At 39.9% G+C, this 288,358-nt stretch overlaps 2 pseudogenes; both read right to left on the bottom strand.

Moving 5' to 3' along the window:
• Window positions 1–259,653: 259,653 nt before the first annotated feature.
• On the bottom strand, window positions 259,654–260,180 carry LOC123819632 (annotated as a pseudogene).
• A 17,786-nt stretch (window positions 260,181–277,966) lies between these two features.
• Window positions 277,967–281,694, bottom strand: LOC123819631 (annotated as a pseudogene).
• Between the last annotated feature and the right edge of the window lie 6,664 nt (window positions 281,695–288,358).

Here is a 288,358-nt window from a genome sequence, read left to right as displayed (position 1 = left end):
GGCTTCTGTATCTGTTCAGATGTTCCTTTAAGATACATATTTATTGTTTTTCAGAACATTAACACAGCAGGACAAGGTTCCTGACATCCAGGACCCAGCTACCTCTCTCTTGGTCTTACAACTCCATTGCAAGGCTTATAGACTCTTTTTTGGGGGGTGGGGAGCAGGAGGTAGGAGGAGATGGTTATGAGTTTCTTTACCCTACTTTAAGTTTGAGATATAACTGACACATACCATTGTGTATGTTTACGGTGTACCTACATGTTAATTTGATATATTTATATATTATAAAATCTTGATTCATCCTCTCATGGGAAGGTTCATCTCTTTCTGTAACGGTTCCACACTTAAACTAATTGAAATGTACAAAAACAACAAAATGAGGAAATAAAAGGCTTTACAAAAGTTTTCCATTTCATCACAATACTCTAACAAGTTTAGAAGTTGCAAGAGATGCATATTCAGGTATTCAGCTTCCTCTCAACAAAACCCTGTGATATTAGACTAAACATTATTGATAGACTCACTGGGCATATGGACAATGGACAAAAGCCTTTTCTCAGTGTTTACTGTGACAGTTATTGTTGGAAATTTGGTATCATTTTAATGATAAGAACCCCTCTCAATGGGATTCTGAACTGAAAGCTATATACAAGAAACAAAGTAAAATGAAGAAGAAAATGCCTCATTTGTTAATAGCTGAAGGAGCATTCTCCAACCCTGCTGAAGAGAGTTCTCTGGCTAAAGACACTTTCGAAAGTACAGCCCAGTCTTAAGGCCTCAGTGAGGCTCTCTGCATCCTCCTCACAGAATGTGTGACTCTTAGTTCTACTAGAACTAATGCTTGTCTAACTTTCTAGCAAGTGAAACGGAGGGTCCTTATAACTTTGATTAAATTCGGTTTGAAACCCTAGCTCTAGAAATCATTTCTTTATATACATATATACCTCTCAGATACCTAACCTTCCCCCAGATGATCAGCAACCCCCAAGGCAGTAGAAGACAGTTGTCTGGAGCTGACTAATGGTCACACTGTCCCGACATGAGGCAGGCTAAAGGTAACATCTTGACTTATGTTATGTTTCAGTTCCTGAGCCCTAAGATGAAATGATAGTCTGGCTACTTTCTCATGAAACCATACAGAGGAACATCAGAACAGACTTCAGAGCTATACTAAAGACCTAAAGAAATGACCCATTACCCTTATGCCACCTCTGACCAATCAGGTCCCAGCATGACCTCAAACCCCCAAACCCATGGTGTCTTCTGATTTCATGCTGTGTAATCTGTAACCTACATGTCATCAAGCAGTTTGGGCTTTTGAGCACTAACTTCCTGTTCTTGTGGATGGCACCATTCATCAGTAAAATAGCCAATATTCCCAATGTCTAGTGTTTGACTCTCCTAGCCCTAGGTGGGCAAATTCCTTCTGTTCTGCAACACCAGCTGCAGGCATGGCAAGAGCAAACTTGCTCAAGACAGGTCCAAAGATAAAAGCTCCACTCAGAATGATTAAACAAAAAACAGAAAAGGGTATGAACTTCAATAGATTCAGCATAAGCCTCCACTACTAATCATTGGCCATTCAAATTCTTGGACATTTTAATAAGAGTAGTAACACTTCTTCCCTTGGATAGAAGCTAGAAAGGAATCCTGGGGGAGGGTCCAAAAACATATCTCTTAATAAAAAAAAGTAAATGAGAGATGTCAGTGTTTTTAAAAATTATTATTTAATATATGACATAAATTCAGAAATACCTCTCCATTAGAAAGGGGAGAAAAGTGTAGTTAATAAAGTATAAAATCTATACTTTTCTACCAGCTCAATGAATATATGTGCTTCTCTAACATTATTTTTTTCTTTTTCTTTCACATACTGTCTCAAGGTGTTTATCTGTTAAATGAAAAATTATATTTATTTCATAATGAGATTCAAAATGTTCAATCTAAAAATGAAAGTAAATTACTCAACCCAGTGCCTAGTACATAGATTGTGACCAAAACTTAGTGACTTTGGAATCAAGTAAATATGAACTAAATTTTAGTCTACCAATCATAAACCACATGACTCTAGAGAATATTTTAGTTTATCTGTCACTTATTCTTCTTATGTGTATCACGTTGATAAATAGTAGGTGATATATACTGAAGATTAAATGAAATATAATAAAGATGTTGAGGATAGAGTATCCCCTAGACACTCAATTAACACTAGTTGTTATTATTATTAACACTATTTGAAAACTACCTCAAAGTGTTCTTACTTATATTTATCTGTTACAAGAGTTGGGTTTAGAACAGGTCAAATGGTATACAAAAGTTTCACATACAGAAATTTAACTCCCTTAAAACCACTTAATTTTGTCTTTTGAAATACACTGATGTGATATTCTTAACTCTTTATTGGTTATGGCAGAGCAGAGTGGCAAAGGGTCTGAAGTCACAAAGCCTGGATTTGAACTCAGCTTCAGAATGTAACAATTTCTATGAACTTGAGCAGGATATATAATCTCCTCTTCTCACATTCCTCATCTATAATACATGGGTAAAAATATTAGCCACCATATAGGGAGGTTGTGCAGACTAAATGAGTTACATGTTTCTTTACTTAGAAAAGTGTTAGGGATATAGTTAGCTACTAACATTTCTTTCCTTGTTTGTTTCCCTTTGTAGTAATAATTAATGAGTATGATATACAAGATTATATCTGTATTATCAGTCAAGCAGTCAATTCAATTTTTAAATTGATCTGTGTTATTCTATATAAGCCACATTAAGTGCTATTATTATTTTGTTAGGCATTTCTAATTAGTGATGTAAATGTAATACACTTTATAAGTCTTAGGTGGATTAGGGCTTCTCTGATTTCTAACTGATTGAATTTATGGGTGGACTGGTTGGCCCAGAAGTCAGGGATGCATATTCAGATTAGAGAAAGTTGTTATCATCAGTCCTGCAAAGAAATAATGCTACATGCATTATATATGAGTTTTAATTTATTTTAATATCTAAATATGTCTACCTTAACACTTGCCCTAATATAACCTCTGAAAATATGACTGGAAATCAAGTATGGTACCTTGAGGGGTTCACATAAGCCGCACTTATGTGAAGAAAATCAACAAATAAACAAGGAAAGATCAAAACTCTGAAAGACTGTGTCACTTCAGCAGCATGAACACTACCTTCTAGAAAGGCTCTCTGAAGAAATCCTCAGCTTCGCTAGCTCCCCTGAGATCAGAGCTTCCTCTGGCAGCTACAGGCGTTAATGCCTATTGACAACTTTCTCAAGCCTCCTAAGAGTTACATTTCCCTGCTTACCTTTAGTTTCCCCAGCTCAACCCCATCTACCTTCAGGTGAAAGTCCTAGCCTGAGTTACTCTGAATTTCCTCCTAAAGGAGATGAATGTAATACCACCATCTCTGTCTCCTTCATTTATTCCCATGTATTTATTCAAAGCTACCCTGTTCACTTAAATCACACAGTCTGAATTCTTAAAGGAGCTAGTACTTATTCACTTAGAATCCATCTATGTAAACAATAGAAAAAAAGTTCTTATAGGCTTTAGAAAGTCTCTCTTTCTGTGATAGACTGGGAAGTCTTGGTGTGGAATGGTTTATCTTCTGCCCGTGGCCCAGTCACTGTTTTATTGTTTGTTTCAGCGTGTGTAGCGGAGTTCTCACACTGCACGCCCCGCCTGCCTCCGCCTGCATAAAACATGATGCTATACTCCGAACCGTGCTGGAATACATTACATAAATTTCCCTTTGATATTCAGCGTGTTTTCTCCTCTAATAGAATCTGAGCAGAATCGCATCTCCTTTCCCCCAGTGTTCCCGATGTGCTTTATAACTCTCTCTTGTGTGAATCCAATAACCATCCCCAAGCCGTTCGAAGTGATATGTTTCAGTGAAGGGAGGAAGCAGCTCAGTAAGGCAGAGCCAAACATGATCTAGCAAGTAGTTACATGATGGCATGCGAGCAAACAGACCAAAGGATCAGGAGGCTGTACAACCAACCTTTATTGCTCCTAATTCTTGCAGAAATAGAGCAGGTTGCATCATATGGAGTGAGCCCCCCAAACCTTTATTTCAAACCTGACAGTACATTTTCATAAATTTGGGGGTTCTTCCCTAAGGAAGATGCTTCAGTTTGATTTTCTTCACACTTTTTCTCAAGCGTCATGTCAATTCCAGACTCTATGAGAGACCAACACGCTCCTCCAGCCTCCTTTGCTACTAGGGGTGCTCATGCACACCTGAAAGAGGTTAACACCTGTTATTGGTTCTCCTTGGAAGGCTTGCTTTCCTGAGGTAAGAAAAGGGATAACTGGGAAGGCGGAATGTTTTTACCAACTGAATGTTTTTTGATACCTGGAGCTACAGTGCCCATCAGTGACTACGAGGGAAAGACCAGGATTATCAGAGACACCACTCTAGAAATTATTGCAATACTGAACCAAGGTCAACAACTGCCTGCTTTCTGGAAAACAACTTCATAAAAAGTCCAGTTTGTTTGAGCCAAGTGTATCAGTTGATTTGTTTTATTAATTATAATTAAAATGTATTTCTGTCACAACTACCATGCCTTTCTAATAGAACTAGCTTGAAAATAATCTTGCTCAATATCTGAGGACTTTCAGGGTTTTGTAGTCATTATTCTAAACAACATGGCTTTTCATAGTTTGGAGAGCCTCAACAAACCATAAAACCCAGGCCCTGTCCTGGTGGTTCAGTGGGTTGGAGCATCATCCCGTACAGGTTCTACTCGTGGTCAGGGGACACACCTAGGTTGTCGACCCCCAGTTGGAAGCATATACGGGAGGCAACTGATCGATGTTTCTCTCCCATGTTGATGTTTCTCTCTCTCTCTCTCTCTCTCATCAATAAACATATCCTCAGGAGAGGATTAAAAAAAACAATCAGAAAACCCAGTTTCCTGGAAAGGCACACAGTATAAGTAGCGTCAGACCAGACCAGTCTCTGCTCTCCTCACTCTCAGTGTGATCTTGGAAAAGCCAGTTCAGGGCTGGGCTCAGCTCTTGAAAGTAAAGTTTGGAGTCAGGTTATATTAAATTCTAGTCCTGGGATTTGACATTTCTATCTCGGCACACAGAGTGCACTACAAGATTATAACTCCCACATTTCCTCCATGTCCAGGTAGCATGTGGAACAGGCCTCTGGCCATGTGGAAACCTGTGTACTTAAGTCATTGATGCCATTCACTCATGACCTTCATTTTTCTGAATCTCAGTTTTATCACCAGCATGAGAGGGTGCTGAGTAAATCAGAGAATATATTCTGGTGGATCTTGGACGAAATTTAGTCCCCAGCTGTGTTTTGTTTGCCTGTAGAGGTTTTTTGTTTCTGTTTTTTCAAAGGTTTGTCTTAACTTAAATGAAAGTAGTCACATAAGACCCATATTTCTGGGTTCTTTGAAAAAATCAGTGTATTTAGTAACATTGGGTGCATGTTCTTTCATGTGGTAATTACCTGGAGTAGAGGAACTGCCCTCCCCATTAAAGTAACCCTGTGACCTCCACTCAATACTGCCCATTTCACCCACTTACGTCTTATACATGGGGATTGTAGTTATTTGAATGTTTAAGCCATGGAATAATAAATTGCCAAAATCCCTTCCTAACTCTAAAATTGTTTCTAAAGACACTCCCATTGTAAACTGAATATATTAAACATTTGAGGAATTGGTTTCCATATCCTGGAGAAGCTGGTCTTAAGCCCTTCCCAGCTCTAACAGTCTAGCATTCTATGTCAAGCTGAGACATTCCTGAGACTTTGCTGTATTACTTGACACATCACTAGGCAAGCCAGCCTTGAGCTGGTCTTAGAAGTCATTAAAAGGAGCAACTTCACTTGTCACCATTGATCTGGGATGAAAACATTGGTAAGTTAAAATCAGGGATTGCAGGTACACCCTTCCCTGCAGTTTTAAATAAACACAATCAGTCTACCTAGGGCTGAGCAACTGTTTCTTGAGGCATGTTTGTAAATGTGTTTATAAAGCAAGAACCTCCAATCCATCAGGCCTCAAAGAGCTAATCAATATAGTCCAATCTGATCTCAGAGGAGTTTTGCCGCTGGGAAGTTTAATTTATTTCAACTCATGGCCATGGAAAAATGAGCAGCCGTGGCATTTTGACAAAATAGAAAAAGTGGATGATGTTGTAGCCAACAACAGCCCCATTTCAATTTTCCATTTTATCTGAACAAATCGCCCCACTGCATAGAATGACCGTGAAAACTGATCAGGTATGGACTAGTATATAGGCCCAGATAGGAAGAAAGAGCATCGAGATGCCAGCTCCAAGAGACATTGTTACTCACAGGCCCCTGTCCCCATTCAAACATTTCTGGAGAGGGAGTAGGAAGCCTGGGAAAGAGTTTTGGTAGGTAACCTACTAGATAAATGTCCTTTTAACAGCACCTGTATCTAGAGATAATCACTTCCCATAGCTAGGGTGTTTGCCCCGGAAAAATAAATTCCCCTGATGTCTGTAAGGGATGGATATCAAGTGCCATTTCCCTTTTAGAGTTTGGCACAGTAATGACATAAACGAATCCCAGGAGAGTATTTCTTATTTTTATGCACCCGAAATAGAATCCAGGTCTATCATATATCGCAAGACAGCATAGCTTTTCAGCTGGCCCCGAGGGAAATACGCAGAGTGGCAGGAATGAAATGCATTATCCTGGGAACGCTGCTATATTCCAGCCCGCATCAGTGGCATGTTTGTGTAAGTAATACTTCAGTCCCCATTCTTCCTATGCAGGTTCACTAAACACCTTTTTCCATTGTCTTTAAAATACAAAGAATAACACCTGGATGACAAAAAGAGAGACTCAAGCAGCCTAATGGGAAGAAGGCACTTTTTAAACAGAATTTGTGTAAGAAAAATTTATCCAGAAATGGGAACCAGAGTGATAGAAGAGCTCCAAAAAAACATAATGTACATAAGCACGTAGAGAAGCCCATCTCATTCCCTGGAAGTGCAAATGCAGAGTACAGGGGAGTTGTCCCGGTGCCCTGCTGGCATTTTCTTTCATGGGGGGGTCATCCTGAAGAGATGGCTTCTCCATTAAACAAAAGCCAGGAAGCCAGATGTCTAACTAGCGATTATAACTAGGACCATGAAAGGTAGTGAGATTCCTTTTGAAGTCTTCCTGGATTCCCTAGGGCTTTCAAAAGCAATGACACAGGGAAGAAGAGACACCAGGCTTGAACCAATTATTAATTGTAGCCACAGCTATACCACTGGTTTCCAGTGTTACTAACCTTCTTTGCAACTATGCTTCCTCATCTCTTGAACTCCTTGAATCCACAGTTTTCTAAGGTCCTGTATCGTGTAATCCTCACCCGTGATCTCCCATTAAGACCTCACATCTGTGTATCTCCAGTTTCCACTAAAGTGCTAGCTTGCTGGATCTGAACATTATTTTTTAAGAATGACAATTACATAGGTTAATTCCAACCCCATACATTTAAACCCCTGCAATGTTCTTTCACAAGTAAGAGATACCTGTTTTCAAGGTCATGATGTTGAATTGGTCTAGAGTTGATTTGCACCATTTATATTCTCCAAAGGTATCTGATCTCATTCACAAGTTTTCAAAGGTTAGAGCAGCATGACCATTAAAACCCCCTGATGAGTGACCTGCTTTAAAGCACTCTTTGTCAAAAAGGAGACTTTACCTCTGGCACTATGTGTGGGCTCTTGAATAAGAATCTACTCAGCTAGCACAGAAATAGGTATGGTTGACTATTTATTCAGAGAAGATTGAAAGCTCTCAGATCTTTTTTTAGAGAGTTAGGTTACAGTAGAACTTACATTACAATGTAATACTCCTTTGATTTAAAAAAGACAGTTTACATAACCCTAAAATATATACAAAAAGGAATGTGGCATTCAGGCATAAGAAAATGGCCCTTGTCATTCATTTGAACTCTGTCAGATTATTAAACAATTATATGTTATTATAACTGCATTCTTAGATGGATGGGGACTCACTGGAGAAGGTTAAGAGTATGGGCGACTTGAAAGACACGAACAAAGTCACACTTTTTTTTTAAAGTTAAAAAAAAATTAGCTTCTACCTGTAAGAGAGATTTAAGAGTGAGTTCTCTCTAATTTCATGCATATAAAAATATACAAAGAGAAAAATACTATTGTCTGAATGGCATGGACGTGAACTTGAGCTATGTGGGGAATGAAGAAGTGGACTCCAAACCAATTTATAAAACATATATTACACAAGGCACTAAGTTAGTGCTATGGCTCACAGGGAACTAAAAAAAGACATTAAAATGCTGTCACTCAGCCTTTGGAGAGAGAGAGGGCAGCTCCTGAAGGTAGTAGTTAGATCTCCACGCTCCAATGTAAGGGTAGGCCTGAAAGACCTTTGTTTATGACCTTATAAAGTTTTTTTTTTTTAAGATACAAGCAAAACAAAAACATGACATTCCCTAGATACACTTCCTGGCATGGTACTGTATTCATCCTGGGTCCAAGTCTAGTAATTGTAGTGACCTTTATGGGAAGCAGAAGAACAGCTTAATCTTTGGAGCCTGGGATTAAAGGAGCCTTTTCCCCCTGTATCCTTAGTATCTATGCCAAATGCAGAGAGGGGCACATTAGATCAGGTTGCCGCATCAAAAGGGAGGGCCGCCATTGGGCACAGCTCCATAATGAATAACCTCAGATGTTCTTTTCCTCTTTTATGGACAGCCTGTATTTCTTTGGAGTATTGATCCCTTGGGCAGTTAAGCTGCGAGCGTGACAACAGAGTTGATTTCATCCCATGCAAACTGCAAGGCCTCTTCGACATCTTTCAGAGGGTCACCTGGTTCTACTGTTTAAGAGTGGATACTCTGCCTCCTCTTCCTGCAGCAGGCCCTGATCCTCACACACCCCGCCTACCTCTCCCCCAGGGACCATGGGTTGCTTCTTTCCCTTTGTAGAAGCCCAGAAGAGATGTGGGGGTATTCTCTTTTCAGGCAGGTTTATTCTTCCTTAAATAAAGAATCCCAGTTACCTTTTGTTGCAATTCAGGCCTTTGGTTAGTCAGGCCCCAGGGCATATTCCTCATCGTACATCTCTCCCTTTCATGACAAGAAACTGGCTGTGTACCTGGACTGGCAGGTTTTCTTTCCCTACAGGCATGAATGAGCGTGGTCTTCCTATGTCTGAGGAGCCCCTTATATGATCTGGGCATAACTAATTAGTGATTATTAGGCACCTGTAAAAGCCATTAATTGTGTAAATTTTTATTTACTTTTATATTACCTTTTCCATTATATGAAGGGTTGTTTAACAGGGCATGACTTCATATTTCTGGATCTCTGATTGTATTATCGCCATTACAAGATCTTACGCAGTATTTTTTTTTCTCAGGGATCAAAGTTGATACCTTGTGATAAGTCTTACAACAAAACCCAAAGAATATTCTGTAGAAAAATGGGGATGGGACATTAATTCAAATTGGAAGCATCAGTGAGGAGATAGTTTTATACATGTCAGATTGCTTTATGCATTGTCTATTAAGAAGTTTTTCTTATTATTTGCAGTAACCCCTGTGTGGTATGATGGTTAATTCTATGTGTCAATTTGACTGGATAAGGAGTGCCTTAATTAAACATTACTTCTGAGTAAGTCTGTGAAGGTGTTTCAGGATGAGATTAGCATTTGAATAGGTAGACTCAGTAAAGGAGATGACCCTCCTCGATGTGTGTGGGCAGCACTCACCGCATCCCGGACTTGGATAGAACAAAGTGTAGAAGGAGGAGGGAGTCTCTTTTTTCCTGCCTCACTGCTGAGCTTGAACCTCTCTCTTCTTCTTTCGTCCTTTCACGGGGTTTTACACCATTGGGTAACCTGGTTCTCAGACCGTAATTACACCCCTGACTTCCCTGGCTCTCCAGCTTGCAAATAGAAGCTTGTGGCTTTTCCCAGCCTCCATAATTGTATAAGCCGACTTCTCCGAATGCATTTCTAGCCACCCTCACATTCCTCTGCTTGTTCTGTTTCTCCGGGGAACCCTGACTCATAAACTCTGAAACATCATCTAAGCCTCTAAATGTGATGTTTATGACTATGCTACTGCCTTTACTTTACTTTAACACTAACTTTATTAATATGGTCAGAACTAATATTTTTATGAACTACAAATGTTCAGAATAATCAGGTAAGTACCATTCTAAGATTATCTAAAACTATACTTACAACAATTCATGGGTTGGGTACTATAAAAAATTAAAGCTGACAAAAATTGTCCTCAGTTATCCACAAGGTCCAGCACAAATAATGCCTCTTTTTTTATTACAAAATCTTTTATTAGAAAATCATATGCATGTAATTCTATAACATAACAATATCCCACTCAAGCACACCATATGACATTTTAAGTGAAATGTTCAAATTAAAACTATAAATTATTATACCCATAGTATTATCCTACCCGCCACATTCAGGCAGGCCTTACTTCTGCTGCATCCTGTGTTATTACATAGGTGATCACCCCACATTTATTGGTATATTACCAGAACATTTATTCTCTCCTGACATTAGTGACTCAATGGGCTCAGCTAGATTGTCGTCACCCTGGGTTTTGCATGCCATGTCAGGCACTGGCTGAGGCTATAACCGTCTCTAAGGCCTCTTCCCTCACCTATCAGGCTGCTGTGCTGGGAACAATCAATAAGCTAAGGGCCAGAAAGATGTTCTCCTAGGGCATCTTTCTCTCTTTTTAGATGGTCTCTCCAGCAGGGGAGCTCCCAGGATGCCGTACTTCCCACACAGGAGTCACCACAGCAGGGGCGCCTTTCCTGGTAGAGTTGTGGAAGATGCATCACATTCTATGGCCTAGGCTCAGGAGCCACACACTGTCAGTTCCATCACTCGCTGTCTGTTAGAGGCAAGTCATTAAGGTCAGCCCCGTATTCAGAGGGAAGCAAATTAGACTCAACCACTTCATGAGAGAAGAGTTAACAAGTGCTAAAACCTTGATTTGAATCAAGGGAATCCTGACTAGACATTTGTTCTTAAACCCACTGTGTTACAGAAACAACCCCCACCCTGGGGGTCTTTTTACTATGGTTCTTCTTTGCCCCTCGCCAGCAGGAATTAGGGCTCTCAGTGCCAGAGTTTGGCAAAAAGGAAAGGAAATATTTTGATTAAAAGTTATACAGGTTTAGAATAATGGCAGAATTCTGCCATTACATCTCACTCCCTTTAGAAACAAAGATACACCCACAAACACACAGTCCTGCCCTCACCCCTTTGCCCAGGTCAGGCCAGTCTCAGTACAGGCCAATCAGAAGTACCGCCTTCCAGAAGAAGAAAACAGAAGTCTGCAGCTCACTTCTCCAGGCTCCTCCCAGTAATTCATGCTCCTGTGGGCAGGACTCCCGCAGTTCCCAGCACCACCTGACAGTGTCGCTGTGATCTCCAGTTCTCAATGCAAAACCATGTGGCACCTCCTCATGGCCCACCAGCGAGAGTCCTTTCACCCGTTTTCTTCCTGCATGATCTCACATTGTCCTGCCTTGTCCCACACTGTCTCTGTCTTACATGGCAGCTTGCCTTTTTGTTTAAATCCCAGTCTGGAACCTCCTCCATGACCCCATTTCCAACTCCTCCCACAATTGGCTACACCTGCTAGGATCACTGTATTCTCTGCCTTTCTTGGCTGCCATAGTTAGTCCAGGCAGATGTGGCCCCATGGTGTGTGGTGAACCATCTCCAAGCTCCGGCACAGGCGCTGTGACAAGGGAAGCTGCCTCCCAGCTACACTAGGGGTGCCCATCTCCCTGGGTCCCAGCAGGCTATGAAGCTCATCTGCTATTACTGATATGCGAAATAACTCTCAATCCCTATGCTGCTGCTTTTCACAGCCCCCAAGCTAGGCTTGTGGGGGACCCTGGGGCCTCTCAACCTGCACCCCATTACAACTGGATATGCTTTTTTTTAACCAGTTTTTCTGAAAATTCCCTAAAGAACACCTGTCCACTTAACCTGCATGGTCCTACACTCAACTGAAGTTAGAGACCTAGTCATAACCATCTATGAAGCTATCTCCCCGACATAAATGCTCAGAAGTATGCTTTAACATTCTAGAATCTTCAGGAACTCCATTTTTGATAGTTTGTAAAAAGACTCAATACCAGAATATACACTGGCATTGCCTTTCTCTGAAAAACCACTTTGTTCTTTAACACGTTCCTGATTTTTTTCTCTTTCCCTTTCTACCTTTCCATTTCCCTCTCTCCCTCCCTCTCTCTCTGTCCTTTCTTTCTCTCCATTTCCTCCATCCTTTTTATCTCTTTTTTCCCCTCCTCATCACATATAATTTGTGGTGAATCAGTGTGTTTTTACCTACTTAACAAGGCTTATATTCAACTGAACTGAAATTAATTTTTATGTAAAATTCTCCCAACAGACATGGTTTCTTAAAAATCAAGATATATTGCATTAATACCATTTCTTCTGACAATGATCTTCTAATTCTATCAAAAAAGTAATCAGGTTTCCTTTGAATGATTTATTCTCTATAGAGCCAGCCTGCTTACGGCTCAGGGCTCTGTGATCACTGAGGCACTACAAGATTTCCTGATTCTTTATATTTGTTATGGTACTTTGCTGAACCATGAATTTCTATGAAAAGTTGAGGAGGTGGTGATTGGATTTCTTTTCTATTTGGAACTCCTAATTCTCCTAGTGGCTGGCTTTGCATACATTTTCCAAAGTCTCTCTAAAATCCATTCAACTAAAAATGGATGAAAATAAAACAGAACAACAAAACCACACATTAAATGCATCAATGCCTCTTCCTTACTTTTGCATAAGAATTAATAAGCCAATGAATTCTCACTTTCCAACCTTTCCTAACAGCCACAAATGCCCTTATTTACTGCTTTCTGCACACTGAAATATTGTCTTGGTTTCTGCTGATGCCTGTGCACCAGGTGTGGGAGATTTGCTTGGAACCAACTGTCCAGGCTTGGCATAAATTCTGAAGCTTAATTGCTTCATCAGTGAAATGGGAAGACCGATTTCTCAAAATCTGATTCACAGAGTTATTTGGAATGAATCAATGGAAATGTCTCCCACCATTTGTTAAGCCACACTTCTCTTGTTGGATGCGCATAGAAATGTCATACATTCTGTAGAAGAAATTTCAAAATTTAAAAGACATTAAATATCATGACATAAAATAGAATGTGTGTGTAACTACTCTTTCTCCAGAAGTTTTTGTGTACCAACTTCTCTTGGAAATCACAAAACTAAAGGTTTCAAAAACATCTTATAAATTGATGAGTGGCCTATCAATACAAATGTCAAATATATAGTTACAAAAAGTTTGTGGTTATAGAGCTTATTACTGCCATTTAAAAGCTAAGAAATTCAAGATTATATTATAATAAACAGCAGATCTAATAGCCAAACCCTACTTCCCTGACCGTAACTTTATCAATATTCCTAGTCCTCAGAATATTTAGCATTATTTGTCTACACATACCACATAGAATCTTGAGCCAGAACATAAATTTCAATTTATATTTTTGTTTCTACTGTAGAATATAATGTATCTCCTAAGTAGATTGTAAACTTTTGAAAGGAGAACACATCTCTGTTTTTTTCTCCTCTAGTTCTAACTTCCTATTGAATAGGGTTTTGCTCTTCAACAACCTGTCTTAGGGTTGTGTTGTTGTTGTTGTTATTTAAATATATGCTGGGCACGGTTTTCCCTCCCCTAAACTCTCATATCATGATTACTGCCTGAGTTACTCATCCTCCCAGATATGCAGACAGAAACCTCTGTCTCTTATGCTAAGTGAAATAAGCCAGGTGGTGAAAGACAGGCACCATATGATCTCACCTTTAACAGGAACCTAACCAACAAAACAAACAAGCAAGCAAAACACAACCAGAGACCTTGAAATTAAGAAAAATCTGACAGTAAGAAGAGGGGAGGTGGGAAGGGATAATGGGGGGAAAAGGGGGAAGGGTTTTAAGGAATAAGTATAAAGGACACGTGGACAAAACCAAGGGGGGGGGAGGGTGGAATCAAGGGAAGGATGTAGGGATAGCTGGGGTTGGGGGTAGTGGTGGGGAGGTAAATGCAGACAACTGTACTTGAAAAACAATAAAACAATTTTAAAAAAGAAACCTATATCTCTTTAAATGCTGATTTTTCATAGGATGTCCAGGGCAGGAAATTAAATTCCCTGTCTAAACCCCTCGCAGATCACACTGGTGAGAGAAGTGTTTCGGGCCAGGCTGATGTAACTTTAACACTGGTCTCTTGGTGCATCAAGAAGAAACAATGCTTTCAGTGCCTCTGGCAGATGGCAACTTCACATTCATTGACACTTAAAAATCAACAAAATCAACACCACAAAGTCCCTTAGAAACATAATACAATTGTTAGTTCTTATGGCCTCTATTTCTCTTTCAAATATTAAAGCGTTAGTTGTTCATTTCCATCTGCCACCTCACATAGTAAAGCTATGTGGTTCTTCCATTTCTTTTTTTTATTGTGGTTATTTCTTGTGCTCCCATTTCCTTGGCATGGGTTAAAGTGAGAACTACTTTTCTTCATCCTTTTGGGGTCATGCCAACAGATTTAAATAGAAAATGTCTCTTCAGACTCATAGATGGAGGTCAGATGACAGTGGGGTGGGGAGAGGTTAGAGAGAAGATGAACTGAGCAAAAAGGGAAAAAGACTCCTGGACACAGACAATGGGGTGGTGATTGCTGGGGGTGGGATAGGGATAAGGGGACTACATGGTAATGGAAAAAAACATAATAAAAATTACATATTATAAAAAAAAACAAAATGTCTCTCTACCAAGGGAGTGCAAGTAGGTTTCAAATGATTATTAAATTAACTTTGAAATAAGTACAATATAATATGATCATTATCATTCTTTTCCACTTACAAAGTGCTGTTTATTTTACAGCATTCTTTCAAATGAATTATTTTGCTTTGTTTTTTGTATGACTCCAGAGAGGTCAACAGAGACCCATAACATGGGCAAGAAAATCAAGTTGTAAATAAGATTAATGAATTAAACCACTCATGAAGTTAAAAGGGAAAGAGCCAGGGCACAAATTTTTAGCAGTATGGAAAGAAACTAATATTTTATGAGTACATATTTCATGCCATTTTACTTAGGCCTCATAATTCAGCCCCCAAATTCACATTTTCCACCTAATCTATTCGTGAACCTCTCAGCTTTCCTGCATTATGCCTCTGCTTCCCAATACCAATACCACCAACATGGAGATATGACAATGATTCCAGGCCATAGGTTATTAACAGCAAAAATGTTGCCAACATTTGAAAAAGTCAAAGCCCTGGCTGGCGTAGCTCAGTGGATTGAGTGCAGGCTGTGAACCAAAGTGTCACAGGTTCGATTCCCAGTCAGGGTACATGCCTGGGTTGCAGGCCATGACCCCCAGCAACCACACATTGATGTTTCTCTCTATCTCCCTCCCTTCCCTCTCTAAAAATAAATAAATAAAATCCTTTTAAAATAAAAAAAAAAGTTATAAGTTCCCCCAAATATAGATATAGGGATCATCTAGAAAAAAAAAAGAAACAAGGTTAATGGAAGCTTTGGAACTCTGTCCCTTTGGCCAGGCCAAACTACTTTCCCCAGAATTCTCTTTCTCCTGTGTCTCGGGGTAGGATGTACCACTAAGGACGTTATCACTTGAGATTTGGCGAGCAGCAATGAAGCAGCAGCCATTTGGGTTTTATGCTCTAACAGAGGCTTGAACAGGTACTTCTGTAGCTCAAACAGGTTATTGCTCATCTGTTGGTTTACCTTGTTGGTGAGAAGCAGTAGGCTGGCCTTCAACTGTTCTACCTTTTCCTGGATCCTCCCACTGCGTTCAGGGCCAGGTGTGTATTTAGCTCTGTGATAAAGGAACTGTTAACAGTTCCTGCAGACACCACTTGTCATGGTTGGCAGAATCGAAAACTGGCCTGGGGATTCCATCTCAGAAATTCTAGCTCACCCTTGCTTTCCTCCCTTAACATCTATTTTTATCTTCCTGGAGCAGCAGCCTTATAGATACTGTTTAACCAGTGCCACCTTTGGGCAAAGTCAAATCCCTGTACCAATCTATCCTTGTAGTTTAGCTGCCTTGATTGAACCCTACCTGACACATATTTTGTCTCTGAGAAAGATTCTAAAGGAATGATATCTTAATATGGGTTTTCTGGGCTGTTCTGGTTTACCTGGTTTGTTCTGATTAGATTTAAAAGGTCCCAATCACTCCCATTTCTAGTGTTAAGGAGACACTAGTAGTTCATGTCATGTAGAGGGAAAAGCATTATGCAAATTATCACCTGCAGATACCTGTAATCAAATATCTATAGAAAACAAGCCACAGAGTGACTAAGTAGTTGCTGCCATTGAATGTTTTATTCAAAATAAGGCACCTGATGGGGTTGATTGGTTGGTTCTAAATTTGCTGGAAACATAGGGGAAGAAAATGATGAACATACAACTTTAACTTACCAGCTAAGGTCTGCATAACAGACCTGAAATTGTCTCCATCTGTCCTAAAGGAAACCATCATCTTTTGTGACCACGAGCCCTGTATTTCTGAAAATCAAACCCAAAGTCTCATCCTGCAAGAGGCTGAATTGTGATACAAACTGTGTCCCCAAACTCCTGGAGATCTCTATTACTCAAGATTGGGCATTGATTGGGAGGGAATAAGAGCCTGCCATTGGCAATGGGACATGGGTGCCTTCCAGTAAAGCTGGGAATGTTGGACCCTTGAATTCCAGGAAGTCTCCTGCAGTGGGAGAGCAGCAACTCTCCCACTCCTGCCTGAAGACATTGGTTTCACCTCATCTGGAGAAACTGCAATGGCCTGTGAGGAACTGCTGAGCCTTATCAGGAACTATCCTCATCACATCTCTTTGCCTCCTAATCTATAAATACACTCCAGTCCCATCAAGCCTCAAACAGTAAAAACAATGCCTGACCTTACAACAGCTATGATGCATACCAAATTGCTGATTTTGCCGACAATGATCCCATTGGCCTAGAAGTTAGACAATCCCAGCTGGCCACTTCGAGATTCTCATGCTAGTGAATCAACAAGCGAAGACTGAGGGGACTGTAGAGGCTGGGGTGATGAATCCTGACAATCAAGGAGAGTCTAATATGCTATTATATAAAGGGTGTCAGGAGGAATGCACTTGGAATGCAGGAGAACCCTGAGTTACCTCTTAGTCGTCCCAGGTCTGTGAATGAAGTCAAACACAGTCTATACTAACTCAGTGCCATCAAGTGGCCCTGACACCTGAGGAGTAAAGGTCTGAATCAGCCAGCTAGCCAGGAAACCGCAACAAACTGAAGTACGCCCTGAAGTCAGAGAAAACCGGGAATGGGGAGTGAAAGACGGCAGTTATAAATAATGGATATGACCACATAACCATTTACAAAGATGAGGGCTACAGCAGCTATGAATATCATATCTTGATTTTGATATGAGTATCTCTGTGGGTGTAATGTAAATTTTTTTTGTCTAATAATTTAAGCTACGGGATGTCAAAGGGAGAGGGTGAGTCAGCTAGAAGAACAATGACTATCACCCAAAGCTGGCCTTTGTATCCTTTTTGGGGGAAAGGGTTGACAAAGGTTAACATAGCAAATAGTTGCCTTAAAGTAATACAATGTAATACAATGTAAAATAATATGACTTGGTAAATTTTCTAACTTGAAAAGATTGGGCTGTGGTAGCTTTGTGATGAGTCAACTTGGCCAGGCAAAACTGTTTCCCAGAATTTTCTTCTTTGTATATTTCCAGTTAGAGTGGCCCAGAAGAGACATTTCTTTACAAGATTTGGAGGGCAGAAGTGAGGCAGCAGCCATTTTACAGTTTACGATAGAAAGTTAAGCAGCCGCTTTTGTAGTTCACACACCTTATCACTTAGGTACTGGCTCATGTCGCTAGCAGGGGCAGCAGGTGGGTCTGAAACTGCTCCCCCTTCTCCTGGACACTGCTGCAGCTTCCCTGACTCCTGGGCCAGTAGCACTGGGCACCACAATGGGTGCAGCTCCTTCTGCAGAGCACCCACTTGATCGAGGTGGGAAGCAGTGAGAATTGACAACAGCTCCCAGCTCATTGGTTCCAGCTCATGCTTCTGGATCCAGCTTGAGTTCATTGTTCTAGCTCATGCTCCCAGCTTGACCTGACTCTCCCTGACGACCATATATTCTCCCTAGTCAACTGCCTCCCTTGCAGACTTAAAGTTTCAGCATTGGATGTGAAAAAGTGTTTAAGCTGACCCCTTAGTCACACAGAAGGTCATATCCCTGTAAACAAATTCCTTAACATGCATTCACTTCTCTGATTGAGCTCTGACTGAGGCAGGCCTTCTAATGAACTTATGGCCATATCCTTTGTTTTGATTTTCCTCACCTGGTGCTTCTTTGGTAGTAGAAATAATATCTCACTATTATTAAAATAGTAGTTAACATTAATATAATAATGTTATGTAATTAGTACTGAGTCTTAGTACCCAATTCTGTAACATGGGGATAATTTTCTCTATGGAAGGACCCAATATGAAAACAGAAATTATAAATATAAAATGTACTATATCTGGTAAGAGCTCAATAATGATAGCTATCTTTTTGCAAGTAAGAAATGAGAGTCTCTTTAATAGTTAATAGTTCTAAAAGTCTCTTACCATGCATTTGATTTTCTAACACTTGTGAAAGGAAAGTGGCACAGGTAAGCACCATCATCGGCATTATTATGGTTCTTGTTATTGTTGCCATTTTACAGGTGACTATAACAGTATCTTCAAGGGCTCACATGATAGTTGGCCAAGGGCCTTTGACTCCAAGGGGCAGAGACAGAACTTCTTAAACTCTCACAAAATGCTCTTCCTACACTTAATGCAAATCCCTTCTTTGTTTTGATGCTTGAAAATGCAGAAAGCTGAAACAAATGTGTTGATTCTCTTTCTCTTCCATCTGCCATGCATCCTAATGCTCTTGGCTTTGATGTGTCGTTTTGGTCACATTTGATATCACTGTGCAACATCTTTTCTCTGTCAAGTCTTGGCTTCAAACACTCCACTGCCAGTTCGACTTGTGAAAAGTTGGAGGGAACACATTTTAAGCATTCCACCGGCACTCTGCTGCAAAGAAAACCACTATTTCTAATGAGCATTTGAGAGTGCAGTGGATTGCAGAAACTGTTTTCTAAGATCTGTCACAAGTGATTTAGTTTTATTAGTTTTAATGGCCCTCAGCTACAAGCATGGGATATAAGTGAAAATTAAGATATTTTTCATGAGATGAAAATAGATTTCAATCAAAGAAAGTGTTTTTATTCCCCACCTCTTCCCATTTGCTCATTTATATTATTTATTTATTTATTTTTCTTCGGCAGATGGTTTTGGTTAAAAGGAAACCACTGTAAGAGGTGAGAACACAGGGATATTCTCCCATGAGAACAAAGCTCTCCTTTTAACGGAAACCTCTCTGTTAATTGTATATGAGCTGGTTGGTTTGGCAAGCTCAAGGGCAGAATAGCACAGAAAGGCGCTAATGTGTTAAATTGGAATTTTACCCTGGGTAGAAACAGGGGTGAATATTTTTATTCATAACTAAAGCTTTTGTCTTCCATGATAGCAGGCACAGAAACAACCAGGAAACTCACAGATTGCTTCTAATTCATAAAGCTTCTCACTCGCGGCTTCTGCTTTCGTACACTGTAGCTTTTCTCCAGGAGTTTCACTTTTCCTCTCCTCTCCTCTCGCGCATCACTCACTGAAAAGTGCTGTAGCCTGAACAGGCCTATATATTTTATTCTATATAAACAAGCTAAGTGCATTTCTTAAGTGGCTGAATGGTTTGGGCAGTGCATCCTCATCACTCATTTGTGAGTAAGGTGGGTTGGCGGATGGGGTGGGTGATGGATGTGAGATTTTCTGTCACAACAGCTGTGTTCTAGCATTTCTTCATCCTCTACGCCAAGGCAAGTATGGGGTTCGAATGAGAGCCAGCAAGATTCTGAATGAGGAGACCTGGAGTATGCACTGCCGCTGCCATCCATTCACTACCTTCGTAACCTCCAGCAACTCATGTCAATTTCCTGTGGCATTCTTCCCATATTTGCCGAGTACAGATCTCAGAAAGCATAGACCAGGGTTACACGTGTGAAGCAAACAAACAAGCGAAAACATCCTTGCCTTCAAGGAGATTACTATCAAGTATAGGAAGATAACTGTTAAGCAATAGATTTAACACTGCATTAAATCACATTGTATACTGGAAGGTAATAACTATTGTGTTGTAGAAGTTGCTAGGGCTGTAACAAAGTACCAAAGATAAGGTGGCTTAAATAATACAAATTTCTTTTCTTGTAATCCTGGAGTTTAGAAGTCTGAGATCAAAGTATTAGCAGGGCTGGGTTCTTCCCAGGCTTTGTTCCTCGGCCTATGGGTGGCTGCCTTCTCCCTGTGTCCTCACAGGGTCTTCCTTCTGGGCCTTTCTGTGTCCTCACCTCTCCTCCCAAGGACCCCAGTCATCATGAGCTGGGGGCCTACCCAAATGGTCTCATCTTAATTTATTTACCCCTCTGAACACCCTGTCTCTGAATACAGTCACATTCTGAGGCACCAGGGATTAGGGCTTCAATATACGAATTTGGGGAGGGGGGTGCAGTTCAGGCCCTAGCAATTGTTATGAAAAGAAAAAAAGTTTGTGAGGAGAAAAGAGAATGTGGGCAAGTGGTTCCACATTGATGGGGATTTTGAGGGCAGGCTTGACTGAAATAATGCCATATGCACCAGCTGAGAAGGAGCCAGAGTGTGGCCACTGTAGACAGTAGGTAGGAGTACAATTCACCAAAGGGAACACTTCATCCAAAGCCCATGAGGCAGAAAAATCCAGGATGCCTGAAGGTCAGTGGGGTGGCCAGGATGGCTATAAGAGAGAATGGAGATGTGGCCATTGACAGAGCAGGAACACAGTACCTTTGAGGGTAGGATGGTTGGTTGAAAGAAACTGAGCTTTCACTTTGAAAGGATTGAAGAACCAAAGGAAGTTCTAAGCAGAACTGCTCTGATCAAACTCACTCACTCATCTGCTATTTTGAGACTAGATTACAGGCCAGAATTATTCAACATCAGCACCATTGCCTGACATTGGCCAGGCAATTCTTTGTTGTAGGAGACCCTCCTATGCATTGTAGGCTGTTTAGCATCATCCCTGGCTTCTACACACTAGATGCCTGCAGACAACTGTCCCCTGGGGAAGAAAAACTCACTCTTGTTTGAGAACCACTGTTGTAGGTGAAACAGAAGAAAAACTCAAAGACCAACTTGGAAGTCATTGCAATAATCCTGGCTAGAAATAATTATCACTTGGGTCACAACTGTAGCATTTTGGGTATTTTGAAGGTGAAGCCAACCCAGTTTGAAAGTCACCCACAGAATGGAGGTGTGGTATGAGACAGGATTAAGACGGCCCTGAAGCATATGCCCTGAGCCATGACCAGAATGGATTTACCTCACACTCAAACAGGGAAGACTGTGGTAAGACAGGCTCGGATAGGAACAGAGACCCTTCATTCAAGGGAATGGGAGGGAAAGCTACGCATGCGGATAGCAACAATGAAAACTAGGTAGATGAAGCATGTGAGTTTGTGAAAACTTCTCATTTATTTTTCTTTGTGATGTAGGAAGGAAGGTCATCATCACCTGAGAGTAAGAATGAGACAGGGGGTGTTGAAGGTTTAGGATAAAAGACAAGAGGTGGAATAGAATTCTAGGAGAGTATTTTTTTAATACAGTATACTATTATAATTCTGAACACATGGATTACAATAACCTTAGTAAATGTTAAGGGTTACTTCTAATGACATAATTAACATTTGTGTGATTATTAAACCAATAAACCTAGAGCCAATATGATTTTTAATTTATTTTCTACTGTTCTGAACTAAATACACTGTGTGTGTGTGCAATAGCCAAAACAGACTCTGTTCCTCTGGAAATGTATTTACTTGTTTAGGGAGAACCAGTGGGTTAGATGAGGGCAAAACCATGCTTAAGGCTATTGTCTCAGATCTCATGAATACTCAGAATTGAGTACTCAGAACTATCTCCAAGGAACAAATCATCAAATCTGGAGAATCATTGGTTTCCAATAATCTGAGAGAGAACTGCATTTGAGTCAGATTCATGTCAGTGATCTCCCCACCCTCCTCACTGAGTTTCCATTACTATTGATTAGCAAAGATAACTTACTTCATTGCATGCTTCTGAAAATTCTGAGCTCCACTTAGATCACACTCTTCTTTGGTCACAAGATCATTCTTCACTAGCTTTCTTTCTGGTGCTCAGGAATACCAACCACTTTCCACACCAAGGTTGTACAGTATGCTCATTGCTGAAACTGCCACTTATCCAAAAACACTTGTCTAACAATACCTATGTTCCAGGAACTGCCTAGTCTACATTATAAATATTAACTTATTTAATCTTCACTGGCCAATAGAATTATTCACTAGTCATAGTTAAGTGAGGTGTTACTTTTTGGCAAGGAAATTTAAGGAAAAAAATTTCTTTTATTGTTTCTTTTCCTTCAACCTGTTGAAATTAGAGTGTTCTGAGGTCTTATGTGGTGATATAGCCAAAAGATAGAAGGAGGTTGTATCTCAAAATCAATACATGGAGGAAAGCTAACCAAGAATAACTGTACTGGGTCATTACACGAAAGTGATGAGTTTCTATTTCATTAAACCTCTAAAATTTTGGCATTTATTTGTTACAGCAACTAGGATTACCAATATAAAGTTCTTCACATGGGTGACTCTTGTAAAGGTGTCTGCTTAAATGTCACCCCCTTATAGAAAGAAGCCTTCACTGGACACTCAACACAAGTTAGATCTCCCATCTCGCAGTTACTCGGTATCTCTTTTATTACATCTCAGAAGTTTTTAATTACCTGGTGTCCACTACCACTGACACAACACAACTTCTGTGTTGGTTAAAACGTTGTCCAATGTGCTGACTGCAGTAGCCCCTTGTGTCTAGAATATTGTAGGGAACATAAGATGTGTTTAATAAATAGTTCTTAAAAGAAGAATTACTTACAATTCTCTACCTGTGTGTTCTAGATACATTTACAATGAAATCATGAGTTGAATATTCTGTGTATACTGTCTGTCAATAACCTTTGCATGTGTGTGCCTGAATTGCCCATTTCCATCCTTTTTCTCCTACTCAAGCTCCTTTACTCAATATCTTCCTTGTGGAGAAATAGCTGAAAATTAACTTGAATATTCACTAGCAGTATTCCATTGCTCATGGGAAATCTGAGGGCCAATGAAGTATAGACATTTGCTGTATAAGGTCTGCCATTCACTGAGCTTTCACATACATTATTTTATTGCATATGCATGGCCAGTTGTGTATATAGAATGTATATATAACTGTCCCAGTTTGCAATAAAAAAAACCCCTGAAGCTCAAAAAGCCTAAGTTCATATGACTTCCAACTGCCACTTTTTCCCTTGAGTCTCTAGGGTCCTTCCTTGTGCCTAAATTATGTGATGGTTGGCCATATGTTTGGGAAACATATCTATTCAGAGGATCCCAACCCCTCTGTGGTTTCCTTGCTTCTAAAGAATTTAATTTATCTCAGGCTCTGCCTTCTGACACTTTAAGCTCATAAGAATTTAGCTTTCTGTCTTGACTATTTAAAAATTTCCCTTTATTATTAGTGCTCCACAGATTAATTGTTATTTGGTGTAATTTTCTTTGCATTTCCCCTCTTTCATGTCTGTTGGTCTACTTGAATATGTGATTTTATATTTTTTCATTACATTTGGAAATTTTTGGCTATTTTTTTTTCCTTTGCTCCCATCTTATCCCTGTATTCCAGTTACACTGTTATTAAACTTCTTGGTGTTGTCCCAGAGGTTACTAAGTTTCTCTCAATTTGCTTCAGTCATTTTTCTCTTTATAGTGTGCATGGTTTTAATTGTAATATCATTATGTTTCTTTATCTTTTCTTCCACAATGTCTAACCTACTATCTAGATCATCAAGTAAACTTTTATATTTCAGGTATATGTATCAAATCTAGATGATTCTCCCCTGGTCTTTTAAAAATAGTTTTATCTTCATACAATGCAACACTAAAAAACAAACAAACAATCCAATTAAAAAATGGGCAGAGGGCCTGAATAGAAACTTTCCCAAAGAGGACATGCAGATAGCCAATAAACATATGAAAAGATGCTTAGGTCACTAATTATCAGAGAAATGTAAGTTAAAACCACAGTGAGATATCACCTCACACCTCTCAGATAGCTATCATCAGCAAATCAACAACAAGTGTTGGTGAGGATGGGGAAGAAAGGGAACCCTCATGCACTATTGGTGAGAATGCAGATTGCTGCAGCCAATGTGGAAAACAGTATGGAGTTTCTTCAAAAAAATTCAAAATGCAACTGCATTATGATCCAGTGATTCTGCTTCTGGGAATATTTCTGAAGAAATTCAAAACACTAATTTAAAAGAATATATACACTCATGTGTTCACTGAGGTGTTATTTACAATAGTCCAAGTGCCCATCAGCAGAGGAGTGGATAAAAACCTTCATACATTTACATAATGAAATATTAATCGGCCATAAAGAATGACATTTTATCATTTGTGGCAGCATGGACGTTAAGTGAAATAAGTTAGACAGAGAAAGACCAATACCATATTTCACTCATATTTCAGTGTATGTGAAATTTAAGGAAAGAATAAATGAACAAATAAAACAGAAACAGATTCATAGATACAGAGAACAGGCTGATGGTTGCCACAGGGGAAAGGGGTTGTGGAACTAGGTGAGCAGGGGAAGGAATTAAAAAGTATAAATTGGTAGTTATGAAACAGTCATGGAGATGTGCAGCATGGCATAGGGAATATACTGTATTTTGTCATGTATAATGTGCTCCCATGTATAATGAACACCATGCACACCCATGCTTTAGGTCCAAATTTTCAGGAAAAAAAATCTTTTGTCTTAATTTTTTAATTCAATTTTTAGTTATTTATATTTAGATACTTGTTTTTTATATTATAAAGGAATTTTAGCATTTATTTTTTAACATATGGTACAAGAAGTTTTATATAACAAATAGTTATAAAACACAAGAACAGATACAAGGTATTTCAGGTACTACCCATGTATATAATGAGCAGCCTCATTTTTGCCTCAAAAATCTTGTCAAAAAGGTGTGCATTATACATGGCACAATACAGTAGTCAAAAGTATTTTAATAACTATGTATGGTACCAGCTTGGTATTGAAAGTACTGGGGGAAATATAAAGTATATAATTGTCTAACCACTATGTTGTACACCTGAAACCAACACAAAACCAAATTGAATGCAAACTGTAGTTTAAAACTTTAAGCTAAAAAATTATTTTCCACTTTCCTTGGGTTTATTTGTTCCTTTAAATTCTTTACTATATTTTAATACCCGTTTGAAAGTCCTTGCAGCTAATCCCATCACCACCAACAGCTCTTACGTTTCTGCAGATGGATTTTTGTTGAATTTTGTTGTATTCTTCTAACAAATTTTGACTTTGCAAGTGCCATGTAATTTATTTTAAATGCCCTTGATCTCTTAAAACTTGGCTTTAATTTTTGTTAGGTATGTTTAACTAATGTAGCCTTTATTCCAAGGTAGTTTTAGTCTTTCTGTGTACCGAATGGAGTACTCTAGGTGTTCAAAATGTCCCTTCTTTTTGTTTAAAGAGAGCTTGACTGACTCCCCATTGTTTGTGAACTCCAGTTCTTCAACCGATGAACAGTTGTTCTAATACAAAGAAGTGTTCTTTGCCCCTAGATTCTAACCCTACACATGCAGTTTGGTGTTTAGCCAGATTTAAAGGATCTTTAATGCAAATGTTTGAGCACTCTCCACTTTAACATTTGCCCCACATATTCCAGCCACTTCAGCTTCCCCAGATTCAGATGTAGTCTTTTCAACTCAACAAAACTATCATATTACATCATACTGGGTATGCCTTTCCTATGCTGGGGTTGGGTAAGTGACTTTAGGTTGGGAAAAAAAAAAAAACACTAGCACAATCATTTAGCTTACTTTGAGCTTCTCTTCTTTCAAAGATCAGAATTCTGTACTTTTGGTTGCCTAATGTCTGAAAAGAGTCCTTAGATACACTTTGTCCTCTTTCTTATTTTTGCTGTAGGAGGCTTAGCCCAGGACCCGCTACACTGTAGTGGCTAGAAGGAGAATCACCAGTGTGTGTGTGTGTGTGTGTGTGTGTGTATTTAAAATGTATATATATATATATATATATATTTTATATATATATATATATTTTTAAAGATTTTATTTATTTATTTTTTAGAGAGGGAAGGGAAGGAGAAAGAGAGAGAAACATCAATGTGTGGTTGCTGGGGGTCATGGCCTGCAACCCAGGCATGTACCCTGATTGGGAATCAAACCTGCGAGACTCTGGTTCGCAGCCCATGCTCAATTCACTGAGCTACACCAGCCAGGGCTCACCAGTATATATTTTTAAGGTTATGTAGTTGCCTTGAATATCTTCTTCAGGTGAATGTAAGGCTTAAACAATAACAGAGTAGCCTGGATTCGCTTTCCACTTGGTATTCTATAAGAGCCCAGAATCCTTAGTAAAACAGAAAATACTCAAATATTGAGGTCCTCTGCCTCCCCACAGATACTTCAGGAAACCAACCTACAAAGCACAACTGGGAAGTGTTTGGATGATAAGCAGTTAGTTTGCATCAGTATTTAGAATTTTAGAAAACATCTATCTTAGTATTTCTTTTTGCAGCCAAGTAGTCTACTTACTTAATCAATGTCTTCATGTTTTCAGTTTATTATTTAAAAGCTTGTAAAAAGTTAAAGTATGCAAGTATTTTCCTTTCAAATGCAATCACTAGGGTGATACTTCAAGAATCCATTGCATTTGATAGAATGACAGAAAGTAAAATTAATGTCTTTCTCTATAGTTTTCTTGAAAGGAGAGATATAATTTCATTATTTTACTTGGACCATCAATACATTCATTTTTTTCTTTTCATTTTAGGTTTATTCAAATTAACATTATCAGTAATAAATAAGTTAGATTTTTAAAATTTTCCAGAGGGTGTTATGTCTATAAAAATTACAGATAAGTAAACTTATGTTTCTCTGAAATGGTTTTTATCTATCTTAGTGGTGTTTGAAACTAAGCCAATGTTTTTAAAACAAAACAAAGCAATCTTAAAAACCAAAGTGTTCCCATATGACTTCAGTGGGAGTCATTCAAACAATATCCGCTACCATTCTGAGAAATAGTCAAGATTAAGATCTGACTTTGTATTGAAATTGCTGTATTATTTCAGGTTAATTGTTTAACCTTCAAGGGTTTCATCTTTTGAAATGAAGGCCTCACAGATAAAGATTTAGTAACACAGTAAGGAAAATCACAAAGTGTAATATAATAGGCGGGGGTCACCACTTGTTTTAGTATGGTTTTCCCAGAAGCAGACCCTGAGATAACTCTCTCCCCACAAGTGCTTTCCTGAGGAAATACTCCCAGGAAAACCTAGGAAGGGAGTGTGAGTTTCAGACAGGGCAGGAAAGAATGTCATAAGACCAAGCGATTTCAAGCAAGAATCTGTTGAGGAAACTCTAGCTTTAATTTATTATCTGAATCTGTGTACTTGCAACCAAGGAGCTGGGCTGTGAAATCCCTGCACGAGGGATTGGCTAAGAGCCATCACAGGCAGATGGAAACTCCAGAGCACTTCTGAGTACCTGTGCTTCCCAGCCAAGTGCGGTGATAACCCACCAGCCCCCTCAAAAGTGAGTCACAGGTGCACTCTGTCAGAAGCAAACCGTACAGAAGCCAGGACAGAGCGCAGTACCTGTGCAAAGGATCCAAGGAAGTCTCCACAGATCAGACAATGTCCGCTCTGTCACATTTGATTCTTTGCTTATTTCAGATCATCAACTCCTTCATATTGTCATTTTTGTAGCACCCTTATTTAGCATTTAATGTTCTTCAATATTTATTATGTATTTTGATAATGAGAATAAAGATTTACTCCTACTTGTGGAAATTTGGAATAAAACCCAGAAAACTGTTTACATAAAAAGAAAAGTTTGTGGAGATTCCAAGTAACCAAGTGTATCTCCTAATAATAAACTCATGGCAATTTCTCTCTTTCCTAATACAGCAGCATGATATACACACAAACACACAAATATGTATTTACTGTCATGGTTTGTTTATATATTTATGTTATATAAAGGTATATTATATAATTTAAATTATAATACATATAAAGTAGGTATTCCCAGACATAAAATTAAGTTAAAAATGCACAATTACTAATTACATCTCATACATCAAATATATGATGTTTCACTCCTATTTTTTTTATGTTTTTTAAAATTGTTGTACAGTTACAGTTGTCCCACCATCCCCCCCCATTGTTCTCCCCTGCCCCGCCCCCTACCCCAGCTCTCACAGTCAACCCCACCCTTTGATCAACTGTTTTACCATACCCAAACAGATGGAATTGCTACATGTTTTCTTTCATTATTTAGAGTTATTGATCGTTTGTGAATTCTATGGATTCCATGTGGGAATGTCATTATTTTCATTAGTTGTCCTTTTAAAATCCAAATGTAAAGCACATAGGAGAAGAAATAGATGTAAGTTTTCCAGTCATTAGTTAAATCTCTAGTTTATCATCCTTTTTTAATACAGGAAGGATAAGCTGTTAATAAGTTTTTATCTCAATCCAAAATTCCATCACATTTAATGAAAAGAAGGGTCATTCTTCACTTTTACATCATTCATAAGACTTTCATAAGTAGTCTTTTATTTATTTTCCCATGTGTCCAGCAAAATGTGTAAAGTACCACAGAGTCTTTCTTTTCTTTACAAGTCCTACAATACTTTTCTTCACTTACCTGAAACACCATCCATGGAAGTAGAATGATTATTCAAAACCAAAGTCTGGCAGACTCCAATCCCACTGCAATCCCTAGCTAGTTCATCTGAAGGTGCAAAGTGTATCAAGGTAAGGAAATTACTGAATATACAAGAAGGACTCTATTCAATTCTGATGTCATTTCACAACTTTTTAAACTAAAAGAGCAAGTTATAATATAGGTATAAAGTCAGTAGTCTTGGCATCAGAATACTGAGTCCCCATCTCAGTGTCAGTCATTCACAAGTGATACAACTTCAGCCAATTGTCCTTAATCTAACTAGTCTGCAAGATGAGGGTAGATATTGTCACTGAAGATGGCTGGAAAGGTGAATGAACTACCAAAGAAGAAGCATGCCTATAATCTAAAATGCATGCTAAGCATGTAATATAACAAATGTATGTGATGGTGTGATTACATCTAATTTATAGATTCCATATTGACAGTCCCAGTATTAGGTGATCATGTTAAAAATTAAAAATAATGTTCTCGCTTTTCTCCAACATTAACTCATACCCAATATTGGGATCTATGAAGACTAATAAAAACAAGATTAAATCTTTTTTAAAATGATAAAATGGTCTCAGTTTGATTAGCAAATAATGGAAAAGCCTATGGTGTGTCTGTGTGTGTGCGAGAGGGAGAGAGCTGTCAATTAAGTCTTTGAATTTCATAAAATGTCACTTCTCCTTTTAAATCTGGCTATTAATTCCTCATTCCTAATAGGATGAGGATAATTAAAATATCCCAATAAATGTTGTTACTGTATTTTTAAAACAGATGGAAATTAAATCAAGCGAAAAGCTTAAAAGATAATTTGTTCTAGTAAGATTTAATGTCAAGGTTCACACACCAAAAGGTCAGGATAAAGTTTGTGCAGTCTTTTGGATTTCTTAGCAACCTGTGTGCTCAAATCGGTTAAATTTGTGTATCAGTCACTTAATGGTCTCTTAGTTTAAAAACAAAATTCATTCAAAACTTCATGATTTCAAGTTGCTACAGCCAGTTTGTAGAAACCAAAATAGTTACTTGCAAGCTGTGTAAATAATGTCTTATCAAACCAAGTAACAGCAGAAAAAAAACATTGGAGAAAAATGCACAAGATATTAAAAAGAGACCAAATATTATGACTCACCAGCTTTATGGATCTTGGACAAAGTAAATCCATTCCAGCACTGTTTCTCCATCTGAAAGATAAAATAAGTGGCCTTAGTTATATATAAGTCAATTTCTAAATTTAATTATCTTTAGAGAAACATGTCATGGCCTGTATACACATAATTAAAGCTTATTCTTTATGTGATTTAAAAAGCATGAAAAATATTTTCTTTTTTTTTTTGGTTCTTCCTCATCATCTATCTTCAGCATTATTATTCAGAGGTTAATCTTTTATGTACTACATTTAGTTTATATAAAATCAATGAGCATTTTACCAGGTAAAGCTAATTTTTAATCATTGTCATATCCAAAAGAGTAGAATTTCAGGTAATGACAGATGGGAGCATAGAAGAGAGAATACCTTTGAGGAGAGTAGGCTTTTGATGGGGAAATGCTGGCAGATTGTAAAAACTCATGTGGTGACTTTAGACCTTCACAGAATAACTAGGACTAACAACTATAAAGCTCTAAAAATATATATAATGTGACAGTCTTGAGATGTTGCTAACACACTGTACATGCCTGTGATCCACGAGAAAAGGGTCCCTGGGATAGCCCCAGCTGTGTGCAGCAGGAAATTTCCAGATTGTGGTACACGTGGAGGTAACACAGATAGATTGTTACGCACCTGCTAATCTTAGAAGGAATAGAATGGGGTGTAAGGCTGCTAAAGTGGCTGAAATTTGTGGGAAAGGGTAGCAGGGGAAAGAGATTAGTGCAGAGAAGATGCTTCAGAAATTTGTACAGGTGGCCATGTACTCAAAGCTATGACTACTAAGGGTCAGACTCCATGAAGTTCATCAGAGAATAGACACTGGGAATCGGTGAGATGACCAGATATTCAGAAGTCACACAGTGCTGGAAAATAGCCATTCTGGTCAGCCAGAATACACAGACCTCACTGAATAGTCTGGGTTTTCAATTAAGATATCAAAAGCCACAAGAGAATAATTTATCTCTGGACTAAGAGCTTTTTTAGACCCACCAAAACAATGACTATAATGAAACCTCAAAGGATAAAGCTCAGACATCAGTAAAAAAAATTGTCTGCCAGAAACAAACAATACTCCCGAAAAGACCACAAAATCTCAAATATCAAAAATGTAACATCTATGATGTCCTTCATATAATGAAATAAAATAAGCAGATATGTAAACAATCAGGAAATAATGATTTAAAATGAGGGAAAATGTAGTCAGTAAAAACAATAAAGAGGTAGTAAAAATTATCTTTAATTTAGAGACAAGGACTGTTCAAAATAGCTATTATACATTTCCTTAAGGATTTATTTGACAAAGGGGGCAGAAGCATAAAACGAAGTGAAAATAGCCTCTCCTACAAATGGTATTGGGAGATCTGGACAATTACATGCAAACAACAACAAAAAAAAAAAAAGAAAGAAAGAAGGTTGACCACCAACTTACACCACACAGAAAAATAAACTCAAGATGGATAAAAGACTTAAATATAAGTCATGACACTGTAAGTCCTAAAGGAGAATATAAGCAAGACAATCTCAGATATTCCACCCAGCAATATTTTTACCAATATGTCCCCTAGAGCAAGGGACATAAAGGAAAGAATAAACAAATGGGACTTCATGAAAATAAAAACCTTCTGCACAGGTAAAGAAAACATCAGCAAAATGAAAAGGGAACCAACCATATGGGAAAAGATATTTGCAAATGATACCTTTGTCAAGGGTCTGATCTCCAAAATATTTATAAAGAACTCACATGACTCCACTCCAGGAAGACAAACAACCCAATTAAAAATTGGGCAAAGGACCTGAATAGACACTTCTCCAAGAAGCACATACAGAGGGCCCAGAGACATATGAAAGGATGCTCAGCATCACTAGCCATCAGAGAGAGGCAAATGAAAACCACAATGAGGTACCACCACACATACTTCAGAATGGCCATCATGAACAAATCAACAAACAACAAGTGCTGGCAAAATTGTGGAGAAAAAGGAACCTTGTTGGTGGGAATGCAGACTGGTGCGACCACTGTGGAAAACAGTATGGAATTTCCTCAGAAAACTAAAACTAGAACTGCCTTTTTTTACCTGGCAATTCCACTGCTGGGCTTATACCCTAAGAATCCTGAAACACCAATTTAAAAGAACCTATGCACCCCAATGTTCATAGCAGCACATTTTATAATAGCCAAGTGTTGGAAGCAACCTAAGTACCCATCAGTAAATGAGTGGATCAAAAAACTGTGGTACATTTACACAATGGAATACTACACAGCAGAAAAACATGGAGCTTCTACCCTTCGTGACAGCATGGATGGAACTGGAGAGCATTATGCTAAGTGAAATAAGCCTGGTGGTGAGAGACAAATACCATATGATCTCACCTATAAGTGGAACCTAGTCAACAAAACAAACAAGCAAGCAAAATATACCCAGAGACATTGAAATAAAGAACAAACTGATAGTAACCAGAGTGGGGGTGTATAATGGGGGAAAAGGAAAAAGGTCATCAAAAAACATATACATGGAGAAAGCCAAAGGGGGTAGGATCAAGGGTGGGAGATGGTGATGGGTGGGGCAGGGGAAAGGAGTGGGGGCAGGAAAATGGAGATAACTGTACATGAACAACAATAAAAAGAAGAAAATATTTAAAACATCAAAAAAGAGTTTAAAGGAAAAGATGGATATGGTGAATAAAGAGATGAAGAATATCAGTAGAAAAATGAAAATGTTCTAGAGAAACAGATGGGAATTCTGGAACAGAAAAGTATAGGATCTGGTATGAGAAAGTCAACAAGTAGGTTTGATAGAATCTTTCAAATCAAAGAAGAAGAGAGATCAGTGAAACTGACAGGGTAAGAGAAACTATACAACCCTTTGCAACAGCATGGATGCAACTGGAAAGCATTATGCTAAGTGAAATAAGCCAGGCAGTGAAAGACAAATACTATATGATCTCACCTTTAACAGGAACCTAAACAACAAAACAAAGAAACAAGCAAAATATAACCAAAGACACTGAGATAAAGAACAGACTGACAGAGTTCAGAGGGGAGAAGAGAGGGAATTTCAGGGGAATTTCAGGGGAAAAGGGGAAGGGTTTACAGGAACGAATATAAAGGACACATGGATAAAAACTAGGGGCAGGTGGAAATGGGAGGGAAGAGGGGAGGGCTGGGTGGGTGGTTTGGGATGGGAGTAAAAGAGAGAAAATTGTACTGCAACAACAATTAACATAAAATTTTAAAAATTAAAAAATATACATATAAGTAAAAATAAAATAGGAGAAACTGGGTATAGAGTATATGGTAAAAAAAAGAGAAACTATACAAACATAACTTCAGAGAGAAGAATGTCTGAAAATAAGAGAAGACTCTAGAGATGTATGGGTAACTATCAGGTAGTCTCAGATAATTTTAATTATAGTACACAAGCAGAGACTTTCATAAATATATTCAGTAAAGGGATGAGATGTTGCTCAGTTGATGGAAAACATCAACACCTAGAACAAGAAAGTACAATGTAATCAGGTGAAGTAAACACACGTGGGCACAGACAGGCACAAAACCCATGCATCGAGCATGTCATAACCAATATGTTTAGAATTAATAGTAAAAAGAAAATATTAAGTAAATACAGAAGAAAAAGACATATTACATGAAGGAGGAAAAAGTAAAATTAATAACCAAATTCCAATTAGAAACAACACAAGGATAGATAATGCAACAATATCTTTAAAATGTTGAAGGGATAAAAATACCTTCAAAATTATATCTTAAAATTGATGTCTTCAAAAAGATTCTTCAAAATACCACTTTGCAAAATAAAAGGTGAAATGGAGAAATTTTCAAACACTGAGAGGGGTTTTTTTTTCTTAATTAGAACTGCTGTATAAAACAATGTACAAGAAAAACCTCCTTCAGGCTGAATAAAATGTATGCCAGATAAAAACATAGATATAAGTAAAGGAATGCAGAACTCTAAATATAATAAATACCTTGGTAAAGATAAAATGATTTTTTCTTTTTTTATCTCTAAAAGATAAGCATATAAAACAAATGTAATAAGGAATTATGATTTAACACATATAAAAGATAAATACATAAAAAGAATTGCACAATGGACAGTAAGGAAGAAAGGGAATGAATGGCGCTTTAAGGTTTTAATCTATTGTCGCTATAACATTATCTGAAAGTAGATTATGATAAAAAAATAATACACATTTTAAACCCTAGAGCAACTAATGAGAATAATTAAATAAGGACTAATGTTAAATTCTTTATTGGCTTATTTATACTAAATAAGTTCATAGATGAAGTATAAATATTAAAGAAAACAATACAAGAGAAGGCAGGAAAATGGGGGAAAAGAAAGAAAGAACCAATGAGACATCTAGAAAAAAATAACAAGATGATATAATTAAACCTAAAACTTTCATTAATTGCATTAAATATGAATGAGTTAAAACACTAATTAAAAAGCAGACAGTATCAGGCATTATAAAAAAATACTGAACTACATGCTTTCTACAAGAACACACTTAAATAATACACTGATAACTTAAAAGAAAAATGATAGAAAAAGCTATATTAACAAACACTAAATGTAAGGAACCTGAACTGAATATATCAACATCTGGCAAAAGAAATTGCAGCTCATGGAATATTATCAGAGGTGAATGGTATTCATAATATTAAAATAGTCGATTCTTCAAGATGACATAAGATACTCCTATCAAAGGCTCTCCTATAAATATCAAACAAAATATGAACAAAACTAATTAGAGAAATAAACCTACAATTATATTATCAGTTTTTGTCATTCCTTTTTCAGTAAGAGATGGAATAGATCAGTAAAATATAGAGTGTTTAAATAATACCATAAAACATATTATCAACAGAACTTCACACAGAATTGCAGGCACATATTTTGTCTACATACATATGGAACACTTATGTAAATAGACCATAAGCTGACTCATTGAAGAAGACTCAATATACTTAAAATGGATGAAATTATACAGAGTATGTTCTCTAACAATAACGGAATTAATTAGAAATCAGTAACAAGATACCTAAAAAATTCCCCTAAGAGTTGACAATTAAATACACAAGCACATACAACTCATGGTGAAAGAAAAAAGCACAAAGAAAATTTAAAAATATTTTTAACTCAGTGGAAAAGAAAATGCATGTATAAATTCATGGGGTATATATAAAGCAATGCTTTAAAAAGTTATAGCTTTAAACACACTAGAAAAGAAAAAAATTAAATTTCATATAAATATCCATCATAAGAAGCTAGATAAAAGAGCACATCAATTTAAAATAAATATAAGACAGAATATAAAAGATAAAAGTAGAAATAGTAAAACAGAAAACAGACAAAAATAGAAAAAGTAAATAAAATATAAATATATAAAGTTTTTTAATGTTAAACATGAAAGAACTAGTTAGACTGATCAAAACAGAAAACACAAATTTTCAAATATGCAATATGAAAGAAAAGTTTCACTACAGGTTCTGCAAAATGTAAAAATAAAATAGAGGGATATGATTAATGCCAAAAAAATGTGTCAACTTATATAAAATGGATGAACAATTTAAGAGAGCTAGAAATTACCAAAATTAACCCCCAAAATAGGACATTTGAAAATCCACCCTATTAATAAAAAATTGAATTTATAACCAATGAAGGACAGCAGGACCTCTCCATGTCTTGCATAACTCCAACATGGTGCTGAAGCCAAAGCTCACAAGGGCATTGTAAGAAAAGGGAACTATAAACAAATGTCCCTCCTAAACAGAAAGGGAAATAAAAGTGCTGAACAAAGTAGTAGCAAAATAAAACCATGGATATATAAAAAAGGATGATATACTATGACAAAATGTGGTTCATCTAGGAATTTAAGGTTTGGACTAACACTTAGAAGTCAATCAATATATCAATATAATTCATAACATTATTAGCACAGACAAAAAGTGCATGATCTTTTATGATGTAGAAAATGATTTGATAAAAGTCAATATAAAAACTTAGCAACCACAGGATAAACAGAAAATAACTTGATGAAGAGCACCAACCAAAACCCTGCAGCTAAGAAAATACTTCATGGGGAAAAAATAAAGATCTCTCTGTAAACCCAGAACAGTGTAAGAGTTTTCCCTAGCACTGCTTCAGTTCAGCTTTGTACTGGAGCTCCTAGCCAGAGGGAGGAAAAAGCAATAAAATGAATAGCAAGAATATGGAGACTTCTGTTTTGAGTCAATATAGTATAATAGAGACTAGACTTACCCTCCTACCTGAAACAACAACAACAAAAAAGGAACAAAAAAATATTAGAAACAATGTTTTTAAGACACCAGGCAATAAGGAGAGTGATTTCTATGAGATGAGAAACAAAGTGAGCCCTACCACTTTCTGGCTTATTGACTTGAGGGCATGACACAGTTAGCGGTAACACAAGTAGAAACCATTGCAACCCAAGCTTAGCAGATGGAGCTGAGAGAGTACAAAGAGAATAAGATGGCTATAAGCTAACCAGACACAGTAGCATGTAGGAGACAGCCACCCTGAGAGTTCTGGAAATCTTCGAGTATTCAGAAGAGTGCTGACCAGAGCAGTGTGTATGAGGAACCTACCTGAAGCCAAGAGAATAATCATCCAAAAGAGTTAGAGGGAATTAGTGTCCACACAGGAACAAGCATAGTACCTGTTTTGCAGCAAGTTAGATTGGAAAACCTGATGTTTACAGCAACATTTTGGGCTAAAAATTAGAGAAGATACTTTGAAGAAGAAACACAGATGGCAAGTAAGCACCAAAAAAAAAAAAAAAAGGAAGCTTTATATTGTAAGTTATTAGAGAATTGCAAGTTGAAACTACTACACACATTAGAATAGCTAAAGTGAAAAGACTGGCCATACCAAGTGGTAGCAAAGATGTGGAGAAACTGAAATTCTCATACATGCTCGACAGAAGTAAAATGGTTCAATTACTTTGAACCAACAAGATAGGTTGACAGTTTACTGTTAAAATGTTAAGTATATATTAAGTACCATATGACCCAGCCATTCTACTTCAATATGTTTACCCAGTAAGCACCAAACCTTTGGCTATCAAAATTCGTACATACATGCCCCTTTATTTGTAATGGGTGTGAGAAATAGCCCAAAGGTTCATCAACAGGTGAATGAATAAACAAAATGGCTCATTCATACAATAAAATACTATTCAGCAAAAAATAAACTGCTCTGTAAAATAAAGTTTTGATACACAAAACAACATGAATGAGTTACAAATAATTACAGCGAGTAAAGAAATCAGACAGAATATAATACTTTCTGTATAATTCCTTTTATATAAATTTCTAGAAAATGCAAACTAATCCATTGGGATAATATGTTTTATGTTAGTTTTCTATAAACAAGCAGTTTGGTTCCAGGAGGAGCAAAGACAAGAGAATACAAAAGGCAGGAGGAAATTTGGGGGGCAATGGGTATGTTTACTACCTTAATTGCGATGGTTTCATGGGTGTAAACATTTGTCAAAACTTGGGATAAGAAAGAAAAATCTTTGCAACTTTGGAATAGGCAAAGATTTCTTAGAACACAGTAAGAACTAACAGTAAATGGTAAAATATTAAACTGGACTTCACCTAAATACACTGTATGTAAATTTCTTTAAAATATGATCACTTGAGGAAAATATTGCAAGTACATGATTTTTTTTACCCAGATATATTACAGGCATTTTTATAACTCAGTAATAATAGTAAAATAATCTCACAATGTGGGACAATGATGTAAACATTCACTGTAAAAAAGAAAAGAACATAATGGCTAACAAGCACATAAAACATTTCAGCTGCATTAATTATTAGAGAAATTAATTTTAAATCACAAGGAAGTACCTACCAATATATCCTGGAATAACTAAATTAAAAGTCTGGCAAAACCAAGTGTTAATTCACATATATGGAAACTGGAAATATCAGGTAAAGCTGATAAGATTAAAAATGGTATTCTGTAGAATACTTAGTTATTTCTCATAAAGTTAAGCATACTCTCACCATATGACTCAGCAATTGCAGTTCTAGATATTTATACACAAAAAATACAAACATATGTCCACACAAAAAGTACAGAAATGTTCATAACCACCTTATTCAAAATGGCCACAAACTGGAAACAAATGGATGTCTATCACCCATGAAAGCACAACTAAATTAAGGTATTTATGGCATGTGTATGCAATAGTATACAAACAACTCAGCTATAAAACAAATTTCTCAAAACCACAACATTAGTGAGTCACAATTACATAAGACAAAAAGATACATTCTGTGCTATTTCACTTATATAAACTTATAGAAATATAAAAGTTAGCTGTAATAGAAATAATATCAGTTTACCTGGATTGAGTGGCTGAGCAGATTGACTGGAAAGCTACATGAGGAAATATGTTGGGGTGAGGGGACCACTGTGTTCAGTTGGCAGGATGGTTTTATGGGTGTATAATTTTATCAGACTCCTCAGGGTATACATTTAAATGGATAGTTTTATTGTGTATAAATTATATCTCCATAAATTTTATGCAAAGTTTAAAAAACATTTATATTGAAAATAGAAATGATAATATTTTAGTGTCAAGTGACATGTTGAAAATCTCATCTATCTTGAAATTTTCAAGAGCTTACTAAAGAAAGTTTCTCCACATTACCATATAAATGTTTATAAAAGTTCCTTCTCACCCACAGAACCCCAACTTCTTTTCACCTCTGCCACACTAAATCATTCCCAGCAGAGTCAAATAGCAGAGATATGGAGAGTAATACAACAAGCCCTATAATGTACTATGTAATTGAAATGGACCATAATCACTAATATTGAAGACAGTGAATCATTCTAACAGAGGTATGTTCAGCAAGCAATGAAAAATTATGTGCCAGAAAAGCTAATGCTGGTTTTAAAAATGAACAAATATGAAGGAAAATGGAACCTCACTTGTTATTCATGAAGGTCAATTTAATGTGATTATTATCCCCTAGCATCACCGTTTTGTATTTACTGTTGTATACCTGAGTGCTATTTTGTAACCTAATAAAAGAATAAAATAACCCATTGGTTACTATTATTTTTTTGCTTAGAGCTGAGTCTAAATATCCCCCTAACTAGCACCATGTTACACATCTACTAATTGCAATGAAAACAAGTTGCAACACATCAAAAGTCAAAGGGAGAATGAGGCACTCAACAATTAGATTTAATTTTAGCAATTTGAAGGGAAAGAAACATATGAGCATAAGCTATTCTTTGGTAAAATATTACTCATCGAAGCTAACTATCACTCACTTACTGCTATTTCTTCTATAATGCTAAAATGCTATTTCTTCTATAACTAGAAATGCTATTTCTTCTAAAATGCTATTTCTTCTATAACATTTACCTTTAATGCAAATCTGCTCTGTGATCTGGAGGAGGATGGTCTACAATTAGACCCTTACATGGTGAGGATGAATGCTGACATTGCAACTTGCTGATCATTTTCAAATAATATTTAAAATCCAAAATAGAGAAACCTGCATAAAAAGTAAATTAAAATGTGCCTAAATGATTCCATCAACAACACTAAGGGAAATAATGTTTGGATGGCAACAAACTATTAGGTAAATGAAAATTTTCCTTAAATTTAGCTTTATCAGGGGCCTCTATAGAGTCTATCAACAACCTTACTATCTTGTACTATAAAACTTATCTTATTTTTGTGCTTATTTTATTTTTAATTTTACTAAAATCCCAAAGAGACAAATTAGTAAGGTGGCAGAGCCTGGCTGAGTGCCTTCATTAGCTCAGCGCTAATAACTTCTTTCAGCACCGCGGATAGCGCCTAACATCGCAACTCAAGCTTATCCAAAAGCTAATTATTTTCCCTGTTATAAAACAAAGCTTCTATATCAAAGGCCCATAATGCGACACAGTACACCCTCTAGATGCACTGATTTACAAAATAAATCAACTTTGCCAGGGATTAACTTAAGCAGAAATTACAACAAATTGTAATTATACTTGCAATAGTGAACTATCTGAATGCATTGTCAATTATTCATGGCAAGATGGGACCCATGCCATTCTGAGAGATCAGGAAAGAGGCAGAATTCTCATCTTTCACGGTAATCAACATATATTTTTCTCCTATTTTTTCAAATTATAGATTGTATTACAGCTTAATTTATAAATATTTAAATGATGTCATTGGGACAAAGACCTAAGGACATTTGACAGAGTAAATAAAGCAATATTTACACACACCTGCATGCACTCCAATTTGTTTTAGGTAGTGAATGTTATTGTATATTTTCTCCCTTGAATTGATAGGTATTTTCAAACAACAGGCAAAACCTATTTTCCAGCTTAATTACAAAAATACAAGTACCTCATTCCCAGAGGTTACAAAGTCTACCCTTCAGATTATGCATCCGCAGAGATTCAGAAAAGAGTGTGCTGAACTGAAAATTATACTCACATGCTAACTAGCACCCCACGGAATTTCCCATGGGCCTGTATCTACACTATTTCAAAAATAAAGTAGATTTGAGAAGGAAAAAAGGTATTTTACTTCTTCCTTTCTCAAGGCAGAAGCTGCTCATTTGAAGCCATGGTTTTGTGCTTTTATTTCTATGGGTGGGCTCTTGAGAGGTCTCTTCAACTTCAGCTTACATTGAGAGGATGGGTAGAAGAGAACCCCAATGCCTATAAGCCTCCTCAGATAAATAAAATGCAATCTAGGAAGCTCTGAGTCATTGCAAGTAATTAAAAATATTCTCCACACATGATGAAATATGTTTTTGTGATTTAAAATACTTAATTTTCCCCTTTTCTATTTGATCTTGATTTTGTAATCACAGTTGCCTCTTCTTGCACCATCTCTCACACACCTATTACTTTCACACTTTGGTTTAAGAAGAAAAAAAATTCAAGTAGATGAACCATCACTTGTAATTTGTCCTATTTCCTCTTTGAACTTGGCCTATTGAAACTCTTTTCCATATTAGTATTAGCTCTTTGTTTTAACCTCCACATATTCTCTCCCTTTCATTTCCCTTGGTTTATTTCCTTGATTTTATCACAAAATCTTTTGTTATATGCCAGGCAGAAGCATGCCCCTTGAGTTTATTTGTTATTCCAGTCTCATACACCTTATTGAGTTATTTTCTTAGCTGCAATCAGTCTTTAAATACAATCCAGTAAAGATACAGCAATGATTTTTGACAACCTGACCTTTCTCTGCTTTCTTACACTTGTTTAATTAGGTACTTTATGCAGCTGTGACTTGATCTTTACAGTTTTCCTCTGGAAAAAAGAGAGATATGTTGTTTAAAGAAGGTCAGCTTTGGCAGGTTTTCTAGTTACTTCAGGAACTGACATTGGAGATTTGGAAGCCTGAGGAGCTAAAGAATGCTATATTGTTGTTTTAAACATAATAAAAAAATCTGACTTAGAGAGACCACTTGACTCAAAGTGATGAGATTCAGAACTTTTCACTTGTGGGTTGACAGCTTCAAGTGATTGTGGATCCTGACTCTGGAAGTGATCATTTTGATCCATATTCAATGATGTGACAAGCCAAAGCTCAGGTTCATATAGGAAATAAATTCCACATAAAGTAGCTCAAAAACAAAGATATATCAATTCCAGGTGAAAATAGAGCAGGCAAGTCCATAGTGATTAGCTATAGGGTCTCAGTTTATTTGCTTTATTGAAACTAGTGCAAGAAGGCAATCCAAGGGTATCTCATCAATGCTAGGAAGCAGTGTAGTGACAGATTGAAGGCCAGGTAGAAGTATAACTGGATCTGAAATAAAGATATTGAGTTTAAGCTAAAAAACTGTCACTGACTTTTTGTGTGTTTTTATGGGAATAATTTCACCTTGGTTTTTTAATTCCTTACTTATGAAATTATAACTAGCAATGTTTGGACAATAACCACATTTAAATGTTTTATGATATTCAACCCTTCTCTTCGTCTCAATGAGGTTCAGTAATTTGTTCAATGTTACATAACTGGCAAGTGACAAAACTGTGATTTAAAGTCAGTTCAACTGATCAAAAATCATATGTTTTTCCCTGGCTGGGTAGCTCAGTTAATTATAGAGCATCATCTCAATATGCCAAGGTTGTGGGTTTGGTCTCTGGTCAAGGCACATACACCAACATTGCAGGGTTGATCTCCTGTCAGGGCACATACAAGAATCAACTGATGAATACATAAATAAGTGGAAGAACAAATCACTGTTTCTCTTTGTATCTGCCCCCTAGCTGCCCTCTCTCTTACTTCCTCTCTCTCTCTCTCTCTAAAAGTCAATAATAAAAAAAAATCTTGTTTCTCTTTGCTATTGCACAATGATTTGGCTCAGTGTTGAATTTTGTTTATGGACAGTTTATGTTTCATAGAAAATTTTAAATATGGGTTTATTTTATTATATTATGCATGCAACATAGGGTCAGGAACTTTAGATCAAACTGATAGTAATATCCCTCTCTGGCTGTCTTGTAACCCATCTTTCTGTTTATATGACCAGTGTTTTTCTTCGTTGTATAAGACATATCTTGAAATCATTTTTTTAAGAACATCTCCACTGTACTTTGTGCTCCAGAAAGGTGTGTTTGCTCAGATTAGAATAACTTTCTATCACACCCCAGAAAATACTGATGATCCAGGAGAATCAATTCAATTTGATTTAATTCAATTCAGTAAGTACTTTTGCTGCATGCTTATGTTGCAATCAATCCCATGGTAGAATCTATGAATGATACAGAAAAAATGTGATGGTTTCAACCTTACTTAATATTTCATTGTAATAATATGATACTGACATTTGCCACATCTCAATGAAACTATAGATGGTTACTGATTATGTTCCAAGAGGAGTAATCCTGTTATGCAATTTCAAAGCAGAAATAATGCAGCAGTAGATGAATTGGTCATGGGGCAATATATAGAAAAGCTGGAGTTCAATATGTGACCTGAATATTGAATAAAATATGGCTAGATAGAGTAGTGAGGGAAAGTAATTTCGGTAGGTATTAAGGATTTTGAAGTGGGCTTTACATAGAGTTCATACAGTCTAGCGAGTAAACAGTCTTCCCTAGAGAGGAAGGTACATTTGGAAAAGCAGGGGGAGAGAAGATTCAGGGATTCTAGTAGCTTTATTCATAGCAGCTTTGTCAAAAGTTAGTTCAACTTGTCAAAGTATAAAATGATATGTACACATATTTATTACATCTCTCTTTTTGCAATTACAATAAGATTGCATCTAATTTTTTATAATTAGAAATATCCACATCTCTCGGTAATAAACCATGGTATGTTTTTGTAATGGACTACTAGAAGATTGTAAAAAAGAATAAATAAGATATCTTCATAGAGATTTGGAAATACTTCCAAGATATATTCTTTGTGGAGGGGAAAGAGGAAGATAAAGATCAGAATTTAAGTGTGCTACTTTCTCTATATCTTTAAGGGAAACATACACATGCTTGTGAACATACACATACCAATGATAAAACATAAATAAATCTAATCTAATAAAAATGGTTCATTATAGGACAAGGAAGGGAACAGGGTGGAGGGAGGAACACAAAAGACAACAATAGTTTTATAAATGTATCTCCTTTTATAGTTTTTAAATTTGGAACCATGTAAATATTTTACAAATTAAAAACAAAATTGAATTTAAACAGAAAAGAAATAGAAACATACTTTAACAAATGAACCAAACCACTTATCAGGTTGGTTGCCTTGCAACAGAGAAATAAACTTTAACTTCAGCGATTTTATAATACAGAAATCTGATTTATTTTATCCCTGATGATATATATTCTATGGACAAAATCTACAAAGTAATCTTTAAACCACATTTATAGGGAACTGTTCCACATGGCATGGGAATGTAGTCCAGCTCCCATTCGGAAAGGCCAGTGGGAAGCCAGGTCGGGCACACAGGAGCCAGGTCCACAGACAGGTTCTCCCAATGGAGAATCAGGCCTCCATTGTACCTAGGCTGCTATGAGACTTGCTCTTGCTAAAACTCCCTCACCCTGAATTGAGGCAGCAAGTGCTTACTGCAACTTCCTAAAATCTGAGCTAAACCTCCCAAGTATGGAGTGTAACCAGTCCAACCACTTTTCCCTTTACATTTGCAAATATCCTTCTACTTCAATGTGATTAGCAACATCCTCTCCTTTGTTATCTGTAAAATGTAACCACCTAATGCGAATCTGTGCATAGTAAATGAGGACCATCCTCAATGTAATGTACCCAGAAAAATAATAAAAGCCTGTCCAGGCAGGGGTCAGGGCCCTCTCTCTCACTTAAAGAGTGGCCGTGCCGTCCCTTTTCTCCACAGGATTTCTATAGTCCGTGTGTATTTGGTCATAGCTGCCACAACACACAGATCCGGCCAACCAGGGTCCACATCATACATTCACTAGTGTTACCAGCAGTAATACTGATACAGTTTTTTAAAGTTATAATATGTGCATATGCATACATGTATATACATGCAAATAAGTGATAATGGAAATTTTGTTGATTATGGATGAAAATTGTCAGCATAGGAAATATATAAGTATAAAATCAAATAAGTTATATAAAAAACTCAATTTAAAATTTCAGTTAGAAATATCATATAAATTTATGATACGTTTTCTTAAACAATTCCTAATTCTGTCTACTTAAAAGCCTAGGAGCAATGAACGCCAACACAGAGAAGAGAGAACCAAGGTAGATAAAACAGAATTAGTAGTCAGCCATTTTTGGGAGATGGGCTACTGTACAGGACAAATAAATCAATGCCATTTTTAAATAACAGCCCCAATTATTGAATAAAAAAATTTTAAAAGACATAACATGCAAGACGTACACTTTCTTTATATTCTGATTCAAACATACCAGTTAGAAAATTTGAGTATGTATTGAGTATTAGATAATACTTTATAGTATCAAGAAAATGTCCATCTCTGTTATATATAAAAATATAGCAAATTACTTAGAAAAGAAATGACTTGATGTCTGGAATTTGGTTTACAATATTCTAGGAAAAGAAGCTGAGACTTTAAATGTTATGAGACTGGCGAAATATTAGTGGTAATACTTAAAAATGAATTATGGGATTATTTGGATTTATTATTCTCTATCTGTCCTTTGGTGTATATTTGAAAATTCCAACAATAAAAATAGGAAAAAGAAAGGAACAAAAAGGTGATTAACTCCTACCTAGAGTATGGCCCATTTCAGAAGACAATATGGGAGATATTTCTATGAGGGGTAGAAGTGTCTTTTTCTCAGGTCTTTACATGTCATCATCAAGCCTTAAATGACTCAATACGTTTATTATAAAATGAATAAATCATTAAGTATATTAATAAGAACTTAAGTACTAGGGTTTACAGTATAGGTGCTAATGATAGATTTCTGGACAAGACAGAAATCTCTCTTTGCCTTCATAGAACTTATATCTGGCAGGAAAGAAAATGACAGAAGGAACAAGCAAACAAATGAAACAAAAAGGGATAATTACTGTGAAGAAAACCATGAAGGAGTTAATATAAACAGGTTGGAAAGAGAGCATAGGATTTTAAGATTGTGAAGAAAGAGCCTCTATATGGCTCACATTGAAGTTCTGACCTAAACAATGTCAAGAAAGGGAAAAACAAAAGTTTTCCAAACAAGGGATCAACAGATGCTACTGTAGGCAGAAAGCTGACGTCGTTCCCCTGAATTCCTGTCCTCTGGTGTACATATACCTTTTCCCAGAGATACAAGCAGCATTGATGTAGACAGTGCTCTGAAGGGATTTTTCAGATGTAACTGAAGTTCCAAATCAATGGACCTCCAGGCAGAGAGATTGCCCAGATGAGCTCAACTGAATCACTGAGCCCTTTCAAATAAAATGGCTGGTGGCAGAAGAGGAAGTCAGTGATTTTGAAGCATGAGAATGATTTGATGTTCTGTTGTTGGCTTTAAGATGGAAGTGACCATGTGGCCAGGGATGCAGGTAGCATCTAAAAGCTAAGCACAACATTTGATTGACGGCCAAGAAGTAAATAGAAACCTTGATTTTATAAACACAAGAAACTGATTTCTGTCAATAAGATTGAGCATGGGAGGGGGGTTGTTTTGTTTGTTTTCCATAGAGGATTTAGAATTGCACTCAGTCTGGGTGACACTTTGATTTGAGTCTTCTGATACCCTGAGCAGAGGGCCTACCCACATGTCATGCTTCTGAGCTATAGAAGTGAGTCCTTGGTATAGAAATGATACCATGGGAGGTATTTTAGTTGTGAAAACTTAAATGTTCTTATGTTGAGAAAAACTGACTCATGTAAATGTTAAAGGAGCTATTTGAAACAGCAGAATACTTCAGGTTTCATTTCAGCAGTACAAATAATCTAGAATTCATAAATCCAGAAAATGGGAGTTTTAATGCAAGTTAATGTGTATGTAGATTTAATAGGTCTCAGGTACACGTTAGAGGTAGGGGTAAGATGAATGAAAAGTTAAGAGCAAATGGTGTGGCATCTTGAGCTTTTGCCAGAAAGTTGGTGGTGCTGAAAATGATAAATTAGAAGGGGAAGGGTTGATGTGGGAGGAAAATAATTTGAGTCACATACAAAAATAACAAGGTATACAGCAGATAATGAATGGAAATGCTGGGTGGAAACTAAAGAGCAATTTTGAATAGGTGGCAGTCATTTAAATAAAACTGATGGATAAATTTGTGAAGAGGGGCAACATAAGAAATTAATATTTCTTCCTAACTTTGTAGTCCCTGACTTATGTTGGTAGCTTGAATGAAGCCATATTGGGAGTATTTAAGCCATGGACCTCAGCAAACACTACAAATCAAGTCTTCCTCCCGCAAGTACCCCAGAGAACCAGTTGTTAAACATCTACTGACACATTACTGAACACAAAACTCAGGAATTTTAAGCAGGGTCAACTCCAAAGTAATTAAAAAATATTTAAGGTAGTTGTCACAGAAGAAACTCTCATGAAAAAAAAAAAATGTGAGTGGCCTCTGTGTAAATTGCTCAGCACGTCCAGAAAGTAGGGGTGACTTTTGTGCTATGAATTTGTCATTATGCCAAGAGCATTTTTAATAAAATAGCAAGGAACCGAGCGAGGATTATATGCTGAGAAAACAGATCCTAAGGAGTGTGCTAAGATTTCAACCCAAATGACAGATCATTTGCTGGAATATGAAACAAAAGATAGGGTTTCTTTTGGTATGGTTCAGTGGATTGAGTTTCAGCCTGTGAACCAAAGGGTCACTAGTTTGATTCCCAGTCAGGGCACATGCCTGGGTTGTGGGCCAGGTCCCCAGTAAGGGGTATAAGAGAGGCAACCACACGATGATGTTTCTCTCCCTCTCTCCCTTCCTTCCCCTCTCTCTGGAAATAAATAAATAAAATCTTAAAAACAAAAGAATCAGAAGACTTGAGTCCCTTATGCTGGTACTATCACTTGATCTCCCTGGGCCTCAGTTTCTATTTGTAAAATCAGGGGTTTGGACTAAGTTTTCTGTAAGGCCTATTCCAGCTTGTTAGTTGAGAATTGATGTTCCAGGATACCCAAGAAATCAGTTAAAACAAAATAAATTAAACTCCAGCATCCTCACACCCACCTCAGCCTCCTTCAACCACACTTCTATAATTACATCCTTTATCCCATGAACTCTGTATCTGGAGCCATCTCTTCTAGGAATTAAACACATGCATCATCTCGCATTTGGTACAGGTACTATTTAAGAGAGAAATGAGACAGTCAACTGAAGCTGATTAATGTGCTGTCTCAGAGGCGGGAGAATGGGGGAGAGGATTGTATTCAGCAAAGCTACCCCACCCACTTCATCCCTTCAGCTCAAATTATTCAGTCAGTGCTGTCAAGACAAAAGAAGCGACTCATCGTAGGTGAAAAAAAAGGTTTTTTTCTTTTTCATGCTAAATTTCTCAGCCCCGTTAAACTTAGTTTTATCAAATAGTCATCCAGAAAAAGCTTAGCTCTTCTATCTCTTCTGCGGGCTTCATGAATAACTTGTGAAAATGGAATCTCCTTGGGAACTTACTGACTGGCTTTCTTTGAATGTCTGACATTCAGTGGTTTGCTCTGTCACCAACTCCGAATCCTGAGAGTTGCTCTGGAGTTCCGGCAAAGGGTGTCTGTTCCCATAGCTGTGCCTGCAGAGGGGACTGGATACCAAACAAGGCTTTAGCATTTACTGAGAGCAGCGATGGGCTGCAGGGAAATACGAGTCCTCACAGTAAAGGGAGCACATGCAACATCTGCTTCTAAGCTGGTGGGAAATGAGGGTTCAGGAGCACTGGGTAAGTTCCATCTCTAACTCCAGTGTCTACTAACATCGATGCTAGAGTAAGAAACACATGGAAATATAAATTGAGTATGCCAGAGAGGGCAGATGAGAACAGTAGGAGGAGGAGGGACAGAAAACATACTGGGGAATGTTTTGGCAATGCTGACGCTGTGCTGACCATGACATATCACCGCCCCTTGATATCTATGAAGCACTTGTTTGTGTTGATACAGAGCTCAAGAAAGGGATTTAGCCCCAAAGCATAGATTCATGACTAGTCAGATTTGTAGCTCCTATCACCCCAAAAGTAGATGAAATTGCCCAAAGATATATAGATTGAGCAAATGAGAGAAATTTTTTTAAAAAAACTTCCAGGATGACATCTTAGAGAGAGATCCCAAAAGAATTAACTGAGGAACTGATAGAGACATTTGATAAGTGCCGTGGTCAGGCCACAGGGCATATGTGACTATGCTGCTAAGAAGATAAGATGAGCCCTAACTGATGTGGCTCAGTGGGTTCAGCATCACCCTGTGAACCAAAAGGTGGCCAGTTTGATTCCTGGTCAAGACACTGGCCTGGGTTGTCGGCCAGGTCCCCAGTTGGGGGTGTGCAAGACGCAACGGATAGATGTTTCTTTTGCATGTCGATATTACTCTCCATTTCCTTCTCCTTCTCCTATCCCTAAAAATAAATAAATAAAATCTAGAAAATATAGTAAAAGGTTAAGAAAATTGATCCATAGATGTGAAATTAGAAAATACTGGTAAAATTGGCAAGATAATTTTTACTTGAGTCTGGGTTTGGAGGAAGGAAAGGTCAGGGGTTGAAAATCTGAAGGAGACGAAGTAAAGAAAAGCTGTTTGGGGAGGTAGTGAGAGCCTTCCAAGGAAATAATTGAAACTAGTTGCTGGAAGAGGGAGTACAAAGTGAAGGGGGCTTTTGTACAGGAGAATGTTGCATGTCTAGAGGCTATGAGCTTAATAGATTAAAAACAAAGAAAGGAAAATAGTTTGATGAACTGATACATTACAAGACATTCGAGACTGAAAGGAAGTTCAACTTTACAGAATGGGAACAAGTTACAATGGAATATAACTCCTCATGCCTTAAGTATGGAAAGGAAGGGAAAAATGCTAAGTTTACAGTGGTGACATCTGACAACACTACCTTGAGCCAAGTGATCAAAGCGGTAAGACAGATTGATAGTATGTCCCCTTGACATGGTGTGCTAAGAATGACACATTCCCTCTGTGGTCTTTCGCCAAAAACACACTGCCCCAGCCTGAGAAAAAGCATCAGATAAAACCCAATTGAGACACATTCTACAAAATACCTGGCTAGTACTCCACAAAAACTGTCGAGCTGATCACAAACAAGGGAAATCTGAGACACTGTCAGAGAACTGAGAGGAGCCTAAGGAGCTATGACTGCTAAGTGTAATGTGATATCCTGGACGAAATCCTGGAACAGGAAAAAGGACATCAGGGAAAAACAGAGGAAATCTGAATAAAGCATATTTAATTAATAAGAATAAGGCAATATTGGTTGGCTGATTGTGACATATGACATATTACTTCAACATATTAATAATAGAAGAAACTAAGTATGCAGTATACAGGAGCTCTCTGTACTATCTTCAAAATAATTCTGTAAATCTAAAATTAAATGTTTATTTTAAAAAACAAGTAAAAATTGATTTTTTAAAAAAACAGATATTAGAAAATCTAATCATGAGTTTATACCAATATTAGTTCAGCATCTCTAAATGTGTTTTCCATGGAACAGCAGTCATGTAAGATGCCCTAGGAAAACAACAAATCATTTCTTTGGTCAAATAATTTTGAGACAAGCGGCAGACTGCAAGAGCCTTTGGAGATTCACAAAGCACATTAGAATATTAAAAATTCTAAGAAATCTTACAGAAAACAATTTAATATTGTTCACCACAGCATTTCCCAAACTTATTGTAAATTCAAAATTTTTTTGTCCATATCTTCTAACATCTGTGGAGATAGCATTCCTTAGATTGTACTTTGGAAAGTGTTTGTTATACTTGTATGTACATTATAGTAATCAATAATAAGCTGCCTATGGAGGAACTATGTGATATTCTTTAGTTTTCAGCTGTGTAGAATAACATGTGATAGAAGAAAAATTTTGGGTGGCTAATCTGCCAAAGAAAAGGCTTTGCAGAAACAATATGTGCTATCAGAATTCTGAAGAAATGTTATGTTGAAGATAATGTGTATAGCTGAAGATAGTAGACCTAACCCAAACAGTGAAAAGTCATACACTTACAGAAAAAAAGTGGCATCAATATAAAGAATGCTATTCTAGAAATTAGACCTATTCAGGAATATATCTGGCAGGCACAGACCTCTCAGTTACAGGAGGTGTTCAAGTTTAAGATAAGGTATGAAGGGACAATGTCCAGCACTGAACTCGATTAGAGGAAAGGACCTTCAAGGTCTTGCCTAATTGGCTAAGATAGCATTCCTTAGATTGTACTTTGGGAAGTGTTTGTTATACTTGTATGTACATTATAGAAATCAGTAGTAAGCTGCCTATGGAGGAACTATGTGATATTCTTCAGTTTTCAGCTGTGTAGACTAACATGTGATAGAAGAAATTTTGGATGACTAATCTGCCGAAGAAAATTCTTTGCTGAAACAATATGGTTCTACTTCATAATATGGTTCTACTTCACAAAATGATTAGCGCCAGTTATACAACCAGCACTATGTTATGTTTGGTATAAAACACTGGTTGCTATGTTTTCTCCCCCTGATTATAATCTAATGGGAAATAAGGAGAAAACAAGTGCTATGAAATAATAAAAGTTGTCCCTACTAGGGATTGGGAAGATTTTCAGGAAAAGGATTATCTGTGTGCCAAGCACCAAGCACATTTATATACTGAGTCATTTAATTCTCAGTGTATAAGATAGACTCTATTATCACCAACCTATTTCTTCATAAGAAGACATTGTGTGAACCAGAGGTCAAGGGACTTGCCCTAGATGACTCAGTCATGCAGTTTAAACATGAACTCTTAACCTCTGTGCACTATTTTCCAAATTAAGTCTTAAAGAATGAGTTGTCAAGAAAGGTGTGTGTGTATCTAGTTAGCCTGTAGCAGAAAAAGGGAGGGGAAAGAAGAAAAAGATTTGTAGGGCAAAGGGAATACTATGTTCAGTCTCTGAAAAGTGTGAATAACCAGGAAGCATCTGATAAATTTGAACTAGTTTTGAGTTTTTACCCCCTGACTAGAATCTAAGATTCCTGACATTAGCCAAAAAAAGGTTTCTTTTCCCGTTTATTCCCTCTATTCTCACCCAAACATCCACCTCCCCTCCATGCACATACACGCACACAAATATGAACACAGACACCATGGGAGGTGTAATTTGGGCAACTAAAAGGTGGTGCTAACTCCCTTTAATCTCCACAGAGCTCAGATCAGGCCCCGCCCCCCACCCCCTTCCATGTACCTAGGGAAACAAATTTAGCAAATCAGAAACAAACTTTTTTAAAGGTAAATAGTCTATCAATTCCGTTTAGTTGTTTCATATTCGTGCAGCAGACAGAAACTTGAGAGAGGGCCAGCCTGACAGTGGTGGTGGCACACTTGTTAAAACCCACGGAGTCCACATGTTCTCTGGCTGCTGGCCGCACATCTTTGAAAATAACTGAGTTACTCCAGCTACTGGGAAGTTAGGCACCACTCAGACTTGTAAGACTCTTTATCAGACAGTGATTCAGAGTTTATAAGGCCACAAATCCCATCGGTAAAGGAATACTCTGGGCCCAGACAGGTTGTCAAGGTTTGGACAGGAAGCTTATGCCCAGGAGGTTGGCCATAGATGGAGGTAATAGAAGGTAGGATTGAGGGAAAGTGTCTTTTGACCCACAGAATTCAGGTGCTTCATACTTTGTAAAGCCCTTTTTGTATCCTATACTGTAGTCTATTTTTATAAAAGAGAGGCAGAGAGGGAGTTTTTAAATCTCAGTTAATTAAGGACACTGAGTCTCTATAAGGTGAAGTGACTCTCCTAGATCAAACCACTTTCAAGTCATAGATCCAGAGATGGTCAACACGTATGTTTTTTTTTTTTTGGTTTTTGTTTTTCACCATAACCCTGAGAGACCTGGTAGGAGTTAGAAAATGCTACCTTCAAGGTGGGAAAATCAATTATGGACATAGCAATGCTGTGTGGAAAAAACAGCTACAGACTAACATCATATATCAGTAAGCCTTCCATTTAACTCTTGAATCTGATTTAGACTCGGGGAGAGGGAACTCTGTCCCCGGTGCCTTTATCCTTCTCCTGAGATCAGCAGGTCTGCCTGGGCATGTGCTTACAGTGTGTGCTTAGGCACAAGAGCACAAGGAGGAATACACAAGACTGAGGCTCAGACTGCCACTATCATTTTCACCACACTTCATTGGCCAAAAGATGTTATGTAGCCCAAGCTATTGTCAGAAGACAAAGACGTACTTCTGACCTGCTACAGAAGGGCATTGCAGATTTACATGGAAAGGAACATGAATATGGACAGCAATGAAAAATTTCGACAATCCACCACAATAGATAGATGACTGAGGGCCATGAGGAGAGAAGGTTGGAAATGCATATCTCTTACCACGTACAGCAAGGTTGAAGCATACTTGAGGAAGCGTCAAGATAAGAGAGTTGGACAGAGACTTCATTATGTAGTATCTCCTATTTTAATGAGATTATAATAAAATAAGTTATTACTAAGTATAGTAACAAGTAATTAGAAAGTATGAAGTAGAAATGTGATATAATCAAACATATGTTCAAACATCCACGTTCAGGAAAAGAATGTGGTTAGGATGTACAGTCAGCAGGAAAGCAATCGTGGATTCAACAAGTGGCAGTAGAGATGGAAGAGAAAGACTTGCAACTCTTAAACATTGAAAGATATTTGAAGATGCATTTGAAAGATCACAGAAATCGACTGGAAGTGAAAGAAGTTGATATTGATGATGATGGCATGGTATCATGAATGAAACAACCTGAGCAACTGAGAGGGAAGTGGAGAGGACAGGAAGGAAGGCAAAGATTCATACCTTGTTCTACTTGCCATCTGTACCATTCCAAAAACACGGAGTTTCAAATTCTGTGTCAACCTCTGAGGCTAAGCACTGCCCATGGCCTCAGATTTCAGTGGACTTTACCTCTTCTCCCAGGCAGCATAGGTTTTTTTTTAAGGGTTTTATTATGGAAAAATGTCAAATACATACAAAACTAGAAAGGAACTCACAATTATGAATCCTCTGGCTTCCACAGTTAAATCCACGTTCAGTCCTCTTGTATAAATACCCACAACCATTCTCCACCCAGATTATTTAAAATAAATCCTTGGCACGATATCATATCTTTTATAAGTATTTTACTAGGTGTCTCTAACAAAATAAAAAATTTTGAAAGAACAAAGTATTTTAGACCTAAAAGAAATTAAGAAAACCTTTTAACAATATCAGATAATGTTCCAAGTTTCCTGTTTCATATTTTTATATGTTGTTTAAATTAGGATCCAAATAAAGTCTACACATTGTAATCAGTAGATGAATCCCTTAAGTCTCTTTTAGTCTATAAGACCCCGTCCATATTTTTATGCCATGTGTTTTAATAATAATAATAATAATAATAATAATAATAATAATAATAATAATAATAAATGTTCTATAAGATTTCCCATAATCTGAATATTTGCTTATTGTATTTGGTGATATTTTTCACCATTTTGCTATGATTTTGTATATACCACAAATTCATAGAGTAGTTGGGGGAGGTAGATATAAAGGGATTAAAAAGCAATGAAAAAAATACAATAAAGATTAAATTTAAAAAATAAAAATAAATTCATAGGCTGATCAGGTTCAAGCTTGATTTTTTTTTGTCAAGAATAGAAAGCAGTATTTTGATAGAGTGAGTAATGTGAAAACAACATTGTAGGTGGGAGAAAAATGTTTGTATTAAAGCAAGCCGTTTATCATTTTTTCTAGCTTATGACCCTGGAAACTTTATTAAGCCATCCTACATTTCAGCTATCACAGTGGAGGAAAAACCAGGAATACTAATATCCATTACTGATATGAGATTAATAATGCAATGTTTATTTTGTATTGTACATTGAAATCATCTGATTTTTTTTTGTTTGTTCTGAAGTTCAAATGCCTGAGCCTTACATTAAGACAAACTGAATCAGCATTTATGTCCATATTTTTTTAAATTCTTTTGTGCTTCCACATACATCACTTTAGTGGAGACCTGTATACTATACAATGAGCCCCTCAAAAGCAGGGACTGTGTCTTGTTCACCAGGTTCAAGCTCATAGCTAACATTCAGTAAATATTTTTGAGTGATAACATGAATGAATAGACAGATAGATATATAGGTGAGTGGATGATACATGGCTGCTAGTATAGACAAATGGGTAGATCAAATAATTAAAGGGCTAAATAATCCCACAATAATAAGAGTACTGTTAACTTCATGATAAAATGTTACACTTTTTATACAAGAAACCCATTAAAATAGTTGTGTGTAGGCTAACATGACAAGTATTCTTGATATAAATTCATTAAAAGAATATTGGATATAAGTTCAAAGTATTAAATAAAAAAGTTTTCAATAAAATGGGACTTGGAGGTTGGCATAAGTAATGCCAGAATGTGAGTAAGTATTGTGGAAATGAATGGAATCACTGAAAGTAACCAAGACTACTTTTCATTAGCAAAACTATTTGTATGAATAGTAATTAGAGAACTGAGCCAAATTCCATTTTTCGGACAATGAACATTCAGGACTATAGCAGAAATGAAGAATCTCACCACACACAAAAACATATTCCAAAGATGTTATAAAATTTGGGTTAAGAAAAAAATACTTTGAAAAAAATTCCATACCTTATCCTATGCACAAATAGTACCACATTCTCTAAAAACCAGCATGGGTAATTGGCTAGTTCTAATATAATCACCTCTGTTAAACATAAGAATTATTAATCTAAGAATTAACTCTAAAAGCCAACAGTTACTAAACTGAAGTGAGTGAGTATGTGTTTGGGGTTCCAATAACTATCAAATTGTTGAACAATTCTACTGTGTCTACCAGTATTTGTCTGAAGATCTCCCTGTCTGTGTTTCTGTATTGCAAATGTTAACCTTTGCTATTGCTCTTATTTGATTTGATTTTGACATTTAATTGGTGAAGATTGCAAACATCAATTATTCTACTACTCATACTACCTGTTCTGTTTACCTAACAGGGTTTTTGTGACAATCAAATATCAAGCAGTATGCTAAAGCATGTTATAGTTCATTAAAAATGTACAAATAGGAAAAATTAAAAATATAATGATTCCTCCTCCTCCTCCTCATCATCATCACGGCAGCATTGTAACTGAGGAATGGTAACAGGGGTTAATCAACTGTTTTTTGTTGGAAGGGCCAATGGCAGTTGGGCCAATGCCCCCATCAAATGATTCTCCCTCAAATATGGGAAGAAGCCAGGCTAATTACTTTAGAAAATCCCACAAGGCAAATACTTGAACGGTCACCACAGTGGACAGGTAATGCAATTACCCAAGCAGAAAATAAAGGTTAGAAGGAACAATAAACATGCTGCCTTCTCTGATTTGAATGTCTCAGTATTGCTTGCTTTCTCTCTCTTTCCCCACCAAATCTCTGGTGAATGCCAACAGAGAGAGTATGAGAAAAGTCATCATCAAGTATAAGGAATGGTTATTTAATTCTAATCACGTTGGTTTACTTGGCAAGCCGAGGCATTTGTTTCCCCAGCTGTATTTGGTGATTAAAGGTGATGTAGGTAGGTTAACAGACTCCTCAATGGAAACTTTCACAGCTTCTTTTTGCTTCAGTACCATCAGCTTAATTCTTCTCTCCCTGCAGATTTTTTTTTCTGTGAGTTTTTATATACAGCTCTCTTGTTACCTGGGCTACTACTCTTTTTTATGCCTCTAATTACTAGATGTGTGACCTTTGGCCACTCACTTAACTTCTCTGAACATCTGTTTTCTCCATTTTAATGTGGACACAATTTCTGTGCTACTTCATAAGGATCTTAGTGACTAAGCAGAAAAAATATATTTGAACATGATTTATAAGTTGAACAAGACAATCAAATAATGAGGCATAATTATCGTAATTTAGTGTCTGACAATTCTTTATTCAAGTTTTTAAAATCTTCTATCATGCGTGGTAAAGTCTTTGAATACAATGACTAAGTCTCTGTTGTCTGGGATGTCTTCCTGTTCACCAACTCTGAATGGTTGGTAGTGGCTGCCTGCAGTTCCTGTCGGGAATAATTTTAAGTTATCTCTGGACTCTGTGGGGAAGAACGCTGTGATCAATGAGCAGCATCTGCCATGGACGCAGGAGAGAAGTGGTGTCAAGCAGAGCATCTACTTGCTAGCTCCGTATAGTGCTCTAGAAAGTAGCCCATAATGGAGGTACATGAATGAAATTCAGCCCTGCACATGTTTTATATGACCTGAGCCAACATTCAAAAACTGGAAGATTTTATATATATATTTTTTAAATATCCTTTTGAAAAAGAGGAAATTTCAATACAACTGTACCTGTACTTTCCCCATGACAACAACGAGCAAGAACTCAGTACACTTCCATTTCTCCTTTTAGGTGAAACGTATGCTCTCCAGTTTGACCCAGCCCCTATCACTCCCTATTGCCTTTCTCCAGTCTGTTTACCTCACTGGCTTTATTTTCTGAATTTTTGTAGGCATTATTATTTCTGATTGCTGCCTTAGAGTTTTCCTGCAGAGATTGTAGTATGTCAGATTCATTTACAAAAATCCGACCATGACAAACACTCTTTGAACGCTGTATATTAAGATAGACCGAAATTCTCAGATGCTCTAAAGTGCTGTATAGCATGGCTTTCTCATCTCAAATCCACACTCCAGCCTGAAAATGTCAATGCCATTATGCATTGATCAAGCCTTTTAGCAAAAGCTCCATTCAATGAATCATGACCAAGATAATGTAGCCAACTCTCAAGTTGGAAAAAGAGTCTGTCTTTCTCTCCTTCTCCATGTAATCCCTCAGCACTGTCAGGATCCAGCCAAAAGCAAAGAAAGAGCAATATAAAATGAAGTGAGTAATCCAACATTTGTTGAGGGAACATAAATTAACAACTTGTTATGATGTCGCTTTTTTCAAGTAAAAATGTCTGCAGACAGGTTTAATGTGAAGAAGTGCATTTGTTTTCCTCTAATAGGACATGTTTATCGCCCCCACCATCCTCCTACATTCCTTCTCAGATCCCTTCTAATTGAACAAAGTGGACTTAAATTGAATTAAACTGTCAAAAATATTCCACTTAAATTGATGTATCTACTTCCTCAGTTAAAATGGATTCATTTAGGTGCAATATATAAGAATTGTTGATGGATTGTATTTTGACAACTAGAAATATTTTGCATGCTCCTCCCTGGCATGTAATTCAGGTATGGGCAGCAGAGGGGATGGTGAGAGCGGAGCAGGGCAGAGAAGGACTAAGAAACACAAGGGGTGGGGGCAAGCGCTGGAGGAGATGACTGTGTTTGCATTAAAACAACAAAATGATCATTTTCTTTAGATTTTTGCAGGAAGAATCATTTCTCAAATTAAATGTGCAAACCCCATCTTACATTTGACACAATTAAAATGCCCCCCACCAAGTATTTTACTGATGTCATTTACCAGTGTTATGACTTTATATATGTGGGCAGTATTTACATTTTAAAAAAAGAAAGGAAATTTACATTAAAAATATATGTGAATTTTAATGTCAAATGGTGATTTTTAAGATATAATGTCAAATGTCTTTGTGGGCTTAAATTGTCAGCTCCATGTTCACTCACTAGGTAACTACAAAACATTCAAATATAATAACTAGTTTTACCTTCAATTTAATTAGAGACATAAAACAGTTACTGTCATATTTGAGGCAGAAAATAATTCAGCACTTAAGGCTATGGCTATAGGCTATAAAGTATGAAGAGAATAGAGAAAGGAAATCAATGTGAATTTGTATAAATCAGGAAGATTCATCAATGAGGTTCACTTATAGAAGATGGAGAATAATGTTTTGTGCTTGTTGTGGGGGGAATTGGACTACTACTCACCAGTCTGCCCATGGCAGTTTTGACCAATGCCATAGATACTAAAATAAAATTAACCAAATTGGAAGCAAAACACCTATTTATAAATCACTGGGTGAATGTCCAGGGCTCTTTTTGTAGTGCTCTGGCAAATGTGGAAGTGAAAATTATCACTTAAATATGAAGTTAAACCAGGCCTCAAACGTCCCTCCTATTTCAGCTCTCTACATTAGAATCCATATATTCAGGCAAGCCCTGCAAATGGAAAGCAACTAAGGAAGTTCTGAAGAGTAGTCAGTTTATTATCCAGCCAGCTACATGAATGATCTGCCTAGCTGGCCTGTTCAAAGGCAACGCAGAAAAAATAGGACATGCTCAGTCCTGCACACCCCAGTGGATTTGCTCACCACATAAACAGATAAAAGGCTACAAAGGGTAAGAAGATCAAATTTATAAACACTGTTTTTTATCAGTGTCTTTGCCTACTTGTAAAATGTAGTTCTTAGATTAGTATCTTCTACTTCCCATACGGAGAAAGAAGAAAGTAAGTAGGTGGCCAGAGAGTTAAAGCGTAATAAAATTCCTACTCTGTGAGCTGAGGCCAAAACATAAGATGAGTAGTTAAAATATTCCCCACAATTGGGAAAATAAATGCTCCCATGCACCTATAATAGTTGTAAGGGAGTACAGAAACATTTGACTTGTGTCTGTGACTTTTAATTTACCCTTGTCATCACACAAAACTTCCAAGAGTCTCTTTATACTGAATGTCCCATCTGCTGGCCATCAGAAATGTTTCAACATCATTATAACACACCTTAAAATACAAATCTTTTGAGGTTTACATACAAAAAAAGGTAGCTCATTTAGAGGGGGATATAAAGGAACTAAAATGATCATAACTTAGGAGAAAAAGCTGAAAACAACCTAGTGATATGAATGCTGGTGAAAAGAGGGATATACATAATCACTGTCTTCAAACAGCTACAGCATTATCATGGGAAAAGACAATTATGCTAATTTTTTATGATCCAAATAATAAAAGTAAATGGAATCAAACTATGTTACAAGGTGGTGAGCTCCCAGTCACTGGAAATGTATAAGCACTGACATGTTGATAAAGTGCCAGTAATGTTGTATAGAGTTATTCTCTAAAGGGATAATAGTCTATAACTTGAAGCTACTATATAACCCTGAAATTGTACAATTCTATGAGCCTAAGGACATTCCACAAATTTTTAAACCATTCCTAAACTTTAGCTCCAGTAACATTGCCTTCAAAATTTTAACTTCTCCTAATATGTTCTCTTCAATCCAAGCATTTAGGGTGCATATTATTCTCTTTTTTTTGCAAGAGGGATATATATGAGCCTACTTTTGGAACTCAAATACCCATTGGACTTGGCTGAATCTGGTCTATGTTCAAAAGAGAAGAGGATATGATTTCCCAAGCAGGAGATTTATCCAATATCATGGCTGTAAACACCACCTTTCTGTTGAAGAAGCTCAAATTCACTGCTGATTTAGAGCTCATGTTTGAACTCTATAGATTCATAATACTGTCAATTAGAAATTTCCTCTTTGATGGGATAGATATCACAAATGGTGTTTCCAAGTAGAAAAAGTAAACAGGTGATGTGTGTATTTCACCAGCCCCCTTCCTCCACACACACACACACACACACACACACACACACAAAGCCTCTTCCTCCCCCAATATTTCCAGTCTCAATAAATGGCACCAACATCTACCTGTTAGCTCAGAACAGCACCTAGACGCCATTCTTTTTTCTCATCCTCACCTCCAAAGCTCTTCGGGTTCTTTTGGGTTTACTTCAAAAATATATTTCAAACCTGTCTTTTTTCTATTTCCATGGTCCCCATTCTAGTCAAGTCTACCATTATAAGTCCCCTAAACAACTGCTGTCATCTTTAACTGGCTTCCCTGCTTCCAGTTCTGGGTTTCTCTGACCCATGCTCCATGCCACAGTGAGAAGAGAGAAGGCAAGGAAAATTAAACGCTTGAGACCACTGTGTTTCCAAAACAAGCAAACAAAAAAAAGCACAAAAGAAAACCCACTTTCAATCATAAAAAATATTGTTATTGTCATTATTTCTGCATTTCAGTGACCTGGCTAGTGTTTGATATAGAAGGAATCATTTAAAAAAAAAACACTCAATTTTTACTCAGAAAGGAATTCTTATCTCCAGAATTTGGGTTGAGGAGGAACAGGTTCAAATATCTCTTTGAGCAATTAAGAATTGGTCTTTATTTCACCCCAGTCAGACCATTTTTTATTGTTTTCTTTCCATGTCCTTTCAAAAGCCTTAGGTTTGGAAGACCTAAGGGGAGAAAGATAATTCACTCATTATTCATTTATTTATTCACTCTGCACATGATTGTTAAACATATATTCTAGGTTATAGGCTAAAGGTCAGTGATATAGGCATTAATAAGTGAGGCAATTTCTGATCTCATGTGGATTACAGGCTAGTAGGAAATGAAAATGGTTCACTTTTACATATTCAACTTCAATATAAGAAAAAGTTTACATATTCAACGTTGGAACAGTAGAAAGCACCAGAAGAAAGAAAGATATGTTGAGGTCAGTAAGAGAATGCAGGGACTCAATAGGTGAGAGTGTTTGTTTTTTTTTAAATACAATATCCCTAGTAACTAGTGATGTTACCCCTATAAATACCTAGATTATCACCATTTAAGTAAGCAGTGTCTCTTCCTGTGTCAATTTCTCCCCTATCACCCCTACTTTTAGAAGTAGATTTTATTTAAATAAAATGAATGTCACTTTCAAGGAATAGAAATGTAGGAATGACCTTGAAAGGAAAGAGAAATTAGGAAAACATTTATTGAGTACCTAACATATGTTATTAGATTTTATGTGTTATTAGATTTTTTTTGTTGTTGGGGGGGTACATTCAATAGGAGGAAGAAATAACTACCTTGCACTTTTTTTCACAGGGAAAGAAAGCATCACAGAGACGGCAAGGAATTTGCTTAAGGCCTCAAAGATACACAGAGTGGCAGGACTGAGATTTAAATCCAAGTTCATCTTTTTACTCCCAAGCCCCATGCATCAATTAATTGTTTTCCACTACATTAGTATCTGTGATGAGTCAAGCCAAGTTCCTGGGTTCTATAAGGAAAAGGATCTTAGGAACTTGGAAATCAGCCAGGGACTCAAAGAGGTCCCTGGGCTTCCTGACCAAGGTCCTTTTCGGGTTATCTGCCAGTTCAGTTCCCTTGCAAACTTCTTTCAGAGTCCTCTGGGACTTTCCATAATTATGCTCTGCCTCCCTCCAGTTTCCTCCCTTTAGTTCTGTGCCCCTGGCCCCTCTCAAATGGGAATTAATCCAGCCTCAAACAAGCTGTCACTAAGTGAAGATTTTACTGTGATTATTGCTAGGGAGAAAGATGTTGCCTTTCCTTCCCCCCTCCTTCAAATGCCTTATTTGCAGACTAGAAATCATGGGGCATGTGTCCAATTGATACATTTCCCTTCAAATAGCAAATCTAATGCAGAAGTGGGATGCAAATTTAATTATTCCACATGTACAGAACAGAAACAGAATCTCATAGTTAAATTTGTTCTCCTATGTCGAAAAGATTAAAAACAAAAGATGTTGAAGTGGTTTGTGTGAGCGGAATACATTTCAGTTCATAAAAATGTGAGGCAATTGAAACAAGGGCACTAGAGGGCTTATTTCTACCGCATGGAATTATTTCTAAATGTTCCTTCTCAGAAATCTTTGGTCCCCCCAAAAGAGATTTCAATTTCTTTTTCTGGGCAATTTGTCCAAATAATGCCCTCCAAAACCCTTCCTCCAGCTAAATCCATCTATTTACTTTTTTAATTAATTTGGAATAAAATAGGGGTAGAGTGCTGTACCATAAATGAGTCTAGTGGTTAAGAGCCCGTAGAATCAAACCTTGGCTTTGTTGCTTAATAGTCATATAACCTTGGGCAAGGTACTTGACTTCTCTACGCTGCTGTCTCTTGCTCCATAAAACGGAGACAATAATGGTGCCCATCTCCTAGGATTTTTGTAAGGAGTAAATGAGTCAATGTAAGTATTGTACCTACAACAGTGCCGAGAACTTGGTACACAATCAATAAAGTGTAGTTTTCAGAACATATTCTATACTTGCTTTTTTTTCTCTTCAGCATCTTCAAGGCACAACACAGATGTTACCTTTGCTGTAAATTCACCCCCTCAGCCAGTAGTTAGCTTTCTCATCTCTCAGTTCCCATAAAACATTGTCTGTCTCACTTATCACAATTTATCATGTTCCTACTCAATGCCCCTAAGAGCAAAGAGAAGGGATCATCTTACTCTTTTATAGACTAAGGAGAAAGTAAGTGATTGCTGATCAGTTAAATGAATAAAAGGAAGAAGAGAGTTTTAATTAGAATACTTGAGGGCTTACTATGTACTCAGACCCTGTTCTAAGAATGTATTATCTAATGCAATCTTTGCAACATTCTTAGTGGTAGGTTTTATTATTTGCATTATATGGATAAGGAAATGGAAATTCAGAGAACTGTAATTACCTTGTACAAAGACACAAAGGCAATGAGAGTCAGCATGAGCATTTGAAGGTATATATTTCTGCCTGGCTAACTCCAAAGATCCTGTTTGTAACCACTGAGTAATACTGCTCTAAGACCCTCCAGACTGGGTAAAAGACAAACCAGGTAGTGGTGCTTGTGGAATCTGAGTTTCAAATTCATTGGATTTGTTTCAGGTACATTCCTCTCTTAACAAGTAATGCTCTAGATCAGAAGCTTTGTTACTGAGTTCCCTTGATAAATCCTAGTTTGAGATGAAGGGAAGGAGAGCAGAGAGTAGCATTCTTCTCCACTTACCCCTCCAGCTATGCTTGTTTCTGGGTGAGGGACTGCTTTCTTGATTGATCACGCAAGACCCTCCTCTTCCAACTCAGGTGGTTTCTCAGGCTCATATCAACCCACCCCCTCTTTCTTCTCTGCTCAAGCCGAAAAGCCTTCTTAAAATTCTTTGCATGTTCACCTTTCTTTACCTTGAAGTGTCTTTAGACATGCTCCTTCTGATTCTCAGCCCCACTTCAACATTCTTGCCCAACCAAGTCTCATCCCAGCCAATCCTTCCTCCAGGAACAGTTTCCCTGCTCGCTCCAAGGATGACACTGTGTTGATTTGCCCATTCGTTACTCATTATTTCCTCACTAGTCTGTGTTCTCCCTGAGGGTAGTGGCAGTGTATACTTAATTCACAATTAATTCCACAAACACGCTAGCCGCTTAAAGGAAATGAAGAAAGAGGAGGAGGTAGAGTGAGGACAGGAAATGGTCTGAGATTATAAAAGAGATAGAGCAGAAAAAGCAAATAGCGAGAACTCAGACAGATTCTTGTCTCCAGGTCCAGAGCACATATTTGTTTCTACAGAACACTCACAGAAAGTATTTTTTAAAAAAGTAAGTAAAACATTTTGCGGGTTATCTGAAGCCTAACTGGTGTTTGAACAATCCCTTCGCATTTTAGGAAGCAGTTAACTGTAATTCCCATTCCATCTGCCTACACTATCCTCCCTCCACTCCCCAAACATATAAAAGACAAATAATTTAAAGCTAAGATTACCTGGAGAAAAGAGTCAAGCAGCTCTTTTAGGAAGAAGGCTCTCTGGTAATGTGCACATACACCTCACCTGCCTTTTCTTGCTTTTTGTGGCCAATGATTTGTCCTAAAACCCTGGTCTAGGCCCAGTGCTTCTCAAACTTCAGTATGCAGGGGAATCACCTGGAGAGCTCCTGAAAACATCCCAGCTTCCAATTTGCAAATTGGATTCTAATTACATAGGTCTGAGGTGGGACCATAATTTGCATTTCTAAAAGCTCCCAGGCAGTACGGCTGCCCCTGTCATGCCCAGGAAGCTTCTAGATCACACTGTCAACAGTCTCTGGCAGGGTCACCCTTTAATAATGTGAGAGTGAGTGAGTTGTGGACCAATTTTAATGTTTTTGTTCCTTGGTAATTTTAGGAATGTTTTGAGTCATTGGAGATCCTGAGTAGGTGCTAGAAAAAAGGGTTAATTTCATACATTTTAGAGACTGAATGGAGGCTTGCATTCAACAACACTTATTTTCAAGAGATCTCAGGCAGGACAGTCATTCTGATAGAGCTAAAGTACACAGTCCCAGCACAGCTGGGGTTCAGAGTACGCTGGGTTCTGCATCAGACAGTCTTGTGTTTGAATCTCAGGCCTCCTCTATCCTAGCCATTTTCTTGTATTTTCCATTTTCTCTCATACAAAACAGTTATAATTATATCTACCTCATAAGTACTATGGAGCATGATAAACACCCTGTAAATATCTTTTATCAATGTTAATAACAGTTCTAAAAAAACTTTATTAGATACATATTATTATTGTTCCCCTTTTATTGCCAAAGACACTGAAGTTTAGGTGCTCACTTAAGGTCGCAAAGCCACTTGGTGTTGAAATCAGGATTTATGCACAGGTCAGCCTGATTCCAAACCCTTTGCTCTTAACCATTGGGCTATAGTCAAATGGGGTCTTTTTGATATGTGTGTGTGTGTGTTATGTGCTGTTGAGATGGCTCTAACCCCTAAAGACCCTATGAACGAGTGGGGTCCTGTCCTCCACAGCCCTGCTCAGCTCCTGTAGACTCCTGCCTATGGCGTGTTTTTTTTTTAATGGATTCAATTCATTTTATACTTGGTCTTCCTCTTTTCCTGCTGCCTTCTATTTTTGTCAGCATTATTGTCTTTCCCAGAGAACTTGGCCTTCTTATGATGTGCCCAAAGTAGGACAGCTTCAGATTTTCTATTTTTAGCTGATGTGATTTTAGGATCACCTAAGGAAACTGAAAGGAAACAGCTCCCTGTAAGCAACCCTGTATTTCCTCAACCCAGAAGAGCCCAATACGTGAGCACAGCCTTCAGCTTGGTGAGGCCTCATGACCCCACTTCCTCATACTTCGTTACGGCTCCTCTGCACCAGGACAAAGAAGGCAGCTGAAAAATCAGGTCTCCATTTAGCACAGGCAAGTGATTCTTCATTGTCTCTGTCAAATAAAACCAGCCCTTAGTTCAAGCCATCTCCTCCAGAAACCACAGCTTTGCTTCCTCCCACCCTGAGGTCCGTTAGGTTAACATTAATGATCTTTCCTTTCAGCTGGGTCCCGGAGCATTGGACCCTGCCAAGCCATTTTCCACTCAGAGTGATTCTTGTTCTGGCCTCTTGCTTGCAGTGTGGCCCTTTCTCAATTTGGAAGTAGCAGCTGTTTAACAGATGCTCACCCCCTTGCTTTTGGAATGGAGGGCTCGAAAGATGCGGAGAGAGTCTGGTGGCCAAGAGAAGAGGGCAGGGCATTGCAGATACATTGAGATGAGTTCTAGGGATGGAGAACGTTGATCTAGCAAAGGAAAGCCACCGTGGGGCTTGTGACTTGACTCCAAGTACTGAAGACAGAAAGGGTATTTTACTTTTTTCAAAAATGGGTGCCAGTATTTAAAATAATCTTAACCACTGCTTTCCTCCTACTTAAAAATAAAGCACAAATAAAAAAAAAATGCAAAAGATATAAAACCAAAAGTAAAAAATCTGTATGTCTCAACTTCCTTTCTTGGTTCTAGAAGTAATCATTGCTTATAGCTTCATGTGTATCCTAGAACTTGTACAAATATCAAACTATTTAATATAAATATTCACTCTTTTAAAATCACAAATGCCATTACTTCTAATATTCTATATATATGATTTTAACATTTTCTTGAAGTATAATGTACATGCAGAAAAATACACATATTTTAAGTTATAATTGCTTGACATTTGTATAAGGTAAATGAGCTGATATAATCAGCTGGACTCAGACCAAGAAACAGAACAAAACAGAATTCTAGAAGATTCCTTCTTCACCTTGCTTTTTTATTTCATAAAACAACTTGGTGATCTCTCCGTTTCAGCATATGCAGATCTACCATTTTTGTTGAATCATTGTAGAACATTTGACTGTATGAAAGAGCCCTCATCCACCTCATAAATCGGCTATTGATAGATGTTTAGGCTATTTCCAGTTTTGCTCTGTATATTCTTGTATCTGCCATGGATATTCTTGTATCTCTTTGCACAGTTCTCAGTATTTTCGAGAATACGTACTTCAAAGATAATTGCAATCTATATTTTAATTGTTAGGAACGTTTCAGAATGGATCTGCAAGAAGTTTAGACCAACATACCCTCCCACACTGTTACAACTTTAGCAAAGTACACACTGTTACAACTTTAGAAAAGCACATTTTTTAAAAAAGAACTGCTTGCTGAACATAATCATTTAGAATATACTGATAAACAAAAAAGAAGTGAAAATTACCCACTGTCGTATTACCTGGAGATGACATTATTTTTATAAACATGTGAACATTTTTTCTTAGATTCAAATGAGGAGGAAGGGTGTTGATTTGAAAGGGTATCATGAAAAGACACACCAGCCTGGAGATACTGCTCAGTTGGTGTTCTAGGAGAGAATCTGATTTCTATCAGCTTAGCACCCAAACTTTCCCACTGCATCATTTTGGCAACCCCTGAGGCCTCTTCCCCTCTCTCTTTAAACTAACATACACGTTGCTTGGGAGGAAAGTACCCTGATCCACAGGAGAGGGTCCCTGGTAGCTGGCTAACCAGACAGTGGGGCGTGCTATGCTTTTTGGGCAGATAACAGATAGGCTCTATGGGACCCATTCACTAGTGTCTAAATTCTCTGATAAAGGGAACAAATCCTTATGCAATGTCACCGAGAGGCAAACTCCTTTCCTTATCTCTCCATGCATTTCTCACTGCTGACAATCACTGAATAATATCTCTACTCCATGTATATGGAAGGAAAATGTTCACAGAAACAGTTTTCATGAAGGATGATGTCACCAAACAGAGCAACAGATAAAACAGGAGCACTCCTGCGGTCTCCATCTCCCTCTTCCTTGCTGTGGCATCATAGTTTTAAGCAAATAACTTGCACATTTCTTGTAGGGATATTTTCCCCATACCCTCTACCTTCTGCCTTAGTATTCCTGACAAAAGGAACCAACATAATGGATGATTTTCAGAGCCGAATGTGGTCTTAGAAAACATGTGCTGTGGGGATTCCCCCCAAACTCAAAATCACTGGTGGACCATGTCTGATTGCTTCCCAAAAGCCAGCTTCTGCAGATAGGCACCAGAATGCCTACAACCCACATGAAAGCGCTCATGCTAGATGACAGTTTAAATCTTAAATTCTCCTTCTTCTCTAGACTAGTATCTTCAAGAAAGTTTATCTTGTTTGCAGCCAAAATCTCAGAGCTTAAAGTGGTTTTCGGCACAACGCAGTTGTCTTCTCAATGTTTGGTAATTAAGTAAATGAAAGAACTAACCTAACTTTACCTACCTGCTAGACCATACCCAAATCCATTCTTTCCTATTCGCAAACATTATGAATTACCAAAACCTACTCTAGTCCTCTCTGCTTTTCTTGCCTGTTTGGTATTTATCACAATTGCTTCAAGCAATTAATTTAGCTATGCCTTTGGGGGGGCCATAAAAATTGTAAAAAGTTATTTAGAAACACTAAGCCAGACCAGACTCACTAAACAGAGACTAGATATGCCATTGAGATGGCCTATAGGGTTGAGATTCAGCTGCAGTGCTGGAAGAAAAAGCAGGCAAGGGCTAGACTGAGGTATATAACCTGAACGTGGACACGATTAACACTGGGCTGCCCAGCAGGTGTTAATGAGTGGTTTGGAAGCAATGCCTGGAGAAGGGTTAGTTAGTGATAGATGGAGATCCTGTAGGGAATGATCACACAGAAGTGAAAAACTCTAGTAGGATATTGGGTTCAAGAACAGAGTTCTGTTTCTGTTAGGTTCGGAAAAAGAAAGTTAGAACCCTTGTCTGATAGGAGACTGAAGATGCTTGGGACTTGATCTTAGGTAGGACTGAAACATGGAGAATTAAGGCCAGCATGCTGTAAGCCACATAAGGGTGCAGTGTTAGTTAGCTTTGGTCAGCTCCCAGTAGAGTCCTAGTGACTGGAATGGGGATTTGGAGCACAGGACGGATCCCCAGGCCCCAAGCAGGGTTGTTTAGTGCAGGAGAAGCCTTCCCAGCAGACAGCATTAGAAAGTGAGCTCCAATAGCCTGTGTAGGGGAGAAACAAACTTTTCTCTACCGTCAAGCTTCTTCTGCCTGTCCTAATAATCAAATAGACATGAGACAGATTAGCAAGAGCAAAATAACCAAATTTAATGCACATGTATGGGAAACCTGCTTATATGACAGAGTCAGAGACCCCGTATGCATGAGAGGTTCAGGGATAGAAAGGGGAAGGGAGGTATTCAAGACATCCTGAGCTCGGGATGAGGTAGTGCACCTAGGAAGCTTCAGAGTCAGCGCAGGATGGTCAGAAGAACAGATGAACAGCTATTTAGTAAACAGAAGTTTGCCCGGCCAGACAGATAGTAGTTAAAGGATGGGACTGAAGTTTCTCTTAAGCCTGAAGTTAAAGTTGCCTTTAACTCCTAGTAATTTGCATATCATTGAAGCATGTCTTGGGGTAGCTCATTCTGAATAGCCACACCTGCAAATGCCCACTCATTCTGTTTGTCAAAGACTGTATTCTAACAGGATTTACAAGGAGTTTTATGTTTTAGTTTGTGGTCCCTAATCCAGCCTTACCTCTCTACATTTTTTCATTGTATCTGTCTTCATCAGCTCAGGCCGCTGTAACAAATACCACCAACTGCACAGGTTGAAAAAACAAACATTAGTTTCTCACAGTTCCGGAGGCTGGAGGTCCAACCAAGACCAGTGTGCCGGCATGGTTGAGTTCTGGTGAGAGCCCTCTTCCTGGCTGTGTATTGCCACCTCCTGACTGTGGCCCCAAATGGCAGAGCACAAGTCAGCTCTGTTCTCTTTATCTTCTTTTAAGGACCCTAATCCCATTAGGGAGGCTCCACCCTCACAACCTCATCTGAACTTAATTACCTCCTAAAGAGCTCACCTCCAGATACAGTCTCCTTTGGGATTAGGGATTCAATACATGAATTTTGGAGAATCAGAAACATTCAGTCCATAACAGACCCCTCTTAGATTTCCTGCATACTGAGAAGGAATCCCTGAGCTCAGATAATCGAGATCTCAGGAGACCAGAAAAGTTTATTTACTCTACCAAGTGAGTAGTACGTTCCTACACATCTATTAGTGTTTTGGGGGGCTGAACTTTGTGTAGTGACTCCTTCTCTCTATTTGTTTTTTCTGTCTCTCTGAAGACAACATTTATAAATTCTTTCTTATTCTCATTTTGCTTTTCTCTCTTCCAACTTCCTACTCCAACTGTCAGTATCTCTACTGCATTATTAACTAGGACTTGTCCAATTAAGGGGCTCATGGACCTTTGTATTTCATGGTCATCAACAGCAGCCAGATTGACAGACCCACAAGGAACTGCAGTCCCTGAGACACTGGCTGCTTCAGCTAGCAGGAAAAGATGAGCAATAAAAAGGAATTGTGAGAAAAATCAATAGCCTCACATTGGCCCCATATGTCCATGAGCATCCCTCTGTTATTGGAGAATCACTTCTATGATTGTAGGCAGTATTTATCTCTCTCCCTCTTGTCTATCAAATACCTGTTTAGAATCCAGAGTCTATATGACTCCAGCATTTGCAGCTCCCCTAATTCTCTGTGGGTCAGATTTCCAGTCTTTTCTCTTGTTTCCTCACTACAAGTCAGAGGCTGCTTTCTTCTTTAACTCACTGACCACAGGTCTGAAATACTGGGAGACAGTTGTAGCATCCATGGGGAGCTTGGTCTGGATGACTTTGAAAATTTCTTCCAATTCTGGGTTTCAAAAATTCCATGGCTAAATAAATCTTCTGTCTCTCTTTCCTAAGACTGAAAACTTGTTATTATCCTCATACACATTTATTTATTAAATAAATAAGTATTGAGCATGTTATACCAGATATTAGTTTATGCTTTTGGTTTCACTAATCGTGGCCACCTTCAACGTTAATTTTAGATAGATTCTGCCTGGTGATCTTTCCCAACCACCACGCCTCCTTATAGCAACTATAGTCACTGTGCTTCCATATTCTGCAGTTATTTATTTCCATGGGTCTCAGAATGTGATGTACAGCCAGACAGCCACTATGTAACAGGGTGCAGAGGGGTTTCCCCTGAAAATAGCAGAGCATACTCCCCACAACCCTTGATTGGGGGAAGGGGGAAGTAGGTAATACAAATTTAAGATATTTTGCATGACAGTGGCAAGTTAATAGCTGTGTATTTCCTGAAAGGAAGAGGACTACCACCCAGGGCAAAATGTGTATCTGATGTTAAGTGAATATAGACTCCTGACATAGCCAGGGGAGGCAGATGCCCACCCCCAATGCCCCTGTATCACTGGGAACTCTTGCCCTGACTAAAGATGGCAGCAGCCAAAAGAAGGTAAAAGATACTCAGGAACTGGCACAAATGGCAGATATTAACACATCCTAGGAGGGGCTGGATATGAAGTCACATATGAAGTTCTGGACCAACTATTTAAATTAGGGCAGGTTGAATGGGTGTAGAAGAAAGTCCACCATGAAGACAAGAGGTCTGGAGTGAGTAAGAGAGACACAAGAGTACACCACGAGGTCTGGAGAGGGAGGTCAGGCTAAAAAAGCCCAAGGTGGAGCTGATGGAGCTGCAGGGACCTGCCTAACCAAGCACAGATTCTTAAGAGATACTTGGAGCTGAACTGTGACTGGGAATACTGAGCTCAGACTTCTGCTTTTATGAAGGGCATATGGGGAAGACACTCTCTTGGGATTGTGCCTCCCTGGACCCCACCATGATCCATTGTAAGGTGGCCCATGTTCCCCTGAATCTCTATCTAGAGGCTGAGAACAACATACCCCAGATCCTGAAGGAGAGAGCTGTTGCTAGAGGATGATGACTCTACACATTTCAGAGTGCACAGTGAACATTTCAGAGAGGACGGAGATCTCTTTGCAGGACCAGCTTAAGAACAGATAAGAGTATGGGGAACTTCTAGCCTTGTAGGCTCTTAGGGAGCAAGGGAAGTACTGGGTCTAGTGGGAGGGGAGGGCTCTGAGCAGGAGTGCTCTCAGCCAAACACCCCCCCCCCCCCACCAAAGTTGGAACCCTGTTAATAAAAACCTGTTTCATTCAACACTAATTGTTTGGTCGTGTGTCCTGGTGCCACATGGCTGAGCCCCAGTTTGCTTGGTTACATAGTATAGTAAGTAGTTAAGATAATGGCCTCTAAAATTGGATCCTACCTTAGCTCCCTACCAGCTGTGAGATAGTGAGCAAAGCATTTAACCATTTAGAACAACACCTGGTAGAGTAAGTCTTGAATACATGATAACTATCTGAATTGCCCAGAGGTTCTGTGAAAAGTACAGATTTAGAGATATTGAGTGATGAATCTGCATTTGTTGCAAGACTAATTCTTGTTTATTGAAACTTGCAGAACAATCTGACAGTAACCAGAGGGGTAGTGGGAGGGGATAATGGGAGGCGGGAGGGAAGGGTTTTCAGGAGCAACTATAAAGGACATATGGACCAACCCAATGGGGAGTGGAAGCAGGGGAGGAAGGTGGGGATGGCTGGGTTGAGGGGAAGTGGTTGGGAGTAGATGCAGACAACTGTACTTGAACAACAATAAAATAATTTTTTTAAAAAAGAAGCTTGCAGAATCACTGAATTTTATACCCTCCCCTTCAGTTTCCTCATTCTCCTTTCCCTACTCCTGTGAATAACTAGGTTCAAATCCCATCCTTGAGAATTCAACATGGGTAGGGAACACCCCACACCATCAAGCAATTCTGAAACATCAACCGGGTATTTGGTATTCGACAATTCAATTCAATTCTGACACTATCTACTGGGAGATAGCATCAGATTCCACAGGTCAAGGGCTCAGTCCCGCAAGACTGTTCTCCACCTCAGATGCCTGTCCCAAATCCAGGCTGTTTCCTGTGCTTTGGAAGAAATGTCTGCAAATCAAAGGTTCCTGCAATCCCTCCTTGGATCTGATTAGTTTGTTAGGGCAGCTCACAGAACTCAGGAAATCCATTTACTCACCAGATTACCAACTTATTAGAAAGGATATTAAAAGACACCTATCCACAGCCAGCTAAAGAGATGTATAGGACAAAGTCCCAAACAAAGGAGCTTCTGTCCTCACGGAGTTTTGTGCCCAGCATGATGGCATGTGGAGGTCTTCTGGCTCACCAATCTGGAAGCTCTCCAAACCCTGCCCTTTTGGGGTTTTTTTATGGGAGCTTCATTACACAGGCATAATTGTTTAAATCATCTGACATTGCTGATTGATTCAACTTCCAGCCCCTCTCCTCTCCTAAGAAATCAAGAGGTGGAACTGAAAGTTCCAATCCTCTATTCAGGGTTGGTTCCCCTGGCAACAAGCCACCATCCTAAAGTGCTTTCCAAAAGTCATGTCATTAACATAAGGCCTGTTGTGGTAAAAGGGGGCTTGCTATGAATAACAAGATGCCATTTCACCTTTTTATGTCTCTGAATGGATTTTAGGAACTGAGGATAAGAGACCAAATATTGTAACAAAAGATGATCTCATTGTGCACAGGAAATTTCAAGGGTTTTGGGAGTGTGATTCAAGAGCTGTGAAATGACCAAATGCATATTTCTTATAAATTACAGTATCATGATCATCTTTTCCAAAAGGTACCATTCAGGCAAGTTTCTTGAACTCTCTGAACCTCAATATTTTCATGTAAAAAAATGTGAGCAATATTTCTAATGTCCCGGTTGGTGATTAATGACCCAAAAATTAAATAATACAGAATATACAGGGTTGGGCAGAAGTAGCTTTACAGTTGTTTGTATGGAAAATAATGCAATAATTACTAACTAATAACATAAGAATAAACTCTGGTGTATTCACAACTGTAAACCTACTTTTGCCCCACCCTGTACAATAAAACCATAGGTATTATGTGCTACCATATATCAGACATTGCCTTATGTCATTTATCCCTCTTAGTAAGGTGGGTAGGAGCCCCATTTTACAGATGAAAAAGCTGAGGCTCAGAGTGGTTACACTGCTTTTACACAATTTCAATAATAATGAAACAAAGGGTCCTTGTAGTTCTCATGTGATTTAAACTATAGTTTTAAAACAATCCCTTTTCCCTTCTTTTCTCTCTCAGCCCACTTCACTGACCTGACATGAATCTCTCATCATGATGATTGTTGACTGCTGAGACACCAGAAGACAATAGCCAGGTTCTGACAGGGTCACATCTTAATCTAAGTTATGTTTTAACTCCTGAGCCCTAAGACTGGACAACCCCCTTGGCTAATTCTCCTTGAACTTATTCTGAACACTGCAGCTGACCTCAGAAGTTGTCCTCACATTCTGCAGAAACGATTTATTACCCTGAAATCTCACCGATCAGCTCCTAACAGGACCTGGAACCCACAGTGTCTTGTGATTTTGCCTTATATAATCTGCAACCTGCATGCCATTGGAGAGCTGGGTCTTTCAGAGCACAAGCTCAACCCTCTCTGGATTGGCCAGCTCTAATAAACCATTTCCTCCCTTCACTATTAAATACAATAACATCAAATAATAATTGACTTCCCAACACTCTTCCAACCAAAATGTTCACCAACCCTAAACAATTATGCTACAATTCGTACCCAGTTCTAGTCAAATTGCTTCATTAAAAGACTCCAAAACCGCATTAAAATCCTAATTTTTCCCTCCACACTCTAAGACTTTATTAAGAGTCTGCAAAGATAGTCAGTTCCCTTACCAAAGTAAGAAAAACTAAGCTTTTTCTTATCAACAAGTTATTTGCTCTTTTAATTTCATGTATCAATATGTGTGAGACCTTCTTGAGCAGAAAAAAAAAATCCCATGTAACTCGCAGAATCAGAAAACCGTGTAACTTTTGTTCATTTGCATTATACAATGTAAGACTCTGTCAAGTGACCTGAATTAATCAGGATTTCTATCCATCCTCCCACCCACCCCTATTTATGCCCTTTCCATAATTCATAGGCCATCTCATCTCTCTCACTCCTTCTCTTTTCAAACAGAGGCACTTCTGCCCCTCTTTCATTTCCTAGGAGTTTCTCCCTGTCAAGTGCTCTACAGTGAGGCCCTTCCTCACCCCTGTAAATCTATCTTTATTTTGTTTTTATTTGATTTGATCTATTTTTGTTTTATCTTTCTTTTATTTCACATATGTACTTCTGTAACAGAGCAAACCTTTTTGTTAAAACCATTTCAAATTATATAAATATTAGCCTGTGATGCCTGGAAAAAGGATGTGATTTTTCTCTCTCGGAGTGCACGTGTGCACGTGTGCACTGTCACAAGAGGAAAACACACAAACACATAAAATGTCTACTAACATCAGACCTTTCACCAAATGGCAACCAAATTTTTTTTAAAAAGATAAATTCAAATCCATATTTCAAAAGTGAATGAGGACCTCTTTATTCCCAATGCAATAGAAATGCAAAGAGGAGGAAATCAGTGCAAACCAGGAGGCCTTGGATCAGCACATTTTAAAACAAAATGTACCTTTGTATCTAAAAATCTGAGAGCCATGAATATTTAACAGAGAGAGAAAAGAATGATTTTGTCAGCATGTAAAGCAAGTCCCAGGGAAGCTTAAATTCTGCTGCTTTCTATTAGCTTCTCTACTCAGTAAACAAAATGAGTCATTCAGGGAAAGGAAAGGAGGGAGGTAAGAACTGGGGGAGGTTGAGAGGGGATTTCTGAGTCTTAGGAAGGGGTAGACTTGGGAATAGTAGTGAATGGGAAAGAATGATGAAGTTTAATACCAGCCAGTGGTCATGAACTCTCTGGCTAGGGATAGAGCAGTTGGAGACAATCCATGAAGAGAATTTTCAAAATCCCGACTGTTCTAGAAGCCAAAGAAAGCAGGGAGTAGCTATTGTAAAGGGATCTAACAAAGTGATTTGGCTACTCCAAGATGCAAGTCTTATCCAGTTCATCTCTTCTTTCTTTTTCTCACCTCTTAAAGGGTAGCAATACCAGCTCCCTGCTTTAGAAGAATATCTTGGAGATAAATGAGATGCATTAGCCAAAATTCATGCTAAATATTTGATGGTTGTATCTGAAGCCACACAAGAGAATACTTGAGCAGCTTGCCAGCTTCATGGGGGGAAGAACCTTGACATGGTATAATTCAGGACTTTCATTATAGCCTTTGACATTATGACTCAAATAATGCTCCAAGGAGCTTTGCTGATAACTAGACAGCAACATTCTGCAGGCTAATGATGTATTGATTCTTTGGCTATGGATGCTGTACAAAAGGAAAGTGCTGATCAGCTGCCTGGGATGGTGTAGGTGGGTGTGTAGCTGCATTCAGCAGTACTAATCAACAAGTTCAGCCTTCAGGCTCTTTTAATGGATTCATTTTAACAGATAAAGTTGATGAGAGGCATCATAGCGTTCTGTGAAATGAACTTTGAATTGGGAGTCAAAACCGGAGTCGTCATCCTAACTCTACAATGGACACTACTTGTAAATTTAAACAAGCCACTCCTAATTCTTTTATTTTTAGAGTGCCAGTTTTTTAGTCTGTAGAAAAAGAATACCTCTACAGTTATTTGTATGATAGCGGGATGAGGAGAGGGACCTTGCGTATGGATAACACATATCACTTCCCTGTTTATGTTTTTTCTACCCAATCTGAGTTTAGAGCCTATTTTTCAAGGCTATAAGCTTTAAGTATAAGCTATAAGCCTTGGTGGAGGCTGTCAGAGCCTGAACCAACCATTAACTAGTTAAGAGGGAGCAAATCGGGGTGTAAAAATTCTATAAAATTGGTAAATCATAAGGTTTCTTTTTTTTAACTTAAGTAGGTACAGCGCAACTCCGTCACCGCAAAGCCAGCAGATGACCCTTGAAAATATTTCTCATTAAATACACTAGCCCTGGAGCCATCGCTTTCCTCAAAGCTTGTCCTTGGAGCCTTAATTTTGGATGAAAATGTAGATATTCAGAGGAAGTAAGAAGGCATCCAGGCTGTCTTCAACAAGTCTCTTGAACCCTTAGGCAATCAGTCTAGAAGCAGAAGTCCTTTATAGAAAGGGACACTTGACATCCATCAATTATCTACCTAAACTGACTAATTCCTCTTTATGGCTTCTTGGTGATCACCCCAGAGCAGAGGTGCCATCTGTACGAAGGTTGACTTTGTATCATCTGAAATATGGGAGCCACCCAGGAGTTATAGAATAATGGATGTTCGGGGCCTGTCATATTAGACATGAAGACGACTGGCCCAGGGGCGAGTTACTGGGTCTATACCTGCAGGTAAGACACACTCACCCTAAAGATGTGAATAGAATCATTCAGCAAATAGTTACATTTTTCACAATGGATTCACACTTATAACTGTGCACAGAGGACAGGGTTGGAAAGAGAGGGTCTTCTTCATGCAAGTGCCTTAGCATCTGGTGGGGATATAGAGATATAAATAATCCTGATGGTAGATGGTTGATAAAATTGAAAGCAAGTCCACCCCACTTATTGTATGAGATGATAAGAAAAGCTATCACAAAAGAGGCCATATCTAAGCCAAGACTCAAAGGATGAGGGAGGTTTATGAGTGTAAACAGAGGGAAGATCATTCCAGGATGGGGGAATGTTATTTGCAATGTAGAATAATAATAATAATAAATTTTTTTTGGAAAAAGCAGTTTGGTATGAAGAGGCACTGCTGAGATACACGTCTACCCAACAAAAATATTTATGACTCTATGCCACGGTCCAGGGGAGCTATTATCAAATACTGAGCAGCTGTGTGGCTTGGTGGGCTGCAAATAGTACAAATGTCATTCTAAAGATTGTGTGGAGACTATAATAAAGAATTGCCAAGCTCCAGTTCAAGATGAACACATGAGGTTTCTCAACTAACTTTCTCAAACCTCTAAGCATCTGGCAAAGAAGGGCAGACTCACATCAAAGCAGAGAGCAGAAGGTGGACACAATATCACCATATACCACACCCCCAACACGGGAACCCTCAGTTGGGAGGAAACTCCAAACTGGAAACTTCTCCTTAAGGATCTAAGGGTGTGAACCCCACATCAAACGCCCTCCACTTTTAAGACCTACACCTAAGAGATGAGTTCCCAAAACATCTGGCTTCGAAAAGTCACATGGTTTCTTTCCATGAATGCCCAAAGGGCTAATAGTAATCTGAGAAATGGCTCTTAAAGAGCTCATTCTTGGACTCACCAGCCTCAGGACCCAGGGCTCCCTGACTCCCAGGAAGGGCTCATTTGAGGGGTGGGTATAGGAGCAGGACCTGAAGCTATGTTTAGAGGGTGAGCAGTACAGTCTAGTTCAAGTCATGCCTGGCAGGGTGGCGTGTTCAAGATATCTGCACATGTGACCTGAACAGACGTATCTGTAGAGGCAGAATACTCCAGGATAAGCCCACTGGCAACTCCCCAATGACTTATCAAGGGGCTCAAGTCATTTATGGAGAGAACTGGAAAGGTGGAGTACACAACCCTCATGGGGATAAGAACTGAGGACCTAAGACTGCTGCCTGGACAGTTAAACCCCACACACCAAGGTGCTGCTTCATGACACGGCATCCACCGAAGACTGTGATCCCCTGGATCAAGGCAGCAACTTCTCCATCCCGTAAGACTAGCTCTTCACGCTGTGCTAGGCAGAGTCTCGTGGCTGGACTCACTGTGCCACGGGGTTCTTCCTTACAAGAAGCTGGAGGCTTTCCTGCCTACCATGCTGTCTCCCAGACCAGTAGACTGAGACTCTGGGACTTGGGTTTGTTATCCCCCAATGCCCATGCATGATGTTATTACTGATTGTTTCTGAGTGATTATTATTTGGTTAACATTATTGTTATTAGGTTAGTATGGATTTGGAGCGAGTCTGCAATAATAAAATCTGAGTGAATCTGCATTCATAAAAGCTGAGTAAATAGCCTAGTCACCTGTGTTGGCTCCCTGTTATTTCTCTGCGCAGGTGTCACCTGTAGGACTGGCGGTCGTATAGGTGGCTCGGGCACTTTCAGTTCTTAAGGCCTAGACCAGACAACCCTGGAGAGAACTGAAGGCTGGCTTATAGGAAAGACGATATTGCAAAACATACGCTCGCGACAGCTGGCCCCTAATTTAACACACATTTGGAGGCCTGCTGGGTTGTTCCCTGGCACTGTCTTTGCTCTCCTGCCTCGCTTCAACCCGTAGATGCCACTTTATTTTTCTTACTCTAGGCTTCTTTTCGTTCTTAAAGTTTTATTTCTTATTCTTTTTTTCTTTCCCTGTGTGTGACATCTCTACCCTGTCCCTCAGTCACAGTTCAGAATACCAGTATCTCCCAGAAGGGAGTTTTTACAGGCAACTAGTGCCCCCGTTTTACGTCTGGTGCCCCAGCTTTACGTCTGATGCCCCAGTTTTACGTCTGACGGCTCGGTTTTACGTCTGACGGCTCGGTTTTACGTCTGATGGCTCAGTTTTACGTCTGGTGCTCCCCTCTTACGTCTGAGAACCCGGTTTCATGTCTGCTGTCCCCGTTTTCGTCTGGTCCCCCTCTTTTCCATCTAGTCCCCTGTTTTAGCACCACACTCTAACCAACTAAGCTTAGTCCCCTGTTTTAATCTGGTGCTCAGGTTTTTGCAGCTGTCACCATGGAGACGCTGTATCTCCTGGCTCAGTGGCTAGTGGGGTTTACACTCCTGGGTCCACAATACTATAACCAGTGGAGAAAGAGTTCTTGACCAGCCGCCACCTCCAGGACGAGTAAAAGGTAAGGGACTCCAGAGCTGAGTCTGTTTGTAAAAGTGGCCTGTTAGCTTCTCGTTATACCTGAGCCTGAGGGGCAGGCTTCTAATCAAACACACATGTAAGAGCTGACTGTGATCCTTTCTGGAGAACTCTGAGGACAGGCTCCATCTTTGCACTCTCCTTCGGCTGCATTCCAGAGAGCAGGTGTCTCCCGGATGGGGGTTGTTAGGTGCACCTGGTGCCTATCTTTGAGCTGTGGCCCCGAAGAAGACCTTTGATTGTCTGGTTCTAGTGGCCTGGGGTGCTTGCATCCCCGAGTCCAAGGAAACTGTAACAATCCAAGAGCCAGTTCTTAGTCAGCTGCCACCCCCAGAGCACTCCACCCACAGCAGGCTGAAACGCACCCCCAGGCCTTCTGTGAAAGACGCCTGTTTGCTTGTCCTGCGGCTGCAGCCTGAAGGACAGGCTTCAGGCTTGGCACACAGTGGGAGGCCTGAAAAATGTGAACTGGTGGATGCCATCTTTGCATTCGCCCCCTGCCCCCCTGCCGCTTGCTGGCATCTCCCAGACAGGAGCTGATACACTTGTCTGGAGCCCTGATTTTTGACACTGCTGCCCAGAGGGCACCTCTAGATCACTTCGCACTGGTGCACTGGTAGCCGAGGGGCTTAAACTTTGAATCCCACAGGCGAGTATATATATTTGCCTACTTTGAAAGCTGCTGCCTGAGGGTCTGGCTTCCAATCAGCCCTGAGATTCTCCCCTCAGGGACACTGGCAGATTTTGTCACAGGCTGCTTGGACAATCTCAGAGGTTTGAGGGACAACCAAGAGCTGGGGCAGAGTTTAAGTATTAGGCTCATCTCCTTCCTGTACAAGGCCACTCCTTCAAGGCTAAGAGGGGTGGCTCTTTTATCTAAGGCATTGAAACCAACATAAGAGTCAAATAAAGTGAAGAAACAAAGGAATATGCTCCCCCCAAAGATAATAAAATAAAACCTCAGAAGGATAGTAAGATCATGGATAGTAGGGATAGAGAGACACTATATAGATAGAATAAATAAGGATGTCATTTCAACAACATAGGGTGAAGGGTGACACTCTGAATCAGGATGACAACAGTTGGGACAATATTGTGTAAGAGAAATGCTTAGGTGGTGGGATTAGCTTAGAAATTTGTGACTGATATGGTGGAATGGATGAGAATGATCAAAAGACATCTTACCTGTATTTAAGCTATTATTGAAACTTCCTCATTTCCATAAGTAATCTTGGTGCCTACATATGTTGACTCTGTTGATACCACCACAAAACTATGATATGGTCCACTGTGTTTTTAAATTAGAAGGAAGTGAAGAGCAGGGAGGTTTTTCCTTAGCTTTTCTAGTCAACATCCCTTGAACTTCACTGGACATTCTAAGCACAGCATATGAGTTTGGGGAAAAAATGGTAAAAGGCCACAAGACTTTAGTCCAACCCCTGTGATGGAATGTGTTATCCCTGTGTGGCCTGATTCTCTGGTCAAATGAGCTGTTTAAGATGAAAATGCCAACTTTGGAAACTGTTTTCAGAATTCACAATATAGCTAAAGAAGAGGTTAAAATAAATGTTTTAACATTCACTTTGATTGAATAAAAATCTCTCTGGGTTTCCTTGTAATGTTTGAATGTCCACTAAGAAGCTGAAGTGGCTGGGCCAGTAATACTGTTTATGTGTACTCCTATATACTTGCATAGAGGACAAAGGAAAGATCTGGGAGACATATGATACACAATAAACAAATAATTAATGGGTTATTTATTTATCCACTATTATTATAGTATGGGATTTCAAATATTATAGAAGGTACAATGAATATACTCATAGAATTAACCGAATCTAGAAGTGAATTTTAATACTCAGTGATGAGTATTATGATTAGAGTTATGAAATGTTATAGAAGTGGATAGCAGATACATCTAGCCATGAATTAAGTTTCCTATTAAACTTACATACATCATTAGTAAAGGGAATAGGTAAAAAATGCATAAAATTTTATTTTCAAACCAGTATTTAATATTTAACTAAGTTTCAGATATTGAGCTAGGTTTGTGAAGGATTTAAGATTAGTCAAACACCAATATTCCTCTCTAGACATTTATAAACTGGTCATGGTAAGCTATGGACACAGGTAACTTTGAAGTTAATGACTCCATGCAGAGCAACTTGACAGAGAAAGTACTGCAGGACTTGAGTAGAATGAGAAGTGAAATCCCATTGAGAGATCTATTCCAAAAGGCTTCAATATTCAGGAAAACATCAGTAAAAATAAAATAGGTTAGGGAACATAATACTAGAGAAATTAGTTTTAACGGGACTTGTGAGAAAGACAACAGAGTTGTCTCCCAAGTCTGTCCATGCAGATTTTTTAAACATGTGTTCTCACCTCTGTGCCCACTCCACTGCCTTAAGGCAGGTCCTCCTTACCTTGCTCCTGGCCTCAGTTACAGAAAACCAGTTCCCTGTCTTCTCGCTCAGGCCCTGTCTTGTTGGTTTGGATTGCTGTAACAAAGTACAGGAGATTGGGAGGCTCGTAAACAACAGAAAATTATTTCTCACAGTTCTAGAGTCTGGAAGCTACAGATCAGAGTGCCAGCTGCAGTCTAATGAGAGCTCTCTTCTGGGTTGCAGACTGCCAATATCTCATCGTGTCCCCACACTGGTGGTGGAAAGCAGAAAGAAAATAAGCTCTTTTCCTGACTCTTACAAGGGCACTAATCCCATTCCTGAGGGGTCTACCCTCTGCCCCACCTAATCCTAATTACCTCCCGAAGGATCCACTTCCTCATCCCATCACATTGGAGTGTAGAGTTTTAACTAAGGCACCTTGGTCTCTTAAGTTTGGAGCAGTCCTCTGGCTCTCTAGAAAACTGGCTTCCATATTAATTTACTGGCTGAATATCCATGCTCTCTTTGACTAAAGCAAGTTTAATAATCCTGTTTTAATGACTCTATCTCCCTTAAAACCATGGCAAAACTACCTTAAACCTTTTTGTTCTCCTCTAAATTACTGTTTTATAATTATACACATTCTTTTTTCCTACATGATCCCTGTGACTATAATTGGCCCTTCACTCTTTATGGACCAAGAAAATACCTATTTACATGTATAAGACCCAGCTCAGTCATCCCCTTTCCTGTGATGCTGTCTCCAAGTCTCAGTTCCCCCTTCATTCCTGTTTCTGTTACTGTACTTAGCTCATTGTTTTGGAATTATCTATTTATGGACCCTCCCCCCCATGAACTACAAGTGCTTAGAAAAAGAAATCACGTCTATATTTTGTGTAATATTTAAAGACTCTGTTAATTTTAATTATTTAAAAATTTAGTATCCTAACATTCTGTGTATTATTTGTGAAATAATAACTTATAGATTTTCAGTTTCTTCAGTTGTACCCCCGCTGTAATGGATATTCAACAAACGATTACTGAATGAATTGTAAGAGGAGAGTATAATGATGAATTATAACTCATGGTTCCATCACATATTCTCTGTGCAATTTTGTACAACTTTCTTGACTTGTCCAAGGTTTAGGTTCATTATCTGTAAAATGAGGATAATAATAATTAACTCGTTGGGATAATTAAGTGAAATAATGATTGCAAAGCACTTGGCTCAAGTCCTGGCATATCTTATGCACCTAATAAATTATTTATATTAAAGCTATTGCTATCAATTACTGTTTTAACCAAAGCAAGGCTCATACCCCATAAACTTTATTTTTCCCATCTTTTTTAAATTAAAAAAAATGGAAATAAAAATTCCCATCTTACCCTCCTTATAACACTTTAGTAATCATCCAATTTAATGTTAGAGTACTTTAAAAACTATAACAAATCATAAAATTGTTCATGGTGATTCTTACACTTCTCAGAACCTTAGGTCACTTTCAAGGGATGAGGATGTGGCTATAAATTCTCTGTGACTAACATGAAAACTGTGTGTAAGAACTCAGAATGTTGTTATCATTGACTCTTTGTCACCCAAGGTTAAGAATTCTAAGATGAATACAGTCAAAAGTTTCCTCCTAATCATGGCTCACATTATAAATCAGTTACTGCATTTTCTCCTCTCCCAATGACTGCCTAATGTAGGTAGACTTTCCGGCTGCTGTTCTGTCTCAGAGTACAGATTTTCACCATCATAATTAGTCAGGGCTGAAGTGATAGGATGATTAAGAGGCATTTCTGTCAAGATTTTGTCATTCAAGATTGAAATGCAACCAGTTCTTTATATCTTGCCCAGGTCATTGTGAAACCTTCAATAACAGTGGAAGCGTTTATTTTTATTTTACCAATAATTATTCAGAACTCTCAAACATTTAGCAAAAAAATATTAATTGTTAAAATAGTAAACCATAAATATCTCCTCAAAAGCTATGTCTCCCACAAGACCCATAGCAGTTGATTAAATAATGGAAATTTCTTCCATGAAAGCTTTACTAACTGCTGTGGTCTACATCATTTCTCTCTATTCCTATTAAACCTACAGTGCATTCTAATTGGTTTCTCTCTTAATTGCATGCCTTGCTATATAATTGGAACTGTTCCAAGTGTGCATTCTGCTGGATGATTTACTGGCCAAAACAACTTAAAGATTACAAGCCTCAGTTTCTCTGTGAAATGAGGATAATAATATCGTTCTGCCCATACCAAAAAAAGTGTGTGGTTCAAACGATATATGGATGTGAAAATAATTTGAAAAATTTAAATAATTATTCAGATATGACTTAAACTGTTGGCATTTCTTGATTTTAAAGTTTTTAGCTCTTTTTTGTTTTAGATAGTTTTTAAACTCCTATTTTTCCCACAGATTTTCTTATCATTTTTAGAGATAATAGTTCTTTTTTTTTAAGATTTATTTATTTTTAGAGAGGGGAAGGGGAGGAGAAAGAGAGGGAGAGAAACATCAATGTGTGCCTCTTGAATGCCTCCCACACGCACATGGGGGACCGAGCTCACAACCCAGGCATGTACTCTGACTGGGAATCAAACGAGTGACCCTTTGGTTCACAGTCTGGTGCTCAGTCCACTGAGCCACACCAGCCAGGGCAAGACAACAGTTCTGAAATCTATCTCTGTACTTTACATCTCTTTTCATGATATCAACACCCATCTATCCTATTGCCTAATTAAAATTTATCAAATTTTATATCTCCAGATATTTGCTCATTATTTTCCCGCCATATCTTTTTTTCTTTCCTTATATCAATGAGCGGTCCTCCCTACCTGCTTACTGCAGCCATGAGCCAAGTGTTCTTGATTTCTCCCTCACCCTTACTCCATGTGTCTCTCTGTCCACTGAATCTGATCAAACACCCTTCAAATCAGGCTATTCTTCTCTGCTTATGGATCATTATAATGATATTTAAAGAATCATAATAGAATCTTCAAAGAATCTTTAAAGAATCACTAGAACAGACTCCTAACTGACTTCACTGGCTCCTGACATGGCCCCCAGACTGCCACAGAAACTTTTATAAATAAAGCAAAGAGCTACTCCTGCCTAATGCCTGTAAATAACAACCATTGTTCCCAAGACAATTCAAAGATAAACATAGTTTACAAACTCTTTAGAACAGTCTTTCTTAAATATAATGTGCCTGCATACACATCACCTGAGCATCTTGTTAAACTGTAGTTTCTAAACCAGTGTGTCTGGGTACAGGGCCTAGACTAGGGTGAGTTGAGTGAGACACCCCAGGCGAACAAGTGGAGGAGCACTCACTGTCAGGGCAGTGCTAGTATTAACCCTATACTTTGCATGAGCCTAAGAGTGAGTGCCTCCTTAAATTACGTGCCTTAGCTGTTCCCCTTGTCGAGCTCCCAAGTGATGCTGATATTCTTGTTCTTGATCCGACCACATGGTAAGAAGGAAAAATTATGTGATCTCTGTTTATCTACCTATCTTTAGCTCTTAGGATTTCTCATATAAAATATTTTTCTCTAGTCATATTAAATAATGTATATTATTTTTTTTTCATTTCTGGGCATACATTGTTTCTTCTTGAAATGACTTGTACCCTTAACTTTCTTTGCCTCTCTGACTTCTATATGTTCTTAAACACAACTTTCTCTAGGATGCCTTCTCTGACTTTGACACATGGATCAGGCACCCATCTTTTCTCCTTCCACTGCTCCATTTAAATTTTCTTCTTTAGCATTTGTCCATCAAGAATATAATATTATGTTTAGTTATCTAACTCTGTAAACAAGTTTTATGGATTAAAAACATGGACTTTTATTATTTATTATTTCAGGTCAAGCAACAAATATGGTTCTAGCATAGTGTATGCAATTAACATATATTTGATAAATAAATGAATAACTGAGTGTTAAATTTTATACTTGGGCTATCTTCTTAAATTGACTTTAAAATCCTTTAGCAATATCTTCTCCTTCTCCTGTAGTTCTCACTTTACCTTAGAGTGTTCTGTATGTACTTAATAAATGTTATTTCATATCAATAAAAACAGACAAGAGTTTTCCTTTCCTGAAGTCATTCAATGAATAATTGGTAATTATGCACCTGCTAGGTACTATGAATTCAGTGGTGAACCATAAGAAACTCCCTGCTTTCACAGTATTTATTATTTAGGTATTTTTAACATTAGACAATTTTTTAAATTACAGATAGTTTGAAGGTGTGACAAAGGGAAAAAAAACAGGACCTATGAGACCTGAACATAGGGCATTCAATAATTGAAGCTAGTGGAAAAGTGGAAGCAATGAGAAAAGGCAAAAGTGATGGACAAGACAGGCATGAAACAAAGGAGAATTTGAAGCAGACAAAAAGCACATGTAGTAGAAAAGGCCCTGAACTTGGATTTGAATCCTGGATCTTTACTTGTGTGGCCATAGGTAAATTACTCTCTCTCCCTGAGTTTTCTACCCTCAGTCTGCAAAGTGATTCTGGCCCTGCCTATCTTTCCAAGCCATTGTGTGGATAAATAACCTGAACTTTAATGCTGCTTGAATGTGAGCTGAGAGTGCTGAAGGCAGTTCTCCGTGGCCTTTTCTTCTCCATGACATGGCATGTCCCCCTCCCTATGGCTAACATGATTTTTCACATTACTGTGGATGAGTGTCTTTGGATGCAGTGCTCTGGAGGTGACTCAGTGAAGAGGGGAGACCTGCAAGAAGCTGAGAGGAGCAAGCAGAGAAGTCATAAGCAGCACTGGGTCATAGAAAGGAGGGCTCCCTCTCGCAGTCTAATGCATATGAACAGGAGTGTGATGTAGGGCAATTGGGATCTGTCTTCAGTGTTAATTAACCTTTCTCACCCTTACATTGCAACAGACAGTAGTAGTTCTCTTACTCCCAAGAAGGGGATATAATTAGAACAGATGGAGAAAACACAGATGAAAAGAAATAGAGCACTTATACGACTCCAGGAGGCTCATGCCCAGGGATTGTGTTTAGTGAAGGCAGGGATGATTTTTACCTACAATCCAGGTGTTTTTCTCAAGCCCCTCAGGTAAGCCAGCTGTTAAGGAGAGAAAGTAAAAGGGAAATGGAGAGCCTGTTTAGAATTAAACCTTCATTTATTATCCCTGTATGTCTAAAGTCTTAAAATTTTTGAAATACAGATACTCAATTGATGTTTAAAATGTGTACATGTATAACATTTCTTTATAAGACTGTAAAGTCTAAAAACCAAAGAGGATACAAAGAAGCCAAATAATTTTTGAATGCCCAAGCAGAAAAATCCTTTGAAATCATCCAGAATCAATTGGACTCAGAATTTTGGAGACATAAACAAATAGCCTAAAGCTCTACAACTAAAACACACATTTGTGCTTAACTTATTACACAAAAGTGATTCAGCCCCCCATCAGAACTACATTTTGATTGTACAAGTAAGAAAGAACCAATGGCTGAGAATTGTGGAAACTGTAAATATGGATATTGGAGAAAATGCTGCATCAAAGTCAGTCTATTTGTAGGGCAGCCTGGCAGGTGACAGTGAGTAACAAAGGCACTCAGGGGAATGGCTCATGCCAGAGACATGGTGAAGGCAAAGAACTGAAGACACATAGGCACTTAGATGAGCTCTTATTTGCCTCGGCCCGCGAGGCAGTCAACGGGGTCCGCCGAGGTACCTGTAACGGATGAAAAGGGACGGGACAGGAGGTGCGAAAGAACGACAGCAAGACAAAGGATTCTGATCAAGCTGCAAATTTTATTTCAAAATGGAGGGAGTTATATAGAGGAGGGTAGAGGAAGGCAGATAGGGGAAGTAGCTCTGGTTGGTAGCTTTGGGGCGTGCTCTTAACTGGGATAGGCTAAGGGGCGCATGATAAGCGCGTGATCAAGGCACTGATTGGTGTGTGGTCCGCGTGCTCAGGCCGAGCGGTTGCATGACTTCTGACCACAGATATCCTGTTATGTATGCGCAATTTCTAGCCTTGGTTGTATCAGCCTGCTTCAGGCTTATCCCTGCCCCCAACACTTATTTCCCCAAATTTATTGAGGTATAATTCACAATTAAAATTGTACATATTTAAGCTGTCCAACCTGATGATTTGAAATATGTATGCATTGTGAAATAATTACCAGAATCACACTAATTAATATCTCAGTATCCTCACATAGTTATCATTTTTTAATTAGGATAAACACAATTAAGGTTTATCCTCTTAGTAAATTTCAAGTATACACTGTAGTATAACAATACTGTAGTCATATTGTACTCTGTGTACAGTGTATTGTACACTGCAGTCATATTATTGTATATTGGGTCTCCTGAACTTATTTTTTAGCTTGTGTAATGGGCACTTTGTACACCTTGACCAATATTTTTTTCAAAGAAACTTCTTTGTTGAGTCTGAACACTATCTCTACAATTATCTTCAGGGTCAGAAAAAGTGCATGGGGCTTCTATTTTTTATGGAGACTTTCTCTTGAAAACATTAAAACCAGAACCACACAAAAACCTCTTGCCTGCTTTGCATTCTTCTAATATATATTGGACTTCTATGTAAAAGAGCATGAGTCTGTGGTTATTCTGATGGACATCGGTGGTGTTATTTGCTCACGAAAACCCTTCTACTGGAAGGTGTCCTCTTTCCATAGGACAAGAAAAGAGGAGATTGTACTCTGCTCTGTTTCCACTCCACCTGCCAAGGGCTGTTGCTGGTAGTCACCAGCGAGCACACGATGCAGGTCAGGCCCATCAGAGTTCTGGTGGAATCTGCACTCCTGCGCCCTGTTGTTTCTGAGGCTCATCTGCATACTTCCCCTTTCAACAGCCTCACTACTTAAAACTCCTTGGATTCTCAGAGACATTGGTTTTCCTACGCTAGCTGATCTTTTTCCTGGCTCCTTCAACCAGGAGACTTAAGATAGATACAAGAACTAAAAATAATTTCCATAGTACTATTTATATACAAATTTATTGAAAATCACATATAATCATATATGTATTTTACACACATCTCTGAAAGCCTGATATCATCCCATTTTACAAAAGGAATAGAACATAGCTCAGAAATGTTAAGTGACTTTTCCAAGGTCACACAGCCACAGCCAGGGAATGTAGAATCTGTGATGCAAGTCTAAACCTGTCCTTCTCTTTCCAGTATAGTCCCCAGTCCCTAACTCAGGCACCCTAAAGTTTACTGGAGGTTCAGAAAGACTGCTCTGTGTCCACCCCCTAGTCCTCCTGCTGCTGCTGCCTTTTCTGCTAAATAGAGTAAGTCCTTCCTACTCCTTTATGGTCTTCTGGCTCCGCTTTTGTCTTTATTTTTCCCTTGCATTGTTCTAGAAAGATACATAAGAAATTTTCTGTTCAAATAGTTTTATAAACACGGCTTTTGCAAATTGGTATTGTTTCAGTATGTCAGTGTTCTCAGCTGTTTCTTATGTAGACTAATTTTCCATGTTTGTTTTTTAAAGGAAAATTGGAGAACAGTGAAAACACCTTTTACCTACATTCTAGGTTTAAATTAATGGGAAGATTTCAGAGGACAGCAGTGAATGAAAAATCAGGATTCCCTCTTTAAAAGTTGCCCCTCCTCCCATCCTCCCCTCACCTCCCGCATTTGAGCTGATACAGTCCTTTTTATGCTTCTATTGTGTCATGGAAATTCCTGGCTTTCATTGCAGTTCCTTTTATAGTGTATGCTCTTCACCCAGATTAGATAATAAACCCATTAAAGGCAGGTGCTATGTTTTTATGGAGCTAGATCCCTTTTCAGAGGGGCTGCCTAGCTCATAATGATTCCTTAAACTCTGAGAACTCCTAAGTGTGAGACTCAGCTGCCATGTCTATATTATCTGTCTGCACATCTCAGGCCGTGGCAGTGTCATCCTGAAGTGAAGAACTGGCTCAGTTGGAACAGTCCGATTCTCTCTTCTGGCAAGTTGTAATCACAGAAGGAGAGACAGGTGAGCCATATTGACCACAGTATTACAGAGAGAAAATTGTTCTCCTTTTCCCTAGGTACTCCAAACTTCCCTGCTCCCCACCTTCCTGAGTCTTATTCACTCAGCTCGTTGGATTTAAGGAGATGCCCACCCAATAGTCTTTCAAAATCCCCACTTTTTAAAGTGAGCATATGTTGCCTTCTGATACTGTAATCATGAGGGTCACGTCTAATTTTATTTATCATTGTCTTTTCTATAACCCAGATCTCAGAAATTTACACATGCTGAGTGTTCAAGATAAATGTTTAAAGAAAGATCTCAACAACACTGACACAGACACTGACTCTTCCTCCAGGGTTCAAGCACGAGAATGAAAAGTCAAGCAAGAATTGAATGTGAGCTATGACTCTTTCACTGAACCAAAATCTCACCTAGGGCAGGTCACCTCCTCAGACCATTCCTGTCTGGGCATTTCAAATGAAGAGATCCAGCCACATGACCTTTTAGGTTGCTCTCAGGCCAAATAGCAGTGTCTAGTCTCATATTGCAAGTTTTGACATCAGTTCAAAATTTGGGGATTGAAAAAAATGCATTGTATGATAATTTACCTTCATGTTCACTTCCATATGTGGTCTCCATATATAACACGAGAGCTCATTATTTATGAGTTTTTCATATGGTAAAGTCAGAGCTGGGGTTGAATCCAGGTCCTACAGCCTCTGGTTCAGTGTACTTTTTCTTCATCTCATGCTGCTGCTTCTGCTCTGCAGCCACATGTGTAAACATCTGTCCGGTAGTCACCCAGATAGTTTCTCCAGGTCATCCTCATTAGTCACTTAACATAGTCAACTCCCTTCCCAGAGAAGCAGCCCTTAGCAGTGAGACATAAGTTATCAATAGCGTTTGAGGTAGTGCATGGCATTGATGGAAATGTTGGTAAGAAAGTGGTGCTTGGGACAAATTGGCTTTAAGAGGTCAGAACTCTTTTTTCTGTAAGATGAATGGTGCCTGGTATCTCAATAGCACATACCTGGCACAGAAATGCACACCTTTTCAGAACTCAGTGTATGAATATTTGATCCTGGAAGATAGAAAGTGATGGCCCAGAGTCAGAAAATGTTGGATCTCCCTGGGAGACTACTCAGATGCTATTGATTCACTCAGATGACTGGATATGACTTCATTTCCTGGACTCGACTTCCTGTGTAAAACTGGACTTAGCTCAGTGGTTTTGGGGGCAGATCCAGGTTCCATTGTAGGGTCTCAGAAGGCACCTTGCAGTAGCCAGTGCAGGGAGAAGGCTGCACAACAAGGGCTTCAAGGAGACTTTTTGCACTTCAGTCAGACCAGCTCTGCTTTGGTATGTACTCAGTGGATTGCCTAATAGGATTTATTTGGGGATAAGAAGAAAAGTTTTCCCAAGAAGGCTGAGGGATCCACAGAAGCATGACTGTATTAAGAGTTTGGCTGCCCCAGAGAGAAATTCTAACATTTCCCTCCTCATCCAAAAGATGAAGATGCTTCACCCACTGACCAACATGCCTCAAGCTGCTTGACAAGGTGGACCTACTTCCCATGGAGTTAAGCAAAACTAAGAAGCTAGTGAGCTCCATGGAGATTGACCCTAAATCCCAGGCACCCCTATACCCTGAAGACCAGTCATTGCAATCAAATTCTAACACATTGTGGACCAGATTTGGGGGTGATGTTCCTGTTATCCCTTACTATATTTAAAATTAAAAACTTAGTGGTTTAAAAAAAGTTTTAAAACAACTAATTTCTTAAAGTTCTGAAAGCGAGATCTCTCTCTTAATTTCAATCACAAATGGGGAAGGCTGAGGACACACGTACTCCCCAGTGCGTCTCCAGCAAGGGTTTGGAACAAAGCAAATTTATTTCTTCCTGAAAAACAAGTGGGTTCACACATTTCTCATTCCTGATTGAACTTTCCCACTGTAATTCCTCATTATCACTGTATCAACTCAAAATTAACATCTGCCTACCTGAACTCAGCTTCTCTCTCTCTCTCTGACAAATCAGCTTCTCAACAAAACAGCTCCAGGCTCAGTGAAAGGCATTTTTATTTTTTATCCCCCTGGTTAGCCAGCATTAAAGCCTTAATGTTATCTCTGATTTCTCTCTCTCCCTCCCCCTCTCTCCCTCTCTCTTTTAAATGTTGCATAAACTTATTCACCTAGCCACCCCAATACTTCTTGGTGTTTTGTTGTTGTTGTTTTTATAATTTCATGTACATCTGCTTTTCTATTTCAATTTCTACTCTTATAATCCTAATTGAGAGAAGCAACTTATTGGATGCTGAGGTAACTACAACAGTCTCACTGGTTCCTGTCTTTAGAAAGATTCTAAATCTTTCACTACACAGAGTCAAACCCTCCTGGCCACGTTAATCTTTCCAGAACGCTGCTCGCACTATGTAGTCAATAGAGCTTTGTAGATTCAACACTTCTGGATTAGATTTTAAGTCTCTCCATAGTCTATCCCCATTTTACATGTCTACTTATGTTACTCAAATTCTGTTTTAACCCCCAAAATTTACTTTGGAATATGGACTCCTTTACTCTATCAGAAGCACATATATTACTTGGATTCAAATAGAAGTTATCAAACAGGAAGCAAAATAAGAAGGAACAAGTCCCTTTTGTTTTTGTCTGGCCTTCTCCTAGTGGTTCTCCGTGTCAGAGCCTTCCAGGAAGCTGGGTACCAGAAAAAAGATGTATAATTTTAGATGTTCAGTCTTAGCATGAAAACACAAGAACTGAAAGATGGGTTTGAAACTCAGAGACAGTCATTCTGGGTCCAAGTGCTCACCAGATCCTAAAAATACCTCACCTCCTCATTTCCTGTCCCCACGCCCCTCGGGCAGGTTCTCATCGTGTCTTGTCCAGACTGCCCAAACAGGCTGCTAGCTTGTGTCTCCATCTCTTTCTGCCCTCAAATCCATCCTTCACACCTACACTCTACTCACTTTTCTAACAAACAACTGTCATCAGTTACAACTCCTGTGAGGCCTTTCAAAATCCCTTAAGCATAGACTGACAATCACTGTATTGACACGCTTCACTCAGGCAGTCTGAAATGTACCTTGCTCCATCTACACTCGGAGAACTCTTCTAGAAAGCTTTATTCCATCTGTAAGAAAGAATATTTCCTAGCTGTGGCTGGTGTGGCTCAGTGGATTGAGCGCCAACCTGCAAACCAAAGGGTTGCTGGTTCGATTCCCAGTCAGGGCACATGCCTGGGTTGTGGTCCAGGTCCCCAGTAGGGGATGCATGAGAGGCAACCACACATTGTTGTTTCTCTCCCTCTTCCTCTCCCCCCCCCTTTCAAAAAATAAATACAATATTTAAAAAAAGAAAGAATATTTCCCCCCACAAAACTTGATAGGCTTCTCTGTCCTGGTTTTCAGCATCACTGAGCATCTGTTGTGCCAGACATTAAACATTTTATATTTTAATTTGTGAGTCTCTTACCCATACTAAAATATACATGCCCCATGAGTAGGTTTTATGTTTATTTTTTTATATCTATAGTACTCTAGAGAACCTGACATGTAGTAGATACTACAAGCTATTCATTGAATGAACAAATGAATGAATGAATGAATGAATGAATGATAAGTACGTATACCCAATAGAATATTGAGCTGTTTGTTTTTTTGTCCTTCTAAGTTTGTACATTTTTTGTCCACAGAGAAGACTCCAGGAGATCTGGATCAATACTGCTTAAAAAGCAGGCTCTGTGACCCACAGTGCACATGTTGTCAGGGCCATCAGCAGGCAGTAAAGCAGACACAACAGTGGTTCAAAAATTTTACCTTGAAAAAAAGTTTTACCTTGAGTCACATCAAAGCCAATGAGTTTTGGGAGAAAACTGAAGTTAAAGCAAGGAGGTAGCTTAGTGGGGTAGCTTACCCTTGTTACCCTTCTCCCCTCTTCTCAGAAACCTGAAATGAGTTCTTCCCTCCCTGCAACCCCTGCCTCCTCTCCATTTCCACCTCCTCATTTTTAAACACCACTGTTTGGGAGAAACATAGTGCAGTTCCAGCTGCAGGCACTAAATCATCCCTGTACTTTGGACGTGTTCTGCGGAAGGGAGTCCTGTGATGAATGGAGCTGTCCGTATTTACATTGGGTGTGCAACAGCTGTGGGGATCGTCCTGTACAATGAGTATTCTGGGCAAGCTTGGCATGTCCCCACCCCACCACCACCTCCCCCGCCCCTTCTTCCTGCAGTGACAGTGACTGATTGGCCACTTCTGAGGAAAACTGCCCTTTGGAACAAAGGAATCACAGTGCCCCCTCTTGTAGAGGCACACACACATGCACACACACAAACACACCACAAAACACCCTTTCTCAATCTGTCAGTGCCACATGTTTTTTGGCGATTTCATATTTCCCTGGATAACCTTGCAAACAGCAAAACTGTTCAAAGGTAGGCAGGTGGTGCAGGAGGAGCAATCTCTGTTGTTTCTTTTTTAAAAAACTCTACTTATGGCTTGCAGAGATGTACTGCATTGGTCATGCCCAGACTTGATGCCCAAGGCAAGTTGTGTCAAACACAGGTCAGCTAAAGCCCCTTGTAACCAGAGCTTTTTGCCTGCAGGCAACCCACCTTCCTCACAGTGTTGACTTGAGTTCTGGTGCCACAGAGAGAAAGACAAGATGGAAAGGGGGAATAGAAACAGTAAAGATACATCACATTCACGTTGTTCTTTATAGTTCCTAGCGCATACTGTCCCTTTTCACATTCCACTGATAAAGCTGAAGGACAGGTGTGTGCTGCAGGAGGAGGATGGAGAGAAAGAAAGGGAGAGAGGGAGAATTTGTTTAATGTCAGAAAGGCTGAGCAAGTTGCACTAACTGAATTAGCTAGAGTATTTTAGATGCAACAGACACCTGGTCTGCAGGCTTTTAATCTTTTATACTTTTAACTTCACTATTTGCCACATAAACCAAACGTGAGAAAGATTGCCATCCAACTATATATATCTTTTTAAAATCTCCTTTGAGTCCTGGAGTTCTTAAAAGTTTTGATAAGAAGACACCAAGACATGATTATAAAGATCCTATGGGTAAATCACATGGTTTATTCCACCCCACATTCTGCTTCTGAGTAGGTAACCAAAGAATGATTGGTTTGAAGCAGTGATTTTCATCCAGTGTGCCACGGCACACCTGTGTGCTGCAAGAATTTTTAAAACACGAAATACCTGACTACTTAGTCAGGGGCACTGACCTCTTTTACCTTAGATTGCCCAATTAAAAAATCACAGCGAGCAATACAACAATAGTCATCCAGTGTGAATAAATAAAATTTATATATTTTTGTCAAGTATGCAAAAAATATATTTTTGGTGTACTACAGAATTTTAGTAATTCATTTTTGTGTGCCATGAGATGAAAAAGATTGAAGAGCGCTGGTTGGAAGGTTTCAGATTACTCATCAGTAATTACACAATTTCTTTGTAGGGCATTTAGTTGAATTGTAATTCTTAGGTTTCCCCTTGATATGTTCCAACCTGGTCAAGGACACTTCTGTGATATGTAGCAAAGAGGCTGCTAAACCTATTATAATTGTTTCCAAGCTTTACTCCATAAACTCCTAGTGAGTCACTAAGGCCCCACAAAATGTTCTAAATTTGACAACAAGAAAAGTGCTGAAAACCACTCAGTGCAGGGTCCTACGGAACTTTGACGATAGGCTTGCCTGCATCTGCTCTAACCAACAGGGTGATAACTAGCCACATGTGGCTATTGAGCCCTTAAAAACTGGCTCATTTGATTAAAAACTGAGTTTTAAATTCTATTCACATCAATTAATTTCTAATTTAAATAAAAGCACACACACGTAGCGAATGGCTACCACTCAGGACAGCACAGATCTGGAGACTGGTGTTTCAGAAAACACCCTTTGACAAAGGCTATGGCAGCACCTACAGCTGGGCAGACCGTCAGCGATGGCAGGGTGGAGAAGGCAGGAGAAGATCTGCTTGCTTTGCCCAGGGAAGGAGAAGTTATGAATAATAGTTACTGACCGAGGTGGATTTACCGAGAAGCTAATGAAACTTAGCTTTCTGTGCTACTCCCTTGCATGGGTCCGTCTAGGTCCCTGGGGTTCTCTGCATGGTCGCGTATTTTACTGTAAATTTTTCAACAGTGAACTGTGTTAAGCTTAATTGATTAAAACAGCTGTTTCCACTGGAACTTCCATTAAGTAATATTTTCTCTTATATTGGTGACTGTGTGACCATATTCATTTTTGGAGTCAGGATAAGGAGAAGTTGAGTTGGTGATACAGTGTTTAAGTTTCTGTGAAATATGTCTACATGGTTCAGAGTCAGTTTTGTGTATATATATCAGTTATTTCTAATCATTCCAGTGTAGAAATGGCTTTTACAAATACTTCTAATTAGAGCTGTAAGCTCAAAAAACATAAGAAAATGTAAAACACTTTAAAGCTTTATAGCACATATATGAAAATAATTTTCTAAAGATTTTTATAAATTTCACTACATCTTAAAAATTTGCACAGTGTTTAGTAATTTGTGAAGTCTCCCAAAACTTTTCAGAATTATCTATAATGGAAAACAATTTTTTGGCAATGTTGTAAGAGAAAAGATCAAATTATATTTCATTATCTCTTTAGAGTAGATTACAAAGCCTTGTCATAGAAAATATGATCAAATGAAGCAAAAAGAAAAAAGTAAGAAAAAATTATTACAGAAGTATGTCAGAAAGTTAATATTTTGTTAAAAAGTACATGTTTTTTTCTATTCGGGGACTCTAAAAATTTAAGTTTGAAAATTTGTTTCCTTTTCTAACAAAATATTTTTAAAACTTTATTTTGTGTTTGTAATTTTGCACTCTTGTTTTAAAGCAGCCACCTCCAAATTCTATAATTTCTAGTATCCACGTAGATAAGTCTACAGCTGCCATCTCAAAAAAATTCTTATGTGCCTCATTTAGATCATATTGCATGCATTATCACATTGGCCCTATGGAGAAAGTCTTATTATAATCTGAGTTTTCAAGATGAGGAACCAGGTCATAGACTTTTGCCAAACCCTAGAGAGCTAGTAAGTCAAAGAACTAAAACTCAGACCTGAGAAGCCATGATCTTCTGGTTTGGGAGTAGAGGGTGGCGGCAAACTATTGCTTGTGTTGGAACTACTAGGGGAGAAACTAAACAACTTACAAAAGTAACACATTTTTTAGAAGTTATTACAAAGCTGTGAAAGTTAAAAAACGTGGAAGAATTGAATTCCAGAGAGAAAAGAAACTTTCCTTGGCTGGTGGAAGCTCTGCTTTCTTCCTGGGGGCATTTGCTGAGTCTGGGATCTGGCTAGAGGAAAAGATAAGACAGTGAAATCTTTTTTAAAAAAGATTTTATTTATTTATTTTAGAGAGAGAGGAAGGTGAGGAGAAAGTGAGGGAGAGATATCGATGGGTTGTCTTTTGCACACGCCGCAGCTGAGGACCAGGCCTGGAATCCAGGCATATGTCCAAACCAGGAATCAAGCAGGTGAGCCTTTGCTTTGTGGGAAGATGTCCAATTGACCAAGGGCAGGTCAATTCCTGTTTGGCCAGGGCAAAACAGTGAAACTTTTGACAGCACAGTGAGCTAGCAGCATGAGAGGTTAGAATCATGAAGGGCCCAAATGCAAGGCTGATTTTCCCCACAGGACCTGCCACGTGCTGCACTGGGAAGAAGAGGCAGAGGAGGGGGAGAAAAACATAGGAAGATGCCATGCATTCTTGCAGTGCTTAAGTCAAAGTAGTGTATATTGTTTATTGTGTGCCATTCATTCTGATTGCTATATTATAACCTGTCGTATGACCATAAACAATTCACTTCTTTTTGTAAAGATTTTATTTATTTATTTTTAGAGAGGGAAGGGAGGGAGATAGAGAGAGAGAAAAAAATCAATGTGCAGTTGCCGGGGGTCATGGCCTGCAACCCAGGCATGTGCCCTGACTGGGAATCCAACCTGCAACACTTTGGTTTGCAGCCCGCACTCAGTCCACTGAGCTACGCCAGCCAGGGCAACAATTCACTTTCCATCCTACTTTCTAGGAGCATTTGAACAGGTTCCAATTTTTGGCTATCACAAGTACCATCACAATGAACCTTCAATCGCATGTCCTTTAGTGGGCACATTTACGTTGGGGATGCACTGCAGTGTGGAATTCTTGGGTCACAGGGAAATGCACACAGCCATTTTGCCAAATATCAGTGGGGACAATTTTTAATGCTTTTTTAAAAAACTTTGCTATAAATATCACTCTCATTGAGGCACAGCTAAGTTACAACTGTAAAGTTGGCCTCATTACAATATATCTATACTAAAGGGCTTTGTCTTTATGTATCTATGAGGGGACAGAAAGGTGGAGTTTGTATAGAGAAAAGATAGAAGAGAAGGAAGCTGCAGAGACCAGAGGAAAGAAAAATGTAGAAGAAAGAAAGAAAGAAAGAAAGAGAAAGAAAGAGAGAGAGAGAGAGAAAAGGTGAGAGAGAGAGAGAAGGGGAAAGAAGGGATATTTATGAAGAGAGATCTTGTTAATTGAGAAAATGGAGAATAAACGGAGAGACAGAGGTTTTAGAATCAATGAATACATACCTGTGCATTTTTTTTTCTAATTAGAGCAGAAAAACATATTTTTGTAAAGGTACTTTGTGCATTGTTTGAAATTAGTTGGTGCCTTTGATGTGTTGAACGTGTTCTTTTAATTGTGTTGACAAAGAGGATGTGCATCTAAAATAATTCTTTATTTCAAGTATTAGAAGTAAACAGATGTCAGAGTCTCTGTAAGACAGAAGAACAGGAAAAGATTTTACATATATATGTATATGTATGTATATGTGTGTGTATATATATGTATATGTGAAAGAAAGAGTTTTACAGACTTAAAGATCAGTATGAGGCAAGGGGTCACTCCTGTGTTGGATAGTACAGGCTGAAAGGCCATTTTGCAGCCTCCTTTGAAACATAGCTTACTCTGTGACACGCATATCAAAATAATTTACATTTCATTCTTCTCCACTTTGGACTCATACTGTCTAGGCTTAAGCACTTCTTGTTCAGCCCTAGATGTCAGAGCCCAGAGAAAACTGATAGATTATTTATTTGAAGCCTTCACTTTACCTGTGAGAAAGGCTGAGAGCCCCACAAAAGGAATAACTCACTGAGAAATGACAAAAGTGTGGTCTCTGATCTCCTTTCCACACCCACATTCCTCCATAGTTTTAATTGCTCTGCTGTTTGTGTTCGGGGCAGTATTTCTTCCCAGTCATTAATTTATTTATACACACACACACGAGCACATTCCTGTTGCTTTATTTATTTTCTATTCCCCTGCATTTAGCATTTTCCTCCCAGACCTAAGCAGTATGCCTCCTGAACAATGGAGCAGAACCATATGTTCCTGATGCTTTTATTTATTAGGAGGAATCACTGGGAATTTTGACAAGAAAAATATTCAAATATAATTACAAAGTTGAAATTGAATTATATTCAAATAAAGACTCAAATAGACTTGCAAGATCATGTAGTCTTCGTGTGAGAAATGGGGGAACCGAGTCTCAGAGAGTTCATATATTTTGGCCATGTTCACCCAGATGATAAAAGGCACAGATTGGGTTAGAAGTCAAATCAGTTTACTCAAGAAATGTGATTCAAAACTGAGTCTCCACAGTGAATTAAGGACTGTTCCGGTGCCATAGAAAACACAGGCCTTGACTTGAACCCTCAAGCTGAGCAGAAGTGAGCCAGGTCCCCTAGATACAGCCTTTGTAGTAGAAGTCCTGTATGAGCTTGGTCAATTGTAAATATCACCCAAGAGTCTGAAAACAAAAGAACATCATTGTTCCTACTGGGTGTGTGTGCACGTGAGAAACAGGCTAATAAGTACTCACTTTATGCCAGACATGCAATACACAAAGAGAATACAGTGGTGAATGAGACAGATTACTGTTTACGATCTGGTGGAGAAACAAAGAATAGCAGTACCTTTTGAAAAGAAGCAGAAACTAGAAAGAGAACAAACAAGGAAAGAAATGACTAAGGAGATCTGTCCAAGTGGAGGGTAATAATCAAAAGATTTCTCGGAGGCAGAGTAAGAATGATAGAGGAGCAAAAATAAGATGCTATTTGAAGAAGGAAAAACTCAAGCGTTTTAAGAGGTGTTGCTGATTGATGAGAAAAGAGTGCCCAAGATAGCTCTTTTCTCTCTTGTTCACTGATGCCGGGTGGCTATGCTGTATGCACACATAGATAAAGTGGTCTCTTTTTCACTCCCTTCTCCGTGAGTTTCATTTCTAGTCACACTCTCAGCTGGTTAATTCTCTTCTCTCTGAGATCACAGATTAGATACAGCCTAGATTTATTGCTAGAAGACATAAAAAGAAGTATTCCTATCAAGGATTCAAATGATTAAATATCCCAACACAGAAATACTTTTAAACTTCTCATATACTAGAATTTCTCTCTCCTTCAGATACCAGGGCTGGTGCTACTCAGGGCTCTGAGTAATGGGGAGCGAGGACAGGAGGCAGAAGGATAGAGGCAGCAGAGAGATAAAGACCAGGAATGAGAAGCGGGGATGAATTTAAAAGTGTGGTTGGGAGAGGCTGTGAGTCAGGAAGGACGAAGACAAGGATAGAGGATGAAATGAAATGTGAGTAGCATTAAGGAGGCACTGCTCCTCGTCGCTTTGGACTGAAATTGGGAGCACTAACCCAGTCAGACAGGGGTGCACAAGCAAAGAAGAGAAAATAGCATTAAACATCTTTCCTAATCCTCTCTCTTGATCATTCGTCCTTCATTTGCATGCTAATATCTAAGAACTCTCCATTCCTTATGTTCCAGAACGCTAGAACTGGAGAGCATGGAATGGCACTTGCAAAAGAGCATTTGTCCCACACATTGCATGCTGGGACCTGGTGGCTCCATTCGTATTGTTTGGGTAAAATCCTCACTCTTGTCTGACCGTGCCTTTTTTCACACAAGTCAGGAATTCAAACTTCTGTTAAAGTTATTAAAAGATCTAGTAATATCTGACTTTCACACCCACTCATGTCATTAGTTGAAGTCAAGTGCCAGCTGTCTCCCCTCAGGCAGGGTGTGGTACCACTGGTTCTCCGCAGCCTCCACCTGGTCTCCCTGCTGGCTGCTTTGAGTAGGCTGTGTAGGATGTGTTCCAGTTCTTCCCCCTCCCATCTCCCCACCGCCCCCCACAAACCCACATGCACATTGCATCTGTCAGAAACAGAGGCCAAGGCAAGACGGGGGACTGCCCTTAGTCACAGTGAGTTTTAGGCAGAAACCAAGTAGAGACCCAGTATTCAACTTGCAGTTGAGGTTCTTTGTCATGCAGAATCCACGCAATAGGGCTCTTGTCACAGCTAGTCATGCCATCCACAAATTCACCCGGAGTTCCACCCATCTTGGATCCTTAGCCTCAGGTTTGAGATTCCAGTACCATCTCAGAGTTAGTGGTGGCCTCATGGTTTGCCCAGGCCATCCCCACGTTTCACAGAAAAAGAAACTGAGTCCCTTAGTGTCTACTCAACTTGCCCAGGTGACCGTCTTCATGAGTGAAAGGACTGACTTCACAGCCCATGCCTCCCTCCCCCTATCCCCATTCTGCATGTAGCTAAACATAGGGTTCAAGCCCCAGGATCCTCCAGAGCTTGTATTTAATTTTACTTCCTCTTTATGTTGCTTCCCAGGTCTTAGGCCCAAACATTTGCAAATCTCTCAGGCACTTCTCTTGTCTGGTTTTGAAGTTCATAACTGAATTTGCTGACTTTTTTTGTTTCTCTCAGTCCTTCATTGCCCTCTGCCCTCGTCCACAGCTGTGTGGTGCCTCCCCCTTTTTCTGTTCCATTAGATTTAATTTTACCACGGGTTCCTCCAAAATTTTCTAATTTAGTCTGATGTTGACTTTGACACAGTATTATTTTCTTTGACCCTTCAGTGTAGCCATCTGTCCCAACATTTAGATTACTCTTTTTATGTCTCTCAGCACTCTCTCTCTCTCTTTCTCTCTCAGTCCGCTATCAAAATCTCAGATCCTGTTATTTTCTCAAAGAGAAATATGGCATTGCTTTCCAGGATATGGGGAGAGCGGTAGGGAAGCACAGATTGTCAGCGCCAGTCCTCATCTCTGTGTGGGGTGTGTAGGAGCATCTGCTCTACAAAATGATGCCTGCGCCTCACAGGTTGTCCCTGCCTTGCAAATAGATATATTTTCTCCTCTCTCAGAGCTCTGGCCCTTAGATGCCTTCTCCCTTTGGGTTTTGTGCTTCAGACAAGGCACCCGGATGGAGTTTGTTGCCTGTCTGTCCTTAAGAACATGGGAGAGATCTATTTGGGTGTAATTTTGTATAGACTAGGGACCTTTCCATCCTTAAAAAAGGAAATAATGGTGAAAGCTTAGGCTAGAAAGGTGAGGAGTTAGATCATGAACAAAAATGAGTGTGAAATGTTTTACAAACCAAAATCGCGGAATTCCTTCTTCTAGTTGTCCCCTTTTAGATTTTAACAAAACAATTTCAACTCCACAATAAAGGAACAGTAATAGTGAGAGGACAGGAGGAAGGAAAGGACACTACAGAAAAAGGAGAGAGGAAAAAAGTACAGTGGCCCCCTTGGTTCTTGCTAATGGAACTTGAAGAGTTAAATCATAAAATCAACTGAAACCGATATATCAAGCTAAGGGTTAGATTATTACTGCCTTTTAAAAAAATTTCTGATGTGTGAACACTCAGTAATTAGTAATAAGCAGATCTTTCCCAAATCTAAGATGCTGGGATTCCATTGTTACCATAACTATACCTGAAGAACAATTTGGAGCGTAAGAAAAGCTTCTCACATATCCTCTTTTATTTTATTCATGGCCACAGTCCTTATGATAGATAAAAGGGAACAGGGGAAGGGTCTAGTCTGTCTCCAAAGCTTCAATCTTCAGGACTTCTGTTGAACAGGCCTTTTGCTACTTGGGGACCACTGATAAGATGATTGAGCAGTTCCTGAATCTAGTGCAGGTATCAGACACTTTTCCTAAAGTGCACATTACGCCACTCGCCACTTTGCCTTTACAAAAGACCAACATTAGAACACTGAGAGGAAATCCGAAGAGGATGTTCACTTTTGAAAACAAGGTCAATAGAAAGAATAGGGTTCAGCATTGGTTTTGCACAAGCCCTTGTAGAGGCAGCACACAGTCCAGGTAGGGAGTGGCCCCATCAAGCTCCTTTCTGGGGAACTACACTCAGCATCAAGCTGCTATAGTCTTGAACTGTGTCTGTGAACACTTGTGCTTTATCTCAATTTATTTTGTGCACTTGTTAGTGCACAAACTCCAGGCACGGACCGGTACCGGTTCAGGGCCTGTTAGGACCTGGGCTGCACAGCAGGAGGTGAGCTTGAATGCAGTAATGCATTTGAATCATCCCCAAACCATACCCCCACCCCCTTTTGTGGAAAAATTATCTTCCACGAAACCAGTCCCTGGTGCCAAACACGTTGCAGACCCCGGCCCTAAGGTATCAGAAAAGCCCTAGAGAGTTCATAAGGGTGTTAATGCTTGCATAAAACTAGACATGATTGTCATGGTGAACAAAATAAAGACATTTAAATGAACAGTAATTGCTCCTTTGCTTTCCGCCGTTTCAGCTTAAGAAAGGTTTCACAGACACGCTCTACTTTTGGACAGCCAGGGAAACCCGTCCTCCAAACCTCCCAGATGAAGTGATACTGTAAATTGGCCTGCGAGCTATTTGTAAACGGCCAGATGCCCTCAGGACCCCAGCTAGAGCCCTCCTAAGACACTTCAAAAAACACTTGGCTGAATAATGATCATACCCACTGTCATTTCCAAACTCCAACAATTTTCCAGGCACTCACATTATATTTTCATTTTCCATTCAAGTTTTTAATATCACCATATGTGCAACTGAGGAGGTAGAGGCTCAGAGAGGTTAACTGATTTGCTAGGGTCATACAGCCAATAACTGGTGGCATTTAAGTTGGAACCCAAGTCTCCTACTCAAAATTCATTTTTTCCCCAAGAATGTCATACTACCTGCCTTTCAAGATATGGGTGGAAGAAGAGAGGTAAAAATATGACCTTACATCAAATGATTCTGTATTTTTTATTTTTTTAATCAGTCCCTTTTCTTTTCTCCTCCATAAATGATTCATTAGCAGAGGATATCATTCAACAAATGAATAAATGAATAATGACAGCTTTCCTGAGACTACACATTCTGGAGGTGATGGACTGGTTCTTCCCCCATGGCCTCCTCAAGTTGGGAAATTGCAGGTGGATTTTGGCACATGCTGAATATGTCTCACAGAGAGAAAAAAAAATCCACTTATGGAGTCATCCTCATCGTATCAGGACACCTGCTGGATTGAAGTCAAATTGCCAATGAATAATTAAAAGCTAATTTCCATAAAGTGATTTGCCATCATCTTTTATTGGTTCCTGAATCACACTCAGATGAGCTACACTTTGAGGGTTATTGGCTGGTTTAATAACTTTGAGCCACCCCTATGGCCAAGCAGGGGCCCCCAGTGTCCAGAAAAGGGGATGCAGGTACAAGACTCAAATTGTATCGCTGATCACGACGGGAAAACAGGTCCTCTGAAACTTCCTACCAAACTGAGCAGAGCACAGGAGGTGGTAGCAAAGCTCAAAGACATGAGGCTGATATAATAACCTCTAGATGCTAAAAGGCACCTTTGTAAGAGCTTGCTTTGTAAATTTAAACCACATGTATCCCAGGGTGCTGAAAGGAGAAGGGGAGGTGTCTGGCCCCACTCACCAGCTGTGCCCATATGGCCAAAGCTGGAAGAAGAGAACTTCAGTGCAATTGGTTTGGTACCTTTTTAAGTTACTGTGGGCACCAAAATACATAAAAAAATAAAATGAAATGAAATCTCATTCAGAACCCAGCTATGTAAAATAGATATACTTGGAGGGTTTTTTTTAGTAGGCTAAGTGGCTTTTTTTAGACCAGTTTGTACATATGTATCAAAAATTTAAATGTGCATATTCTTCGATACAACATTTCTAGTATTCCAGCCTCTTACAAAGGTCACACATGCACAAAATGTTGTGCAGAAGAAGCATGATGTTTGCAGTATCATTTGTAATTTCAAGAAGGGAAAAAAACTTATCAATAGAAGAAAATCCAAATAAGCTATTGTATAATTTTAATTTAATTTTATTTTTTTTACCCTCCTCCCCCCGCTGTTGTATACTTTTTAAAACAAATGAGCAAAATTTATATGGGCTTATATCAGAAGATATCCAATATCAATTCCTGTTAAGCAAAGTTTCATAATATAGATAATACCTTATATGATATAAATTACTTCTCAAACTGCCTGTAGCACGTACATGTGTACACACAATATGTATATGTGACATATATACATAATATGTTTATACATATGTATATGTATACACACATGTGTGTTGAACATCTTTATGTGGAGGAATACAGACTTAAAGTAGTTCACATATTAAAACTTATTTTTTGTATTTCTAGATTGTGTAGTATTTTTTAAATGTTGAACAAATCTCTTTTGCAATTTTCTGTGTATTGCTTTTATAATTTCATAAGTAAATTTTTAATTTCAGAGATAAATTTCTCTTTCAGAGCAATTTTTCTATAGAACCTATTATTTTATTGTGGTTTCTATTGTTACTTGTATTCATTTTAATTATACTTATTTTACAGTCATTTCAAGGTTTTTCTATTTTCTCAAGTTTGTGGGGTTCTAATTCCCTTATTTCTTATTTTCTCAGTCTTCCTTAAGGTGAATGGGTTTGTAATTTTCTTCTTTTGTTTGAGCTCATCTTCAGCAAAACATTTTTGTTCCCCATGAAAGTTTGTTTCCCCGGGTTGCATAAGTATTTTTATGAAGTGGTTTTACATATGACTATTTTAAAAATCAAAAGGCTGACTAATCCTTGACCAGTATTTTTTAAAATGATAATTTCTGATCTTGGAATTTTAATACAATATAGGAGTTATGGATTTAGATTCCAGATCTACAAGTAACACAGATCTGAAATTTTGAATCATTAGAGGAGATTTTTCTCTACCTACTTAAAACCCTAGAAAAATTCTACCTGGTTTTTAGACTAAATTAATGAGAGTCTTCCTGACTTTCTTTCAACAGTAAGGAGAACTGTGGAGATTTGTATTGTTATGTCCCAGCTCCAGCTTCTCCCCTCTTTGTGGACGTCACCAAGTTACCCCTCCTTTTCCCTGATGGAGGATATAAGGATGGTAAGCCCTGATTTCCAGACAACTACCAGCCGTCAGAACCTCCATCCCACCTTAGAGAAATAGGCCTTTCTTCTTTACTGCATGCATTGGTTTTATTTCATGTGTTCACCACCTAAGTAACTATATTACTCCCTCCCTCAAGTTCTGCTAAGTGTTTAAACATATTTTCTGTTATGCTTTTTTTTTAGTACTTCTATATTTTTGCAGTGGAAAGGAGGATCTATACTAGCTCAGCCTATCCAATAGTCGGAATTTCCCTATTTTCTCTGCAAATAGAGAAAGGAAGTAGAAATTAGCTAATCATCCCCTAGCTCCCTGAGGTTCCTTTCTCAGGTTTTAAGGAATAATTGTAATAATAAACAATACTGATGATTTACCAAGTGCCAGAAGTTTTTTAAGTAATTTATGTGTGCTAATTCATAATTAAATAAATTATGTATATTAATTTCTAAGTAATTATGAAGACTACATAGTCTTCATAGCCCTATGTGGTAGTTATTATCAAATACCATCCCCATACACTGATGAGAAAGCTGAGACACAAAGAGTTCAGGGAACTTGCTGAAGATAATACCTTGTGTATAAAGCAGAACTGAAATTTGCAGTCCAGACAGCCACGCTCTAAATTACTGCGCCTCAAATAAATTGAAAATTGTTACTACAGTTCACCCCACCTCCCTTCTGTACCAGTATTGGTAATGAAACATAGAAATTCACCAGTGAACATTATGCAATTATTGAAATCCGAGCAGTTAGAGTTAATGGGAAGAAAGGATCGTGCTGTCTAGATAGAACTTCAAATTGTGTCTGAAGCTGATACCTTCAGACAAAATGATACCCAACAAAGCCCAGGGCTACTTCTGAATTTGGGCCACGTTTAGCCATTTTTGGAACCTCTGTGGGATCTTAAAAACACACCCATACATCAGGTAGGTAGGTAGGTAGGTAAATAGATGGGTAGGTGAATAGGTGGGTGAGGATAGTATAGAGAAAACTGGAAAGATGACATGTTAGTCATCTAAAAAACATTTTATGGGTGACATAGAGTGCTGACATTTTTTCTCATCCACTGTAATCTGTGTAGAGAAAAGGAAAATACGCGTTAAATGAAGTCTTTGACTCTATTGATCAAGTATGATATCTAGAATATGTTTGCCGAAACCAATTCCCAGGTTCATTATGAGCAACCTTTCCTGAAAAATGGGAAACCATTCTGAATGAGGTCAGCGGAGTGAGGAATGGCCCAGGACAAAAATATAAATGAGATTTGGATGGGAAGATAATTTGGCCACAGTATTTCACCAGTAGAAAACCACAAAAATAAAATGAAATGTCTTTCTAGATCAACACATTACTAGAAAAATGAGATGAACTTATAATTAGTTTAGTAGGAGATGAGACTTTGGTGGTACCCTAAAGACTTTGGATAATTAGTTCATTTACAGTGTTTTATAAGCTAAAGGGAATGTATTGATAATTAATAGAAATGAGTAGTTAATGGTATTTGAAGCAAAACTCCAATCAACAATGTCATTGGTTTGGAACTACATAACGATCAGAACAAGGACATTATTTTTAAGATTGATATAAAAGTGAGATATTTACTCCAAACTTCTTACATTTCACTGTATATTATTGTGTAGTGTATATTATTCACTGTGTATTATTACGCTGAGAATGAGCAAGGGTGGAGCGGAACCAAAAATTATCTTGCTTTCACACTACACACTCAGTGCAACAATTAACTAACACTGAAAAGCAACAATGCAAAGAGGAAGAAAACATCTTCTATTACCAACACGAAGAAGTTTCCTGTCCCAGAGGACCACTAATATGTCCTTATGTAGAACAGCACTACCCAGCACAATGGCACTGAGGGGATTTTCTCTCTCTCTGTGCCATCCAATATGATGGACATTAGCCACAGCTATTGAGCACTTGAAATACAGCTAGTGTGATTGAAGAACTGAATTTTTAATGTTAAATGTTCATTAATTTAAATCTAAATAGCCACATGTGTCCACTGGCTGCTCTGTTACATATGCAGGAGTAGAAGTAACTGAGTGTCTCCCAATGGGCAGAGGGAGATAAATGCAGATTCTGGGACTCTGGCTTACACGTGGCACGTATCTGGAGATATTCTTCATCTGCATTCCCACAGGCCCTCCTCAAGTGATATCTGTCCTTATCTGGGTATAAAGAGTCACCTTCCTCTTAGATTAATAGGAGATTACTGGGGTCAAAACTCAGTCTACTAATGTTGGCAGAATCTATTTCATTGTTGCTCATTGTGATAAAACATGATTAGGAAACTGAATCCTCCTATAACCCAAACCCTCCCTCTTCTAGTAACTTACATTTGAAAGAAAAGAGTAAAAAAACTGTGTCCTTACTACAGAGTATCATTCTCCATCTAAGGTGAAATTCCACCTTCAGAACCCATCTTTTGGGTATAAGGATTATATTCGTGAAAAACATTTTGAAATGTAAGACCATTACTTACCTAACACTATAAGCACATACAATTGTATAATGAAGGAACTCATGAAAACCTTAGTGGTAATTAATTTAACAGGTTAACTGGCCTTCTGGGAATGTGATATAGGACTAGTACTTAGTCTCTAAGTACTTCTGTCACTTCCAAATTGCTAGTTGAAAACAGAACTTAGAGCTGATTTAGCCTAAAGACTTCCTTTGATAAATGGGGAGACTGGTGTTCAGAGAAAATTGAATGACTTCTCCAAAGTTAGTTAAAAGTGGCAGGTTGTGGTAAAGTATAGATTTCCTGAGTTCTAGCCTAATTCTTTTTCTAATACACTCACCTAGGAATATCCACACAAATATAGCAGGTAACTTTTATATGGGTATACAAATTCTTATTAGTGGTAGAATTTGGAGCTCCATGTGCTAAGCAGGATTCTGAGGCTGTATCTGAACTCAATGGGAAAGAACTCCATAGCTCTATAATTAGTTGGTGATATCTGTCATGTGAGTAGGAGAATGGGCACACGTACCAGGTATATTTGCCATCCCTGTTTTCAAGTGTCTGTGTGTGTGCCTTGGGGAATAGGAAAATCTGGGCCAGTAAAAAGCCTAACAGTTATATTTAAGTAATGTATAAAGGGAAGATTAGGTTCAATCTTCTTACAGTAATGTATTTTAGGGATAACATTGGGAAGGAAAATAGTAATTCTCTGGAATAAACATGGATTCTAGTCTCAGGTCTTACCCGTACCTGCTGTGTGTTTATGAAAGAGTTATTTTACTTCTCTGAAGTCTAGATGTGTTTTTTGTAAAATCGCAACAATAACAAAAGAAAAACCTACTTCTCAAATTTGCTGAGAGAATTGCATGAGATTGATGGATGTTACCTATCTATCAGGGCAGAGCATATCATAGATACTTAGTGGAATAGTTCATCCTTTGTGTGGGTGTATATGCGCCTACAAGTTCCCTAAGCATAGGATTTGCAATGAAATAATGTCTTAATTATCATGTCAACTCCACACATCATCCTGTAACACCTATGGGACTATAAACACAGAAAATCATCAAGGTCTTATATAAGCTTAACCCACAACAAACAACAAGCAAAAAAAAATACATGAAAGGTATTTCCAAATAGTGCAATATAAAACCTAAAATCCTCTGTGTCCCCCAAGTCTCACCTTTGGAAGGCCTTCATGGCATTCTCAGTTCTCAGAAAGATGGCATCTCCCAGCCGCTTCTTCCCCACCTGTCCTCCCAGTTGTGCTCCTTGATGGATTGACATTGATCTCTTATCAACTCTACCTTCTCACTTGAGCATCACTTCTGCTGTTCACTATTTCAGAAAACTTTGTTAATCCCTATTCATTCTGCTTAGTGATGGGGATCTAATGGTGATGAACACAGACATGGTCCCAAAGCTCCTGAAACTTGAGTCCAGTGGGGTAGAGAGGGAATTAAATAAGCTAACCTATCCCTACCTTTGGTCTTGGTCCCTTGGGGCACTGTCAGTTAGTCCTGCGAGTTCCTACAATTTGAGTGGACAGGAGAGAGAACAACTCTCCCCCCTTTACTTTCATACAACATACTATCTTCTCTCAGGCCCTGCCTTCTTTTTCTTTTATTTTTATGCACAAGCCTTGTAGTTACATTGCTAGGCTTTCTTTCTAAGTGAGCCACAGACTTACCTCTCCAAGATGGTTTCCTGTGCTATAAGGCATCAGCTGTGGTTATGCCATCGACTGGTTAATCAGAGCACAGCCCAATTATAGACATATTGTCTGTGACTCTCTATCTTGATCAGATAATCGAAGGCAACTGATCACTCAAATATTGAGGGAGAGGAGTGCATTATGGGAGTGATGCTCTAAGACGATAACCCTGATAGACTGTGCAGGGTATCTTGATGTGGGTAGGGGAGGGGCCATTCTGAGGGCATGCTGGTATTAGACTAGATGAGAAAGAATGGCAGTCCATTGATGAAACATCCTAAAAGAAGATAAACTGTCTAAAATGAAAATTAGTGGCACTGTAGATATTGATTTTCATGGAACATCCAAGGAACACGTTGTCATTTGTAAAGAAAGGTTCACCGGTGCTGTGTCTGCGCGCCAACCCCATTACAGCTTTATTTCGATGTGTGTGGGAACCATCTGTTCCAGCTCACGGGAGGGCCAGGTCCGCATCACAGGCGTCTCTCCTCAAGGTCCAATCACAGCACCTGATGCAAAAGTTTCCTGATGTGATGCTTGACTGAAAGCTAATGACAGGGAACACTTCATTTTTCAAAGTGTGCTTTTTCTCAGGAGCAAGTGTGCTTGTTGGTGATTGCTTTTCTCCTCCCTGCAGCCCATAGAAGCAGCGTGAAGAGCAGAGGACATGAGAAACGAGGACAAGTCTCCATTTATTTTTTTTCTTGTATTTATTCTTTCATCCATTCAATAAGCACAGGTTGAAGCCTGCTATTTGAGGTCCTGCAGATACACCTGTGGACTAGGCAGATGAGCTTGTCAAGGTGATTACATGTGAGGGAAGTAGACAATAATCAATTTAAAAAATAGAAGATGTATGACCGGGCAGTAATCTGTGCTTTGTTAAAACACATTGGGCTGATGAAATGAAGAGAGACTGGGTGCCCACTCTTTGTTGTGTGGTCGTGGACAGATTCTCTTTAAGCTGAGGCTCCAGTGTCAGAAAGTGAGCCTTGCAAAGTTCTGGGGGAAGGTGTGTACCAGGCAGAGGTCACACCCATAGCCAACTTCCCTGAGTCAAAAGGACTTTGTTGTGTTTGAGGTACTGAACTGGCCAATGTGGCTGGAGCAGAGAATTGTTTGAGATGAGGTGGTGTGGCAGGCAAGGGGCAGGTCACATACAACCATGAATGTCAGGATCAGGGGCTTGAATATTTTTCTATACATAATGATTTCAAGCCTGCGAATGACATGATCTGATTTAAATGTTGCCAAATGCTATTGGTCCCCATGAAAGGTGTCTGGCCTACCTGTGCATCTATCATCCAGTTTCTCCCTCTGTAAATGAAGACCTGATATTGGCCTTCAAACTCTCCAAAAGGGAGAGAAATGAAATAAAATCCAAGGCTCTGCAGCTCCTTTCTGCAAACTTTTGTTGATTTCTCCTCCCTTTCTTCCTTTCTTTCAGGCCAGAAATACCATTGCTTATTGAATATTTATGATACTGGGCTGGTGTTATCTGTTAACAGAACTGCTGGCTGCTTCTCTCTTCAGAGTGTAAATGTATTGAGGCCTTGTGTCCCCAGCCCTAACTCAGGATTGGACTCATTGGATGTCATTGGTGATTTGGCCCCTTGTGTCCTGTTTCACTGTCTATGATTATCACATCATAGTCAAAACCCAAGGGATCCCCGAGTTCCTATTTATTTATCTACCGGGACATTCTCCCTCCCCTGTCTACCTCCTGAAGAACGCCAAATTTTTGAAGTCACTAAGTGTCACATCAACTTTGCTTTTCTCCATCTCCCTCCAACCTGACATAGTTAATGCCTCCTCTCACCAGACTCAGGGCTACGTCTCTCCCGCACTTAGAAGTATACTGTGTGTGCTTGTCCTACTAGAACATGAACTCTTTAAGGGCAAGTACTTTTCCCTTCACTTCCACATGCCCATCTCTGGTGCTATTCTTTGCACAAAAGATTCATGCAGTAAATATTAATTGAATAAAAGAATCACCAATGCAAGGAAAGTTAAATAGATAATAACCTCAGTGTAGTATCTTTGGCCACCATAAGAAAGTGCCTCACAGAACTCCACCTTCTGAGAGGGTGGCTGACAGTGGACAGACGCCCCAGCTGTTGTGCTCTGAAACCCACTTCTGCATTCTTGCTCTGGCCGCTCTTTGCATGGGCTGCTCCCAGCTAGTGACTGAGCACAGCCAAGATGCTAAGGCAGGGTCACTACTGGGAGACATGGGTCACCTTTCCTGAACCTCCTTAGGCTGCAGCACATTGAGGATGCTTCCTCTTCTCTCTCCATCATTTGGGGTTGGCTTGGTCTTTTGGGCTCAGGGCTCTCTGAGCATATTCCTACTCCTACTCCATGTTCTCTCACAGGTACTTTTCCAAATAAAATCCTTGAACACTTAATCCTGTCTTGGCTAACAAAGTGATTATGTTTAAGTCACTTATTGAAAAGGGATTATTGAGGACTCACTATGTCAGGCATTTTGATAGTGGCCTACAATTCAGCTGCAACAAAGTGCAACCACTAGATTCCAGGAGCTAGCTGTAGATAAATAAAGACTGGTAAGTAGATATGAAACAAAGGGAAAATTGTCAGAACCAAGGAAGTCAGTGGGATATAAGAGCATGGTGAGGTGCAAAACCTAACCTAACTCTGCCTATATGTTGGTTGTAGTGGAGATGCAGGGAGAAATCACAGCAGGATTCCTAGAGGAAGCCTCATATGTGGCAAAATGGGAAGTGTGGGTATAGGTAAGAGTCACCTAGAAAGGCAGAGGGATGGTGACACAAGGAGTTTGGGGTGGTGCTCTGGTCAGGACAAATAGGAAAGAATCCTCCAGCACACGAAGGGAAACTGGAGGTGGCAATACAATATCAAAGAGAGTAGTGCTGAACAGCAGGGAGGACAAGAGGAAAGGTGATACGGCTAGAGCTTGGAGCTCCCAGTTGACACAGCTGTTTATGTGGATGACTGGTTTCAACAAATCTGGATCTTCAATGCAGGAAAACAGAAAGCAAGGCATTAAAGGTCAGATTACTTACTCCTTGACCACATATCCTTGAACACAAAGCTTGAATTCATAATCTTGGGGGGCCTTGGGCATAGCCCCCTGTGTCCACCAGCCAATCAAAGCCTTTATTTGATGTATAGTTCAGTGATCTGGATCATGGTCTGGCAGTTAAACCAACAAGTTTCCAGATGATACTCTTGTCCCAGGTCTGCCACTTGCCAGTTTTGATTTAAGGCATGCAATTAAGTCTCTGAATCTCAGTTTACTCATCTGTAACTTGGAGATAGTTATATTCTTAAAGTAAAAATAAAATGCAGTGCTTATGAAGCCAGCCTCTGTGCCAGACAGTGTAATCAGTGCTCCACACATTTATTTTATTGACTTCCAAGACATATTGTGCAGAATAAGATATTGTAGTTGCACAGGTAAGAAATATCTCAAGGTCACAAAAGCTGATAAATAGTAGGTCTAGCATTTTCCTCAAATTTATTCCATTAAAAAAAGCATGTACATGTTTTAAGTTAAATACTATTCAATTAATGTGACACATTGGTAAAGTGTTCTGAACTTTTAGTCCTCACTATTGCACCTCCTAATTCTCCTGGTGGGGACTCATATCCTGATTTAAGAGGCAAGGACTTAGGAGGTCAGGGCCTGAGAGCAAAGTCAGAGCAAGACTCTACATTCAACAGGATAAGAATCAACGAAGGTGAAGGGAGAAGAGGCAGAGAAGGTGTGGGCAGGTCAGTGAGAGGCAGTGATGGACAGAAACCAGGCCTCAGTAAGGTGAGGAAGCAGATCTTACCAGGACAAGATAGAGGGGATTTAAGGAGGAAAAAAAAAAGAAGATGCATGGACAGTCACAAATAAGTATTTTGCCTGTCAAAAAAATTACTCTGACCTGCACATTTAGGCTGTAAAAATATATCTTCAATCAAGAAAAGCAGTGCTCTGTCCAAGGACAATTCAAGGCAGCATCTTCCGCTTGTCTCACAAAATTAATCTGAAACACACACACGCAGGACGAGGCAGAATAGAGGCTCCATTACAACCTCCCATCATCTGTGTTAGGTGGGAGGCAGTGACAGAAGACTCAGATTATCTGGGTTCTGACTTCAGTAAAATGAGAGAAGGCACGAAGCAGATGCAGACGGCAGTAGGGATCTTACAGTTCTAATTTGTCCTCTGTTGCTTTGTGGTTTAACCTATATTTATAATTATTATTATAAGATATACACTTATATGCATACATTTATTGAGCTTTCATTACGTGTTCAGTGAAGTGCTAAACTTGTTTTCTGTTACCTAATTTAATCATCCCCCAAACCATGTGAGGTAGGTATCATTATTAGCTCCATTTTACATATTTCAAAACCCTGAAAATCAAAGTCTCTGGTCAATGTATGCCTCCATTTAAAAGACATGACTTAGCATGGCAATTGAGAAGAGATTGTACTGGAATTAGGTCCAAAGACTAAGGTTAGATTCTCATTTCTTTCATACTCTAGCTTTGGGACCTTGTGCAACACTATTTTAACCAATTCTATCTATTTCTCTTCCATTCTATCACTAATATCCTAAAGGCAAGGCATCATTACATTTTGTTTAGACACTTGCAATATCCTATTTTATCAGCTTGCAGCAGCACCATTTACTTTGTCCTTCCTATAATGCATGGTACAAACTATCCAGGGTGAGTATGGATGGAAAGGTAGGTATCAAAGACGACTCTAATGTGTTGCTTGCACAACTGGATGGACATGAGTGCTGTTAACTGAGGTAGGGGTCATCAGATTCTTGAAGAACAGTGGTTGGTAAATCTTAGTCATGATGAGTTTAAGGTATGGTATGATCTGTATTATCTTCATTTTCTTCTCACTCTACCTGCACCCATTTTCGTGGGTTGTGATTTAAATGAGAAAACAGAGTGCTATGGAGGATTATCACATGGTTACTGTATAAGGTGCTATTTACTAGAACTATTTTCTTTTCCTTGTACCGCCGCACAGAATCATTGGGAAGTTTTACAACAAATACATGCAGAGTGCTTGAAGCCATTTAGAGGATAACTGCCTTAAAAATGTCAATTAAGATAAACAAGGGGGCAGACAGCTCTTGCTGTCTTGCGAGTCTGTTTCCTTTTCTTGGTTTGCATAAAAAAGACGATTCCTTTTTTATTCAATTTACCTCCAAGTGTATGTTCCCTGTTGTTTGAGGCAAGATGTGTGAGATGCTAATTCCGCTGAGTATGTCAGAAATACAGACACTAACATGTTCTAAATTCTAAAGCAGGAAGGAATGATGATTTGGGCATAAGTAGCAATCCACAAGGCTAGTCACAGAAATGTGCATCATTACAGGATAATTTCTAGAGAACAAGAGCCTATTTTCAAAAATAGACCAGAAAATGCTACCAATATTATTTATTCCTTCTCTATCCTCAAGAGTCTTCAATGAATTACCCCTACATTATTTTAGCACTAGGCTCATTCTATGACACATTAGATAAATATTTTATTTTTAAATCTGTCTTCTCTACTATATTAAAAAATTAAATTAATGCTCACTCATTGAGTGCCTACTTTATGCCAACCACTGGTCTGGGAACATTGCATGTATATCCTCACTCAGTTCTACCACTGCCTCCTTCTATTTCACAAACAAGTGTCCAAGATTCGAAGTCACTTGTTCAGAGCTAGTTAGGTGACAGGTGCAGATACTTTGATTCAGATGCACATCTATTTGTCTAATATACTGTATTCTGGGATCACTTTTTTTATCTTAGTATGTTTCATTGGCACAACCATATATAGCCAATACTTTAGCACGTTCATAAGTCAAACATTCTTCTCAAAATACTTTTGTCTATTAGATGAAGAATGTAAAACCCAGAAAGAATAAATCATATGTGAAAACACATGACTATAGTACAGTTGGTCTTAAAACTCAATTCTTTAGCTGATTCAGATGATTTCTCCCAACTATGCCTTCCCTCCCAGCACAGCTTCAAGCCCAGCGATTTGGGGACTTACCATTCAACACGTATCCTCTCCTAGCCATCCAATTCCCATTTCTTCCCTAATGATGGGAGGAATTACAAAGGAAGTAGCAATTTCTCCATGATCTGAGATCACAGCATGCAGCTAATTATAGAAATAAATAACTGGTGACTGGAACCATCTGTCCTTCCTTTGGCGAACACCTTGCTTTCCTGTGAAATTAGTGTCACCTGCAACCTGCAGGCCCCTCAGAGGCACAGGGGATGCCCCCTCCACATTCACAGGTCAACTGCTTTGTGACTCCCAACCCACAGTCACAACCCTATGAACTGTCACACATCCCCAGAGACACACAGCTAATGAACCCAGTCACATTTCTGAACTCTTTCCAGAGCTGAGGGAGCACAGAGCAAGGGCCGGACTGGGGCCTCAGTCCTGGGGGTGTTATTGTGGGCAGCATGGATGTACAGTGCCATCACTCTCACATTGTACTGAGCCATAGCAGTATCTCACAGTGTTCATTTCCTCTGGCAGAGACACATGCTCACCGTGTTCAGCAGCAATGTGGATTCTACTTCAATTCCCAGCCTTCTGACTGTGTGATCTTGGATAAATCATTGAACTGCTTTGACCATCAGTTTCCTCATACGCAATTTGGGAGAAATAATAGGACCTACCTGCTAGAGCTGTTGTGAGAATTATATGAGCTATAATGCATAAGAATTAGTATACAGTGTAGAAGCACTCAATAAATATATTGTGGCTTCCATTCATCAGAAGTGAAAACTCTACTTATAATAAAACAAAGGGACTCTTAATCTGGGTTGCAAAGACCCTAAGGAATCTACAAATGCCCTGAAAATATGAAAAAATGTGTATATGATGCTTATTTTGAAGGTTATATACTGTGATGCATAATAAGAAATATATATTTTGTCTTCCTATTTTTGACAGAGACCTAAAACCTTTGGAATTTCCTAAATGATGATGGTGATCAAAGTTTGTTCTGTTATGTTAATGAGGTGACTTTTGTAAAGCAACCTAAGGATAAGGGCTGGATGCTAGGAGAACCAACCAGGTGATTAAGTAATTGCAACTTTCAACCCCACCCCTTGACCTAGGGGAAGCAGAGAGGGTCTAGAGGTTGAATTAATCACCAATTGCCAGTGACTTAATCAATCATGCCTATGTAGTGAAGTGTCCATAAGAACCCAAAGAATGGGCTTGGAGAGTCTCTGAGTTGGTGAATAAGTGGAGATTAGGGTGAGTCACACATCTGGAAGGTCATGGAAGTCCCAAGCCCTTTCCCTGTACCCTGCCCTATGCATCTCTTCCATCTGGCTGTTTCTGAGTTATATCCCTTTATAATAAACCAGTGATCTATTAAATAAAATGCTTTTCCATATTCTGTGAGCTGCTCTAGCAAATTAATTTAACCAAAATTAGTGGTTGTTGAAACCACTGCTCTATATAGCCGGTTGGTCAAAAAAGGTCAGGTGACAACCTGGACTCATGAGTGGAGTCTGAAGTATGGGGAGAGGGAGACAGTCCTGTAGGACCCAGCCCTTAACCTGTGGATCTGACTCTATCTCCAGGTAGGCAGTGTCAGAAGTGAGTTGAATTGTAGGACACCCAACTGGTGTCAGAGCATTTGCATAGGTATCCCCTTCCCACCCCTCAGCAGTGGGATTGGTTATGGAACTCTTAAAGGGGGTGGGAATGATTCATAACTTTAATCAGAATCTCAATGGCATCCACCTTCCAATTTTACAGACTGGAAACTTAAAGGATTTCCGCCCCCCTCCCTTCCCCCAGTTTCTCAATTAGATGCTCGCCTGCTGTGGAAACTGCACACTCAAAGCTGTTAAAGACCAAGAAGCAGGCTTAATCCCTCCACTCTCCATCTACATTACCAAAACAATAAAAAGCAGATCCTTTAGCATGTCTCTATCAGTACCTCTGTAAGCATTGCACTCCATATTGGTGATTCATTAATTAACTTTATCCAGATGTGCCCTGTAGCACTTATCCAGAATAATATTGTTTGTGAGCTCCCTGGCACCTGTTATTATGTGAACATAGTAGACATCGATTATTACATGAACACAATTTCAGTAACTATTTTCTTGGCAGAAAGCAGCAACTTAAGTTAGTAGTGCCACCAGTTTTGGTTGCATCTAGCAGCTACCAAATGATGTCACCATAGGTCTATTAGGTATCCAAGACCAAAAAAAAAATGTCACTACCATTTTATAACATAGTTAAAGCTTAGTGAAGACAAGGTAATGCTAGTATTAAATTTTTTATTTTGGAGAGCACTCTCCCACCACCCAATGACCATAAACCTAAATCTGGTAAAAACACCTGCTGCTGCTGCTGTTGTTGTTGTTATTATTATTATTATTACTTGCCTTTCTTTTGGAGAAATTCAGAAAATGCCTCTCTAGGTGCCCCGCTACTTGAATCTTCTCTAACCACCCCCAAGGATTATTTCAATTATGTGATCAGCCCAGCTTCGACGTTTCAGTTACCTCTGAACTTGACTCATCACCTTCAACCACTGGATAATTGTCTATATATGTGTATATTCACACACACACACATTTTAAATATATTTCTTACATATGCATATTTATATACAGACTGTAGTATATATGATTATATATTTATATACAGTATATGTGTTATATTTACATATAGATAGCTATTTCAAATCTCAGTAGAAAAAAATCACAAAATTTGAAAATATATGTTATAACGCTTTTTATTTGGCATCCAGAACTCTGGAAATCTGCAAATGCTCTTTAGGAGGTCAATTCCTGTGACTTCAACTTTTATAAATGGCCACGCAACATTATAATATTCAATCACACAAAGAAAACTCTCCTGAAAAACTGGAGAAGTTGACATTGACTGTGTAAAGAAGATCTGAGTGACAAGAAATTTTATAAAGAAAGTAAAAAGGCATAATAAAGATAGAGATGTGATGTGTATAAACTCTGCTTATATCACTGTTGAGTTTGTCAAAACACAGGTTTAGGACTATGGCTTTTAATTACCCTGGAAATAGATAAAATAGACTTTTCCTCACATTTACATGGACTCTTTAATAGAAATATTATTTTAATATTACCAGTATTCAAAACTACTACCTGAGGGAGTAGGAGAATTCCTTTAACCATTTAATGCTTCATTCATTCATCTGCTATTTATTAAATATTGACTATAGCACATTTGGTTAAAATCATGGGAGCAGGTTGGAGAAGGAAACAGATGAAGAAGTGAACAGATACGGTACAGTGATAAGCACTATGGTAGAGTCAGGGACCGGTTGTTTATAGAAAGTAAAAGAAAGAAGAAGCACATACATCAACCTGGAGGAAATGTTTCTCAAATGAAGTGTTACTTGAGATAAGTCTTCCAGGATGTGTTTAGGTGGAACATTACAGATTGGGGAGATAAAGAGAAAACCGAGATTTCAGCTAGAGGGAAGAGCCTATGTAAAGACAGACACAAGAATAGTTGAGAGACTCCTTGCTCTCAACTGCCTCTGATTTAACCACCACCCACACACACAGCTCCACGGCCTGGTCAGTCCATCCCCACGCCGACATTAGCTACTTAGCCATTCCTTAGGTTGATCCACCTCTTCTTCACAGAAAGTCTTATAGGTCACATGAATTACAGAGATGGTTCTGGACCTTTAAACATATTCATTTTCTTTATGAAATGCATCACCACTAGATATCAGTGTACTCGATGCAGGGAGCATGTGATGTAATTTACAAAACTCTTTTACAGAAGCACGTGTTTTGGGTGAAGAGAGGCTAACCTACATTGAACACGTTTTTCAGTTATATCGATAAATTGTAAAGATTCCGGACACATATTTTTATATTCTACCTATATTTTCCTTCCTTAATCACAATCAGTCTGACCCATTTTCTGTGTGTGTGTTTTTGTTTGGTGTTATTTTCTTTGCTCATTTTTACCTAAAGCGCTCTATCTTCTGTACTGTATTCTTCATTCTCCCAAACTCCCTTGTCCAACCACCAGAAAGCTCAGGTAGTACCCTGCTTTTCCTTTTTGCTTAGTTTTTGATCCTTCAATTCCCAGGCTCAGCATAGAGAAATGGGACCTCAAATCCATTTTGAAATCATTATGAATTCTTTGCATTTGACTTTTTAGTAGGACTTCAAAAATATTTCAGGATTTTAGAGTGATAATTAGACCTATCATTTTAGACAAATGCCACATAATTTGTCCACTCCTGAAGCAAATCTTGCTTCTGGGAAGGAGGGAAAATATTTAAGAATGAAATGAGACCGATGCTCACATGAATTAAAAAACAAGTGGTTTAAATCTTTAAAATGATTTCCCTGGTTCTTGCTCATTAGTCAATATCGCAAAGAAACCCATCTAAAATTTGGAGCAGTCCCTGAATCTCAAAGATGGGTCCTTTTCTCCCTCTTCATTATTAGTGCTAATTTACCTGAACCTTGACATAAGCAATTGCAATTCCTATTGCACCAATTCCAGTCCCTGGTATTATAAGAGCAAAACAGGCTGACATCTAATCCACAGTTATTTCCCCTTTCACCCAAGCAAAGTGGGGAATAGAGCATTCTTTGGTCATGAAATAGTGAGTGCAAACAGGGCACTCTGGGAAATAGCGAATAAAGACAGAAGAGAAGAACCTCTCAGCCAAAGTGGTAATCAGAGAATTTAGAAATTATGTTTTGACAATAGAAACAGCACTTTCAGAATGCCATTCCCTTTTCGAGGAAGTTAATCAGTGAACCAATGCAATAGAACAAGACATTTCTGTTCCAGAGGATGCACGGAACAGAAATGATTTCTCTTTTTACAGCTTATTTCCAACCTACGGTTGAGGCAGTCTGTCTCAGAATATGACCCAGAATTTCAAGTGGCTGGAATAACAGCAGTCTCACACAGTAACAAAGAATTCAACATTTGAAATGAGACCGTTGGCTAAATTCCCCAGGCCTCACTGCTATGTTGTTTGAAAACCTATCCCTTGCTTCAATGATAATTTTGGTGGTGATGATGATGATGATGACAGTAGCAACAGCATCATTCCAAAATAATAAAAATACTTATTATATAGGATATATTAATAGCATCCATTAATTCAACAATGGTATGTAGTAAATTATCGCTGATGGGTCAGATCCAGTCCATGACCTATTTTCATGAGGCCCATAAGCTAAAAATGATTTTTATATTTTATAGGGCTGTTAAAAAAAGCAAGAATATGTCACAGAGACTAGATGGTTCACAAAGTCAATTAGTATTTGCTAATTGACCCTTTACAGAAAGGGCCCTGGTATATATTAATATTCATGTAGCTGTACTAAAGACCAGTTCTTATATAATAAAGAATTTTGTTGGCCTTTGGCTCCAGTTCCTGGGAGAGACAGTCTCTAAACCTTTGAGATTAATTCATTGTAGGTTTCTTGAACAACTGAATTCATGCTAATGAGGTAACATATGGTGGGATCCAAAATAGTTTTAGGATGGGACACAGGCATGCCAGGAAGACCACCATGTGGTTACCTGAAGCTCAAATGAGCTTCTAGCATGGTGAGTCACATCGACTTGCCAGGAATGTGATGTGTCAGGAGGACACAGAACTTTGGATTTGGGTCTGTCTCAGACCTCACCCTATGTGTCCCTTCATGTGACTGGCCCCGACTTGCATCCTTCATAACAAAGCTGTAATCATAGTACAGAAATTTCCTGAGTTCTGTGAGTTGTTCTAGGGAATTTTTAAACTTAAGGGGGTAGTGGAAACTACTGAATTTGTAGCCTGTTGGTTAGAGGCTGAGTGGCTTGGGAAGCCTTGAACTTATGGCTAGTGTTTCTTCTTTTTTTTTTAATTTTTTAAGATTTTATTTTATTTTTTTTTAGAGAGGGAAGGGAGGGAGAAAGAGAGAGAGAGAGAAACATCAATGTGGGGTTGCTGGGGGTCATGGCCTGCAACCCAGGCATGTACCCTGACTGGGAATCGAACCTGTGACACTTTGGTTTGCTGCCCGTACTCAATCCACTGAGCTACGCCAGCCAGGGCTATGGCTAGTGTTTCAAGTAAGGTGAGTCTTGTTAGACTGTGCCTTTAGCCTGAGAAGTCCACAATAACACCATGTAGTTAATGACAGCATTATATTGCATAGGCATTAGGCCTCTTTCTAGGATTTTAACAAGTAATCATCCTGATAAAACTCTATGAGGTATGCACTATTTTATCTGTATTTACAGATGAGGAAGCTAAGGCATAAAGAAATTGAGTAATTTGCCCAAGCCACACAGCTAGTTAGTAGTGGAGCCAGTATTCAAACTCAGATATTTTGGCTTTGGAGGTCATCTGAGATTGCAGCCATCATGCTGCTAAATTATGATCCTTCTAAAGTTTGGGTGTTAGAAGGATTTAGCTTCTGTGTACTCCAGGACTCAGAGCCCAGCCCCTCCTTCACCATTCTGTTTGCCTTGGCTTTGAAGCTCAGTTCCGATCCTGAGCCTTAGACTGGCTTCTTCATCCTCATACCTGTGATGTGCCCCAGTTCTCTTGACTGGATCCTTGATTTGTTTCATGCATCCCAAATACCAAGGCAGAGCTGTTCAGGAGAAAAATAAGGGACCATGGAGCGAGGCCAACTTAGGTTTGATTCCTGGCTCTGCCACATACTTGCCTCAGACATACTACTTGATGATTCCAAAGCTCGGTTTTCTTGCCCATAAGATGGAAAGGTGGATTATTAAAAGAATAGAAGGACATTCAGGTGTTCTGACTGGAGCAGGACTGGGGTTAAAACTTTCCCGATGTGGATTGAGGGTCCTACCTCAGCCACCATCTACATAGCATCTGTAGTCATGCACTGCTTAATGCCAGGGATATGTTTTGAGAAATGTGTCATTAGGTGATTTCATGGCTGCGTGAATGTCACAGAGTGCACTTACACAAACCTGGATGTTACAGCTTTCTGCACACCTAGGCTATATGGTATACCATCCTCACATATGTCGTCCATCATTGACCAAACCGTTATGTGGTGCATGACTGTATTGGATTTATGAATGTGTATTGGAGCTATGGGTTCTCTGAAATATTTCAGAACTGCTATCAGGTATGGGAAAAGATGCACACTGGAAACAGGCAAAACACAGGGAGAGTGTGTGTGTCTCCTGAGAGTGAGAGAATCTCCCTTTTTATTTTTCATCAGGGAAGATTCTAGAGAGATAAACTAGATTGCACAACAGGGTCTAAAGATAAAAGGAAAGGTGTGGTTATGTCCAGAGGGTTGTGACTCTTACTTGAACCTGTCCTGCCTGAGGCATGTTGTTAGCATGTGTGCCCACTGGGAAGGAAAAAGCTGGCCTTGTCAGCGAAGAGATGTTACATCAACTCCAGTTCTTCCGCAAACTCTCAGCCTTGCTCTGTGCTCCCCTCTAATTCCAGGCACAAAGGGAAGGTTGTGGTTCCCTTCTCCCTTCACAGCAAGGAAGGGTTTGAAAGCATCAGGGGGCCTGTGAAATCAGAATTTTCATGTTAGCCAAGGCAAGGGCAACAAGTTTGGTGGATTTCAGGTTTGGTTATCCATGACTATAGCTGGACTGTCGTAAGATGATGAGGGAGCTGCTTTTGAGAGAGAGACAGCAGAGGTTTCATCTATATATTTACATAGGTTATCATGATCTGTCTGGCTATATTTTGGTTGCCGATATGGACATAATGACTCAAACATTTAAAAAACATTCTTCCCCTTGCCTTGTCTTCCCCTTCCTTGCTGGATAGCTCCCTGATGTCATCCTGCCACGCTGTGCCTTCCAGGGTCTGAGGATTTGCCCTGAGACCCAGTCCTTTCCTCGGTTCTTATTCCATTTTGATAGGCCACCTCCCTGCTGCCCACCTGACTGCCCACTCCCACAACTAACTCCTGTTCCTTTGTCCCCATGCCTTGCTGTGACAGTGTACTAGGCAGCTGAAATTTGCTCAACATTATACAATAAAACATGGGGTCTTCTGGAGGCAGATATTTCAGATGGATATTACAAAAGCATCTTGTTGTATTTGGTCCCTGTTCAATGTTCCATTCTACTCAATTGCTGAGCTTCCTCCAAGCTAGATCTGTTGCTGAGAACAAACTCAGTGGGGACCCACTCATGCCTGAGTCTGTCCCACAGTAAACATTATGTTTCAAAATCCCTTCGGGTCTTGTCCCTGCCCAACATTCAGCAAGTTCTACCCCAAACTCTTTTCTATCCACCACTCTTAGGCCTGCACTGCCCAGGAGAGTAGCCTCCAGCAACATGTGGTTACTGAGCCCTTGAATGGTGGTTAGTTCTACTTAAGATGTGCTGTGAGTACAAAATGCACACACTCGGTATCGAAGCTTTAGTGCAAACAAAAGAATGTAAAATACTACCTTGATTACGTTTGTGTTGATTTCATATTAAAGCAGTAAGATTTTAGATACATTGTGTTAAATGATATATATTACTAAAATTATTTTGGTGTATTTTCTTTATTTAAAAAATGTGGCTACTAGAAGATTTTAAATCACCTATGTGGTTCAGAATTCACATCTTATTCTCGTGGAAGAGTGCTGGTTGGCAGACCCTTTAAAGACATGAGCTGACCATTCTGTTCTCCTGATTAAAACCCTTCACGTGTTCCTGAGGACAGTGATCCAAGTCCCTAACGTGACTTGAAGGTTTTTCTGATCTGGGCCCTGTTTGCTTCTCCATCTCTGCCTGTGCTCCCGCCCCACCTGCAGCCTTTTGAATGGGCTGTGTTCCTCCTCACCTCTGGACCTTTGCTCATGCCAATTTCCCCATCTGGAAAGCCCTCCTTTCCATAGTCCATCACTGGCTCATCTTTATATTTAAGCTTAAATATCATTATACTTGAGGTACCCATCCTCTACCTTTCCACGGTATCCAGTGCTTGTTCCCCTCCCCGCCCCTCTGCCCCCACCCCCACCCCCTACCCTTCATCACAGCATTTAATCCCCCTGTTCTATTATCAGTCATGAGCACGGGCTCGGTCTTGTTCACTGATGCCTCCCTAATGCCTGTGTTAGTACCTGGCACATAGTAGTTACAATGCGTTTAAACCGAAGTACAACATATACATTTTTCAATAAGTAAACAAATAAATCAGTACTCATCATTTTGAATCAATAGGGGATATCTGAGATTCTCAATTCATCAGTGAGCTGGTGAGTGAGAGAGGAAGGATTGCTTTGGAGACTATCCCTAAAAACTCAGATTGCTTGAAAATAGGTGCCTGATTGTAGCTTCCCAAGGGATCAGGGAACTCCTTTTCCCAGGAGCTCAAATCTAAGGTTTATCAAGGTCATAGGTGTTTAGGCTGCCATTCTCAGTAAGCTCCTGCACAGCTGGTATTTGCTCTGGAATGCTTGGTAAGGAAACCTCTTTCAAAGTTGCCCTCATGCTTGCACCATAGAATAGTAAGGAAACGAGATCTTCACCCTAAGACTCAAACCAATTACATTTCCAGCAAATCATTCAGACCCTAGACCCTTTTCTCCATGATGCTGATGGAACAGGGGATCTTTCTGACCTCTAGCTTATACCTTTCCCTGCTAAAACCTGCCGCTTATCCCTTAATGCCTAGTGGTGGGGTATTCATCTTCACCTACCTAGCCATAATAAAGTAGTTCAAAACTAAAAATGATAGGTCATCCCATGTCAGGACTTAATATCAAGATATTTTCGGAAACCTCATTATATAAAATCCAGTTCCAAAACTCGTTCTCCCATTCTCTGAACCAGACAGCCCTTTCTATATATTGCCCTTCAGTTTGCATTGGTTCACGTGTGTGCTGCTGCTTCTGCTTGGTTCCTGCCTGGTTTATCTTAACGTTCTCTCTTCACCTAAGAAACTTACCTGTCTTTATTACCTTGGTCAAAGTTCTTTTCCTTTATGAAACTAGAATAGATCAACTTAATCCTCGATAATATCTTCTTATCTCCCATAATATTTATTATCCTTATTGTTCTCTTTGGCACTTCAATTTTGTCTTAATGCAGTCTTATGGCATTGATTATATCACTGTGTTGGTATTACTTAACCTTTCAAAAAATTATGTCATGGGTCTTCAAGTATATCATTTGCTCCCTGAGGGCACCGTGTGTCTTGTATGTCTTCATAGTTACTCTGGAGCCAAACACATGGGTCAATAAATTATTTTTGAATGACTGGTGGGTAATAAAGAGAAAGTAGGATAATATCAACTCTGAATTGAGTTGGTAGAACTAGATAAATAGTATTAAAAACTGATATACTTCAATTAACTAGAAGACCTTGGTTCGTGGGAGGAACATGGGTTTAGAATCATCCCTTTTTCCAGATGCATTCCTCCCATTGAAAACGCTGAGTATAGGCTTTTACCCAGGTGCTGAGGATCCAGTGGTGAACAAAACAGAGAACTTTTGGCCGTCAGAGCATTTAGAATTCTAGTGGTAGAGACAAAAGCAAAGAAATAATATGTATTATGTTGGATAGTATAAAGAAAAATATGCCATAGAATGCTGGGGACAGATGTGAATTAAAAAATTTTAAGTCCAGCAGAATTGGGTTCTAAGTGGGCTCCATTATTTATACAGGTTGCACGCTACTGAGTACTTAAATGCTGTAACTTTATCTTTCTATAAGATGTGTAAAAAATGAATGTCTGCTTACATATTAAATGTTGCATTAAAAGGTATAATATTCTTGACATATTGGAGGCATATTTTTATTGTGCCAAATATACTACTACATAAAAACCTATAGAGTTGGAAGCACTCACATATTTGTATAATTGTGCTCACTATTCTATCTCCATATACTAATATGTAGCCGTACACCAACACTTGCATCAAATACCACCCCCTCTGTGAAGCCCTTCCTGAGACTCTCTAGCACAAACTAGGCTCCTTCTGAGTTCCTTAACCTCTTTACATATATATATTTCTCTGTTTTATTTTATTTATTTAGTTTTTAATCCAATTTACTGGGTGATATTGGTTTAGAAAACCATACAGGTTTCAAAGTACAACTCAGCAAAACGTCATCTGTACACGTGTGCCCATTACCCAAAGCAAAGTCTCTTTCCATCCCCATTTATCCCCTCTTTGCCCATCTCCACCTGTCCCCACACCCTTTTCCCTCTGGCTATCAGCACACAGTTATATGTGTCTGTGTGTGTGTGCCTGTGTGTGTATGTATGATGTATGTATGTGTGTGTATATATATACATACATATATGTGTGTGTATATATATATGGTTTGCTTAATCCCTTCACCTTCATTTTACTCAGCCCCTAAGCTCCTCCCCCCTGACAGCGGTCTGTCCCACATATCTATGCCTCTGTTTCTTTTTTGTTTGTCAGTTTATTTTTGTTCATTAGATTTCACATGTAAGTGAGATCATATGGTATTTGCCTTTATCTGACTGGCTTATTTCTTTTAGCATAATAATCTCCAGGTCCATCCGTGCTGTCACAAAAAGTAAGACTTTCTTCTTTTTTATAGCTGAGTAGTATTCTACTATGTAAATGTACCACAGCATTTTTATCCACTCATCTACTGACGGGCATATGGGCTGTTTCAAGATTTTGACTATTATGAATAATGCTGCAATGAACATAGGGATGCATATATTCTTTAGAATTGGCGTTTGGGGTTTCTTCAGATAAATTCCCAGAAGGAGGATCTCTGGGTCAACAGGCAGTTCCATTATTAATTTTTTGAAGAAACTCCATGCTGCTTTCTAAGTAGTTGCACCAATCTGCATTCCCACCAGCCATGCACAAGGGTTCCCTTTTCTCCACATCCTCACCAGCACTTGTTGTTTGTTGATTTATCGGTAATAGCCATTCTGACTGGCATGATATCTTATCTTAATTTGCATTTCTCTGGTGATTAGTGACAGTGAGCATTTTTTCTTCTGTCTTTTGTCCATCTGTGTGTCCTCTTTGCAGAATTGTCTATTCAGGTCCTTTGTCCACTTCTTATTTGGGTTGTTTGTCATCTTGGTGTTGAGCTGTATAAGTTCTTTACATATTTTGGAAATTAACCACCTTATCATTGGCAAGCATGTTCTCCTATTCAGTAGTTTCCCTTTTCATTTTGTTGATTTTTCCTTTGTTTTCCCTACCCTAGGAGACATATTGACAAAAATATTGCTATGAAAGGCATCTAAAATTTTACTGTGTGTATCTTCTAGGATATTTATGGTTTCGTTACTTACACTTAAGTGTTTAATCCATTTTGAATTTATTCTTGTATATGGTATATACAAGAATTTTGCATGTACCTGTCCAATTTTCCCAATAACATTTATTGAAGAGATGGTCTTTACCCCATTTTATGTCCTTTGTAAAATATTAATTGACTGTAAATGTATAGGTTTATTTCTGTGCTTTCTCTCCTGCTTCATTGATCTGTATGCTTGTTTTTATGCCAATACCATCCTGTTTTGATTACTATGGCCCGGTAGTATAATTTGATATCAGGTAGTATGATACCTCCCACTTTATTCTTCTTTCTCAAGACTGCTGAATCTATTCTGGGTCTGTTGTGGTTTAATGTAAGTTCTTGGAATATTTGTTCACGATCTGTGAGATAAGCCATTGCTATTTTAATAGGAATTGTGCTGAATCTATAGATTGCTTTGGTTGTATGAACATTTTAATGATGTTAAATTTTCCTATCCAGGAACATGGTCTACATTTCCACTTACCTGTATCTGCTTCAGTTTCTTTCTTTAGTATCTTATAATTGTCCAAGTACAGGTTAAATTTACTCCTAGATACTTTTTGTTGTTGTTGTTGTTGCTGCAATAGTAAATGGGATTATTTTCTTAATTTCTTTTTATAATAGTTCATTATTGGTATATAAAAATGCCACCAATTTCTGAATATTAATTTTATGTTCTGCTACTTTGCCCAATTTCTGTGTATATTATCTCCCTGCAAAGGCCATAACCTCTTCAAGGGGAAAGTCTGACTACTGGAATTCTGTAGTTTTTGACATGTTTCTCACTCACCATCTCCATGCACTAAACCAAGTTTCATAGCTCTCAACATTGCTCATTTTTCAACTGTACTACACTCAAATATAAGCCCTTCTCATCTTTCCCTTGATCTCAGACCATGCAATGCTTCTTACCTGATCTCCTTATTTTTATTCCTAACTTCCTTTACTTTATTTCCACACCACAGCCCAAACTATCTACTTTAAATATGAATCTGCTTAAGTCACAACATTTTCTTAAACCCTCCTATAGATTTTCTTTAGATTTAGAACGCTGTGCAAACCCATTATGCAAAGCCCTACGTGACCTGACCCTGTTTGTGTCTCACACGTCACATCTCACCAGCATTCTCACTGCCCTTCAGCTTTTGGTCCTTTTTCGTTCCTTAAACTTTCCCTTTGTTCACCTCAAAGTAATCTACCAGAAACAGTTTTTTCCTCTTTTTTTTTTTTTTGCCCAAGTAAGACTACATATCCTTTCAAGTCTTACTTCAAAAGTTATTCCTGCAGCAAAACATTCTGTAATTATTAATCTAAATTATTCCATCTATTTTCCTCTGTATTAAAGCCCAGTTATGCTTCTTCACAGTACTTATCATAATCAATTTGTGGATTTACTTTTATCCCCTCTCTAGACTGTAAGTTCCGTGAGGTCAGGGCAACAACTATGAAAAAATTTTGTGAAACTGATTTTTTTAAATCTCGTGATACCTATCCAGTAGGTACTATTAACTGTTTCCTAGTTAAATTAATATTTTTCTGATTTTTAACATAATTTAAAAAACATACTTAGCATTCCATAAACAGAGTCAGTATTAGCAGAGGTTCTGATGTGTGCAGCTTTGGTTCAGAGCCTCTATGCCTTCCTCTACCCTTCTGCTGACAGCAACTGCGCAGCTGGAAACCGACTGTATGTTTAGCCCATCTCCTTCCCAAAGCACATCTTCCTTCCATGTCCTGTCCCAATATCCTTTGATTAGTTCATCAGGAAGGAGAAATGTATGACTCATGTCAGTTTTAGATTTCTGTATATGAAATTGTCTCCTTGTTTACTTTATTTATAATTATCATTACATTTTAATTCATGACATGGATTAAGTCATACTTCATTGGTCAAATCAAATATGTTGCCTGAGAAAATTAGTATCTAAAGAGGTTTTCATAACCTGGAATGACAAAGCTAAGTCAATTAGATACAATCTCATATGAAGAAATGTAAACACCTGCCACTATCCACTTATAATATATAGAGCCTGGGTGAAACATAAGTTAAACTCAGCATGGATAAAATAGGCTTGAGGCTCTCAGTTGCTCAATATGTTTCAGGAATATAATACATGTGGAGGCCAGAAAAATATATTTACTTTGAAATGAATTAATAGAAATAGAATATGGAGGATAAAAGAACAGATAACCTAGACTAAACAAACAGTTCAGGAAATGACAATTTAAGGAAGACGTTTTTACAAAGGGAGAAGGCACAGAGGGTTACCAGGAAGCTTGGGGAGTGAAAACATAAAATTGGAATAACAGAGATATATATCTTAAAAGAGAGAGAGAGGAAGCACGCAATAGGCCAAACAGTGCAGTTGAAAGAACAAAGCTTGAGTCCTTCAGACATTGATTTTAAATTCAAGCCCTGCTAGCTTCTTGATATATGGAACGTCTTAGTTTTCTCATCTGCACATCAGGTATATCAACTTCATTAATTAGTTGTCAAGATAAAATGAAAACAATTAGTCTAGAGCCCAAGGTGCAGCAATCATCCAATAAGTATTAGACATTATTATCAATATTAGTGCAAATAACCTTAGAATGAGTATGCTTAGAAGGGAGTGAGCTCTCTATCAGTCTAGGAATTCAAACACAGATTGGATGGGCTCCTATTGGGGGTAGGAAGATGCTGGAGAAATTCAATATCACATAGAAAACTACTGACTTTCAAACTCTGATTTGCTATTATTTAAAAATGTTAGTATAGTAGGGGGAGAAAAGAAAGACAGAGAGAGAGAGAGAGATTCCATCTTTAATGAAGTGCTTTCCATCTTCCAACACGCTGTGACATTTTTAGTCATCTCTTCATCTGCAATATCTCTCCAGGAACCTTCTAGACTATTTCCTTACCCAATCTTCCCCCCAACGGTCTTGCCTCAGACAAGTTCATGTTCCAGGCCAGGCCTGCTGAAGACACGGGGACCTCAGAGTAGCATCCTAACCTGTGCGGCAGAGCCCCGTTTCTGAAAGAGAAGAGGGAGGAGAGGTGGAGAATTTTGTCCCTTCTGCCTCCCTCTTTTCTTCAGCCCCTTCCTCCTGCAGTGGTTTCTGTCAGTAAAATCACCCTGGGGACAGATAAGACTCTTGTAACCCGTGGCAACCAACTGCCTTTGGATAGAAAATGGCTTTTCCATAATTTCATAATGTGCTTCAGTGGAGGGGGTGGGAGAAGAAAATGGGAAAATAAATAAGTGTGGCTCAGAAGGCTGCTGCACTCACGCAGGGGAAAGAGGGTTGTAATAGTCTCCAAGTTGATTACACTGCCCTTTCATAGGGAAATCACTCTCTCTTCCAATAAACCCTGCGAGGCCCTCCTCACTATGCGGTCTAAATGAGCTCTAGGATTACCCACATTCTAATTATTTCTAACATGAGTGCGGCAGCCCAGTTTGGAGATACAGGCTGCCACCAACCCTATAAGTCGCCCCCAAGTTTTCACACAGGTCCTTCGAATGTTACTGAAAAGTCACACTCTACCCACATTTTAGCCAATGAGGTATCTTCTTTAAGCTTATTGAATTAGTTCCAACCCCACATATGTCGAGAATCACAGAATCCAGAACTGAAAGCGGCAAGGACTACTATCTTAATTAACCCTTCGTTACATTACATTTCCGAGGTCCCATGGATGGAAACGGCGTTCTAAGATAACTAAGGTCAGTGATGGCCCAGGAGGGTCTGGATCCCAGGTCTCCAGATTTGCGATATAGTATTCTTACACTTTTTTGTCTGGACAGTCTCATTTGCTTCTTCTTTTACAGTTTCTTATATTCGAATTTCAGTAAATTTAACAGGTTTAGAGAGGGGGGTGTATGTACATCTAGTAAACTGGCTTTAATAAAACGTAATAAAATAATAATGATATCCTTTGGATTTGTTTATTTCATTTTTCTAAGATATTTTTGCTCTGTAGGATTCCAGTGGTTTTAAGAACTACTTTCCAAGAGTTTTAAATAGATGTTTCATTGTTTCACAAGTATTTGATTATATATCATTTTGATTTATTCACTTTTTATTCAATAAATACTTATCGAGGACATACTCTGTGCACAATCCTATAGTAGGCCTTTGGGGAACATCAGTGATATATTAAAAACTATAAAAATAATGACAAAAATAATAAAATAATAACATACACTCCAAGTGTTATAAGCCAAATACATGGTAGGGCAAAAGTAGGTTTACATTTATGAGTATGCAGAACACAGAGTTTATTCTTGCACTATTATTTATTAATTATTATATTATTGTCCATATAAACAACTGTAAACCTACTTTTGCTCCACCCTGTATTAACAAAATGAGAAAACTATAATTCTTAGCTTTAGTTGCTAAATTAACTTGTATTAGTGTAAAGGGTAGCATTCAAGTTCTTTGGTAAATCCTGTTTATTTGAAAAACATTCAGGATATTACCAGGTGCATTGCCAAAAGACTGTTAATATGTGAAAGTACTTTTCTATGCTATCAGGATTTTATATTCTACCATAAAAATATAATAAAAAAAATAAGATTCTGCCCTAGCTGGCATAGCTCAGTGGATTGAGCGCAGGCTGTGAACCAAAGTGTCGCAGGTTCAATTCCCAGTCAGGGCACATGCCTGGGTTGCAGGCCACAGCCCCCAGCATCCGCACATTGATGTTTCTCTCTCTCTCTCTTTCTCCCTCCCTTCCCTCTCTAAAAAATAAATAAATAAATAAGTAAATCTTTAAAAAAAAATAAGATTCTGAGGTTGACCCAACAATGATGATCTTCAAAATCTCTTCACTATATTTTTTGTTCATCAAAAATAACCCAATTTTTATTTAGAGGTTAATGTCAATTTATATTTTGATGGCACAACTTTAAGGAGTCCTCATATTTTCAATGTATATGTGAAATGTTTAGAGTGAAATGACATTGTGAGGGGAATCTGCTTCAGAAAAGATGGGTCTTTGGGGAGGAAAGATGAAATGGAACCAGCCATGAGTTAGCAGTTATTGAATCTAGGTGATGGTGTCTAGGGGGTTGTTATCCCATCTCTTCTATCTTGATATGTATTTGAACTTTTCTATTATAAAAACATTATATTAAAAACAGTTTTACTTTTTTCTCATGGAGGGGCTTCAAAACAAGCACACAGCGTACATTTGTGCTAGTAAAATCCTGATTTTTATTTTGTTTTGTTTTGTTTTGGCACCCGAACACCTGGTAAGATTTGTTTGGAGTTTCGCTCCTTGTAGGTGATGAAAACCACTATGTTACCTCATTTAAGTTCAGCGCTCTCAGAGATGTGTGCGCCGTGTAGAGCCCAGGGGGCTCTGTGGGTCACCGACGGCCACACGTTCAGCTAGAGACAGAGCTGGGACATAGACCAGATTTCTGAACCTTGAGCTCTTCCTCTTCTATGAGAAAAAAACAAGTTGCTCCTTTACAAGTTCAGTAATTAAAGGAATAAAAAGTTATGGTCCTGCGATGGATTGTAACTGAGGCCTACATACAACAGTTCTTTCTTATGTGAGAATGGCCTATTAGATTTTTACCATCCAAAGGTCCATGTTGACTCTGTGCCCCTACACTGTATTAAACACATTTATAGGCAAAAAGCTATTTCCCATGCAAACACAAGTTTATAGGAGAACAATAAACAGGAATTTCATGTAGTTGGTGGCAAACAGGAACTATCTGTTGACATTTTTGTTACTTTATGTACTCTGTGAGTATGTGTTTATGTAATTTTTTTTACATCAACTTCTCCTTAAATATATCTTCCAGTCAGCTACATAATTGGATTTTCTTTTCTTATAAGAAGTGAGCATAAATTACTCCTGTTGGGTGCAGATTAGGTTACAGGATTTCTTCTCTTCTGTCACCATCAAAACCTGAGTGTCAGAAAGCTTTAATATTTAATGCAGACCTAATTAGTCTCAGTTGGGCCCAGGGCACTTAGCAAAACCTGACACCAGCTATAGAGTTAAGTTTATTTAGAGAGCATAATTACCAGTTATTTCTACACTGCAATTAATGCTCCTATTAGACTAGCCTCCCTCTTCACCCCCTGATTTCATAAGTAAATTGAAAAATAAAGTAAGGCCTTTGATTCTTGCTGACAGCGGACGAAGATGATGTAATTTGGCTTTGGGTCTGACAGTTATAAGATAACTTAAAGAACTTGCGAGTATATAAAAATAGAATCAGAGAAGGCTAGATAAACCCAGAGAAGATGGACCTGTAACAGGTTCTTAAAGAAACTTAGAGATTCATGAGGATAAATTGTCACTCATGATGGAAATCCTGAAAATAGCTTTTACGTATGTCTGACCAGTCATTTAGAAAATGTGTATTGAAAGCTTATGATCAGAGGCACCACACTAAGTCTTAAGGTTATGATGGTAAGAAGAAAAGATTTCTGTTCTTGGGGCCTACATTCTGGTAAGAAACCACATAATATAAACAAGTCACACAGTTAACGTGCTTACACTTTTGGTTGCCACAACAGAGTGTCACAAGATGCCCTGAGAGCAGGGTGCTTCTGCAAGGAGCTATTTCAGCTGAGATCTGAAGGGAAGTGGGAGAATGAAGAGGACTGAGACAGAGGGAGAAGAGCACAAAGTCTCTGAACATGGAATGGAAGAAGGTCTGTGTTTTGATTCCCCAAGAGGTCCGGGGCACAAGAGGCTGAAGGAGATGGAAACCAGACCGCGCAAACCCTGAGAGGTCATGCTAAAGAAGTGAACGTTTGATTGTGTCTGTCTTACTTGGTCCAATGACTGTCACATTCCCTTCTAAAACCTGAACACCAAACACACATGCACTGAATGAGTCAGTGTAATTAAGTGAATAATGACACAAAATCTAACACCCCAAGTCCTAGCACTGCTTTCTCTTTTGCTCCAGTTCATAATCCAGAAACACCGTGTCCCAAATGATGTAGTCCTCAGTGCCATCATCTCAGGCAGGTATGATTATCGCCATTCAGACCAAGGGAAGTTGACTTTGTCCAAACTCGCACTATTTGTTGTCAGAGCTGAGGCAGAGGAAGAAGTTCACAGTGAACCAGAAAGGGGCTTTGCTTTTCTGAAGACTGGTGTATGTTTCCGGAGAAGCACAGCCAACCTTATCTCATACAGCACTTTCCCTCCTCTGCCTTCATCACCGCTTCTGTCTTGGACCCCTTACCACCCTCAAGTCTCAGGTTAGGCCTAGACTTCCTTTATGGGACCCTCCAGCTATTTTAGCTCACGTATGAGCCTTTATTGAAGTTCAAGTCTGAATTCTGTATTTTACCACTTGACTCTTCGTGCCCATCTACAGTTCTTTTATTTCCTCTGGTGGTGGCTTTCTGCTCCAAATAGACATAGGTCCCACGGGGGAAAAACAATGTTTTTGTCTGTTGTTTTGTTTAGTTTGTGATTTTTTATAATGGCCTGTAGGCAAATCACAGGGAAAGCTAAACAAACACTGGTTGATAGGTTGACCCCTGGGTGAAACCCCATTGCCAGGTCAAGTGGAAAGGATTCTTACCTTCCTTTTTGTTTACCTCCAAGACCTAAAACTTCTGATGACAGACTGGCTGTGGCTGAGTGGACTGGTTAGGCAGTAATCCCCGGGGCAGAAGGGTCTGGGGTGGGAGAGGTCGTATCTGACTTACCTGAAAACCTTCCCCAGCTGGAATCTGAAGCAGCCCCAGGCGACTTTCTGAAACGGCTCTCTTGATGGCTGTGGATGGCCCTTTAGTGGTCAAATCCAATGACGCTTACTCATCCTTTACTTCTACTTGAATCTCTGAAACATTTCTCACTGGTGAATTTCACTTCTTCCTGCCATTTTTTGGGAATTCCATCCTCTCCCACCTTATCATAAGAACGTTTGATTATGACCTTATTTTCATCTTCTGGTAACTCCTTCAGCTTTCTAGATGTGTTTTCCCACATGCCCCCACCCTCTCTTAATTAACGTATTCAGTCAAAATGTTTATAGTTTAAGAAGTCAAGCTTTAAAAAAAGTGTTGTTTCCTGCTCCACTTCTCCCTGGAGTTAACTTTATTCAACATATTTACATGGTTTCTTCAAGTTTTTATCTCTATATTTCTGTGCCATAAGGGTATGCTGTTTTGTTGATAAAAATGACTAGCTCTCTTGAAGTCATACTCTGAAAGAAAATAATTTGTTTCTCTTACTTGATCAACCAATTAAAATTCTTTTTCTCCATCCTTTCAATAGTTACATCAATTTATAGTAAATTTATACTCAGTTTAGTTTATTATGACAACATAAATATAGCTTGCATCTGAGGCATTTAGCATATTATGATGTGTGTGTCTGTGTGTGTGCTCACATGCTCACACAGACACTTCTTTGCTTGAAATTCACACTGGGTTCATTTTTTTTTGTTTGCTTAGTTTTCCATGTTCTTATCACTAACGCAGTCTCAAACACTTTCCTTAGTGTGCTGAAATGCACACTAGGAAAAGCTCCTCTCCCCTCACTGTGCCTCAGGGCCCTCTGCTGGCAGCCCTCCCTCGCCTCTGATCAGCACGACTGGTCCCCAGGGGTCTCACAGCTTTTGACAGAGGACTCTGCTCGGCCATTACACAGGCCCTTGCCTTCACCTCTTTCCTGCTGGGCGGTCTACTTCCTAATTTTTGTCTTCCTGCTTGTTGGACTACTCTCTTATTTAAGTGTGATACCCTTCTGTCCTCCTGACAAAATGTACATAGGGATTAAGGTTTCGAGTCCCTCCCTATATGTCAGAAATATTGTTATTAACATTAAATAATGGTGTGGAATTCTAGGTTTGAAATAGTTTTCTTTCAGAATTTAAAAATTGCTGCTCTACTGTCTGGCAGGCTCCACTATTGTTTTCAGGGAGCCTAATGCCATTCTGACTCCCAGTTTTTGCATATGATCTATTTTCTACCTCTTGGAAGCGTTAAGGATATTTGATTTATTTGTCATGTTCTGAAATCTTATAATGATATGCTTTTGATTATGCCGGGCATGCCATGGACCCTTGTTAAATTATTTCTTTGGTAAATATATTCCTCCCATTTTGTCTGTTATCTGTAACTTACTTTTGTCAGATATTAGACTTCCTGTATTAATCTTCCACATTATCTTTTACCTCCTGCTTTGTATCTATTTTTCTATGTGCATTCTAAGAGATTTTCTTGACTTTAGCATCCCTTTGAAAATACATACAGTTGTATTAACAAAATGGGTTTCCCTGATTTCTGGGTGCTACAAAGAACCAGCACACTAAGAATCTGGGGAAGTCCATACCAGAAGACCATAAGGACAATGATCAATAGTTGGAAGATGATAAAAGAGGAGACCTTATGTGTAGACGGCTTATTATAATTTATGAAATATTTTCATAGCTTGCTTTTAATTTGAGGCTTATAACCTCTTGAGAGAGGCAGAAGTTTGCATAATCCCTATACTTACACATAGAGAAGTACATTCCAGGGAGTTGAAATTTGCGCAGGATCACACACGTCCAATGCCACTGAGCCCGAGTTGTAACCCTGTGCCTCGGGTCTTGTGTTCTGGAATCTGCTGATCGCTCTTGCTCGCCCTAGTGTTTCCCTTCGCAGGGCAGAGGTGTGTGGAGGTGGATTTGGGCTGCGAGGATTCAGAATGCGCAGTGCTTAGCTCACAGTTTTATGGCAGCCATGGCAGCTAACAGATATTGTGGGATTGTTTTATAAGAGATACAGTGCTCCTGAGACCAAATCTGCGATCAATTTAAGTTTTTAGAGCTCACGTGCATTGGACGGCATGACAGTGGGCAACGAGGGGTTAAAGATGGGGAGGAAGGGAGGATAATTGACATGTGGGCCCATTGGTCTTTCCCCAGGCCATCTGGGAGCTTAAATAGCCAACAGTTAATTAAAAATAAACTGACACTTTACTTTGAGGGTAGTTTTAATAACCATTTATAAATGTTACATTAAAAATTCATACACTGTTATCAACTCCTGCTAAGGATTTACAGCACAATGAAGGTGTTATGAATGTTTTATAGGTACTGGGGAGAAGGCTTTTCCTGTGGAGATATTTTCAGAAGACTATTTGTCTTTTCAAGGCCACATCATAAGTACTTAAGACAATAGCAGCTTATGGAATGAAAACAGCTCCCCAAGTTCAGGTTGCAATCTTGCCCTCGTACTTCTCACCGGCCACAGCTCTTTCCTTGGGCTGAGTGTGCTTGTTCCAAGTGGTGGATGATGTATGGGGGGAAAACAAGCCGGCCTGCACAATCCATAAATCAGCACGAGTGAAACCGTCATCCCAAAGTGTCTTGCATGTCGCTGATGGAGAAAATGAGCAGATACTGAGAGTGTGATGTGAGTGTCGACTCTCCAGCTATCGTTTCTGGTGATAACACGAACCGACAATATCTCTTTCTGCTTTTGGAGAATCGATTTTGTACCCTAAACAAACAGATTCTTATCTGCTCTTCTTTGGCCACATCCTGGGAATTGTGTAGTGAACACCTGTGTTTGCAGACACAGCTTTATGACCATGAGTTTGGGTATACATTGGCTCAATTTGCACATAGCAGTTGAACAGGAGTTAGGCTCACAACTAGGGATGCATTCTCTTCCTGCTGTTTCCTTTTCTTTTCTCTGGGTGGGAACCATGAAACCGTATGTTGCAGGATGGCAGAAGAGAATCCCAAATTGTCTGCTTCACAGTTACCCATAGTAAAGTGCATTTCCGTGTTCATGAGTCAAGAATTACAAACTTTATCTCCTTGTAGTTTATAGCCAGAGAGTTCGTACAAACGCATGACTGGATTGTAAAGCCCCAGACAGCTGCCTCCACTGCTGGCCTGGCTTCCAGAGGAAAGCAAAAGGGACAGAAATTGAAATCTGCAGTACATACATTTTATCTTTTGCACACGTGTGTATGTGTGTAAACATTCAAGTTATACGCTCTGACAAAATTGCAGTTATACAGTGTTATCAAGTATCGTCCCCATGATACACATTAGGTTCTCAGCCTTACTCACCTTCCAGCTGAACGTTTGTGCGCTTTTACCAACCTGTCTCTATTTCCCCCACCCTGCGGGCCTGGCAGCTTCTTTTATGTTCTCTGATTCTATGCATTTAACTTTGTAAAGATCCCGCATTTCAGTGACATCCCATAGTACATTTGTTTTTATTTCCATTTTGTACGTGCAGGTCGGCGTTACTTAAACTTTTGCTCTCCTTGAAGAGTGACTTCTGGACTGTGGACTCTGTGTGCCTCTGGGTGCCATTCTGACTGAGCAAAGTGTCGTTAGGAACCTACAGTGGGAGAAATACAACGCAACCCAACACAACAGAAACATCTGGGGATCTTGGTTTTTCCACATTTTTTGTTTCTGGACTTCTAGAGGAAGCATTACTAACCTTTTAAAATTTCAGAATCACACCATTTTAAAGTTGGATGAAACCAAAAACATATCCTTTAGTATCTTCCAGTGAAAACAGATGGTGAAGAAGACAGAGGAAGATAGGAGGAGAGGTAGCCAGAATGAGAGCAAGTGAGAGAGACAGAAAGAAAAGAACGCGAGAACAAGAGAAAGAACATTTTAAGAGAATGTGAGGGGAAGAGAAAAGGGGCAGGAAGACAGAGAATGAGGGATAGAAGAAGAGACAGAGACAAAAGTCAATTTTACATTTTTTGGAAACGACATAGTGCCTACTTGTTTTAAGATCAGATCTCAAAACCATTAGGTTGATGTCACGTTTTCACACAGTTGAAAGAGTAGTAGACTTGAACTTGTGTTGTTGTGCTTGCCCTACCACTGTGGCCATTCTCCTGTTCCAGTTTCCACTTTTATAAATCAGGATACCTAGAACATCTTCCTCCAAAATCAGGTAATACCTTCCTCATGATATTGTTGTGAGAATCAAATGAGATAATGAGCATGAATTTAAAAACAGCACTTTATAAACTATACAGGTTTCATACATCAGATATTATTTTAAAAGTAGCACTTTGTAATCTACCATTTTCATGTGCAATATATTATCATCCTTCTAAAAATATATCTCGTGAGCAGTAGAATTATGTGTAAAGGAACAAAGTCATGAAGGACAGATACCCCAATTCATCCTCCACACTGCTTCCCTTCTCTTCCTTTTCCCCGCCTTCCTTCTGAGATTTTGCCTGCAAAGCCTGTTTTTCCATTACGACTGCTACTTTGTTCTTTACAAATCTATATTTGGGAGGCCAAATTCACTAAAGCATACACAAGAGAGATTACTGCTGCTTTGGCTTCAAAAAAGTTTGTTTCATTTGTTTCATCCTTTTATTCAAACAGGCTGGATAGGACTCCCTCTGTTCCTCAGCCTTATCAGCTACCACATCTGTCGTGATTTTTAGGCAATGCAGGGGGGAAAAAAAAGACAACACTTACTGTTGGCCGCACTCTTACCATTCCTATCACGTATACAGACAGGCTGTCTTTCCAATGAACTGTCTAAGCTCCTTCCCACTTGCACATTTTCACATGGTGCCCTATGGAAATACACGATATGGATGTGTCTTTGTATGCACTTAAAAATAATAACTAGGCGTTCCCACTCAAGAGTGTTGAAGTTTTATAATTCATTATCCCCTAGATAGGTGACGAGGATACCACACTTGGATTAAGGGCAGAAGCCGGGTTTCTTTCTGTACACGCTAGGGACTGGCTACTACCTGTGTGACCATGGGAGGATCACTTCTTTCCTGGAAGGTTTCCGTGTACAGAGTTAGACAGAGGAACTCAATAAAGACAAGTAGCAATAGTGCTGCTACTTCTTACTCCAAGCCCAGAGAGGCCAATCTAATGGTATATATTCACTAACTCTTTTGTATTAAATATTTGTGTTCCTCAATATTTATATATTGAAGCCATACACCCCCCCCCCATCACCATGTAATGGCATTAGGAAGTGGAGTCTTAGGGAGGTAAGTCATGATAGTGGAATGAACTATCTTGAGTGGGATTCACAACCTTATGAAAGAAACCCCAGAGAGCTCTCTCACCCATCTGCCATGTAAGGACACAAAGAGAAGACAGCCATCTGTGAACCTCTGAAACTGTGAGACATCAGTACTTGTTACTCAAGTCTTTCAGTCTACGGTGTTTCTGTCAGAGCAGGTCAAAAAGACCAAAACATTAACTCTATATTGATTCAGGTTGAGAGTTTAAGTATAAAAGACATGGCCTTTGAACTAGACCTTGAATGTTCAGTTGGAGTTCTATAGGTATAGACAGATGTAATTCATTTCCAATGATATCTCGATATAGAATAGAGCACCATGTTCATTGATTTATTTACTCATCTACCATCCATTAGTTGAGTGTCTACTCTGACAGTGACTATTCTAGGGGCTAGGAATTCAGCATTGAACAAGACAGGCAAACGTAATTCTGTTTACATGGAATTTGCATTCCAGCTGGGAGAGAACTTGTAATTCAGTTTGGCTAGAGCAAACAGAGAGCGTTAAAGAAATGGTAGTTGTGTGAAATTACATTGGAGCTGGGCAATGCAGGACCTTTAATTCCAGGCTGTTTGAATTTTATGATGGTTTACTGATGCTGCTCTTAAAGGGCCGTGGGGGTCGATGGAGACTTTCCTAACCAGGGTAACCATGTACCATACAGGGATGTGACCTCTCAGAGTGATCATAAACAACATTGCTGCAGATGAGGGTTCGCTGAAGGAGAAGGGAAAGTGGTACATCCATGGTGGAAATAACTCAAGCTTTGGATTCAGACTGGTACTGGTTGTGGGAATCTGGAGAAGTTATTTAATCTCTCTGAATGTTGGTTTCATCATTTGTAAAATAAATCCTAATTTATATACTTGTTGTAAAGATTAATTTACAGGACAATGTACTCAAATCTAGCAAAGTGCCCAGTACTCATTTGCTCAATGGTAAGGACGTGTTTTAGTGCCAGCTTCTCCCAGGTGGATTGAGAACTTGGCAGAGGGGAAAACCTTAATAGATTCTGTGAAGAAGCAAAGAAAAGGAATTATACTGAAAAACAAAAGGGTCCTCCTCCCTCAGCTCAGAAGTCTTGGGGCTGCATCTTGTTTTGCTGAAGAGAAGAAATGAGGGAAGAAGTGGTCTGCTGAAGCATGACAGACGTGGAATTTATATCACAGTATGTCTTGTTAAATATTTTCATTGTGAGCTATGAAAATTTTAACTGAAGCATCTGCCAGCAGATTACATTCTCTTTATAAGGAGCTCCCTCATGAAATATGATCATTCCTCTGTGGAAACTTGTGAGGAAGGCAGAGGTCTGTAGTAGTGCCTTTATTGCAAATTAAGAAACAGGGAACTAAAGAATAGGTTCCAATGTTAACCCTTGGCCATCCAGGAAAATGTGGTTAGTCCAAGAATGTAAGTCTTCTGGTTTCGATTTCAAAATTTCTTCTACTACAGCCACCTACATTTTTGCCATAGAGCACTTGTTCATTGAGGAATATGAATCCTGTGTGCCATTTCATCAAAACAAACCATTAGGTGGAGAAGAAAACATCAACAAGCAGAAACCATAGATAATGCACTCATAGATGTCATAAGTTGGAAGATTTCAAAAGCCTAGCTTTAAATTCTAGCTCTAAATATTACTGGTTATATGAAGTAGATAGGAATCTCATATATTTTGCAGTGGATATGATAATTATGTTTGTGAAGTAATTTAGCTCAGTGCCTAGCTATTAAGTGTTAATATATGAGTGGTATGAAAAACTTTGCTCAAGTTTCCCTCAATGAATTAAACTGTACACTTCTCCCTTTCACCTCCCAAAGCCACACAGTCAGCATTGGCTGGACCAAACCAAGGAGAGATGGCTCAGTTCTTTCAGGGCAACTTGTTTCATTGCTGGAGAGCACTCGGCAGGAATGGCCTTCGTCCATTGAGTTCAGACGTGCTGCTGGTCAAATATGCTCACTACTCTACACACAGTAGACTCTAGACTCTTTCTACATAAGATGTTTTCTTTACATTGCAGTTCATAATCTGTCCAAAATACGTATAATATTATGCCCAACCTTTTTTTAAGCTAAATATTCCAAGGTTCTTCAAATGCAATATAATTCAGGGGTTATTTTCTAGGTCTTTAGTTCATTCATTCATTAGTAGAACTTCTTCAAAAATTAATTTTTAAAGATCTGTTTGGTTCTAGCCAGTTCTGTGTACCAATAGCAACATACACAGTTCTCTTCCTGACATACTTTACTTCTTAAATACAATCTACTGCTTTTTTTTTTTACTTCCTCCATATTCTCTTTTCTCCTCTCCCTCCTCTCTTTTTCCTTTTCTCTCAACTTAACCATGTGTCCTTTGGGTCTCTTAGAGTCACACTCTTTTCCTTGACTCTTCTGTGCAGGCAGTTAAATGGATTACTATGTGTAACATAGTTAGTTGGTCCCATAATTTTCAAACAGTTCTTCCTTTCAGAGGTTATATCAATGGGTACAGAGACCATAGCTTTCATTTTTGTCTTTGCCATGAGTCTCAGTTTTAATCAGCCTTTACTACTCAAAAGCCGGTTCAATTTTATTCTTCGCAGGCTGGTATTGAGAAGTCTTAATTCTGAAAATCCCTGAATTAATTCTATTTCCTTCCTTTTTTATACAAACTTGCAACAGTTTGAAACCATTTCCTTATTAATACATTGTCAGATGGAGTCAGAAGTACTAGATTCTCTGCAATGGCTGTTCCTCCTGGAACCGCAAGGTCATAAAATATGTGGTTTTCTTCCCAAAATATATTTCAAATTTCTAATGAGCTTTCTTACCACCTGGCAGACCATCACGAGGCCAGTGCTACATATTTCAGAGTTTTATTGCAGTAGTCCTCAGTTTGTAGGTATTCTCTATTACATCAGGATTGGGGAGGCTGCACTATAGCCATAAACAGTATAAGACTCTCAGTGAATTATGCCAAGAAACTTACTTTGAGTCATGTTCCATGTCTACCTCAGGTCAGCTGAGGGTTGGGCTGCAAGTCATCCTCAGTCCAGGATCCCGCATGAGGAAGGAGCTGCCACCTGGATTTTTCAGGTGCTCCTGCCAGAAAGACACACAATTCCATTGGCCAAATCAAGTCAGATGGCCATAGACAACTTCAAAGTTGGGTAGCAGCAAAAGAATCATGTGTAACATGAGAAGAGGCAATAAAGGAAAAATCACAATCAAGAGAATCTGATATCATGGGAGTCAAAAGTGAAAATATAAAGGATATTGCCACTGACAACAATGAAGAAGAGTGAGAAGTGAAGATAAGGACTCACAGAGAAAATGAAGACACAGTTAGTAGTACCTGAACAGTAAGATTCTAACAACTCTCAGAACACCGAGAGACAGAGCTAGGATCTCATGCTCACTAATACCTGTTGAATTTACCTAAAATTGCCTCGAAGTTTGCCTTTATCCAATACGAACACTTCTACAGAGTCAGGATTCCAGTGCATAGAAATCAGTCTTTTAATTTTCAAATAAAATAAACTGAGGCAACCATGGACAGAATGGCAGTAAGTCCCAGCAATGTTTTCTATTCATAGTTTCTCACTTGCCCTGAATTGTAGAAGAAATGTGGAGGGCATAGAGTTCACAAGAAAGTCCAGCTCTCTCAACAGAAGTAAACAACTGCCAGTTACCATCATTGACATTGACACAGTCTTGTGAGAACACAGACTCAGCCTCACAAAGAATGCCAGTCAACCGCTGATCCAATTCCTCGAATAGGTTCTTAGACCCTCGAGGAAGGCTCATTCTACTCCTTTAGTGCCAAAACTACCCCTTACTAGAATTCCCTGCCCCTTACTAGTGTTCCTAGATTTGTACATCGTAGTATTTGCCTCCTTCATTCCCATGTTCCCCCATGCTTCAGAAAGCTGGCCTACTCATCAACTCTAAGTCACATTTGATTTATATTTCCATCCCTCGCAGAATAAGATCTACTGTCTCCTTTGTCCCAGGAATCCACCAAGACTTCAGCTACCCGTTCCAACCTTTGAAATCCAAGTAGTCCTATTTCATCCCTTTTCTCAGATAATGAGAATCCACACACTTTTCTAGGGGCTGTTCAGATCTTTCTTAAGGTCTTCTTTGGGGGGAGAACAGGAGAATGCTGCTTTCACGAACTCAGAAGGAATTTACTGTTCTAAATGTGACTAGGTTGACTTTCTGTCTCAGCTCTCTCCTGGGGAAAACAAAGAAAAACAAAACAAAAACAAATCAATGCATAAGCAAAACCTACATAAGCCTGGTCTCTGGCAGTCCCCCACCCTCTGAAAATGATCAGAGAAGGATTCTCTATTAGTGACCATTATACAGGGTGCAACAAAAATAACACCCATTTTTATTACAAAGTCATAAGCGTGTAATTCTGTAACATAACAATATACTCAAGCACATCATGTGACGTTTTAGGTGAAATCTTCAAATGAAAACTATAAATTAAAATACCCGTATTATTACCCTACCAACCACACTCAATCAGGCCTTACTTTGGACAGACTCTGTACATTTTATAACTCGTGTTTTTAAAATCCCATCTTTTTTAGTAATGGAAAAGTCAATTTAAATATCAAGAAGTACCTGAAAATCAATGGTTGTTGAATGAGTAAATGAATGCGTGTATGCTACGTATCCATAGCTTATCGCTCCGAACACCATCTTTAATGCACCAGTCACAGGCAAAGATACCTGAATTGCCTGGAGACATTATAGCAGCTGCTACATCAGCAGTTATTTTGTCAGTTGTTTAGAGGCTGTGAAAATTAACACAGGCTGGTAATGTATCTGGGACCCATTTTTTTCCTAGAATGAAGGTGATTTCTTTAGATAAGACACTATGAGCAGCATCATAGCGGGCGAGAGGCACACTGAGCAGAGACTAGCGTCAAACGAGTGCTAGGAACGGAAAGCACCTTAGGAGAACTTGGCACTGCATGGTGCTGAGCGAACTGCAGCTACGTAAGCTCTGATATCACACAAATACATAATATGCTTACCTATGAGGATGGGACATGTAGCTGTTGCGGTGGTTCAGGACAACATTAGGGAGAGACTGACTGCACGTGGATTTAACAGGATAAAAATGGGGTGTGTTTACTGCGGATCAGGCACCGTTGGATTTTTGTCAACCAGCAGTGGGCCTATTAGACAGAGCCCTGCCCTCTGGGAACTCACTACCTTGTATCTCACACTTACTTTATAAGAAATTCCTTCCAGACAAGCTAGAGTGAGAGAAAAAGTGACTTTGAATGGCCACTAAAAGCTGGACTCTTAGCCCCAAAAGATGAGGTCAGATGTTACAACATACTTGCCAATGCCCATTTCTTCTCTCTCACTCATATCCTTCTCACCCCTTTGCACAGGGGCACAAACACCTTCTCACGCTCACTCCTGGTGATTGATGTATATATTGATACATACCCCTCCCTGGTTGGGTTCCAGCTCCTTCTCCTCCCTTCCCGAGTTTGTTACTCAGAGATGACTCACCCAAGTCTCCCTCAGGCACTTTTAATCTAATCTTTTTTGCAGCTCTGAGGTGAGGGTCATTTATAGATTTTTTTTCATAAAAACAATATTTCAGGGAAAAGAAAAAGCAGAACTCGGTGGTCAGAAGCCCATTAGGGCAATCGCTGAGGTTTGTCTCCCTCTACTGTTTAACCAGGGGAGCAGCAAGACATTTCTTCCCTGGCCTGTGCCTGGAGTCCCAGCTGCGTAGACAAGACGCCTGATTGCCTCTTTAAATCAGGGCAAAACAGCAGAGAGGGGTGAATAAGGGAATCACTCTGCTGCTTGGATCATCGGTTTGCTAACCCTTACTCGGCTATCACTGATGCAAAATCCCAACTCTAGAGAGCTGACAAGATAGATTTTACTTTCACAAACTCTCGAAGCCTAAGCCCTTAACAGAACTGTTCCCCTTGGTAACAATCTCAGAATCTATCCAGGAGGATGAATGGCTGGTGACAGAGGAGGAAGACACCGAGTTAGTGAGCCAGGTCCCTATTCAAACTCTTGTTATTCTTCTGTTGTGTGCCCTGCTTCCCTTGGGGAAGTCACATTCGCTATCAGAATTTCAGTCTCTTCCCCTGCAAGAGGAGAAAGTCATCTGTACCTGAGAAAATAAAATGAACAGAAGGACGAAGTTTTGGAACTGGAAGTAGCTTTAGACACCAGTTAGCCTAACTTCCTTGCCATTCTCACGAGCAAACAAAAGCCAAGGGGTTCACAGGTCTACTCGTGAGAATAACTTGGGAAGCTTTTGATAAAACTTCCTGTGCTCAAGTCCAGAATACAGCCATCCTTATTTAAATGGTCTGAGACAAAGCTCAGTATTGGTCCGTTTTAAAGGCTCCCTAAGCGATGCTAATGTGTAACCAGTGATTACAATGGAACAAAGTAACACACAGAAAAAAAAACAAACAGAAAAACCAACCTACAGAGAAAGGAAACACTGCCCAGTGTCTGCTGAAGGAGCTCCTGAAGACAGAACGAGGCTATAAATGCATATTTTATATATTCCAGTACAATGCCACGCCCACCTTCAATGGGCAGAAAGCCCACGCTGCTTCCTCCAACGGGGTGCAGCTTCTCCCTCAAGGAAGCTACCTGAGTAATTATCACTTCTTTCCTCTTATTTCGCATTTAGTCACATTCTTGATATAGGTTCTATAAGAGTATAAGTTTCTTAAGAATAGAGACCATATCCACCTGATTCTGCATACTCCATAAAGCCAGGGACTGTGCTACCATGTTCTGCACAGAACAGCATACCCTGAACACCGTGTTTCAGCAGCCCCACCCCTTTCCACTCCCTGCCTTCTTTATGCCAAGCTGCCTTTTTTTCTGGGCCGATTCACCCAAATTCCTTTGATTTTTCTCATGACATTAATTTTTCAGGTCTTTCATCACATCTCTGCCTAACACTGCGTTTTTATTTTCTATTTTCTTACACAAAGGAATCTAACCCTTTGAACATACCCCAAATTACCAGCCACAGTGACTAAAACAATTAATGCCTCTTCAGTATCTTGGGATTAGTTTCACTCTTCGCTTAGTATTTGGGGGATTATGTTTAACGGGCCATGAATGGATAAGCTCTTTCCTCCAAGGAGGCAAATGAAACTCCCTTGAGTCAGTCCCAAATCTGTTGAATATTCTAATATTTGCTATTGCTCCAGTCTCTAATTATATTTTGCTCTTTGGTATAGATATTACCTACCCCTACTGGTCACTCCATCTCTCTCTCTCACACACACACACACACACACACACACACACACACACCTCTTGCAATGCATTGATTTTATTTTCTTTTTTCCTTTTATTATTTTTATTGTTCAAGTACAGTTGTCTCCATGTTCCCCTATTACTTCCCCCACCCCACACCCCCCCTCCTCCCACCCTCAATCCCACCCCTCTTTGGCCTTGCCCATGTGTCCTTTATACACGTTTCTTGACAACCCTTCCCCCTTAGCCCCCCATTATTCCCTCCCACCTGCCCTCTGGTTACTGCTAGTTTGTTCTTAATTTCAATGTCTCTGGTTATATTTTGCTTGCTTGGTTGCTTTGTTGATTAGGTTGCACTTATAAGTGAGATCATATGGTATTTGTCTTTCACTGCCTGGCTTGTTTCACTTAGCATAATGCTTTCCAGTTCCATCCATGGTGTCGCAAAGGTATTACCTACCTCCCCTGGCTACTCAATCACTAACACACACACACACACACACACACCACACACACACCTCGTCCTCAATGTACTCATTTTAAATACCTTTGCTCTCATTACTATAACCTCTTCCCTTTTTTTTATTAATGTATCCATTTCCCATTATTTCCAAGGGAAGGTAAGATTCTATCTGTTTTCTAAAAGAGCCTTCTCTGACCTGCTTGGCCACTTGTGATAAGTCATCTGGACACAGCTGACTCAAAATCACCTGTCTCATCAGGTAGGCACTTACATGGTTATAGTAAGAAACTATTTTCATACTGCTCTTCCAAACAGAATATAAACTCAGGATTGGACATCTTTCTTTTGCTTCTTCTCTCTTCCCAGTTTCTCCCAACACAGTGCCGGGAAAACAATAGAGAGTCATCAGAGTCCAGACGTGCCAAGCACTGACTCTGTGCTAGATCTAAGTCCAACACCTGCTATGACTGACTAACACAATCCTCCTGACAGCCCGAGGAAGTCCTCACTGTTATTATCCTCACTTTGCAGAGCAACTAATATGCAGATAATAATAAGTCAACTAAATCAAGTTTACACAGCAAGCAAGTGGTAGAGATAGTTCTCAAATCTGGACCGTCTAACTTCAGAGCCCAGACTCTAAATCACTCTGCAGTGCTTGCGTACCTATTGCATTTATAAGTATAGCATGTGCTTATTCTGTTGCTCTGAGGAACAAAGAAGATGATAATGTAAATCCCTGAATAGAGAACCCAGCCCACAAGTCCTCAGTACAGAGATGTTATGGTTACTTAGAACAGTCCTGGCTCTGCTCCTTACTTACTCTGTGATATTGCATGGATCACCAATAATCTCTGCACCCACAGGCTCCACGTGGATTTGGACAATCATCAGCAACCACTCAAAGTGGGCATTTCACATTCATGGGGGAATTGTTTTCATGTGAAGGGGCATTTCTGGTTGCCAGAATAACTGCTGTGCACCTGGCCTTGGGCAGGGGAAAGGCAAGGGTGCTAAATATTGGACCCTTCTCAGGCCTGTGCAACCAAGTCCTCCTTTGCCCAAAATTCAAACAGCACTCTCATTGAGAAATAAGACCAAATATTCCTGGGGTCTCTTCAAGACTTTAAATACCACAGTATAAACATGGGGCTTTTTGCTAAGTTATGATTGCCTGTCAAGGTTTTAACCTTTATCACTTACTAAAAAATTACCTCAGCACTACCCATCAACTAGCTGGTATTTAGAACATAGGGTTATGTATTTATGATTAATATGGATTAGATACTATTTTCCATGCAGGGCGGAAGACAAGTCAATTTGGAGAGCCGCACAGCTGCTCAATAATGCAAATGGTGCCTATCTGAAATAGTGGACTGTATTGCTTTCTTCGGGTATGGGAAGCAGCGTGGCCGAGTTGGAAAAGCACAGACTGGATGCGGAGAAACTATTTTCTATTCTGGATCGATTAATCATTCACTCTGTGAACTTGGGCTTATTATTTACCTTTTTGTGGGAGTCCGCTTTCCTGACCGGGAACAGGAGCGACACAGGGTGTGTTAAGGATGTTGTAAGAATTAGAGTGACTCTGTAGAAAGACTGGCATATATCGGTGGCTCAATAAATGGTATCCCTAATAATTTTTTTTGCTTTTTTTTCATCGTGTAGAAGATATTTATTGGTTCCTCCCACTGCAGTAAAAGAGGAAATGTGATTTGGGATCCGGACCTTGGAAGATAATTGAGTTTGGGTCTGGTGGCTAAGTGAGCAACTTTATGACCAGAGAATGCAATGGCCCTAATGTACGTTTGCATGGATCCCACAAACGTTTCTTGAGTTGCCTTTACGTGCCAAACACTGTAAAAGGCCCTAAAGCTAGAACGGAGGTGGCCTTTACACTCAGGGAGTTGGCATTCTGGAGGATTTCGCCTTCTGTCTCTGTGGGGAGTGTAGAGGCGAGCTGCATGCTGCTTTTCCAAAACTTGTTTTTATAAGATTCAGGAACATCGCGCTAGAATTGTGGAAATGGTTCTATTCATCAGCCTTATTGCTTGTACAAAGAAGTCATAAATCCCCCAAGTTCATTTAACTCAGGAGTCACACCTTCCGCAACGCCGCGCTCACGCACGCACGCACAGGGACGCACGCACAGGTCATCATCTCTCTGCTTCACTGTCATGAATATCCATGGGCACATTACCTGCTCATGGTTGCCTTGGTTTTCTCATTATTAAATTTGGTTCGTAAAGCTCCTTGGTCTATTACTTGAAAAAATTGATTTAGCAGTAAAAAATGCTTAAGAAATTCATGGACTTTGCTGGGTCTTTAATGTGCATTGGGATGTTCTAAGAGGTTGATTTACTGTATTTAGCATTTCCCAAATAAATGTGACCTGGGGAGCTCCCTTAAAAAATATTTCTCTCACTACATCTTACTCGATAACAAAGGCTGGTAAATTCTTATGTAACAATTACTCTTATCTCACAGCTTTCTCTGACATATTTAATGAACACTGTTTTGAACACACGGCTTGCAAGATTATGCTTCTCTTCTTGGAAAAGTGGAAAGTAATTTTAATTAATTTTTAAATCTGTGGCTAGAGCAAGCTAATTTTATTTTCAATTTAAGGAGGAGACATCGCAGCCAATGTTAAATGTTTGAATTTTCCCAGTTAGGTCTTTAATTGTCTCTGCCTCAAAATACCAGTGACTTCTGAGTGACAGCTAGCAAATGATCGGTCCCATAAATTCATATTCAGGAAATAAGATCTTGGTATCATATGACATGTGCTATGGTAGGCATTGAAGAGAAATAATTAAATTATGGCTCATTCCTCAAGGAGCTTATTGTCTACTATCAAAGATAGTTATATTATATTATATTGTAATATATTGTAATTATAATATATTGTAATAAGTACATATTAGAAATATGACATAGAGGAGGAAGTGATTATCTGGTTGGACAAATATGTGAAAAGATTTCTTATGACCCAGGCAGATGCTTTATTACAATTGACCAAAAAGACTAGCATTAACCTGGGATTGTTGCTTGTAGTTTTTAAAAATTTTTACTGAATGTAATTTATTGGGGTGGCATTGGTTATTAAAATTACATAGGCTTCAGGTGTACACTTCCATAATACATCATCTGTATATTAAAGTGTGTGCTCACCACCCCAAGGCAAGTCTCCTTCCTCACCATTTATCCCTTCTATACCCTCTTCTACCTCCCCCCACCCCACTTTCTCTTTGGTAATCACCGTACTGTTGCCTGAGTCTACGGGCTGTTGTTGTTGTTGTTTTGGTTAATCTCTTCACATTCTTTTATCCAGCCCTCCAAGTCCCCTCCCCTCTGACAGCTGTCAGTCTCTTCTCTGTATCTGAGTGTGTTTCTGTTTCGTTCATCAGTTTATTTTGGTTCATTAGATTCCACATATATGTGAAATCATATGGTACTTATCTTTCTCTGACTGGCTTATTTCACTTAGCATAATACTGTCCAGGTCCATTCCTGCTGTTGTAATGGTAAGATTTCCTTCCTTTTTACGGCCAAGTAGTATTCCATTGTGTCAATGTATCACAGCTTTTTTAGCCACTCATCTACTGACGGACACCTGGGCTACTTCCAAATCTTGCCTATTATAAATAATGGTGCAGTGAGCATAGAGGTGCATATTTTCTTTTAAACCAATGTCCCAGGTTTCTTCAGATATATTCCTAGAAGTGGAATCACTGGGTTATAAGGCAATTCCATTTTCAGTGTTTTGGGGTATCTCCATATTGCTTATCCACAGTGGCTGCAGCAGTTTTGCATTCCCGCCAACAGTGCACAAGGGTTCCCCCTTCTTCACATCCTTGCCAACACGTGTTGTTTGTTGATTTATTGATGATAGCTATCCTGACAGGTGTGAAATGATATCTCACTGTGGTTTTAATTTACATTTCTCTGATGATTAGTGATGTTGAGCATCTTTTCATATGTCTACTGGCCATCTGTGTGTCCTCTTTAGATAAGTGTCTATTCAGGTCCTTTGCCCACTTTTTAATTGGGTTGTTTGTTTTTTGTGTGTTTTGAGTTGTATAAGTTCTTTATAAATTTTGGATATTAACCCCTTATCAGATGTATCACCAAATATGTTCTCCCATTCAGTGGGCTGTCTTTTCATTTTGTTGATGGATTCTTTTGCTGTGCAAAAACTTTTTAGTTTAGGATAACCCCATTTGTTTACTTTTTCTTTTGTCTCCCTTGCCTGAGGAGATATATCAGAAAAAATATTGCCATGAAAAATGTTTGAGATTTTACTGCCTATGTTTTCTTCTAGGATTTTTATGGTTTTGAATCTAACATTTAAGTCTTCAAGCCATTTTGAGTTTATTCTTCTGTATGGTGTAAGAAAGTGGTCTATTTTTTTCCAGGTATCTGTCCAATTTTTCCAACACCATTTATTGAATAGGCTATCTTTATTCCATTGTATGTTCTTGCCTCCTTTGTCAAATATTAATTGACCATAAAGGTGTGGGTTTATATCTGAGCTCTCTATTCTGTTCCATTGATCTATGTGTCTGTTTTTATGTCAGTATCATGCTGCTTTGCTGGGATTCTTAATTCCAATTGGTTTGTTCTGCATCAATACAGTTAATTAATATACAACTCCAAATTAGCTTTTGCAGGCTGGGAAGTGTCAGCGGGTTTCTTCTTGTCCTCCTGCTAAGTGGAGGACATTAAATCATTATTACACATAATAGTTCCTAATTTGCAGGTGGAAATATTAGCTCCCAAATGCATAAAAATCATTCTGAGCCTGAAGGTCAACAGTTGCATATTAGATTGTTTTGGTTTCCTGCTGGTCACTTTACAACACAGTTTAATGGTTACCATAGTATCTTTCTTCCAAAGTGGATTCTGGCCTGAAACTCATCTCTTTTTTTTTACTTACCGTGGGACAGCCAGGAGACCAGATTGCAGCTGTACTTTTCTAGCATAGGAACGGAAGCCTAGAGAGGTTAAGTGACTCATCAGAGGTCACACAAAAAAATGTGACTGCTCATTGAATCTTCCAGATTGATACAACTGTTGGAAGGAGCTGATCAATCTGCTGCCTCTCGCTTTTCTAAGTGTCTTCTCTTTCCCCTTATAATTCTAAACCCCATGACATTCAAGGGGACAGTACGTGGCAAGGGGAAAATGCATGGCTTTACTATCAGCAAACATGCCTGATAAATAAGATTGCAATTACTGCCTGAGAAGGCTGGGACTCTCTATCGCAGTATTTTACTACTGGGTGGCCAATTCATTGAAACAGATATCCAGTGTTGTAATCGCTCTGCCAAACCACCATCTGTTTCCGTCCCAGCCTCCCTCCAATCCTAAACATCCCCCATACCTCCTGCCACAGTCCCAATGAGGTTTTGGTATTGGAATGGACAGCTTGTGAGTAAAATGTCGAGGGACTGTACAATAATTCATCTTTTGGGCATGACAGAGCAAGCTGTTGGATGCTATGAATATGCATAGCAGGTCTTGCTGGGCAAAATCCTGGATCCGAGAGGAGGATGGCTCCCACTTGGCGGAAACAAATGTCTTCTTCCTCTCCCTGCCCTCCACTCAAAATATTTACCACTCTTTCTAGAAAGTCTGAGAAATATTTTAGAGCCCAGGAATAAGCATCTTGGATGAAGGGGTTCTAAATTCCAGTACTTAGGAGATGAATCAAAGTTAAATGTGTTCATTTATTGCTGGTATTATGACTATAATTTTTACTATGAGTAAGGGCCATGCCAAGCACTTTACATACACTACCTTATTTTAATTTCTGAAGTAACTTTGCTGGTAGTATGTTGTGTCCTCACTTTTACAGATGAGTTAACTGAATAAGACTCAGACTGTTTAGGTCATTATCCCAGGGTAACAAGCATTAGATGACAAGAGACTGGACTTGAACTTGTGTTTCTTTAAACCAAATCCTGACTATATGACCTGCCAAGCTCCATATTGCCACAGAGATATTAGCAGTGAGCTGCCATCAATAATAATTTACAATAGTATTGCCTTTTTACATTCTTATTGCCTTTTTACATTCTTATTGCAGAAGATTTTTTGGTTGTTGTTGTTTATTCTCCTTATTATAAAACAACAAAAACAGAGAAACTACAAAAACAACAAAATCTCAGGCTCAAAGGGTTAAATTACTTTATACAAACTTCTCGGCAGTTCTCACCCTTTTCGCGTCCCAGCCTAAAGCTTGGAAAATGGAATGCCTTACCATGAATGCCTGACCAAGATCTTGTAAGTTGGAAAATACTTTTCTAGGTTATGGCTGAGCCTCAGCTTTGCAACCTCTCCACTTCCCTGACCTACAGGGGCCAGGTGCACACATCCATGGCCGCAACATACTGGAGCTGACTCATACGGATTCAGCATTCTGCGTTCCATGAAATCAAATTGGTAGGTCAAGCAGGTCCTGTTACATAATTTGCAGGTTCCAAAGCAAAATAAAACTACAAGGCACCTTGTTTCAAAATTATTACAAGTTTCAAGGCAGCAACAATGGAGCCTTAAAACAAGCATGGGAGTGTTCTGAGTGTGGGGTCCCGTGCCCCTGCACAGCTCACGTGCCTGGAAAGCTGGCCCTGATAGCTCAAGCCTCCAGAAGAGGCCTCATTTCCCTCCATCTTATGCTTCTCCTAGAACCCAAAATAGAAAGAATGCTGGACTGAGAGACTATTGCCCTGGGTCCTGGTTTAGGGTGTTACAGTTAACTGGCTCTGTGACTCTAAGCTTGTCATGTAACCTTTGGTGCTGAGAGTCACAACTATGGGAGATGGACTGAATAATCTCTAAAGTTCATCCAAACTGCTTGAGTCTACGATGCTCAGACCATCCGGTTGCCTCCCTCGCTTCACTTAACTTCATTTGTTTTTTTTCAATTTCCCTTTCTGCCAATGCCACTCTAAAACTACTGGCCTCCCTAGCACCTGCACACAATCAACCATGCAGGGTCCTCACTCTCCGCAGCCTCCCAGCCACGCTGGGAAAGCACCCTCCCCTTTCCATTACCAGGTCATCATTGCTCATGCCAACTCTTCTCATTGACTCACACGTCTACCCTGGGCCATTTACAGAGAGTTATTTGGAGACTGATAAAGAGAGAAAAATTGTTCTGTTTTAGTCTACCAACTCCACGATAGTGAGGGAAACAGCAGGAGATTTTCCCCAAAGGGACACATTTGTTAAAGTCGTGTATTTCCTGGTTTGTTTCCCCTGTTTTTTTTTTAAACAAACATTTCTGTATCATGAAGATAAGCAAAGGCAAACCAAAATTGCTTATTTAGATATACTTCAGAATAAAAGTCTTTCTTCAAACTGTAAACTCTATACTATGAAAAATTATAGTGGTACCAACATAACCTATCTCTTCTTCATCTCTAATTTTTCTTCCCTTGTCCTTTCTACCAAAAATGAATAAATCTTTCCTGCTTTGATCTTAATCACTCTCATCCCTGGATCCAGATGAAATCACATCCCTTTCTTCCTTTAAAATTCTTTCTATATCTTCTTCAGATTCCTCCGTCTCTCAGCCACCACCACCACCACCACCATTGCCTTCTACACAAGAGCTTCAATACTTATCTCTCTGCCTTAGGGAACATGCTTCTTTACCTCTGCATTAAAATATACCTTGTTTTCTGCTTGAGTCAGATTTGGGAGTTTTATAAAACTTACTGCTCCTTCAAAGAACTCCCTGATTTTCACCTATTCAAATGGGTGTGATCTTTCACTTAACACCACCCTTTCAAAATATTTACCCCTTCTTAAGGTTGGTTCAAGTATGCCTCATCTCTTATGTCTCATCTCCCCAACCAGCTTCTAAGCAACTTGAAGACAAGAAATAAGCTTTCAATGGCATCAATAGAAGCATGCCTTGATTAGATTAGAGTCTTACTGAATGTTTGTTGAGTGAATGTGAATTATTATCAGAGAGACAAGTTAAAACAGGAACAACTGGATTAGAGTCTTATCTCAGCTGACCTCTCCCCCTTGCTGTTCCCTGTTCACGTTACTCAACTTCTGGGTCTATCAAAGCCAAGCCAAGTGAAGAGGCTGTGTCTGCGAGATCATTCATCTGTCCAGTTAATTTGTGTTAAGTGGTACTTTATCAGAGCCAAGCTTTTAAGTCCATTAAAAGTTTTACAGCTGGTCTCAAAGCTGGGAACACGATAAGAGACAACATCAATCCTGTGGCCCTGCCCTACACTCAGGACAAGCAGATGCTTTCAGTCCAGGTCTCAAGATCAGCCTCCAGGACCTTCAGAATGACCCCGTGGAATGACAGCAGACTGTGGAGTGTCCCTTCTGGTCTATAAAACAGGCTGTCCTGACCTCAAGAATCCCATGCACAGATATCAGCTGAAGAAGAAACAAGAGTCCTTGCAATTACCTTCCAATACAGTATCCTCATTTCTCCAAACTTTATAATATATTTTTAAAAAACTCTTTTTAAAACAACAGTAAATTGGACATTTACTACACAGTTCAGTAACCTGGGAAGTTCGTTTTAAAAATACAGCATTTGTAGAGAACGTGTGGGGTGCAGCTCAAAACTGAATGTTTAAAAGCCTCCTACATGTTTCTTATTTGTAGCTAGGGTGTAGAACAGTTCTAAAGTGCAAATCAATTTAACGTCAGTTATTACTTCATTTAGTGTTCATAGAAATAGCAAGGAATATTATTCCCATTTAAATCACGAGCAAACTAAGGCTCAGAGAGATCGGATGACTTGACTATCATGAGTCTTAACTTCAATCTTGAGTTAGAACATAAAGTTTAGGTCTCTCAACTCCTAGGCCAGGGATGCTCTGTTCCCTCTGAGGCTTGGCAACTGCAATTACTAACATATTAGCATGAACTAATTTACCATGCTACTCTAAAGAGGATGAGGAAACCAAGGCAGTATATTTTAATCAAAAAGAGAACCATATGAGCAAGAGAAGTTCAAATCATGGGGAAGCCTTTTAAAGGCTCCTGCAATCTGGGAACCAAGAATGGAAAAAATAATCCTCTCAAATAATCCCATAGAATCTTGACGCATTGGATGGTCAAGGTTTCTACTATTTCTTTTTGTTTTCTTTCCCATCTCCACTTTCTTTTCTTCCTTTTTCCCTGACAATGACTTAGATCTATTACCAATATGAAAAGTGTTAGCTCACATAGTCTCAGCTTAGCAAAAAATGAACTGTGCACACGTGTGCCAAGGTTGTTGGTTCTGAACCACCACTGCCGAGAGGAGGGTGTCTCACTGCCCCTCTTCTCAGGTTTGCTGCTTCCATCCTTCTAAGAATCAGCTCCCTTTGCAAAGAAAAAGGAAGTGCTGATATGAGTCGAGTTCAGGGATTTTACTGAGCCATATTTGACTAGTGGATGAGTTCACTCAGCCCCACTGGTTACCCGCATCTCCTCCCTCTTGCAAACCTACAATATACAAATGTATGGCAGTTCAGTGTGTGAACGGCAAGTGAAGATGAGTGGAGAAAGGAGAGACTGTTTCCAATTGAGCTTAATGAAGTAGCTGTTTATTTGGGAAAGGATAAAGTCGGGCATCTCTGTCACTTCACATACATCAGAATTTAGGTGTGGAAAGATTTATTTAAAACATCCAGAATCAAACTATTTCTCTCCATTTTGACTACCACTACCCATAGCTTCCTAACTGGCCCCCATGATTCCACCTTGATCCCAAAGTTTAATTTCAACACAGGAGTCTTAGTGATAACTTAAAAAAAAAAACAACAACTCAGATAACAACAGGCTCAAATTCTTTAATTCTTTTTCAAATCATTCACAACTAACACCAGAATCCCTTATGTGGCCCACGAAGGGGCTCTATGCCTACCACAGACCGCCTGCATGAGTTTGACTCAGGCTCCCCTTACTCTCCCTTATACCACCAGAGCCACTCTAGCACCCTTGCCCTTCCTCACATAGGCTACGCTTGCTCGGGCCTCAGGGCCTTTGTTCTTACCCTGTCTTATCCCAGAATGCTCTGCTTATGGATATCTATATAATTTTCTTGTTTACTTCAAAAAGGTGTCTAATCCAATTCGTTATTATAAAGGTCTTCTATGACCACAAATGCATACTTTTAGTAACTTGTCTACCTAACATTGTGTTTGCACTTCAAATTCATTAATTTTACTACTCCATATTCATTAATTTGGCTATCTTTTAATTTTTTTTCTACTGTCATTGAACATAGGCTGAATCATTCTACATTAACAAGAAATTCCAAGTTCTCAGTGACTTAAGTAAGTAGAGATGATTTATTCTAAGGTCTTGCTTACTCTAAAGATTCATTTCTGGCTGATGACAGGAGGAGAGGCCCTGCTCATAATAGTCATTCAAGAACCCAGGAAAACAGCAGCCCCCATTGGACTATTTCCAATTACTATGTTCATAAGGAAAGCTATGGCCAGACTCAACCTAGAAACAACATTGAAAATCCCTTCATATGTTCACTGGCCATATTTATTTATTCTTTTGTGAAATTCCTGCTTATATATCTTGCCCTTATTTTCTATAGAGTTTGTCTTCTTGTTAATAATTTATAGAAGCTATTTATATATTCCTGACACTAATTCTTCTTTAGCTATGTGTATTATAAACACCTTCTCCCAGTTTCCCTAGTCTTTTCTTTTTTAATTGAATTTATTGTGGTGACATTGGTTCACAAAACCATATAGGTTTCAAGCGTACAACTCAGCAAAACATTATTTGCACACTGCATCATGGACCCACAGCCCAAGGCGAAGTCTCTTTCCATCCCCGTTACCTCTCCTTGGTCTACCTCCTCTTCTCCCCATCTCTCGTCTTTCCAATTTGCTTTAAGATATCTTTTGACAATAAAGAAAGGTTCTTAGTTTTATTAGTGTCCAAATTATCAGTCTTTCCTTCTGAAGTTGGAATCATGGAGACCAGTTAGGAGGCTGTTGAGTAGTAGTGGTGGTCCAAGTGGGGAGAAGTGGATAGTTTCTGGATAATTCGAGGGTAGAACTAAGAGAATTTGGTGGTTAAGTAGGTATGGGGAAGACACATGGGAAGTAAAAAGGGTCAATTCTGGCTTTAAAATTGTGTGCTTGACCAATTACAAGGATGAGTAACTTGCTGGAATAACAAATGCAGAAGAGCAGATTAAGAGAAGACAATCAAGAGTTTGGTTTTGGCCATTCTAATTTTGAGATATTAGATATTTAAATGTGGACAGATGACTTAGGTGGATATGTGCGACAGAGTTCAGGGAAAATATTGAATTTAAACACAAACATTTAGAAGTTGACAGCATATAGAAGGCATTTAAAACTATGGAATCATTAAAAAAATGCACATATCTACACAGTTAAGTAAATGGAGCAGAGAAAATGTCTGAGGACTGAGCCCTGGAAACTCCAATATTCACTGACAGGGGCAAAGAGGAGGATTCAGCTGAGGAGCCTAAAAAAGAAATGGCCAGTGAGGTAGGTGGACACACACACACACACACAGTAGTGTTTCTTAATCCAAAGGGAGAAAATGTATCAAAAAGAGAAAGTGATCAACTATGTCCAGGCTACAGAACAAGACAAAGACTGAAAAATTTCCATTGCATTTGACAATATGGAAATTATTGGAAATCTTGACAAGAGTAATTACAGTGAGTTTTTTGGTGAATGAAGTTTGAATGGAGTGGTTTCTGAAAGACTGTAAAGCTAGGAGATAAGGAAAGTATAGGCAATTCTCTTGAAAAGTAATTTTTTTATTTTGTTTTTCAGTTTCAGGTGAATAGGGAAATTCTGCAGGAACTACATGGGATATGATGATGAGGGAGTTTTATCTTGTTTTATTTTTCCCGTTGTGAAAAAATCATGTATTACAGCATGTCTGCATGCTGATGGGAATGGTCCAGTAGAGAGAAGAACACTGACAATGAGAAGTGATGTCCTTGAGTTGGTACTGTGGAAAGGGTTGGCCTGAAATAGGAATGTGGACGATTCATCCACTACAGTTGAAAATAAAAAGGAGTGTGTGGATTATAGAATCAGACATGTAAGTGTATTTACAGAGGGAAAATTCACTCTTCCATTGTCACCTGCCTTTCTATATCTCAAATTTCATGATTATACCCCAGTATAATCACATACCTGATTGCATTAAATGATGGGGGAAGATTTCTCAATGTAATTCAGTAAATTAGAGACACATTAAGGACCAGAACCTTGATCGTCTAATGATTACATCTGTGATATTTAGTTTTCTCATACATTCATTTTATAAATTGTTATTGAAACCCCTTGGCCAAGAACTCTTCTAGACACTGGGAATAATTAGTGAAAATATGATTTCTTTCTTTCAGAGTATGTGACAGAATAAATTACATAATCAATTCATTAATTTCCATTGATATAAGTTCTAGAAAATTAAGATCGGTTGTGATAAGAACAAAATATGGGAGATGACCTAAAGTAGCTGGGAAAATGTGAGTCATTGGTAATCTGAATTTGAAGGATAAATAAGATTCATGACTATGAATTAAAGTATAAGGAGTGCACATAAGAACATTGCAGGCAGCACAAAAGCCACACAGGAGGACCTCAAAATATTAACAAAGTGCAGCAAGAGTGAGGAGAACAAGGAGGAGAGAAGTGTAAGTTGGAGAAATAGTCTAGGACCATATTATGTGGGGGAAATGGTCAAAGGTTCATATTTATCTGAAAGATATCAAAGAAAAAATTAAGGGGGAGTTAAGCTATGGATCACCTAGAGCAGAAGGATAATGGACGCTTGCACGAAGAAGGGACTGAAAAAAAACAAATACATATGTAGGGAAACTGGCTGGAATAGTATTCAAGTTGTTCATGTGTGAAATGATGGGAGCACAGACTAAACTGGAACCACGGAAAAGGGATGATTTTGAGAGAGATCCAGGAGTTTGGATTGATAGAATATGGCAGTAGATGGTGGGTAAGAGAGAAATGATACTTTTGAGGATGACTTCCAGGATTTGGGCTTGAATATATAGGTTGTAGATGGTACCCCTACAAATTAGAGAAGGGTTTGGAGTCATTAAGTAATGAGTTAATACTGGACAGGTAAAATTTGAGGTGTCATTGAGATTTGCAGGTAAAAATGGTAAACATAATGCATCAAATACCTGCCAAATCCTATGTTGGGTTTTGTGAATACAGAGATACACAAAAGTCTCTTTCTAACCTCAAAAAGTTAATAGTTTAGCAGCTTATACTTTTGTTATAGCACCTTTCTCATCCAGATTTGCTACCAGGTCTGAAAATTAAACTTTGTCTAGGAATGGCTGGAAGGAAGGAAGAAAACATTCCAAGTTGATATCTGTTAAATTAGGCAACAGTCACTCCTAAAAAAAAAATCAGAACGTGGTGTAAAATATGCTAATAACATTTATGCAAATGAAGGTTCACTGTAATAACTACAAGATCAAGGGGTAACTGCAAGTAATTTGGTAATGGGCTGTAATTACCCTTCCATCTGTAGCATGGGGGATAAGGGTGATACATGAATCAAAGACTGTTACTAAATACTTTCGCATTTTATCAGTGCTTTCTCTTTATCATCATACTTGAGCATCCTCAAAAGCCATCACAAAATGATCCAGTTAAATATCAGGTTAAAACAGTAGAGAAAATATTTCATTTTTTTCACTTTTTTCTTTTCCTTTTCTTTAATGCTTATTTTTAACTGGGTGTAGTGTCTGGCAGAGAAGAGGTCCTACTTGCAGGTATTAGTAATTAGGGTTAGAATTCCCGGTCTGCCAAGAACTAGCTGTGGGACTTTAGTTTAAAATCACTGACCTTCTTTGTCACTCAGTTTCCCACGTCTTTAAGACGGGGATGTTAACATTTCTAATGATCTCTTCAAAAGGTGTCAGAAATGCCTGCTTTTTATTTATTTGGAAATATTTAGGACAGTGTTTTCTTCATTACTTTTCATTTTGAAAGGTTTAAAAAATTACAGAAAAGTGGCAGAACAATGAGCTCCACCCACACCCAGTGACTAATTTGAGAACGAGTTGTAGACCTGTTGTCCCGTTACCCCTGAGTAAGTACTTCAGCGTGTGTTCCTACCAGGCCCATGTTACCCTGCATAGTCATGGCGCGGCTATAAAAATTAGGAAATTACCACCGATATTATCTGTTCTCTGCTGTGTAAGCCACAGAACACATCTGATTTCTGCCAGTTGCCCCAGAGATATTCCCTGTAGCAAAAAAATCCAATGTAGGATCATGTGTTACATTTAGTCCTCCTGTCCCTTTAGTCCCCTTCAATTTGGAACAGCTCCTCCGTCTTTCCTTCCCTTTCATAACCTCAATACTTTTGAAGATGAAAGCCAATTTAATAAAACATTTTATAAAATGTCCCTCAATTTGGATTTGTATGATCTTTTCTCATAATTAGATTCAAATTATGCATTTTGGGGCATAGGAATATGACAGAAATGATGTGTTCTTTTTATTGCCTCTTTTTGAGTGGTACACAATTTTAATTTGAAACATTACTGGTGATGTTAATCTCTTGATTAAAGTAGTTTCTGCCAAGTTTATTTTTTACAGCATTATTCCTTTTCTCTTTGAAGTAAATAAGTACTTTGTGGAGAGATATTTTAAGGTATATAAACATCACATTCAGCCTCATACATTTATCCACTAGTTTTGGCATCTATTTATTTTTTTATTTGCCTGATTTAATTATTGCTCTGAGGGCTGAAGTAGTGTTTTAAAATTTTCATCATTTGTTTGAAATTTATTACTTGGCATGTTACTATAATGAGATGTTTTCCTTCTTTCCCATTTGTTTACTCATTTAAGTTATATCAGTATACACTCATGGATTTCTGTTTTTCCAAAGTGTTATTTTTACTTATTTCAATTACCTTAGATTTGGCTACGAGTCTCTCCTTGAAGATGGATTCTCCATTTAAAAAAAGTGTTTACATGATTCTCTCAGTCCCCCTTTACTATTGGCACACTGAGGTATTATAGGTTTATCTTGTTTGTCTCTTGCCCCAGCGTTGGAATCAGCCAGTTTTTCAAAGACCCCTCATTCCTTTGAGGAGAGGATGGTATTTTGAGGCCAAGATCTGGTGCACAAGTCATGATGACTCTGACTGAGGCTGTGATGCACCACACAGACCCCAGCTGCTCCCAGACGGCTGCCCTGTGCAGTCTGTGTCTGTCAAACACTTTCAGGGATCCCTTCAACTAAGAACTCTATCTTGCCCGAGGTATGCCCATAATAAATAACTTCTTATTATAGGTTTGGGCTTCTTGTTCCAAATCAGGAATACTCCGAATTGCTGTCCTAATTCCTGAGATTCTTATGGGGTCATCTGAGGCCTCTATCACATCTGCATATCAGCTTAACTTTTCTCTTTCCCCAGTACTGGTTCTCTTTCCTTTCCTCATAAGTCTGATTTTCCAAAGCACTTCCTACTGAACATTCTGTCTCAAAGTCTGCTTTGTGGAGAATATAACCTAGGAGATGTGGGGTATTATTGTGCCCAGACCCTCTCGACGGACAGAACTAAGAAATATATGTATACATTCACCTCTTCCTAGACCCCTAACTCTCTATATTTCTCTCTATATTGAACATCATAATGTGGTAGGGAGAAAATGCTCTCCCAACCAAAAGCAGTATCTATACGTCTGGAGCCTTTGTTAGATTGGCTGTTGTTAAAATAGGGAAGGTAACCTGGATTATATCCCAGTGGGCCCAAAGTAATAACAACAATTCTTAAAAATGGAAGAGGTGGGCAGAAGAAGGAAATCAGGAGGTATGATTTGAAAAGGTCAGAGTGATGCAATGTAAAGACCTGACTCACAGTTGCTGGCTTTCAAGATGGGGTAAAAGGACCATAAGCCAAGGAATTTTGGTGACCTTGAGAAACTGAAAAAGTCAGGGGGAGCAATTCTCCCTTAGAGCCTCCAGAACGGATTCTCATCCTGTCAATGCCTCAAGTTTCACCCATATGTAAAGTAACAAATCTGTGTTTTTTCAGAGCCACTAAGGTCATGGTACTTTGTCAGAGCAACAACACACGATACTGATTCCACAATATCCAATCCAAACCACAGGATTTATTACAGTTTATCCTTTTCCGTATATGTGACTCCCTTTTCCAGCACTGAGAAACTTGGCTCCCATTAGGCTCAATATAAATACTTATTTCATCACCCCAAGTCCACTGGGACACTGCCTTGTGTGGCACCTTCCTCACTGCGGCTTTTGTCCTCTCCCTAGCCACCACCGTTATCCCATACAAGTGTCTTCCTTGCATGGTCCCAACTAATGGCTCTGAAACTAAATTATTAAGAAAGGAAATATGGAAGGAAAGATGGAAGGAAGTGCTAAGGAAGCAGCAAGTAAGGGAGAGAGGAGGCTGAGAGGAAAGAAGGCAAACAAGGCAGGGTCCAGAGTCTATGCACAGAGTCTATGGATGGACCATGGGTTGTCATTGTATTGCAAACTTTATCCCTCAAACTTTCTAAAATATCAGTCCTTATATTTGCTTGCCCATGGTTTAGATCCACAGTTTTCATCACTTTCTCAAAAAAAGACACCTGAAACCTAGTAAGTTAAGAATCACTGAGTTTATAATTATTTAATCAGAAAGTAGAGTGAGGATAACCTAGATGTTCTTAAAATTCTTGTACAAGCTTTGCAGTAGTCTACAGTACATCTTTAAAACACTCGCAACACAACCATTCTTATCAGTAGTTGTTAAAATTTTATGTTCTTTATCCCAGTTTTATCTAAAATGGCAAGGATAAAAAATACCTACAGGTACCTGCAACTCACATTTTAAAGAGATAGCAGATCATTTGTAGGGAATGCTATAGGATTAAGAACTCAGATCCCCAGCTAATTTTACCAATTTCTGATTCTATGAGGACCCAGATTAAAGAGAAGCTGGAGGGTAAATTTATTGAAGAGAAATTTTAATGTCTGTGTACCTACTCTTCCCAATCCCTTCAACCCAACACTATGGGTCAACTGTAGAAAGAAGTTCTTGTTAGTGGTCTTGAAAGTCCCCATGTAAGAAGAACATGGATTTTAGTATCAGACACATGCAGATGACAATGGCACTGGTCACCAAGTCTGTGCTTTCACCTTTCTCCCTCTTCCCTGAAGCCCATTTTAGAGCTTTCAAAAGCCAAGGCCTTGAAGTGGGAGAGGGGACGAAGGAAAAAGGCATTAGTTGACCACAATTCTTTTGTCCCACTATAGACATCTGGGATAAAAACTCTGTCAGCCTGCAGGGCGAGAAGCTCTAAGTTAGCTAAGAGTTGACAGCTTTGGGATTATTGCACCGAGCCCTAGATTTTAATCACAGAAACGAGATTATTTCTGCAGCTGAAAGTTACCAAAGGACTACTTTATATCCTTAAAAAATACAGGAAAAATATGTCCCTGCTCCAAATTACATAGAAGCAGTGAGGAAGGTATGTTTCATGTATTGTACTAAAATAGGCTGTGGAGGAAAAATAAGCCACCTTCTGCTTATGTTTTGGGGTCAGCTCCTGTCCAAATGGCTCCTTTTAATCAAATATAATATTGAAAGAGTGGTAGATATTGATCAACTCATATTTTTCTGTTGCCTAGTGGAAAAAAACCTTTAGATGCTTATTCATCCTTTTCTTTTTTTGTCTCACACATGGGTAGGCATGTTAGCTTACTTTCAATTCCAGCATCTAGCTATACCATTCCACAATCATAACAGCTATTTCTCAAGAATATTTAAAGGCCCTACAAGAAGAGGGTTTGAGTAAGTTGATGTCTTCAGAACTCTGAAGGCTACTTGCATGTTCATCAACCTTGGGATATTTTAGTAAACTTATTTTGTTTTTCTAACCTGAAAATGACTGAAATACTTTTAAAGTTTGGGGTATTTACTGTTTTTCTTATTTAAACTTAATTTCTCTCTAATGGCCAAGGTCAATGAAGGTACTACTCCCTGCTACCTGCCTCCCCAACCACAAGTTACCTTTTATATCAAGGAAATTAAATGATTTTTATGAGGAAGAACAAATGAAATAAATATTCTGGGGGTCATAAAAAATCATAAATCCTTTTAAAGGATTATTTCAATAGCTTCTCTGCCCTTAAGCTTGGTAGTTTTAAATGTGTTTCAAGATATAGAATCTAGTCATCTAATAAATAAATATTTATAGAAAATCTATGTTAAGCAAGGTCCTGAGCTAGGGACTCAGTAAAGAACTTCTTCAATTGAAATTATTATCTTTATCATCTAAAGTAATTCCATAGACTTTGTCATCATGTTTTATTCATAGTCTGACAACTCCTGTTCTGACTAACCATTTCTAGGCATTACATATTATGTCCAATCCTAGATTCACCAAACATGGCTATTTATCACCTGCAGTTAACTATGAGTAGGCTTGTCCTTGTGAATGTGTGTCTTTGTGTATTATACTGTGTATAGCATGGAAAAGAACATGGGTAAAGGTGTTCTGAAATAGGCTTTACTTTACAAGTGGGTGGTTAAAGGGGAATTTGCATTTAGAACATTATTTAGAAAGAAGCAGAGTGGCAGCGATTCCTGGGATTTGCCTGGGATTACTCTCATCGATGTCTGCTCACCAGCTTTATGAACCAGCATGAGTCATTTCTCTTTTCAGCCTCACTGTTCTCATCTGAAAAATGTGAAATATAACCTGCCTCATTGAGTGTTAGGAGTTATTAAAGGAGAGTATATACAAGTGCTTAACCTAGTGTCTGGCAAATAGTTTGTGCTCAATAAATGGTACCTTTTTAGTGCTCGCTGGGTTCTCATGATGATGACAGCCTTACACAGGAGCATGAAGCCATTTGCTATGATCATTTTCTTTCCAGAGGAAGAAACTTACACTGAGGAATTTTAGATGATTGCTTGCATTTATACAGCTAGTAAGTGACAGGATCCTGGAGTTAGCCCCATCCATAACCACCACAACATCCTTCTAGCTCCCTCATGCTCCCTGATGCACAAGTGCTCACACACACACACAAGCACAGGTGAGCCTAGACCGTCTTCCATCATCACATCTTAGAACCAGGGAATCCTGGAACTGCAGAGCTGGAAGAAACCATCAATGGTTTATTGGAAATATGATTCTAAATCCTTCACATTCATGGAGAATAATCAGTGCAAGAGACTTTGGCATATTTTTTTGTGTTTCAGTTCTGAGCCTCCCCACTACATCGTGAAGTGAAAAGAGCATACTCTATTAATGCCACTGTACAGAAGAGAAGTAATAAGGATTCAGAATTTCCTTTGGCTCTTCTTGGTTCTCAACAGAGTGACCTGCTGAAGACCACACATCTGGTAAGTGATAAAACTCTGACTCCAACTCAGCCCTTCTAGCTTCAAGTGCAATGCCCTAGGGTGCACATTTTTTTATCATGTGAATCAAATGCCTCCCACTTACTGGCACGTTCAGAATCTGCTCAGCCCTCATTTAGGGTGTTAGGTGCCTCAAGCAATTGGAGCTTTGAAACACACTTTAGAGGTATATATCATCACTCCTTAATTTTCCTGATAAGAAAAAAATAAAGATCTGGAGAATTAAAGTACATTACTCGATCTTATCAGGAAGAGGTTTAGAAGAAGGCACGTGAGCACAGGTCACCACACTATAAAAGTTACTTCTCTGACACTGCCCCAAGGCCTGAAGACACAGAGACCAGAGAGCTGCATCATGGGAGATTTTCATACTTATACCCCACTGAAACCATTGCTGCTTCATTATGAATTGTTTTGAGATTGAAGTATGTTGTTTAAGGTCAAACAGCACTTGGTAGATTCCTTCTCCTTTCTATTCAGACTGAAGCCATCATCTAATAGGCATAACAACTAAATTTAACTTTCAAGAAAAAATGCAATGTACTCATCTCCCTGTCACCGAATCCTTTCCTTCATATACTCAAAGAAGATTCAGAGCAGTGGAAATATTTTTTTTTAAGAATGGTGTTACAAATGCCTAAAGTTTTAGTTTTCATATTCTCTAGACTTGTGGCCACTAGCTGAATCTTAGAGAAATTATTTCCTGTAGAACCTCTCTGGACTGTTGTCTTAAAGGGACAAATGGAGAGGAAGACATTGCTTTTAACGTCCACTTACCCCCGTATCCACTGGCTGTCCCTGCTGTGACACATGATGGAGCAGAAGGCATGTAAAAGACAGTGCATATGGGTGGGAGTACAAGTGGGGCACCATTTCTGGAGGGCCATTTGGCAACATAGATCAAACTGAAAATGTGCAGATCCATGAATGCAGTGACTCTGCTATAGAATTAAATGAAAAGGAGAAGTTTGCAAAAGAGTAAGAGAGAGAGAAACTGAAATGTTGACCAACTGGAAGTAACCTAAATGTTATTCATATAGGAAACTAGTTAAATAAACCAGGGCAAATCAATTCAATAGATTTATGAGGTTTTGTTTTTAAAGAATGATGTAAACCAATATGTAAATGTAGGAAGATCTGTTTAAGGATTTTTGACAAGTGGAGACATAGGTTACTGGTAAGTATGCATATGTATTAAGGAATGCAATACATGTTTCCTGAGCAATGATTAAATAGCTAGCATGGCTTTGATGGGATCAAAACCATTGTCACCAGTATTTTGTGGCACTTTGTTTCATACACACGCTGAGAGAGGGAGTTATAAAAGGCTGTTCATATAACAGTATATAACATATAAAAGTATGGGTTTATGGGGAACAATTTTTACCTTAATTCTCTTTTCACGTTGGAATTGTTTGTATTTTAAAATGTCTTTCGTACATAATTAGAAAAGACAATTGCTAATTGTTTTGATAATTAGAAAAGACAGATTTGTATGGAGAAAAGTTGAAAGAACAGCTTACTGCCGCATGGACCTTTCGCTGTGATGGCTCTGTTCTGACAAGGCTGGGAGAAAAGGCAGGGGGTAGAAATGCCACTGATGCTCAAATTTCCCACGAAGTGAAAAGATAGAGGCCCCCCCTCCCAGCTTCTGCTCTGCAGGGGTAATCTTACAGGTACAGAGAGAGGGTCCAGACAAGGGGATATTCACTGGCACTCACTGGCAGAGAAGTTTTCTGAGACAGAGAAGTTCTCTGATTCCAAGAAGCGGCTGCATTAATTACAGCTAATAAAGTTCTCAAAAAAAGCCCAGTGGAGGGCTGTGTCAACAACTGTCTCTAGAGCTCAAAGTCACTTCTTTATGCTGAGCGTTAATCAGAGCCGAGGTCTGTTCATCTGGCCTCTCCTTTTGGAGGTGATCCCCGCTGTCGAATATTAGGCACATTACCCCCATGGACGGGGCTATTACCTGCCTCAACACCAGTGGTTCTCACCTCTGTTGTAAAATCATTTGGAGGAAGATTTTTAGAAACCATCAAACTTGAGTAAAACCTGTTCTTTATCCAGGTATTCTGCTTTGGTTTAAGCCTGAGTACAGGCATATTTTAAAGGCTCACTGGGTGACTCGAAACGTAGAACCAATATTGAGAGCCACTGACTGGCTTGGGAGAAAGAACACCTGCATTCTTGTCCTATCTTCAATCCTTAGCGGTTGGGTAGCTTTAGGCATAATATTTAATCTTTCTGAGTTATCACTTGAAAAACAAAATGGAGATAAAACTATCCATTTTACCAAACTTATGCAGTTGATGTGAGCATTACATGAGATAATGCGTATAAAAGTACTTTGTAAACTGCCAGGTAAATAGTAATATTTCATAAGTTTACTAAGCTTCTCCCCCCCCCCCGCCCCAACTAAAATATGTCACTTTATTCAAGGTCAAGATACTAAAGCATTTTTTCTCAGTCTGTGGAATGTAAACTGTCTGCATCAAAGTCACCTGGGTCACTTGTGAAAAATGTGGTGTAAAATGCAATAGAATGTCTGGAAATGGGGTCCAAACCTGCGTTTTAAACAGGAAGTCCAGTGTGTTGCTGTTAAATAGGAGTGAGAACCAGTGCTAAGGTCTCGCACACGGGGGCAGTAGACTATGGTAATTCTCTGACAAAGGGCAAGGATTGGAAGCCCTTCAAATGTAGCCGCCCTACCAGCATTTGTTTAATATTAATAACAAAAGCAGATCAGAAGAAACAAAATCTCCCTCCCAGCCTTTGGCCATGTTAGAGTGGACTCTCTCAGTGCCCTGCTGACTTTCTGGGCTGTGCATTTGAAAAGGATTTATGCCGTCACTGTGTGACCTAACACTATAAAGAGTAGCTTGCCATTGCTGAAACATAGCATGAGTTCAATGCACGGTGTTTGTTGCCTTTACATCACTCCCCCGTTACACTAAGGGTGCACCTTGCAGGCCTTTGTGAGTGGGTGGCTCTGCCCACTCTGCTTTTAGAGGTCTCTAACTTCATGGACTAATTCGTCACCTTGTCCAGCAATAACGTTTTCTCATGCCTAGTCTCATTGTCTCTTCTACTTAAGAGAAACGTCTACACTTGAGATCTTCCTTAGGAAATAGGTAATTCTTAAGTGTTGTATCCTGCCTCCAGAAGCACAAACCATCCTCCAAGGCAGAGGAAGAGTTTAAGATATTTGTTTCTAGCGGGTCTGATTCCTGCTTCCCTAGTACTTGGAGCAATGGTCTAGAAGACAATAAGCTTCAGGGGCACAGGGGAGCACGCACTTGTAGAAAAATGTGTCAAGTGTGCCACGCTGTGGAAGCAAAGAGCATCAGGATGGGTAGCTGAAGATCTGAGACCATGTCCTTGCACCTGTCATTCATGGACTAAGTCACTTCACCTCTTTGAGCTTCAGTTTATAAATCTACAAAATAGAGACAGCACACGTTTTCAAGCTTTTCTCAGGAAACAAAAGACTGGGTGAGATGACAATGAGAAAATAACAGTATAATGCTTGGAAAAAAAACACTAACTCTTGTACAAAGTTCTATAATTTACATGATTTCAGACAATGGTGTGATAACTGGTCATCCCTCAAATAATCAATATTCTCCCCCCAAAAACAGCACCCTCTGCAAGGACTCAATAATCCCTGAAATTTCTTTACACGAAATAAAAATCCCATTCTGCGATGAGTTGAAATCACACTTTTGAGAGCAAATGACTTGCAGAGCCTCCAGTCTCAAGGAGATACAATGTCACAAAAGACCAACAGCAGATGTGTTCCCCAGCCCCTCCAGGGAGAGCACAGAGACGCCCAGGGTCCCACCCAACACAAAGCTGATGAAGGAGGCAGGGAGGATGTCAGAGAGGTGAGGAGGGTCCAGATTCCTGAGTAAAAGCACGCCAAGGGTGCTCTTTCATACAAATCAGTTTAAAAGTCAAGAATGACCTTCCCTTTCACAACCTCCTCTCACTTGGGAGGAACCTGGCTATGACACAGGAACCTGAGCAAGCCTCGTATGGGACGGATGGGACATGGAGTGTAGCAGAGCGCATTAGAGGCAGGTCAGCCCTTTCACAAGGATAAGCTATTTTCTCGATAAAAGTGTGCTGCCTGACAGACAGGGGCAGGAGACACTAATTCACAGGCTTTTAGTGTCTGACAGACACTTCACATTCAATAACTTGCTCTTTGCTTGCAGCAGCCATTAAACCAGTCGCAGGAGGCCTGGGCCCCCAAAGAGGGCAAGATGCCCTTGGTCCGGGTTGAGGGGAAGAAGAGAAGAGGCAGGATGGAGAGATATTGAGATCTACTCTTATAACAATAGAAATGGAATTAAAAATAGTCCCCAGCCACTGCTGCTTAACCCTGGAAATGTCTTACCCAGCTCACCCGATCTGGGTGTCCACATTACAGGCTCACAGAGGGTTGAAGGCAGAAAAACCCAAAGAGAGAACCTAATTTGCTCCCCTCCTTTACGAAGTTTTAGAGGATAAGTGGCCTTTTCTTAGATATGAATATATTTACATATCAATAAATTAGTTATCGACATATTCAGTGGTGTGTTCAGAGTGGAGATGATGGTATAGGAATATTTTTTTCCAAATATATCATCTAGCAGATCTGAAATTTCTACAAATTTCATTTGATTCCTGAGTAAAAGCATGCCAAGGGTGTTCTTTCATACAAATTCATATTTCATTTATTATGCTATGCTATATTTTGAATGTACCTTGTGATTTTTAAGTGCGAAAAAGTGAAGTGGTTTACTTAGCTCTTTCAATTAGAGACAAAATAAAATGCATATATAGTTGTAATAATACTAGCATTATGCTAGTATAGTCATGCTAGTATGTTACAATACAAGCACTGCACTAAGGGCCTCATATGGATTATCTCATTTAGCCCTCACAAGTGCTACATAAAACTGGGTGATTTCTTTTTCTATTTTGCAAAAAATATATTCAAGGTTTAGTGATGTTGATGCACTTGTTTATGACCCTACAGTTAGTGGGAGACAGAGCTGGTATCCAAACTCAACAAAAGGCTCTCAGTAATCCTGTAGATGTTTTCAAGACTCTAAAAGGTGCAGCCACATGCCATCACTGTGAACATACACCTCGGGGTCCAAAGTATCAGGTACATTATGGGCTTTGCCGTGTACTAGCTATGGAACTTTGGGCAAGTTATCTAAGCTCTTTACCTTAGTTTCCTCATTGGTAAAATGGAGATATTATTGGCACCTGTCTGAGGATTGTTCTAAGAAAAGAATAAGCATGGATAGAATGTGGGACAATATCTGTTACATAGTTTAGGTTTTATGTACATATGCTGGTATTACTACTAAATGGAAAATCAGAAATTTTGAAAAGTGAAATGTAATCTAGAACCTGGGTCTATTCCTTATGATTCAATAAATGCATGTGAACCTACTGTAAAAACCAGGCATTGTGGTGCCTGCTTAGGCAAATGATAATAAATTTTTGAGTTTCAGTTCAAAGCTCTTTTAATCCACCTGATGGGTAAGGAATATAAAAGTACTAAAAATTGTAAAAACACCTCCAGGCTTGTGAAAGCTATTTGGATATCATCACTGATCTACAGTTAGAGCTGATCAAGTCATAGTAAAAAAACTTTACCTACAGCCCGTACATCCATTCTGTCTGCCCTGTACCTGCTTCCACAACCAGGGAGCACAGAGCCAATGATGTTAATGATGTAAAGAGTCAGCACGACCCTGTACCACACCCTATACAAGGATGACCTCTAGGTGGATGAAATTCCTAATTGGGAAGGATAAAGTAATGAAAGTTTAAAAGGTGGGTATCTTTATGACTTTAAGGAAAAAATTCTAAAATTAAAACCTAAAAATCATAATCCATAAAGAAAACATGGATGGATTTTAATACATCAAAATTAAATATAGTTGTTTAACCACAGATAGCATAGGCAAAGTTAACAGACAGGTGCAAAACTCAGAAAAGATAATTGCCAAATTAATAACTGACAAAGAATTAATTAGAATTCCCACAAAAGAGCAGGGAAAGGCTATGAAACTCAAAAGAAAAATGCATGAATTATTTGAATAGCACATGAGGAAAAAGTTGAAAGACTACTTTCTTGGAAAACAAGCTCCACCCCAATACTGGTTGGAATAATGTAAATTATAACAGTAATAAGACATGATTTTGCACAATCAGACTGGCAATAATTATACAAAGTGGTCCCACATGCTTATGAGTCTATGTCAAAGTGGAAAGCCTCATGAACTGATAATGGGACAACAGAGTAAGTCACTTTGGAGAAAAAGAGCATGTTCCATGGGCCCCATTAGTTTGTCCATACTCTAAAATGTAACAATTGTGCACCAGAAAAGCTTTTATAGATGCACAAAGAGCTATGTATTCCATTGCACGTTTCCCTTCTTTCACATTTGGGAGTAGAGAGTTGGGTACAATCTATGGTCTATTAATAAGAAAACTAATTAATTAAATAAAACAAATACCTAAGATTTATACAATGCACTATATTATGCAATGAAATATACATATAATAGATGTAGTTTGTTCCCCCAAAATAAGGAAAAAATATGAAAACAATATTTAAAGCATAATATGATTTGCCTTAATTTAAATGTCATGTAACCACTCTGCAAACCATATATTTTTTCAGAATTTCATATAGGTAAATAAATATATGAAAGTATATTGGAAGGAAATACTTGAATAGAAAATTTATGGGTCCCCCATCAGAAGAGGGAAATACGATTATAAATGTAAAATGCAGGGGAAAAATAATATACACGATGAATGTATACCATAAATATTAAAGTAGCTGTGACTACCTGAAGTAAAGAGAAAAATAGTAAAGGAGTCGTATATAATGTTTTAGCATTTGTTGAGCACTTACTATATGCTGGACTTTGCACTGTGCCATTTCCATTAATTATCATGTTAAACTGTCACAAAACATTTCAGAGTGAGGGTTACATAGCTATTTTACAAAGGAGACAATTGAAGCACCAGAACACAAAATTGTGGAAGGTTACAAGGACAATGAGGGGCCGATCCAGAACTGATACCTAGGTCAGTATTTGTCCGAGTCCATATTCTGTGCTCTCATCTCCATTGTCCCGCCTCATGCTTATTTCAAAAGAGAACCCTATGTGAAAGTACACAGAAGAGGACAGTCAAGTCCCATAGAAGCTTCTTTCAGCCTAGAGTGTCTCTGAATCAGTTTAGTTTTGAATCTCCAAGTACAAGCCACCGTGGAGAATCGTAGGCAGCACAACAAAAGCTAACCCGGATTGTGCTGTGCTCCACTTTGCATACAGACAGGGTGGGTGGGGTGAGCCCTCCAGCCCCTGGCAGGATGTCTGATGCATGGTAGATACCTAGATACCGGGTGATTGTTCTCCAAATGAGAAAATGTCTCAATTAAGAGATATGCTTAAATTGAGTCTGAAGTGGCGTGTAAAGCACCTCAGGTTTACAACAATGGGCATGTCTAGACAGAGAAGATTTGAATCAGAAACTAAATTAACGGTTTTGTCACAGCTGGTGGAATCACAAAGGGTTTAATTTATTTGTACATTTCAGGGACCATGATAAGCAAGTGTCAGGACAGAATCAATGAAGAAGTTAGTTGTGATTTCGTCGATGAATAGAATTTAAGACCACAGGTCAAAGGGCAGGGTTGACATTCCACCAGCTCCATGGACAGCACAGTGGGTCTTACTGAGAACATAGCTTTTGTCAGCTGTGTTATTTATTACTTATTATACATTTGCTGGCAGTCTGATCCACAGTGCATCCCTGGGCACTAAAGAGCCTGTGTGTTTTGTGGTCAGATCCTGTTCCTCAGCATAGGTGTTTGCATAGTGTTCCTTCTAAGAATATTCAGCCGGAGTTACAGCTATACAGTAAGGGTAGGGACCTACGTTAGCTTGAGAAGTCCACGGCACAGGTAAGAGCTGACTGTAGGGAGCATCTGAGGATCGCTTTCCTCAACAGGCCCTTGCTCCTCGAGGTCCTGCCCATCTTATCTCTTCCCATCAGTCTGAGGCAGTAGTCCGGATCCCTAGGATGGAGATTTCACCCACCATTTGGTGAGGAGAGAAAAACTGTTTTCACGAAAGCCAAACTTTGTACTAGAAATACACAGATTCTTATGCAGGGTGTCAAGTTTGTCTCTGTGTTTCCATTCACCTGTCATTACACTGTCAATATGTAATGTTTCCCAACTCAAAGGATGACAGCGGAAAGAAAACACAGAACAATCTTTACGAGACAGTAAGCAGAGGCAAGTCATGTCACTCTGACTGGAGGTGACAAGAAAAAGAAAGCGACCCCCAAAGTGGCATGCGTCTGGAGAAAGCACAGGGGCAGAAATAGTGTGTGGATTTTGTTTCTGAAATTTCCCGTGAGGAGCGGGGTGACTTTGGGTTAGTCATTTAACCTCTCTCAGCTTCAGTCTTCTTGTCTGTCCAATGGAACTAATTAAAAAGCTGTTACAGCTCACAGGACTATTGATGTGGAAGCTATTTGGGAAATGTTATATAACTATGATCAGAACCCTATAGATTAGTATCAATGGTGATATGTGGCCAGGGTAAGTGCATGTTAATGGACACTGATTTAGATATATCAAGAGAAAATTTTATTTTCATCTACATGAGAATGCAGCAGTAGGAGTATTCAAAGTATGAACATGAGAAATTTAGAAAATATTAATTCAAAATGGAATGTAAAATTATTTTGCCATGCAGCATTTTGATGTGGGAAGACCTAGCAGAAGATGTCTTTAAGACCAAGAAAATATATAGAGAAACACTTGAGACATAAAAAAAATAATAATTAGATAACTTCCTGGGGGAAATGAGACCATACATGGTGAGAAAGAGAAAACAGAGCCCAAAGATAGAATGTAAGCTGATCAGACAGGCCGGGAAGATCTGATGGAAGATCTCTTGCTTTCCTCAAGAGAAGTTGGTCAGATATTGTACTGAGCACCTCAGGTGTGGGTGCATGAGAGATCACACTCCACATTGCCATTCCTGTGTCTTTCATGAAATGATTCTGTTTGTGTCAAATGGTGAGAGAATCTTATAGTTGAAAGGGTCATCCAAATTAATTAGCCATTCTCCACTTCAAGCAGGAATTATGGATATGCATTTACTTACTTTCAGAGAAGGAGAGCTCAGTACCTCATAAGCTACTCTGTCCCAGTAACATGAAGCACCTTTTGCTCTTCTTTACACGCAGCCGGCGTTTGCAGGTGGGCCAAGTCCAACAAATGGCTCTAATCCATGCGTTGACAGTAACTCAGCCCATCTACCAACAGCTTCCGAGTCTCTGGTCCGTGCCAGGCACCGTACTAAGCAGTAGGAATTTTGAGGTGAAAAACGCATCCTTATATGAATCATAGATCTAGGATGTAAAATGGATTGTAACTATGGGGAGGGCGGAACTGCACCCTTCCTGGAAGCCCTTTAAATTACCTGAATGCAATAGCAGAGTCTTTTCTTGATCTTTTATTCTACTCCATACAAATACACAGTGTACCACAAGTTATTTACCATTGTTTCCAGTTCTTCTCACGTTCTTATTTTTTTTTCTTTTCTGGACATGATCTCTTCAAAGTAGCCAAGATTTGAAAGGTAAATGAGCAGCTAATTTCATTAGAACTTTGCATTCTCTTAAAATAAGAAATGTACTATTAAGAACTTCATGATCATAAGAAAGGACACACTTGGGAATTTATGGACAGCCCAGCTTTTGCTGGCATCATACTCAAACCTGCACCAGTAGAAAACAGTTTTAGATTTTAGTGATTGGGGAAGCACGGTCTAATGAAATTAATCTTGACCTCAGGGAAATAAAATTCCTGATTGGAATCCTGTCTCTATCACTTATTAGCTGTAGTATCTTGGCCATAATACCACTCTCTGAGCATGTTTTATCATGTTTAAAATAGAAATATTATTTATCTATTTCATAGAATACGGAGGAGAACAAATGAAAGCAAAATGAGATCATATCTGTATAACTGCTTCATAAACAATAAAATGTAATGCAAATGTAATATGGCATTGCTGTTCTTATAATCAAATGGGTTGACACAGAACAAAATGTTCCATTCTGTAATTACTTGAATTCCATGAATGTGTGTTATATTCTAACAAATTAAAATCCCAGCGGTGGTAATAGCAACCATTTTTTGAAGTTTTATTATGTGCCAGGCAATGCAAGGTGTTTTATAGAGATTATCCTATTCGGTCCTTGAGATACATACGGATGGATAATGCTAGGAGTTTACCACACCTGCCTCATTTTCCTTTTGGCCACAAAAGGAACCATTTCCCAACTTGACCTGTGGTTAACTGAGGCCTTGTGATTAACTATGGACCTACTCAGGTTTACCCATAAAAAGAGAAGATTCTGCATGGTTCCCAGCTGTCTCGGTCCCCAGCTCTGTCTCGGTCCCCAGCAGCCGGGTGGCTGTGAGTGCCCAGGGCCAGTCTCTGAGGCCAAGTGCAGAAGATCACTGAAGGGCTCAGTCCCTCTGTCGGCCGTTGGTTTCTAAGTGATGCTGTGGATCAGAGCCCCCTCCCCCCAGTCCCCATGCTAACCTGACAAGTTGGACGTGCTGTGAGCTGGAAATAAACTTCTGTTGTGTTAAGCTCCTAAAGGTTTGAAACTGTTTATTTTAAAAGCTAGCATTAATTATCCTGCCTATCTATTAAAGTTCCTTAAAAATGTTTGCCCTTTTGGCACAATGAGGAAAGAAGATTCATTCACTTTCTGCTATCAAGATTTTATTGCCAAGGGCTCTCTGTTCAACATTCATACACAGAAGCCAATACCACTGGCTTTTCTGAAAAGAACAAGCTTTATTGCGAGGCTGCTCCGCAAGGAGACCAAAGGCAGAGCTCAAGTCCCTGACCCAGGGTTCGCTGTGAGATTCAAGGCTGTCAGGGCCGGTTTCCACAGGACGGCTCTGAGACTTGGCCACTTCTGGGAAGTTGTGGTGAGGGGCTTCAGCGCTGGGTCTTCCTGAAAGGGTTCTGGTGTTGAGCTTCAGGTAGTATGTCCTGGTCCTTTGGTTTCACCAGGGGTGCCAGACTTTGGTTCTGGGTGCACATGGAGGTAGAAATTCTCTCCCCTGCACTTGCTTCAGCTGCCTGACTTGTGGTTTTGTCCTGTTGTCTCCGGAACACAACAAGTATCTTGTTGCAAACAGGGCCAGTCGGAGCCGGTTCTGCGATCACAATGTTCTAATTAAGAACAAACCCTGCGGCTCATAATTATGGGCCTCAAGGGCCAGTTAGTTGCTTCCAGATTAGCTGATGAAGATATTAGATCAATATAGGTTTAACATTAAAAAATTTAATTTCTCTATCCTTTAGCCAACCCAATAGAGTTTGTTCAATCCAGAGACTAAACAAAAAAAAGTTCATGGGGAAAAAAAATAAGGACATGAAATATTTAAAGAGAAGTCAGACAGTCTTACTGAGTTCAGTTTTCTCTAAGCCACTACAAGGAAGAAAAGAAAAGAAAACCACCACCAACTGAATGCAAGAAATTACACTGAACCCTAGTAGGAACATAAAAAGTGTTATTTTCTTTATTCCCCCCCACCCCAGTGAAACTTTGAGATTCAACAAATTGAAGCATACTTTGTAGTTTTACAGATCTGTTACAGGGTACAGCCTGATTCTAATCTAGTTCTTCGGTCATGAAGTCTTCAGCTGGTCCAATTATTATTCTTTCAATGGTTTATAATTATGCGTTTGCCACTACCAATTGGTAGCAGAAAAACTGTTGTAAAGGTTAATGGTTAAGGACAGAGTTTACAAGAAAGTCAGAACTGGAATTGAAATCTGGCTCTGTTATTTAACTGGCTGTAAAATCTTGGGCAGTTCAATGAACTTCTCTGGACTTCACTTTCCTCAAGTGTATGATGAGGGTTTTGTTAGTACTAATTGAGTCAATGTGTTACAACACTGTCACCATGAATTTCACATAGTAAATGCTCAGAAAGTGCAACTATTTGCATCATTGTTATTAGTATTCCAGTCAGTATCTCACTGAAAAATTTCTGATGCTGAAGATTTGCATTTTCCTGACAAGAAAAGTCAGGAGTTTGAGTTTAATAATACTTTTCTTTCTCTGGATCTAGTTTGTTCATTTCATATGGATTTATCAATCATGTACTAAGTTTCATGTTAGGTATCAGGGGTACATATACAATTAAAGTAATCTTCCTCTAATCAAACCTCATTGAAATTACACACCACTGGAAGCAACAAAAAGGGCCAGGGAAAAAATAACAACAATAACAAAGTCACAGACCCAACACAGCACATTGCTTAAGAATATTTTATATTTAGCCCTGGCTGGCGTAGCTCAGTGGATTGAGTGTGGGCTGGGAACCAAAGTGTCGCAGGTTCGATTCCCAGCCAGGGTACATGCCTGGGTTGCAGGCCATAACCCCCAGCAACCGCACATTGATGTTTCTCTCTCTCTCTCTCTATCTCCCTCCCTTCCCTCTCTATAAATAAATAAATAAATAAATAAAATCTTTAAAAAATATATATATTTTATATTTTTTATTAATTCCTTTCTGTCACATGCAATTTAAAACCCTAATAAGAGACATCTGATTTCAACTCCAGTATATAAAGAGCTTGAAAGTCCACTGACAAGGAGAAAATTCTGAGATGTCCTACATTAAGTTATTAGAACCCAGAGGAGGGTGGAAGGAAGAGAGACAAGAGAGGTTAATCAGTTAATAACTGCAGGGAAAAGCCAACAAAGACCGCTTCCATTCCTGAAAGTGTGTTGAAAATTCAAATGAACTTCCTGGTGGTTATTTCTGTGATTAGCTCAAGAAAATAGCTGAGTAGCTGACCACCAAGCACCCCCAGTCCTCAGGGACCTACCTCTGCTGCCTGCTGATGCCTGAACGTTCTAAAGGGTTGCCCAGCACCACCCCAAAGCAGCAAACACTTCTTCCTTACAGACTGCACCCTTATCCTAGAGTGAGGATCCCTTCACCTCCCACCCCCTTTGTCCAATGTAAGTCCTTCCAAAACATCTTGCATCGTTCTTTGCCAAACTGTATGTATAAAAGACCCTCATCACACCCCGGCCTTTGAGTATGTTTGTCTTTTCCATCTAGCCCTGCTGCTGGTGGTTCAGACTGCCTGCCTCAGGACCTGGCCCTTTTCCTGCTGGCACTTGGCTCAATAAACCCTTTCTTTCAGAAAAGCTTTCATCCATGAACGTTTGTTTTAACCCAACCCTCTCATTATTACAACAAGATAAACTTGGACAAACTGAAAATCAAAGACTTTGATTACTTGGAATCAGCAGACAATGGAGGTTGCAGGGTAAATCTCGGTCCTGAAGACTGGAGAGAATGGATCTATATACAGAGAGAGGTAACCCAGCCTTGCTTACTTGGAGCAAAAGCTGCTGGAGCCACAAACTGGCGGGAATACCTACGGGGTCATTTTGATGAATATCTGAAAACAGAAAAACTGATTACTATAGTTAGGGGTGTCCCCCCATTCGGTGTTCTTCCTTGTGAACCCCATCAGGTTCTTTAGGTGAAAATTTGAGACAGTCCCTCATGGCTCCAACTGGGCAGGGATGTAGGGGGAGATTAATCACTGTGAAATACACTCAGTTTTCTCCACAACAAAGACCTAATCTTTGAAAAGAACAGATATTTGTGAGAAACTGATCATAGTGGGGGGCAGGGGGAGACAGTATTCCTCCTGTTGCTGGTGGAAATGAAGCTTTTTCGTGGAGTTGCAGGAAAGCATTCCAGGGACCCACATATGGAAGGATAAGGTTTAGGGGTAAGGTTTCTTGTGGAAGCAAAATCAAAGGACTGCCCCAGGTTCAGCTCTGTCCCATGGTGAGAGAAGTGCAGCCTTGTCTTCATCAGGCACAGACACAGGGCCAGTGTCAGACTTTTTGCACCACTGGTTCAGCCCAGGTGTTTGTCCCCATCTGGCTGGCTTAGCTTCTGCTCTCGGCTGCACTCTGGCTGGTGCTGCATTGCTGTACCCAGGCTCAGGCTTGGAGCCTGCACTTGGAGTCCATGGGGCTGCTTGGCATTGTGGTTGCTAGGGCCATATGGCTACTATGGAGAGAGAATGTGAGAACAAACAGGGTGAGCACATGTTGCCGAGAGAGAGAGAGAGAGAGAGAGAGAGAGAGAGAGAGAGAGAGAGAGAGAGAGAGAGAGAGAGAGAGAGAGAGAGGGGATCTCGAGCTTGGGAAGGACCAGGCACTTTTTCAAACTAATCAATCAACTTCATCTTTCACAGGTTTCTGCTGGTTTCTCCCCCTAACCGACTCATTTCCTAGATCTTCAGGGTTCTCTGTCCCTTAGCCAATCTGATTCTTTTCCCAGACTAGACAGACAGGCCTTTAAGGTCCCCATCTTGTCTGTTACTGTGCGTGCCTCATGGTAGAAGCACCTGCCCCTTTGCCATCTTGGCTCCTACTGTGCATGTGTCCGGCAGAGGAAGTTCTCCAGCTGTGTATTCCTTCCCCACGTAGTCTAGGCAAATGAACCAGTTACTCTGGTCCAGTACTTCCCAGTACGCTGGGAAGATTGGAAAGCTGCTCTTTCCTTGCTACAGTGGGCAGGGAGGGGTGTTCATTCCCTTGATTGGGCAGTGCTGCAATCCCCTGGGGAGTGTGTGAGGCTGCAGCTCCCTAGTAGATCAGGCTTCTTAATGTCTTTCCCTTTGCTCCCTTTCTTTGCGAGTATCTAGCTACCTATGCTGCCACCCCCACCCATACCTCCGTAGCCTTTCTGTCTCATAAGGTGGTGAAGAAAACCATTGTCAGGGGTCAAGGCTTCATGAAAATATATCATAAATGCTTCTCCCAGAGTAGGCAATATGGGACAATGAAGGGGAAGAAGAAGCTATACCAGTGGACAAACACTTGTGAAGGTCACGTGCCCAAGGTACAGTCTTACTAAAATATGGAGGTTGAGTCAGAAGGTTATATAAAACTCTCCCTCATCTGTACCTTAAAATCGGCCAAGCAGGTCTTCAGACTAGTATCAATGGACCAGAGCAGAAAGAGCGGCAAGACCAAAGTTTTCTCAGGGGAGAAGGATATGGAGGAGCCAAGAGTCTTCAGGGGAGACAAAGAATGAAAATAAAAAAAGACAATAAAAGAATTTGGGACCTCCAGAATCTATACCTACAGAAAACCTTAAACAGAGCCTACTTTCAGTTATCATAAATCTTCATGTGAAAGGTCTACTTACCTAAGTGTCTTTTACCCTATATATGTTAAGCTTTAAACAAAAGTTAAAAGTCTGGTTAAAAGTCAGGAAAAAACACAGTTCTGAAGAGACATAGCAAGCATTGTAATTAAACTCAAGTACAATACAGATATTGGAATTACCAAATAGGGATTTTAAAATAACTACAATTAATATTTTAAGAGTTCTAATAACAAAAGTAGATAAAATACAAGATCAAGTGGGTAATGGAATAAAAAAATAAAAACTCAAAGAAAGAGTCTGAAACAGTACTAGCAATCAAAAAACGTTGTAACATAAACAAAGAATGTCTGTGATGGATTCATTAGTAGGCTCAGTATAGCTGAGGAAAGAGTCAATAAGCTTGAACATGGTGGGGGGGGGGGACCCTTCCCAAACTGAATTGCAAATGGAACAAAGAATAACAACAACAATAGCAACAAAAACAGCTCTAACAAAACATAGAGCAGCTCACAGAACTCAGACGATTTCAAAAGGACTGTAACGTGCATAATTAGATTAGCAGAAAGAAAAGATAGGGAGAATAAAGTACAAAAACTATTTGAAGTAAGGGTGTCTGAGAAATTTTTAAAATTAATTGTAGGTAGAAAACTACACATTCAGGAAGCTCGGAGAAAACAAAGTGGAATAAATAAATATTCAAACACCCACACCTCTAGATAAAGCATATTTAAAGAGATGTGTCCCCCTTGCCCCTGCCACCAAGCAACTCCAGGGACACGAGCTAGGTGTGCTATAATTCGGCTCAGTTCTCACGACCTACTCTGAGATAGCATCCGATTCCACAGATAACAACAGCTCAGTCACAGAAGACTGCCGCCCACCCCCTGCTTCAGATGTGAATTGCCAACTGTGGTCTCCTGTGCTTTTGATCAACTAGCTACAGATGGGAGGTCCCCACACTGCTCCCTTAGACTTCAGACCCTTCATCTTCAAGCCTGCTGACTGGCTGACTATAAATCAGGGGCTCTCATGACCTCCACCTTCAGTTGATTAATTTGCTAGAGCAGCTCACAGAACTCTGAGAAGCACTGTACTTAATAAATGACCAGTTTATTATAACAGGGTGTATAACTCAGGACCAGCCAGTTGGAAGAGATGCGTAGGGCATGGTGTGCGGAAAGGGCCTGGAGCTCCCACGCCCTCTCTGAACACGTCACTCTTCCCAAAATTCTCTGTGTTCGTCATCCTGGAAGCTGTCTGAATCCCATCCTTCTGGTTTTTATGGAGGCTTCATTACACAGGCATGATTGATTAACTCACAGGTCCTTGGTGACTACACTCAATCTCCAGTCCCCATTCTTTCCCTGAAAGTCAAGGGGTGGGATTGGAAGTTCCAACCCTCTAAGCACATTGTTGTCTCTCCTGGCAACTAGCCCCCACCTTTAGGTAACCAAAGGATATTCAAAATTACCTCACTAACATAAGAAAGATGCTTTTACCACTCTCATCACTTAGGAAATTTCAAAACTTTTAGGAGCACTGTGTCAGCAATTAGGACAATGACCAAATACTAATGTATATTTCTAATTGTAAATGACAGTATCACAATATTCACCCTGCAGAAAATCAAAGACAAAGAGGAAATCCTCGAAGAAGCCAGAGGGAAAAAGTACCATGTAGTTACAAAGATAACCATTTTCGTAAACTGCTTGTCAGAAACCGTGCAAGCAAGAAGAGCAGAATGAAATACTTAAAGTGCTTAAAGAAAAAACAACAATAATAGCAGGTACTTAGGTTTGTATATCTATAAATTCTCCTTCAACAGTGAAAAAGAAATGAGGGTATTCCTAGATAAATAAAAACGGAGAGAATTGAGTACCAGTGGACTAACACTCCAAGTAAAATTAAAATAAGTTCTTCAGAGAGAAAGAAAATGATGTTGGTCAGAAAATTGGATCTACATAAAGGGAAAAAAAAGCATTTAATGAAGAAAGACATGAAGGCAAATATTATAGTAGCAGAAAGTATGGGCATCTCCTCTACCTCAAAGAAAAAAAATCTTGGGATGTTGGGTCTGTGTCAAAAGGACGCAGCAACTAACTGAAAAACTCCCAAAGATAAGAGCTGGAACAACCTGAACAACAACTAAGTAAAGTACTACTGGATTATAACCCAAAGTATAAAATACATGTTCCTGAGCTCATGCCAATATAAATAAATGACTGAACAAATAAATAGGAGGTAATAGACAACACTTTTATGCAGAAGAATTTAAAATAATGTTTGCAAATACTCTGCTTTCAAGGTGGTAGAACATACCCCCCATACCCCCCAAGTGTGGGCTGCACACAGTGGTTTGCTTTCCGAGAGTACAGTATTAAGAGCAGGAAATGTTAAGAGAATTTCTCAAGGTCTTACATTTATCAGGTGTATTCAAATGGGACCAAGACCCTACAGATCTGTCTATTAGTCGAGTGTCTTCAATGCCAAGGAAAACTCGTTTTGACTTGTCTGAGTACAGAGTGGATTTGTAAGACATATGGGTAGAGATGGTATGTGCCGGTGTGTGTGTCTGCACATGTGTATTCAGGACACACACATATTCACAAACAGCAGGAAAAGGAGGCATAAGAACACCACTTTGCATAGGCCTTCTGCCCAGTTTTAACTTGACTCAACTCCTAATTTCTTTTATACCCTAACAGAAGCTATTCCCAGAGCTAATTCCTACATACACAGTTTAGCACATGCCATCTGCTTCTGAAACCTGTGGCTGCACACAACACGTGTCCTGCAAGGTAACTAGGTTCTGATATCACCCTCAAATAAATACAGACCTTGTCTTTTCTTAGGGGCGACCAAAAAAAGTAACCATGATCCTTTCATATAGCCATTTCCTCCAGCTTATGAAAGACAGAGATGTGCCCACACGATAATCTCATTAAGGTGTTCTCCAGAATGCTTATTGATTTGCACTGAAGGATATGGAATCTCCATCTTAAAAAAAAAGTCTGAATTGAGGGAAAAGTACTAGTTATGGGAAAATGTTGTAGAAAAGCATATTGTTGTGAAGGGTATTAAAACACTAGTAAGTATGTATAGTATAAATTTGCTCAAACAGCGGTAGTTTTCAATCCCATTTTCTGGATGTTTTTTAAACCTTGGTTAATTTTCTGGACATCTCCGAGACCCAGTTTCCTCATCTTTTAAAAGATGGGTGGGGGGTGATAGCACTTACCATCCTCTGATTATTGTAAACGTTACTAGTGATGAATGCATGTGATACACATACTGCAGTGCATGGCCCGGAGTTAGTGCATTATAAATGTTAGCCAATTATATTTTTATATTATTAAACTATAGAAAATTCAATAGAAGTTTATAATTAAACCATTGTAATTACCATAATTCATAAACTGATTTTTAAAAGTAAATAGGAGTTAATATTGGATAACAGAGATCATCAAGTTCAAGTGTGGGTAAAGAGGAAAAGAACAACTTCCCTTTGTTATGCTAGGCATGAGCTAGATATTATGTCCGGCGCTTCTAATACCTTATTGTAATTAGTCTTCTTTATCAATTCTGTTTTATAGAGAGGAAAGCTGAGACTCAGAGAAATCAGATAAATTTCCTACAGTCTTAAGGTTAAGAAGTGGGATTTGAACCCAGATGCAGCTGACTTCAAAGCCTTTGATTTTAAAGAATATTGAGGATTTTTTACATGTTCTCATTTACCCAGATCCCTTTCTGTTTCTTTTCATCATATTTAATCCTGATTAAGTAGTTAGAACATAGGCCCTGGATCTGGATGACCACACTTTGCTCCGCTAAGTGTTGGGTTATAAAATGCCCAAAGAAAACATCTGTTGAATTGCCCATTTAAATTGACAGGGACGTTCAAGAGATCATAATCCTTGGGCCGATGCAGTCTTTCTCTGAGCCAGAGGCCAGATAGAGAGCCTAGGGCTCTGACGATGCTGGAGAGTGAGCAGTAATGAAAAAGGAGGTCTGGACACAGAGGGAATGATGTTGGGGGTCAATAACCTAGAGATCACTGTGCCAGTCCACAAATTCCAGAAGAAGACACAGCCACTGGAATGTCCCAGCAATAAGAGCAAATTATGTCACCATGTTCTGCAGAGAGAATTGTAGAGCCACACACATCGTTTTCCGAAATTCTCACTCCACGAAGACCTGCTTGTTTCCCCTTACTGTAGGGGGTATGAGAGAAACGACCAATTGTTCCAATGTATTCCCTCTCGAGGGCACATTTGTCCACAGGAGCTTTGAAGACTAATCAATAGATGAAATCATGCCTTTGACAAGACTACACTTTACAGATCACAGCAGAACAGCACACATAGTAGGTGCTCCCTAAATATCTGCACCAATGATACAATTCCATGTTTATATGGAAGGAGTAGGAGAGTGAAATTAAGAAGACCCAGCTTAACACATTGTTTATATCAACTCCCTTTAACTCTTTAACCTGTTTTCTTATCTCTAAATCAGAATTTAGGGCATTATCCAGGATAGGAAAAAGAAGTAAGGATTATGAAAATAGTATTTATATCTTCTATATCAGCCCCTTGGGTTATTCATATATTTATATATTCCTAGACAGAAGACTAAAGCAGTTCTGATGCTTGAGTTTAATTTGAAAGATATCCAGGAAGACTTTGCCCCCACGATCCATTTGAAAAACCTGCAGTAAGTGGCAGCCACCTGCCTTTTAAGGAGCTCTATTACCTCTACTTTGGGGACCCCTTTTCAGGAACAGGAGCCAAAATGTGCAACTACTTAGTAAGGCAAGCCAGCAAGTAAATAGTCATTTTGTTCAATTAATTTAAATTGAATGTGGAAGGTGGTGGGGGTGGGTAGTAGAGCAGGGGAGAGTAATAGGGGTGGGGTGGGGACAACTGTAATTGAACAACAATAAAAAAGTAAGTGATGTGATGGCTAGGCCTAGAATGAATGGATAAGATGTGGAATAGACTATCAGGGGTAAGGAAGTTCAGGGACGGAGAGGCAAGAATATCGGAAACCTGACAAACATGGTTACAGAGATCCCCAAGAGTGCTGAAAGCGTGTGTTAGAGAGAAACACATCAAGGCAGATGATGTTGGGGTCTTTCCCAAATAGAGGGAAGTGACTGCAAGGTCAGTAGATGACATCAGCAAGTGACTGGTGATAGAGCTGTGTGTCATGGGCGTTAGAGGAACAGAGGAGAAGAGGAAGACAAGAAATGTGTGGGTAGGAAGGGAACAAAAGTCTTTAACTCAGGGGTTCATGGGCTGTGGGAGGAAAAACAGCCACCTCTTGAGAAAGCCTCTGGAGAAGCAGTCTCTTTGAGGCAAAGCCAAGCTGTAGCCAGAACAAGAAGGCTGAGGACAAAGGGCATCTGAGGGAAACGGACCATAAATTTCAATTTAAAATCAAAATTTACAATGTACAATGGAGGGTTTAGGTGTTTGGGGAAAGATAGAAAGCAAGAATGTGTTAGAGAATATACACACACAGTGTGGAGATAAAAGCTGTGAGGATGGAAAACCTAGAAGTTGATTTACATAGAAAATTGGGACACTGGACACTGATCATCTGTAGGTCAGGTGGTGTGGTGGCTTGGAAGAGGGTCAGGGCATCTTCCATGGGACGAGTTTCCTAGGCAGCCCCTATGGCTATGGTGGCCCTGAGGAGGCTGTAATAAGTGACGGGAGGACATCTGAGTGGCCTGTTTGGCATCTTCCAAAGCCATTCTGCCTAGGGGCAGTAAGTAGGTCTTTGTCAGAGAATGGGGGAAGAAAACACTGGATTTTTTTCCTGCTCCTGTATATACTAGATCTAAGTACACTAACATATAACTCTAATGTTCCCTGTTCAGAAGAATGGCACCTTTGTGCTACAAAACTATAGAAATCAATGTGCTCAGCCCCTAGTAACTGAGCTAATAAGGAGTTCTGTCTTTTTTTTTTTTTTGCATCTTCCTCGCTAGTTTTTTTTTAAATAGGTCCTTTGATAATAGAGTTTCTCTTATGTAAGCGTCTCTCATCTCTGTGGTTTGCTGTCAGTCACTCTGCAGTTGATGCAGTTCATGCCCTTGCTAACCTCCTTTAGCCCCATTAACCTGTGATGTTCTCTCTGACCAACCAACCAGCCTCTTCTGTTTCTGTCCACATAGAACCACAGAGTCCCAAGTAACTTTATGCATTTATAAACTCTAGCAGGAGCCATGGGTTCTGCTAATATCCAGGCCTACTGCTCAGTCTGGCCCACACTGCTGGCCTTCTTCTCTCTGGTGATGCTCTTTGAGGAGCCCTGAAACCTGGTGGGGAATGGTGTTCTTACTCTCCTCCAGAAGCTCACAGAATCCATGCTGATTAATGCCTGTGGCTAGGTATCTGTTTTAGTGTCCCCAAATAAACAATAGTCTGTTAAGAAATTTAAAGAAAATTAATTTTTCGAGAATAATGTCAAGTTTTATTGAGGTATAATTGTCATACAGCATTGCTTAAGTTTAAGCAATGTCATGATTTGATACATGTATAGTGTATTGTAAAATGATTAGCACAATAGGTTTAGTTAATGTCATTCACCTCAAATAGTTGCAATTTTTTTTCTTATGATGAGAACTGTTAAAATTTACTCTTGTGGCAAATTTCAAATATACAATGCAGTATTGTTGACTATAGTCACCATGATATACATTACATTCCCAGGACTTGTTATCCTATTGCTGGAAATTTGTACTTTTTGACAACTGTTACCCATTTCCCTAGCCTGAACCCCTGCCTCTAGCAACCACCAACTTATTCTCTGTTTCTCTAAGTTCATTTTTAAAAGATTTTACATATAAGTGAGATCATATAGCATTTGTCTTTCTTTGTCTTATTTTAAATTTTTTAATTTCCTTTTCCTTACCACATGCACCCAATCAATTACCTATTTTATGGGTTTCTACATTTCTAGCTCCATTCTCCCTATTCTCGTCTTCTTGGATTTCCACAAGAATCTTCAAACTTGTCTTCCTGTTTATAGTCTTACTGCTTTTGAGACACTTCCTTATGCTGGAAGTAGAGTGATCATATAGAGATAACGTAAAAAATAGCATGACCCTGAGGGTTATGAAAACTCTTTGAAAAATGTTTATACATGACTTTGCTTTTAAGACAAAATCCAAGACCCTTAAGCATCATTACAAGACAGTACATAGTGTGGCACTTCCTTATTTTATCATGTCACCTCTCTGCCTTACTCTCTGCTTCAGCCCTACTGCACTCTGTTCCATGAATTTCTCACGTTCCCCTGCCTAACAACTGAATCCTCTTCCTAATACCTTTGCCCTCGATCTCTCAGTGCTGTGGCTTCTGGTGCAAATGTCACTTCTTGGAGTGAGTCATTGAGCCCCAGCTCAGTCGAAAAACCTCCACTACATCCTCTTAAATCTTCCCATATCGTCCTTATCATAATGTTCAGTACTCTGCACATATTTGAAACTGCTAAATTGACTGCTAAAGAAAGAATTAATGAATGTATATATGAACTGAATGTTTTTGAAACCATAGTTTGTTTTTTTATGATAGAAATGACCCATGCCTCAAAGAACATGTCTTCTTACTCTAAAAATTTCCTTGCTTTCAGGAGTTTGATGAATGAATGGATTTATATGAACTAAATTCTACAACATACTTCATTAGTTCAATTCTCCCTTTTCAGTGAGTCATGAGATACATACAGTCCAAACTGACTATGGGTTATACAGAAAAGCACATTTTTGGTTCTGGTGGCCAAGCTGGGAAGGGAGAGACTGGAGTCTCTCAGTGACAAGCAAAAGCAAACTGAATGAGGCCCTTCTTTTGCCTCTCCTTACCTCACCCTTTAACTCCGGCCTCTTAAGTTTGTGGCCTGAAAAAATCTGGCTGCCTAGAAAGCTGTAAGGCTGTGAGTTAATTTATAACATCATAGACAGCTAGAGAGTTGGTTTAATTGAAAGATATAATTACCAGGTGTTGAAGGTGAAGGGGTTCATTAATTTCCCAGACACTCTGTTGACTGAACTGTCCACATTTTAATTTTTCATGACACATGAAGGAGGGGGCACCTGTGGCTCACACGAACAGACCGATCCTGGGCTTGTAGGCACTTAAAATTCCACCCCAGGGGCAAGCAATCTTTCAGAAGTGGCGGACTGAGTTGTTCTCTCCTGTTTCAAACTTCTCTTTAGAAAACTCTGAAATAAGCCTCCATTGCCAACCTCTTGCTGTGCAGAACCCTTCATAATCTGGACTTCGCCAACTTCTCCTACCTCAGCTTTCAATACACTGCCCCATCCCTGTGCTGTCTGCTTCAGACACTTTGAACGGATAATGATGCAAATAATAATTACTGTTGTCATGATCACTTCTCTTTATTACTATTAATATCAATACATACTACCCTCTTATACATGTAAAACTACTGCCCAAAGCATCTCTTTACATTAGTTCAGGAGGTCCTCCTGGTGACCACTGACTGGTACGTACTGTTCCCATTTCAGAGAAAGGAAATGTAAATACGGCGGCCATCAAATTACCTGCCCAAATTAAGCAGCTAAATCAAAGCAAAGCAAAAATCAGAATTAGAAGGCAGGGGTTTATAATTTCAAATCTCTTATGCATGTTCTTGTCTGTTGAATCCTGTTGTCTCCCAGCTTCATTTGTTTGTTCTTTGCGGGTGAGTACTATATCTTGATGATGGATGCATCTCCTCCTCCTAAATAACAGGGTACTGAGCAGTTAAAGGCCCCAGGAAATGTAATGAATGAAGAAATGGACAAATGAACTCCTCTTTCCCCACTCAGTGATAGGAGTAGTGGCAGATAGAAAGGAAAGCTTGCTTGTACCATTGTCATCACTAAGTAGACATGCAAAGGATAGCACCTCCTGAAGTGGCTCAAAGGTCAAGGGTCCTTACAGTGAGGTTACTCAGGTAGGGTCCACGTATTTCTATTCAAGGAGAGGCTGAGTGCAGAACAGAAAGAGCTTTGTAGACCATCCTGCCTATCTTGGCCGGACAAGTCACGTGATTTCCACCTTGATAACACACTTAAAACATAGATGTGTCAATTCTTTGAGTATCATGAGATCATATCATATTCATGGAATTAAGAGACTTTTTGATATTTGACTGCAATCTAGGTGAAAATAAAGAAAAGATCAATAATAAAAATGAAAATGATTGCAAATAATTCTTACATAACTACTAGGTGTCTGGTGCTACACAAACATTACCTGTAATTCCTCACAACAATACTTGAAGTGTCAATTAAAATTAGATCTATGTGATGAGGAAAAAACCAAGAAATAACCCCAAGGTGAGCTCTCACCTGAAAGAGAAGTAATTCAAATTTAACTCTTTCTAACTCCCAAAACTTTATTTTTTAAAATAAACATATTACTACTTCAGCATTCTTTACCTTAATTTCAAGACATATATTTTAAAGTGTGGCTGTTGACGAAATGTGCATTTCACAGAGAATATGAGAGTTTACAGCCAAAGTAGGGAGGCTATTGTAGAGGGAAAATGACCTTGAATTTGAGTGCTCTGATGTTGCCGACCCAAAGTATCCACATACCCCAGATCAGAGAAGAGGCTGACAGTTTAATTAACCAAATATGGGGGCAATAGCATTGATTAAGTAGGAATCTTAGCAAGTGCTTAATTACAATTCCTGGACAACTGAAGACATTTTGTGTTTCAGCCCATCTTAATGAAAATCTAAATATATTAGGCCCTGTGCAGAGAACAGATCACAAAGCATTTATTTCTATGTCCTTGAAGCTTACTTAAGCGGGCTTTGCAAAATATATATACCGTTTTCTTCAGTGTCTGTGCCATCATCATAGCATTTAGTAATGATTCCTGATTCCGGAGGAGAAATTGTTTCCTAATGCTTGAAATAAGACTACACCATAACATTGTAACACTGATCATTTATATCACACCAGAGAATCTGTATGTAATGATTGGAAATCCATAGATCTTTAATTTCATTCTTCTGAGTCTCATAGATGTCTTCTTTTGAACTTATTTTTGCCTTATTCTAAGCCTCAGGTAAGTCAATGTGAAGCAATATGTGTAGAGTCACAAAGATTTCTGGAAGGTAGGATGATTTCAGAAAAATGTCAGGGAGTTGTTGGAAACTGCTAACCCCTGGAGTGAATTAAAACAATTAAATTCTTGGCATTTATATACTTATTCCACCTACCAGTTTGTCCTTGTTTTTATTTTTACTTGCTTTCATTTATGCAGCACATTTACAAAGCACATCAATTCCTATAATTGCAACCAAAATACCGCACACCTCACCAATCAATGTCTACAAATGTGACAACACGAATCTCGGTGCTGAGATTCCAATTATTCTGAACCTATTCTGCCGTATTCTCCAGCCCCTTCATCACCAGAGAGGTGATGTTTCGCATGGGTTTAGGAGAATGCCCACTTATTCTCCCTTTTCTTGAAGGTGCCCTCTGAGTGTTGGCATCACTCAGTTGCCAACTTCAGTTGGCATAGCTGTCCTGACCTGGTGATTATCTGAGCTGGACCTTGGTCAGGTGTGGGCTACTGGGGGAAAAGGACCCGCCCACAACTCAGAGTTCATCAGACAGGCTTCAAAGCAGAGTTACCCCAGAGCTTTCCAAGTTTTGCCTGAGTGCCACTCCTTCTAATTTTAACTCTCTCTCTCAGTTCATACCCTTTTCTTTCACAAGATGGAAGGAACACGTGCCATCGCTCTTGCCCCCCTCCTTCTTCCAGGTAATTTCTAAAAGGAACAAAACCTTAAACAGCAAACCTCATCTACTCATTTAGCCCTTGTCACTATAGATGCTAAGACAGAGTTTGGGGGACATGATCTTTCTTAGACATTAACACCCATGAAAGAAAAAGAGTGGAAGCAGAATGGGGCAGAGGAAGAAGGTGCATTGTGATGCAGGCCTAACCAACTGTCTGTATCATGGCAGGGAATCTTGGAGCAAGCTTCACCCACATTGGGCTGAAATGGCCAGGCCTTTACACCCCAGCCGGGTCAGTCACTACATATTGGCTGCCCTAAGAAGGGCATGGCCTCAGTGAGGTGACTGCAGTTGAGGCAGACTCTGAAGAAGATAAAAGTTGGAGACTGTTTGATGCAATATTTCCTGCAAGAGTCTCAGTGACTCCCTTACTGCAGAGGAATCTGAGCTTTGTCTATCACGGTCCACTGACAAAATCACCTCAGGTAGTGTTTAGGTGGAAATAAATACATGGGCCATACGGGTGATGTGTAACTTTTTTTCCAGAAGCATCTAAGCTCTAGCCACCACCCAGGCAAACAAGCCAGTGCCCTCACTGGATTTAAATACGCACAATTTTGAGAAAAGAGCTGTGTGTTGCGCGTGGGTCACCGGCCAGCAGTGACCACGGAACGCTGTGGATGGCTCGACAATAAACACGCGAGAAATAACAACATGCACAGAGACAAACTAGTTTCTGTGGGGAAGTAGGGACGAAATGGCCACCCCCCCAGTGGGGAGCGTGCTGATTTACTGTCCATACCTGCTTTTATTGGGCTCATTTTGCATAATAATTCAGGTAAAGTACAGTAGTCATTAGGGGGAAGTAAGGAACCATAGAAAACAAAGAACTCTGCCGGTCTATTGAGTTGGGGGTCAAAGAGCTGTAAGACTGAGGAACAAACTAACTTCCTCCTAAGACCCTTCTCATTCAACTGAGAGCATTCTAAACAAAGGAGGTTTCACAGTAATTTACATATTCTTTCTTAGGCCTGATCACCCTGGGGAATCCGCACTTCTCAGTACCCGAGCTGCACCACCCTGTCATTGTTTCAGGCTTAGGTGGAGCAAGGGAACTAAGGCAACCGAGAGATAAGGAGATTTTCTCCCAGACGCTGAGAACTCAGGCTATGTCAAAGCCGAGGAGCGAGGGTCCATCACCCCCGTTTGCTGCAGCCCCCCAAGTCCTTCTTTTGGGGGGGCCTCCCAAAGTGATGGTGCCTGGCTTAGGTCGTTCCCCCCGTGGGGAATCTTACCCGTCTTTGGCTAACCGACCAAGCTTTTTGGGGTTCAGTTATGAATAAAGCAGCAGAAGCAGCATTCCTGCCAGGAAGATAAGCTTCTGTCTCCTTGCCGGCTTACGGTTCCAAGGGCGTTCCCTTAGCCTTAGCTAGGCGGGGGTTTCAGCCTCTGATACCAGTCAGGGCGGTTCCCAACAGCTGTGCAGAACATGAAGAATGTAGCAGGGGTGTCCAACCTTTTGGTGTCTTTGGGTCACACTGGAAGAAGAGTTGTCTTGGACCACACATTAAATATACAAACATTAACAAAAACTGATGAGCCCAAAAATGTCCATGCATAATTTGTGTGATATCTACCATCACAGATAAGAAAAAAAATCTTCACATATTAACCCTAATTATGCAGTGGACCTTTTGATAATCTTTTAAAATTATTGGGCTGGTCCGAATTTTGTGATCACTAATTTAGAGAATGTACACATCTAAGTAATAATACTTAGAATAAAATCTAGTAATAGAATAAAGTAATATTTTAAGTAAATTTACGATTATGTGTTAGGCCACATTTATAGCCATCCTGGGCCACATGCAGCCCATGGGCCATGGGCTGGACACCCCTGGTATAGCATTCTTGATGTGTACATCAAATGAAAGGCCTCAGTCCTTCCCACTGATCACCCCAGAGCTGTGATTGTTCATGCCCCAACAAACACAGTGTAAAGCAAAAGAAGAGTTGTCCACTTACTAGGCTTGAATTAGGTGCACAGAAATTAGAATTGGAGTGACAGAATATACAAAACAAAGTAAGGAAGTCTCACACTCAGGTGGTCAGAATCAGATTGCTAAGTCAAGGCCATAGACACTGACAATCAGGATTTAGAGGGTCAGAGACTCGTTCCCAGTTAGAGAATCATTACTTGAAGCAACATAAGACCAGAAAGGTAAAATTTCCTTTACACAGGAATCCTGTGACAAAAATATTGACTTTCTGGTAACACTTTCATTAGTAACATTGATATAGTTTTTAAAAAATATTTTTGGAACATATTATATATAAGGCACTGTGTTGAATCCACTGTACACGCCATCATATTAATCCTCAAACTAAACCTACAATTTAGAAGTTAGCCTGTCTGTCATATGAGTATAGAAATTGATTATTATTCATGTTAAGAATCTGCCCAAAGTCAATAGCTAGTAAATGGTAGGGCCTGTCTTCTCAGCCATGTTCTATTGCACCCAGAGGGTAGAACAAAGACCAATAATTATAAGCCACAAGAGCAAATTTGGGTTAAATACAAGAAACATTATAATGATAAGATCTGTCCAAACACAGAATTGGCCACCCTGGCGAACATGTCTCCCCCACTGGAAGGGTTCCAGCCAAAGCTTGGTGGCCATCTGTCACACGAACTGCAGAGGTGAATTCTGACTGGCTGGGCAGTTGAACTGAATGATCTTACAATGCCTTTTCCAATCCTGAGGCTCTGATTTCAAATCCCTGGTAACCCCCGTTATTTCCATTCCAATCCTGTTTCTAAGTCTTTATACAGCTGACTTGCTTTTCTAATAATTTGACTTTCCCTTAATTTAGAGTGAACATTTCCAGTTAAGGATGGCATTTGGATAATTTATACTTTAAGTGATTCTCACTGGAAAAAGAGAGATGCTCAACTATACACTATGCTAGAATAACCAAGATAAAGCTGCAATATTCTAGGGCCTGCCTCACTGCAGGATCACATTCAGAAGAAACTCTAATTTCACATGAGCAAATATTGGAAAATTAGAAAGGCTGTTTAAATATTCAATAAACAAAAAATAGATGCCAAGCACAATATCAAAGAAAGAAAACACCTTAAACTAATTTTTCGTAATGTATTTTTTTTTATATTTACCATGAATGGCAGCTGCCCCTAAATGTTCTCTCTTTTCAAAAGCCTCAAATTCCTCAAAACCTAACCCATGCTGAACTTTGCCCCTCTTCTATGGCTCTCTCATTTTATGGAAGAGAATACCTCTTTGCCCTTTGCAGTTTCAAACGAGTTGGTCTCTCCTTGTCCCCCAGTTCTTCATTTCACCCATTGACCTTGAGCATCACTCTCTGAGAAGGCAGGAAATAAGGGAGGCTCGTAATACCCACATTTTATTACAAACTTCAGTGAAATTTTTAAGAACCCCCTCAAAGAAAGAAACATGTCTCTATGTACCACCATTCTCATCCATAGCCTGAACCCCTCTGTCCTGATCTTTCTTCTCATTCTCCTACGGGACCCAGTGGGATCTTTTGAAAGCCAAACACTGACCACATCCACATAATTTGTCTAACAAACCTAGAGGTGAGGAGCTTGGTCAAGTGCAGAGTAGCAACCATGTTGGTTTTGAGATGCAGTTACCTCCCAGTCGTGATTCTATTCATCCCAAGAAGAGAATGCCCATCAAGTTTGTTGTCCCGCAGTTTTAGTGGATCACTTGGTGTCCATCTTCGGTTTGTCTCTGACCATTCCCCTTCCATGCTTGGGTCTGTAGTATGCTAATGAACATTCTCCATTGGGATCATTTTTTTCATAGTGAAAGAAATTTAGGAAATGCAGCTTTGGGCTATCTCTGAAGCATCAGCTGGTGGAATTGAAACCACTTATCCATGCCTACTTGGGTCACACTTTGGAGGTGTTTAAATTCAGGGGGTTCTAGTGCTTCTGGAGTCTTATACATTATCTGGAGTTTTGGTCTGAGTTCTGCTATTTGATTTGTTCCCAGGAAGATACAGTGATCACCTTTCTTTCTTCCCTCTCTTTACTCCCTTCCTCTAATTAGATTGACTAACAGCAAGAATTCAACCATCTCATACAGGTGGTAAAGTCTGAAATAATTTTGTAACTCTTGGCTATAAACTGCTACTGCACTGATCTGATCTAGGAGTTTCTGATCCTACGGGCAGCCTTCCACCACCTGCTGCCCAATTATCAGCAGTAGAAGTCTCTTCTGTCTGAAAGCATTTGCAGCTCCTAAGTCTCTTTCCTGTCAATAGTCACCTATCAACTAGACACAAACATTCCAGCCCCTCTTCCCTCTTTCTAGGAGGCTTAGCCAGGCAATCCACCATCAAAAGAGAGCTCACAGAGTGCATAAATAAATCTTGATTCTGGACCCTATAGACTCACTTAATTGCCAACATTTCTCCTTCCTTCCCCTCTTAGTTAACTGCAAGTTTTATCCACAACTCAGTGTTTCATTTGTGTTTTTTCTTTTCACATTGCCATTCTAGTTATTCTTGCACATTGTCAAATCTCTTGGAGTAAAAGAAGGTTCATGAAAATTTTTGTACAAGGACCATAACTTTAAAACCACCACATAATTAAAGACGGATTCTGACACAGGGTGTCCAGTGGCCCTGTTTAACAGCCGTAGTCATGCTGTCCTGTGGCCCTACCAATGACACAGTTTATAATTCACTGAGCCCACTTTGAAATTATGAAATTCTTGATGAATTGTTTTTAATTTAAGCGAATCACATAGTGTTAAATATTGTGCATAAAGTGAGACTTATTGATATTTTATATGATGGTATTTCTAATTTGCAGAATTCAGATTCACATAAAATATTATCATACTGTAGTTTCTAATATTGGTTCCAATGCGTGCTTGATGGAATGCCCCAGAGCTGGCGCTTAATTCTCAGAGATTTTGTCTTAAAAATTTGGCCGAGGAAAAAGGCTTGAATTAGTCCATTATATCTGCCACTGACTATCTCTCCATTTTGTAATAAGTTCATAATTCTTTAAGATATTAATCATAGGAGCCAGGTTAAAACAACAATTACATCTAGCCAAAAATTCACTGTGGTAGCTATGGAAATGTGTGACCTAAATCTCCTGCCATGGGGACCCTAGTTGACTGAAATCCCCAGTTATGGCCCTACTGCACCCATCACCTCTGAGACCACCCTTCCTGTGGGATGTTCCCAGCCAATGACTGAGTACGATGAAGGTACTGCTGCCAGCCCATTCCTGTGGGATGGAGGATACCTCTAATGGGTGACTTTGGTCCTTCCTGAAACCTCCTAAACAACTGCCATCTGAGATTGTTATTATACAATTTGCTTTCCTTCCTCTTCTTTCCTGGTGTCAGATCTGCCTTCCCCTGTCCCCTCCCCTTTATCTTGCATGGGTATTTCTCTCCCAATAAATCCCTTGCATGTCTAATTCTGTCTTTGTACCTGGTGCTGCACAATAATCTTTTTTAGATTCACCCAGTTTAGGGAATGCCCTCTCTTAAACTATATTCCCAAAATGCCAAAATAATGATCTCAAAGAGGCATCCACAGTATCCTGCTGGCAATGAGGAGGCATCCCTAGGACCACTGTTGCTCATATTGGATATCATCTATCCCATGTGCCATAGGTTCTTTAGTTTGGCAGCTATGGAGAAAGTACACTCTTTGCTCAGTTGCAGGGTGATCATTTAATCTGAGCTGAATCTGAATATTGTGCTTTTTATTTCAAATCCCAATGTGTCCTCCAGGATAAAACAAAATAATGTTAGGCTACTCCACTTCAGAACAGGGTTGCATTTGTAAGGAACTCTGCTCTGATATCCAAGAAATTTGAGAAGAAATTTACGGTTTACATTGCAGCTACTTATAGTTCTTCAAATGGGGAACTCAATTTATAAAATAAAACAAAATTGATTGAGATCTAATCCTCTGACTTTTCAACAATTATTAAATATCCCTCTTCTCTCTGAACTTAACTTCAATCTTCTTTCATACTCACCCAACCCATGATATTTAAATTGTTCTCAATCCTTATACCCTTCTAGATCCTTTTTTTTTTCTGAAAAAAAGTAACCTTGTCCTTTCCATTGTATATAAAACTACCATTCTTGTTCTCCATTTCACCCTTCACACATTGCCTCTTTCTCCTGGAAAGCAGAGAATGAAGAAGAATGTCAACATATCCTATTTATGATCACCTTTGTTCCCTATATGCCTTCACACAAGTAAATGGTTATTTCATTTCCAAGTGCTTTAACTATAGCATCTTCTCATTCTGAGCAAACTTCAAGCATATGAGCAATGTTCAAGCTGACTTTTGGGTCCTTCCAAGAGAGGGACTCATGAAACTAGCCCAAACATTAGCAATTCAGCACCTTTCATAATAACAAAAATTCTTGTCATCCTGGAAAATTTAGGAGGCAGCATAATGTCTGGCCTTGTGGCTACTTTAGCAGTGACCTCTCATTCACACCACTGAGGTCTGGCAGCTTAGTGGGGGGTTGGTTGATGATAGAAGGGAAGAAGTACATCCGTGCAGGCTGGTCACGGTCCTCCTCCTGTCATCCATCCCTACTTCACACCCCATAATCAATCCTGTCCACCACTGCCTGCGTGTTACTGCTTTGCCTGAATTGGTATTCTTTCTGCCTTACCAGTCTGCACTTAGATTTATGATTTATTTAGAATTGGATTACATCAAGGCTCAAGGCCAAGGCTCCACAATCCGTCACCGTCTCCACCGTGACCAAATGCAAACATTTTAGCTGCATCAGCATCCCTAAACCTGTAGTAAGGATACCCATTGTTAATCGCCATAACAACTGCATCTTCCATCGATTATTTTTCTTCAGCAACCCCAACCTGTTTGCAGTTCCAAATAAAAGCATTGACTCCATCCAGTGATAGATATTCATAATTTAACAGAATGGTGGCAAGTCTAAGTTATGCTGTTGAAATACATCACAGCCAGGGTTGCTTTGCTATTTGTTTTTGTGCTGAATAGCAGAGAGTGTTTTAAGTTATGGGTCTCACACACACATAAGGAGAAGAAAGGAGGTACATGTAATTGTGGCCAATATCGATAATGGCTTTTTGCCTGCTTAGTAAAGTCTAGAATAGCAAAATTAGGATGCTGCTTTCCTAACTGGTGTTCATATTTTTAATACTTTGTTATGGTTTATTAACAATGCTGAGAAGAGCCATATTTGCTATTCCTATAGCTCACCACAGTTAAAAGAGGGCAAACATTACCTTACTCAAACTATATAGTATTTTGTTAGACAAGGATATTTATGCTGTCCTTTATGGATGAGGAAATGTACTTTCAGAAAAGTGAAGTAGTAAGCCTAAGGTAATAGAGTTAGTAAAAAATGAACAGGGAAATAAAAGCAGATTTTCAGGTTCCAACCTGAGAGTATCTTCTCTTATATCATTATTGCCTCCTGAACAAAGAAGACACATATGTGAACAAATGAACTAACACAATCATTTAAAACTGACCTACTGAAAGGCTTCAGGAATATGTCTTGAAAAGATACACTTTTATACAAAAGTGAAAGTACAGTATTACTGGTTAGGTGACACATACTTTTGAGGATCTTGGGGATGCTTAGGTGTTAGAGAAATAAATCAAACAACAAATGCTATAGAAAATGAAATAGATTGAGAAGACCTAGCTTTTAGTCAAGCTCCACCGTTACCTCACTGGAAGTCATTTTCTTCTCTGTGAGACTTAGTATCCTTGTATGTAAATTGTGGGGGTTGGAATAGATTACTTCTCAGTTGAAAAATGTGTAGTATTCTCAAATTCTATTTTAAGTGCACCATGTGTGCTAAGCCTGAGCTTGATACCCTAAGGAGTGAAAAGAGGAGGGAAAAAGGAATTTTATTCTCCTTTTATCTTATAATTAATATTCACAAGGCTCAGATAGTACCACAAACACACAATGCCAAACAGAGAGTTAGGAAACTATTTAAATATTATAAGGTTCAAGTGTAATGATCAAGGACAATGCTCATGGTCTAAGAGAAATCAGAGCTGGAAGATGAAGGGTGAGAGGAATTCGAAGGTGTGGGAAAATGGAAGTCCACACCCAATGGGGAAGGCAATGTAAATGGAGTCCCAGGAAACAGGCTGAATGGGAGGATTTTTGGCTTAGCTACGAATGTTGACTTTTCTTTACCACAGCTTTACGCTTTGTCGTAAACCTTTATAGTTGGATCAACAGCAAATACAAAGGGGACTGAAATTACTATCTTCCATTTATTCAAAATTTAACCTTCAAAAGCTTATATAGAAGAGGAAGTGAAGAAAAGGGAAGAAGAATAGAAAAGAACAAAATGTAAGAGGATGTGATATAGGACATTAGTATTGGGAAAGAGATATCATCCTTTCTAAACTGACCGACTAAGTATGGAAGTAAAAAAAAAAACAGAAAAATATAGTGACCCTTCTTGTGGCATACCATGACCACAGTGACCTACCCATACTTTCTGTCCCCTTTCTGGCACTGTTGAGCTCTATGGAAGGAAGCAGGGAAAGGAAACCAGAAAAGAAGATGGAAAAGAATGACTATGAGGGAAAAGAAAGATGAAGGGAGAAAGACCAGGAAATATGCCAGTAGGATTACAGAAGTCTCTGCTCATTCAGATGCAGGAGGGTTGGATCAAAGCCATCAAAAACAATAGCAAACTGGAGTGATAGGTACTCCTGCCCTTCCCTTGTTGTGCTGAGTGCTTCTTTTAATCTTTCATTGGTTGACTAAGACAAGAGGTCACCAAAGTTAGGTCTTTAGTTTGTCTGTCTGCTTCTGTCTCTATTAGATCCTAATTTGGATTAATCACAGGAGCTTGAATTAGAATCAGGCTAGTTTTCAATGAATGGTGATCTAAACCAGTGGTTCCCATCCTGAACACTGAATCATCTTAGGAGATGTGAAAAATACCCAGGGCAGTGCTTACTCCCAAAGATGCCAATTTAATTGGTCTGAGGTAGTAATAAGATTACTGTTTTGTCTTTTTTTAATTTGCCCAGATTATAAAATAAACTCCAGAAATAATTTTAATCTGAACCAATATGCGATTACCGTAGACAGTCATACCTAGGACAGGAGCCATCAACTGAAAGTAATGGAGATGAGGGTCGAAACTGGGGAAGAACACTGAGCATTCACTTCCATACTGGAAAGTTAAAATTGAAGGGAACCATTTGTCCACAGTCTGTGCAATCCATCTCTGTCAGCAAGATGATGGGTCTCCTAAGATGAAAGACCATGAAAAAAAAAATACCAAAGCTCCAAAACACATCGCCTAAAAAGACAAAGTCCTCATTTGAAAGCACCATAAGGATTATTCATAATCTGTCAGTTGATATTCTGAATCGGGAAATACGCAGCCACTGAAGGTCACTTACTACTGGTGCCGACAGATTTGATCCAAAAAAAAAAAAAAAAAGACTCAAAGAGGAAGTGGAGGTCCCTCAATTGGCCATACCCTTAATATCCCCGAACTGGCTGTGCTCTTAGTGGAGTACAGCTGACTTCTGCGGGGCCCAGACCCTGGGCCTGATTTGGGTCTGCTCTTCTACTAAAAATGGACTTGGAAAAAGAGGAAGACATTTCCCTCTGAGGCAGACTATGAAACAGGTCTTGTGGGACAGTGGAGTTCCTCTCTCTGTATTTTAAGATGAGACTGTCAGTACCTTGATAGAAGCTATCAGGGATTCTGACTCCCTCATAAACTCTGGAGTCTTGAGTCTGGACTTCTTTTCTGGGGAATGCTGATCTAGTCAGCCACCCTCTACCTAAGGGGAAGCTCTATAGAACTTCTTTTCCCATAAATTGACTGGGATTGCCAACAGACGGAAGGAAATCATGACTGTGCTTGAGAACATTCTGAAAGTGAAACATCCTAGCACTTGCTATAGCACCTAGGGAGACTCTCACTGAAAAGTTCTTGTGATATTGGCCAAACTGATGATGATACTCTGAAGCCATTTGTAAGTGTTTATATTTGCTAATATCTTGCTGACATATATACACTAACTTGAATACAATAATAAAAATGGCTGGTGTGGCTCAGTGAGTTGAATCTCTGGCCTGGAAACCAAAAGGTCTCTGGTTCAATTCCCAGTCAGGGCACATGCCTTGGTTGTGCACCAGGGCCCTTGGGAGTGCGCAAGAGGCAACCGATCGATGTATCTCACACACACCAACATTTCTCTCCCTCTCTTTCTCCTTCTCTTCCCCTCTCTCTCAAAAAATAAATACATAAAATCTTGTAAAGAAACTTTTATTATTTATATGCTTATGATGAGATGAACTACAGAGTTACATCAGTATATGCATATCATTGATAAAAGTTGTCAGTAATAGTGGGATTAAAGACATTTCACAGAACCTGCGACTTCTGAATGAGATTTTAAAATTGAGGCATTTCACTGCATGGGAAATATTGGGAAGAACATCTTTGTTAGAGTAGAGTTTGGAAAGACAGACTCAAATCGAGAGTTTCTGAATTACCCAGCTATTACTGAAGCCTTTGCTGGTACAGCTTGAGGACAGAGCTGGGTCAGCATAAGCCAAACTGGTCATATCACTTCTTCGAATGCTTCTGTGGCTCTCTGTGATCCTTCGGGCACAGTCAAAACTTCCTAATCTGGTCTACAAGACCTTCAAGATTCTAGTCCACACTTCTCTGTCTAGACTCATCTTGCACCTCATTCCCTACCTCTCCTTACTTAGCTACCACTTAGGCCCACTTTCTGTTTTTCAGTGAGTCCCTGTGTTCCCTTGCATTTAAGAGATCTACCAGACTTTTACTTTACCTAGAATAACCTTCCTCCTCAATCTACTATTGTCAATGAGTATTGCCTACTCATCCTTGAGATATCACTTTCTTATAATGGCATTCATGAGTCTCCAGACCAGCCTAGCTTTCCTACTTTCCCATTTGTAGCATCGATCATCCATAAATTTCCTTTTTCAGCCTTTTTTGCTCCCATTGGAATGAGAAATAGACTAGGTCTTATTTACCAGTGTGACCTTGTTACCTAGAATTTTCTCTAGCATCTAGTAGGGTTTCAAAAACCTTGTTAAAAGAGAGACTAGGCCATATTGTGAATGACCACAAATGCCAGGGTCAAGACATATCATACAGGTGCCAGGGATCCATTGCGTATTTCTTAAACCAGGGAGGAGCACTATGAAAACTGAGCTACAGAAAGCTGTCTTTGTGTGGAAGGTCTGAAATCACAGGTAGTGAGGTTTCCTGCATGGAGACACTCCCTGACTATGCATCTTAAGAAGCCATGTTAGCTACTGGGTCACTGGACCAGAACCCTGTGTTATTGTTTTTACTGCAGAAAATGATTCCTCTCTAGCTTCCCTCCCCTCTCATAATCCCAGCTGATGAAAAGTACAGCCAGTCAGGTGATACAGGGATGAAGGAGGAAGAAGAAAATCCCTTTCTTCAATCACTTTCAAAATCTCCCCAGCGCTTTGATTTGCTTTCAGAGAACACTTTAGCTCAACAAACAATTGCAAACTACCCAGTTGCAAGGTGAAATGAAAAGCCCACAGGCATTAATTATATATAGAGATATTAAAAAAGAAGCTACTGCTTAATTATTGTTTGCAAATCTCGGTATTTAAATTGACTTATTTGCAAATGTCTGTTTAGAAATTGACTTTGTAATTATAAAGTTAGTGCAGGGATGGCTCAGCCCTGGAGGAGCCTCTAACGAGAAATGATAATGTAACAGCCAGAGTGAGACATCTTGAGCTGCATTTTAATAACTGGAGGTGGTTGGCAGGAGGCTGAGATGCTTAAAGGAAAATTCTTAAACTGGCAAATGAAGGGGCCAGGGTCTCCCTAGTTGGTAAGGGATCATTGGAGGACATATGAGGGGACAGTTGGGGGCGTACAATTCTAAGAAGTCCACAAGGGTGGGGGTCGGAGCTCAGAAAGAGAGAATGTTCTGTGTTGTGCCTGAGAATGAGTCCTCCTTTAGAGCAGGCCGCAAACCATGTCTTTGTTGATTGCTGAAATCCAGATACTGGTATTTTGGATTGAATTGTGTCCTTCTAAAATATGCATTCTAAAGTTACCACTTTCAGAAGCTCATCTTGTGACTTATTTTGAAATAGAGTCACTGTAGACCGTTAATTAAGATGGGGTCATACTGAAGTAGGGTGAGCCCTTTAATCCAATTACTGACATACTTATAAAAAGGGGACATTTGGGCACAGATATATATGAGGCAGCGTCCAAAAAACCTGGAATTATCTTGTGGAGGGCAGGCCCCTTGCAGCACATACAGGCTTCCCCGCTAGGTGAGTGTGCTAGGCACCCATCTGAACCAGTGTACCAGCTGGCAATGTTGTAAGAGGCTACTTTCGGCTTCAGTGAATTTTTTTTTTGAAGAATCAACACATTTGCCCATTTCATTATGGGTGATTTATAAACACACCTGCCCACACTGCACTGGGTGTTCAGCAGTTTTTGACCCCGAACAGCATGACCCCTGTGCCTTACCCTCCCTATTCACCTGATCTCACTCCAGAAAATTTTGTTTGCTTGTTTGTTTGTTTTTTCGGATGAAAGAATTCCTCAAAGGGAAACATGTTACCTATGTGGAAGAGGAAACAAAAACCAGCAGAAGCACTAAAAAGCATCAAAATTGATGTGCTCAAACTGTTTTGAAAAGTGAAAAAAAAGTCTCAATAGGTGTATTGCATCAAATGGAGAGCACTATGAAGCTGACGGAAGTTTAAACATATAAGAATAAATACACAATTTTTTATAAATAAATTCTGGGTTTTGGGGGGTCACCCCTTGTGTTTGCATAAGGATAATGCCATGTGAAGACGAAGGCGTAGTTTGGGGTGATCGTTCTCCAAGTTAAGGAACACGAAGGATTGCCAACCAGCCATCAGGAGCTCAGGGAAAGGCCTGGGACAGAGTCTCCCTCACAGTCCTCTGAAAGAATCAAACATGCTGACACGTTCATCTCAGACATCCAGCCTCCAGATCTGTAGGAAAACACACTTCTGTTGTTTAAGCCACTCGGTCTGTGGTGGTTTGTTATAGTGGCCCCAGGAAATGCATGCACCTGGTATGCAAGATTCTCGATGACATAACCTAAGATGAAAGAACTGGAGAGGGACCAACCTGGGGATGACCAGAGGTTCTCTTGAAATACTATAATATGCAATACTGAAAAGCCTGACTTAAAACCATCAGGTGATTCATGGTTCTCAAATACAGTTATGTTGTGGAATCACCCGGAGAGTTTTACAAATGCCACTGCCTGTGCCTATCCTCAGGGATTCTGGTTTAATTAATCTGAGGTGCCCCCAGAGCATCAGGTTCTTAAAGCACCCAGGAGAGTCTAATTTGCAGCCAAGGATGAGAACCAGTCTACTAGATTTTAGATTATCTCCCCCCAGAGAGGTGAAGGCATAATTGCCTAGGGTCACATTGCTGAAGAGTACGAGAGATGAGAGGCAGCCCACAGACCCTGACTTCAGTGCGCCGCTTTCTCACAGGCCAGCGTCGCTGTTCTCTTGACTGAAGATGTGGAGTGTAAAAACTGATTTCCCTTTTCCTGGGCATCCTCTAGTTCTAGGCAAATGGTGACCTTGGCCATTATTCCTAAAGGAAATTTGTCCACCTCTACATGTGCAGAGGGAGTTGACATTACTTGGTACCTACCTCATTCTATATACCACAGCAACTCTAGGGTATGAAGCAGAGCAAGTATGTTCCACCTTTTAAAGAAGAAGGTGAGAAAGTACAGGGAAATGAGACAGGGCCCCAAACCTCAATGCTGGGTAGTGGAAGAACCAGGATTCAAACTCAGGCCTATTGAAAGTGATCAAGTATCCTTCTCGCCACTTGCCAGGTGAGAGTAAAGTTAAATGGCCCTCACGTGATCTATGTTCAAAATCATTCTAAGTACTCTTCACCATTTCATTACCTTGATGGGAAAAGTGTGTGAACAAAAAATGTACGGGATCCCACTCAAATGAATGTAGTCCATTCTTTCTCAAAAAGGACACATCTTGCATGCACTCAGAGCTTTTATTTCAAATATGATTCATCAAGTTGCAGAGTGATGATGGAGGATCTGGCCATCACAGCGTTAGAGGATTAACCAAAGAAGAATGGCATTGTCATCTTCCATCTAAAGATAGCTACTCGATTTCTATCTACAATTCTAGTTGCACTCCAAGCCTAGTCTTGCATAGTGGATAGAGTCCAGGCTTTATACTTATGCAGATAGAGGTCCAACAGTCAAATCCTGCTTCCCGTATTTACTGATTATGGGACTATAGGGAACCAAGCATTCTGAGTTTTAATTTTCTCAGTTGGATGATGGGAAGAGCAATGCCTATTTCAAGTTGTCTGGTGAATAAACTGAGGTCATGTAAATAATATTCCTAATATATATTTCACTTCAACAATGTCAGTTTGAGTCTTTTTCCCAAGAGGAGCAACTAAAAATAATGGTATAAGACAGTCATGGCTAACCCTATTTTGGACCATTGCATGAATTGTCCATTTTCCCATGCACTATCTCGTTTGCTTCCCAGTTTTAGAGCTCCCGCTTTAGCAAAGAATCCAGGACTCAGTTGCTTTGCACTGGATCCAGACTTCTCACTAATCCTTCCAGTGGCTCAAATTGTGTCTATGATCCAGCTCCCCCCACTACTTCTCTATTTCCCCTCTGTAACCCTGTCTACCTCATTTCGTGTTCTGCCTGTCTTCTGTGACATTTCCTATTCCATCGTACTAGATATCACTGGTCTTGACAAGCTGACCAAGCCTGAGTTTTAGTTATTTCCCAAAGAAAAAGAGTCCAAATGGTGGAACATTAATGGGGTGAAGGTACCCCAGCTCTTGAGGGGGGAGTTCTGTCACCGAAGGTCAAAAAGCAAAGTGAAGATGGTGGGACTCAGAAAACCAAGAGAAAGTTCATTCTCACATTATTTAGGATCCTGTGCTCAGAATAACATTCAGGTTGCATGTCATTAATTATAAGGGGTGACCTTTGATCTCCGCTGATGGATGCCCCTTTCCTCCTAAGGACTTTTTCTGGATTGTTAAGTCAACTGGGAGAAAACAATTAAGGTAGCCTGCCCTGCAGGGATTGTAAAGAGAAACTATACCATTTGTTGTAGGGAATGTTGTTACTTGATATCTTACAATTAGAATTGATCCACTGAAACATTTTAAGCAATTTTTAAAGAAAAGCTCATAATTCAGGTAAACATCCTCAACCATATGCGCCTACTCTATTTCTGCCTGGTATTACATTGAAAATCTGCATGAAAATAAAGAATGTTAAAATGGCAGTTCCGAGGGCACATCCCGTGGGCCAAGAGTTTCTTGAATCCTCATACCTGTAACAAAAATGCATGTGGATATTTGCATTTTGCAGATGGGAAAACTGAGGCTTAGAGAAAATCAGTGATTCCTCCAATACAAGTCAGCTCATCCAAAATCACGCACTAAGCAAGCGCCGAAGGTGAAATTTGATCCAGTCCTGCATGATTTCAACACCTGTGCTCATTATTACTGAATGATACTGTTTAGAAAATCAAAGAAACTCCACTTTTCTTCTTCCCCTCACCCCACCCCAGGACACCTTCAGGAAAGAATAGGTTAGAAATTCAGTGCTATTATTTTTCTCTATACCTATAACCTTCCCCCATTCTGTTTACTCATTTGTACAAGTAGAGGGCTGCACTCACCTAGAAAACCCCTTTAAGCCCCAGTGTTTTATTATTCCCATGCAAATACTTTTAGTGGAAGCAAGCAGCTACTGCTGAAGGGAAGGAATTAACATAACACAATTAATACTCCATTTCATTAACAATTAGTTATGTTAAATGCCACTCAATTTGTTTGCACCATCAAGTCCTGGGAAGGTGTCCATGCTTCTTGTAATTTTCCAATAACTCTCCATCACCAACTGAGTTAATTTCCCAAGCAGGCAGGCATCAGATTTTAATTCCCAACCTTTAATATTCTCCAGCCCTTGGGCCTCTGCTGGACCTACATGAGCTGATGTAGTCAGCTGGTATCTGAATGCAGGTGAGGACTCTTCCTTTGGGGTAAGAGTCCGTCCTCCCTGCTCTCAGAAAACCAGCATTAACAGAGCCCCGGCAGAGAGCTGTTTTTCTCCATGCCCACCCCAGCTACGCTACCCAGCCCCAGTCATTTTTGCATGGCCGACGCCGTTGATTTATTCAGGGGTAGGTTTTTAAATCCAATATCACCTCCTTGCTGAAGGTTGTACCTGCCACTATAGCCTGAAGTGAAGAAATCTTAGAATGCCAAGTCTGGGAGAGATCACAGTAACAACAATAACACGAACAGCAGGAGCAGCAGGAACGGCATTTAGTTATGCATTTATCACATGTAAAACGAAAGCACTAAATGCTTTATGTATATTTTTGCCCTTAATCTTGACAACAGCCCAGTGTGGTAGGTATCATTGTTATCTTCGTTTTACTTTTGAAGTAATTAAATGGTTGTTTATTGTATTGGTTACTCATTACTACATAACAAATTGCCCCCACATTTAGCAGCTTAAAATAATAAATATCATCTCAGAGAGCCCCTCAGGGTCAGGAATCTAGGAGCAGCTTAGGTGGGTGGGTCAGGCTCACAGTCTCTTATGAGTTTGCAACAAAATTGTTGCTCAGGACTGAAGTCATCTGCAGGCTCAGTTGGACCTGGAGGACTGACTTGGAAATTCAGTCATGTGGTTGCTAGCAAGAGACTGACTTCACCATAGGGGTACCTCTTCACATGGAGGCAGGCTTCCTCTACAGTGAGTAAACCAGGAGAAAAAGAGACAGAACCTGCAGTGTCTTATATGACCTTGACTTAGATGCGACATACCATCACTTGTGCAGTGTCCTGTTCCTCATACACACTGATGTAATATGGGAGGGGACTACATCAGGGCATATGCACCAGCAGGTGGAATCCAATGAGGCTATCTTGGAGGCTTCCTATCGCACAAACTAAGGGTACACAACTGGTAAAGTGGCAGCAAGGAAGGGGATTTACACACTCAAGTTATGTCTGAATCCATAGCCCAGGCCTCTCACCATGTGTTGGCTACTTCCTGAAAGGTCTGCTTATGCAGTTTACCTTGTAGGGCCCCTCAGTACCCATCGGGGTTTGAGCAGAGAAGCAGAACCACTAGGGATAATTGTGAATCAGGGATTTATTACAGGAAGTTGACCTAGCATAGTTCTGGACTCTGGTTGTACCATCTGTGTATGGCTACTTCTTTGGAATCTGGTGCTGTGGCAGCCAGGCAGCCAAGGAAAATAAGTAGAAAAAGGACAAACTGAAACCACCAAGACAAACTGGAAATCTACAGGGACAAAGTGGGACCTGTGTTGGGCTCTCAGTGCCGCCAGCCTTCCATACTTGATGGCACCAGGAGAGCCTGGTGCCCTTCATCGTGGAAAGCTGAAGACACTTAAGGAGGAGATACGATGGGAGCTGAAGGAGCTGCAAGCCTTCCGCTGCCCATGACTCAGGGCAAACTAGGAGATAAGCGACAATGTGGATGACCTGCGACAGCCGCTGGTGTCCTGCACAGACCTCCCAAGTCTAAACAGACTGTGGTTCCTACTTCACTTGCTTCTCTCACGTGTTATCTGAAATGACTCCTGTTGCCCACAGTAACACTGAACTAGTCAGGAAAGGGAACCCTTAGAGAGTCAGTACTAGCCTAGCTAAACTGACACAATACAAGCCCACCACACTGCCATGTCTGTTTTACTGCTCATCCCCTAAGTAACACCGACAAACCCATGTAAACACTGTATCCATGTACACACGCCACAGTCTAGTAAGACCCCAGACACATCAGGCCTCTGCATCTCTGTGCTTTTGCATATACTAGTTCCTCCCTCTGGAGTATCTTACCCCCAACCAGGGCCAGCATTATGGGCACGTGATGTGTGCACCGGGCCCTGTGCTGGCAAGAACCCAGAGCTTGGTTCAATGCTCAGCATACTTAAGACCTCCAATAAGTATCGGCTGAGTTGAATAATTTACAGCAGCCTCGTCACTTCACTTTCCAGCCTCAGCATCAGCGACTGATGGTCAACTCATTACTTCACCAGGGAGCCAACTTTGGACAGCTTTGAACAGCTGTAATTGCTAAAACTTTCTTCCTCATAAAGAAATGTAATTTTATCTACATTTATCTTTCCATAGAATCTACACACTGGTCATCATTTCACACAGTTAGCATAGGAAAAAATGAATCTACTCTCTCTTCTAAGAGAGACCATTCAGGTGTGTGAAGTCAGAATTCTTACACTCATTATTCTGCTTATATTCACATGTTTAAGTGTCTCTGTGACTTGGACCCATGTTTAGTATATCTTTGTGTTACTTGCAGGGCCAAAGAGTCCTTTGGTTGGCACGGACCTAGGCTATCACAGGTGGGGCTAATCGGAATGACATGGGCTTTTCCCTCATTTGTTTCTCATCCTGTGTCAGGTTATCAGGTTATACTGGGCACTCCTAAATGGGATGCTGTAGTCACTTGACAATAGAAAGACTCAGTTTAGTGTCCTAAGGAGATCTAGTAGAATATAAGAAGATGCATAAATGCAAAGGGTATATCTGCTTTAGCACTTCCTGTGGGGACCTGACATGTTTCCATGGTGACAGAGGAGGCATGAAAGAGAGGTCCAGCCCACCTGGCAAGTTCTCTCCTAGCCTCTGCATGTGTCACATCCCGTTGACCTGTAGGGTGACCAGCTGTCCTGGTTTATCTGACTAAGGGATTTCCCTGAGACTATAGAGCTTCCCCAAATGCAAGATCCTTAATACTAAAGCCAAGACAGTCCAGAGCAAACCGTAACAGTTGATGATGCGCCCAGTCATGTGGTCTGCTCCAGAATCAGAGTGGAAGGCCCTGCAAAGCTACAGGGCAAAGGTACAGATTTGAAGAGCATAGAACTGGGCCAATAGTGTCATCAGTCTATTGCTGATGGACTGTGTGTTTTTCACATTGCTCCTAAACCAGCCTTCAGACCAAATCCGTGTATGTCACATTCATTCTTTGTCTTAAACTAAATATATACATATAATATAATATATATATATGTATGTATGTATGTATATATCAAATCCAGTCAAGGAAAATGAAAGGCACATTGCTACAAAACACAGTGGGTTTTGTTTTTTATATCCTCATACATCTATCTTTTAAGTTGATGGCAGAGGTCTCTTGGTTAGCTGCTCCCTAGAACATTCCCGAAACAAGCCTATGCACTTTCCAATTAAGCCCGGGTGAACTTAGCTCTGACCTGCAGCTCCGAGGGTTCATGCCGATACCAAAACAGCTGGATGAAAAATGTAAAATGCAGAGAGCACAATTTCGGTTTTTGTTTTTATGCTTCATCTCCACTATTTTAATAATTTTTGGTTGGCTTTCCTCTCAAATCAGGACAAACCTATGCATGATGACCTACCTGGTGGGCAGAACCTTCATTAACCACTGCCACCTGCCTCTCCCACTTATTTCTCTGATATTGACACTCTGCTCCTATACATGCTCAATCTTTTATTTATCATCCACTTATTGAGCACCTATTATTGACTGGATGCTGTGATAAGCTCAGGAAATATAGGAAAGAATACATCTAAATCAGCAATGTTAAAGGAACTAACAGCAGAGGTAGACTTCTAAACATAATGAGGGGGGCCCTTTATAGAAAATAAATTCAAAAGTTGCCACCATAGAGATATGTGCAAAGTAAATATCAAGGACAGAACTGCTCTCTTCTCCCATTACACAAGTCAGGAACTAGTTCATAGATTAAGTGCTTTTAGACGAGGTCTTGAAGAATCACTAGATGCTGACTTACAAAGCAGAGCAGTTAGAACAGGGGCTGTAGAATCAGACTGGGTTTAGAATGATACTCTGCCACTGGCTGGCACTATGACCTTGGGTAAGTTAATTAACTTCCCATTTTCCATTTAATGATCTCATACATAAAATGGCCTTTTAAGAATTAAACAAGATGAAACTATCTGTGTGGCTGTATATCAATACACCCACACACAGCACAATGCTTAGCACTGTGCTTTTCAGAGAGAAATCCTCAGTGTAGATATTAGCATTAAGGTTACTTTTGATAGAGAAGTGGCAAGAGTGGTTTGAGCAGAACGCTCCAGATAGAGAAAACACTAAGTTTAGGAGCATGGCAAAGCATAGCATATTCTCAGAATTAACAAACTAAAATCTGATTAGGGCATTGAGTGTTCTGTGTCAGGATGCATGGTAGAAAGTCTAATAGATTGTTAAGGAGATGAGGTTGAAGAGAGGAAAAGATCATTGAAAGTGAAGGACTGTGAATGCCATGTGAAAGAATCCTGCCAGGGGTATCTGACCTTTTGCTATCTTTGTGCCACACTGGAAGAAGAAGAGTTGTCCTGGGCCACACATTAAATACGCTGTAACATGTAATCACAAAAATAAATCTCATAATATTTTAAGTAAATTTACAGTATTGTGTTGGGCCACATTCATGGCCATCTGGGGCTGCATGCAGCCCATGGGCTATAGATTGGACAGCCCCGCATGGGATGGTGTAGTCACTTGACAATAGAAAGAGTCAGTTTAATGTCCTAAGAAGATCCAGTAGAATATAAGAAGATGCATAAATACAAAGGGCATATCTGGTTTGGCACTTCCTGCAGGGACCTAGTTGAGTGGCTTTCTCAGTGTAGATGCTCTACACAAACTTGCAAAAAGAGCCAGTGAGTGAATGGCAGCGGCATCTAGAAGGCAAATAACAAAACCTGCTATAGCAGTTGAGGTGAATACCAAGCATTTGACCTATGTCAGTGGCAACAGTGATATTGTAAGATAGAAAACTAGGAGGAAGAACTATTAGGATTTGATCCCTCACTGCCTATGGGTAGTGAGAAGGACAACAACCTCATGTGTGGATCTGTAGGCAGAATCCCAAGGCAACAAGATTTATAGTGAATAAACTCTGTTTTTAATTTAATCTTTATTGTACTTTTCCCATTACCATTTAGTCTCCTTATATTTCCCCCAGAAATCACCACACTGTTGTCCATGTTCACAAGTCCTTTTTATAAACTCTTTTTTGATTGTCCAGATATTAGTAGAATGTTTTACCACATGGGTGCATAATACTGTTGAGGGGATCAAATGAGATCACAGATTTGCAAACATTTTGTACGTTGTGAAGCAACTGTGTAATGGTAAAAGATGTTTATTTATTCACAGATGGTTTGATTGCCTGGCATAATTCTAGGTGCTGGGGACAGAGCATTCATCAGACAACTCACTGTTCACAGAGTTTGCATTCTGTTCGGACAAGGGCTGCCTTGACTTCACGTCGGCCCAGAATCACACCTGCCCCTCCACTCGGTAGGAGCTATCATGAACTGAACCTTTTTATTATGCACACAGCGTTCTAGATGAAATTTTTATTTAATTCTGGGAGAACCCTTGAGATAAGTATATAATAGCCATTTTGAAGATGAGAAAACTGAGACTGCCAGTGTCTAAGTAGCATGTCAAGGTTCACAGTGCTACAAAGTAGTAAAGCTAAGATTTGAAATGGTGTGAGGAGGAGAATATAATAGACTTTTGGGGGGATAAAAGGCATGAAAACCCTGTTTAGGTTGAAAATAAATACTAAATATTACAAATATATATTTGGAAACTAAAATAAAGTGATTTTATTTCATGATATAAGCTACACCCACTCTCCCTGGCAATCACAGTGTGGTAATTGCCGGGGGGAGTGGAGAGTAAGGGGGCTAAATGGCAATGGAAAAAAAACACAATCAAAATAAATAAAATAAGAAAATAAAAATTCAACTAACTCCTCATGGTCATGGGTTCCAAAGACTAGGGAACTCTTTCCTAGATAAGAGATTGACAGGGGTTTTTGTAAGGACCTTTCCTGCTTAAGAACCTCAGCCACTTACATTTTCAACCTAAACCTATTAAGAACAACGTCTCAAGAACCCCATGAAGTTAAATACCCTTGTTAAAAGTGATCACATATATTTCAGTTAAATAATAGCTGTGGGAGAGGGCAATTAGCAGATGCGGTCAGGAGAGAAAAAGATGTTTTTAGATGAGATTGGAAATGAGATGGAGAGTCAATGAGGCAGAAATATACAAGGCTCTTTTTTCCCCCTGAAGTTTCCTGAATTCTGTTTCTAATGGTACCTTAAGATGTGGAGGGCTCTGACTGGAAAAGGCACATTATCATCAAGGAAGTTCAAGGAGACCGACACCCAGTCTAACCCCGAGAGCTCTTTCTGCCCAGTTCTTTCTGGATAGCAGTGTTCTTGCTCCATCTTCGTTGCATGTGTCTCTCACTGTACCTGCGCAGGGGGCAGGCAGTAGGTTCTGTTAATTCATCCAGAGGGAAGAAGGCACAAGTAGGCTTCCCAGGCCCAGAAGGAATGTCATCAACCCGGGGACAGTAAACAATGCACTCAGCTCCGATTCTAGCCCCCAGTTCCTGCGAGTGTGCTGCAAGTCACTCCACTAGTTTGCCGTCATTTTGGATCTGGGCATTTTGTGGTCTGGGGACCTGGCTGCAGAAAAGCAAATATCCATCTGTGGTCCTTCCCAGTATATGTTGTAACTTTATTTAAGAAAGGCCATGGAAGATAGTAAAAATCGCCATGGGTCAGTGAGGGAAAAAGAAAATGGCTGGGTGGTCACGTGAACTGGGTTCAAATTCTGGCCCTACATTTACTAACCCTTGTCCATCTCATCCATCACCGTCTTCAGTGAGCCAAGAATACCTCGTGGCAATTCATAAATATTCATTAGATAATGAACGTGTGACCTTGAACAACTCTCTCTCTTGCTCTCCTTTTCACACTCCCTTTCTCTCTGTCTCTCTCTCCTCATGGCAAAAGTTCATTACTATTATAATTTAAAGCATTGGATGAAATAACATGTAAAATCCTGACCCAGCTCATGATCCACAATAAATATTTTAAAAAGCCCATTTCCCTTCCTCTCATAATTAGAAAAGTTTTAGTCCCAGTGATACTATGCACTGGCCCTACCCTCGACCAAATCAATCACCATCTCCGAGACTTGATTTTCTTTCTTATTGCTACAAACTAAGGATAAAGACATTTCTTCCACTTCTCAGAGTTGCTGTGAAGATTACAAGAGTTTATGGAATCGGATACATTTGGTAAACAGTAAAAGGCTGTTGAAATATTTATTATCATTATCCCTATCATGATTTTATAGATTTGGGTCACATTTTCTCACTGGAAACTTATCTTCCTTGGTTTGTTGGGACTATCTTCTGTGGCCATGGCAATCTTAGAGTCATTATAAGAACATTCCACTATGTTTTCATTAACTAAGTCTACCTCTAGGAAGCTGGATGCTTTCTAGTGCATATAATTGCACGTAGCAAAAGGTCCTGAAGGAATCTATGTGGCCTCGAGGAACATTATTAATTGAGGTCCCTTCTAGTGATGTAATTTTGGAAGCAATTTTCCATGAAATTGCTGAATGTGTGTATCTATATAAATTTGAGCCCATTTGGTGCACAATTTCCATTTAGTTCAATGATCACACTCACGCTATTTTTCAATAGATATTCTCATTTAAGAGGAAGGGATACGTTTATCTACTACACGTGTCTGGAAAACACTTCAAACTGGATTGTCAACTAAACGTTTCAATAAGGATTTCCATATTTTTTTTTCTATTCACCTTCACTGATACACCACCAGAAGACTTTCATAATTGAGTAAGGAAAAGGTCTGGGTTACTGAGTTGTCTTCTGTTAGAGCTGAAACATAAGGCAACAAAAAGAATTGCATTTCACCCAGTTTTGTGGCCTGACAGACTAACAAAGCAAGCAGTTTGGAAGATGAATTTTGGGACCAGGTAGACCCAGTTTTTGAATTCTGGGTCTTCCCTACACAGCAGATTGCAACTGAGCTTTAGTTTTTCATCCTTAACGAGGAGCATAGTAATATCAATCTTGAAAGGTCTTGTGGGGTTATTGTCAGAATAAAAGAGAAACTAAAAATGTAGGTAAAGTTCTAAGCACAGTGCCTGGCATAAAATACACTCATTAAAGGATTGACATATATGACATCCTCATCAGATATTGATGCCGAATTGACCCAAAATAAAATGTGTGCGTGTGTGTGTATGTGTAATGTGAAGTGCAAATAGGCCCAAATGAATCCAAAGCTACACAATTATGAAGCAGTACCGCAGGAAGCAGAATGAGCTTCAAGGGACTTCAGAGACGAGTCTGGCCCATCTCCTGTATTTCAAGTGAGGAAATTGAAGTACAGAGATGATAAGCGACATGCCAAAGCCAGTGGTTGTAACGAGACTAGACTACTAAACAGTCTTAAAATCTCATGCAGAGCCTTGGCTGGTATAGCTCAGTGGATTGAGCATGGAGTACAAACCAAAGGGTCGCTGGTTTGATTCCCAGTCAGGGCACATGCCTGGGTTGCAGGCCAGGTCCCCAGTGGGGGCCACGTGAGAGGCAACCACACATTGATATTTCTCTCTCTTTTTCTCCCTCCCTTCCCCTCTCTAAAAATAAATAAATAAATAAATAAATAAATAAATAATCTCATGCAGTATCATCTCATTTAACACCCCTTCTCCCAGAGTTCCACTTGTCTGCCTTCCACTTATTCTCACTCCAAACACAGAGGCCAGTGGACTGCTGTTTTAGAAATAAAGCCCCTTCTGTTTTTTTTGTTTGTTTCTATTTTTCCCCTCAAGACAGGAAGAAAATGTTAGAATATTTTTTATGTTTTCCACTTTCAGAAAATCAAAACACCACTGTGTTTTCATCCTTTGCGTGTGTGTCCACATGTGCACATACATGCACAGTGTTCTGGTCCCCTCCCCGTGATACTAGTGTAGGACATCAGCAGCCACCAGCAGGTCATCATGTCCCCCCATTATCCTCAGATTTATCAGTGTCAGTGATGATCATGGTGGATGCTGAGGTCCTATAAGTACCTGGTGTTCATAGTTGCTTTACTACCCAACCCTACAGGCAGCCAGGTTCTCTGGTCTTAGTCAACAATTGGTGTGACCATGGTGTTATTGATTCCCACACATCGTTCTTTCTTACATCCCTCACACTCTCATAGGGCCACTGTACAGCTTCACTGGTGCCTCCCTTCTTCAGATGCTTCCACATTAAACGGATCTACCTGCTATATCTTTTCCTCATCCTTCAGAGATGCAGAGGTCATTTCATACTTTTCAAAGGGCTCCCTCTGACTTCACTGTAACCTAAGTTATTATTCTATCCACTCATCCCCTCTTCGGGGTAACTTTTCCAACAAAGAATATAGCAAGTTGCCTGCACATTCTCCGCTGTGACTTCCTCTAACGCCCCAAGGCGTGGCCTACGATGCTGATCTCTCTCCGAGACAGCAGTAGTTCCCCACTCGTGATTGCTTTTGTATCCTTTATTTATTTTGTCTTTTAGAACATGTGGCACTGTTTACCAACCTAGGCCCATGGCTCTACAAATTTGAGCCTTATATGAGAAAAAGGTGTCCATGAAGGAGAAAAGTAGAATGAGAATTTCCTGGAATGACTTACCAAGAAGAAGCCTAACAGAAAAAAGTCTGCTTCTGTAGCACTGCATACTGGTAACATGATCCTTTAACTTAAATGTGAGCACTCCAGTTTCATAGCCACTCTCTGGTATCTGGGATTATCCCACAAAATGTGGTGATTTTTCACCCCAGGGTTTCATTTCCTTCCAGCCTTCTTGACACTCAGTTTGAAATCAGAGACTCTTGTTCTACATTAGAAACACACACTGATGGCTAAATCTGATCTTCTCTGTTTGGGTTTTATTTGCTCGTTTACCCTATTTTGCTGTGTATGATGTGCACCCACGTTTTTGGCCCAAACTTTCAGGAAAAAAACTTTCATTTTAATTTTTTAATTCAATGTTTTATTTATTTATATTTAGAAATAAAACTGATTATTGTATCCCAGGGTATTATCTTGCACGCAGATACTGTTATTGCTTTTTATAGTTATACTTTTAACACAGAAGCATAAATAAAAGAATTAAAAACATTTATATAGACACAGAATTAGTACTACCCATGTATAATGCACATCCTTATTTTTCCCTCAAAAATTTGGGCAAAAGAGTGCACTTTATACACAGCAAAATACGGGCAATGCCATTTTATGTTTTACCTTATATAATGTATATTTTTAAAAATCATTTTCTCCAGTTGCCTTTTGTTGACAAACGATGCCAGCAGCTGGACTTTGCTGCCTTGTTTGGGTTCGCACACCTGGGTTCTGAACCGCATCACACGGCCTTGTCCAAACCACGTTAGTGCCTGGAGTTCTAAAATGGCCCTGACATACGGTCAAATCACTGCTTTTCAAAGTTCCTAAACAACAGAGTCATTTTTTTGTAACTAGAATGTTTGTTCATTATACTGAGATTTTACCAACCAACCTTTTTACTTCTCATTTTATTTCTTTTATCAGAGAATACGGTCAGTTTAAGGTACAATTATATGGGATTTGCTGAAACTATATTTGGACCTTAACTGTCTATATTGTTAGGTGAAAACAAAGTTCATAAATGTTTCACCTTCTTGATGTATTGTTAGATTTGTTAATATGAGACATTCTCTTTTCTCCCCTTTTAGCATTACATTTTTATATATCTGGTATAAACACTTCTATTCAATTTTGGGGGTTTATATGTCCTGCTTATGTTTTTCCTTGTTATTTTAAGAGAACTATTTCTTGTAAGTAGCACATTATTGGTTCTTCTTCTTATTATTATTATTTTCTTCTTTAGCCACTTCTGTATTTAATTCTCCCTTTTCTGCTTCTGTTAAATTGACAATGTATTCTTTTTATTTTTTCCTCTTTTAGTTTGGAAGTTACATATTGTGTTTCTATTGTTTTAATGGTTTTCCTAAATTTTTGCTAGGCATTTTATTCTTTTCTTAGCTACATTCAAGGTTAATCAGCATCTATAGCTCCCATGTATTCAAGACACAAAATGTAATTGTCCCCTTGTCTCCAACTCCTACCACTTGGTTGGTAACATTGGAATATTAACTCCAGATTGTTATACAAAATATGTAAATACATATATTTTCACACTTAATCCAGACACCAATGTGTTATTTTCTTTACTCATATCACCTGGCATTATTTCCTTCTGTTTTCGATATTCTTTAAGTACATGTTTTAACGATTCTTTAGAAATATTTTTGCTAGTGATTTCCTAAGTCTTCCCTCTATAAACATTATTTCCTCTCAGATTCAAATTATAATTTAGTTGTATATACAATTCTTATTTTAAATATATTTTGTACCACATTCCCATGTTCTGACTACCACACCTGTGTATCCATACTCCGTGCTATTTAACTTCTCTTTTACACATTGTATCTCCTTCCACCTTTCTGGTGCTGCGGCAGCTTTGGTTTCTCAGGAATCACATGTTGTGCTGGAATCAGGAGTACAACTATTTACTGATACCAAAAGGGAGTGGCAGGACTGGGTTGAGGAGAGCTGTCCGAATACTATAATTACCTGAATTCCCTACCAGCTCAAATGAGAACTCCAGAACAAAGATGGCTTATTAGAAGAGTCCCACCTCATATATTTTGCTAGTTTATTGGCTGGAGGCTGCCCTGAAAATAGTATGACCTTGACTTCTTAAAAGCCAAGGTAGCCACTGATGAAGCCAACAGCTGAAGACTGTCAGGCAAGTACACCCCAGCAGCTGGGCTTTGAGTCCTTTCTCAAAGAGGGTATAGGGGTGCATCTCGTGGGGCAGAGATACCATTCCAGGAGATTTCTACAGCTTGGTCTTTCAGGTCACCGATTTCTCCTTGACTCTGTCTATTCTACTGTTGAGTCCCTCTCTTCTGTTGTTCCTATTATTATTTCCATCATATAATGATTCCAGTTTCAATACTAAGATTTCCTTCTTTTACATAGTCTCTTGGTTTTGCATCATGAAATCTCCACCTTCCTTTTTCATTGGAATGTTAGGTATGCTTATTATAATTCTTCCTACTTTTTTATTAGCTCTGTTTTTTCTTTTTTTATTGTTTTCCCATCTTAGGGCTAGTGTTCACATATCTTATCATTCTTGCCTATAAGCTTATGTTTACAGTTGAGTGTAACTTCAGGCCAACAGCAGACTCTTCTAAGGGTAAAATCATCTACTAAGGTCTTTTTCTGGCTAGTCCCAGTAAGATTAAGAAATAGGTGAAATGTGGCAGCAGGAGAAGGGCCTCTGCCACTGATCTCTCCAGAAGGTTCTGCCTTGTCGCCCACCTGGAAAAAATGGTCCCCCTGATCATTACCACTTGTTCTAAAGGCCTGGAGTGAGGAGGGTTCACGGAGCCTGGTGACTCCTCAACCCATATCAATTCCCTTCTCCCCAGTGTGTACTTGGCATTCACAACCAAGGGTTGAAATGCCCATTGTGCTGCCCCTGTACCTGCTAGTGCAATCCATAGTTGCCAACGAGTCTCTAGAGCTTCTGCTTCCTGTGGCCAAACCCCACCTCCTCTGAGCCTTTTTTGCATCGCCCCCACCCCCCAGCCTCTATTTGGACTGTGCCTCTGTACTCACCCAATTAAAGAACTAGTTTGTATTCTTTCAGGTGTTAGATATAGATCATGGAGATAATGGAAAGAACTTCAAACACTATGATAACTAGAAGCCTCACCTTAATTAAATGTTAATTTTCCCCCAATTAAAAGAAAACATGAGGCTGCTTTCATTGACCTAAAAGATGTGGGTCTGAAGCTTTTATCTCCACGGGCTCCTTTGCTTCTCTCCTAGTGCTCCATGGAACACCACGTGTAAAATCATTGTAGTGGGTAATCTTCAGACGCACTTCCACTCATGTGCTTTGTGATCCCACGGTCCAGGACTCACTGTATTATTTGTAAGAACTTTGAAGCCTCAAAAGGCAGTGTGACTAGAATTCTCCCCTTTTCCCTTCTAGTCCACAGACATACACCATTATAAAGCTGGGAAATCCCGTGGGCCATTTCCTGGGTCTAATGTTAAAGACTATACCTTCACTTCCCTTTAACACTTTGGACCTCTTTCTCCACATCTGTCAGGGAACATCTCTCCATTTTCCACATTCCATCAATCCCTCTCCCATTTCATTTCATTATTGATTATCTCCGTGATGATAATTGCTGATAGACTGAGAGGAATGCAGACAGAAACAAATTATAAATACCAATTGTCCAGATCAGGAAAACTATTTTACAAGTGGCGAGACACTTGTGAGACGCTTGGTAAATTTTTTTCTCATTTTTGATAAAAGTTATTGAGTTAAATTTTGTTCTTTTTTTTTAGTAACTTTTTCACACGTTTTAGTTTTGAAAGTTGAGTTCAAGAAAAGGACTCTGGATGAGTGGCTCTGTTAAATGTCTCTGGTTAAATAAAATGTTCCTGTGGTGTTCAAGGAAAAAAAAAGTGAGAAAGAGTCATGAAGTTTCTTGGAAAGAAGAGTGTGAGTGTCATTAACATTCCCCACACAACGTGGAGTGACACGAGACACATCTCTTCCAGATGTTCAGTGAAACTTACAACATATGCAGACAGAAAGAAGTCTGGCCAAAATAATATTCTGTAAAGGGGCTGATTGCCTGATTTTGCCCACTATGAGCACCTACATTTTGGCAATTATAATTAAGTGGAATTTACTGCAATGAAATACCAGTCTATGAAGGCATTTTCCAATCTGTGTTCTGCAGAGCACTTGTTTTACGAGATGTGCTATGAAAAAAGACCCACTAGTCGAATAAAAAAATTGGGTAATACTTTTTATATTCAATCTTTCTTTGGGAAATTTAACATGCATATTATGATATTCAGCAGTTTAATTATATTAGTCTGGCATTTCTCAAAACCATAGCACCCTTTTTGTTATCTTTGTAAGTTTATCTTTGTAAGCTTATCTTTGTAAGGTTATTTGATATCTGTTGATGTAGACAGGTGGTGTAGCCTACTGGTTAATAGCATGAGCCATAAAAAGAAGGACCCAATTTCCAATTCTTATTCTTCCACTTGTAAGGTAACATCTTTCAACGCACTTTCCTTATCTGTAAAAGGAAAACAATAACAGTTACCTTCACAGAAGTGTTAGGTTCACATATACTAATGCATCTAAGAAATGAGCTCCATACCAGATCTGTACAGAAGGCTTAGAAAAAAATAGCTGAATGAAATAAGCAGTGATTATCATGATGAAATTAGTAGTAATCATGGAAATTTTATTTTTTAAATAATTTTTAAAGATTTATTAATTTTTATTTTTAGAGAGCAGTGAGGGGAGGGAGAAAGAGATAGAGAAAAACATCAATGTGTGGTTGCCTCTTGCACGCCCCCAAATGGGGACTTGGCCTGCAACCCAGGCATGTGCGCTGACTGGGAATCAAACTGGGGACCCTTTGGTTCACAGGCCAGTGCTCAATCCACTGAGCCACACCAGCCAGGGCTAACAATGGAAACTTTTTTAAAAAGAAAGGCCTGGAGTGGTAAACTCATGAATGTTCTAATCTTCCTGGATTTGGTCCTTGAAACAGTAGAGTGAGGGCAGAGATTCTGAAAAGGTTTGCTTGGGCAGGGAGATGGTGAGTGGGTGGAGAGAGAGAGAGAGAGAAAGGGGGAGGAGGAAGGGAAAGAGAGAGTCTCTCTTCCCCAGAGGGGGAGTTTGTTTTCATTATTTCCCCTTCAGTGGAGCACTCTCTGCACCCAGTTTGCTTCCCATACGACACTCCACAATGCTTTCTGTTTTCTCTCTGCTACTTACCCTTGTATTTACCCTGACAATTAAGTTGCTTTCTATAATCCCCATGTCCATCTTGTCCTACTGTTTCTATGTCAGTGAGGAACTCTCTGTGTTCTTCATCACAACCACTGTTTCGTGTAGCTGAGGCTGTCTCGGATGAGTCTGGAGAGAGACACATTCTTGCCGTAAGTCAAACCTTGGTTTACATTTGAATTGAGAGTTTCTAACAGCTGTGTTTTAGCAGAACAGCTGACCCTAGTAGGAGTTGGTAGGTTTGAATTTTCCTGTTAGTTTCTGTTCTTTACTACTAGATTAGGTAAAAATAAAACAAAGCAAAGACACACATCATCAAATCCATTTGGCAGCTGGTCTTATAACTCCAACGTGGGTGCTCAGAATTTCAACGTTAAATCTGAGTAAAGCATTAATCATGATTCAGAATTCAAGGAAAGACACATAAAGTAGTATAATGATTAAGCACATGAGTTTTGATATTGGTGTTAAAGCCTAAAATTTGCTCATATTTGTTTTTTAAATTTAATTTTATTTTGTAATTTAATCTGTGTTGTATTTTTTTCTAAACCTGCTTATATTTGGATAATTCACTTGGCCTCTATAGGCCTTGCTTTTCTTATCTATAAAATGAAAAAGGAAAGGTGCTAAATTATGAAGATTATTGTTAAGATTAAATAAAATAATGCAGGATATTTGCTATTCTGTTGGCTTAGGAGACTTAGTTTTCAGGAAAGTATGAAATTTGACAGAGTTTAGTAGTCTTTGCATGAGTCACTTTGCTATCCTAGAATGGGAAATTTTACTAACCATTGAGTTTGTCCATCCCGATGTTAATTCACCTTCTGTCCATTACAGAGGTGACAGAACAGGTTATAAACAAAAAGATGTTTTGTTCCAAAGTCAGAAACATGAAAACAAAAGACCAAGTCTTACCTGATCTAAGACACATCTTACCATTTCAGAGTTTATTAGCACGTGGGCATTTGTTTCTGTGAAGTTATAGACACCTTCTAACAGCAAAAAAATTGCACTGTTCTGTTAAACGGATAATTCAGAGCAGTTCTACAAGAATGTATGCAATGAGTAGTGCTTGCTCTGATCTAGATCTCCTTGGCCCTGGTTATCTTCAAGCACGTGGGAGAAACTGAGACAGCACCACAAAGCCTGGTTCATAGCTTATAGATAAGGAGCCCAGGTCATGTTCAAGTCTCTCTTTGGCTGGTCTGAACTATTGTTCTGCCACTGTGACAAGGATTTGCTATCCAATTACTATAGTAACATTTATTTTTATCTACCTGCTAATTTCCATTGTATTTGAGTGATGTTTTATGGTTTAATTCACTTTTTATGTCTTTATTTAAAAATATTTTATAGTTTACAATGTCATATGGCTCTATTAATTGAAATGGTAGTGATATCAGCTGTTCCCGTCATCTGTTGTCTTTTGCTCATTCTGGATCATTTTCCCTCATGTTTTGTGATTTGTGGTTTTAAGCTCCTCTTCCCATACAGCCTGAGTTGAGAGCACATCTCTCTAGGGAGGAAATGTGTTAAAATTTTCCAGGTGCCCAAAAAAAGACCATTGACCTGGGGTCATTGGTATGTTCATAGCAAAGCTAATTAGCTCACAAATCATAAAGATACATAACTAAAAATGAAATAGGGTTATGATTTTGATTTCACAGATTCTTCAAGGATTTTTTTTCACCCAGAGACTAGAGACAGAGGGGCAAGTTTTTAAACTTTACATGTTTTCATACAGCATGAATTTATGCTATGTGAACAATGGTTGTATATACTCCCTTCTTTCCATGAGGTAGTCCCGCTTTAATGGGTCCTGGAAAGGATTCTCATCTTGCCTCCTGATGAGCTCAAGGTCATCTATCTAAATGTTTGTTAAACTTTCCGGTCTCTAGTTTAGGGACCACCCTCACTCCCAGGGATAGTGTTAGCTCATGCATTTCTACCCTCAGTTGTAGATCCTTCCTAATTCGTGGCAATGGGAAATTTGTCTTTTGTTCTGACAAGCTGGGATGTGCCGTTAGAAGACAGGCTGCATTATTTTGTTGATAATATCTAAGCATTTATTGCTTTTGGTTTCTATTGTTGACCATGTTGCCCCAACCCATAGTCAAGCTGGGTTGTTTCATCCTACAGTCCTTCACTGATTCTGGGGAATGAGCGGCACTGTCGGTGTCCAGTATGTTGGCTCTCAGTCGCACCCCCGCTTCCAGCAGAGCTGCTTTGCTTCTATCTGTTTACACTGGGATTATGAATGAGAATTAGTTGCATATATGGGCTTAATAGCATTTTGAATCCTGCATTATATTTTTTAATAGAAAACTTGGAGGTATGGTGTGAAGAACATGAATTGTATTGTCCAATGGCATGAACATCTAACAAATTCCAAACCACAACAATCATTCTATGAGCAAACATACACTCTCTTTATGGTCCTGGACCAAAATCCACCTCCCAACTTGCGACATAGTTGAGGCAATCACACTTCCCCGGGGAGTAAACTGCTCCAGGAATAAGTTGAGCAAGGCCAGAGGCCCATTAACTCTGGTGAACTAGGAAAAGTTCCTTCATTACTGCTGGCAGCAGCGGGGACCTTATGTCTGGAGGAGTCAATAATGCATTATGTTACTTAAGCTGTAGAAAGATTTTATTGATTATGTCTTTTCAAAACCTATTTTCAAGGGACTTAATGCCAGGGAGGCAAGAACTCCTCCAGCCCTTAAGAGGCCCCAAATAAGATGGACTATTGGCTGCAGGGGCCCTGTCCTAGATAAAGCATAGCGAGGGGAACAGAACAAGCACAGGGGGGTGAAAAAGTGTGGTAAAATAAGAGAAGGTAAAAGTAGTGAGAGGAAGCAGACGGCTGCAGAAGAGAGAACAGAAAAAGATGTTAACATGGACAAATCTTCAGATGTTAGATGTGAGATGCTGCATGTCTTAGAGTCAGAGACGTGCTGGATCTGGTGAAACAGCTTGCACCAACTACCTTATAGATGTAAATACTTCTCATATACGACAAGTCGGATGAATACCAGCCTAACTCTAGCGAACCTCCCTGCTGCTATCTATGGTTTCACTGGATTGGCCTTCACTCTGTCCCTACCCTAAACAAAGGTCTTTATGACATTGAGTCATTGGACATGCTATCATTTCTGTCAGTGGCATTTCTCCACTTGAACTTCATTTTGTTTCAAATGCTACCTGCTCAGGATTGCTGTTCCTGCTCTTCAAAACATACCCCCATGCAAAGCTTAAAGAAATTCCCCTCCAACGTGCTTTCTCAGCACTCAGAACCCTCAGAACCTTCCCTTTAACACACTTATCACAACTGTAATGGTATCGTTACTTTTGTCATCTTAAAAAATATATACTTCTTTCCTTACCAGAACAGATAGTCCATGAAGACTAGGACAGTCTATTTTCAGTACCTAGGGTAGTTCCTAGTGCTCAACAATTCATTTTTTCCTGGGGAAATAACTAAAAAGATGAAAAAGTAGAAAACAAGGTTTTAAAGAGTTAAATACAATTAGTCTTAACTCAAGTAATAAAATGCTTAATGGAGTCCACTGTGAATCCTCCAAAAGACAACCAGAAGCATCAAGAAAAGCTAAGTTTATTATTAGATTTACTGCAGGTCTCAGTAGTGTTTCCCAATATATATATAAGGTTGTATTGGGTGAATTTAAGGTAAGTGTTGCAAAATGGAAATTAGTTGGGATTGGGCAGAGGTTGTGACATCATTGTTTCATATTGATGGGCCTAGTGAGGTGAGGGTCTTCCAGTAACTCTTGATGGTTAGGGTATTAATCTTGATAAGTAAGCTGTTAGTTGGTTCCAAGCCTTATCTTCTAGGAGCAGGTATTTCCTAGAGCAGTTAAATTGTGTTTATTATCAGCATTATTTGGCAAAGAAAACAGGTATGTATGCATTCACCTAGAGTAGTTTAGCCCAGAAAGATGAAAGTATGCCTGCTCCCAGTACTGTCAAACATCGAGACAAGGAATTATTTTGGTTTGAATTCTTAGTCCCCCCCACCATTTTGGTTATAGTTTGGTCTGAGTTTTCTGAGCTTTAGGATAAAACATAATTTTCTTTTTTTAAAAGATTTTATTTACTTATAGAGAGAGGGGTAGGGAGGGAGAAAGACGGGCAGAAATAGCGATGTGAGCAAGAAACATTGTTCTGTTGCTTTTTGAGTGCACCCCAACTGGGGGCTAAATCCATAACCCAGGCATGTGCCCTGACTGGGAATCGAACCAGCAACCTTTTGCTGTACAGGATGATGCCCAACCAACTGATCCACATCAGCCGAGGCAGATAGGCCATAATTTTCTGGAGACTTGATTGATCCAAATTTCCACTACTGATTGATTGTTGTGCTATCATAGATGGTTTCCAACATCAAATAGTAGATATTATTCTTCTTTTGCTGGAAGATTGTCAGATCATTTGGTGGGTCACTGGCTTCATTTGGGTGCTTTAACACAAATGCAGAGAGAAGAATTATAATTAACTTGTGCAGCCCACTTTTAAGCCAGAGCCAAGGGGTTCAAATTAAATGAAGAGAATAGATCCCATCCCCAATACAAAGAGCCCACAGAACCACCTATGGAAATATTGGACATATAATCTAATTTCATGATTTCTTTTTTCATGCTCAGTCTACAGAGATTATTTGCTCTTTCCAACCCCGCTTCCAAAAATAAAACTACAAATACTCCCACTATTTTAGTTCACATTGCCTGATAGTCCATATTTAAATTTAGTCCTTTAAGACTTGAGGATTACCGTGAAAAATAAGGAAAAGGAAGTCCGCCTTTTGAGAACCTAGTATGTGCTATCATAGCAACCCCGTGAGTACTGACAATAACATTCGAGGTGTAGGAAAGGGAAGAAGTTTCCTAGGAATGTGACAAGTAGTAAATATTGAATCCTGGAATTGCATCAGAGTCCCTGAAATTTCAGGGACTGTGTACATCCCTCTATACCCTGCAATCCCCCTTTGAGGAATAACACAGAATGAAATTATGAGTTAATTCTAGACATATTTTCTAATAATAGAGTTACAATCATATACCTCTCACTTGATATTTAAACTATTTTTGGAAAGCTAAACGGGTGGTTGGGTTTTTCCTAGAGACAATGGGCAGCCACAAGCGGGACTACGTGGAGACCCACAGGATTAGTTTTGCTCTTATTATAACCTTGTGTGAGATGATGGCAAACAAGGCAGGAATCACCGAGATCCCTGTTTATAACTACAGAGGGTTAAAAACAAACCTCTCCTTAGAGATAAGGATATATGAATACAGATCCACTGTCAGATGGGAAGGGCTATTGTTTTCCAACTTTAAGAAGGATGCATAATTTAGGCCAAGATAATCACCAGTGATGCATACAGCAGAGATTAATTTGCAAATTTAATATCAAAAGATTGGAGGACTTGCTTATGAAGCCACAGCTTCTAAATTATATTGAGGCATTGGTTAGTAACAAGTGCTCAGGAGCCTCAATGTGCAGAAGAATATTAAAAGAGACCACATGTCCCCTAATTAAAATCACAGCAAAATGTGTAATGATTGCAGATATGATATTAGCAAAGGGTAGGGGGACCACTGGCGAGCAGTGCCAAGTAAGCCAACTGGGGCTGGAAACCATGGGGAGAGGCCTTTCTCCAAATTGCTGTGAAATCCCTAGAAATTAGCAAGAGGCAAGGGGAAAGCTAATGTTCATTGCTGGCATTACAGGAAATGAAAATATTGCTCTATCACACAGGATTTGGACAAAGGTTTGGTCTGTGGGTTCAGCACAAAGTGGCAACTGGGAGCAATTAAGAACTGAGCCTGAGCTTGCAAGTGACTCACACCCAACGATAAAATCAGATGTTTCCAAGCACTTGATGCTTTAGAAAATTTTGGTTGGTTGATTGTATGGTCTTTGTCTGCTTGTTTGCTTTGTGGTTTGAGTTTTCTTTTTTTTTAGAGGGAGCAGCAGAGGTGAAGAGGACAAAGCCAGAAAAATGGAAAGCTTCCCTTCATTCCTAAGAGAACAGTATCAGAGAAATTTGAGAGGACTGGCAGACCAAGCATATAGAAATCTTTCCAAGAAACTTGCCATGAAAAAAATGTGCCATTAAGCATGAGTCCAGCATTTTAGAGGCATGGATTTCTAGAGCAGTGGAGTGTATTTATAATGAAGGCAGAGTGTGAGCTTTTATTTTTAACTTAAAAATATTTTATTTATTTATTTTTAGAGAGGAGAAGGGAGGGAGAAAGAGAGGGAGAGAAACATCAACGTGTTGTTGCTTTTCACATGTCCCCCACTGGGGACCTGGCATGCAACTCAGGCATGAGCCCTGACTGGGAATCAACCCAGCAACACTTTGATTTGCAGGCCAGTGCTCAATCCACTGAGCCGCACAGCCAAGGCCAGCTTTTTTGATAGTTTCTCTTCAGACTGGAGAATGTTGGTTGGAATTAGCGTGAACCACACTGACTACTGAGATGATAGGAAGGTGAGTAAGACAAGCATTTCTTTCTTCATCAGCTCCTCCCTGTTTAATAATCCTCCTAAGCAAATCTGACTCCTCTGCGGGTTGTACTTCTTGGGTCCTAACCAAAAAAATAGAGCAAGAGCCATACCAAGACCAATTTGAAAGCAGGGGACGTTCGTAGGTATTGCACATAAGCTTCCATCTCCCATTCGAGGCCCACAGCATACACCTTTACTCCATCACAGCGCTCTTCCGCACCGACTCCGGAAGCATGCTCAGAATCCTTCTCAACAGAGGGCTCCAAATGTCACTATCAGTCTTCAGAAATGGCCTGCAAGGCGCCAGCCACGTGCTAGAGAAATCCTGAAAAGTTAGAAGATTCCAAAATTCTTCTCATCAACAGGAAAGAAACGTAATGACGGTGTGGTGTAGGTGAAAGGGTATTGATTGACTTTCAGAAATCGGGGCTTCTGTTTCCTTTCCTGTGGTCTGGACAAGTAACATACCTCAACAAGTAACATACAAAACAACTAATCCTTAGTTGTTTTGATGATAAAAGTGAAGTATTTGTGCACCAGTAATACTTTGCAAGTGATGGTAATGACAAAAGGCAGTAGCTGACAAATGTTTGAGATGCAGTGTAATAATCACTACATCTTAGTTGTTGGACTCTCACAGCTGCAGCAGAGTGGCTGGCGGAAGAACTGTTCCAAACTTCTGTTAACCTGCTTTACACCCCATTCCCTTCTTCCATTGTCCTCACACTTGAAAGGCCATCGGCATTACCTATGGGGCTTTTTAAAATGCAGATGACTGGGACCTGTACCCAGAGTTCCTAATTTAGTAGGACAGAGAGGGTGTGGCCTAAGGATGTACAGTTCTAGCAAGTTCCTTGATGATGTTGGTGATCCAGATCCCTGGACAATGCTTAGAGGACCTCTGTCTCACCTAAACCCTGCATTGTAATGTGTAATCCCATTTCCCACATTTTCCAAAAAGCTTCTGCAATGAACTCCACCCCAGAAATCTCTCCTGTTGCCCCAAATGCTACCACACAGACACTTTACTACCATTCCTGTGAGGCTGAGGCTTAGCATGTTTATATTTTGGGGGGAATCACTATTAAGTCTGTTCCCCTCCTGAATAATGCTTTGCTTTGCCTCTGCTGATGTTTTTACCCAGACAATCACAGGTGCCTGCTTGTCGAACAAAGATCACCAGCTTGAGCCCGCACAGTTTGTCCCTGTTGCTTATTTGTTAGGATGAGCTCGTCCATCTGTCCACATGCCACACACCCTGGGTGGCGAAAGCAATAGAAGAGAACCACTCTTTGACACCCCTTCCGGCATAATGTTGACATGAGCAGAGGTTATTATATTGTAATGTCCCTGCTATTTCCAGTGGCCTCCAATAGATCCGCTTACTGGCTTAACCAAAGTGGGAGACACTGTTAACACTGTACTTTGTAAAGGCAGCATTGTGCTGGGCTTTCAGAGTGGCTTTTACTGCCTATCGATCAGTGACTTGACCTCCATTCGACACCCCTTCTGTCACTGAAGTTATTGCTGATGTATTTATTCACTAGATCCTACTAATGATGACCAATGCAGGGCTGACCTGACTTCTGTGCTTCTTGATAGAGTGGGGACAGAAACAGGCTAAAGAAGTGAAGATGCTCTTCGATCACAGGTTGGCCACTAAATTGCTCTATGACCTTGGATGAATCCCTTCTCCTCAGCCCTCGATTCCCTCATCTATACCCCGAGTCTTACCTAAGAGGAGTCCATGGTTCCGTGTAATTCTTATTGAAATACTTGCAGCTCCCATGGGTACAGCAGGAACTGCTTGAGAAGGCCCCCCAAATAGCAGCAAAGTAATTGCAATGGATATTCTAATAGCAGCAGCTGTAGTAACAGAGCCACCCCCTCCCTGGGTTCCCTCTTTAGGGGTGATATGCCAAAGTGAGAAACAAAATTACTATGTCTGTTCAGCAAATTCTTCCTGACAAAATCTTTAAGCGTTGACAAGAGTAATATACTGAAAATTAGTTTAGAAGTGTTTCAAGTTTCAAAAATCAATCAAAATCAAATTAGGTTCTGAAGATGCTGTCTGTTGAGTTTTAGGAAAAAATAAAGATCGGCTTCAGCATCTCGGGAAAGCAGCTTTGACCCCCAAAGAGGTGACTCTCGCACAGAAAGCAATTGTTCTTTGTGTCTATCTTTTAGGCTCTCTCGAAGGACTCGACTGTTCTGAGTATCCCCCTGTTCTGTCATCCTAGACGTTTGTAAATAACTTACTAGCTGACCTACATTTTAATCCCACTTCTCTCTTTTCCATTTCCCTATCCCCAAGCCCTGTCCAAAGCTGAATGAGAAACTAATTTTAAAATGTAAAAGAACTAGTCCTACCTGCTAAGATAGTAAAAAGGCCTGGTTGTGAAAAGAAAAAGGAATTAATAGCCCGTGCTCTCCCCTAACTTGGTCTTATTGTCAAGTGCAGGGAAGCAGATGGTGGGAAAAGAGCCATATTTAGGATGTGGGAATGCATGCATCTGTGGGGGCATATAATGAACAGAAGTTCAGCTTTGGTTTCGTTCCTTCTCCAGATACAGAGCTCATAAATCAGGGTCTTCCTTGAGGCTGGGAGGACGATAGAAATTGCGTTGACATTTATGCTCAAATTACAGGGGCTCAGTTACCTTCTCACGGTGACTCATGCTACACACTCTGATTGCCCTTCACCCTTTTTTAAAAAATTTTAGGAGGTCTCAGAGGTCTTAACATGTGTTCACAAATCAGTCTGGCAGCCGCCATCACCACAAAGAGGCTCTGTATCTTTTCTCTCCTGCTTGTCAGTCTCTGTTACCTGTGAAGCTGCCATAGTTGGCGTGCCCCTTGAAAGCCACCAAGCCTGGGCCTAGGCTGCTAATACCCAAAGTTTCTCCAAAGAGCCTTATCCTCCAGGTGGAGCTGAACAGTAGCCACCTTCTACTCTGTGAAAACTGGGTCTCTGAACATCTCTGCTTAAGGCTAGATCACTCGGTTCACCAATGTTTTGTTAAGACATTGCATTCATTTCTGGCAAAACCCCTCTGACCATCAAGGCTTAGACCCAGATAAGGGTCTGACTCGTGTGTGTGTGTGTGTGTGTGTGTGTGTGTGTGTGTGTGTGTATTGAAGGACTGAAGTTGAATGTCTGCTTTGCTATGGCCCCCACCATTCTCAACAAAGCTCAAAGCTTCTCGTTGGATGTGCTGTCATGGAGTAGCTCCACAAATGCCCCAATTTAAGGGGTAGGGGTGGGGTTTGCTCTGTGTGTGTCATAATAAAGCCCTTTGGCTAACAACCTGGAACAAGGGAATAGTCTGTCTGAGAGAATAAACTTCTTCAACTTTTGATAGAAGAAAAAAAAAGGAATGCTAATCTTTTGAAATGATATACTTCCAAATTTCAAATTCCCCAAGATCTCAGGGCTCTTAAAACCCAGTTTTACTCAGTGCCTTCATGATTTATGATATCTCTCTTTGACCTCTTCATAGCCAAGTTAGTAGCTTCCAACCCATTAATTTGGAGCTGTCCATAATGCCTTCCCCCTACCCCACCTCAAAGGCACAGACCTACACACAAACTTGCCTGCACACGGAAGAAGAGTTCCATTGTCACGTTGCTATCTCCATCTACAGCCCCCTAATTTCAAATCATCATATTTCCCTTGCCTCTGGAGAGTTTAAATTTCTAAAGATTTCATTGACTTTTCAAGTTGTAGCCATTTCTCTGAGGTTCCCACAGCCCTCAATTTTGTTATTTATCCCAATCTCTTGTCATTGTCCATATGTCACTTCTCAACTTCATAAAGACATTAGGTTTCACCCTTCCCAACCCTGTCCCAGCTACGCCAGATACATGTGAAGGATTTATCCGTGCATAAATCCTTTATCTCAGCATAGTTAGCTCTGGTTTTGACAAACATCTTGAGAACCAAATGGCTCTCTTTCTGCACTTGATGTGCTTCCTGCTTTCAGAAAAGACTGGGGGCCAAAAATATACTGGACTGGTTGATGCTGGCCCTCCCCAACTGACTTTGTGGCTGGAGTGCCTGGAGGACATGGTCTAACCCAGCAGCCTAGAAAATAACTTGGCACATGCTGTGTGTACTCAATGTTTCTTGATTAGGGAGATGGGTGGGCAGATGGAAAGGATAGAAGGATGGATGAAAGAAATTGTTTTGCAACAGCAGGAGTTTTCTGAGGAAAACTGGCCTCCATACATGGAATGCAAGGGGAGACCAAAGAAAGAAGCAGACTGTTCCAGATTTATAGATAAAAGTTTTAATAAGAAAGCAAACATATACACAGGCTTGTCTTGGGAAGCCACAAGACTAGTAGATCTCTACATCCACCCACCAGAATCATAAAAGTATATATAGAGGCCTTAACAGGGTTCAGCCATGAATACCATCTAGGTGGTCCCAATAGCACATTGCTCTTTCAAGGTTGTGTCCTTGAAATGGCTCCTGCTATGGGAACAGTGGACAGAATGAACATTCCAAGGGCAGGTGAGGACGTAAACAGCATCCGGTTGCCCAGGTCCAGCTCACAGGTAACCAGCAGTCACATCCTCTCAATAACTTCCACCAACAGAAAGACAGCTAGAAAAGTGAATGGCAAAACTACTGTATCTTTTCTGGCAATAATAACGATCATGACTATGTTCTGCTAAAAAATATATCCCACTGAAAATACAAATATTTTTCTATATAATCAGTGCCACATAGGCATTTGGAAAATTCAATATATGTAGACAAAACCAAAAGTTACCATTAAGTCCCCTGTCTGAATAAAACTACTGTTAAAATATCGCTATGTTTCTATATGGTTGTTTTTCTATACATGTAAGGCCAACAAATTTTCCTTAACAAAATTGTCAGTATATTCTGCTTTATAACCTCCCTTCTTTTTGACACTTATGTTATATATACAATGGGAGGTTTTTCTTCTTTAAGACATGACTTACAATGGCTTCATAGTATTATGTTGTATTAATATATTCAGATGTGTTTAACAAGTTTCCTGACATTTATTAACAATTTTTTCTGACATTTAAAAAATTTATTTAAATTATAAATAAAGATGTCACAATGACTATTCATTTGTGTGCATATTGTAGGAAATATTTGTGTTAAAATGTCTAAGATATACATAGATCTTCAACTACATACATATAAATACATAAGGTAGGCAGATAGATGCACACACACATACCTACACCGAATCATGCAGGTGAGTGACAATTCAGGGAATTTTCACTTTCCTCACTTTTGGGTACCTCTTGAAAGCAAAGATAAAAGGAACACCTCAATTCTAATGGATTTTCATAAATTACTTCAGGGTCAAGTTATATAAATAGCATAAGGCCACAATTGTCCTGATTAAAAACCCAGAAATCATTTTGATTCTTCATCTCCTTCTTTCCTGATGTCAGTTTAATCATTAAGTCCTGTCCACGTTGCTTTCACAGTGAGTCCCCTAAGCCTTTCCTCCTCTCCAACCCATCTGGCACTATTGTAGTTCAGGTGCCGTGCTTGCTTTCTTTAGTTATCTAAATTGCTCCTTGTAAGGGCTCACTGCTTACAATCTCTCTTTTTAATCGAATGCTCCCCACAGTGTTTTCCATATTAGAGCACTGGTCCCCATGGCTTGCATGATGAAAGAAGTTCTATGACAAATAAAATTATGAAAACTCACCTATTCTTTCTCCTTTTGGAGATACATGAAGCATATCAGTGTATCAGATGTCCTAGGAAGCTCTATAGTTAAACACGCAAGGGAAGCAAAATCAATAACAAAAATCTTAATTAGCTTGCTTGAACCTAAAATTTGTTAATCGCAACTCATTTGTTCTTTCAACAATATGTGTTGTGATTCCTATGTGTGATATCTGTGGGCATGAGTGTCTAGTTATATATGTGTGACACCTTTTAACAACCAGTTGAATTTGTGCACTTTGTGGGATACTTTTTAATTTTATTTTATTTTAATTGTTCAAATACAATTTTCTAATGTATCTTTCACACAGCTGATAACGTAATTTTCTAAAGACTAGATATAGTTACATATACAAATACGTTTAAGCTCTAAAAACGTTTTTTTAAAAAAGTCGAAGTCTTTAAAGCTCTTTAGAAAGAGTTCTCCAGTTCAGTCTAAAGTCCATCCCCCGACCATGGCATTCAAGACCCTTTATAGTTTGGAGTATTCACAATCTTCCAGTCTTATTTCCCATTGCTTCTGTGTATCACTAGAAAATGCAAGCATATCAAAGTCCTCTCCCTTCTATAAATGTGCTTTAAATGCTCACCTTTTCATGCCATGGTTTCTGCTATTTCTTTTTTGACATTCTCATGTAGTGGTATTTGATCTAACTTTAGCAGAATATCAAAATCTGGCAAAATCTTTCCCACCTTGGGAAAGGTGGTTATTTCTTTCTTATCTTTCAAATTCCAACTAAAGTGAAATATTTATGAAGCATTTTCTAGTGTCCCAGACAAAGCTACTCATTTTTTCCTTAATTGCCTCCAACCTATCAGCCTAGTAACCATTATCCCCATTTAATAGATGAGGAAATTGAGGTCTGAAAAGAGATGGACTAAGCAGGAAGAATTAGCAAATTACCTGTTTGAATAACTGTGGGCTCTCTGCATAGTCTCTGGCCTTGCTCACTATTTAATTATATTTCAAGGAAAGCAGATTTGGAGAACCCAGGAGGCAGAGGAAATGAACGTCTAGGGACTTCCTGGAATCCCAGAGGACAAACACTTAGCTCAGACACAAGAGGCCTTAACTAAATCCCAAGTTTGTTTAAGGCTGTCAGAATTGTGCTAGGCACACTCAGTTCAGATTTTCAGGGATTTAGCTTTCAGCTGGCAAAGGAAGTTGCATAAACCCAGGAAATGAGAAGGGGAAAATAGAGGGAAAGCCAGCTAATCAGAAGCTATTAAGCTCATAAAAAAATGTTGGCTTGAGTTACAGTTTTGTAGGGGAGATGTTAGTTTCAGCTCACTATTCAGTTATTATTGACATTTGGGGTCTCCAAATTAGCTGTTGACTAACTCATTTAAGCCAAGAGTTAAAATTTCCAGGCTCTGGCAAGTATGAGGATCCTGGAACATGCATGATAAATAAAGTTATTAACAGTCTACATTTTATTGACATGTAATACTATATAGAATGATTTTATATCTGCCTGCCTATTTTCTAGAATACCCACCATCACACCCGTTTTAGAGAGTGGGAAACTAAAATGCAGACCTGTCAAGTGATTCTCCGAAGCTGACACAAATAGGAAGGTCAGTGTTAGGACTTGAGCCCATATGTTCTAAATTCTAGTAATGCTAAGAGGATTCTTTTAGCATGGTGTGGCTTAAGGAGATCTTGCATCTAGAGTTATTTCTCAGTTTTCAGGATTTGCCAGATATGAAGGTAGCAGAGGTATCTTGACCCAGAGGGAGGAGAGAAGTAGCCAGGGGGCAGGATGCCCACAGGAGAGGAAGCTCCCATTGGCCAGAGGGAATGAAGCTATGTAAACGCAACCCTGTGGGCAGAGCACAGTGGCCAGAGCCTGCCCCCCTGGCTTGCTCCCTTCCTCCTTCCTATTCTTGGCTCTTGCACTCTCCTATCGGGAATGACAGCATTACTTGTGTTATCTGTACAATAGTCTAATCTCTTTCAGCACCAGGTGCTGAGGTAAATTTGGCTGAAACACATTTGAAAGGGTTTGATGTCACACTTGAGTATGTTATTAACTATGGGTAGCTGGATTAAAAACATAATTAGTGGAAAATATCCTCTATTTTCACCGGGAAAAGTGTTTTATGTGTTTGCTAATTTAATTACTGATTTCACCAACACTCATGGAAAGCTTCCCCTGTAACAGACACTGTGCAGAGTTCTGAGGTACATGAAAAAGACAAAGCTCACAGCATGTAAGGAGCACAGAATCTAGCAGACCATGGCCACCATCCCTTTGGTCTATATCCCTTTGAGGGATCCTGGAACTTTTCAATTGGCGGTAATAATGATGAGTGCATCTTTCTAGAAACACACACACACAGACCACACTGACACACACACTCTTACATTGATGGGAAGGGGATATGAGAATCTGTTCAGACCCTCCTAAGACCAAGCATTGTCTTCCTAGAAGTCCGTAAGTCTCAGGTTAAAGTATTCCGGAACTAAGTATCATTAGAACGAATAACTATTTCTTGTACACCTGCCATACTCAGGGCAATGGAAATAAAAGAACAAGGTTCCACTGACTGTCATCAACTACCACCCCTTCTGAGGCTCCTTTACATTGTGGAGGAAAAGCCAAACTGCATTTCCTAGGACCCCCTCGCACAGTATGGTTCTCACTTAAAGTTTGACGATGGGAGTGGGAGGAGACACTAAATCTGGAAAGCAGAATGGAAAGGGATGTTATCATTTGGGATAGTTGCAGCCAGGTGCGTGGGGATGTCATGAGATTTACAGTGGCTCTCTAAAAGGCTCTTGGAAACCATGTGCTTTCACTACTGCACACTGAGACAGAAAGCAGGAGCTTCCCAGAGATTTTTGCAAACCACAGCAGCATCCTGGAAAATGTTTGAGAACCACCACTTCCGTGTTTCAGGAGGAGTTCTTCTGGGATGACTCCTTAACCTTTGTTCCCTTAGCTCTCAGTGGCTGGGTAAAGCCTCAATTTTCATATTCAGTCATTCTTACATAGAATACACAGAGGGGGTGCCATTTGCTTGACTGAATTCTGAACTTGACTGAACTCATAAGGAGAAAGATATGTTCTTTCTTCACTGTTCTCTAGAGTGCAAATTTTTTTTCTGTAAAGAGATAGTAAATATTTTTGGCTTTGTGAGGTAGTCTCTACCTGTTGCAACTAGTCAGGTCTGCTATTGTATTGCAAAAGCAGCCATATAAAATATGTAAACAAGTGAATGTTCTAATATAGCATTATTTAGAAAACCCAGGGGCAGGTGAGATTTGGCCCAGGGGCTATAGTTTGCCAAACTCTACTTTAGAGAATTAAGCTAAACCTACTTCTCATTTCATGACTGATGGTCATCATCTGTCCATGCAAGTCCTTTGCTTATTTTTTTTGTAACATACAAGGTCTGTCCATAAAAAGTCTAACCATTGTTAATATAACCAGAATGGTTTTTGTGACATCGATGTAACCTGGCAATCAAGGACAGTGGACTGGAATGTGCGTGCAGGAACAATGATGACTTCACTGTACCAGTTAGAGGGGGCAGAAGATGCCAATGAATGAGCATGTGTACTGTGTGGCTGTCACATTCAAAATGAATGAGGGAATAAAGCAACAAATCTGTATCAAATTTTGAGTTAAGCTTGAACATTCCTCCACAGAAGCTATTCAGATGACTCAGAAGGCTGCAGCTATGGGCAACTGGTGATTGGCAGCTTCATCACGACAACATGGCTGCTCATGCATCATGTCTCATACAGAGCTTTTTGCAAAACATTCCATCATCCAGGTGACTCGGCCTCCCTACAGCCCAGATTTGCTGCCCTGAGACTTCTGGCTTTTCTCAAAACTAAAATCACCTTTGAAAGGGAAGAGATTTCAGACCATTGATGAGATTCAGGAAAATATGATGGGGCAGGTGATAGCAATTGGGAGAACTGTGTGAGGTCCCACAGTGCCTACTTTGAAGGGGACCAAGGCATCGATGTCCTATATACAATGTTTCTTGTATCTTGTATCTTCTTCAATAAATGTTTCTATTTTTCATAGTACATAGCTAGATACCTCCTAGACAGACCTCATATATATCCTCCTTATGTATCTATTTTCCTCTTCTATTTCACCAGATAGATAGAAAATGGATACAGGTACATCCATTTTAATACATTCAATGCATATTTTTCTTTGTGCATGTTCTTGCAAAATGTGTATTGTCTTACTGCACATATTTTAACTTTAAATGAAACTAAATTTTATATCATGTTCTTTTTTTCCCTTCAAGTAGTACTCTGTCTTTACCAGGATTTTTTTTATTGTAATCTATCCATCCAGTTAACTATTTTTAATTAATGAATAGCATTCCATGGTGGGGAGGTAGATGTAAGCAACTCACCAGCATGAGGTTCTCATTCTCTGGGTCATCAGACAATCAATGGCTGCCCTAAAGAATTTGTCTAGACACTGCACTCTGCCTGAGTGAAAAATAAACTTCTGTTAGTGCTCATTTATTACTATGGAAAAATGTAGCCTATCTTTGTATTAATTAGTACACCATGATGTAATCCAAAACAGAACATACAATGGATCACTGAATTGCTTAGGTAATGTAGCGAAGTGATTAAATCACAGTTTCTGAACTCAAGTGCCTGGGATCAAATTCTTATGCCACAACTTGCTAAATACATAATTTGGGAGAAGTTTCCTTAGCTTCTTCATCTCTGATTTTTCATCTATAACATGTGGATATTGTTAATATATACCTTAAAAGGCTATCATTATGATTAAATTATTACAATAGTATTTTAAAAATTAGGCTACTTTTTTAGCCCTTTAAATCACTCCACATGCATTTTTAAATAAAAAAAAATTAAATAAACTGCTTGCTACTAAAAATTTCAAATATAGGATTTAACACCCAGGGCCTTTTCATTCTCAATGCTTCATGCTTGCAGGGGATAAAAGTGGGGCAGGTATTGTTGCCCTCAATTTGCAAAAAAGGAAATCAAGACTCAGGTGAAATCAGTTCTCTGGGTCATGTTGGTCATTGTCACAGCAAGATGCAAATCTTTGTCTCCTAGCAGTAAGAGAGTAAGTCCTTGGTTTCTACAGCCTCTGTGTTTGGGCAAAGCCATCCAGCAGACCCTGGTGTGATGGATATTAACAGGGGAGCTCCAAAAGAAGACATGCTGCATTGTAACCAGGCCGTGCTGGAGGCAGAGGAGGAGGGGAAGGGGGAGAATCAAAAAGGAGTGTGGGAGGGCAGAAGCCAGTGAGGTGAGAAGAGATGTGTCCCCTAGGACAGAGGAAAGGGAGGTTAAAGGAGTATTGATCTTGAGTGGTAAACAGTCGACTGATTTTTCATCCTGCTTTCAGATCATCTGGCATCAAAAAACGGTCTGTTACTGAGCTTAGCTTTGGAGATGGTGCAAGAGAGGGAACAGAATCATTTGCTGACATGGACAGCACCAGAGTGGTTTATGATTGTACAAGCTGAGCTGTGAGGTAGAGGCAATGTGAAACCTGATAAAACATGTATCCAGTGATGGGCAGGCAGCAGCCAAGCATACGCATCCTCTCCAAAAATAATCTATTCCCCGATGTGAGATGGGAGTGACTTTCTTTTCAAAGGAAGTTGCAAAACACCTCAGGCCAAACCCAAGGAGGAAACAGAGCGTGTTACAATTTCCAGGGTTCTTCCCCAACAATTACCTTGTAGGATTCTCAAAGCTACCCTGTTAGAGTAGGCTGGGCTTCGTTTATGATTCTCGTTTTACAGACAGTGAAACTGAGGATTAGAAAAGACAAGGACACAGGGCCAGAGAAGCAGTGGAGAAGGTGGGAGCAGGGCATGGCTTCCCCCTAACTACTCAGTTATCTCTGCACCAGAGCACATTACGCCTGGCCAAATGGACTTCTCACAAAACAAGGTTGATATTGTCCCCATGTAAATATGTACATATCTATCAATCTAAGTTATATTTTCATGTGTCTTCATTTTCCATGCATCTTGGTAATCTATTACCTATGATCGATTCCCATCACTTATTAACATTTTTATAATCATCTGTATTAATGTATGTATAATTTATCTATCAGTTATATACATCCTGTTTGATCATCTTTACTTGGGAACACTGGCTGATGTGGTGTGTGTATGATTAACTATATCATAGGGGAAAATGCTGCACCATTGTAAACATGGTTTACATGGTTATAAACCATGTGCATGGTTATAAACCTCACAGTTTTTGCATTGTTTCACTGATTTATTTAACCTCCCTGAGCCTCAGTTTTGTGCCTTGCCAAGCACACATACAAAATATCCACTTCCCAGGGCAGGGAAAGATAGAACAAGATAGTGTTTGTAAGATACTGAGCACAGTGTCTGTATCAGAGTAGATCCAATGCAATCACTCCCTCCTGCTCATTCTCACCAGAATCTCGCTCTCCTTCCTGACCTTCTAGCTTTTCCATGGATTCCAGTTGGTCTTAGTTTATCTCACCTCTGAACCTCAATATCATATATCATGTGAATGGGTTATTTCGGCATCTGCCACCTGTTTCTAAGGATTCTCTCTATTAGACCAAATGCTGTAATTCGGCTGCAAGATTCTTGAGGCAGAGATTCTTATTCACTATTTAGGAAGGCAAGAAGTAATTCTGAAAACCACTCTTCTGAATCATCTGGAGAACTTTGCCTAGGGTTTGGCTCATAACTGATCTCAACTAAATATCTGACAGATTATATAGAGAAGGAGTTCCAAATAGCACTCTTGAACCTGGGAGAATTTGGGGATGGAGACACACAGGAGTTGGTTCTCCATATACATAGAAGAACTGGCATAGCAGAATCCTCTGCAGCTTTAACACACAAAAAATTATTTATTCATTCCTTCGATCTGTGAGCAACTGATCTATGTTAGGCCCTGTGTGCTGGGAATACAAAAGTGAATTAGACACTCATACCCAATCTGGAAAAGTAAAGACAGAATTCCATTCTGTTGTGATAATCACCAAGATAAGAGCGGGGAACACAGGGAGCTTTGGGAGCACCGAGATAATAGACACCTGATATCTGTCCCCCAATATTTCTTTGCTCCTTCCTCTGGTAATAACACCTCCTTACTTTGAGAAGCCAAAGATCTATTACTCTGCATAATCCATGACATTCACATGGCCAGGTCTGACTAATTATAAACCCTTCTTCTAGGTCATAATCATTAACTAAAATATGGCTACGTGATTCTGGTTGGTCCAACTAGAGTCCTTGTCTTGAAATGTATAAGCAAATGCTGACAAGAAATCTCTCTTTCCTCTGTATAACTAAACTTACTTAACATAAGCCAAGAGACACATGCTGTTTGGCCCCTCCACTCTGAAATAAAATTTGTACTTAAGGCAATGGAAATAAAAGGGTAATAGCCATTGCATAGAAAACCTCACTGGTATAAAAAAATCAAGTCAAACTTTTGGGTGATGCAGGTAATGCAGATAAAGAACACACAGATTCTGGATAATTTTAGAGTACCTCGTGGTCCCTGGGGCCATCTGTACTCTTGGATTTCCCAATACCATGAGCCAATAAATTCTCATTTTTGCTCCACATTTGAAATTTTTATACAGACACTTTATATACCCATTCTATTATTCTAAATATGCACAGAATTGTGAACTGTTTCAAAACCATTTTGTTGGCATTATCTTGTGTGCTTCTCAAGATACTGCTGTGAGATCAGTTGGTATTATATTATAATTCCACCTGAGGAAAAAAACTGAAATTGCAAGAGGAACGATGTAGCTGAGGTTGGACAAGTTAACTGTGGTTGAAGCTGAGAGAGAAATTAAACTTTCTGAGATTTAGGGCAGAGTTCTCACCAGAGTCATCCTGAGGTCTGATTACCAGGCCGCACACTGAAGTTTCGTTCCTGACTCTCATTGGCCACGTGAGGCCTGTTATAATGCTCTACTTTTCCACGGACCGCAAGTGAGGATGGAGTCCACTCAGTCCTTCAACATCGTTGTCTGTATGAGAGTTTCACCTCTCTGTCTGTCAGTCCATCTGTCTGTCCTCTCTCTCTCACTAAAAAAAAGTATATGTGGGGGTTTTGATCAGAGTCCTCTGAATAGGTCCCTATGCAAATGCCACTTCATAATGAGACTCTTGTTACTAAAATTCAGCCTGCCAGCCTCACATTGAAACTGGCTGCTGCAACTCGATCACATGACATCACATTGACTTTAGGTGTGAAGCACTGTTTGAGATGTAGGAGCACAAAACTGGTTTTAGCAATAGAATGTTTTAAAGGTTTGGTGAGTCATTTGTTTCTGGGCAACCCACCCTCTGAATTCCTGGGCATGCTTGAGGTATGTGGTCAGCCCATGCCTGACCTCTGTTGAAAAGAGGCCAATTACCTGACTGCAAATGAGGTCAAAATGCTTTCAGCTGACCTCAGTCCCGGAATGCAGATAGTCGAAAAGTTTGTTATTGATCCAGTCTTCCAAATATTCTACCTTTGAATCTTTTATTAATTAGACTTTCAGAATATTTTTAATTTAGAACCCATCCACATAAATTGATATAGTCTTTTACAGTTTTTAAAATATGTATATATTTATTAAGACTTTAATGCCATTATCTGTGTAATTATGTGGATGCCGGGGGGGTATTTGCTGTTGTGTTTGTTAGTGGCGAGTCAAGTGTATAAGAAAAAAAATACTCCTGCAAAGATTGATTTTTCTGTTCCAGTCAAAATCTTGTCTACAACATCATTTACAGTGTTGTCATTGCCTTTTTGAACCATCCATGTGATAACATCTATCTAAAATTGAATGCCAGAAGAAGTTAGTATAATCTCAAGAATGGGTACGGTTCCTTATGTCAAGCCAAGTTTTACCTGTTTCTTTTACCACCTTCCTTGAAGTTATGATAGTCGTAAGTTAATGCTAAGTCATAGATATTTTCCCCAAAACTTGTTTCTTCAACTCACCAATCTTACCGAATAATAACCGCCTGCTAAGCACTTGGCCGACTTCTTCTATTGGTTATCTCATTTATCTCCCCAATGAAAGCTTTATTTTTGCCTCTTGTTTTACAATTCAATCAAAATATATACATGCCCATGGTTGGAAAAGATGACCAGAACATTTTATGACCATAGGATGATCAGAGCTCCACCCCCTCTTCTCTCCCTATTCCTGATGCTCAAAGGAACCTCATTTCTTAAAATCATTGTTAGCATGATTTGGTAGTCTGTAGAAAGGTTTCCCAAGATTATATTCCTAATGACATTGTTTTATCAACTTAAGACATTAGCTTCTCTACACTTAACATAAAACATACTTTTAATTTAAATAAAATATTTATGTTAATATTTTCTGTTTATATAAATGAACACAGCGCTTGCTTTTCTTTTCTTGAATGTTTCTGGACTGTATTGTTACTAGCATTGGTAATGGCCTAGCTCTATTGTCATAACGTTCTATAAACTGAGCACCATCGTTACACCCATACATTGTGATTTTTATTGTTTTTATAAAATGGATGATCTTTTTCATCCAAAGTGGAAATTTTTAGAATCTTCTTTTTGCCTCTGGCAAAGATCATGTTATGAAAGTTTACAATTATGTGGCTTATGGGGGATCTTTTATAGTTTAAAAAAATCTGATCACTTATTAGGAACTTTCAATATAGAAACTCTTCTGCCTTTTAATTCAAAAATTTTGTTTTTTTAATAGAATTCCTATTAACTATATATTATTCTTCCTAAATTGGTTCTTTAATGTTCTTGTCTTTTATCTTCAACCATAACAGTTAGAGCCAATCAAGAGCCAGAAACCACACAATAATTTTAACAAAGTTTAGTATAAAGAATTACAAATTACAATATGGCATTGTAGTAATAAGAATGGGTTAGTGAAAAGTACAAACAACTCTAGAGTATGTGGGAATTGCTGGTGTAAGTAGAGGCCACTACCCCTAGTGCTATGACAGCCCACCAAGGAAGAGTCCCCCCCTCTAGGCCCTGGGTGAGATCCCGGTCTCACTGGAGAGGGCGTGCTGTGGTTCAGGGGAGAGTAGGGAAGTTCACTGAGGCACTTCATCAGGGTCACACACTGCAGTCTGTTCTCTGGAGGGGCAAAGCCCTCTGCAGGGGGTGCTTTGCCTGTGAACATAGCACAAAACCACACAGGAGGGATGTGGGGACATTCCAGGTTCTGCTGACAACTGGACATTACTGGCCACCAAGCTCTATAGGAACCGGATTCTGCAGAAACTGTGGGGGGGAGTCGGGGAAAAGCATAAACTAGAACCTGAAAGAAAAACCTGTCATTCTCCAGTGTCTCTCCAGATTCCTTTACTGGCAACATGAAATATCATGTCAACTGACAGAGGAGAAATATTTATAAGGCCCACGTCCTCCTTCTCTCGGAGAAGGCCGGGATGGACGCATTTGGAGCTGACAAGCGGTATATGCGTAAATGGCTGGCACACTTTCCTAACTTTATTTTTTAGAGCAGTTTTAGGTTTACAGAAAAACTGAACAGTAGTTACAGGGATTTTATATATTCCCTGCCCCCACACATCCATAGCCTCCCTCATTTTCAACATCCCCCACTGGAGTGACACATTTAATGTTTAAATGGGTGAACCTTTACTGGTACGTCATTATCACCCAGAGTCCACAGTTTATATGAGGGCCCACTCTTGGTGCTGTACATCCTATGGGCTTCAGCAAATCCACAAGGACACATACACATCATTCATTCTAGTACCATGCAGAGCGTTTTTACTGCCTTAAAAATATGCTCTGCCTACCACTTCCTCCCCTGCCCCAGCCCCTGGCAACCACATACCTTTTTACTGTCTCCAAAGTTTTTCCTCTTCCAAATAGTGTCACTTACTTGGCATTATACACAATATGGCCTTTTCCGACAGGCTTCTTTCAGTTAGTATCCATTTTCAATTCCTAAAATTTGAAGTCTCCCATGTAATTCTCTTTCTTCTTCGGTTCTCTTGTTTCTTATCATCAGTTCTTTCGGTTCTTGATTTATATAATTTCTTTGTTTACTGTCACTTGAGAGATACATTTGGAAAGGAAAAGATAAATACATTACCCTATTGTATTTCAATTTCTAATTCATCAACCCTGTTGAACAATCATTTATTGAAGCCCAAGTTCTTCTTAGAGATAATCTGGTCCCAACTGATAAATGGTTTTAAAAATTCCTGTTGAGAAAATGATAGCATAGGGCGTCGAGAAAGAGTAACAGAGTAGGAACATTGGGTGAGTGAGCGGGGAAATAGGTAAAACCAGGAAGGAAAGGCTACGCTATTAGTGGGAGGCAGATGGAGGTAGAAAGGACATCGGACTGGCAGAATTCTTGTCCTGGGTTTGTGTCTCACCGGCCGTGAAGGCCTGGGCAAGCCGCCTCTTCAGCCTGGTCCACGTCTCCTTGTCGGCACCATGGATCAGGGGAGTTTGGAACTGGAAGTACAAAGCATCCCGTTAGAACTTATACTCATCCACATCTCTGCTCCTTATTCTTTATCTTTTAAAACAATTTAAAAAATTTGAAGTTAGTGAAACCCTGGATTTTCTTAGATCACCATCTCTCAACTCTTTGTTTGACACGGGCTCCATTGAAAACTTAATAAATCTTTTTTTTAAAACTGTGTTTTAAACTTCTTTTCTTTTTAGATTTTATTTATTTATAGAGAGGGAAGGGAGGGAGAAAGAGAGAGAGAGAGAGAAACATCAATGTGCGGTTGCTGGGGGTCATGGCCTACAACCCAGGCATGTGCCCTGACTGGGAATTGAACCTGTGACACTTTGGTTCACAGCCCACGCTCAATCCACTGAGCTATGCCAGCCAGGTGAAAACTTAATAAATCTTTAAAAATCTCTTTCTAGAACAGTGCACACATGCAAATATACAGTTTGTGTACAGTTTCAGAGGGCTCTCGGGCATCCTGAAGCTCGCATGAGGGTCGCATGGAGCAATGTTGATCTCAGGACCTTTGTGTCAGGACCAAGGTGACCTCTGGTTTTTGCCTTCTAGAGGGAACTGCTGATGTGTGTTTCCTTGGGAGCCTGCGGCTTCCCAGAACACAACTAGAAAATTGCAAAGAACATTTCCCTTGCATACAAAGCTTGTCATTCAGGTGAACCAATTTTCTCTTTGTAAATCAGGACATTTGCAAATGTTTCATTAGCTTTGGCCCAGATAGCTCGGTAACAAATGCATTTACTGTGCGGCGCAGATGATGTATCAGCACAAACAGCTCACTGGGCCTCCGTTAATTACACGGGGAGAATGAAATGGAGCCACAGAAATTCCGTTTGGGGGTGTATTTCCCTGGGAAAGGAAAGCACTCCCACATTGCAAGAATTCTATATGCTTCCTGATCTAGTTCTTTTCAACAAAAATGAAACTAAATCATTCATTCTTTCTTTCTTGTATTTACCTAATCTTTATTGGGCCCCAGACAAGAATGGTAGATGTGAGAGATGAATCAATAAACAAAAGAGAGGTAACCCCTGCCCTCATGGAACTGACTTGTGGAGCTGATGATAATAAAAATAACCACAAATATGAATATAAAGATACCATAAGCATCAGGAACCATGAAAACAAGTAAAGGAGGTGGAGAGGCTGATCTAGCAAGAAGAGGTCAAGGAAATTTTCCCAAAAGGAATGACTTTAAAGGTAAATTCTGAAGGATAAGTGGCAAGTAAACTAGCTGAATAGGGGGGAGTGGAAAGTAGCAGTCCCCTGGGCTGAGGCAAATGTGCAATGTTTGCTGAAAAGAGAGAAATCCAGTGTGGCAGGAGCATAAGCAGAATATAATTAGAGAAGGCTGCAGAGGGACATGGGTCACCCATGCAGGACCCGTAACTGTGTGAAAAATGTTGAGTTTTACTTCAAGGGCAACAGTAAGAATGTGGTGAATTGAAGGGATAGATAAATTACTCAGACATCCACACAAGGAATGTCTGACTAAGAATTGATATATGAAAAGCATGTATTGAACACTTCGTGTGTGTTCTGTTGGGCCAGGGATAGGAAAAGTCTTTTAGGAAAGGCTGGGTAGTAAATAATTTAAGCTTTGCAAGCCACATAGAAGTCTTTATCGCATTTACTTTTTTTTTAACAACACTTTAAAAACATAACGCCAATCTCAGCTCAAGGACTGTGCAGGAACAGGCCAAGGGCAGGGTTTGGGCCACGGGCTGTGCTGTGAGCTGGCCACCTCCTGCGCTGGACCATAAGCTGTATCAGGACACAGACAATATCCCTCTTATTCATTGTAGCATCTCCAGTACCCATCACGGTGCCAGGCACACAGTGGGTGCTTCAGACACACCCATTAAATTAATTAATGCCTGAACTAGGTGTAGTAAATATGCAATATCTATGCATGACAAAAACCAGCTGAGATGCTGGTATTGTTGACTTTATGATTGTTGTCACCATTATTTTTCTTGCTGTGGTCATTGATATACCACAGATAAGAAAAACAGTTAAATTTGCCCAAGATCGTGTAGCTAGTAAGTGACAAAACTAGGATTGAAACCAGGTCTGTAAAATGTGTGTGCCCATTCTTTCCCTTCTAATCGTTCTGCCACTCTTGTAAACAACACACAAACAATGATGCGTCGTGTAAACATCAAAAGACAGATGCATAACTGAATGTTATGAGAAACATGCCATTGAAAATGGGGGGCAGAAAGCCTGCATCAATCTCCCCTCTGTTTCAACCAGCTTCGGCTGCTATAACAAATCATCAATTCTTCGTGACTTAGACAGAAAATATTTATTTCTCACAGTTCTTGAGGCTGTGCATCCAAGATTGCGAGGTCAGGGAGCCAGCAAGGTTGGGTTCTTGGTGAGGACGTTTTTCCTGGGTATGTCCCCATAGGGTCTTTCCCTGGTGTGTGCACACAGAGAGAAAGAACCCGTGTCTCCTCCTCTTTTATAAGGAGATTAATCCCCTCATTAGAGCCTCCACCTCATGACCTAATCTAACCCTAATTATCTCCCAAAGGCTCCACCTCCAAAAACCATTACATTTGTGGGTAGGGTTTCAAGTGGGAACACCCAAGCATTTAGTTCATGGCATCTTCTACTGAGATTCCTATTATAATAAATGTAAAAGAATGTTTAAAAGACAGAAAACTTAAAATGTAAGGAAGAAAGAGAAGTGAAAGAGAGGGGGAAAAACAGTAAAGGCATAGGATGAAAGAAGTGAAACACTTTCAGAATCAGAAGTGTCTGTTGACTAACGCAACAAAGTAAGAAAGCCACATCCTAGGGTGTGCATGGAGCAGACTTCTGCTGGAGAAGGAACTGACCTGCCCAATGTGTTCCAGATGTGATTTCCTCACCAACCCTCCCACCTCCAGGTGTTCCTGCAAGTTCTGTGTTATATCTATCAGGGAAGGAATATGTCAGTCTTACCTTGTAGGTATTCCAAATATTTGTGGGTTATTTTCTTCATGATCCCTTTACTTGGCTTGGGGGATGTTGGGAATTTCTTTTTTCTTGCCTTCTGAAAAGGAAAAACCACTCGTCAAGACAGATTTTTCACAAGGCCAGCAATGGCTCAGGTAACTTATGATCCCCATCCTTTACCTACCCTACTTTTATAGACTGGGAGGCAAGGAGAAAGGCTGCTGGTGCCTGATAGTAGAATTGGCTGCCGCTTCCTGGGGGAATGAGGAGTCACTGGAATAGAATGTGCCCGAAGCTGGTGATTATTAGGTTTCTCTTTAGAATATAAGTGACTCGGGATATTTTAACCTTAGCTTTCAGATTTAGCTACAACTTAAAGAAAACAAAAACAATAAATGTTTTATTAAACATCTTACTATAGAAATGTCCAATCCAGTTTAGAAAAATAGTACAAAAAATTTTATAGGATAAAATTTTTGAGGGATATTGATGGTGGAGGACATTGGCTTGATAGATAATATACTATAACTGCCAGCTTGGAAAAACTTTGAAGACATAATAAAGGGACAGAACCTAAGAACAAAAGACAATCAGAAAATCTGAAAATAAACACATGAACCAAAAATTAATTATATGTTTCAAGAAAGAAGCTAACTAAAGCATGGCATGATTTTGAGCCTTTTTCTGATTAGAAAAGAGTCTGTATTTGTACTAGCATAAGAACATCCTCCTTAGAATAGCCTTACAATAGTCAATGACATCAGAACCAATGTGAAGGCGAAAATCAAGCCTATGAGCATACTCTTTGGCTCCCTGTTAACTGAGGTTTCAAATTCAACCATTAGAATCAACCTAGAGACAAATCGTGGCAGATTAAACTAGGAGGCACCCATCCTCAAGGCCCTGAGAGTCCCAGCTCGGCACTTGCTCTCCTTTGCTTCCTTAAATTCTGTTTCTTCATCACCTAGCTTGCTTGACCCTAGTCCCAGCCCTATTTACACATTCTTAGCCGCTATGCAATACCATTTTATTTCACCTTTCTAGCATCACCATGGTGGATAACTGGCATCCCCAAGGCTTGCTACTCAAAGAATGGTGCAGGCACCTGCAGTATAATCTTCATCTGGAACCTTGTTTGAAATGCAGAATCTCAGGTCCTGCCCAGACCTCCTAGATCAGAATCTGCATTTGAACCAAATCCCCAGGTGAATTGTTTGTTTACTGAAATTACAGATCATTGCTCTCACTCACTTCCCTTTCTTACCAAGGACCTTCCCACTCTTCAGCCTATTGAAACTAGCTGCTGCTGTTGTTGTTCTAAAGCAGTCACTATAAAGCATAAGAAAATCTCACAGAAACGGAACTGTCAAGGAAGAGTAATACAGTGGTCAAAAGTGGACAATTTAGAATAGGACAGAAGTGACTTCAAGTTTCAGCTTTACCACGTAATAGCTAGACACCTCGTTAACCTCCCTGAACTTCATTTTCTTCAAATGGTACTTAAGTTGTTTTAAGCTAGGCTACACTGTATAACGAATGATCCTAAACCCTCTGGATTCTTTTTAATATGTCCACACATGGCTGACTTCCCCCTGTGTAACCTTTACTTTAAGGCCCAGGTCGACTGGGCCGTTTCAGTCCCAGACCCTGCTTTTCTAATAGCACAGAAAAAAAGAGACAATGGCAATGCAGACTCGGAATCTTAAAGCTTCTACTCAACAATGACACCTGTCAGTTCCACTCGCCTTCCGCATGGCCGAGGCTGCCTTCAGAGAACAAGAAGCACAGTCCTCCCACAGGGAGAAACACGGCAGAAAGAGAACCGGGGAAGAGCGGCAATGCAGCTGACAAGGGAAAAATGGTAGATAGTAGCTACCTCACATTATTGTTTGAGAACTGAATGAGTTAAAGCATTAAAGAAGCCCTTGATACTTTGCTCACCTTTCTGAACTTCAGTTTCCTTATTTATAAAATGGGGACAACAGTACCAGCACTTAATACAACTCCAAGCCCTGGCCCATGTGGCTCAGTTGGTTGGCATGTCATCCCATAGCCTAATGGTTGCAGATTGGATTCCCAGTCAGGGCACATGCCTGGGTTGTGGGTTCGATCCCCAGTGCGTGTGATTCCCAGTCCGGGTGCATACAGGAGGCAACTGATCGATATTCCCCCCTCGTATGGATGATCGGTGTTGCTCTCTCTTCCTTTCTCTCTCTCTCTCAAAGCAATGGAAAAAACATGTCCTTGGGTAAGGATAAAAAATTAAAAATAAATAAAACTTTTAAAGGAATGCCCGTGTGACACTTAGTAGGTACTTAATACAAATAATTATCTTCTTTTAAGCTCTCAGAATTTAGAACTACCTAATCCTCACAGGAAACCCTGAATTAAAGATGCTGGGGAAAGCAGAAGCAGCCTTGAGTTGCTTCATCCTGCTTCCTCTGGGCCTGCATCCTTCTTTGCAATAGCTTGACAGAGAGCCTGCTCTCCCTTGGGGGCAGAGGGTGGGAGGAGGGGTGTGTTCTCAGAGATAACATGGGGCGAGTTCAGGGGTTACTAATTGAGTTTCTGCTTACTTTTCATATTCACTCAGAATCCCAGCCGGAGCAGGGGTGAGTTACAGCAAGCCCCTCCCTCTCCTAACCCTTTTCCCCATCTGCTGACGGCACACATGCCTCTTCCAAAGTCACTTCCCCACTCAGACTAACTCCAATCAGAAACCGATGTGCCGGCAAAACTGCGGAGACAAACATGTCGCCTGTGAGAATATTTTGAGATTAAATTTGCTAGCACAGTTACAGCTCCTTCAAGGAATGTTACAGTCTCTTCTAGAAATGGAATCTGCCAGAGCCCCGATCCCATATGTGGTCCACATAGACACGGCTCGAGGTTTGAGGCGGTTCAGAGATGCAGGGAATGTGATATCAAACTGTTGAGTTCTGTAGAGTACACAAATTGCTTCAGTGCGGTATGACTCGTTTAACCCTCCCATGGACTCTCTGGAAAGGAACATAGCTATCTATCGTGGCCGGACTTAACAGATAAGAACAGCAAAGTGAAGAGATATACCCACAAAGGCACGTTCAGAAAGTGAGGTGAGGACGGCAGGCCCAAAGCCCAGACCTTCTGCCCCCTAGTCGTATAGGTGTTCACCATCCCATGCTTCTTCCAGAACCCGGGTGCTCTCTGGCGTGGAGGCAGGGTAAGGTTCTGGAGCCCCAAAGGCCACGCCTCCAATCCCTAGGCTCCACCTGATGAGCTTTTCCATTTCCTTGTCACAGCGGTCACTGCCACCACCTGACTTCCTGGCTTCCAGCCTCTTTCAACAGCCATCATTATCCACAGAGCAACCAGAGGAAGCTTTCTAGTACAGACATGACCATGTCACCTTATAGCCTTTCAAACAATTGCCTTCAAAAGAAGGAACTCCCTGACGTGCCCTGTGAGGCCTATAATGCCCTGCCACGCTCTTTAACCTTGAACCTCCACTTTCCTCCCTTCTCACCTGGATGTTCCGGCTAGACTGAACCACTTCAGGAAACTGTCAGCCCATGTTTCTCCTTCCTCTGCATTTTGCAAATGTGGTCCCCTCTGCCTGTACCGTCCTTCCTCCACTTCTCTTCCTGTCCAGTTACCATGGACCTGTAGTGACTCTGCAAAACTGCCTCTTAGAAGTTTCCCGTGACAGAGCAAATGTTCTGACAGCACCCCAGTGCTTCTTACGGTGCTAGAACTGTTTCTTGGCAACTTCTCCTTCCCCTCCCTCGGTATACCCACCAGACTAGAAATTCCTTGAGGACAGGCACTTGCTTATTCACTTCTGTACTCAGAGCTCACAGTGCAGTGCTGAATGAAACCCACAGGAAGAGCCCAGAAAATGCCTGGAATGAATGAATGAATGAATGAATGAATGAACGAACAAATGAATGAATGAAAAGACCTAGATCTAAGGGTGAGTATTTTTCTAAACTTCACATGAACCACCATACCTCCAAAAATCTGGAGACTAATTTTAAATCAACCTCTCCCTCACCTTTTTGGAGTGAGCTGGAACCAGATATTAAGAGCTGAAAAATGGAGAATTTGTGTCACATTTTGTAGGAAGCTACAGACAGATTCAAGATAAATCCATACCACTTAGTATCTATAAAAATATATCTTTGAAGCAACTGTGGACTTTTCAATATGAAATAAGTCTTTGATATTAAGGAATTATTGTTCATTTTGGTAAGTGTAATGACAGTATAGTGGTAGGTAGGTAGGCAGGCAGATAGATACACATATTTATCCATTAGAGATGCATATTAAAATATTTGTAAGTAAAATGGCATAATAACCTGGATTATTCTTAAAACATTCCAGAAAATAAGTCAAAATCAATAGATAAAACAACTGGCAGAATGTTGGTAATTGGTAAGGATGAGAGATATGTACATGAAGGTTCGTTATAAATTATAAATTTTTCTCTGAATTTTTTTCTGTAATGAAAGGGAAGAATGCACCCTCTCAGAGTTATGAGAAGTTAATACATCTAAAATGTGCAGAGTGCTTCCCATGTAGTAAGTGGTACGAAGCTATATTACATGCATATGTCTTATTTCTTTGCACTGTCATATTCACCTGCTTTTACAGATTTGGTCACACTCCTATCGTACACATTCGCTTGTAAGCAATGTTGTGTAGTAAGAACAAAAGTTGAGATAATAAGAATGACAGCCAGCGTTAAGTAGGTATTTGCTCTAAACTAGAAATATAGTAGGTACATTATCTTGTTCCACCTTCTCAGAGGTTTCAGAAAGTGCATACTACTTTAAACCCCACTTTATAGATAAGGCCACTGAGGCACTGAGACATGACATTTGTCCAGGGTCACCCATTTTGTCAAAATGAAGCTGGAACTCAAATCCACGTGTGACTGATTCCAAAGCCATGACTGGTGTAAACAAAAGGAAACTCATGGTACAAATAAAAGCAACACTGAAAGACATCTAAATATGCTCATTCAGTCCTCTCTGTTGGCTTGGTCTAGTGTGAAACCCAACCACGTAATAAACTTACGAGAGATATTTTTCTCTCTTCCCTACAGGTGAACTGACCTGAAATAAATGAATGACCCCTAGTCTCAGAAAAGTTAGTCTGCTAGGTTAGCAATCTCTGCATCAGTCAGTCTGATCAAAAATCTTAGGAAGGTAGACCCCTCTGTCTGGTCCATAGACATGTGGTCCATGTCACAAAAATGTGGGACATGAAGGTGCCTCAGGCTGTATGTCATTTCTCTGCTTCACATCATCTGAACTGCCTTGAATTTAAGGCCGAAGATGATTTAGGTGCGAACTGAACATTGCAGCCTCACCTTCCTCTCTCCCCGTTTGTCTCCCACATCTTCCATCTGAATAGAGAGATAAATACCCTGTGAGTGCCCTGAGCGCTTCTTCTCTGGCTTGTTGGCTGCTGTCTCTCTAGGGCCTGGGAGAATGTTTTCACAACCCTGGATGCATGTTACAATTCCCTGGGAGGTTTTGAAATCGTACTGATGCAGGGCCCCAGTTCATGTCACTTAAATATAAGTTGAATGGGCCAGGGATTAGCTTTGGTTTTGATTTTTGTTGTTGTTGTTGGCTTTTGGAAGAGTTTTTTTGTGTGTGATTTTTTCGTTTGTTTGTTTGTTTGTTTGTTTGATTTCTAAATGTACTAGGTTATTCCAATATGCAGGCAGGATTGATGAACACTGGCACAGAATAATGCCTAGCATAGAATAGGTGTTTAATGAATATTTGCAGAATGAATGAATAAATGAATGAACAAACATTCTTTCTTAAGAGGTGCTTACTAATGTATGTACATTCTTTATCAGGCCCAAGCCTCAAGCATACATGCATATACCAGCTGTGAGCTGCTTGAAAGTGGGCACTGTGTTTTTATATTTTTGGTTTAGTTGGGGTTTTTTTTTAGCACATAATAGAATCTCAGTGTTTATTACATGAATATGCTGTCATACACACCCAAGACAAGGAGCAAGAACAACTATTGGACAGATGGAGAAGAGCGATATAAATGAAGATACATGGAAAGAGCCCACTTTGGGGAGTTAGATAGAGCTAAATTGGAATTCCAGCTTTATTACCCAACTCTCTGAACTCTGGGCAAGTTTCCTCATTTGTAAGTAGGGGTAAATTACCCATATCAGCATTATTATGCAGCTTAAATGGAAAGACAAGCACAAAAGTATTTAGCTCGGTGCCTAGTATATTAAAGATATTTAAATAATATCACCATCCCTTCTTATTCCCTTATCTTCCCTTTGGTAGAGAGCCAGCAAGGCTGATAAGAGGATGGGCAGAGAGAGAGAGAGAGAGAGAGAGAGAGAGAGAAGGGCAACGAGCAGAGTAGAAATGAGTGAGAGGGAAATCTAATGGTAGTTATGGAAGTGAGAAATTTTATTATTAGCCACGGCCAAAGAAAGCAAAATCTTCAGGCCTTGTTTTCCTCCTCTGCTCAACCCAGACACGTAACATAGCCATAAATTACTGTCCTTCTTTATAAGCAAGGAATGGTAAGTGCCATGAATGCTAATAACAACATTCATCACCAGGTAAGCAGCTCCATACTGATGTAGCTTGGGCCAAGCTTCCAACCATTTGGAAAATGTCCAAACACTATGCCACATGCCTTCTGTCCTAGACGTTCTTGGAAGGAGGGACATGGTGCTTTTGAGACAACGCTAACCAGGGAATCTGAAGCAGCTAGGTTATAATTCACTTCTGACGCATTAATCTGCTAAAAGGATTCAGGGACTCAAAGAAATTATCTTTTTTCTCTGCCAAAGACTTTATTGTTTCCATTTGGGCCATGGGGTGGGATAGGTTGCAGGGTGGTTAAAAGGATGCTTAGCGGTTGTAGGGAGAGGCTCAGGAAGAAGCCTGACACCAAGGGAAGGCAGAAGGGCCTCTCAAAGGCCTCTGGGCTCCAAAGGCCCCTAGTAATACTCAAAGGTGAGCCTCTGGAAGAGATACTCACCCAGCCCAACCTGATGGCTGGCCAGCCTGTGGAGGTCAGTCAGGTGGTCATCCATTTTCTTGATGAGTTTCTCCTGCTCATCCAGGAAGTGGTTCTTCGGGAAGTCACAGAGATGGGCATCCATGGGGGTAGAACCCAGGGCATGCAGATTTGAAAAGGCCTGGTGCAAGTTCTTTCCAGGACCACAGTAGCCTCCATAGTGTCCTGAGTTTCACCCCACTCATCGTGGGAACGCTTCAGCACATCCTGAAAGAGGGCATGGCCACCGCACTGGTTTTACATCTTCGAGAGATGCTCAGCACCCTCATGCTTCTCCTCAGCCAACTGGAGGAAGAAGTGGCCCACTCCCTCCAGGATCACATTGCCTTGGTCAAAATAGAAGCTCAGACCGAGGTAAATGTAAGGGACCTGCAGATGCAGGTTGACCAGGTGGTTGATGATGGCCTCCACCTTGGGAGAGTAATTCTGAAGAATTTGGGAGCTCATAGTTGCTAGGGAATAAGGAGTTAGGCTCACAAAAATTGTGTTGGCTGGTCTCAGAGGCCGAGGATGGCTGAGATGCCTCCAAAGGTGACCACTGGAAAAGAGGGTAGAGGGTGGTCAGAGGCTGAAGAAGGGGTTGTCACTGGATCTGTTCTGTCCAAACACTACTGAAGCAAGAAACAGATTTGGGCACCACCTAGGGCACTGCTGATTAAATTTTATCTTCATGGCCCTTCCAGCACTCCATAAATCTTAGGCCCCAAGACTGGTTAAAAGTTTCTCTGGTCCCACTCTGACCAGTGTGACTCAGTTGGTCAGATGTCATCCTGCAAAGCAAAAGGATACTAGTTTGATCCCCAGTCAGGGCACATGATGGGTTGTGGGTTCAGTCCCTAGTCGGGGTGTGTTTGAGAGACAACCGATCGGTTTCTCTCTCTCACGTTGATGTTCCCCTTCTTCTCTTCCTGCCTCCCTTTCCCTCTCTCTAAAAATAAATTGCATTAAAAAGTTTTTAAAAAGTTTTTCTTATCCCATTATAACATTTAGTGATATGTTCAACTAATAATTCTTCTTTTAAAGAAATGATATCCTGGCTGGTGTGGTTCAGTGGATTGAGTCTCAGCCTGAGAACTCAAAGGTTACTGGTTCAATTCCTGGTCATGGCACATGCCTAGGCTGCAGGCCAGGTCCCCAAATGGGGGCATGTGCAAGTCAACCAATTGATGTATCTCTTACACATCAGTGTTTCTCTCCCTCTCTTTCTCCCTCCCTTCCCCTCTCTCTGAAAATAAATAAATAAATATATTTTTTTAAAAAAGGCTCAGTGGAATACCACATTGAAAAAAACAAAAACTAAAATAAAGAAATGGTACTTGGTTTTACCAATACAAAAATTGGTCACATTTTTTAATGGATTGACCTACAAAACTGAGTGTAAATAAGGACTTCATCTTCAATTTTTCTAATGATTCACTCAAACTTTCACCTGCCTCAATAACATAAATTCCCAGTATCTACTGCTTGAAACTTCACTCATCCACTGACTGGACCAAAGCTGTGAGATCCAAGTGTCCCACGGGGCAAGTTCAACCACAGTATAAGATGGCCCAGAGCTTCTTCCAAGGGGTTATTGTATTAACTTCATCCTTCGAGGCCTGGGATAAATATCTTTCTCTGTGATCTTGAGAGCAAATATTGCTTTTTAAAAATCTACCCTCTTTCTTCTCCCCTCCATTTTTTCTATCTACTTTTCTTATAAAAAGCCACAGTTAAGATGTCCTGACCTTCATCTTCCTGGAGAATTGACAGAACCAAGGAAATCTCATGTGCTGATAAATTCAAACACCTAAGCTCTTGGTCTGAGAGAGAAAATACTTTAGCTCTGATATGTACCCTTTCTTGATATTCTCTTTGGACTTTCCTTTTCTCACCACAGTAGTGACTCCTTGGCATGGGCAAAGTAGTCACCTGTGTAGCCTCGCTTAGCCCACCCTACAACCACCTCGGGATTTTGAATGAAGAACATCAGGAGTGCACTTTGCTCCCTCTCTTTCCTCTCAGGGGAAAAAGTATCTTTTCCTTGGACCTTGAATGAACACTGGCTGGCTCAAGATCAGATTTGAGCATTCATGGACCCTGAGTCACATAAATCCCCACCATAGTTTATAGACACTGGAGAATAAACAGTATAAGTGATATGAATTTAGAAATCCGGTTAATGTCCAAACAGCTTGCAAAGGAATTTAGTCTCCCTTTTCTGTCAAAGAAATGTTCTATGGATCTTTATTTTTTAGTTACTTAGTTTGTGTCATGCCAACATGCTGTCCCCCACGTATCTGATAGAGTTTGCAAGAGCCACAAGTTCTCTGGCTCCTGCCACCTGTACAGACCCACCTCCCACCACTCTCCCTGTGCCCACTGTACTCCAGCCATGCATCTCCCTATTTCATAAGTGCTCCATGATGTTTTTCTACATCAGGACCTGCATGCGTGCTTTTTCCACTGTGATGAGTGTTAATGCTACGTATGCTCCACCCCCCAAACATCTACTCTGAACAAACACAAATATTTGTCTGGGTCTTTCATTCCATAATGCAGGTATCCTTGTCTGATTTGTGATTGCTGTCCTTTTGGTATTTAGAACAGTTATTGGCACATACTAGGTATTCCATAAATATTTGTTGAATAGATAAATGTTAGCACATTTGTAGTCTCTATTGAGGAAATAAGGCAATTGGGCAACTGGGAAGAAAGAATACTATAACTACAATAATAGGCAGGGGCAGCTAGGAAAGGGAGCGTAAGCAGACAAGCTCAGAGGTCTCCTGGTCAGCATAAAGGCCATTGCTGGGAGTAGAGGCTCCTCCTAACAATCTGGCACCAGTCAGAGCAATGAGTCTTCTCTTCACAAACAGCAAATTCATTTGCAAATGAAAATGAATAAAACTTTATAGAAATATGAAATTGCAAATGGAAATGGCTAGTTGGGGCCCTTTGTAGCAATTATGCAAAATACATTCATTTTCTTGTTTTCATATGCAAGTAAAAAAGATACTTTATTTTTGCAATTTACTCAGGGTAGCTTAACAAGGCTCAGAGGTTTGCATGCATTTTGGCAGCCTGGTTCATCCAATTTTCCAATCAGCTAGAAGGGCAATGTGGTTTTATCAAGCACCAGGATTCGTCCAATGTAGGAAGCGAGTTTACTTTGAACTCTTGATTTCTGTGTATTTTATGAACCGATAAATGTTATGGTCAATTATCAAAATAAGTTCTCCGTCATGACATTGAATTGTGTATATTGGCGCAGTGGTAACAGAGGCATGCACACCCTTTTACAGGCTGCCCTCGTTGCCCCCAACTCATTGCATCCTAATATCTTCAGGCAGCATTTCAATGGTCTTGTGTCTTAAGAGATGAGTTTTCAATCATAGTATTGGGTACATGGTGATGGTGTTGTATATTAGTGGCAGCTGAAGCTGGGTATAGTAGTGGCTAAGATAAATATCACTGGAGTCAGACAGACTTGTGTTAGCACCCCAGGTCTGCCTCTTGCTCCCCACAGGAAAGCAAGAGGAGTATTGCTTACTGATACCAATCTCAGTTTCCTTCTTCATTAAATGGGCACAATAGTGATAAGATATATATGTAGTGCCTGGCATACAACAAACTCTATATTGGTGGTAGCAGAAAAGAGTAATAGGAAAAGTGTGTCTGGATACACTGGAAGGAACAGAGATATTGAGGTCTAGACAGACCCTGCTTATAATCCCAAAACAAAGACATGCTCCATATTCTTGGGCAACTCACTTGATCTTCCTGAAAGCCCCAACTTTCTCATCGGTAAAATAAAGATGATAGTATCTAATTTCCCCATATTGCTTTTGAGATCAGTTTTGTGTGTTTTCCTGCTTGTAAAGATTCCTACCTAGAGTTTGATTCATGAAACATACTAAAACAAAAAGGCAGTTGGTGGTAGTGTCACTATTGTCTTTACTCATTAGTCTCTTTATGCCTTAGTTTCCTTATCGATAAAACATAATGATGATGAAAATCCCTTCAAATGCTGCAATTTGTCCACTCTGTGATTCATCCCTCCCAGATGTAACTTAACTGCTGGGAGCACTGGCCTTCAGCCCGGACTCTCGGGTCCTGTCTTACCCTCTCCCCCTGTGCTCTCATTAACTGCTACTCTTCACAATTAAATTGTGCAATGAGTGTCGAGTACCTGAGATGAAAGAATTCTAGCTCACCACTCTGAGTATAAATTTTCACCAACAACCTTTCTAGCTAGATCATAATTCAGGGGCCATTAATCACCCACCTGGCCTCCAGGACCCAGCAGAGGCAGAGGAGTTAATAAAGACCTCTCAGAGAAAAGAAAAAGCATCGCAGCCATTATGGGGAGACCTTTTAGTGACCATGGAGTGGCTACAGACTGCTGGAGAGAGCTATGGGTAATTAGAGACCTTAGGGCTAGATACAGTATTGAATCTACCAGATGTAGCAGAAGTAACTCTCTTATACAAGGGCAGAGACAGTGTCTGTCTATATGATCTAAAGTAAGAACTGTTTGGCAAGAATGCCATCTTGTATCTGTAAGTGCCCGCCCCCCCAACAAAACCAGCTGTCCTAACATTAAAAGTCTACCAAGACAGATTAGTTTCTTTGAATCATTATTAGTAACTTTAATTAAGATGATAATATTAATCCTACATAATATTTTAAAGCACTTTATAATTTAGAAACTACTTTCAGTTTATTATATTTAACCATCAAACCAGGCAGGCAAGAGATAAATTGTACTCTGATTTTAAAAAAAGAAACAACTGAGGCAGTGAATGTGTATGTGGTTTTCCAGTGTTCTCATCGCCACTACATGGAAGCTCAGGCTCGAAGACTGAACAGCAAGCACATTCGCTGCATGAACACACTGTTTACACTGAGGAAGAATTTTCAAGTCCAAGGGCAGTTAAGCACTGACAATAACAATTGAGAAAAGTGGTAGGAGAGAGTTAAACAAAGAAAAGATGTTGGTTTCTTGGAAAGAAACTAGCTACAGTTTTGTCTGGAGACAGAGAAATATTGTAAATGTCGTTGGGTGCCGTGTTTTGTTTCATCTCATGAGCAACAATCATGGTAAATTGGATGGAGAATATGTCCTGGTTTTGACAGACCTGCGTTTGCTTCTCAACTCCAACTTTTTTTTTTTGAGATGTTGAACCTCGGTCCTCTCAACAGAAAACTAGTGTAGAATACCAACCGTGCTGCATATAATGAGCCTTAAATGAAATAATTTATGGGTTCGACTGGTACGTAGCAGGTGCTCAAATAACGATACATATGATTTATTTTATTGAACTCTGCTCTTCCTTAGTCATTGTTTTATGCAACTATAATAGTAATGAGACTTCAGGCTCAAATGAAAAAAAAAACTAACTCAAACAGGAACCAAGTAAATACATTTATTGTCTGTAAAAGTTAAAACTTCCATTCGACATTGGATTCCAGGACACATCTGGTGTTATTCTTAGGATACAAAGGAATCCATGTGATGTAACAATGAACCCCCAGATATCTCAGTGGTGTAACATTCAGAGACTTGCTTTTTGGCTTACACTGATAGTTAGTTTCAATTATCGTTCCATAAATAGTCACTTTGCTTCCCCTCCCACTGTGATTGAGTGTATCAATTTCCTTCTCCACCCCACTGAAGTTGGGTTCAACTATGACTAGTTTGGCCAGTGCAACACTGGCAGACAGCACATGAGCAGAGGCCACACACAGATGCATCCAGTTCAGCTTGGGCGCTCACACTCCTGTGATGCGCCATGAAAGGAGTATGGCCAAGGGGCTATTGCCCGCCCATACACCTGGCTCCAGACTGGGATGCACAGAACGTGTCTCATGGCCTGAAGAGCTGCTGCTGTAAGGAGAATAAGAGACACATGAAACAGACCTAAACCCAATCTTCAGCTTGGATCCTGGAGTCCAGCCTAACCCAACTAAGTTGTGATTAATCCACAGACCTTTGAATGTGACAGTAAGTGGTCAGTGTTTAAATCAGTGAATTTTGGAATGATTTGTTATGCAGCTTTATTGCAGCAAGACACATCTCAACTATGGGTTAGCTGTTGGTGGGAGGGGTCCTCTGCTCTGCTAGGGGACTTAGGCCAGCAAAGTCTCCACCTCCTTTGTCTAACAGTTTTATTGCAGTGTAATAGACTTACAGTAAACTACACATATTGAAATTGTACAATCTGATACATTTTGATGTATGCATCTCCACAATCACCATCGCCACAATCAAGACAATAATCGTCCATTGCCTCCCAAAGGTTAATCATAGATCTCTGCAATCTCTTCCTAACTCAATCCTTACCCCTCACCTCTATCCTCAGGCGACCACTGACCTTACTTTCTGTTACTTCTGTTTGGTTTGCCTTTTGTAGAAGTTTTTATAAATAGAACCATTCATCTGGTGTTCTTTCTGTCTCTAGATCATCGTAATTATTTTTAGATTCACTCCCATATTGTGTATCAATTATTTATTCTTTAAATGGTGGATAGTATTCTATTTTATAAACCAAGCATAAAATTTTAATCCATTCACTTACTGATAAACATTTGGGTTGCTTCCAGTTTTTTACTGTTATGAATATTTGCATAGAAGTCTTCGTATGGACATACACTTTCATTTGTATTGGGTGATACCTAGGATTCGAGTGGCTGGGTTACATGGCATTTGTATGTTAACTTTCAGTCGCCTCCTCTTTTGGATATGCAAATCATCATTTCCTTGGAAGGTATGTCACTTCTACTCACAGAGTACCAACCCGACCAGGCCACACATCCCTGCCTCTCTACAGAGGGCTGCAGAGTGTGGGGGACTCCTCCTCATCAGCTTTTTTCTCTTAGCATCTCAGTTCCGCTCTCCTCTCTGGTAGTCAGGCTTCATCCTGGGTCAGGATTTCATTACAAGGTGACCAGAAGGTCACTGCAATATCAGGCTAATCTTTCACTAGATCAGCACCTTCAGGGAAAAGAAAATACCTTTTTTTTCTTACATGTTTTATCAAAGTCCAATGGTCACTCTCATTTAACTGGCTGGAGTGCCATGATTATTCATGAACTATGACCAAGGAGATGAAATAAGCCAATTGTCAGACAGGAGCCAGGAAACTGGAGCAGCTCTCCTATATAATATCCTCAGAGGGTTGAGGAAGGATGATCCTCCAAACAAAAAGCAAGAAAGATCCTTCTGCCAAAATAAGGAAGAGAGAGGCAAACGCACACTTAAATACACAAACAAAAAATATTATGTCTCTGTTTCATACCAACGGCCTCTCAGTGTTAAATTGAATCACGCCACTTGACCCAATCTCCTCTTTCTGTCTTTCAGTGGACTAGGCCGTTTGCTATTATGTTAAAGCAATGTCAGATTTGGGGTTCATCTGACCATATAAAAGGAAATTAAAGCTATGGGGGGAGGTGAAAAAAACACAACACAAGGCAGCATAAACCCTAAGTTTCCATCTACCTCTCAGATTCTATCAGTCTGTGGCTCTGCAAACCTTGCTCTATTATTGTAGGATTCTGTGACACTAGCATTTCAGCACGCCTCGATCCTGGAGGCAGCGTGCGTTCCTGAGCAGTCCACACTCTGATCTCGTTACCGACTTCAGATCATGAGGTTGATACATCCCTGAGGACAGATTGACATTTCGATGCTCCTAGTTAGCAAAAACATGAACTGAGGAGGCTGCATTAACAAGCAAATAAATTTATGGTAGGCTGGCACTAAAACGAATCTCGCTGTTCGTCGGCAGCTTTTAAGAAGTGAAATATGCGTGTGACCAATAGAATTGGGGGAGCTTTCTGTTCAAAAAGATCTTTCTCTTCTGTTTCCCTAAGATGCAGAGAGAAGGGGGAAAAAATGTGGCAGATACCCTGAGGCCACTGTAAGGACTTCAAGGGATCTTTTATTGTTATCTTTCCTGCTCTTACTTCAGCTGTTGAAGAACAGCATGTATCACCACGCACTCACTTTGTTCTTCCCATAGACCCCAACGGTTTCCATCTGCCACCTCCTAACAGTCACCACCTCACACTCAATTTCCCAGGATTTCTTTTCTACAAGAGGGTAACCTCTTGATGCCCTTTGTTTTTCTGAGAAGTAGCATTGAATACTGGGAATGCAGGGCTTTGGTGTTGGGACATCTAAGTTTGAATCAGTGATCTGATACCAACCCTCTGAACCCTTGAGCAAGTGGTGACGAGCCTCGGTGTGATCACTTGAAGCAGCTTCCCTGAGAAGATTTAGTGAGCCATCGTATAAGGTGAGATGTTGGGGACAGAGGAACAGTGTGATCAATGATAATTCTCTCCCATCGCTCTTTGCAGTCCCTAAGGAATTTAAACAAGTTCCCTAAAGGATTTTAAATTTCTTTAAATAATTTTAGCGCTAGGTGAGTAGACAAATAAACCATGGAGGCTTGCTTTAAGATTTAAACAGCAGCTCCGTGTTCTCAGACTGTTTGCTTTTGATTGACACCAAAATCAACATGGTAATTAGACCAACTGGATTTTCTGGGATAATCTTAACTGAACAATCCACTCTTTAAAAACCAGTATTTCAAAGTCTGAACTCTATTCAGGACGCATACATTGAAATGGTTCTTAACACTTTTTTTGACGATTGGGTGATCAGGAGATATAACCTGGACTTTCCTTTCCTGATGCTTGATACATAAAAGGTCACTAAAATCTCATAACCTTGGCTATATTGGGCATAGCAAGAACCATACAACAATTCAATAACCATAAAACATATCATGATTAAGTCCTCTATTTTATAAATGAGGAATCTGAAGATCAAATGTATGGAACAATTCACCCTAAATCAGCATTTAGCAAGATATAATGCTATGTCAACCAAAGAGAAAATGGTAGATACTAAGGAACTCTGGAAACTGGGGAAAAAATATACATTAGTCTATTATAGTGATAATTATTTTGACTGGTACAACGTCAGCAAGAATTTTGGTAACATGCTAAAGAGATGTCCTCTTTTTCCAGTGTGGGTGTTTAAAAATATGGCACAAATTCCTCTATGCATGTACCTTTGCAATGTGACACTGTCCATCCACCCATCAGGAGGTGGAGTCTGTTTCTCTACTGCTTGGGAACGTTGAGCTCTTTTAAATGCATACCAGCCTGTGACATGCTTGGACCAAAAGACTAGACGTTGTGTGGTTTCTGAAGAAGGCCACAAGAAGGCTTTCAGCTTTCTCTCACAATCTCTTACAACCCAACCTCCATGTGCCGAAGCCTAAGGTAGCCAGGTGGGGAGATTTCATGGAGGAGAATTGAGGTGCCTAGGTTAACAGCCCCAAAGAACGGCTAGACATGAGTGAGGTCATGAAACACCACCCAATCAACCTATCAGTGTACCAGTCAATCAAAGATGTGTTTAAAGGTCAACAAAACTCTTAAATGAGGTCATTTCTCACTTCTATATAGCCAACTCCTCCTCAAAATTTTTTTACCCACAATATCCTTCAAAATTAGTAACAATATAATAGCAGAATATTAGAATTTAAAGGAACCTGAAAAGTCACTAAGTGTGTGCATAGGGTGACTTTTTGTCCCTTAGTATTCACAAAGTTATTTATATGCCACCTTCTCACATAAAAGGAAGTCCATATTGGTAACATATGATCACTCTACAGAGAATCTCTAGTAATTTCTGCTTGAATACTTCCAGCCATAGGAGTACTTCTAGCTCTTGACTTCTGGATCCTACCCATTCCATTGTGGAGTCTGTGCTCCAACTGATTTAAAGTATTTCCTTATATTAAGAAGAGACCTGCTTTTTCATATCCCCCACCTGTCAGTCTCTAATGTTTGAAGACAGCTTTCATGATGAACTTCTCTCCCATCACTAAACTCAACACACATACCTCACATAAGAATGAACACACAGACATAGACACACGCACAACCAGTGATTTTTTTTCCCCTGGATCATAGGTTCCAAACCCTCCAAACATCCCTTGGGTGCAAGAGTTGAAGGATTCTTGGTTATGCTTTGCTATCCTCTTCTTTGAATATAAACTTGCAATAAAATGTGAGAATTAGCCTTTGAGAGGGGTGCCCAACCCATGGCCCACGGCCCACATGCAGCCCAGGATGGCTATGAATGCAGCTAAACACAAAATCATAAATTTACTTAAACTTTCTTTTTGCTCATCAGTTTTCATTAATATTTGTATATTTAATGTGCAGCCCAAGGCAACCCTTCTTCTTCCAGTGTGGCCCAGAGATGCCAAAAGTTTGGACACCTAAGTCATTCTCTGTGACTCATTCATTACCCAGAACCTTCCCATTTCATGGAGTTCTTAGTAAAACTTTCAGATTTCTTGGCAGCCACATTCAAGTGTCATAGATTTTGTTTATAGGGATATTGAACAGGAAATTGTTATCTGTCAAGAATGGAATAAGAGAAAATGAGGTCATTTCTAAGTGTAAAAATCAAAACTTCTGTTGCAGCAAAGAAATGCTTTTTTGCTGTGACGGAACTTACTGAGGCTCTGAAAATGTGAGTTGCTGATGGGGAACGTGGGCTCCAGAGTCTGATGCAACCAAGTTCAATCTGGTTCTATTGTTATCCAAGCACCCTCGTGTGAGTTTTTTTAAATAACCATTTCTGTAATATATAGATTGTGATGATACCTGTATAATATGGCTGTAGTATAAACCCTTAACACAATGTGTGGCACTTTTTAAATGTTCTTAATGAACGCTTACTTGTATTATTTGGAATTACACATAACTGGGGTCAAACTATAGCTGGTGTTAGGTAATCAAAGTACCAAATAGCTAGTATAATTTGAGTGAGTTTCTTAACCTTTTTGAACACAACTCTTTATTTTTATGATCAGTTTAATACAACTCCATAGGGATGCTATTTTAATTGGAAGAGTCAAAAGTTGATAAAACATGGGAAAAAGTTCTGGAAAACAAGAAGACATGTAAGTTTGACCTAAGTCTACAACAGATACAGTCCTTGTTCTCATGGATTCATATCTAGTGCAGAAGATGACCAAGAATATTGTCATTTTAATAAAAGCTATATAGGGAAGATCACAGTACTTTGGGAGCCTCTCTACCAAACGTAGGGAAATGATCAAGCAAGATATTCCAGAGGAAATGATGTCTAAATTTATATGGGCAAGATGAGCAAATGAGAGTCAGATGAAGAGCTGTGTTGGGGATGCGGAGAGGAAGCAACGGAGGAGGAGTAAGGGGAGCCTTAGAGTGAGAGAGCATCCGACAAATCTGAGAATGAGAAGAAGTCCAAAATGCCTAGGATTACAAGTATATACCAGAAACTACATGAAGCTCCTTAAAATTATTATTGTAATAGACCCTTCTATAGCCCTGTGAAATAAGGCCACCATCTTCATTTCAGGAATAAGAAAACTGAATCCCAAGTAAAGGCTATGACTTACATAAACTTTAAATAAAAGAGCCAGGTTTGAAACTTGAGTTTTCTGGTCCCAAAGCCATTGTTCTTCCACTGACCAAGAGAAGAGCTCAGAAATAGGACACAAAGTTTGAGGAGTCAATCCTCTTGACACCAAGGTTTCCAACCACTGGGCTGGAGAGGTTAGGGTGGGCAGGTAATCATGTGCCTTTTGATACATACTTGTTAATGCTAGCATGATGGAGACAGGAGTAGCTAATGTCATCCTTTCCAGAAATTGCTTAAAGCTCATACCTTCTGGAACAAAGGAATAGTCTTTGGCAAGCATGATTCTCAGGTGGTCCAGGTGCTTAGGAAACTTAAAAGAAGCTGTGAGAACAGAACAGGCAGGCTAGGCTGCACAGTGAGGAACATGTCTTTATACGAGATCCTGAATATTTAGACCTGCTCAGCAACTGCAGCCTCTCTGAGAATGTGTGTTCTACCATGAGTGATTACAGCTTTCTGTAAGCACAAGTGGCCTTCCTGATAAAATTCAGCTCTAGGGAATTAAGGAAGAGGCCCTCATTTGGTTATTTTACAAGGCCTTTCCTATCTCAGGCCAGCAGCTATATTGTTCTGTGGCTGCCTCAAAAGACCCTCTCTGGAAAGACTCACACGTTCTGTCCAGGAGCCTTATCAGCCTCCCTCAGACCAACTCATTTGCCTAATGGTGTCTCCACAAAGGCAGCAGAAAGCTCCAAATCAGAGCTGAGCAACTTCTCACTTTTGGCTGGCCATGGGAACTCCCTTGGCCTCTGTGTTGGAGGCTCAGAATTCATGAGATATCCCATTTCTCCAAAGCTTGACCTGGTTGCAGTCAGCCACAGACCTGAGTATTTATATTTATTCAAATATTAATACTTATTTATATCAATAAGTATTGATATTTGATAAGTTTGATGTTCGAGAAATCGTTTGTTTAAATTCAACCAAACATCTACAGAAGACCCTGGAAATTCAGAGAAGGCAGCTCATTTGGAATGAGAACACCAGAGTTTACTTTATGGGACCTTAGGAGATCTGCACTGGGGTCTAGTGCTACTCAGCAATATTTGACATTGAGTAAGTCACTTCACCTCACTAAGCGCCAGTTAGTCCTGTAAAATGGGTATAATGATGCTCTCAGATATTTGGGTATTATAATCATGAAACAATACAATTGGAAGTCCTCTACAAAATAGAATACTTCCAACTCAGTAATGGAGCACAAATACATATTAAGATAACAAATTCTTCCTGTCGAAGGCACTCCACTTATATTCTCTCTGACCCCACTGTGGAGCTCTGTGAAGCAGAGCTGAAGATGACAGTAGCTAAGTGTCTTGACAAATGTCACACAGTCTTACTCTATCCTTCCAGTTGTTTGGGTCAATGTGGAAGGCACCCATGATGGCTCTCTTTCTCACCCCCCACCCCATATCAAGTTCTTCTAAAAATTAGAGTTAGTTCTACCCTCAAAATACATCTAGAATCTGATTATATCCCATCACCTCCATTTAAGTCCCATTATCACTTGCCTAGCCTTCCATATGGTATCCCTAACCACACCTCTTGTCTTCTCCCAGGATGTGGCTTTTGGAACTTCAGTGAACCTGGGTCAGTCTTCCAGTTAAAATATCCTCATGGTTTTCCGTCACAGTCAGGAAGCTAAAGTCAAACGATGGTCCCAAAGGCCTGATGTGTCCGATTATTTTCTGCCTCCAAGACCTTGAGTGAAGCCTCACTACTCCCCACTCAGCCCACTCTGCTCACCCCTACTACCTCATGTTTTTGCCTTTCATTGGTTAGGACACATGCACCTCTGCAGCAGGGCCTTTGCACTTGCTCCTCCCTTGGTCCAAAACCCTTTCCTCACATGGCTCACATTTCCACTTCACCCAGGTCTTCTCAAATGTCAGCTTACCAGAGAGCTCTCCTCCGATCACTCCACAGAAAAGGCAGCCCTCCCTCTCCTGCCACTCACCAGGTCCTTTTGTGTTTCATCTTAACGCCTGCTGCCACTTGCTACACTATTAGGTACATTTTCAATTTATTTACTTTTTTGCAACACTAGCACACAGCTCTATGTGGAGTAGGAGTAAATTTCTTCTACCCACATTTATAGAATTACATTTCACATGAAATTAAATGTATTCTTTTTAGTATAGTTAGATGAGTTTTTATAAATCCACTATAATCAGATGTAGAATATTTTTATCACCTCCCAAAACTTCTCTGTTTCCCTCTCCTCATCCCAGGCAACAAACTGGATTCTAGAACTATAGATTAATCTTGCCTTTTTCTAGAATTCATATAAATGGAATCACCCAGAATGTGCCCTTTTGTATCTGCTTTCCTTTGCTCAAAATCATGTTTTTGAGTTCCGTTCATGGTCTTCTGAATCTTAGTGTTACTAAATAGTATTCCATTGTAATGAACATACCACCATCTGTTTATCTATGGACCTAGGGTGGATATTTAGGTTGCAGTCAGTTCCAGACTATTATGAATGAATCTGCTATGACCATCCTTGTGCAAGTCTTTGTGAATCTGTTTTCTCTTTCTTAGGTAAATACTCTGGGGTAGGATTGCTAGGCTGAGTGTGTGTTTATCATGTCTCTAAATCACTATTTTTTGCTGCTGAACCCCCACTATCTAGAGGACATCTGATGTGTAATAGGTACTAGATAAATGTTTACTCATTGAAAAGCTTCAACAATTAGTAGTGAGAGCAGCTGTAAGTCCAGACTTCTCTGATGTTCAAGCTCTGTCCACTCCTCCAAACTGACTGATCAGAGGAAAATTATTGATGCATAGCATCCGCCTCAGACTCATGTGGGCAATGCCTGTGTGAGCAGCCCCCAAGAGTCCCCTGGTGAAACTGTTCATGATGGAGCAACCCTGACACAGGCAATGTTTCTCTGGCCTTTATGTTTAACAGGCCCAGACTGACTGTTTCCTTCCATCAGGGAGCTGTGGTTATAATCTGCAGAGTTCTCCCTCTGCTTCTACTCTCGCAATCCCATTATCCTCCAGCCCGGAGAGGCAAGCGACTCTGACAATGCTGTCAGCACAGAGACTCGTGGAAGTATTAAATTCACCACCTGATGACTACAATTAAAATTCCTTGCCTTTGATTTATTTTGGTTAGGGGAACAAAATCATTTAAGTTCCTGGAGATGGAGATAAGAGATGATATATGTCCCATCCATTTCCCTGATAGCAACACTTTCTGCTGCTAACACAGATGGAAAAGAAACTTCAATCACACCGACACTTGACTACCTGTAGAGAAGGAAAGATGAGGTGGTAAAGGCAAAAAAAAGGAAGAAAAGGAGCAATCCAGGGGAAGGAGATAATGAGAAATACACATGATATTTCTGGTAATAGGATTTAAACCAAAAGGGATGTACATCTGTTGGATTTGCAGAACTGTCGTTTCCACTAAGAATGTAGCCCCCTTTTTCTCTCAATTGAATAGACTCAGATATCACCTAGAACATGATATAATCTAGGGGTTCTTATCGTGGGGGTCTAAGGATAAGCTTTAAAGGATTCATGAGCTTCCTGACACTGAGACAGTGGGACAGTAAAGGCACCCATCTTTCCTCAGATGCGAAAGTCAGAGGTGTTTAACAACCATAAAAAGGTTAAAATAAATGCACTGACTCAGGAAACCCCTACATTTTACATTTAGGTATATTTAAATGCATCAAGATAAGGAACTTACTCATATTCATATTGTTGATCATATTTAAATCAGTCAAATTAGCACCCAAGTCTCCTGACTCATATTCAATCTGTTTTATATGCTGCCCTAATCTGCACACCTATTAGTAGGAGGAGTTATGATTTGGTCTGCATTTCAATCAGAACACCACAATGACTCCTGGAGGTGGGCAAGGCAGGTGACAGATTCCATTTGACAGATGGTGAAAAGCAGCTAACACAGTCAACCTACTTCTTCAAGATGTACTTAATAGACCGCACTGGTGTGGCTTCAGGAGTCATGATTGCAGTCCCTCCTCCTACAGCATATCCTTTTCCCCCATGCCTCTTCCCTCATCTCCAGCCCTACATAAGTGTGGGTGTGTCACTCAGGCTTGGGTCAATCCAAATGTGCCCCTCCTGCGATGACTCTGATTGGTGCAAAGGGTAGACACGTGATCCAAGCTGAGCCAATCAGAAACCTTCTCTGGAATTTTTTAAAACTGAAATTGAAAGTAGTCAAAGATTGAGAAAGATACCTCAGATAAGAGCAGTCTGCAGAGAAAGCTGGAAAAATAAGACCTACTTAGACAAGAACTGGGCAAGTGGGGAGATAAAACCAAAAAACAGTGTTTTGATCCTTTGGATCTTTCTCCCCAAGGCTCACTTTTTAAAAAATCACTTCCTTATCAGTGAGCTTTCCAAGTATGCTCTTAATAACTCTCTTTTTGAGGGAGGTGAGTTAGAGGGGAGTGTTTCGATAAGCTAGTTCCAGTTGGATATCCCATTTGTAAATGAATATGCAAATCAGGTGACCCAAGAGGAGGCCTAGTCCCTTGGACACATTTTTCTTTTATGAGAAAGGCTGTGATGTCAGTGATAACAACCACTTCCACACTTTCAATGCCAATACGAAGCAGAAGGATGCCTGGGGGAGTTAACCGTTCTGCTGCACGCAGGACCCTTGAAGAAGAGCCATTCACTGTTCTAATGTCAAAGTTACAAAAGGGGTTTCTCATCCCTTTTCTCTCTCTCCTGTTTCTCATGCTCCTCACTCTTTTCCAGTACTCCTTCCCCAGATTGTCTTTGAATATCCGTGGAGTTCTGATGCCCCCTGCTGCTGGCTGCTGGCTTCTCGCCCGCTGGAAGATCCACACAAATTGCTCTCTCTGGTTGCTGGCTTCTCCCATTCTCAGTGTCTGCTGCCTCCACATCGTCTGTGCTAGTTCCTTCTCCAGTCATGGTACATTTTTCTCTCATGTTCTCTGAGTGCCTGGCTCTGTTTCCTCCCCATTTTTTTCTGTGCCACTTGTGTCTGATTCCCTACATCTGTGTTTCAGCATCTTTCCACCTCTCTCCTTCCCTAAACTTCAGTTTCTGATGGTGTTCTTCCTGACTCCACCTCTATCTCAGTCCCCATCGTAAATCCCTGCCTTCCTGTCTTGCTCTGTGTCACAGGCACAGCTTCTGCCACACACCCTCATCCATTCTTTGGTAGAATGTTCACTTCCACAGAGAAACACATGAAATCTTACCCCCGTGGGCCTAACACAGTTTAACAAGGAGGTGGTCAGCCTCGTGGAGCAGCGGGAGTGGTTAGCTCCTTGCACAGAAGTGTCTGTGACTCAGCAACAAATCGCTTTCCCCAGGTTCTAGAAAGCTAGATTTCTTGTGCAGCCTTCACCATCGATTTGCTGTATGACATCGGACGATTATTTTCCCTTTCTGAGCGTCAGGTTTTAAAGACATATGGGTGGCGGGGGGCAAAGTTGGGAAGGGAATGAGTATCAGAAGACCGTGGGCCATCTGCTAGATTAGAGAAGGGAGCTATGGTTCTTGATTCTTGGGCTCTGTGTGAGAGGCTAGTACTTGTCACACCTGTGCCTCTGGCGTCCTCTGTATGCGGTGCCTGATCAGGAGGTCCTGTTGACAGACAGATTCTTTTATTAACAAATAAGACTAATATTCCAAGGCAACCACTGGCCTGAGTTTGCTTATCTGCCAGAGTGAGTCATCACTAGCATTTGAGATAAACACCCAAACAGCCTAACCAAAGTGTGTCTTCATCATTCTGGGTTCAGAGAAAGGAGAACCGACACAGTTAAAGAAGGGCATGTGATTCATAATAGTCCCCATGACTTCCCAAAGGACACTGCTGACTTGGGGGTAGCATAGGAGGGTGTGTGTCCAACACAACTGTATCAGGTGCATTGAACAGCTGGTGTTCCCATAATGCTCACAATCATCCTGAAAGTTCAGTGTTATTTTAGGATAAGAAAACTGAGCTTCACAGAGATTAGTGAAGTTGACAGCCAGTAGTAAGTCTGAGGGAGGGTTTAAAGCTTAGTCAGGTGCAGAAACTCAGGAATGTGAATCAAACACACAGGCAGGTCATGAGCAGACCTTGGGCCAGACTCTGCTTCCCTGGGCTGAAGTTCCTCCATCTGGACGATGAGAGAAACTCACCCTCTGGTGTTCTAGTGTCTCATCAGGTTGTAACACATTAAGGTTCTGTCACTCTGTCTATCACTCACTACCTTCCCTAAGATACATTGATGGTAGGTAGGATCCAAGTGTAAGCTAAAAATTAAATCTAACTTTGGTTGCAGAGAAACGTGAAATTTACCTATAGCGGTTTTCTACTGATGCTAAATTAAAAGTGTGAGCTGACATCTTTGTAACAGACACGGATTGACAGATATATTCTTGGCTTTAAAAACGTGTTTTTCAGAGACAGACTCATAGATGGAGAACAGATGACAGCTAGTGGTGGAGGGAGAGGTTAGGGGGTGGAAGGACTGAGCGAAAAAGAAAAAGGACTCCTGGACATGGACAACAGGGTGGTGATGGCTGGGGCGAGGCGGGTAGAAGGGGACTAAATGACAATGGGAAAAATAATAAAGATGACCTATTTAAAGATGCGCTTTTATATATGCATAGAAATGTAATGATGGTAAGAACAGTCTTCTGTATCCTCCGTACAGTTCACAAGGCCTTCGCCATTGCTAGTCGCCTTAGATGTGAACAGCACAGCGCCGTGAAGTGAAAGCTGGCTGAAAAAGTGTTCCAAGTGCTAGTTTCCAACAGATAAGATCTTCAGTTTTCTGGATTTTCTGGATGACGAATCTTTTCTGTTCTTTTTTTCTGGGGATCTAGACAGGAAATTACAGCAGATATATAAAAAGGAAGGTCAGAAGCCTGCTGTTCAAGTTCGTACCTCCTTGTCCCCGATCCCTTTCAAGTGTATTTGATAGCCAGTTGTTCTACTACATATTAGTTTTGAACTACTATCAAAAGAGGCTCAACATAATCTAAATGCTATGCTCCTTTGAGGTTATGAACTGACAGATCCACTACACGGCTGATTCATTGTATTGCATTCAAAAATGATGTATCGATTGGTATGAGTTACAAGCAGGTCAAAGCTGAAGTTAAAATCGGTCCACCACTTGCAGGATTCACCATCTTTGTCAGGCTTGCTACCATACCTCACGGGTCTTCCTTCTAGTTCTTCTTTATTGACTTCTTGAGGCCCCATCTCGCTGTCTTGTTCTGCTGGGAGCGCGGCAAGCCACTGCTGTTTATGCACAGAAGACAACCATTCCAAAGGTCCTAGAGAATCGTGTTCAATAATTCTTGCAGATGCCAAATCACAGGTCATATACGGTAATCTTAAATGGCCAAACACTGACGCAAATGGTTTTCCTTGCTCAGTTTCAAGGGAGGCCGTACCTTCAAAATCTTCTCTCCTCTTAGAAAACCAAACATCCGTTTCAGTCAAAAGCCGTTTTAAAAATCTACTCCAAGAAGGCACAACTTGAAGGAACACCCACTTCTTAAGAGCTGTGTATATATCCATCTTCACTGGCATCACAAGTAGGTTAGATGAACCAATGAACTGTCTCATGACATTTATACTGTGCTCTTTAAAAAGTTCAACATCCTGATGAGTCATCAAGTTGTTTAGAAGCCATTCAAGGCATTTTTTTCTTTACAGAATCTAATCCATTGGTCCCTTCTGATGTGCAATAGCCACATATTACAGTTTTCACATTAATTGTTTCCTTCATTGTCCCCCCACACTGCCGTATCAAACCATCCAACTATAGCCTCCAAGCTGCTGCCAAAATGGCGATAACTCACCTGGGCTTCATTGAGACGTCAGCTCAATATAGTGACCCAAATGCGAACTGCAGTGCCTCAACGTCAATATTCTGGTCAGGAATCTCCAGTTCAATAACACCCATGCTGGACTCTTTCCAAGAACCACTGAACATACTACAAAAGTAACCATTCTGACGTGAATACATTTCATGTAAGCTCCACTCTTGTCGAGCACAACTCCTTTTATTTTACTAATTTTTGTTGAATTTACTGAGGCGACATCGGTTAATAGATGTACATAGGTTTCAGGCATACAGTTCTATCATGCATCATCTGCGTACTGTGTCGTATGTTCATCTCCCAAAGTCAAGTCTCCTTCCATCACCACGTACCCACCCTTTACCCTTTTCCACCAGCCCCCACTCCCTCTGCCTCTGGTAACCCCCGTACTGTTGTTTGTGTCAATGGGTTGCTTTTCGCTTTGTTTTTGCTTGCTTGCTTTATTTATTTACTTGTTTACTTGCTTGCTTGTTTATTTTTGCTCAGTCCTTTCACTTTCTTCACCCGGCCCCCCAACCTCCCTCGCCACTAACAGCTGCCAGTCTGTCCTCTGTACCTATGAGTCTGTTTCCGTTTTGTCCATTAGCTTATTTTGCTCACAAATCTTAATGTCACTATTTTCATCATTCAGAAATAATGTTTGGTAAATATATTTGGATGTACCCTTCAGTTTTTTTCTTCAAGGGGTGCTGAGGAGCCGCCGCTGCTGCTCCTCCCCTTCCTCCTCAGCCTCGTCTGTCTGGGAGTCGGGGTGACAGCAGCAGAGGGGCCCAGGGCTCCGCTTGCACTTGTGGCTGCTGGGCATTAACAGAAGCCTTGGCCAGCCCAGCTGTGTGGCCACCAGGTTCCAGCCTGCAGACCGAGCAACCCCACCACCTAGAACCTGGCTCCTGCTGGGCTTGCGATCCCCCCTGGTGGTGCAGTATTCTGCTGGGGGGCTACTCAGGGAGCCCATGAGCCATGGCTCCTTGGGATTTTAGGGAATGCAGCCTGCCTCCCACCATGGCCTGGCCCACTCAGCCCAGGTGCCTACATGGCCACTTTGTCACGTGCAGCCCAGCCACTGCAGCTGAGACTACCTACCACCTCCACCCCCTCCCTGTGCATCTCTGTGCCACGTCTCCAGACCACTGGTCCTTGCCTCTTGCTTCCACAACAAAGCCTATAATCAACTTTTGATTTCCCACAGTGATTAACATCTTGTCATTTTACATGTGGTAGATACTGTTTTTGTTTTTGTTTTCTGAAGGTAGAAAAAGTAAGGGGAAACAATTCAAGCAAGAAAGAGCAGAAGAGGGACATATAAAACACAGAAAAGGCCCTGGCTGGCGTAGCTCAGTGGATTGAGCGCGGGCTTCAAACCAAAGTATCGCAGGTTCGATTCCCAGTCAGGGCACATGCCTGGGTTGCAGGCCATGGCCTCCAGCAACCACACATTGATGTTTCTCTCTCTTTCTCTTTCTCCCTCCCTTCCCTGCCTAAAAATAAATAAATAAATCTTTAAAAAATAATAAAAATAAAACACAGAAAAGGAAGAAAGAAGGGAAGAGAAATATTAAAAAGTGTTGTATTTTTATTATAGGACTCATTTTAGATGTAAAACATGCTTCATTATTAGTGCACCTTTTGCATTTCAATGCTGACTGCAGAGAAGAAGGACAAAAAAAATATGGAAAGGAGGGGAATTAGGAGCCAAGTGACTATCAAATTGGGAAAGACAGTTTCAAATTCCTCAAGTCAGAAAGCCATTCAGTACGAAAACAGCACTTGCTTTGCAGGGTTATGCCTTTGCAAACAACTTTTGTAGGTGAATGTTTATCCTGCAAAGCAAGATGCCTCTATAGCCCCAATACACTCTTTCCACCAGGTTCAGGGAAACTGTTCAGCACGCTGTAGCCCCTGGTGGTGCCATTCCCACTGTTGTTATCATAGCTTTCCCACAGCACAGCCTCCAAGGACAGATGCTGGCAATCGATACTGAACACCTCACACTTTAAGCCCATCAATGAAAAGGCTGTTACTACAACAGCAGCTATTTTATATGGCTACTGATTTCTTCTAGGCCTTCCAGACCCAAAGGTAGGAAATAATAACTGGTCATTTTTCATCAAGACAGACGATACAGGAGGACAATTGGAACCTATGCAAAGAGCTGCCTGGGGAAAAGATATACACCTCCCTCCTGGGAGGTTTCTGTGCATGTGCCCACGTGAAACTGTAACAGAGCGAACAGGGGCCAGTCCATGTGGTGCCTTGAGGCATGACCCAATAATTAGTATGGAGAGAAACAGGTTTCTATTTACTGCGGTGAAACCTTGGGGTTGCCGAGAGCACTCCTGCTCAGAGCCCTGTTCTCCCACGAGACCCAGCACTTCCCTTGCTCCCCAAAAGGCTGCAAGCCAAAACCATGCCCAGAAGTTTCCCCATATCCTCATCTGTGCTTATGCCGGCTGTGCAAGCAGATCTCCGTCCTCTCTGGAATGTGCACTGAGGGCTTCAGAGTCTCCATCCTCTGGCAGCAGCTCTCTCCTTTGGGATCTGGGGTACGTTGTCGTCAGCCTCCACGCTACAGTCCAGGAATACTTGTGCCATGTTACCCTGCATCATGGCGAAGTCCAGGAAAGGCACAAGCCCCATAATAATGGTCTCTCCATACGTCCCAAGTCCCAAGAGCCCAGATGAAATCCAGAGCTGTGAGGCAGCAGGTCAACATCTTGCAAGGCAGCGTCCTTGGTTGCATCAGAGTCAGCCAGAGCAGCAGCATGCCAATCTCTCCCTAACCATCCCAGGCTGCATGGCTGAATCCTGACTGCCAGCTGCCTAGCTGCGACATCATGGCCCGTTCTTCTCTACACTCATTCTACCCAGATGGCTCCTATCTCACTACTGGAGGCATGGCTGAGTCTCCCTCGCTTGGCTGCTACCTATTCTCTCCACCCTTATGGCACACCAGCCTCCTTCTGTCTTCCCACCCTCAGTTTACACCCTGACCCAGAGCTTCTTACGTGACCTCCTATGCAGCTTCTCCGCAGTGATCTATATTAGCCAGTTCACTGTAGGATTTATATTCTCTCGGCTGCTGCCTTTAGTCAGGGTAAGAGTGACTCAGTGACACAGGGGTAACCGCCTCCCTGACTCCAGTGCGGGCACAGGACAAACCCCCAGGAGTCACCAAACATTCTGAAAGTCACTGGACACCTTTAGCCTTGGGGCAGTAGCACAGCTATTGGCTAACCATCAGCTTGCCCTAGATATGCAAAGTATCTTAAATACTGTATTATCTGCTCCCCTTATCCCCCAGCCAAGGGATGTGGGGATTTGAGGGACCTCTTGTTCTGTTCCCTGTTTCAGAATGGCAATGGGAATTCTTACCCTTAGAATAATTAAGGCAGCACTAGACATCCTGCAGTCCTGGGCTGACTCATCACATGGCTTCACATGACCCTCCAAACAAGGCCCGGTGGCTGGTAAAAAGTCAACATTATCCTCATTTCACAGATGGGCCAAGGGGAGGAGCTTATTAAGTGGCAGAACTAGGGCAGGAACATAGAGCATCTCTCTCAACCCCGTTCCTATTTGGTTTCCTGTTTTCCCTCAGATGGAATAGCAAGGAGAAGAGCAGGTGATATAGATCCAAATCCAAATGGAGTCAAACCAAATTGTGATTTTGAAGAATATGTAATGACTTAGGAAAATGTTTACACTACAAAGTGAAACAAGAAATATGTGTGCATGTGTGTAGCATTATAATCCTGATTTTGTAAGAGTTTTATACAGACACATGTGTACATATCTCTGGATGGTGATATTCTTCCTTATGTTTTCCTGTGCTTTATATATTTTTTATAATATGCATATATTCTAATATTTTTAAAAGTTAATTTGAATTAATAACATATTTACATATATATATACACATACACACACAGATAATCTCAAAAGAAAATCCTTTTTTTTAACTTTCTCTTGTTTTCCCCCACAGAGGCAATAAAACCAGGTTGTGAAAGAATCCAATGGCTATGCGAGACCATATTACTGGTCAACCCCTGACCTAAGTCAAATGCTTCCTCTCTCTAAACCTCACAATCTTTATCAATCAAAAAGGCATATTTCTATTTCTTGCCGGATTCACGTGATTTCTGAAACACAAATAAGGACGATTTTGTGCCTTGAGCCCAAGTATGCATGCGGACAGGAAGCAGGGACACGATGTAATAGAGGGATCCATGCTATTGAGACCAAAAGTATATTCCAAACCCCCTTCTGTCTTCACCAAGCTGTGGCTGTAGAGGCTGCTATGAGCACCTCTTCACAACCAAGAGGGTGCAAATCAAGGTGGAGGGTGTGCCTCCCGTGGAGGGGGTGGGAGCCTCTAACTGCAGCATTCACAGGAGATGAGGTTTCCCCAGAGGCAGAGAAACAGGCTGCAGTGGAGACAGCCAGAGCTATTTATTTCCCCAGCAGAGGACAGGGAGGCTTTGTGAAAAGATTGCTGTTTATGGCCTTCAGTGTCCGCATGGGAAGAAAAGGAAGTTAAACCAGAGACTGGCAAGCGACTGAATTAAATTTAAGGAAACTTTACTGAGCAGCTACTTTTTGCTAGACCCTGTGGGGCTAGGAAGGCACAGAATGCAGTGGTAAAGAAATGAGAGAGTTGCCTTCCTATTTTTCTAGTGCCTATTGTATGTCAGGTACTCTGTTAGATTCTTTGTTTAAATTATTGCATTTAATCGTTATAATTAATTTGTGATATAGAGATTAATTAGTTCACCGATGGTCACCAGGCTAGGTGAGCTGCTTCAATGCATAATGTACTCATTCAACAAGAACCTCCTAGAGCATCTGCAGGTCGCAATGTGCCTGGCTTTCCCATACTTGGCTTCCTGTGTATTTGCTCTTCCTTTTGCTTAGAACACCCTTCTCACCTTCCCAACTTGAGCATATTCCCCTCCAAGACTTAGTCTCACTGCCACCTACTCCAAAATACCTTCTTTCACCCCGCCCCCTGCCATTCCCAGGCTAGTCGAGACTCTCAATTCTGTACTCCCATTGTATGATACCACATAATTATTAATTTGCTTCCCTGTGCCCCTTACTATACTGTACACATTTTTAATTTTTTTCTTGAGATTTCTGGTGCCTAACACAGTGACCAGGAAATAGTAGGTGCCCGATAAACACATTTGTTTTCCGAAGAAAAGACTGGATGACTTAATGGAAAGAAAAGAATAAATGGATGAGTGCACAAATGAATGTGTGAACTAAGCCATCAGCGAAGGACAGCATGAGTGTTTCTGATACAGCCCTGAATGCTGCAGCTACAGATGATGAAAGGAGGTAAAAACAACTAGAATGGAGCAGAGATGGCAAAACCAGGTCAACAAGATCAACATCAAAACAAAGCCACATCCAGGAAAACCATGACTATTATTAGCCTGCAGTTTCCCAAAAGTAGCATCGGATTTCTTGTAATTGACCTGGTGCATTGAAAACGTCCAGCCATCCTGCCAGTTTCTTACCTGGGGCTTCCTTTGAGGCTCATGTAAAAGCTGCAGGCCCCAAATGTGGACAAGAGTGAATAACTACTCCAGTCCTGTTTAGTCAAACTGTGTGTGTGTGTTTCTTCCCAGCTGATTCCGATTGTCAGTCATGTTTCGGATCTTTTACTATAACAAAAATTCTTATACTAGAGAGAAAGTGATGCCAGACAGTCTTTTATACCTCATAAAATCTGGCATTTTATGGTTTCATAGTAATACAACCACCAATTATAAAAACAATATTATGTCTTTTTTTTATCTTGCCATTGGCAAAGAGTTATGGTTAAAGATATGTGCACTTTCTTATTTAATCTTCACAATATCCTTAGTATAGTAGATGAGATTATCTTCCTTTGAGAGATGAGTAAACTGAAACTCAGGGTGATTGCTTACTTTTCTTTTTGTCTTCATTTCTCAAATACTTTGTGAGTTTCCTCTCTTTCTTCATTCTCTTTCCTCCTGTATTAGGAACTACTAGTGCACACACATATCTGGTCCTTCTCTCCTCTGTGCCCTTCCTGGGCCTCTACTGTTAGAAGAGCCACATAGCATGTGCCATTTGGGGACATAAAGCATTTCATTGCTGGTGTAAGCTCTCCCAGCACCCCTTTCCCCTGTCAAAGTCTCGTGCTCCCTTCTTCCCTTGTTGAAGCCTCGTGGTGAGGAAATAGAGTCACAAAACCAAAGCTGCCTGGATATCTGAGCTAATATCCTCCAGAGAGGCATGGACTTTACAGAGTGAGAATTAAAGTTTAGTGCTGTTAATCCTAAAACTTTTGGAGGTTGTCTGTTAAAGCAGCATAACCCACTCTCACCTGATAAACGTAGATGCTCCTGTGAAGAACAGCAAACCCAACTTCTGGCCTCTAAACAACCCCCCTTAGATAAGAGTCGCTGTACCCACACTTTCCAGAGTTCTTTTTTTTTTCCAGTTTTCTACATTCAGTACTCTCTTGGTGAGCTTCTACAGACCATGAATCGTGGCCCTGTAATCATCTCTGGAAATGAGCTTAAAATTCAGTCCCTGATCCATATTCCTCCCCTGGCTCCCCCACCCCTGCTCCCCTCCCCTGCATCACTGAAATAAACAAGCGAGGCTGTCCCCAGGTGACCCACACCCCAGGCTGCTGTACCTGCCAGATCCCCACCTGTGCTGTGTCAGACCCACCGAATCAGGAAAGACAGAAAAGACAATAAAGTTAGAGGATGTGTTGTAAATTTGAACACCTTTGCAGCTGGAGAAGTTGTCCTGTGGTAGAGCTGAGAAGGTGGGGGAGAGAACCCATGGAGCCTAATGCTTGTGTGCTGTCTATGGCAGAGCTACAGGAAAACGTCGTTTCCCACACTAACACCTCCAGGGACAAGGCGTTCCCAGTTCATGAGACATCTCCTTAACCTTTGAGCATTCCTGACTCTTTAGGTAGCTCTTCATTCTCTTGTGTCTATATATTCCATCCGGGGCCCTGACCACGCCATTTGACAGTCAAACAAAGATATATGCTCTTCTTCCCCACAATATGCTTCTTCTTCTAACTCCTTAAGAATTTGAGACAGATTGCCATATCTTTATTAATTGGCCACTGTATGCCCATTTCACCCTAAACCTTCTCATTTTACACATAAGGAAATAACCCCCAGAGGGAGGGAAATACAACCAAAATCACACAGGTAATAACTGATGCTTCTGACTCCTAATCCAAGGTTATTTGCATTTATTTATTCATCTGTTAGCCAAAAACTACATTTAAAACACAAGATATATACATAATAGTATAATGCAGAGTAATACACGGCTTACAGTTTGAGTATGATTCAACCTCTGCCATGGAGGAGCAAAAAAGGCAAGTAGACAGTTGAAACATCTATAATTAGAAGGAGGCAGGATAGATTATATTTATGAAGTGTCTTATACATGTCCTGCATCAACAGGTACTTCTCATATCTTATTTCATTTAATTTTTAACTACTGTAGTTCCCTACCCTTATCCGCAGGAGCTATGATCCAAGACCCCCAGTGGATGCCAGAAGCCGCATATATATATATTATACATATGTAAACCCTATATATACTATGGTTTTTCCTAAACATACATACCTGTGATGAAGTTTAATGTATAGACATAGAAAGAGATTCATAACAATAACTAACAATGAAATAGGACAATTATAACAATATACTGCAATAAAGGTTTTTGCAATGTGTTCCCTCTCTCATAACTGAGATGGCTACTAAGTGATTCAGAGCCATGTAGCGTGTAGTGCGGATACACTATGAGCCATGTAGTGTATACTGTGGAGGATGAAGGAATGATCCCCAACCTCCGTGCGCTGGAGGAGGATAGCAGATGATTTAGTCATGCTCCTCAGACCAGCACGAGATTTAAAACTCATGAATTTTCATTTCTGTGTTTTGCAGATGATGTTTTTGGTCCGCTGTTGCCCTTGGGTAACTAAAACTATGGAAAGCAAAGCTGTGGATAAGAGGGCTACTGTACGTTCTAAGAGTATCACCCCATCTTACTGATTTCTCACGTGTTTCCTGGGGAACGTGACACCCCATGGTATCACCCCATCTTTCTGATTTGAAAACTGAAACCTTGTTCTTGTTTTTTCTTGCTGTCTAATTGATTACCTAATCATATTAGCATAAAACACTTTTATTCTGCTCATGGATTCTGGGGGCCAGGAATTAGGACAGGGATCGCTTGTCTCTGCTCCATGATGTCTGGGGCAGGGGGGCAGAGTCAAACGGCTAGAGGCTGAAGTCATCGAGAGGTTTCTTTACCTGCAGGTCTGGAGCCTGAGCTGGGGTGAGCTGAGGTTGGGCTCAGATGGGACTGCATGTCCGAGACGCCTACTCATGGCCTCTGCACATGGCTCGAGCTTCTGATGGCAGCGGAGCTCCACTGATGTAGCTTTGGAAGTCAGGCAACAACACTCTGCTGTATTCTTTTGGCATCTATAAAGCAAATGTGAACTAACTTAGAAATTAGACTCCAGGTTGTAACGGGGAAATGGCAAAGTCATGCTGCAGAAGAGGCCGTGGGGTGGGAGACGCAACTGTGACAAATACTCAAAGTTCCAGTTTTATGGCAGTACAAGGTGGAAGCTTGGGTGAGAGTCCAGGCCTATCTTGTTCTGGCAGATTTTGCTATGAGGCTTCAGAAGATGAATAGATAGATCATTGTGTTATTACAGAAGGCTCCATGGAGAAGAAAATGCCATTTGGAATGGGCTTTGAAAGGGAGGAGAGATTTGCACATGGAGACAATAGGCATCCTAGATCTGGAGCAAAGTGTGACTAAAGTCACAGGGACAGCCATCATGTACTTCCTTCCCCTTCTCTGGGCCCTCTTCTGTTCCAAACCAAGAGACGTGCATAGTTATCCTCCCCCAGTAGTGAACCAGAGCCCTAGGCATCTCGAAGTTATTGTGACTAAAAGCTGGCATTCTTTGCCAGATGGCAAGGTCCCTAGATGGCTACTGCCCATTACACAGTTAACTGAGCCTGTGACACTACCCAGCTACAGGCAGACAGGGAACAGGGCTGAATGGAAGGGGAAAAAACTCAGCTCCATTTGTGATGCTCAGGGAGGGCTGAAATTCCCCATGACAAGGCAGAGTGTGACAGCAACTGTAGCCCATTGCCATGCAACAGTGGCCTCTTGAGTCTCCGAGTGACTAAGATGATCTCAGGGAGCATTTGGCATGAGAATTTTATGGTATTTTGTGGGCTGATGGTGCCCCATACGGAGGGAGTG

This window comes from Phyllostomus hastatus, unplaced genomic scaffold (assembly GCF_019186645.2).
Source record: "Phyllostomus hastatus isolate PE091 unplaced genomic scaffold, TTU_PhHast_1.1 phas_contig_34, whole genome shotgun sequence".
In the NCBI taxonomy this organism is placed as follows: domain Eukaryota; kingdom Metazoa; phylum Chordata; class Mammalia; order Chiroptera; family Phyllostomidae; genus Phyllostomus; species Phyllostomus hastatus.
The sequence above is the reverse complement of the archived record's forward strand: the minus strand, read 5'-3'. Positions and strand labels throughout refer to the sequence as shown.